At 41.4% G+C, this 288,358-nt stretch overlaps 7 protein-coding genes and 1 long non-coding RNA gene across 12 annotated transcripts; 4 read left to right on the top strand and 4 right to left on the bottom strand.

The window, feature by feature from the left end:
- Positions 1-78,302: 78,302 nt before the first annotated feature.
- LOC123955994 (putative methyltransferase-like protein 21E) lies at positions 78,303-92,904 on the bottom strand. The gene is made up of 4 exons (XM_046028209.1): positions 91,298-92,904; positions 82,781-82,941; positions 81,936-82,053; positions 78,303-79,053 (listed from the first exon to the last, which is right to left on the bottom strand). Exons 1-4 carry the CDS (start codon positions 91,392-91,394, stop codon positions 78,650-78,652), a joined length of 780 nt encoding a protein of 259 aa, XP_045884165.1. The 5' UTR covers positions 91,395-92,904; the 3' UTR covers positions 78,303-78,649.
- Positions 92,905-96,940: 4,036 nt separating this feature from the next.
- On the bottom strand, positions 96,941-128,139 carry ERCC5 (ERCC excision repair 5, endonuclease). Of its 2 annotated transcripts, none has more exons than XM_046028204.1 (15): positions 127,278-128,136; positions 124,019-124,194; positions 122,091-122,206; positions 121,301-121,387; positions 119,870-119,930; positions 117,384-117,527; positions 114,105-114,312; positions 112,576-113,667; positions 109,501-109,745; positions 106,614-106,733; positions 106,232-106,445; positions 105,334-105,478; positions 100,686-100,886; positions 99,480-99,564; positions 96,941-97,634 (listed from the first exon to the last, which is right to left on the bottom strand). In XM_046028204.1, the coding sequence occupies exons 1-15, from the start codon at positions 127,363-127,365 to the stop codon at positions 97,035-97,037; spliced, it is 3,582 nt and encodes a 1,193-aa protein (XP_045884160.1). In that variant the 5' UTR covers positions 127,366-128,136; the 3' UTR covers positions 96,941-97,034. The 2 variants fall into 2 exon arrangements, with proteins under 2 accessions (XP_045884160.1, XP_045884161.1); XM_046028205.1 differs by having other exon boundaries at positions 97,501-97,634; positions 99,480-99,554; positions 127,278-128,139.
- Positions 128,140-130,859: 2,720 nt separating this feature from the next.
- On the bottom strand, positions 130,860-173,985 carry BIVM (basic, immunoglobulin-like variable motif containing). 3 transcript variants are annotated; one of them, XM_046028206.1, is made up of 10 exons: positions 173,617-173,985; positions 167,483-168,082; positions 161,734-161,860; positions 153,921-154,016; positions 153,202-153,306; positions 152,885-152,979; positions 138,193-138,325; positions 136,426-136,512; positions 133,513-133,609; positions 130,860-132,526 (listed from the first exon to the last, which is right to left on the bottom strand). In XM_046028206.1, the coding sequence occupies exons 2-10, from the start codon at positions 167,958-167,960 to the stop codon at positions 132,233-132,235; spliced, it is 1,512 nt and encodes a 503-aa protein (XP_045884162.1). In that variant the 5' UTR covers positions 167,961-168,082; positions 173,617-173,985; the 3' UTR covers positions 130,860-132,232. The 3 variants fall into 3 exon arrangements, with proteins under 3 accessions (XP_045884162.1, XP_045884164.1, XP_045884163.1); XM_046028208.1 differs by having other exon boundaries at positions 136,426-136,509; XM_046028207.1 differs by lacking the exon at positions 173,617-173,985 and adding an exon at positions 172,291-172,418.
- A 133-nt stretch (positions 173,986-174,118) lies between these two features.
- POGLUT2 (protein O-glucosyltransferase 2) lies at positions 174,119-187,187 on the top strand. The gene is made up of 10 exons (XM_045978297.1): positions 174,119-174,648; positions 175,991-176,196; positions 176,319-176,524; positions 176,866-176,943; positions 179,906-180,078; positions 180,200-180,437; positions 181,956-182,165; positions 182,865-182,954; positions 184,369-184,473; positions 186,953-187,187. Exons 1-10 carry the CDS (start codon positions 174,467-174,469, stop codon positions 186,968-186,970), a joined length of 1,506 nt encoding a protein of 501 aa, XP_045834253.1. The 5' UTR covers positions 174,119-174,466; the 3' UTR covers positions 186,971-187,187.
- Positions 180,407-204,806, bottom strand: LOC123925135. The gene is made up of 5 exons (XR_006814919.1): positions 204,387-204,806; positions 189,910-191,402; positions 187,523-187,747; positions 182,259-182,434; positions 180,407-180,508 (listed from the first exon to the last, which is right to left on the bottom strand). It is a non-coding gene; the product is annotated as an uncharacterized LOC123925135 (long non-coding RNA).
- A 101-nt stretch (positions 204,807-204,907) lies between these two features.
- On the top strand, positions 204,908-211,465 carry TEX30 (testis expressed 30). Of its 2 annotated transcripts, XM_046028156.1 has the most exons (6): positions 204,908-205,031; positions 208,098-208,171; positions 208,658-208,888; positions 209,644-209,695; positions 210,194-210,399; positions 210,998-211,465. In XM_046028156.1, exons 2-6 carry the CDS (start codon positions 208,157-208,159, stop codon positions 211,169-211,171), a joined length of 678 nt encoding a protein of 225 aa, XP_045884112.1. In that variant the 5' UTR covers positions 204,908-205,031; positions 208,098-208,156; the 3' UTR covers positions 211,172-211,465. The 2 variants fall into 2 exon arrangements, with proteins under 2 accessions (XP_045884112.1, XP_045884113.1); XM_046028157.1 differs by lacking the exon at positions 208,098-208,171 and having other exon boundaries at positions 204,926-205,031.
- A 522-nt stretch (positions 211,466-211,987) lies between these two features.
- Positions 211,988-244,858, top strand: CCDC168 (coiled-coil domain containing 168). Its single transcript, XM_046028334.1, has 5 exons — positions 211,988-212,008; positions 216,514-216,547; positions 216,647-216,680; positions 222,476-235,665; positions 235,789-244,858. The coding sequence occupies exons 1-5, from the start codon at positions 211,988-211,990 to the stop codon at positions 244,125-244,127; spliced, it is 21,618 nt and encodes a 7,205-aa protein (XP_045884290.1). The 3' UTR covers positions 244,128-244,858.
- A 34,739-nt stretch (positions 244,859-279,597) lies between these two features.
- On the top strand, positions 279,598-288,118 carry METTL21C (methyltransferase 21C, AARS1 lysine). The gene is made up of 5 exons (XM_046028332.1): positions 279,598-279,706; positions 280,751-280,894; positions 283,774-283,925; positions 286,635-286,752; positions 287,724-288,118. Exons 1-5 carry the CDS (start codon positions 279,598-279,600, stop codon positions 288,116-288,118), a joined length of 918 nt encoding a protein of 305 aa, XP_045884288.1.
- The last annotated feature ends 240 nt before the right edge of the window (positions 288,119-288,358 follow it).

The raw sequence follows: 288,358 nt of genomic DNA, 5'->3' as shown, positions 1-288,358 counted from the left end.
CAGGTAGGAAAGAGAGTAGAAATAGCAGAAGTGGCCTGATGGAAGGACAGAAAATGATTACTAACAGAAGACAAAAAGAAGAGAGATGTAGAAGAAAAAAGATGATAGACGGATGGATGGATATAGAGACAGATTTATACAAATGTACACATAACTGGGATTGGATGGATGTATGGATGGACAGATGGACCATGAACAATCAGCATGAAAGAAGAAGACACCCTTGTTAGACTCCTATTTGCTTCTGGTCACTGAACACGGAGTTTCCCGTGCATCATCTCATATAAACCATCTGTGATGCCATAGCCATTTGGCCTATTTCACACATAAAGAAACTATCAACACAACTAATAACATTGTCAGGGTTAGAGTTAAAGTCTGTTTCTATGTAGTCACAAAACCTTTGGGTTTTGCACTATCCACATTGCTTCTTATTCAAGGTCATGCTGAAACTCAGAAGACACTATGTTAGAGAAAAGAATGCAAGCCCTATAGACTTGTTCTGTGACTGCATAATCATAAACTGAACTGTCAAATCGACACAATTATTGAACATGTGCATTTTACTGAATGTCAAGATAAAAAGGCAAAAGAACATAAGAGATTCCTTCCAAACCTCTCCCTACTTGATGGCAAGCAGGTGAGAAGCACATTTCTGTCCAGCATTGTCTTTCACCACCTCTATCCTCCACACCCTCACAGTGCCCACACCCCACCTCCCCCAGAAGTTTTCACATTTTGATGTATAGGCAAATTTCCCCGGGGTTTTGTTAAAATGCAGATTCTGGTTCAGAAGATTTGGAATCGGAGACTCGGCAGTGCTAACAAGTTCTTAGGTGATGTCAATGCTTCTTGTCTGAGAACCGCACTTGAGGTAATTAACCTACACTCTATACATCATTGTTAGAGAAAGGCAACAAGTTAACTATAAAAGGGTATTTAGCATCATTCTCTGGGCACTAACAATATTTAATACATGTAATAATAAGAAATGTGATGTGGACAGAGATTCGTGCTATCCATATATTGAAAGGTAGAGCATCTGTAAGTCATAGAATCCCTCCAACTATTCCCCCAAATTACTCAACTGCAGAGTTGGTTAGGAAAACCAAGAAATGCACAGCATTTCTTCTGGTTCCTAACCAGAGTTGGTTAGGAAAACCAAGAAATGCACAGCAAAGAAAAGACGCCATCTTGATGCTATTTAAATATATATTTACTTCTTATTCATGATCTTTCACCCATTTAATTTTCTCTGAGAGATTATTCAGGTCACTTTTTAAATGGGTTTCAATGTTTCCAGGGCTGCAACTCATTATAAAAATGTTCACAGTAGATAGAATCTTGCTTCAGCACAGCACTATTTTCAAGCTGGCAGACACAGAAATCGGTATGCAGATATTGTACCATAAACATTAATTTAGTATTATGTGGAAGGTTGATTGATTAATAAATACATAAGCCAGGAAGCCTAATTTAACTCTTAATTCACTCTTTTTTTTTTATTTCACAGAGAGGGAAAAATTAATCTAGAAGTGTTGATTGATTGAGAGTTTTAGTCTCGTCTAGACAGCAATGGAAAATGACTATGAACCTGGGACTTTGCAAACTGCATCATTTGCAAAATAAACCCAATCAACAAATTTCATCACACAGTGATTGATGGTCAGAAAGAAAAGGCTGTTGCGATCATGGAGGAAAAGAATATGTAATCATCCAAAGCAGCAGCTCACCATACAGAGTGAATAAAAGACAAAGAATTAGCAAATATTTTCAGCTTAGAGATGGACACAAATGAAAGAAAATACACTTGAAGTTTTTTTTTTTTAATTAATGAGCATTAGAGCACTCCATTAGGCTAGCAAATTAGAATTAGTACACTGCATTCTTAAGAATGTACAGAACGTAAATGTGTTTTAGCCATTGAGGTCCCACAGCAAAGACTGCATGATGTAAAGAACTGACTTACACTCTTGCTATGATCAAAAGGTCATGTTTAAAATCAAATGTTCTGTATTGAGATTTGAATAGCACTGAATTTTTTTCTAAAAACAAGGGAAGCATGTTCATTGTTCTCTTTTTGAAGAGTAGCAATTAAGCTGAGCAAGGCAATTGCTTATAAATTAGACCTGCATCTCCTTCCTGTGATTCTGGTTTTCCTTTCCAGCTCCTATTTACACAGTGACAATCAAGGTCAAGTTCCAAGCCCTAAGCCCCAGAAAGCTGACATCAGAATCATCAATACTGTGTGCATTTAGTGTGTCCATGGAAGGAAATGGGAGGAAGGAAAGAAGGTAACATTTGAGGGCCTACTATAATAAGAACTGTTAAATACTCTACCAGAAATTCTGAACAAAGCTCTCACATCAACATTTTGTTTTGTTAACCCCATTTTACAAATGAGGAAACAAGATCAGGGGTGTTAGGAAGATTGGCCAATGATGCAACCATTTAGGTTGGGTTCTCTACATGAGAGAGCATGTATCAGAATGACCTGCAGAGCTTGTTAAAACACATTGTTGGACCCTATGCTCAGAATTCCTGATTCAGTCAAGTATTTCTTTCCTATCGCTGCTGTAACAAATTACCACAAACCTAGTGACTTCAAAATACAAGTTTGTAAAAAAAAAAAAGAAGAAGAAGAAGAAAAAAAAAAGTTTGTTAGTCACAGATCTGTGAATCAGCACAGCTCAAGTGGGTCCCCTGTTTAGGGTCTCTGAGGGCTGAAATCAAGTGATGGCAGGACTGAATTCTTTCTTGGGGCCTCAGGAAAGAACCTGGGTCATAGGTCATTCAGGTTATAGGCTAAATTCAGTTCCTTGCAGTTGTAGGAATGAGGTCCACGTGGCCTTGCTGGAAGTCAATCAAGGGTCAAGCTTTACTTTAGAGGATGTCTGCATTTGCTCGCATGCTTTCCTCGCAGGCCACTCCAGCAAGGCCAGTCCCTCTCACACTCTGAACCTCTCTGACTGTCCCTTCTACTGAATCTCTCTAACTTCAGCCAGAGAAAGCTCTCTGCTTTTAAGGACTCATTGTGATTAGACTGGGTCCACTGGATAACCCAGAATAATCTTTCTATCTTAAAAGTTCATAAAACTCAATTGCACGTGCAAAGTTCCTCTTGTATGTGATACAGTCCCAGGATCCATGTATGAAAGGGTGGACAGCTTTGGTGGTCCATTCCATCTATTGCAGTCAGTCTGGGCTAGGGTCCTTGAATTTCCATTTCTAAATACATTGCTAGCTCATGCTGACGCTGCTGGTCTAAGACCATGCTTTGAGAACCCCTGCCCTAGCTTCTTCTACTTCAAGCATGGTCCATAACACCAGTATCATCTAGGAGCTTGCTAGAAATTCAGAATCCTGGGCCTCGTCCCAGACTTCATGGATAAGAAGTTACAGTTTAACAAGATCCCCAGGTAATTTGTGTGCACATGAAAGTTTGAGAAGCACTGTTGGAGGGCCACGAAAAACAGGGCAAAACATGGGAGTAAAGTGTATGTTTTACTTATTCCCAAAACATTTTGGAAAGATACAGCTCCGCCCCTTGGCCAGTTATTGCCCTTAATCTTTTCTGGGCAGGAATGGAGGGAGGTATCTTACCTATGAAGTTACACTTGTAACGAAATCCTCCACTTTCTCTCTGAGTGGCTTTAATTTGCCTGCCCCTACCCTCAATTTTAATTCAACAGAGGAAAAAATATCTGCCTGTGAACTGAACCCCAGAAATGTTTGGCTGCCTGGAAAAATTTCAAGTTGGATTCGATTCTTCCTTGGCCAGCCCTGACAGGGACATCCATCCTTTGTTCATATCCAGGGTTTGATGGGAATAGATTTCCAGTGGCAATCAGATGGGGTCCAAGAGGGAATATGGTACCGGCCATCATCCATGATCAGAGACAGGGTGAGCACCAAAAGTCTCAGCGTACTCTACTTTTACCATTAATAGGATTTCCATAGTCTTGGGAAAAGGTTCAGCAAAATCTCAGGGCCCCAGAGGAGAAGGAAATACCATTAACCCTTTTATTGAGGATGTTATTGGTTTTCTGTGAGTTACCATTAGAGGTAAGTGACTGCAGTTAGAATACATTGAAAAAGACAGGGAGTGATGCAGACAGCCTGGAAACAAACACTCAGCTAACTTCTATCTCTGGCTCAAAATGCCTGAATGTAATTACTGGAATCTAATCATGAGACAGCCAGAGAATAGTGGAATATGTTTCAAGATGTAGACATTAACTGAAAATTAATTATCTCAAACTCTCCTGCTTTTTCTTAATTTAAGGTAAGATAAAGAGAACAAAACAAAAATGGACAGATGTTTGGGAGTGAAAATAAGAATATATGAGTACGTGTAATGTTTATGTTAATATAGCTGTAAAACAGGTCCTTGGACTTCACTCTTCAGGATTTTCTTTGTTATTCTAGGTCCTTTATATTTCCATACGAATTATAAAATTACCAGTTGTTACCAAAAAAAAAAAAAAGAATATATGAATACGGTGAAGTGCTCTTAAGTTAACCCCATTAGTAAACCACAGACTGACAATCTCTCTCTCCTCCTCCTTCCTCCCCTCCCCGCATACACACACTATGCTGTTTCTTTTTTAGTGTGCCAAGCTCCAAGTAATAAAGACCCATATTGTCTGCTTAAAATGGCCCTTTATTCCAAAACGAGCATGAAGAATCATGTAAACCATCTCTCATTCCCAGCGCACTCTCTATCCTTGCACACACTCCTCTTTGATCAGATAAGGAGACTGTGGCAACATTTTCAACATTAAACCAATCCTCTAAAACATCACTAAATTCTCTGGGATACTCAATAATAAAAGTCATGTATTGACAAAGGATGTCAGCAGCCCAGAAATGCTTAATGAGATATCTGAAAATGTATGCAAATTATACCAGCAAAGAGTCGATAAGGCAACAGGCCATTCAGACAAGATATGGGACAAAAGCCAAAGAGATGATAGAAACCTTACAGGGGAAAACAGTTCCCACCTCCCTGATCAATGCCATTCCCCCACCTCCATTTCTGGAAACTATTTACCTCAAGCATTTACAGAAAAAAAAAAAATCAGTTTCCTGAAATCGAAAGAGTGTTTACCTTTGAAAACCACCTGGCAAAATAGCTTAGCTTTCAATCCTTCGATGATGTGCTAGTGTTCTTTTTGATCTGTGTTTAACAGGGGTAGGAGAAGAAGTAGGAAAGAGTCCAGATCAAAGGCGGGATCTCTCTGAGGTCACTGGGGGAACACCAGATGACCCTACACTGCATTTCCGACCCAACAGGCAGTCATCAGGGGTTGGAATATAGCCAAAGAACCTCTGATTTTTGTCCTGTATTTGAGTTTGGACAAACATTCTAATTCTGTTTGACAAATGGTTAGTCTAATGTATCTCTTATTTAAAGCCTAGGACATAATATTTGCATTTGTTTGGGATATTGCTATTCAAAATGCTGCTACTCTTAGCAAGTTCCTTCTGGATCTTCAGCTGTGAGCTTCATTGCAGTGGAGGTCAGCCCTGCACTCTTCTATATAGGCACCACCATGGGAAGGATTTTCCAATTCCTATCACGGCCATTCCTCCATTCCTTCCAGCTTTCCCTCAGCCGAATTGTTCTTTCTCTTCCCCCTTTGTTTCCCAAGCAGTTCATTCCTGAAGTTATTAGCTGGGGCAGAGCAAGGCGAGAAACTACAAAGATGGGGACGAGACAGGACTTCGGTGGCCTGAAGTGAACTGTCACAGCCTCAGCAGGTCAGGAGAGGAGAGTGCTTTCCCGGTGGGGGGGGAGGGGGGGTCAGCGCAGATGTGGGCGTGGGCCATGGGGAAGGAACCTGCAGGGGTGACGGAGATCATTCCGTGCTGAGGGGTCGATCCACACACTGATGTACTAAGAGTAAGGGGAGCCGGGTTTCTCACTGTTGGAGAAGGGGATTACAAACACACAAAGGGAGAAACTGAAATGAACACTAGTGTGGAACTGGAAGTGAAAATATTCACATTAACTTGTGTTTTCCATATATAAAGATGGATTTTACAATATAGATGAAAATGTATAGAGGTGTGTGTGCGTGCATGTGTGTATATGTGTGCATGTGTGTGTGTGTGTGTGTATACATTCCCTAGTTCTAACCACTGAGATAGCTCACAAGGAGTAAGAGTCCAGCGGCAATGAGCCCACTTGGCACCTAGATCCTGATTCCTAAATACCATTCTCCAGGGGCGCCTGGGTGGCTCAGTCAGTTAAGCTTCTGACTCTTGATTTCAGTTCAGGTCATGATCTCAGAGTCGTGAGATCAAGCCCTGCATTGGGCTCTGCACTCAGCAGGGAGTCTGCTTGAGATTCTCTCTCCCTGTCTTTCTGCCCCTCCCACAACTCATTTCCTCTCCCTTTCTCTTTTAAAATAAATAAACAAATCCTTAAATGAATAAATAAATAAAATATCATTCTCCACTAAAAAAGAAAAACAAAACCCAGGACTCCTTGAAGTAATGACTGATTCTAGGGCAGGGCCCAGGAAATTACAAGGTGAGCCTCTGCTATCTTATCAGACTAGTGAGCAATGGAGAACTCAAAGAATGCTGGGGCCAGATCAAAAGACCACAAGGATGCTTGCCTGAGCTACCACCAGCCAAATCAGAGACCATTTGAGCATCAAAATAAATAATGATAATACCAGATTATAATTCTCTCAATAAAAAAGGAAACCCATGAGTTCATATTGATATGAAGTTAAGACAATGAGAAAAAGTTTGGTAAGGAATGGGTTATTTCCATGATTTCAAAGTACCTGCCCAAAGTACTTATTCTTTACAAAAGGCAAAACAGTAACTTGACAGTGGGGAAGGTTGGCAGACACAACATTAATCAACTGATCACTGTGAATATTATCAGTAACAGAACATTACAAATCATTCACAGCCTTTGTAAGATGCAACGAGCAGACCCCCTCCACGATCCTCTTCCCTGCAGTGTGGAACCTGAATCTGAGGAGAAGCCTGGGACAAGCTCACACAGAGGAACATATTAAGAAATAGCTGCCTTGCAATCCTCAAAGAGCCAAGGTTATCAAAGCAAAAGAAAGGGTGAACACTGGCTCCAGAAGGAAGGAGAGAACAGAGCCAAGACAACCAGAGGCAACATGTGATTTTAAACTGGACAGCTTTTCTCTAACAGGCATTACGGGGAAAACTGGAAAACCTGAGTAGGGTCTAAAGATTTGATGTTTAAAAAAAAAAAGAGGAAAAGATTCTTTGTACCATCCTTGCAACTTTTCTGGGAGTTTGGGGTTCTTTTCAAGTAAACAAACAAACAAAAAAATCTATGAAAGAAACTTAATAAAATAAATCACTTGAATTGTAATAATTCTCTCCTTTGGTGATTGCGTTCACTCTGAAGTCTGCACAGTCTTCCTCTACCCCAATTACAAGATGACTTTCTGCATTAGTGACCTGTTGGTACATGAAAAATCACCCCAAAATATTGTTGCTCAAAACCACCATCTACTTAGGTCAGTATTCTGTGGTTCAGAAAGTTCAGATGGGGTCAGCTGGGATTCTTCAGGGAGATGGGGCTGGAACTACTCACACATTTGCAGTCAACTTCCAGTCCTCCAGGTAGGTGCTCCTGCGTTGTGAAGTTAGTGGGTATCAGCTGAGATGAAAAAGGTAAGCAGACACTTGTTGGTCAGGATCTAGCCAGCTGGGCTGGGCCTGTTTTCCATGGCTACTCTGGGCTCCAACAAGAACAAGACAGTAAGGATGATTTCCTCCTCTTGGCAATAAAAATAAGAATAAATGTTCCATAGGATTTTTATGGAGATTAAACAAGATAATGTACTGTTAACCCTTAACACACAGTAGGCATTCAGTAATTTTTTCATACTCTCTACCCCCTCCCTAAGCAAAACCTACTCCCCTCTAAGAATTTCTCTCTTGACATGTTCCCAATGGTTCTGGTTCTTGGAAACACTGTGAACATTTCAAATGTTCCTTTTGCTTTATTCATTTATATTCAGCCTGCCCACCTAAACCAAAGGGCTTATATCACAGTCCTCTATAACTATCTTAATTTTGAAAAGGCTTTTCATAATCAAATTCAGTTCATTCCATTTCTGCAATCTTATTCAGCATGCTATGGATGAACATCTCACCTTTCCAGCCTTTGGCCAGAGCTGCACTTCCTCCTCCAACCCCTGCACTGGGCTTGTCAGCACCCACCACCAGGTCAGCCAGACCACACACCTGAGCTCTCCTCCTCAGTGCACCCAGCCACTTCACTCCCATGATTCATCTCGAGTTTTTGGCTTGATGGAATAAGCAGGGCTCGAGCTTACTGGACTACATGGATTCAAGTGTAATCTCCAGCACTTCCTCACCATGTGGCCATACACGACCTCTGCAGTTTCTCTTAGTGTGTTCATCTGTAAAATGGGAATGATGACCACAGTGCTGCCTTATGAGGTGTTGGAGGATTAAATGAAAAAACCTACAAAAAGCACTTAGTCAATGCCTGGTACCTACCAAGGGCTTTAATAAGGGTTAGCCATTCCTACTGTCCCCTTGGCCCAGTCCTTTTCTCACCAACTGTGCTTGCCGCTCCCTTGGTCCAGATCTTTACCGTCCCCTGGAGCCCAAACGCCATCAGCACCTAACTGAAGCCCAGCCTCTAGCACGTCCTCCTCGAATCCATCCACCCCTACTCCCCGCCAGAGAAACCAGGGCAAGAGAAAAAGGTCCAGATAACTTCTCCCTACGAAAAGCCTCACCTATCCCTGTCTTCCCAAACTATTTGGGATTAAGAATCAGTGTGTTTCCTAGGGCGCCCAGGTGGCTCAGTGGGTTAAAGCCTCTGCCTTTGGCTCAGGTCATGATCCCGGGGGCTCTCTGCTTGGCGGGGAGCCTGCTTCCTCCTCTCTCTCTCTGCCTGCCTCTCTGCCTCCTTGTGATCTCTGTCAAATAAATAAATAAAATCTTGAAAGAAAAAAAAAAGAATCAGTGTATTTCCTAACCAAAGATCAATAATAGAACATATCTTTGTAAAACACAATAAAAACTAATTATTGGAAAACTTTCATATAAAAAACAAACACAAAGTACAAGCCCAAGATTTCTATTATTAGATCTACTTATTAGATTAAGAGGCATAAATGCTCCCTCAAATTGCTTTGACAGTTTCTAAACACTTATTCCCAATTTCATTCATCTCTCTTTGGGCTCATGACAAATAGTTGCTGAACTCAGATGATACTTTCTCTCTTCGGAAGTGCTGTCAGGTGACCTACACCTCTTAGGCTCTGGTTAGTCCCCTGTTGAATTACCCCCAACTCATATATATATATATATATATATATATAATTCCATGGGGTTTCCCCAACACACAACGTTTCTATCTCTACTCTTTCAAAACCACATGTGATTCTCTTTCCCATCTTTGTATCCAGAAAACTCCTAAACATCGTTTGAGATTCTATGCAGGTGTGACATGGCCTAAAGTCTTGTTTATCTGCTGCTGGTGCTGAGGCTCTGCCCCTGGTGCTGTGGCTGATTGACACCACTGTCCTGACCTGCTTCTTGTTTGACTGCCAGCACTCCAGACTGGGGTCCCATTCCGTCTTAATAGCCATTGATTGCTAAGTCCTACAACCTCTCCCCAAAGCTGCCACAGTACTAGTGTTATATATGAAAGGAAAACCTCCCCCTGAGTGACTAAAGCCATTTGAGACTTTTAGTGAATCCTGCTTACTCTGTTTATCTGTCCCTTCTCCTAGAGTAGCTGGGGCAATAAACATAAAGACCTACTCAGAAAATATTTCAAGGACACCAGCCTGTATATCAAAATCTTTGCCAAATGCCTGCTCTGTACCTGACACCCAGCTGGGTGTGGTAAACACAGAAGTAAAGACAAGGGCCCTGCAGAAAAGTAACACATAGAGCAGGTCAAGAAGCGCGATAATCACAAAACGTAGAAGTGGTCACAGTAATTCACAGGACAGCACATAAGTGGTGGTACAGATTTTAGTGCTGGGTCTGCAAGAGTCTCATTTGTGCACATCTTCTGCACAGAGGCACTGACAACCTTTCCTCTCTTTTCAAAGATGTTTGTACAGTGAACAACCTTGAAAGATAGAAATAATGTCTCCTTCTAGAGCAGAGGGAAATGTTTGTTGTGCAGTAGAACAAAAATAGTGTCTCCCTCCTGGGCAAAATTTGGGCAGGTTTTCTGGCATTCCATTTATTGAAAAGAGGCTTTCTAAGGTCAGGTGTCCTCCAGCTTGAAGCAAACCCAGTACATACGCAGCGTCTAGGACCATGTGTTGCCCCATGGTGACTGGGGGAAGGGGGGTAAAAGTAGCTGACATGAGCATGAAGTGCATGCTGCTTTCTCCGTGGGGAGTAATAAAATCCTGGGTCTCTTACCCAGGAGCATCACGCTTTCTATCAGATTCATGAAACCATGGTGGACTAACATGTTAGCTTGAAAGCAGGATAAAATCAAAGAGCCTTCAGAGTTCTTGACATTTAGATGGGGTCAGGGAATTATTTCAGGGTCCTAACACCCACTTGAGCTAAAGCATGTAGGTTTTGTGTAAGTTAACCTCCAGGGCATTCTAGAATACAAATTAAAGACCATATGGAAGGGCAAAAGGGTATATAACCAAGTAGTGCGTTTAGGAAAATTCAAAAAGAAAAGGTTGACCAGATCATGATCAAAGATTTTACACACAGTCATGAAACTAAATCAGCATGTTTAATTTAGCCTTAAGGTCCATTTTGAGAAAAAACTTTTAATAATATTAACCATAGTCTTTGAACTAGCTAATATAGTACTTCTCAACAAAACTGATGAAGAAAAACTATTCTGTATCATGTTAATTGCTATACCAATAAAAATAGTCTTTCCCTATACAGTTTAGGGAACTAACATTTCCCTAGATTCTGAACTGCAAGCAAACTTCGATAGGTTTTGGTGTTTTTGCTTTTGTTTTTGTTTTCACTGAAGCCCTTCTCAATACTTCAATATAGAAAAAAAATTCGAATCACCAAAGGGGAAAGTTAGCATACAGGGTAGGCCCTGCTAATCTGATCAGTTATCCTTTGCTTGAGGAACTCTGACTAACGTTTCCCATAATCATTATTCTGTTCCTCCTGATATGAGTAATGTTTGTATAACACATTGAAAAATCACTATGGCATTATAAGCAAACAAATGAAATGATAATTGAATAAAATTAATCTTTGGCTTGATTTGCTTTAAAATGTGTCTATGGGAATAGGATTCTGGGGTCCTAATCTTTCATAACCTAAAAAAAGGTAAAATTCCACAAAGGCTTAAGTGCATCTGTTCTCTGCTCCAATGGCCTACAAATTAATAAATCATGCTATTAATTACACAGGGATATTTAAGTATTTCGGTCATACATCCTCATCTCTAGTTGACTATTCCAAGATCAATTTACACCATATATATACGTCAATATACATATTTGAGACCTACCTTATATAATTCAAACATTATTTAGTTTGCCAAAAGAATGCACTTGAGGTTTTATTATGCTCCAGGTCACTGAAAATAGAGCATAACATACTTGCATTATTTCAGCATGGTCAGATACACAATATATATCATGCTATGTGTATTATATCATAAACATACATTTCAGAAATACCTATGCAAATTCTTTCAACCTAAAACTAAAGAGATTAGGAAACCAAGTAAAACAAAGTTGATAACCCTCTGATTATTGACCACTTTATAGCTGAAACAATGGTTTAACCATTGCTACGAGCACACACTACAATATAAATGTAAGTATCATTTCCTTAAAGTTGTAGGGAAAATTGCTATTTTTCACATTGAAAAGCTCTCTTAGCTAAATATATTTGGAAGGTTTTTCATCATCTATTGCATGGCAAAGATTCAATGTGTTGGCTCTCTGCTATCTACAAATTCATCCTTGAATCACCCCTAGTATGGAGCTATCATACAGAAGCGTCAATCAATATTTATTAAATAAGTAAATGAACTTTTCACCTTTTGGTTGATATAACTAATATTATACAATTTGATTACATTTGCTGATTTCTACAAAATTCTCTACCACCAATCCATTTTCTCCAAATGGATTAAAAAGTTAATTAGTAAAAGAGATACACAAAAGAAATGTTTAAGTGGTTTGTCAGACATAACAACTAAATTACTAAAATCCTGAGGATTACATGAAAAATTAAATAAAACAATATAGTGAACATAGATAATATTCTACTTATATAAGTTATATGTTTAAGTTGAAACATAAATGTTTGTCATTATAGTTTTTAGTGAAATCATTAATATTACAATGTAATTTTTTTCAATTTTTTGAGTTCTTATGGTAAGTAGCATTTATTTCATATAGTCCCCTGGATTTTATGAATTTTGAAGGGGGTTGTGGGCTCTTTAAGATTTGATTTATTTATTTTGAGAAAGAGAGAGTGAGCAAGCATGAGTGGGGAAGACACAGAGGGAGAAGGGCAAGCAGACTCCACACTGAACATGGAGCCTAACACAGGGTTCAGTCCCAAGGCCCTGCAGTCATGAACAGAGCCAAAATCAAGAGTCAAATGCTCAACCGAGTCACCCAGGTGCCCCTAATCCTCTGGATTTTAACAAAGTAGTATTTTGTTATTTAAAGGTCACGCCAAGAAGTTAGAAATTTATACTGAAATCAAGAAAAGACTTTAAACCACATAGGTGAATTTTCTGTCCCTATCTCCAAATGACTTCCAAATGACTTCATGTCTCTCTGGTTCATGGGCCTAGGTTCTTCATTTGTGTGAGTGTTCACTTTGGTGTAGCCAGGATAATCTTCAGTGGCAAAGCCCTCTGCACAGTGTGCATGTATGAGGACTCACTGCCACACATATCCCTAAATTATTGGTGCTTATTAGGCTCACATCTGCCCTCCAGAAAGATGAAAAGCAGCAATTCCCAACCTCAGTGAATATATGATCTATATGAAAAGACAGTCCTCTACAAAATTAACTGTTCTAGATTCTGGGGAAGATGGCAGAGTAGGAGCACCCTAAGCTCACCTTGTCCCACAGATACAAGGGGTTGAGACCCACATCAGTGTAAATAATCCAGAGAAAACCCAAGGACTGGCAGAACAAACTCTCCACAGCTAAATGTAGAGAACAGTTCACACTGATGTGGAACATTTTTTCATGTGTCTGTTGGCCCATTTGTATGTCTTCTTGGAAGAAATGTCTATTCAGGTCTTCTGCCCATTTCTTTTTTTTTTTTTTTTTAAGATTTTGTTTATTTATTTGACAGACAGAGAAGGCAGAGAGGCGGACAGAGAGAGAGGAGGAAGCAGGCTCCCCGCTGAGCAGAGAGCCCGATGTGGGGCTCGATCCAAGGACCCTGGGACCATGACCTGAACCGAAGGCAGAGGCTTTAAACCACTGAGCCACTCAAGCGCCCCTTCTGCCCATTTCTTGACTGAATGATTGATGAATACCTACCATTTACATCCATGGGAATGAACTGGAGGATATTATGCTAAGTGAAATAAGCCAGTCAGAGAAAGATAATTACCATATGGTTTCACTCATGTGAGGAACATAGGAAATAGCACAGAGAATCATAGGGGAAGGGAAGGAAAATGAATGGGAATAAATAAATAAAAGAGAGGTAGACAAACCATGAGAAACTCTTGTCTCTGAGAAACAAACTGAGGGTTGTGGAAGGGAAGGAGGGGGTGTGTAACTGGGTGACGGACGTAAAGGAGGGCACGTGTTGTGATGTGTGCTGGGTGTTATATGCAAATGATGAATCACTGAACACTACATCTGAAACTAATGATGTACTATATGTTGAATAATTAAATTTAAAAAAAATTTTTTAAAGGCAAAAAAGAATGGGCCACATTTCAAAGGGTAAGAAGGATAGAGGCACCATCAGCTAACGGGCTTCACGGGACTGTCTGCAGGGGGGAGAAGTGACAAGGTGGAGAGGGAAAGAAACAGACACCCACGTGCCCCAGGCACAGGGAAAACAAACCCCATAACATTTGGCTTTGAAAACCAGACGGGCTGGAATTTCAAGAGTTCTTACAATCAGCAGGTCTTAACACCTGGAACTTTAAAAATCAGCAGGCTCCTGGAAGATCCTGGAGGGAGAGAAGAACCTGAGTACCCACCCTTAAAGAGACAGTACAACAAAGAGCCCTACAGAGATACAGCAGAGAAGCAGCAGTTTAAAAAATGTAAGTATACAGAAAGGAGATTTGTTTACTAATATCAGAGCATGTCCTGGAGGGGCAGGGATCTTGGGAGACTTCTCCAGGCACAAAGGAGCTGATGAGAGCCATTTCCCTTCCCTATACCCCAGCACTGACGCACAGACACCAGCCAGAACTAGTCAGCCCTTATACTGGCAACCTAATTTGCTAATAGCCCAACCCATGCCCACATTCTCCTACAGACAATCCCCCTCCAGCCAGGCCTCTGCCCCAGGTCCCCTCCCACAGGGACCACACAAATTTTGTTAACACCATGTGTCCCATCCCCCACATAGCTTCTGTAGACCCAACCCCTCCAACCTGGCCCACCTCAGCCCCTAGCATTTTCCTTTCCACAATCCCACACCTTGCTGGCCCCACAGGTTCTAGCACCAGGGTTCTACTACAGACCTGCCACCTCCAATATGCACTTGGCCAAAACCTATTCAGAGCACAGTGCCACAAGCCTGGCAATGTGTAAGCAACCCCAACAGGGGCCAGCACCACTCCAAAGTGACTCTTGTTCCAGGAGAAGGGAAAGAAAACCCCACACAGAGGTCTGACTGAGGTCCCACCAGGGGCTATGAGACAGACATCTGGTCTAAATGTAGACTGGGGGGCGCCTGGGTGGCTCAGTGGGTTGAGCCTCTGCCTTTCGCTCAGGTCATGATCCCAGCGTCCTGAGATCGAGCCCCGCATCGGGCTCTCTGCTTGGCAGGGAGCCTGCTTCCTCCTCTCTCTCTCTCTCTATGCCTGCCTCTCTCCCTACTTGTGATCTCTATCTGTCAAATAAATAAATAAAATCTTTAAAAAAAAAATAAATGTAGACTGGGCCACCCAATGAAAGCTTTTCAGGGGAAAGCACAGGGAAAGCACCTTACAGTTCTGTGTTACTGTGTCTCTGGCAAACACCTGGCCTGACTCAACTCAAACCCAAAGTGGTCCCAGACTGGCCCACTAACAACAGAGGCAAAGAGAGCCATTGCAGAGGTCTGGGCTGAAGAGGAAAGCAGCTCATCCACAACAGCAGGGCACATGCAATACACTCAGGAGACAACCCTGAAGCACCAGATTCTGGGTAACAGAGGACATTCACTGCAAGGCATAAGAGAACCTCTTCTCTGTAAGGCCATCAAGAGTAAGAGGCATAGTTGATTTTCCTAACACAGAGAAACAGACAGAGAGACTTAGACAAAATGAGGAGACAGAAGAATATGTCCCAGATGAAAGAACAGAACAAAATCATAGCAACACAGAAATAAATAATATGCCTGATAGAGAATTTAAAGTAATGATCATAAAGATACTCACTAGACTTATGAAAAGAATGGAGGATCTCAGTAAGTCCCTTACCAAAGAGATAGATAACATAAGAACCAGTCAGGGATGAAGAATTCAATAAACAAAATTAAAAATACACTAGATGGGAGCGAGGAGTCAAGATGGCGGAGAAGTAGCAGGCTGACGACATCAGGTAGCAGGAGATCAGCTCGATAGCTTATCTAAACATTGCAAACACCTACAAATCCAACAGGAGATCAAAGAGAAGAAGAACAACATTTCTAGAAACAGAAAATCAACCACTTTCTGAAAGGTAGGACTGGCTGAGAAGTGAATCCAAAACAATGGGAAGATAGACCACGGGGGGAGGGTCCACTCCCGGCAAGCAGCGGAGCAACAGAGCACAAAATCAGGACTTTTAAAAGTCTGTTCCATGGAGGGACATTGCTCCAGAGGCTAAACTGGGGTGAAGCCCACGCAGGGTCAGCAGGGTCACAGAAGGATCGGGGTGTCGGAGTATCGCAGAGCTCGCAGGTGTTAGAACGGAGAAGCCGGCTACAGAGACAGAGCCGCGGACTGAACTCTCAGCTTGGGGTTACCTTGAACCAGTCGCAGGCTGGGTGAGCTCAGAGCACGGCTGGAGGCCGGGGATATGGGAGTGATTGTGCGCTGTTCTCTGGGGGTGCACTGAGGAGTGGGGCCCTGGGCTCTCGGCTTCTCTGGGCCACAGACTGGGAGGCCGCCATTTTCATTCCCGTCCTCCGGAACTCTACGGAAAGCGTTCAGGGAACAGAAGTTCCCAAAAGCGAACCCGAGCGGATTACTTAGTCTGGCCCTGGTAAGGGCGGTTCAATTCTGCCTCGGGCAAAGACACTTGAGAGTCACTACAACAGGCCCCTCCCCCAGAAGATCAACAAAATATCCAGCCAGGACAAAGTTCATCTATCAAGGAAAGCAGGTTCAATACCTAGGACAGCAGCGGAATTCCAGAGGAGGAGAAAGCAAAGCACGGAACTCATGGCTTTCTCCCCATGATTCTTTAGTCTTATGGTTAATTCAATTTTTTTTCAATTTTTTTTCTTTCTTTTTTCTTCTTCTGCTAAATTTTTTTAAACTTTTACCCTTTTCTTTTTTAACAATTTTGACTAGTTTACTAAAATATATTTTTTCTTTCTTTTTTATATTTTTTCTTTGTTTTATTTTTTTAATTCTTTTCTTTTTTTTTTTCCTGAACCTCTTTTTATCCCCTTTCTCCCCCCCCCCCCCCCCACAATTTGGAGTCTCTTCTGATTTGGATACAGTGCATTTTTCTGGGGTCTTTGCCACCCTTTTGGTATTTTATTTGATCCTTCATATCCTCTTATCTGGACAAAATGACAAGGGGGGAAAAATCACCACAAACAAAAGAACAAGAGGCAGTACCAAAGACTGGGGACCTAATCAACACAGACATTGGTAATATGTCAGATCTAGAGTTCAGAATGACTATTCTGAAGGTTCTAGCCGGGCTCAAAAAAGGCATGGAAGATATTAGAGAAACGCTTCCTGGAGATATAAAAGCCCTTTCTGGAGAAATTAAAGAACTAAAATCTAACCAAGTTGAAATCAAAAAAACTATTAATGAGGTGCAATTAAAAAATGGAGGCTCTCACTGCTAGGATAAATGAGGCAGAAGAAAGAATTAGTGATATAGCAGACCAAATTACAGAGAATAAAGAAGCTGAGCAAAAGAGGGACAAACACAGCTACTGGACCACGAGGGGAGAATTCGAGAGGTAAGTGACACCATAAGACGAAACAACACTAGAATAATTGGGATTCCAGAAGAAGAAGAAAGAGAGGGGGGAGCAGAAGGTATATTGGAGAGAATTATTGGAGAGAATTTCCCTAATATGGCAAAGGGAACAAGCATCAAAATCCAGGAGGTGCAGAGAACCCCCCTCAAAATCAACAAGAATAGGCCCACACCCCGTCACCTAATAGTAAAATTTACAAGTCTTAGTGACAAAGAGAAAATCCTGAAAGCAGCCCAGGAAAAGAAGTCTGTAATATACAATGGTAAAAATATTAGATTGGCAGCAGACTTATCCACAGAGACCTGGCAGGCCAGAAAGAGCTGGCATGATATATTCAGAGCACTAAATGAGAAAAACATGCAGCCAAGAATACTATATCCAGCTAGGCTATCATTGAAAATAGAAGGAGAGATAAAAAGCTTCCAGGACAAACAAAAACTGAAAGAATTTGCAAACACCAAACCAGGTCTACAGAAAATATTGACAGGGGTCCCTAAGTAAAGAGAGAGCCTAAAAGTAGTAGATCAGAAAGGTACAGAGATAATATACAGTAACAGTCACTTTACAGGCAATATAATGGCACTAAATTCATATCTCTCAATAGTTACCCTGAATGTTAATGGGCTAAATACCCCAATCAAAACACACAGGGTATCAGAATGGATAAAAAAAACAAAACCCATCTACATGTTGCCTACAAGAAACTCATATTAGATGCGAAGACACCTTCAGATTTAAAGTGAGGAGGTGGAGAACAATTTACCATACTAATGGGCATCAAAAGAAAACTGGGGTGGCAATCCTTATATCAGATCAATTAGATTTTATGCCAAAGACTATAATAAGAAATGAGGAAGGACACTATATCATACTCAAAGGGTCTGTCCAATAAGAAGATCTAACAATTTTAAAAATCTATGCCCCTAACATGGGAGCAGCCAACTATATACACCAATTAATAACAATATCAAAGAAACACATCCATAATAATACAATAATAGTAGGGGACTTTAACACCCCCCTCAATGAAATGGACAGATCATCCAAGCAAAAGATCAACAGGGAAATAAAGGCCTTAAATGACACACTGGACCAGATGGACATCACAGATATATTCAGAACATTTCATCCCAAAGCAACAGAATACACATTCTTCTCTAGTGCACATGGAACATTCTCCAGAATAGATCATATCCTGGGTCACAAATCAGGTCTCAACCAGAATCAAAAGATTAGGATCATTCCCTGCATATTTTCAGACCACAATGCTCTGAAACTAGAACTCAATCACAAGAGGCAAGCTGGAAAGAACCCAAATACATGGAGACTAAACAGCATCCTTCTAAAGAATGAATGGGTCAACCAGGAAATTAAAGAAGAATTGAAAAAATTCATGGAAACAAATGATAATGAAAACACAATGGTTCAAAATCTGTGGGACACAGCAAAGGCAGTCCTGAGAGGAAAATATATAGCAATACAAGCTTTTGTCAAGAAACAAGAAAGGTCTCAAGTACACAACCTAACTCTACACCTAAAGGAGCTGGAGAAAGAACAAGAACAAAAGCCTAAACCCAGCAGGAGAAGAGAAATCATAAAGATCAGAGCAGAAATCAATGAAATAGAAACCAAAAAAAAAAAAAACAATAGAACAAATCAATGAAACTAGGAGCTGGTTCTTTGAAAGAATCAATAAGATTGATAAACCCCTGGCCAGACTTATCAAAAAGAAAAGAGAAAGGACCCAAATAAATAAAATCATGAATGAAAGAGGAGGGATCACAACTAACACCACAGAAATACAGACAATTATAAGAACATACTATGAGCAACTCTACACCAACAAATTTGACAATCTGGAAGAAATGGATGCATTCCTAGAGACATATAAACTACCACAACTGAACCAGAAAGAAGTAGAAAACCTGAACAGACCCATAACCAGTAAGGAGATTGAAACAGTCATCAAAAATCTCCAAACAAACAAAAGCCCTGGGCCAGACGGCTTCCCAGGGGAATTCTACCAAACATTTAAAGAAGAACTCATTCCTATTCTCCTGAAACTGTTCCAAAAAATAGAAATGGAAGGAAAACTTCCAAACTCATTTTATGAGGCCAGCATCACCTTGATCCCAAAACCAGACAAAGATCCCACCAAAAAAGAGAACTACAGACCAATATCCTTGATGAACACATGTGCAAAAATTCTCACCAAAATACTAGCCAATAGAATTCAACAGTATATTAAAAGGATTATTCACCACGACCAAGTCGGATTTATTCCAGGGCTGCAAGATTGGTTCAACATCTGCAAATCAATCAATGTGATAGAACACATTAATAAAAGAAAGAACAAGAACCATACGATACTCTCAATAGATGCTGAAAAAGCATTTGACAAAGTACAGCATCCCTTTCTGATCAAAACTCTTCAAAGTGTAGGAATAGAGGGCACATACCTCAATATTATCAAAGCCATCTATGAAAAACCCACCACAAATATCATTCTCAATGGAGAAAAACTGAAAGCTTTTCCATTAAGGTCAGGAACATGGCAGGGATGTCCATCATCACCACTGCTATTCAACATAGTACTAGAAGTCCTAGCCTCAGCAATCAGAAAACAAAAAGAAATTAAAGGCATCCAAATCAGCAAAGAAGAAGTCAAACTATCACTCTTCGCAGATGATATGATACTATATGTGGAAAACCCAAAAGACTCCACTCCAAAACTGCTAGAACTTGTACAGGAATTCAGTAAAGTGTCAGGATATAAAATCAATGCACAGAAATCAGTTGCATTTCTGTACACCAACAACAAGACAGAAGAAAGAGAAATTAAGGAGTCAATCCCATTTACAGTTGCACACAAAACTATAATATACCTAGGAATAAACCTAACCAAAGAGGCTAAGAATCTATATGCAGAAAACTATAAAGTACCCATGAAAGAAATTGAGGAAGACACAAAGAAATGGAAAAATGTTCCATGCTCCTGGATTGGAAGAATAAATATTGTGAAAATGTCTATGCTACCTAAAGGAATCTACACATTTAATGCAATCCCTATCAAAATACCATCCATTTTTTTCAAAGAAATGGAACAAATAATCCTAAAATTTATATGGAACCAGAATAGACCTCGAATAGCCAAAGGAATATTGAAAAAGAAAACCATAGTTGGTGGCATCACAATTCGGACTTCAAGTTCTATTACAAAGCTGTCATCATCAAGACAGCATGGTACTGGCACAAAAACAGGCACATAGATCAATGGAACAGAATAGAGAGCCCAGAAATAGACCCTCAACTCTATGGTCAACTAATCTTCGACAAAGCAGAAAAAAATGTCCAATGGAAAAAAGACAGCCTCTTCAATAAATGGTTCTGGGGAAATTGGACAGCCACATGCAGAAAAATGAAACTGGACCACTTCCGTACACCACACACGAAAATAGACTCCAAATGGATGAAGGATCTCAATGTGAGAAAGGAATCCATCAAAATCCTTGAGGAGAATGCAGGCAGCAACCTCTTCGACCTCAGCCGCAGCAACATCTTCCTAGGAACATCGGCAAAGGCAAGGGAAGCAAGGGCAAAAATGAACTATTGGGATTTCATCAAGCTCAAAAGCTTTTGCACAGCAAAGGTAACAGTTAACAAAACCAAAAGACAACTGACAGAATGGGAGAAGATATTTGCAAACGACATAACAGATAAAGGGCTAGTATCCAAAATCTATAAAGAACTTAGCGAACTCAACACCCAAAGAACAAACAATCCAATCAAGAAATGGGCAGAGGACATGAACAGACATTTCTGCAAAGAAGACATCCAATGGCCAACAGACACATGAGAAAGTGCTCCACGTCACTCAACATCAGGGAAATACAAATCAAAACCACAATGAGATATCACCTCACACCAGTCAGAATGGCTAAAATTAACAAGTCAGGAAATGAGAGATGCTGGTGAGGATGCGGACAAAGGGGAACCCTCCTACACTGTTGGTGGGAATGCAAGCTGGTGCAACCACTCTGGAAAACAGCATGGAGGTTCCTCAAAATGTTGAAAACAGAACTACCCTATGACCCAGCAATTGCACTACTGGGTATTTACCCTAAAGATACAAACATAGTGATCCGAAGGGGCACGTGTACCCGAATGCTTATAGTAGCAATGTCTACAATAACCAAACTATGGAAAGAACCTAGATGTCCATCAACAGATGAATGGATAAAGAAGAGGTGGTATATATACACAATGGAATACTATGCAGCCATCAAAAGAAATGAAATCTTGCCATTTGCGACAACGTGGATGGAAGTAGAGGGTATCATGCTTAGTGAAATAAGTCAATTGGAGAAAGACAACTATCATATGATCTCCCTGATATGAGGATGTGGAGATGCAACATGGGGGTTTAGGGAGATAGGAGAAGAATAAATTAAACAAGATGGGATTGGGAGGGAGACAACCCATAAGTGACTCTTAATCTCACAAAACAAACTGGGGGTTGCTGGGAGGAGGTGGGGTTGAGAGAGAGGGAGGGGGGTTATGGACATTGGAGAGGGTATGTGCTATGGTGAGTGCTGTGAAGTGTGTAAACCTGGCGATTCACAGACCTGTACCCCTGGGGGTAAAAATACATTATATGTTTATAAAAAAATTAAGAAATAAAAAAATTTTTAATTAAAAAAATACACTAGATGGAATAAATAATAGACTAGAAGAGGCAGAAGAACAGAGCAGCGACCTGGAGAACAGAGTAATGGAAAATATAAGAAGAAAAAAATAAAAATACACTTAATGGAACTCAGTGACAACATCAAGCATAATAACATTCATGTTATAGTGATCCTAGAAGACGGGTGGAGGCCAAAAATTTATTTGAAGAAATAATAGCCGAAAACATCCTAAATCTGAAGAAAGAAATAGAAATCCAGATCCAGGAAGCACAGAAAGCCCTAACAAAATCAACTCAAGGAGGACCACATCAAGACATATATTAATTAAAATGCCAAAAATTAGTGATAAGGAGAGAATTTTAAAAGCAGCAAAACAAAAGAAAAGTTACATACATGGGAAACCCCAAAAGGCTATCAGCTGATTCTTCAGCAGAAACTTTGTAGGCCAGAAGGCATGATATATTCAAAGTGCTGGCTGGGTTGGGGGGAGATCCCCACAACCAAGAATACTCTATCCAATAAATCTATTATTGAAAATGGAAGGAGAGATAAAGAATTTCCCAGACAAACAAAATTAAAGGAATTCATGACCACTGAGCCAGTCTTATAAGAAATGCTTAAGGGGACTCTGATTGGAAAGGAGAGGCCATAATAAGAGTATGAAAAGTAGGAAGTACAAAAGCAGTAAAAATAAGCATATCTATAAAATTCAGTCAAGGGATTCACAAAAAAAAAATGTATATAAAGCATGACACCGCATACATATAATGTATGTTTTAGGAAGGGAGGAGTAAAGAATAGGTTCAAACTTAAGTGACCATCAACTTTATATAGATCCCGATATGCATAAAAGATGTTATATACAAAGATGATGGTAACTACAAATCAAAAGCCAGTAATAGATATGCAAACATTAGATATAAAGGTACAAAGTATATCACTGAAAAAGGCCAGCAAACCATGAGAGAAGACAGCAAGAGAAGAAAGGAACAGAAAAGCAAAAAAAAAAAAAAAAAAAGAAAAGAAAAGAAAGAACTGTCCCCCCCCCCAAAAAAAAAGCCAAAAAACAGAATGGCAATAAGTACATCCCTATCAATAATTACTTCCCCAAAAATTACTTTCAATGTAAATGAACTAAATGCTCCAATCAGAAGATCTAGGGTGATACAATGTTTAAAAAAGCAGGACCCATCTATATGCTCCTTACAAGGGACTCATTTCACACCTAAGGACACTGCAGATTGAAATTGAAGGGATAGAAGAGCATTTGTCATGCAAATGGAAGTAAAAAGAATGCCAGCATAGCAATACTTATATTGTACAAAATAAACCTTAAAACAAAGACTATAACATGAGACAAATAAGAACACAATATAATCAAAAAGGGAATAATCCAATAAGAAGATATAATAATTATAAATATGTATGTATCATCATGGGAGCACCCAAATACATAAAGCAGTTAATTACAAACATAAAGGCAGCAATTAATAGTAATATGATAATAGTAAGGGACTTCAATACCCCACTTACATCAATGGTCATCCAAATAGAAAATCAGCAAGGAAACTGTGGCTCTGAATGGCAAATTGGACCAGATAGATCTAACAGAAAATTCACAGCCTTCCATCCTGAAACAACAGAATACACGTTCTTTTCAACTGCACATGGAACATTCTCCAGAATAAATCACATATTAGACAACAAAACAAGTTTTTGAAAAATTCAAAAAGACTGACGTCAGAACCTACATTTTTTTCTGAACAAAACACTCTAAAACAAGAAATCAATCACAAGAAAAAAAAAGTCTAGAAAGAAAACAAATACATGAAGGTTAAATAACATGCTACTAAACAATGAATGGGTCAACCAAGAAATCAAACAGGAAATTTAAAAAAAATACATGGAGACAAATGAAAATGAAATCTTTGGATGCAGCAAGAGTTGTTTTAAGAGGAAGTTTATAGCAATACAGGCCTACTTCAAGAAGCAAGAAAAATCTCAAAGTAACAATATAACTCTATACCTAAAGGAGCTAGAAAAAGAAGGGGGAAAAAACCAAAACCAGTAGAAAGAAGGAAATTTTAAAAATTAAAGCAGAAATAAACAAAATAGAAACTAAGAAAATAATAGAATGAAACCAGGAGACGGTTCTTTCAAAAGATCAACAAAGCTGATAAACCTTTAGCTAGACTCATTTAAAAAAAGGAGAGAGAGATAAAATCAAAAACAAAGGAGGAGAAATAACAACCAATCCCACAGATATACAAAGGATTATAAGAGAATATTATGAAAAATTATACGCCAACAAATTTGACACCTAGAAGAAACAGATAAATTCCTAGAAATATATAACCTCCCAAAACTGAATCAGGAAGAAATAAAAAATTTGAACAGACCAGCAATGAAATTGAATCAGTAATCAAGAAACTTCCAAGAAAGAAAAGTCCAGGACCAGACAGCTTCAGGTTCATTTACTGGTGAATTCTACCAAACATTTAAAGAATAGTTAATACCTATTCTTCTAAAACTATTCCCAAAAATACAAGAGGAAGAAAAGTTTCCAAAGTCATTCTATGAGCTCAGCATTACCCTGACACTAAAGCCAGGTAAAAGGGCATCTGGATGGCTTAGTCAGTTAAGCATCTACCTTTGGTTCAGATCATGATCCCAGGGTCCTGGGATTGAGTCTTGCTCCATGTTCAGCAGAGAGCCTACATCTCCCACTCCTCCCCACTTGTGCTCTCTTGTGCTAACTCTGTTGCTATCTCTGTCACTATCTCTGTCTCTCTTTCACTCTCAAATAAAAAAAGAATCTTAAATAAATTAATAAATGAATAACAGATAAAGATACTACAAAAAGAGAGAATGAGAGAGAACTACAGGCCAATATGTCTGGTAAACATCAATGGAAAAATCCTCAACAAAATATTAGCAAATGAAATCCAACAGTTCACTGGCCAAAGAAATCTTGAAAAAGAACAAAAAAAGCAAAACCATCCCAGATTTCAAGATATACTACAAAGCTATAGTAATCAAAGCAGTGTAGCACTGTCACAAAAATAGGTACACAGATCAATGGAACAAAATAGAAAGCCCAGAAACAAACCCATGATTATATGGCCAATTTCAACAAAGGAGGAAAGAATATGCAATGGAAAAGACACAATCTCTACAACAAATAGTGTTGAGAAAACATGACAGAAATATGCAAGAAAATTAAACTGGACCACTTTCTCCCACCATATACAAGAATAACCTCAAAATAAATTAAGAACTTAAATGTGAGATCAGAAACCATAAAAATCTTAGAAGAGAGGACAGGCAGTAATTTCTCTGACATCAGCCATAGCAACATTTTTCTAGATATGTCTCCTGAGGCAAGGGAAACAAAAGCAAAAATAAACTATTGGGACTTTATCAAGATAAAGCTTCTGCACAGCAAAGGAAACATCAATAAAACTAAAAAATAACCTACTAAATGGGAGAAGATATTTGCAAAGATGTATCTGATGAAGGGTTAGTATCCAACATATATGAAGAATTTATACAACTCAACCCCAAAAAAATAAATTATCCAATTAAAGATTAGGCAGAGGACACAAAAAAACATTTCTCCCAAGTTGACATACCGATGACCAACAGACACATGAAAATATGCTCAACCTCACTAATCATCAGGGAAATACAAATCAAATCCACAATAAAAGATCACTCAGATGGTAGTCAGAATGGCTACCATCAAAAACAATAAACAACAGCTGTTGGCAAGGATGTGGGAAAAAAGGAAACTATGTGCACTGTTGGTAAGAATGCAAACTGGTATAGCCACTGTGGAAAACAGGGTGGAGATTTCTTTAAAACTTAAAAATAGAATTACCATATGATCCATTAATTCCACTAATGGGTATTTATTTACCCAAAGAAAATTTAAATATGAATTCAAAAAGATATATGTACCTCTATGTTTATTGCAACATTTTTTGCAATAACCAAGATTTGGAAGGAAGCCAAGTGTCTGTCAAATGGATGGATGGATAAAGAAGAAATGATGTGATATAAATAGGTAGATGGCAGATGATAGATAGACAAAATGGAATATTACTTAGTCATAAAAAAGAATGAAATCTTGCCATTTACAACAACATGTATGGATCTAGATGGTATAACGCTAGATGAAATAATTCATCTAGTCATCTAGTCAGAGATAGGAAAATACTATAAGATTCCACTTATATGTAAAATTTAGGAAACACATGAACAAGGAAAAAAGAGACAAACCAAAAAACAGACTTTAAACTCTGGAGAACAAACTGATGGTTACCAGAGGGAAGGTGGTTAGGGGGATGGGTGAAATAGGTGAAAGGGATTAAGGCTATGTTTGTCATGATGAGCACTGAGTAATGTATGGATTTGTTGAATGACTATATCGTACACCTGAAATTAATACATAACATTCTATGTTAACTATACTGGATTTTTAATTAACTGGACTACAGAATGGAATTCATTAACTCATCCATTCATCGAGTCATTATTCATTCATTCAGCAACATTTATTTACCACATATTATGGCCCAGGTCCTGCAGAAGATATCACAGATACAGAAACTAATAAAATACTGTAGTCCAGTGTAATGCTTCTTACTCCCCTTACATTACTTCTACCCCACCTTTTTCCAGGCCCTGTGGCTCCTCAACTACCAAAGAAGACTACTGTCTACAGTTTTCTTCAAAATCCCCAGCCAACAGACAGTTGTTCAATCCTCCTAATGCACAAATTAGTTTAAGTAACTTCCTTCTTCAAAAGTTTTTAGTTGCACCCCCTAACCTATGGAGTATAAATTCCTTAAATGACAATAATTTAAGGATCTCGCTATCCTGGGCCAAATATATCTTCCCAGTCCTAAAAAAACTAATATGCTGAGGAGTGATTTACATTACCCCAGCCTTTCCACAACTATTTCATATATATATTACCCTAGCCTTTTCACATATATTATCTTCATAATAACACATAATAATAACAGATTCACAGAGCACTGCTGTGTTCTCCCCTACAACATTTCCTTTTCCTTCTGGGCACACCACTGATTTGTAAGCCCCCAAGACCTAGGTGGAGCCACGTGATTGGTTCTGACCAATGGAATGAGAACAGATTTCTGACCTGGTTCTGACCAATGGAATGAGAACAGATTTCTGAGCCTGGTACTGGAAAGATCTCTCTTCCTCTCCCTTCCCTTCTGCAGTGAATGTGAGGACCAAATATTAAGGACAATGGCATCCCAAGATGGAATCCCTAACAATCACCCTACAGTAGAGCATCTACCCCCACCCTGACTCACTGCCACCCCCAAAATAAAATTGGACTAAATGTTAGGAAACATTCAGTTTTTATTGTTTTAAGTCACTGAGATTTCTGAGTTTACTTATTACACCATAAACTATTTTATTCTGACAATGCAGCCAGAAGTTAATTTTATATCCTTTTAGAAATGAGAAAACCAAGATTCCAAAAGGCAAGTGAATCCAAATTCATGTAGCTAATAAGTAGAACTATAAATTCAGGTCTCTACTTTCTGTAATGGTTTATTTTATATATCCATTTCACTGGGCTAAGGAATGCCCACATAGCTAGTAACACATTATTTCTGGGTTTTTCTGTGAGGGTGTTTCTGGAAGAGAATATCATTTGAATCAGTAGACTAAGTAAAGATTATCCTCACCAATGCAAGTGGGGACCAGCCAATTTTTCAAGAGTGTGAATAGAACAAAAAGGCAGAGGAAGAAGAACTTGCTCTCTGAGCTAAGTCATCTACCCCCTCCTGCCCTTGGGCTTCAGTGCTATACACAGGGTTGGGTTTACATTACCTTGCAAATAAGTCACCCAATAATCATGTTGGATGAATAAATGTGATGGTTTAACTGTTTAATCTATCTTCAGTACATACATAGACTTAACAGCAAATGTCAATGAAAGTCGCTTCTGATAATAACAAAGAAGGATAATTTATGCAAAGGATCTTCTGGATAAGATGTCCACTTTGATCTCCTTTTTAAATACAGGACATTAGTTCTGATTTATAAAGTGTACTTTGAAATCCTCTGATCTTCTCTAATGAGCCACTTAATTATATAAGGCTGTGCCTCATGTTTCAGAAATGAATCGGCACGGTGTTAGCCAGAGCTGGGCTTAGGAAATTTGAATAGTGGAGCAGACTATTAACAAGCAGTTATTCCTGTGTTACTTTTGTTGCCTCAAACCAATTTACTTCAGCAAATTTTACCTACTTAAAAAAAATCACAAATTAAAACATGTCTTTAAAAAAAAAACTGCTTCTAAATAAACCTTAGATGCAATTAGAATTATGATACTTATTATGAAGAGCTATGTCTCCTTCCATTTGGTGCTAGTGACAAAGGTTAAAAATACCCTCCTATAAAATACCACATAATTAAACAAAGCAATTTTGTAATTACCCACCACACAACTGGATAAATTCCAAGTTTCATAATTGTTTTAACCTATAGATGATCTATTTGTACAAAAAATAATAATAAAAAATACGTCCAAAGGATAGAAGAATAGAATTTCTTTTCAGGATTATTTATTTTGTTTCTATTTTCTCATTTGTTAAGCTTCTCTTTTTAAAAATTTTTTAAAAAATAACAAACAGTTTCTGCTCCTTGCATTACCCTCCACAAGTAACTGTGTATAGATAGGGGCATAGAATGTTGAGTTTTTGATCTTGATGAAGCCCCAAAAGTTCATTTTTGCTTTGTTTCCTTTGCCTTTGGAGACATATCCTGAAAGAAGTTGCTGTGGCCAATGTTGAAGAGGTTACTGCCTATGTTCTCCTCTACGATTTTGATAGATTCCTGCCTCATGTTGAGGTCTTTTATCCATTTCGAGTTTATCTTTGTGTATGGTGTAAGAGAATGGTCAAGTTTCATTCTTCTACACATAGCTGTCCAATTTTCCCAGCACTATTTACTGAAGAAACTGTCTTTTTTTGTACTGTATATTTTTTCCTGCTTTGTCGAAGGTTATCTGACCATAGAGTTGAGGGTCAAGAGCTTCCGCACAGCAAAGGAAACCATCAACAAAACAAAGAGGCAACCCACGGAATGGGAGAAGATATTCGCAAATGACAGTACAGACAAAAGGTTGATATCTAGGATCTATAAAGAACTCCTCAAACTCAACACACGCAAAACAGATAATCACATCAAAAAATGGGCAGAAGACACGAACAGACATTTCTCCAAAGAAGACATACAAATGGCTAACAGACACATGAAAAAATGTTCATCATCATTAGCCATTAGGGGGATTCAAATCAAAACCACATTGAGATACCACCTTACACCAGTTAGAATGGCCAAAATCAACAAGTGTTGGAGAGGATGTGGAGAAAGGGGAATGAACCCTCTTACACTGTTGGTAGGAATGCAAGTTGGTGCAGCCACTTTGGAAAAGAGTGTGGAGAGTCCTAAAGAAATTAAAAATGGAGCTACCCTGTGACCCTGCAATTGCACTACTGGGTATTTACCACAAAGATACAGATGTAGTGAAAAGAAGAGCCATAGGGTACCCCAATGTTCATAGCAGCAATGGCCACAGTCGCCAAACTGTGGAAAGAACCAAGATGCCCTTCAACAGATGAATGGATAAGGAAGATGTGGTCTAAATATACTATGGAGTATTATGCCTCCATCAGAAAGGATGAATACCCAACTTTTGTATCAACATGGATGGGACTGGAGGAGATTATGCTGAGTGAAGTAAGTCAAGCAGAGAGAGTCAAGTAACATATGGTTTTCACTTACTTGTGGAGCATAAGAAATAACACGGAGGACACTGGGAGATGGAGAGAAGTGAGTTGGGGAAAATCAGAGGGGGAGACAAACCATGGGAGACTGTGGACTCTGAGAAACAAACTGAGGGTTTGGAGGGGATGGGGGTGAATTTGGGTGAGACTGGTGGTGGGTATTATGGAGGGCACATATTGCATGGAGCACTGGGTGTGGTGCATAAACAATGAATTCTGGAACACTGAAAAAAAAATAAAATTAAATAAAATTTTTTAAAAAAGAATGTCAAGCTTTCTGCTTGAGAATTTTTTAAAACCTAGCACTGGAAATGAGACATATGGTGGAATGCGGCATATTGAAAACTCAAGCCCCACCATCAATAGGTGTAAGAATAATGCCTCAGGAGAAGTTGAGGGAACTCATTATAATAATCTGATAGAGACAAAACTCTGTAAAACACAAATCCCTGTTTCCCTAGGATCAAATTACACCATTATGTAGGCAAATTCCCACCATGCCAACTTTCTGTGTTGAGCTTCTAAAAGTTTGAATCTAAACTGCACACCATCTCCTCATCTTTCCAAAGTGCCAATGGGGCAGGCTGTTTCACCAGCTCCAAATAAATGTCCAGTTACCTCACGGTCCACCCCTACTTTCCTGTCACACTAAGATGAAGGACATCGTCTATGGGTAATTTTACAGAAGGTATCCATTCTGCACAATCCAACACACTCTGAGATGACAAAGGGGAAAAAACTCCTTTTTAAAACCATCCTTCAGAATTTCCAGGTCACTGGATGGATTTTTAAAATCACAGTGATGACCAACCACTTTCATCAAATATCCATGATACACCTTGGGCATTTTGCAAAGTACTAATCCTAATACTCTCACCAAATGTCACCATGGAGTACGTACCCTTGTTAATTATTTAGTCATTTTATTTTGAAAGTTGTATTATTGCTTTAGGCTCAGACCACTTCCCCACAGTACATTGAGCAAGTGTCCCTGGGGTTTAGGAGGCTGTGGGGAGTTTCTCTAAAAGAAAAGTCTAAAAACTGATGGTATCTGATGAAGTTGCATTCAGCTCTCACTATAAGGGCCTGATAATAACTTTTCTGGAAGACTACTTTTACCTTCTGGAAAAGTGCACAACAGTGGCACCTGGGTGGCTCAAAAGGCTGAGCATCAGACTCTTGGTTACAGCTCAAGCCATGATCTCAGGGTTCTGGAATCTAGCCCCACATCAGACTCTGCTCAGTGGGGAGTCTGCTTGATGATTCTCTCTCCCCTCTGATCCTCCCCCACTTGTTCTCTCTCTCTCTCTCAAATAAATAAATAAATCTTTAAAAAAAAAAGGGGGGGGGTACCACAGAACATGTTAACCAATGAGTCACAGGGTCCAAGTTCAATGTTCTTTGAAAACTCATCTCTTAGTTTCAGCATACAGACTGAGGAAGGACAAGGGTCATGAAATGACTACAGTGGTCCAGACAAAGTAGCCTGGATTTGTCCCCCAGCCTTCCTTTTTTTTTTGAGTTTTTGTATGAAAATAAATGTCTAAGTTATCTGATCTCCAGATATATTGGGCATTCAGTGTAAGTTTCAACTAGAAAACAACTTGAAGCAATACAAAGAGAGCATACATTTATTCATCGCCTATGCTAGACACATTGTTAGGTGTATTATAAAAATTATTTTAAGTCCCTATGACAAGATTTTTTTTTTGCATGAGAACTCTGAGGTTCTAAGATTTTAAGTGACCTTGTCAAGGTCACCTAATAAGGAAGTAATGTAACGGCATTTGTCTCCATAGCCTACTGTCTTTCTACTATAGCACATTACCTCCATCAATTTTAAGTTCAAAATGTTGGGTTTCTGTTTCTTAACCTCTAACCTTATTTTTTTTCTATGAAAAAATTGTAACATTCCCAAAATCACACAGCTGATAATTGATGATGATGGGATTCAAATGTTGGCTTTATGTTTCTTTCCAACATACTGCATTCAAAAGAAAATGAACATTTGGTCTTACTCTGTCAATTCTCTTCTTCCTCTGGTCTTCCTCTCCAAACCTGGAATCATCTTGAAAGCGTTTTTCCTCTCAATGACACACATCCTATACCTCAAATGGATCTGGTAATTTTACCTTCAAAATCCTACTCAAACCCATCACTTCTCTGTATGTCCATCTATACCTCCAGAACTAGTGTCCACCATCTCCAGCCAAGCATCTGTACTCTCCCCCATCTAGCCAATCATTCCAACAGAGCCAGAAACATAAAGGAGACCAATATATTATATTATATTCTCAGCACTTAAAACCCTTCAATGACCTCCTAAATTTCACTTAGGATTACCTCTGGTCATTTCTCCCCACATTCCTTACTCATTCTTTCTGTTCTTCACATATATCAAGCCATTTTCTTTTTCCCCTCCAATAAAATGTTTTATTTTATTAATTAAACATGATTTGAATATGACTGAACATGACATGGTCAGATATTATTCTGTATCCTATGAGCCAACCATATGATCTTGGTTGGTACAGATCCTCCTAGGAGGTCTTCTGTAAAGCATCTTTTTTCCTCTGGGATTTTTAAAGTATCATTGACATATAACATTCTGTCAATGTCAGGTGTATGAAATAATGATTCCATATTTGTATACACTGTGAAATTATTTTCACAATAATTTAGGGACATCTGTCACCAAAGTTATAATTTTTTTTCTCATGATGAGAACTTTTTAGATTTATTCTCTTGGCAACTTTCAAATATGCACTACAATTTTATTGACTTATAATCACTGTGCTGTACATTCCATCCCCATGACATTTATTTTATAACTGGAAGTTAATACCTCTTGACCTCCTTCACCCATCTCACCCACACCCCCACCCCAGCAACCACCATTCTGTTCTCTCCATCGATGAGTTTGGTTTTCAAATTTATCAAGTACTTATCCACTTCAGGGGCTTCATACATGCTGATCCTTCTACCTGGAGCACTCTTACTCTCCATCATTCTGCTTCATAGATACTCCTTCCCTGGAGATTTCCTTGCCCCTCCTCTCCCATTTCAACTGGGTTTCCCTCTGCTCTCCCCCTTCTTAGTTTCCTATAATAAGGCACTGGCTATGTTGCAATAAAAAAGGGAGTCCAAGAAACAATGGCTTAAATAAGATGGAAGTTCATTTTTTGTAATTATAATCCATGATCCCAAGGCTTTAAGGGAGATCCTGCCACCTTCAAACTACAGCTTCCATCTTGGGATTGAAGGCTTTCATTTCATTTCTCATCATTTCCAGCCAGCAGGAAGGAGGAAAGGGCCAGGGAATATACATGATTCCCTTTTAGGACGCACCCCAAAAGTGGCTAAAAAAAAATTCTTCCTGTTCCTATCCCACTGGCCAGAACTTTAGTCACGTGGACAAGCTATAAGAGATGGTCAGTGTTTGGTGGTGTTCCCAACCAAAACTCAAACACTCTGTTATCAAAGACAGGCAGAATGGACATTAGAGAAAAACAAGCAGCCTCTATACTTTCTCTTCACAGGACTTACTTCAGTTAATAATTACATATCTACTTAGTTCCTGATTTGGTCAATGTCTGTCTTCTCTTTTAACCATAAACTTGATGAGAGAGAAACATTTTACCTGTTTGGATCACCACAATGTTTATCATGCCTAATACAGTTCCTGGAGTATACTAGATGAATAATAAGTGTTTAGTGATTGATTGAGTAGACAAGAATTTTTTAAGAGTTGTGTAAATTAATATGCCTACCTTCCTCTGACTATACTTCTCAGAGGACAGAATATATACTCTGTTGTGTGAGTATGTGTATCTCCATCAACCCTCCCAACTCCTATGCTGCCTCTGCGCTTCAGAACCCATTTCTTCCTTGTACACCTTCTCTGGAGCTTATTAACACTCCACTGGAACTTTTTACCTGACCTAGTTTGCATTTGTCACTGCTGATCCACTCCCTATTTTTCTTATAATTCTTTCTGTCTTGGTTTCTCCTGGTAACCAATGTTACCTCTGACCTCCTACCCAGATCAGAAGGAAAGCTATCCTCTTTTAAGCCTCTACCACAATGAAGCTTTACTCATTGATACCACTTCCTTCTTTCATTCAACAACTATTTGAATCTCCGCTCTGCTTACTAAGCTAGTCACCAAGACCAACATATATAATATAACCTCATTTCCCCCAAAGAATCTGCAAGCCTGTTTCAGAGATAGACTAGAAAATAAACAATTCTAATTTAAAGCAACAAGTGCCATAAAAGGGACTTGCTTAAAAAGACAAAGAAACACGTTTATTGAGTACCTGCTGCTACCTCATTGCGTCTGGCATTATCATCATCAGATCATCCAAGCTTTAAAGATAAGGAAGCTCAGGCTCAGAGAGTTAAAATAGTTTGGTCAAAGTCAGACATCTCAGAGACATAGAGTAGAACTGCCAGTTCAAGGTGATCTGAGGAAGTCACCATCTCTTCCCCTGACAATTCTCCTCTATTGTGCTCGGCTCTATTCTAACCTACGCTTTTAACAGGGCTCTCAGATGTGCATCTTCTCCTTGTCCCCAAGCATGCAGAGCCAAACAGGCCCCCGTGCATTTGGGGTAATGGCCTCTCATGTTCTTTGCCTCAGTCCAGGATCTTGTCAGAACAGCAGGCACTACTAGATGCTAGGCAGTACAGAGAGAAAAGACCTTCATTTGTTGAGCGCCAATTACATCTTGCTGCAAATGACATTCAAACAACAATGTACTCTTATTTCTTGTGGTTCTGAGGGTTAACAGGGCTCAGGTGGGTGGTTCTTGCTCAGGAGCTCTCATGGAATTGCAGTGAGATGCTGGCTGGGGCTCGAATCATCAGACGAACTCCTCGCTCACATTTCAGGTTCCTGGGATAAGATTTCTGGGATAATGGGGAGTGGGCAGGCATCCCTATGGGTACCCTAGGTTACCTCACAGCATGGCAGTCTCAGAGCAGTTGGACTTCTCATGTGACATCAGGCTTCCCCAAAAGCATGCATTCCAAGAGGCCTGGGAGAAAGCTTTAGGCTTCTTTTGATCTAGCCTTATAACTTCCAGAATGTCCTTTCCGCTGAATTCAGGTAAGTGTAATTCAGTCAAAAACATCAGTCCAGATTCCAGGAGACTGGTTAGACTCTACTTCTCCATGAAGGAAGTAGCAAAAAACTGGTGACCTTCTTAATCAACTTCATGTGGAGTAACACAAATCTGAGTTTAAATCCCAGCTCTGCCACTTACTAGCTGTGTGGCCTTAAGCCAGTGACTGAATCTCTCTGAAACTCAGTGTTTTCACCCGTAAAACCTTGAAAACAATATTTATCTCACCAGGTTGTTGGGAGAACAAAGAGAAATTCAGTGTGTGAGATGCCCTATGCCAGGCAGGTGCTCAGTAGGTGTTGGTCTTCTTTCCCATGATGTTCCACCCTCACTCCCAAGCAGGTGGCAGAATAGGGTTTCCATAAACATTTCCTAAATGAATGAATGCATGAAACTAGCAATTCATGGAGCATCTGAAGTATCTTCCAATATGCTATTCCTCATGTCACTCTCACACTTAAGAATACAAAGGATCATTCAATCACTACAGAGTAACCCCAAGTTCCCTGCTGAGTGTCCAGAACCCTGGAATCTCCTAACCTCTGCTGCCCCATGACCAATCTCAGGGCTTGTCTGGGCAGCCTCCCAGATCTCCTGCTAGCACAGAGCTCAGCACCCACATATAATGTGTGCTTAAGAGTACCCCTTGCTGCAACAGAAGCCAAATGAAAGAGCTCCCAGTTGCCAAAGCTAAAGCCATCTAAACAGGAAAATGAGTAAAGTAGTATTGGATCATAACCCAAATTATAAAACAAATATTCTTGAGACCATACAGATATAAATAAATGATTAAATGATGGAATCAATTAATAAATGGGGAGAAGAGAAAAATATCCTGTGCAAAGAATTCCAAATAATTTAGGTAAATACTCCCATCTCAAGAAATGGAACATCACATCCACCCCAAAATGCCTCAACGGTGGACTGAGCATAGTGACTTCTTTCCAAAGACTGTAGTACAGAAAGGGAGAAACTTGACCAGCTCTACCTCAGCCAGGCGATCAAGGTCAGCATCAGTAGTAATCAGTCATGTTGATGGTGTGTGGTCTTGATATGATACGGTGAAAAGGACACTCCACCTCTGTGATCTTGTTCCAAACATCCATAACCCCAGTCCAACCATGAGGAAAACATCACACAAATCCTGAGATGAGTACTGGACCAGTACTTCTCAAAACTCTCAAGGTCCTCAAAAAATAAGGAAAACCTAAGAATCCGTCACAATCCCAAGAGGAGCCTGAGGAGAGATGACAACTAAATATGATGTGGCATCTTAGATGAGATCTTGGCACAGAAAAAGGATATTAGGTGAAAACTAAGGAAATCTGAATAAATTATGATATTTAGCAAATATAATGTATCATTGTTGATTCATTAATTGTAACACATGTATCATACAAACTTAAGAGGATAATAATTGGAGAAATTTTGTGGGGAGTATTGGAAAACCTCTACATTATCTTCCCAATTTTCTATAAATCTGAAATCATTCTAAACACTAAGTTCCTATTGGAGAAAAACATAGTCCCTTCTGAACACCGAAATGACTGATGCCTTTTGAGGTGCTATGATCTCAGTGCTCCTGCCAGGGGCGGGTCCAGTCCAGAAGTCGACATGTTTCTCTGTCTCGGTTAAGTTGGAATGCAGGCTCCGCGGTTCGAAATCTCATCTCATGCTAACTCAATGCACTTGCTCCCTCCCTTTGTTCATGGCACGGCCACCTCTCTGCTCCCTAAGTTCAAGACTTCAGAGTCAGTCTTTCATATTTTTTTGGTCCCACTTTCTAAGTTCAGTTGCTTCCAATCAACCCCCAGTTTGTTCTCTATAGTTAAGGGTCTCTCATGATTTGCCTCCCTTTTTTTCCCCTTCCCATTATGTTCATCTGTTTTGTTTCTTAAATTCACCCATATGAGTGAAATCGTATGGTATTTGTCTTTCTCTGACTTATTTTTCTTAACATAATACACTCTAGCTCCTTCCACATCATTGTAAATTGCAAGATTTTGTTCCTTTTGATAAGTAATATTCCTGTGTGCGTGTGTGTGTGTGTGTGTGTGTGTGTGTGTGTGTACCACATCTTTATCCATTCATCAGTCAATGGACATTTTGACTCATTCCATAATTTGGCTATTGTTGATAATGATGCTGTAAACATTGCCCCTTTGAATCATTATTTCTGTAACTTTTGGGTAAATACCTGGCAGTGCAATTGCTGGGTTACAGGGTGGTTCTGTTTTTAATTTTGGGGGGAAACTCCATACTCTTCTCCAGAGTGACTATAGTGTGTATTCCCACCAACAGTGCAAGAGGGTTCCCCAGTCTCTGTATCCTTATCAACATTTGTTGTTTCCTGTGTTGTTAATTTCTGGATGCTTGTTCTACAATTCACCCCAGCTGTTCTGGGCCACACTCCTTGGGGTCTCCTTGCTCCCATACTCCACCACCACCTCCCACCCCCATTAGAACTCTCTTTCCCAGATGATGATGTCCCTGTTCGCTCAGGTGAGGATCGGCCAGGACTCTGCAGCAAGAATCAGCAGAATGGGAAAAGAATTGGCACCTTGACCTTAGTCACAGGCAGAAAACCAAGAGGCGACCCAAATGGTGACAGCCTCTCTCCTCTCACATGAAATATATTTCCTTGTGTTGTTGTTATATCCTGCTGACTCAAGATGAAGCAGCTGCAGCCATCAAGGGGGCAAGGGAGACTGTTTGCTTTTCCTAAAAACTACAGCCTCCCATCACTTCCTCCCTTACTAATCAGAGTCACGGATTCCAACAGAGAGCATGAGAGTGCCTCCTGCCCAGTCCCAAGCCCATAGGCTGGTGTCCCACTAACCTGAATGACATGTTCAAATCTCAGCCTTCAGAATCTGAGAGACACTCTTCCTAAAGCTGAGACATCATAGGAACACAGGTGCAAAAAATGAACGCTGAATCGTTAGAAACCAAATTAATAAGATAGAGGAAATTATAAAAATAAATTTCCTTGGGGCACCTGGGTGGCTCAGTGGGTTAAGCATCTGCCTTCGGCTCAGGTCACGATCTCAGGGTCCTGGGATCGAGCCCCGCATCCGGCTCTCTGCTCAGTAGGGAGCCTACTTCCCCTTCTCTCTCTGCCTGCCTCTCTGCCTACTTGTGATCTTTGTCTGTCAAATAAATAAATAAAATCTTTAAAAATAAATAATAAATAAAAATAAATTTCCTTGCATAAAGCATACAGGAACACAAACACATTCACATAAATTAGTGTTCAAAAAGTAAGCTGAGGGTGCGGGGGTAGCTCATTCAGTTAAGCATCTGAGTCCTGATTTTGGTCCAAGTTGTGATCTCAGGGTTATGAGATCGGGCCCCATGTTGGGCTCCACACTGGGCGTGGAGCCTGCTTAAGATTTTCTCTCTCCCTCTCCATCTGCCCCTCCCCCACACCACATGCACACAAACATGTGTGTGCATGCTCTCTCTCTAAAATAAATAAATAAATCTTTTTTTTTAAAAGTAAGCTTAAGGGGCGCCTGGGTAGCTCAGTGGGTTAAATCCTCTGTCTTCGGCTCAGGTCATGATCCCAGGGTCCTGGAATCGAGTCCCTCATTGGGCTCTTGGCTCAGCAGGGAGCCTGCTTCCTCCTCTCTCTCTGCCTGCTTCTCTGCCTACTTGTGATCTCTCTGTCAAATAAATTTTTTAAATCTTTAAAATAAATAAATTAATTAATTAATTAAAAGTAAGCTTAAATGTGGACCTCTGGCTAATACCGAATGGATATCAAAGACTACATCTGAACGTTTTCTAAAGTTCCTTTCAAAGAATTCTATTCTATCACAAGGAAGCCATTTCTACATTTTGGTACAGTGTATCTAATGAGTTATAAATCACATGAGCTTTTTCTCTTATTTTTGTTTGTTTTTCATATATATTATCTCTTCATATATTCTTAGTCTTCAAAACACAAAAGGTCAATGATGAGGGATGGGTTTGGAGTCTGTCACAAAATTACTGGACACCAGTGCACCCATAGTAGGGGCCCAACTATGTTGCACATCAGTAAAATTCCTCTCTTGCTGAAAAGCATTAATTTTTCCCCACTGGAAACAGACCTGTTCTCTATGATCCTAACACCAAATGTGGCTCTAGGCCCAAAGCTGAAATTCAACAAATGTTAAAGGTTAGCATTGTTAAAGGCTACAATTTTCTTAACAAATCCTTACCAAATTTTATAAATAAGTGAAGAGTAACTAATATACTAATAAGAATCAAAATCACAAAGACCATAGTTTTTTACTTCAGTAGGTCTATGTTTGATCATTAGCTAGCTGTGATGTAAAAATGTTCCTTTTTTTTTTAAATTCTCCAAACTGATATTTGCATCAGAGTTAGCAGCTGATAACAGAGAGATTATGAAAATTCTGGCTAAAATTAAAATGCCAAAACTGGATCTTCTGGATAATGAGAAACTGATTGCCTCTATTACTGGAGAGGAAATGAAAACAGCAATAGAAAAATTTGCAAGTAGCAAGCCTCCTGTGGTGATGAGTACCAATTGGAATAGGATAAATCTTTTGAGGGAGAATCAAAAGATCTGTTATGCAGGATTTATGAGGACTGTCTACTTATGAGACCCATGAAAGCTCCAACGCAAGAGCCTTTGTTCTTATAAGCTGTCAAAAGCACCAACGTTGGTCCCGTTTGCTTAATTAATTGCACTGGAGAAGAAAAAAAAAAGCCTTCCAGGTAGGAACTGGATGAAATAATTCAAGTTGAGATCAGTGGTGGTTTCTTGCATGGTTGCTCTTATTACATGTGCAAAATTTCTAATTTACAAGTGCAAATAAATGGATTTAGACCTTTTTATTGCATGGAAAGTCTTTATCATGTAGAATAGGGATATTTACAAAGACTTTTAAATAAATTTCGCTTTCAAGACCTTTAGCAAATGACATAGAAGGCATGAACCCCTTTGTGAATACTGCATCTGTTACCAGTGAGAGCGCTTCTTTCTCCGAGGAAGAAACGTGGGGTATACAGGTGCCTTTTTGCTTCATTTCATCTGTTCACGAAAGTTGATACTCAGTTCAACAGGGGAATGATTCAAGGTAAAAGTTAAAAGTCAACCAGTAACAGAGGACTTGATTTTAAAGTAATGTGTTCACTCCACTTTTCAAATTACTTTACAAACCTCACCTCATCAAAACTTCCAGGATCTACAAGTAAGCACTTAACACAATGACCAAAAAAAGACAAAGAAACAAAGCAACTGTGTTCAACAGCACCTAGCAAGTGATAAAGAATAAAATCCAAATCTCTCCAGCTAAAGGTAGCTTTTTGACAGATGATATCCAAACATTCCTTGGAAAGTTTATAGTTGGTCCCTTGTTTATTCTCTCTGTTTTTTTCTCAAACTAGAGCCCCACACTGCGTGGAGGAGAAGAGAAACTTTCATGTTGTTTCAGTTATTTGGAAATCATCCAATGAGACTTGAAGGACCTGCTAATGGAGATAGCCAAGCTTCTCCCCCATTTCTCAGTCCTGTTCTTTCTGCTTGACCTGAAAAAATCTTTGATGCACACCAGCAGATTCCACCTAGGGCAAGATTTTCCAGACTGGTAGCTTATTTGACCCAAAATATTTTCTTTCCCTTCCTTTTCTTACAATTATTAAGTTTCTTATGACTTACTTCCTAATAAAGTAAAAGGTAACTACAACATAGTGAGGGGTCAGAAGCACCCCCATGTTTACTGGAGCCTAATTTACAATAGGTAAGACAAGGAGGCAATCCTAAAATTTCATCAGTGAATTAATGGATAAAGAAAATGTAGTAGAGATACACAACTAAAAAAGAATGAAAAAGAATGAAACCTTGCCAGTTGCAAGAACATGGATGGGCCAAGAGGGCTTTATGCTAAGTGAAATAAGATAGAGAAAGACAAATACCATATGATTTTACTTATCTGTGGAATATTAAAAAACAAACAATTAAAAGCAAACTCATAGATATAGAGAACAAGCTGGTGGTTGCCAGAGGTGGGAGGAAGGGATTGGGCAAAAAGTGAAGGGAATCCAAAGGTACAACCCTCCAATTATAAAATAAATCATTCTTGGGGATGTAACATGCAGCATGGTGACTATAGTCAATAGTACTGCGTTGCATATTTGAAAGTTGCTGAGAAGGGAAATATTAATAGTTCTCATAATAAGAAAAAAAATCATAACTGTGTGGTGATGGATGTTAACTAGACTCCTTGCGGTGATCATTTTGCAATATATACAAATATTGAATCATTACATGGCACACCTGAAACTAATATAATGTATGTCAATTATATCTCAATAAAAAAAAAGGAATTAGTAACGCTAAGTATACTTAAGGGTACTTACTGAAAGAATCCTTTAAAACATTAACAACCTTGTTATAACACATATTTGACTTATAAACTGTTTTTTTTGACATTTTCTTATCCTCTGTTTGCATGTGAAATTAATATCTCTACTTTTCAAATATCAAAACCAGGCTAACTAAAGAACCATTGTAGATTGTTATGATTATAGAAATACATTGTTATTTCGCTTTGCCAAAACTATTGCCGGTTCCTGGAGAAGTCATAACAAGAAACAAATTGCTGAGGAAGCTATTAACTATTTAGCATTTCCAGGCCATATGGAAATACTAATATTATGTGTCCATGAGGACATGAGAGGCATACTTAGTATAAAATTAATATTCTCTCCGTGGAATGTTTTGGGTCTTGTTTGTTTTTGCTTTTGTTTTCAGTATTTTGGTCAAATTCCCATAAATGCCAGTGCCTTTCAAAGTTAGCACAGTGAGGCCTTTCTCATGTATACATGTATATTTGGAAGACTGCGTTCCAGAAGAATTTATTACGGTTGTGAGAGCTGTTCCACCTAATCGGCCGACCCATCCAAGAAGGACTTTGCCAGGCACAGAATGGTAACAAGCCATTGTTAAGGGGTGGCCGGCTTTTTAGGGATTCTCTAGGGTTTCACTGGACCGCACACTTATGACCCAGAATTACTGGCCTCCAGCGCTTATTGCACCAGACCCCAAAACTAGACGTAATCTAACAGGACTGAAGCCAGGCTGAAGGCAGAACAAGAGGCCATCACCACATGGGAAGTGTTGGAGGGGCTGCAGGCATGTGTGTGTGTGTACACAGCACAGGTGTCTACGTCTTGTGAAAGGTGGGAAAGGCCAGAGGAGGTGGCAAGTGAGTAATAGCTTAAAAGATGCCTCGTAGGGCATCTTACGAATAAGGAGGGGAAAGACATGCTGTAGGAGGGAGGTAAGGAGAAGTATAGAGGCACAGAGGTCTGAGAAAGTCCACGGAGTTCAGGGACAGTGAGATGCTCACTGGGGCTGGATTATAAGGTGCAAAGTGGGGGAGATAGTGGTGTCACATGAATTTGTGGGTCTTCTCGTGAGAGAGCAGAATGAGTCTGAAGGAGCACCGTCCAGGACTGGAGCGGAGACACCAGCAACCATTTCGTTTTCGGACGGTGACTGCAGAGCTCAGAACGGTAGGATGTCAGCCAAGATGGTAGCTCAGATACTGGCGTGTTCCCATCCTGGCTTTGCCCCCTTCCAGCTTTGTGACCTCAGGCATGCTACTTACTCATCTGTAAAATGGGAATGGTCGCAATACCTTTGTGTCCTTGTGGGGACGAAATGAGTTAATTATGTGTGAGGCATTTTGCATGCGCCTGGCAAAGAGTAAGCACTACTCATGTGCTAGGTAAACAAAATAACGGCTGTAGCCATTAAAGAATCAGCTCTTGACCAAGAAAACCTGCTCTGGGCTCCAGGCTTAAGGCGAGTCATATTTATTTACAAAAAGATATTCAGAGGATCACGGAGGTCTCTGACTCTAGAATCTTGGCCCGATAAGTTGCTCTAAGGAAGAAGTCCAGTCCTTTCCCCGGGGTTAATTGAACGGAGTCTTACATAAGAAGTTACGAGGTTCAGCCTAAAGGGGGTAAGTACTGAACAGAAATCAAGTGTGAGTCTCTTGGTTTGCTTTAGCAGGCAGCGGAGAAGAAAGGCAGCAGATGGATGAGTCCCATGCAAAGCCAAGAGAAGAGATTTGTCCCCCTTATCCTTTGCCTCTCTGAAAAGCAATCATTCCTTTTTATAGGTTCTTCAGAAAGAAATACAAGGTTATTATGAACATTTTTTAATTCACATTGCCCAGATATTTTCGGGTAACTATGTCATAATTATTGAGTTATGTGTCCAGATTGTATATAAAATAAATTGCTGTATATATATGAGCAAATGAAAAATGAACTACAATATTTTTTATAATTGCAGCTACAATCACCTAAATGGATCATGAAAATTTTTACAGGAACATTCCGGGTAAACTGTCTTCAACTTAAGCCTGCATGGCATAAGGGTCATCAAACCTCATTCCTACAAATAGAAATACAATTTGCTTGCTAAATTCTTTTAGATTTGTATTGCAAACTACTGACCTCTATTCAAAATAATGAAAGAGAGAGTATGCAGTTTCATCAGAATAAAATAAATGCATATATACATGTATACAACACAAAAGGCTGACTTTTAAATTCAGTCGTACTAATTAATAATATGTCAGGACCAGAGTTTATGAAAAACTAATTATTGTAGTTAACAGTGTTAGAATAAAAATCTCTTTCAAATGGTAACGACTCAGCCACTGAACACTTCTTTAAAATGCAAATTAATTTGAATGCACTGCATCTGTCCCCCCCACCACACCATTACCCCTGCCTTATGTAACTTTATGCATAAAAATACGGGGTAAGAAAACCTGGATAAAATATAATTTGTACGTAACTTGGGCTGGATGAGAACCACGAGAGCCTCTTATAGCTTTCTATGGGATTTCTGGAAAAATAAATGCATCTGAAAATGTTTCATTTAATTAAATAATAAATTTTCTTTAAAAAAAAAGAAAATGAAGTCGAGGAAATAAAGCGCAGAATGCTTTCTAAAAGAGACTAACAACAGGCTTCTGAAGTCACAAATTATATTACCTTTCAATACAACTGTGCTCCCTAGTGGGCACTTCTAAAAGGTTTCGTTTAAATTTTTTAGAAGTTTGTTTCATGTCAGCATCACCGCATATGCCAAATGATCCATTAAGGATGCTCCATTGTAGCTTAAAGAGTTTTGAGTTAAATACACAGGGTATCGTGGCCTAAGATACTAAGAAAGTACGCAGCTCAGTTTCCATGTGATGTAACTCTGCAGGAAGATATTACCCACGGAACATTTGCTGCATTAAGGCAAGCATTTATACAATGCCTTCAGGACTATTTGGATGCTTCTGACCCCTCCAGACAAAGTCTATCTGTCTTAGGATTGCAGAAAGTTAATCGATTCCCATGATTCCTGTACGGGGTCTGCATTTACAAAGCGTGGATTGCAAACCTGCCTAGAGATCTAAATTTTATCTTTCTGTTCTCATGAGGACTTTATTCCACAGAGCTAACCCTCTTTCCTGGCCCACACCCCCAAGACCTTCTATCTGGGGTCTTTTTCAAGCTAGCAATTTCAGAGTTTAAAGAAGGGACTGTCCAAATTTTTCTCTAGTTATCCTGCTGTCAGGATAACTGACATCCCACCGATGGGTAAGTGTCCCGGGAACACCTTTGAGACCAGAATTTCGTAAGTTGTGCCTGCAAACTTAGAAAACTGATAGTCGCAAGTCACCGAGAATGTCCTGGACTCCAGACCAAGAACATGCCTTGAGAATGTTCTACCACATGAACCCTTGAAGTCTGTTCAGTCAATGGTGCAAAAATATCCCCAGTGGGTCTTGAACAAGTGCCATGTGGAGAGACAGAGCCATTTGATATTGAATAAGCCAAAGCAAAAGACGCACACTCAAAAGTCCTCGTTTCTTAGAGGAAGACTAGATCACTTACTTCAAGAAACTACATTCTTCCACACACACTATTTTGCTTTCTCTCTCCCCAGAAATCACTAAACCCAGTTAGATATCATGGAAAGAAATCCAAGAACGCCACTGGTCTGAGAGAGGTTGAAGAGTGGTCGGAGAAGACTGTATGGAACAGGCCGGGTTCCATAAAAGCGTTTCTTTTAGAACTTCGTGTAGGTGGAGGGAGTGAAGGAAGGCATTCTTAGTGGGAGATAGCAAAAGGAATAACTCATCAGGATAGGAATTGCTATGGAGTAGTCAAAGAACAGTGAGCACACTTGCTTCACTGGGTCCCAGATCTGTGTGGGGGATAATGAGGTCGGCTGGGCCCAGATAGTAAAGGTTCTTAAATATCAGCCTAAGTGGGTCGGAATCTATTGCACAGAAATGAGAAGTCATTAACGTCTCATCGAAATCATGAAGACTACATTTCAGGAAGCTTTATCTGATGACGATGTGCAGAAGAGACCTGAGGGTACAGGAGGAGTTATAGAAACTGGAAAATGGGGCGTATCAGGATGTCCTAGGCCAAATCTTCCCCTTTAGCTCCATATGGTGACTTGATCTCAGAAGGAGAACCCAACAGAGGAAAAATGAAAGAACAGCTTCCCTCATCCCCCTCACTGTCTCTCCAACTCCCAGAGCAAATCCAGAGACGTCTGCTAGAACACCATCCCTGGGAGAATCCAAGGCCAGCTTCGCACTCCTCCCCTCTTACTCACTTACTGAAGACACGGAACTAGATAAGGAGAAGCCTTTCCTTTTAAGGCAACTGGATTCTCCTCAGCAGATAAGGGAGCTTTAACATCAGTCAATCTCCACCTGGGACAGAGCCAACGGAATAGATCTGAGTTGCCCTGGATGAAAGACTTTAGTCTACGGAGGCTCCCTTTCAAAGCTACTACTCTTTCTGCATATTCTTCATGCTATTCCATTCCTGTTGGAGCTTTCTGCCACCTGCCTATCAAGTTTTAGGTCCACGATGCTGCCTAATGCCAGACCAGACCTGCCAGTCTGATTCCCAGCATGGCCTGTCCACCTTCTCTCCAGCAAAACCTGTGCTGACCTCAGCTTACTTGACATGAGACTGTCTCTCCAGCATGGCTAGTCTCTAGCTGCCACCAGGGCCCTCAGCCTCTCTCCCATAGGGATGTTCTCACCTCAGGAAGTCAGGGAGGAATTGCAGCCAGCCAGTCAAGAGGGGGTGAGGGTCTGAATCACACTGAGAGCAGTGGAAGGGAGCAGGAAGCCATGAGCCAAAGCACTCCTGATCTCTCCTGTCATACACAGTGAGAGGGCTATCGGCCAATTTGCTCCAGAAGACAGCACAACATACAGATCATTTCCAAGGCATCTTGAGATGGTAAAAAACACATCAATGAAATTCAATCTCAAAATGCCCTTATGGCGGTGATACTGAGTCCTGAGGCCCAGGCTCCCAGTAATTATCTACAAAGAGGCAGAATGAAAAAGAGACTTACTTCTTTCCTTCTCTTCTTTCGAAGTGATTTAAATCGGGTCACTGAAGAAAAACCCCGGATGCTGGCTCTCAGGCATTCTTTATGGCTGAACCCAGGTCAATTTCATTCCTCTCCTATAGTACAAACTTGAAATGTTTTTGTCACCATCTGTTTTGTAAAATATTTACATTCTAAATGAAGATGAGAGAAGGAAAAAAAAAAACAGAGAAATGGAATTGTTAACAGGATGCAATACAAGGTAACAGTTACTGAGAAACTCTGTTGTGGTCACAAAATAGTGCAACATATAAACAGTTTACTACACATAAGCCCGGCCCAAAGTCCTCAAAACACAGATGGGTCTGGCAGTGGTACCCGGGAATGTACAATGCAAGGCCTGAGTTTGTTCTTTCATCAAACAGGTATGAAGTATGTCCAATATACCAGGGACTTATTAAAGTTTAAGATTATCGAGGGAATTTCTTAAAACTATTTTTTTCAATAGTAACAAAACAATCTCTTGTGAGAAGTGCAATAAACACAAAATGCCATAGAAACACCCAGAAATGGCACTGAATTCAAAAGTAGAGTCAGGGCGGACTTCCTGGCAGCAGTGTCTCCCAGACTGCGATACTGAGGATGAGTGGGAACTGATGGGGCAAGTCCAAGGACCCTGCAAGGGAAAGCAGCTGCAGGTGTGAAGGCACAGTGCTGTGATCACGCTTGAGACCCATAGGGAACCGGAGATAGTCCTTCTGACAAGGGCCCAGTGGTCAAGGAAGGAAGTGGGAAGAGAAGGGCAGAAGACAAAGTAGACAAGGTCACCGCCTAAAGGATTTGAATTTTGTCAGGAAGGCATGGTTTTGTCATGAAAAACAATGAAGGGATTTTAGAGGGAACAGACATTATCAGATTTGCTCTGAGAATCCCTTCATGCAGGCTTCAGAACTGAGGGTAGAGTGGGGTAGGAGCCCTTACCATAAGCTTCTGGAAATTACTGAGAATCTTACTATTTTTATTTCTTAGTCGGAGGAGGGGCGGGATTCATTTCTTCTACTCTTCTTCTAATTTGTAAAAAATTTCCTGCCCAAGGTACATCTATTTTTAATAGCTTTTTGTACAAAACATTGTCCACAACTTTTTGAAAAGCCCAAATATTGTCTCCTAACATCTAAATTCCTTCAAAATCCTCTAATAAATTACTCAGATCGGATGCTTCTTGACCAAATCCAGGAAGGAGTCCTTCCACAGAGCCTATGGAAATGCAGCCAAAATGACTGAATTTCTAGTACGTCGGGGGACTCAGCAGTAGTTCTTTAATAGGAAGAAGGCTCCTGTAAAACAAAGCAAGATTTCAGTCTGAATGGAGCTTATGCATTGTCATTACCCAAAAAGCCTCCCAAATTATTCCCCATATTAAGGCTTTCATAGAAGCATTTCAGAACATTCCTGGGTCATATGTTTCAGGCCACATTTGACTAGGATTAGCAAAGCTCCATTCCCTGCACAGTTCTGATGCAAGCCTGGGGTAATGTCTATCGACCCACTTGTCACAGGGCCCATGCTCCCCCTCTGCCTCCCACGGCTCACTGCAGCATCTCTCCTCCGCCTCCGGTGCTCATTCATCCACTCTCAACACAGCAGCCAGGGAGCCTCGGAAACAACTGAGCCGAATTATATTCATCCTCTGCCCCCAAACCCTCCAATGGCTCCCTCTCTCATCCAGAGAAAAAGCTGAAGTTCTCAATGGCCTATGGTGCCCTACAGACCTCCTCCCTTCCTAACTCCTTCACCTTCATCCCCTATGACATACCCCCTTGCTCACTCCACTCCTACTGGCTGTTATACCTTCGAAACTCCTGCAATAATCCTTCCCTAGGACCTAGCCCTGGCTGTTCCCTCTGCCAGGAATGCAGGTACACATATGGCTTGTTCGCCCCACATTTTCCCACAATGGTCATCACCTCAGTGGGGTCTCTCCTGACCCCTCTATTTAAAACATGCATGTACCACTCTTAACCCCGAATTCCCAAAGCCCCTGATACTGCTCTGTTTTTACAACACTTATTTATTTATTTATTTATTTATGGTATTTACTGATTATAAGTTCATGGTAAGTGAATTCTCTATTACCAGCAAGAGTTTCCTGTGTTCAGGTCTTATCCAGAAAGAAAAATCTAAGGTCAGAGAAAGAATGGGTAGGTAGGCTCAGGGACTGTTTTCCAAAACCATGCACCAGAAGCACACATTGGGGTCCCCACCAGCAACCACACATCGGACCTCATGGAAAACCACCTTTCATTCTTCCTTTCAACCATTCACTCATTTCTCATGTGTGCATTTTCAGAAATCTTTGAGTGAAAAGACTTTAAAGTATCATGCACTTTGTTGTTGATATTTACTAAATACAATTTGAAAAAATAAAACACATTAACTTCTTTTGTGCTAGACATCATGCTAGGTGGTATAGAAAGTTTTTTGAAGATGGAAAGTCTGGTTTTGGTGCTCAGGGAAAACCAGCCTGGGTAGGAAGACCGGAAAGTGATTACATCTGACTAGGGGGTGAGCTAAGAGCCATCTTCACAGAGAAAGAACATTGCATCTCAGTCTTGACCATGAAAATGAGTTTGGCAAGTGGAATGTGAGAGGAGAACATCTCAGAGGAAAGAAGAAGCATTAAGGCCTGAGGCATAAAGAGGCAGGAGTCTCTGTCAAAGTTTTCTTAGCCAACTATCTGTGTTTGTTTCAGTGGGGGTAAATGACTTTTGAAAACTACAAAGAAATGAAGAAATGCTAGGAATATTACAGTTATTTTCATCCTTTGGAAGCTTGATTTGTACAATCTGTATTTCATAGCAGAGATATAAAAAGTTACATAGGCTATTAGGGGCATTTTCCCTTTGGTTGACCATTGAGAAACTTAGTATCATTTTTTCCTACTCTTTCCTTCTCTCTCTATAACAGTTCTCAATTTTGGTAGGTTCTGGACTCTTCTGAGAATCAACAAAAGTTGTAGACACTCTCGCCAGGATATTGCACATAGGTACCACTGGTCAGAGCTCCAGCCAAAGAACAGAATCCATTCAGGAATTACAGTTTTTTTCTCTGCCCCCAACACAATAGAAAAAGATGTGGTGGAAATAAGGAAGGAGGTAAAGAGGCAAACACACCTGTAAAACTATTCATGGGCTTCAGGCTCAAAACTTCCTAGAAAATAGAGCCCATAAAGCCCCAAGCCAGGCACGAGAGATAAGATGTGTAACACTCCACACTGACCCCCCAAGAAAAGAGAAGATGCCTCTTTTCTCACTCAGCCTTTCCAACTGGCAAGGCACCCTGCAAAGGCCAGATCACAAAACCAGCAGGAGACTTCAAAGTCAGAGGATACAGTTGTGTGACTTGATCTTCAATTTCCTCATCTGCAAAATGGGTATAAAAACAAAATCATATCCTATCCACATCCTAGCCTTGCTGTGCAAATCAAAATAGATAGTATATACGGAAACATTCACATGTTCTCAGTGCTTACAAATGATGGCTGTGATTATGATGTCTGATTCAACATGGAGATCGCCCTAAGGAGCAATCGTGAACCTCTCTGACTCACTTGAAAGGAAAGGCTCTTACCTACCGAAGGGCTTTAATCAGTTAATAACAAACTGTGCCTAATGAAATCAGCTGCTTCGATATGAGCCCCCTAAATACCATCTGACTGATCAAGTGACAGTTCCACCAACAAAGGTCTATCAAACCCAGGGGAGTCTGCAATGTTATTATCATATCCAACAGGTGTATAAGGAACGCCAGATGGGCCAGAATATGACTCGAAGAAAACAAGCATGGGTGCTGCTCACATTCAGCTTAGCATACTAGAAATAGAATTCTAGAATACTAGAAATGCACCATAAACGTGAGAGATCTCACCAGAACTCATGCCCACCCCTCTGCCCAAACATTCCCCTGGCTGCTTTCTGCCGTACCCATTTCTTGCCCTCCACATTCACCTCCACGTTCTCTCCTCTAGCGCTCATGCTCAGTAAGTCGCAAATCCTATTATCTGAACCCCGTTTCTGTCCTCTGAACCCAGTAATATTGCTTTTGTCTAGACCACGTTCATTTCCTGGAGAAATGATTACAGTCTTCCCTGATGTGAGTTATTTATACTGGGAGCAGGGACGTTAGATCAAGATTTTTAGCTTGCTGCTCAAATCCACTCTAACCTTACCTATTTTTATATTGTATGATCTAGCAATGACGGACAGGAGTGTGCTACAAATCCCCCACTACGATGCTGGATGTGTCAATTTTGCCGTGTAATGATGTCTGATTTTGCTGTTGAAATATAAGCAGCATTACTAGGTGACTTACAAGTTTAGAGTTGTTAAATTCTTGTGTTTTCCTCCTGAATTGTTCCCTTTTGTCAAAATGTAGTAATCCTCTTTAGCCCCAACAATGCTTTTTGCCTTAAGGCCCATGTTGATTGCTATTAATACAGTTAAACTGGCTTTCTTTCCGTTAGTATTTAGCTGGTACCCTTTAATTTCCAATTGTTGTGCCCTTATGTTTAGATATGTCCCTTATAAATTATACACAGCTGGCTTGGGGTTTTATTTTTGCCTTTTGACTGTAAAGAATTTTTTTAATATTTATTATTTGAGAGAGTGAACAAGAGCACCAGTGGGGGAGGAGGAGAGGGAGAGAGAGAGACTCTGCACGAAGCTCAGCCTGGTGTGGAGCTCGATCTCATGACCCTGAAATCATGACCTGAGCGGAAATCAAGAGTCAGATGCTCAACGGACCGAGTCACCCAGGTGCCCCACCTGTCAAGAATTTTTAATCCATTCCGATAATGTCTGGATAATAAGTGGTAGATGTGACGTGATTCTATTTACTTCTGCTATCTTACTGTCCGCTCTCTTTTCATCTTTTTTCTACATTGGACCTCCTTTCCTGCTTTTTATTGTTCTCATCAAGTTCTATTGATTCTTTTTCTCTCCTCTACTTGGAAGTTACAAGTTCAATTTCTATTCTTTTAGTGTTTAGTGTTTTAGTATTTTTGAAAAACTGTTCCCTCCTTCTGGGTACACAAAAGCAGGGCAGTTAACTGGGATAAACAGGAATGGTATCCAGACAACGTGTGAAGCAGATGTGAGGCGGTCTACTTCCAGGCCTGGCCACGCTCATCCCGCATGACACCCCAACTACTTTCCCTTTCCCACTGTGCAGAGAAGCCATGTGCTGAACGCAGGGCTGTCCCCAAGTCGAGGAAGGCAGGCGACTGAGTCATCACCTCACTGGAAATCACCTGGAAATTTCAGGGCTTATTTGTTACCTCAGCAGAGTCAAAAGCATATTTAAGGTCAAAAGATAATCAATATCTCCAACTTCAGACAACATTGGAATGATTTATGTCCAGACACTCCCTCCCCACCTTTAAGGTTATGACTGTGCAGTAATTTCAGTCCGTCCTGAATTCTCTACCCTTCAAATTCATTGCCGTGTTTGTTGCTTATACATATATGCTTTTTTTCTTTCTCTTTTTTCTGTAATGGTGAGGATGGGGGAGTAAGCACCTGAGCAAAGGTGGGGAAGGTGGGGAGGACAGAGAGACAATCGCAAGCAGACTCCCCATTGAGCTTGTAGCCTGAGGTGAGGCTCAATCTCAAACTTTGATCATGACCTGAGTGGAAACCAAGAAACTACTCAGTCTTTCCCTACCTCTAAATATCTTTATTTTGCCCCATCCCTTGAGATATAATTTAGTTGAGCACAGAGTTTTGCTAGCCATTATTTTCCCTCGGCACTTTAAAAATATCGTTCTGTTATTCAGCTCAGTACACATTGAATTTCTTAATCTGAAGATACATGTCTTTAGTTGATTCTCCCAAAGTTTCAGTCATCAAATCCTCAAATATCTCCTTCCACCTCATTTCTCTTCTTTCACTCTAGGAATTTTTACTAGAAATACTCTGGACCTTCCCATTCCATAGCCCACACCTCTGCACTCCCTCTTAGCATAACTTCACCTCTTACGCTCTGTGTGGCGTCCCTGATAACTTCCTCAGATCAAGCTTCTAGTTCATGAATCCTCTCTTCATCAGATGCCTACATTTCTTTAGCTCTACTGGACTTTATTTCTCTTACCTGCTGAGATTTTTAATTTGGTAAACTATGTTCTTTCATTTTAAGAAATTCTATTTAGTTCTTTGTCAAATATTTCTGGACCATTTTGAAAGCACTGTTCTCATTTTCATCACAAGTTTTAGGCCTTTAACTCTGGCATAGCTGCTGTTTGGTGCTTCTAGCGCCTTATGTGTGGAGTCGGAGCCCACTGCTTGTCTTCTATGTTCAGTCCTCAGGATTGAACTGTTTTCTAACAGGTTGGAGTCTTAGTTCCATAACTGAATAGGCATAAACCTTGAGTTTCATGAATTATTTAACTAAATTCAAATTCCTACTCGGTGAAATGGAATGAAGGGGTAAAGCACCTGTCCCACAGTAGAGTTGCAAGTAGCAAATGAAATAATATGTATAAAGCTCTACACTCCAAAAACATAACTATTTTTACTAGCACTCAGCTCTGGATTTTCCCTAGTACCTATCACAAGGTCTGCTCAGGAAATGTTTGATGGAATAAAACAAAATGTAGATGAAAAAAAAAGAACTTTAAAACATAAAAGCAAAATGTAGATGAAGAAAGCTGAAAGTTAAGTCAATTAAGGTAAATTTTACTCCAAATGCTAGTTTTCCTTGGCCTATAAATGGCTAACATAAATATCTCCAACATGCATCCATTCATTCCTTCTCTCTACAAGAACAGCCACTGTTCTAAAGATGAGATAAATGGCAAGGAATGATACAAAGTTCCTGCTCTTACAGAGTTTGCATTTCAGTGGGGAGGAACTGACGATATGTAGATCATCTGTCAGGTAAGGAAGGAAATAACAGAGGAGCGAGGCAGGGAGGAAGAGAAGAAATAAATTATGATTAAGACTTAGAGAATCAAACTAAACTGATGCATTTGGAAAGTCATTGGGTTAACACTTCGGACTGAATGGACTTACTCCACCGTGCCACTGAGCTGAGATTTCAAAGAGAAGAAGGAACCAGCTGCTCAAAGATATAAATAACAACATCTAGGCAAACAGGACAATGGATACAAAGGTTGTTAGGGAGCAAGTTCTCTTCTTCAAAAAGGGCAGAAGCTAGTCGGATTAGGGGACTGATAAGGCTGGGGCGGTATCTTGTAGCCCTTTGTAAACCAGGGTAAGGAGTCTGGGGTTTATCCCACCAGGGCTGGGAAGCCATTGGAGAGTTTTGAGCAAGAAAATGCCCTCATCTGAGTTGCACTTCTAAAAATCTCACACTGGCTGATCCACGTCTCAGGTGGAGAACTGTTTGAGGAGATGTTCAGCACATGCATACTTTCTGCCTGATCCCAACCTACCCTAAAACTGCTGTTGCTGCCACTGACCTGGCTAGCCTCACCGGGTTTACACGCAAAGCCCTGGTCTCATACCGCCATCTGGTGGCCATCCTAGGAACTGTCTGGGCCGTCACAGGGTCTAGCCTCTGAGGGTATACCCTGATCTCCCCAGAAAATCCCCCAGTCTTCTAACTTCTCAATCTCTAATCAAATTCTTTCCAGTCCCACTTTTAAAAGCATCTGTTATTCAATTTAGTTCTTTTTTGTTTTTTCAAATAAGAAGTCAATATGATCTCTTATTATTTTTCATTGTAAGTAAAACAAATTCTGAACTACATTAATAGATTAGGTTATAATCTTATCAGTGGAATTTATTACTAATTATAATACGTTTCATGGCAAATGTGAGTATCAAATTATCCTCACCTTACAAATCACTAACACTTCCAGAACATAACTATGGGATAAGTGTGATAATTTGTGATGGTACTTTACTCAAGAGATAGGGTAGTCAACCTCCTATATACATTTTTAGTTCAGAATTTGGTCCTAGATGTGTAATCACATAACATCTGGAACAGCTGGTATGAGCTCAAAGAAGTTCACCATTTTTTTTTTCTTTCTTTAAGAAAGTAGCAATTTGAAAGATGAGGCTTTGTTTCAAATGGGAAAGCTATTTATAACTGGCAGTTGGCAATTGTTGAAGCTTGCTCGGATATTTGTTTCATATATATATATATATATATATATATATATATATATGAAACAAACTGCCTTTTTCGGCAGTATAATGGTCAAATCTGAAATCTGAAAACTCTCAACTTTTTCTTGGCTAATACAAAGCAGCTCTTCTTATATTAATTTAAACATATGACATCAGGGCGACCAATCCCCTTTGAGAGGATTTTCCACTTGCAATAATGTGGCTAATTGCAATGATATAAGGAGACCGACTTCCCTACACTGATATTTTCTTATCCATCAAATTGAAGGATCTTAAAAGCAATGCTTACTCACTCAGCTTTATTCAGGAAACTTTGAGACATCATAGCAAGTCTGTTAAACATTTATTTCGCTGGGCATAAAGATTTCCTGCTGCTTTGCTAGCCAGAGTTGAGGCCCTGAATTTTTGCCCCAGACATAATTAGATTGACTCTTACTTTGGGGATACTTTTGGGTCCTTCTACATCAAAGTCAGATCTGTATAAGAAGTAGCAAAAATTCCTCTTTCTGGGAAAATTAATTAAAGTGTGATTTCAGTAGCTGTTAGTGTACTATAATGAGACAGGCCTCTTGAAAACCACTGTGCTCTTGGTAATGATCTCCTTTCCCCCAGCCCAGCCTTATTGCTAGATTATCCCAAAGTACCTCCTCTCATGGGCATACGCTATACGAAATGAGTTAGGGGTCTTAGCCCTCTTCTTAGCAGAGACTTGTCGCAGAATCTTTCACCACCATCGGCAGCAATTAGCACTAATTGGTACCCCAAGCAGCAGTCAGATGGAAAGGTCAGTGATGGAGTGAGCAGGCAGAACGAATTACCCTTTCGCCTCTGGAAGTGAACTTATTGGTTCTGTGCAGAGCTGCTCTCTTCCTGCTCCCTCTGCCAGCCGAGGAGGTGGATTAAGGAGGAATTTATTCTCTGAGGCTGTCAAACAAGACTATTGGGGGAGGTCAGTTCACTGCATGGCCAAAACAAAGCTGCTGAGTTATGACCACGGAACAGCCATAAATAGGGGTCCCCTCTCCACCCCATGCTACCTCACCCCTTCCTATCTCTCCGTCTTGCTTTCAGTTTCTTCCTGTGGTCTTATAAATCCAATCAAAGCAAGTGCTCTGTCAGCATTTTCCTCCCCCTTACCACTGAGCCCACACTGTTTATGCTCATTACTGGGTAGCCAGGTCACCCGGTGGCTGGGAAGAGATGTCATTTGTCTTAGCTTTGTTTTTCTATATATTCATCCTACCTGCTTCATGAGAGATGAGGGGGATGAGACAAAAGTAAGTAAAATACGGCCAGTGCGAATCTTTCTCTTTATAGAATAGTAATTCTATTAAGTGCCTTTGTGTGTGTCCTTTGACTCTCCTTGCCGTAGCTACTTTAAGTCAGTGGTTTGAGAAATCCTTGAGAGAATTGTCAGGGAACAATTAATAATCTTTTCCTCTGCTACGAGTAACCACCACATGACTTGGCATCACTTACAAGACAACAGAAGGCAAAGGAATGTTGGCACTCGGCCACCTTATAAAACTTGCTCCTCCCATTCACTTAACTCGGATGCCAGCACTATTCTGAAGGCTGAGCAGACAGGAATTTAGAAAAGGGAGTGAGCATTTGATCATCACAAGTAAACAGGAGTATCGGCATATAAGTCAATGCCCTTCTGTCTTCCTAAAAAGGAATCTGAAATTCAACAAAAATTATGCACTTCCCATTTTTGCATCACCTAGGAAATACTTCTCTAACTTTTTAAGCGTTCATTTGGAGAAAAGAACCAAGAAATGGTTGACCTAGAAATAATTCAACCCTGCAGAGATGCCTGAGTTTAGACGTGAGCCAAACCCAATAGGAACCTATCAGGATCATTTATAACTAGATCAGTACGTCAACCAGCCCAGTCCTCAACTCACTCAAGTGTTTGTTGGAATTGGAAGATTAGCCCAAAAATGAAACTGCCAGAAGAAGCTCGGAAGGAAACAAATTTGTTCCGCTTAGTCTTCTGTTCCCTTGCTAGAAACAATCCAAAATGAAGTTAATGAGGTACCTGGTCTGAACATCGTTCCATTCTCAAAGGCTGGCAAACCACCAGAACGTAGAAATGCTCGATACCGTTTGTGATATGACAGAATGGATACGTAACCGGACGGTCACTTACAAATCTAGTAAGGGAGTAAATTTTATGGCAACTCACTGACTTCATTCCATTCAGCCAAACTGATGCTCTTGGCCAAAGTCCAGAATTAAAGGGCCTGAAGCAAAATGAAAAGTGTGTGGCGCTAGCTGGAGAGGCGGCATGCTTTCGTGTATTCAATCAACAAACATGTATTAACACTGACGAGGTGGCAGACCCTGCGCTAGGCACTTGCGCACAGTGATGAAAAGCGTAGGCTCTGCCCCAGTTTCGCATTCAGTTCATTTGAGAGCGGAGAGACACCAACAAATAATGACAACGCAAGCGGCGGATCTATTCCCGGCTGCACCCGCAGACAGAGAGAAGCACCAGCTCTGGGGAGTTGAGGCAGGAGGGACATTTGAGCTGCGTTTCAGAGCGGGAGCAGGAAACCACGATGGGAAGGGGAACCGTGTTCTGGGTTGAGGGCAAGCAGAAGGGCAAGGAAAGGACTGTGAGAGATCGCAGTGACCCTGGGAAGAGCCAGCAGTTGGGTGTCAGGTCCATGAGGGGAAGGGAACAGGGTAGAGGAGAAAGGAGGCAGAAGAGGAGAAAGGAAAGGGAAAGGAACGTGGCGGAGACGAGAAGAGTGTGCATGGGAAAGTCTGACCGGGGCCGCGTGCTGCTTAGAAATGAGTCTGGACTAAAAGCAGCAGGTGCACAAAAGAGCCAGGTAGGGAAGGGACCTGATCAGATTGGATGAAGGACAATTCACCCAGTTTGATCAGTGTTCTTTTTGCTCCCCGTTCACTCCCTGCATGTCCTTCTGGATGTTCTGAATAAATACATGTTTGCAGAGGGATACTATAAGATTCTGGGATTTTTGTTGTTGTTCTGAATAAATACATGTTTGCAGAGGGATACTATAAGATTCTGGGATTTTTGTTGTTGTTGTTGTTGTTGTTTTTAAGATTTACTTACTTTAGACAGAATGTGTGTGTGTGCATGAGTAGGGGTGAGGGGCCGAAGGAGAGGGAGAGATAATCTCCAGCCAACTCCCCGCTGAGCGTGGGGCCTGACACAAGGCTCAATCTCATGACCCTGAAAGCATGCTTGAGCTGAAATCAAGAGTTGGGCGCTTAATTGACTGAGCCACCCAGATGCCCCTGTGAGATTCTGTTCTTTAAAAACAACACAGTTAAAAAAAAAAAAAAAAAAAAAAAAAAAAAAAAAAACAACACAGTTGAGGAAATCATTTGGAGTAGAAGAAGAAAAGTCGGGAGACTGCTGGCTATTTTAAGGGCAAAATTCTGGAGGTAAAATTGATACGCCTTGATGATTACATGCCCCACAAGAAAGAAGATGGACTAGAAGAGAATCCTGAGGTTTCTAGAGAGACAATGAAGTGGTTGAAGATATGCTTATCAGAAGACCAGAGCCTCTATTTTTAACTCCAAAAAAGAGGCACTTGGCCCTCAAAATAGTCTCGAAATTTCCATCACTATGTTGAAGGATTATATCTTTAAAGGCATGAGCAAATGGCATGTTTCCTATCAGAGCCAGAAAACAGCAAAAAATACTTTAACCCAGATGAGCCTCATAGAGATCAAGGGAAGTATTATCTTAAAATATTATATTTTAGGGAAGGTACAGTTTGTGCTTCAGGTGCCTATGGTTTATAAGAAAGCAAATGCAACATTTGAAATAAAATGCATTTCAGTGATAAAACCTAGCGTTCGTTCACTCCTAACCTCCTGATTTTAAATGCAGTCTCAAATTTATCTCATCTGAGAAGAGTACGCATTAGTTTTCCTATTAAAGTTGGAGCTCAGAAACCCGTGTCGCCACCCACGGTCCAGAAACAATGAACGAAGGATGGCGAGGTGAACCACACTCATGTGCTTATGAGACACACTACGGAGGGCCACGCTGAGCCCCTCCCTCAACCTTGCAGACTGCCTTTGCCTGCTCTGCCCCCTACCTTCAGGGATCCAAGCCTGTCCATTATTCATTTTCCCTTTGGCGCCCAGAGCACACACTTTCATAGACTTGGACAGATGGATGGACACAGCTATGCAAATAGTCTCCTCCCTGTTGCAAAATGTACCTGAAAATCACATTTTCCGAAGCTTCCCCTCAGGCATTTTAAATACTCAAAACCAGATAAATTTACCACTGACTCTGAAGTTAGCAAGTCCTTCACTATGCAGGAGCGCCACTCCATTCCAAAAGAAAAAGGTGGTTTTTTTTTTTTAAGATAGAAGCCACTTAAGCATGGTTTTGCACAATAAGTTATTTCATTTGGTTTTAAATCTTTATCAGAACTAGGTGGGAAAATTATTACTACTTCCTAGCTGGTTCCAGTGAAAGTTTTATATTCTGTTCCTACTCTTTCTTTTCTTCATAGTCCCAGGAAATTAAGGATAAAATGTCTGTTAACAAAGTTCACGTTACAAATGTACACACAGGGAAGTCAGAAAACATTTGAATAGGGTTCTGAAATTCATGTAATTCATCCATGCTGCTCTCATGCAAAATCATAGATCCTGTCCTCTTTTCTAAATATATAGTTTATTAAGGAATGCATATGTGGGGGTACATCCATCTTTGCAAAGAAAAATCTTCATTTTTACTTTTGTTGACTTAGATTTGTAATTCAAAGAAACTTACCTACCAAATTGTTTTACCTGTGCTCTCCGTGAAGAGCATAATTTTCCTGATTGTCTTGGTAACACCTATCAGGACAGTTGATCTAATCAACTATTCATAACCTACTCTGCCTCTGCAAAGCTATGTTCTTTTTTCCCTCCAATTTACTCTCTGAAACACACGGAAGATGATCTGAAGCATGGCTGAATTTTAATCCCATAAGAATGGTGCCCAGCATTTGTATTTCGCCTTTGTTTTCAAGAAGAGCTTTTCCGATGAACTCTCTTATGAGACTTTGAAGAAAACAGAAGCGAGAGGTACCACACTGAGCAGCCCACAGAGCCCTCTCTAACAGCGGACGGTGGACGCCGTCTTCTGACTCCGTGCTGCCTGGACAGGATTTGCTAGTGGCAAACAATTTCCTCTTCCTGAGCCCCGCATAAAACATTTTAAGGCTCTAACTCCTGAGACAACAGATTATCTGACTTCAAATCACAGCACCTGCTTGTATTGCTGCTAGTCTATTAAAATCCCAAATCAGCTTATTACTGTCTCTATGTATTTCTTCAGTGAATAGAAACAAGAATTCTTTTTTTTTTTAAAGATTTTTATTTATTTGACAGAGAGAGGCACAGAGAGAGAAGGAACATAAGCACAGGGAGCAAGCTCCCCGCTGAGCAGAGAGCCTGATGCAGGGCTCAATCCCAGGATCCTGGGATCATGACCTGAGCCGAAGGCAGATGCTTAACGACTGAGCCACCTAGGCACCCCCAGAAAGAAGAATTCTAACAGAACTGTCTTTTTAAGTCAATAGCAAAGCTGGAAACCATCAAAATGATAAGGCCCAAAAGCCTGGAAAATTCATTTTAAAAAGGAAAGGAAAATAAAAAATGGAGAGGTCATGTGACATAACAACAATCTCTCTCCTAATAAAAAAGAAAACACCATATGTGCAGACACTGACCAAGACAAAGGAGAAGACTTATGTCTATTAAAGATTTTTCACCCAAGTACCTCTTTTCATTTTATCCAGAAAATTAAGTAGATTCGAGGCATTGCACCTGTACGTGCCTATTTCCATGAGAGGCTTAAAATAGTTTAAAACAAGATGATGTGGTAAGATGATCTATCAAGAGAAATAATTTCTGTGGCATCTGGGTGGCTCAGTGGGTTAAAGCCTCTGCCTTAGGGTCGGGTCATGATCCCAGGGTCCTGGGATTGAGCCCCACATTGGGCTCTCTGTTCAGCAGGGAGCCTGCTTCCTCCTCTCTCTCTGCCTGCCTCTCTGCCTATTTGTGATCTCTGTTTGTCGAATAAATAAATAAAATCTTTAGAAAAAAAGACAAATAATTTCTTTAGAAGGAACTGTAGATAGAAAACAAAAGTTGATCTCGGAAGGAGCAAGATGGCGGAGGAGTCGGGGACTGAGATATCGTCAGGTCCCAGGAGTTCAGCGAGATAGTTTTCAAGCCATTCTGAACACCTACAAACTCAATGGGAGATAAAAGAAAAGAGCAGCACCCTAGGAACTGAAAAGCCACCACTTTCTGCAAGGTAGGGTGTGAGGGGAAGTGAATCAGAGGCTCCGTACGGGAAGATAGACCACGGGCAGAAGAGCCAGCACCTGGCAAGTGGTAGAGCAGCAGAGCACAAAATCAGAACTTTTAGAAGTCGACTTTACAGTGGGACATTGCTCCAGAGGCTAAGTGGGGGATGGAGCCCTCACAGGACAGTGTGGTCTCAGGACCTGCGGGGTCACAGAAAGAGTGGAGGTGTCTGAGTGTGGCAGAGCTCCCAGGTATCAGAGTGGGGAAGTCAACTACAGAGACAGAGCCGAGGAGTGGGCTCTCAGCTCAGGGTTACCTTAAACCATGATCCAAGGCACAGTGGGGCCACTGCTCTTTGAGCAGGAACCCCACAAGCAGCAGATCTGGGGAGACCCCCTCCTTCCTCTTCAGGAGGAGTGGCACAGGGACATGGCAGGAATCTGCTGGGTTTGGAGACTCCAAACGGGGCTGTGCACAAGAGATAGAAATGCTTGCTCACAGGCTGAATGAGCATGGAGCATGGCCAGAGACCAGGGAGACAAGAGGGAATGGCTGCTTTTCTCTGAGGGTTCACTGAAGAGTGAGGCTCCAAGCTCTCAGCTCCTACAGGGCTAGAGATTAGGAGGCCACCACTTTCATCCCCATCCTCCAGACCTCTACCTACAGAAAGCATTCAGGGAACAAAAGCTCCCAACTGAGCAGATTACTTAGCCTGGCCCTGGCAAAGGTGGTGCAATTCCATCTAGGGCAAAGACGTTTGAGAATCACTGCAATAGGCCCCTCCCCCCAGAAAATCAGCAAGAACATCCAGCCAAGACCAAGTTTACCAATCAACAAGAACTGTGGAACTCCAGACCTAGGGGAAAGTAACACATAGAATTCATGGCTTTTTCCCATGATCCTTTAGTCTTTCAAAGTTAAATTTTTTTAACTTTATTTTTTTCTTACTCTATTTTTTTCTTATTTTTTAAATTTTCCTCTTTCCTATTTTAATGTTTTTTAACTATTTTATCTTATCAATACCTTTTTTAAAATCTTTTTAAATTTTCATTGTTATAGTCATATTTTATCCCTTCATTGTATTTAACCTTATTTCTTGTATACATATAGGGTTTTTTTTTTCTTTAAAATTTGGGATACAACTTCTTCTAATAGATCAAAACATACCCGAAATCTTGTGCATAGCTTTGTTCTAGTCTCCAGCTTAATCACATTCTTTCCTTTTTTTTTCTTTTTCAACCAACTTCTTATCTTATCATTCCTTTTTTATAATCTTTTTAAATTTTCATCTTTATACTCTTTTAATTTTCATCTTTATGACTATAAAGATGAAATATGGTTATTTTTGTATATATGTAAGTTTTTCTTTCTTCAAAATTTTGGGAAGTAATTTCTTCTAACAGACCAAAATACACCCAAAATCAAGTATGTGGCTCTGTTCTATTCACCAGTCTAATCTAATATATATATGTGTGTGTGTGTGTGTGTGTGTGTGTACACACACACACACATATATATGTATGTTTTCCTGTTTTCCCCCCTTTCTTCTCCCCCTGGTTTCAGGTCTCTTCTAATTTGGTTAGTGCATATTTTTCTGGAGTTGTTGCTACCCTTTTAGTATTTTGTTCTCTCGTTCATCTATTCTTATCTGGATAAAATGACAAGGTGGAAAAACTCACCCAAAAAAATTAAATAAATAAATAAGAGAAAGAGAGAAAGAGGCAGTACTAATGGCTAGGGACCTAATCAATATGGACAGAATGACAATTATCAAGGTGCTAGCTGGGCTCAAAAAAAGCATGGAAGATATTAGAGAATCCTTTTCTGGAGAAATAAAATCCCTTTCTGGAGAAATAAAAGAACTAAATCTAATGAATGAAGAATGAAGAAGCTGACCAAAAGAGAGACAAACAACTACTGGACTATGAAGGGAGAATTCGAGAGATAAGTGATACCATAAGATGAAACAATATTACAATCATTGGGATCCCAGAAGAAGAAGAGAGAGAGAGGGACAGAAGGTATATTGAAGCAAATTATAGCAGAGAATTTCCTAATTTGGTGAAGGGAACAAGCATGAAAATCCAGGAGGCACAGAGAACCTCCCAATAAAAATAGGTCCATACCCCGTCATCTAATAGTAAAACTTACGACTCTCAGTGACAAAGAGAAAATCCTGAAAGCAGCATGGACAAGAGGTTTGTAACATACAACAGTAGAAATATTACACTGGCAGCAGACCTATCCACAGAGATGTGGCAGGCCAATAAGGACTGGCATAATATATCCAAAAAGGAACAGAGACAATATACAGTAACAGTCATCTTACAGACAATACAAAGGCACTAAATTCATATCTTTTAATAGTTGCCCTGAATGTAAATGGGCTAAATGCCCCAATCAAAAACACAGGGTACCAGAATAGATAAAAAAAAAAAAAAAACAGGACCCATCAATATGCTGTCTACAAGAAACTCATTTTGGACCCAAAGACACCTCCATATTTAAAGTGAGGGGGTAGAAAACAATTTACCATGCTAATGGACATCAAAAGAAAGCTGGAGTGGCAATCCTTACATCAGATAAATTAGATTTTAAGCCAAAGACTATAATTAGAGATGAGGAAGAACACTATATTGTACTTAAAGGGTATGTCCAACAAGAAGATCTAACAATTTTAAATATCTATACCACTAACATGGGAGAAGCCAATTATATAAACCAATTAATAACAAAATCAAAGAAACATATCAACAATAATACAGTAATTGTAGGGGACTTTAACACTCCCCACCCTGAAATAGATCATCTAAGCAAAAGATCAAAGGAAATAAAGGCCTTAAATGACACACTGGACCAGATGGACATCACAGATATATTTAGAACATTCCATCCCAAAACAAGAGAATACCATTCTTCTCTAGTGCACATGGAACATTCTCCAGAATAGATCACATCCTGGGTCACAAATCAGGTCTCAACTGGTACCAAAATATTGGGATCATTCCCTGCATATTTTCAGACCACAATGCTCTGAAGCTAGAACTCCATCACAAGAGGAAAGTTGGAAAGAATTTAAATACATGGAGGCTAAAGAGCATCCTACTAAAGAATGATTGGGTCAACCAGGAAATTAAAGAATTAAAGAACTCATAGAAACAAATAAAAATGAAAACACAACTGTTCAAAATCTGTGGGACATAGCAAAGGCAGTCTTGAGAAGAAAGTATAGAGCAATACAAGCCTTTCCCAAGAAACAAGAAAGGTCTCAACTATACAACCTAAACCCTACACCTAAAGGAGCTGGAGAAAGAACATCAAAGAAAGCCTAAACCCAGCAGGAGAAGAGAAAGAATAAAGATCGAGTAGAAATCAGTGAAATAGAAACCAAAAGAACAGTAGAACAAATCAATGAAACTAGGAGCTGGTTATTTGAGAGAATTAATAAGATTGATAATATCAACCCTTTGGCCAGACCTATCAAAAAGAAAAGAGAAAGGACCCAAATAAATAAAATAATGAATGAAAGAGGAGCGATCACAGCCAATGCCAAAGAAATACAAACAATTATAATAAGAACATATTATGAGCAACTATACACCAGAAAAATTGACAATCTGGAAGAAATGGATTCCTAGAGATATATAAACTACCACAACTGAACCAGGAAGAAATAGAAAACCTGAACAGACCCATAACCAGTAAGGAGATTGAATCAGTCATCAAAATCTCCCAACAAACAAGAGCCCAGGGCCAGACAGCTTCCCAGAGGAAATCTACGAAACATTAAAAGAAGAATTAATACCTATTCTCCTGAAACTACTCCTAAATATAGAAATGGAAGGAAAACTTCTAAACTCATTTTATGAGGCCAGCATTACCTTGATCCCCAAACCATACAAAAACCCCATGAAAAAGGAGAATTACAGACCAATATCCTTGATGAACACAGATGCAAAAATTCTCGCCAAGATACTAGCCAATAGGATCCAACAATACATTAAAAGGATTATTCAACACAACCAAGTGGGATTTATTCCAGGGCTGCAAGGTTGGTTCAACATCCACAAATCAATCAATGTGATACAATACATTAATAAAATAAAGAACAAGAACCATATGATATTCTCAGTAGATGCTGAAAAAGCATTTAACAAAGTACAGCATCCCTTCTGGATCAAAACTCTTCACAGTGTAGGTATAGAGGGTACATATCTCAATATCATCAAAGCCATCTATGAAAAACCCACAGCAAATATCATTCTCAATGGGGAAAAACTGAGAGCTTTTCCCCACCCATGGAAGGGATGTCCACTATCACCACTGCAATTCAACATAGTACTAGAAGTCCTAGCCTCAGCAATCAGACAACAAAAAGAAATAAAAAGTATCTGAATAGGCAGAGAAGAAGTCAAACTATCACTCTTTGCAGATGATATGATACTTCATGTGGAAAACCCAAAAGACTTCACTCCAAAACTTCTAGAACTCATGCAGGAATTCAGTAAAGTGTCAGGATATAAAATCAATGTACAGAAATCAGTTGCATTTCCATACACCAACAGCAAGACAAAAGAAAGGGTATCATGCTAAGCGAAATAAGTCAATCAGAGAAAGAAAATTATCATATAGTCTCTCTGACATGAGGAATTTGAGAGGCAGAGCCAGGGGTCGTGGGGGGTAGGGAGGGAAAAATGAAACAAGATGGGATCAGGAGGGAGACAAAACATAAGAGACTCTTTTTTTTTTTTTAAGATTTTATTTATTTATTTGACAGAGAGAGATCACAAGTAGACAGAGAGGCAGGCAGAGAGAGAGAGAGGGAAGCAGGCTCCCTGCTGAGCAGAGAGCCCGATGCGGGACTCGATCCCAGGACCCTGAGATCATGACCTGAGCCGAAAGCAGCGGCTTAACCCACTGAGCCACCCAGGTGCCCCACATAAGAGACTCTTAATCTCACTAAACAAACTGAGGGTTGCTGGGGGCTGGGGGTAGGGATAGCGTGGTGGACTGATGGACATTGGGAGGGTATGTGCTATGGTGAGTGCTATGAAATGTGTAAGCCTGATGATTTACAGACCTGTACCCCTGGGACAAATAATACATTATATGTTCATTTAAAAAAAGAAAGAAAGAAAGAAAAGTTTCTCCCCAAGGACATCATGGGGACCTAGGCTTTGCTGGGAAGCTACATTGTCAATAGAAATACAGCTACGAGAGGTATCTGCAACAACAGGACATGGATCACAGATCCCTGGGAACCCTGGCCTTACACCAATATTATGCTTCATGTCTGTTCCCTAGTAGGATATAAACAGACCTAGAAAATTCAGCTCAAATGAAAAGTTGACATGAATATGCCAACTCTAGTGGTCAGTATGCCTGTTTTTGGCTCTATGCTATTTTGAAATGATGAGTCTGTGTTGAATGTTAAGTAGGACTTTTTAAAAGGAAAGTTCCAAAGCAGGTTTATGACTGTGACTTGAGCTTCCTGAAGAAAACAAATCGTTTTAAGAAAATATTGAATGTGGCTTTCAAATTCCCTGAATATATCTACATAGATAGGAAAAATGCTTCATGTCAAGTATAAGGGTTCTATCTCTTCTTGACCCTTCAGTCGGGAGCCAAGTTCAGGGAGGTACTTGAAATTTCCCAGCTCCTGCAGGAAAATGACCACTCCCTCCCACCTATTACTCAACTCCTGCATGGGTTTGGGTAATGTCATCAGTTATTCAAAGGGAAACACTGGACCCTGATCTTGCAAAGCAAGTGATTCTTTGAGTGTATAGAGGGTAGGAATTTCCACAGGAAATCCCAGATATCATACTCTCTAGTGTAGACACAGGCATGAACACCAGTGCATTCCAGGACTGTTATTTCCTATAGACTGAAGTCAGATTCCTAGAAGCAAGAGTTCTTCATCCCTACCATTTCTGTGAATTTCAGCCACTGCCTATATGCCATTGGTAAAATATTAAATATGTCTGGAAAAAGTGCTCTCTGTCTTGGTCATGCTGTAGCTCTGCCTCAGGTTTGGGGGACTGGAGTATGCCCAAGGGATATACTTAAAATTCTCAAAGTAATGTCGAATGACAGATGATTGAAAAAGGACTAGAGGTGTTTAGCCTGAAAAAAAAAACAGACTGTCTAATATTCCTCTCATTACAACTGTGGAGAAAAGTTTTATTTTGTTTAGGAAAGGCTTACTTCTTTTGTTGGATATAAGAGGCAAGCAGATTTAAGCTCCATATAAGGAAGTACTTTCTTATAATTAGAATATACTGCCTTGTCAGAGATCAGGGTCCCCTTTCTGAAAAAAATTCCCTTCACCATCTTCTAGCAATACTTTAGAAGACTATTTTGCACTAAATAAGAGGTCATACTCCTAACCTCCAAGGTAGCTTGAAATTCCAAGTTTCTAATCGTTTATATACTTGGTTAGTTCATAATATACTTACAAAAAAGAATTTTTGCAGGAGAATTCTGAATCATTGCTGGAATCAATAGTTTCTTCTAAAGCAGTTCAATAAGCCAAAAACACTTGATTTGATGCCAGTAGGTATGATTCACATTACGTTACAGATGGGGTAGGAGATAAAACTGTGAAAGCACAGGCTTCAATATTTGACTTAAGTTCAAATCCCTACTCCACAATTCGAAGACTTTTGTGACCTGAGCAAGTCTCTTAAGCTCACTAAACTTTAATTTCCTCATCTGTAAAATAGGATCATACTATTTAGCTATAAGATTGTTGTAGGGATTAGGTGGGATAATGAATATAAAGAGCTTAGCAAAGTCCCTGGCCCAAGGAAACTCAATATAAGGCAGCTGTTATTATTAGACAGCTCATATGCCGCTCAATACCCCAGTGCCTGAGCACTGCACTGTTTGGAGAATTTTCACAACATCACAGCCCTCCACATACAGAAGAAGGTGGATGGAGGAGGGAGAGGACAAACACTTTTGGGTGCATCGCCCATGTATAAATAAATACACCTTAACATACGTCTCTTTTAACTTTTTATTTCGAGATAATTGTGGATTCACAGGAAGTTGTAAGAAATAATACAGAGACATCTCATGTGCTCTGTACAAATTACATGCCATTTTATGTAATGTTATTTTTTTACGAAGTTAGCCATTGTTCTCACGGGTTTTTTTCTCCATCCAACTTACTGACACAGAGCAAATAATAAATGTTGCTGAAAGCCCAGAGAACCTGGGAGAGCTTCCACCCTTGGGACCTAATGCAGTCACTTTTGATTTTTCCCCTTAGCTTGACACATCTCACTCCCTGTTCTACGTAACACCTGTCCACAGCTTTGTGAGAAGCAGAACCCCTGTTCTGGGAGACTGAACTTGGGATCTTAGAAAATGGTGGTGTTGCGGTTCATTGAGTAAGGATGTAGTTTTTGTTTAACATGGCAATATTCCAATTTCTATTGGTTAGATCAATTAATATTCCAGTGCTGAGGTGAGGTAGTATGTTTTCGTTCATGAAGAAACAATTAATTAATCTGTATTGACTGAGCTCCAGGGGAAATGTTCTTAGGATATGTCTTGGGTTGGTTTCAATACAGTTAGAGGCTTTCAGGTGGAAAATTCTCTATTTAGCAATTACATGCAATGAGAAAAGTTGAAATTGATAAGTGATTCAGTAACTCAAATCCATGAAGTAGTAAGAGCCAAAGAGAGATAATCTGGGCATGACAGTCAATACACTAAACCAAGAGATGCCCCCAAATGGCCAATCAACAGAATCTCATGGGAGGGTTTTTAAAAATACAGATTTCTACACCAAAATGCATCCACCCCAACCCCTGAAGGTTCTTACCCAGTGGGTTGAGGCAGGGCCAAGGAAACATTTCTGATTGACAACCAAGGTTGAGCACTACTGCTCTGAGCAGGCATATTTCAACATGACAAGCATGTGCTCATATTAGGAAAGAGAAAATACACTTCTTTCTACCCCCACTTCCAGAATGTTCTGATTGCTTTGATTTTTAAATTATTTTTTACAATGGTGATGATGAGGTTTTTCAAGTTATTTTATGGACATTATCTAGTTAGAGGTATTAGTATGCCAATTTCATGGAAGAATAAGACTCTAATTCATCACAAATTTGAAGAAAAAAAAATACTATACCCTACTACCAGAATAACTCACTTGTGGTTTAAAAAAAAAAAAATCTGATCAATGCCAACATCTACATTATCCAGAAGCTGGTAATGATAGATTTATGACCAAAGGGGTGCTTGGCCAGGTACACTTCTTTTTAAGATTTTATTTATTTATTTGAGATAGAGAGCAAGAGAGAAAACACCAGTAGGGGAAGACCCAGAAGGAAGAGGGAGAAGCAGACATCCCGCTCAACAGGGAGCCCAATGTGGAGCTCAATTCCAGGATCCCGGGATCATGACCTGAGCCAAAAGCAGACTTTAACTGACTGAACCACCCAGGCACCCCGGCGAGGTACACTCCTACAATGATGAGGTCCAGAACTCTTCTTGGCTGAGCTCTCCCCACCCCAACCTCCCCCTGACAAACTGCTTAGCACCACCACAGATCCCACCCCAAATGCTCTCACTATTTGTGTATACTGGAACCTTCCCTGTAAAGACAATATAAGGGTTGGGAGTCAAATCTCTAGTATGAGAGCATCAACACATTGTTTAATTAAAAGCCCATCTGAGTATGGAGCTATTACATGCAGTAGCAATAAAATTAAACATTGTCACTGTCTGTTTTTTAATAGCTTACAAGCATTTTATATTCAGAGTCCCCAAGCTAGAATTTCAAGAAATATCCCTTTAGTCTTTGACTGTGAAATAATCTGTGTCATTTTTCTCATGCCCTCTTTATTTCAGTCTATTTATAATTATGCTTAAAGTGTTCAACTCAAAATGGACATAAATGATGCATAAACATAAAAGAACATTAAGTACAAACAAAAAAGGTTAGTCTATAATTTGTAATGTTGAATAAATGTGTCCTCCCAACAACTTAGAAAGGAAGGAGCCTATAGGGATTTACCTAGGGGGTTCATGGAGGGCTTCATGGGGAGGAGGATTCATTCCAGGAAGAGGGTGCATTTTAAGATGTGAATCATCAGATACAGAAGACGAGTTGAATAGAGGATACACAGAACAACTGGATGGAGGTATCGCCCTCATATGTCAAAAGGCCCTAGACTCAGATGAAGAGCTCCAAATGTTGCAGTATAATGTATGACAACGGTGATTCTCAGAGTAGGGTCCCCAGACCAGGGGCATCAGCATCACCTCGGAAACTATTAGAAATGCAGGTTATGGGGGGGGAGGGTCACCTGGGAGGCTCAGTGGGTTAAATGTTCGACTCGTGATTTCAGCTCAGATTATGATCTCAGGCTCATGACATCAAGCCCTTCATTGGGCTCCACGTTCAATGGGGAGTCTGCTTGGGATGCTCTCCCTCTGCCCATGCCCTCCACTTCCTTCTCTCTCTCTCTCTAATAAATATTTTTAAAAAATAAAAAAAGAAATGTAAGTTATCCAGCCCCACTGCAAATCCACTGAATCAGAAGCTCAGAACCCAACTAGTTGTGTTTGATCAGCTCACCAGGTACTGCGGGTGCACGCAGGTTGGAGAACCAAAATGAAATCAAAATCTGGCAAGTCTGGCCAGATATTTCCTCTCCTCAGGCTGCAAGAACCGGAACCTGTCTTCCCAATGTGGCCCAGTCTCTTTCAGCTACCTCTCCCCATTCTCGTACTCTTCTCCTCTGCCCTCTCCTCCGCCCCCTCACACAAGTGCACACACACGCACACGCAGCCCGGTGAACACCTGTACGGCATTCGAAGACCTGGAAGCCAGCCCTTACTTTCCTTTCCTTGGAGAGTTTGTTTCCTAACTGTACACAGCACTGAGGCGAAGGGTGGAATTTAAACAATCCCTAATTAAGGAGGACGGCACCTCATATTTATCACATTATACTGTTGTGTATTTACCCCTTGCCGCTCTTAATGCATTTGCATATAATCTTTCATAATTCAATTCACTTGTTTAAATCATTTCTTTTATTTTCACTTCTTTATTTGGCAGGGAATGTTCGTTTTATAGAGTACTGAGGCCTCCCAGTGGCAATCTTGGGCAATTTCAGACTCGGCTTTTGTTCTGGAAGCTTTGGAGGAAGGGCTTCCGAATCCTTAACTTTTCAGCTACTTGTTAGAACAGGATGGAATCAAAGCCAACTTTTGATCTGTGGTAGGTTATATGGGCACCCGAGCTGAAATGTCCTCCGATGCTGGCCTCAATTCCTTGCATCGGTCAGACTCCTTGTCCAGCCACTTGCGTACTAGAGACGTCCGTCAGGCGTCAGTGCGTACTGGCCGGTGTGAACATCAACCCGGACTACATCCAGCAGAAAGACTACCAGAGACAAAAGTATCCTGTGATTCCTCTTCCTCAATAACTTGAGGTTTGCTCCCCAGAACTTCTGTTCCTACCATCCTGCCTTTGAAACTGACTGCCCAGGAAGCCCCCACCCACCAGAACGCTCAGATACATCATTTTCCCTCCTCTGGACCCTGGAATGTTCTGCGGCTGCCCTGGCTCACATCACTCGTCAGTAGCACTCAGCAAGGTCCTCGAGCTCACATGACTGCCTCTGGGAGCGTGCCCTTGCCTTTGACATCAGGGAAGCACACACTGAACCGCAACGGCTCACGTCCCAGCCCCTGTCCAGGCCTCCAGCCAGGGTGTGAGGCTTGGTCAGCAATCTCAGCCTCCCAGAAGTGAGGTGCCTGTCATCGGATGAACCTCGGGCTATTTCCACTGAGACAAGCACTTTGCCATGGAGATGCTGGTAAACTTCCAGTCTCCCTGTCAGAGTCCCTTTGCCCTCTCTTTGGCTTTAAAATGTTCCACTACCTGAGTCAAGCCTGGCCTCACCTTGAAAGATTGCTGAGAGGTGGTTTCTGGGAACTGGCGTGCTCGCATCACCCCAGGGCTTAGCTCTATGCTGATGCAGTGAGTGGCACCACCTAGTAACAGGCCTGTAAACAGCAGCATCACAGACAGACAGATCGGATGATGTTTTAAAGTTCAGCCCCACCCCCTGGGCCTCTCCTGCTGAAAAGTCACCCGAGGGCACCCTACACGTCCTTCCCTTCATTTGGCCTGTGCCATCTTGCAAGAAAAAAGAACACCTTTCGCTTCCTGCTCTAAGCTCCCTTTTATAAAAGAGGATCCCTTTTTTTAAGATTTTATTTATTTATTTGTCAGAGAGAGAGAGAGAGCACACAAGCAGGGGAGTGGCAGGCAGAGGGAGAAGCAGGCTCCCCACTGGGCAGGAAGCCTGATGTGGGATTCGATTCCAGGACTCTGGATCATGACCTGAGCCAAAGGCAGAAGCTTAACTGGCTGAGCCACCCAGGTGCCCAAGAGGGTCTTTTCTGACCCCCACACTACATATCTTTAATTAATGTAATATTTGATCAATATTCCTTGCAAAGAAGAAATTATTTGCTGGGTATATAAATACATTTATAAAATCAGACTCTTTTTGATATATTGGGAATGGGAGTTCATCTCGGTAGTGTTCCACTAAAACTAACTTGTGCTCAGGAGACAAATAAAGACAATATTCAGTAAATTGGATTGCTCTGAATTCGCTAGACTAAAATTAAAATTCAGGATTTTCTTGCAGGGCTGAGAGTGGAAAGGGGGCATGAAGCAGTACCCTGAAGAGAGCAGGAGCTTTGATGCCAGGGGACGGGATGCAGCTATAACCTCTGAGAAGATTCTCACCCCCACTGTGACTCGGTTTCTTCATATGCAAATTGGACGAATACGTCTAGGGTATTAAAGGTATCCAGTGAGAAGCCACATGTAAACTACCTAAAACACAGCCAGAAACATAAATGCAGTCATTTCGTCAAGGGGCAGGAGAGGCGGCGATTTTTCCAGCGAGTATTTCACTGTCTCTAAAGTTTCCCACATGATGTTCCTTCTACCCAGAATGTGTCCCCGCTTCCTTCTCTCCAACTCCTTTGTGCAGCTACGCAGTTGTCTTCTCCAGAAGCCCTGGCTGACTCCCTGGTTGTGGATTAGGTCCTCTCCTATCAGGGTGGTTCCTTTCCCCCACCACACGCTGATTTCTCCATCAGCCCATTCACACCTAACCGGAGGTCTCCCGGGAGGAATGGCCCATGACCCTCATTCACTGGTGTGTCTACAGCCCCTAACCCCTCCTTGGCAAATACCAAATTGATAAGTGAATGAATGACAGCCATCAGATGTCTTCCTAGAGAAGAATAAAATCCAACCACAGTAAAAGTAGTTGCATTAGCTATTTTGCCTTCTTCTCATTGCCTTTAACCCTCCTTGAATTCTTTCAAAAATAGAGAATCTCTTCCCAACCCACAGTAACAGTTTGTCCTCCCCACCCCAAGAATGTTGTATACTCTTATTATATGCATTTATTATAATAATTGCATAATAGGGGCACGTGGGTAGCTCAGTCGGTTATTATCTTTAAAAAATAATAATTGTATTATAAATAATTATAACCTGTGTATAATTAGTCCTCAATTCCTCTTTTTAATGCATGATTATGAAATGTGTTTATCATGTTTGACATCTAATTCTTAAATTGACTACCTATAAATCACAGAGATCCTAAGGAAGGAGGAAATCTTTGGTTAGAAAAGTGTTAATAATTTACTAGATGCAAAGTGTACTTTTACCTCTGAACACCAGGTGGGTAGAAAACATTACTCATGTTTTTTAATCTAAGAATTTCTTACATTTTTATGGCCTGTTCTTTGGGCTTATTTATGATGGTTTGTGACAAAGAGACAACATTTGCTATCATGATTTACATTCTTCCAACAAAGGAAACACAGAAAGAGATAAGAAACCCAAATTAAATCATGGCACTAGGTAAGAAAACCCAAATTAAATCATCGCACACACACACACATACACACACACACACACACACATAAATCCAGTGAAGCTAAGGGGCTACTCATAAATTAAAATTATGGACAATGAAAATATGAAAATTCTCAAATCCTAAACTACAAATCTAGCATTTACCACATAAATACGTTTCAGAAGCTTTGTGTCCTGTATTTGTGGCATTATGAAATAACATCTGATTATTAAAACATTTTTTAAGAGACTATTTTAATTTTATTTGGCTGTGCTTTTGTTTGGGACACCAAACAATATTTCTTGGTATGATAACGTGTTTGTGGTTAACAGCAGATATCCCGTATTCTTCTATTATTTTCCTATTAATGCCATTTATCACAAAACTGACCTGGACATCTGTTTTCGTTTTTAATGATGCTTTTGAATTTCTAGATGTTCAAGTACCAATTCTAAAACTTGATTGGATTTCAGGGCAAGACAACTGCCTTCAAATCAAGGAAACTAGGAGAACTGAGGAGAAACAATGTCCTGCCTCTCTGAGCTGTGCCAGTCAAAGCACTGTTCAAGACAGAGGCCAAAGGTTAGTTGGGTAGAAGAGACACACAGCAGGCTATGCCCAGCAATCTAAGCATTACACAGCTGTACATGAGCTAAGGACACACCAGTGTCCAGCCTGTGCCCTCTTCGTAAAGGAATTAATAGGAACTAACTAATACTAGCTAAGGTCACTAAGGACACAACTGCCCCATTAATATAGCCCCATAAGAATACAGGACACTGTCTTTGACCTTGTGTGAAACTTACATATGTGTAAATCTTTTCTTGTATGAAAGTCCTACCCAGTGGACATATTTCAGCTCCAAAGGATATTCAGAAATTATATATCTGCCCCCACAACAACAGCACTGTTTAAAACAAGTGGGAGATGGTCTCTGTCTCCAAAGACCAGGCATTTACAGAGAACACCATGCTCTTCAAAAAATAAAAGAAGATTCAAAAAAAAAAAGAAAAGAAAAGAACATTCTGTCATGTTTCCTCTCTTTTTTCTTCCACAACAGTGGATTTATACTATTGGCTCCAAATCTGTTAGGAAGTTACCCAATGTCACAATTCTTTATCCAAAAAAGAAACAGAATGTAAATATGGAATAAAAACTAATTTTTGAAAAATTCTGGTTGACAAAAATTGGCACAAGTGAAATAGGATATATTAGGAAATTCTAGGATAGAAGATCTTAGTACAGTATTGAGTTTCCTAGAGGTGACTGATACAGCCTGGGGCACAACTTTCATGGTTACATGTCTATAACATGGACACTTTAAAAGTATCACTAGCAAGTTGGTACGTCTACCGTGAAGCAAAAACTATTCTGTGATAACTTCTATTAAAACCTTGACAGGGCACCTGGGTGGCTCAGTCGGTTAAGTGACTGCCTTCGGCTCAGGTTGTGATCCCGTAGTCCCAGGATCGAGTCCCATATCGGGCTCCCAGCTCTGTGGGGAGTCTGCTTCTCCCTCTGACCTTCTCCCCTCTCATGTTCTCTGTCACTCTCTTTCTCTCTCAAATAAATAAATAAAATCTTTAAAAAACAAAAAACAAAAACCCTGACAATCAGTGTGCTCATTCTATTAGAAATCTGGGAAGTTACTACAAGAGTTGGACCAGGTTCTCAGTAGCATAGTTTAACTTGTCAAAAAAAGAACACACACATACACACACACACAGAGAAAAAAGTAGAGTAAAGGCAAATTTCACAGTAAATGCCCTTGCACTAAAGTTAACGCATCAACTAGCCATTAAAAAAAATAAAAAGCCTACTCAAATTACATCTTTTGAAATTAAATCATTATGAAATCGAATCGACAAATGCGGCGAACCAACAGCAAGAAGATAAAAGTAGAGGTGCACACAGTGTGGGGGTGGGTGTCAACATCTGCAAGAGAATGCTGTGAACAGAATAAAACAATGGCTGTGGAAACCCTTGTGTTTGACAGATTGACACCTAGAGAAAGAGGAACCATATGGCTGGTTTGGTTCTAACACAGTCTTTGGAAAGAAGGAGACTTTATCTGTTCTACCTAAAAATAACTTAGTAGTGATACTCAGACGTTTAGCAGAGGAGCCACCGTATTCACTCGTTACCCTTAAAACACCCCCAGAAACCCCCGAGTCAGCTGTAGGGAAATTTAGAACTCTACCGACCAGTTCAGAAACTGCTGTGGTAGTGAATTCAAATCTTTCAAAAGTCAACAGATCTTAACATAACCTGTGGGTGAGGGGCAGAACCTCAAAAAAAAGTCTCAAATACACACGTCCGATCTTAACGCTGGCCGGCCTGGGGGCTCCATCCTCGTCTTATTCTTGTTCCTCTTGCTGCCCGGATGAGCCTCACAAACCCTCTCTACACCGATGACTGTAACCTGACATCCAGTAGCTGCGATCACACACAGATTTGGAGTCAGGCTTGACTCCTCAATATGGCGGGAAGGTCTGTTGGGTCTGGCCTCCAAGCGTGCAGAAAGGACGACTTCTCACCACCTCTAGCGCCCATTCCCTGCTGCAGGCTCCTCCTCACCTACCTGGACAGCTGCCACGACCTCCTAACCGGTCCCTTTGGCCCTCTGTAAGTATTCGCAAAGCAGCAGCCGGAGCGGTCCTCACGCAGAGCGATACTGTTTCACTCGACTCCAAATCATCCGGTGATTCTCCCCTTCGCTGGAGAAAAAGCCGAAGTTCTTTCAATAGCCCAGGGGCAGTGGTGCACGCTGTGATGCTCTGCCCAGGTCCCCTTCAGAAAAACATAGGACCTGGCTACTGCAAGACGCCCTCCGCTGAAGAGTCACCTCACGCAAGGTCGCAGAGCCTTCCCGGGGCAGCCCATATCCAGGGATGGAGTGACACGGGTCATCAAGGCCAGAAGGCTTACCCCAACACAGGAGCACTCAGAAAGGCCACTCTCGGTTCAGGGCCCCTCGTGGTTGGATCTGCACTGCAGCTCGACCTCTGCCTCTGTCCCCCTCCTCCCCACAGGTCTCGATCCTTGAGGCGCTCCCTGATAAACGACCAGCAAACCAAACTCCACGTCTGAGTCTGCTTCTGGAGAAGCCAGATGGCAACGAAGATCGGACGTGACGTTGCCCCCTTTGAGACTAACCAGTGTCCCCTGCTCACCCCGCTCCAAGACACACTGGCCTTCGCTGTTTCTGCTAGACGACTGGCCTGCTCCTGGGGCACGGCTGCCCCTTGCGTGGAACACGCTTCCCGCTTCCCTAGATATACGCACCGCTTCTCCCCTCACCTCCTTCCTGCTCTGCTTACGTGTCACCTTCCAAACACGTCTGCCCTGACCACCCAGGTAAAGCCAGAAACAAGAGTAAAAACGTAAGGAAGGGCAATTCTCACTTCTCCTGATGGACTTGCTTTCCTTTCTGGGTATTGATCCCTTTTTGAAGAGACGACTCGCTCATTTACAAAAGAGCTTGAGAACTGCTGCTTTGAAGGCACAGAAGCAGCGCGGTGGTAAGGACGCATCTCCCAGGCTCAGACGAGCCCTGTGCGGCCACGGGCCTGGGCCAAGCCACCACCCCCTCCGCCCCAGCAGCGCTGGTCGTGAAGTAGGGGTAAGGATGTTCCCTCGACTTCTTAGAAAGGTTATAGGATCACATGCCTTCCTGTAGTAATGGGCTGTGAAAACCGGGAGAGAGCGCGTAAATGCAGGAGTCACTGGAACGCAGCCCTAGGGCCCGCACAGCCCAAAACCTGCTGGGCGGACCTCTGCATCCTCCTTACGCCCGGGTCCTGCACAGTCATTCTGTCAGTTGTGCGGGACCCCTGAGGACTTCCAGCAAAGCACGGGGCTGGGTTTAGGAGAATAAGCATGGCCCCAGGGCCCTGTGACAGCCTAAGGGTAGCCACCCACTGACGGAGCCTGAACCACTGGGACACAATCCTTGTTTTTCACCCTCCTTGCACTGACTTTAATGACTTCCATCTTTGTTCTAATCTCTAAGGTCCATGTGAAGAAAATCACACAGGATTTCAGATATCTCAGTCTATATATGTGCATCACAAAAGCTTTCAACTTTAAAACCAGTCCTATGTCTGGTTATTAGAGATTAGAGGCCTGAATCTTTTCATGTGTATTTTCAACCCAAAGTTTTTATATTTATCTCCGTTTCTGTTATACAACATAACTGTACTTGGCTTAAAAATAAAACAATAACTCCTCCAAACTCTCAACTGTGTTTACGTTTGCTTCCGTTCATTTTTCATTTACTAGAGTGAAATGTCCTTGCCCATAACCTCAAATCCACAAGCATGATTGATTTCAGAGGTTGCGCTCAAGGCCTGCCCCACCAAGCAGAGACAACAGACCACCTAAAAACGGCACTGATGAAAACCACAAAGTGTGATCTCACGTTTGCCGTCACATTTTGCATCTGCCTTTTCAGATTCACTTGCAGATGCCACTATAAGCTATTTCCTTATTCCTAAAGAGAGAACCAGAGAAGCTTATGTTTAAAACAATAAGAATGTTCATTTTAGACATATTAAAAATTATCCTATAGTTATACATTAAAAATAATAGTACCACTTATTAAAATGATAACAATAATAATAACTATATTATTATAGTTATATAGAAGGATATAGAAGGATAAGGAAAGCAGGCCTTGTCCTGATCAGTCACTACATGGTATGCGTGGGCCACTCTCCAGACCCAGGTGCTGTATCTGGGAAACTCTCTGTCTGGGGTGAGGCAAGTTTGGGGGTGGGAGGGGGTACTTGGGAAAGGCAGTGCTATGCCAGATCATCCAGGATCTTCTTTAAAGGAACGCTCTACTAGAAACCACCTTTGCTTTCGAAACCCTCCTTTAAGGGTATCACGCACTCCTCCGACTTTTCTTCATAGCTTTATACAAAGTAATATTCAGGCTAGGGAACCTGGAAATCTCCTCCAGGTCAAACAACTCCTTAAATCTATCCACAAATTTATTTTCTTTCTCCAGCCTGAACTTCATGACCCAGAGGATGATGGTAGATTCTTTGCACAGATGGTCAAAGGTAACAAGGAGTTCTTCCAGGAAAGGGTGAGCGTAGACAACGTCGGCGGCCAGGATATAGTCAAAATTGTTGGAAGACCTGGGGAAGTTCTCATCTAAAGCTACACCCCAGGAGAGTTCTTTAACCTGAGGCAAATGCTTACATTTCATTTTGGTGTTTCGGGAAATATTATATTGCAGGTTTTCAAGTAATTCAGGTAAATCTGTGGCAGTCACGTGTGCACCTATGAAACAAAGAACAGTAGGAAAAGGAACCCTTGAGGGATAAGGTAAAGCAATCAGGTTTCAAGCCAGCACGCGTTTGCAATTCTGCACAATGGCTAACCCCAAGGAAAGACTGGTCAGTACACGCAGGAGGGAAACTCCTTCCAAACAGATGCCAAGGCAGCTTTATGCCTCCCCTTACAAAAATTTTAGATTCCCATAGCACTTTTTAACTCCCTCGCATTTTTCTGTTCTCCTGGGTTTTTTGCTATTTATCTACTACCTACTAACAGAAAATATGCTAGAGAAAGAGAAAATTTGGGACCTTCAGTGGAACAATCAGAAGTCACTGTTGAAAGGTGTAACTGCTCTTCACTAAGAGAATTCTGAGCCCAAGTGAGTGTAGACCGCGCCGGGCATCCTGTTGTGGAGCGGGAGGTGCATGGCGTGGAAAGAGGCTTTTCAACAGAATCACATTGGACGTGTCACGACATCCACATTTATGTCCAAGTTTTCAGCCTGAGCCCCTTACAAGTATAAATATTCCCACCAAAAAAATGTTTAAAACCTAGCCACCACGTGAGCATAGTGTTCCTACAGCCAAAAAATACAGATGCAGGAAAGACTACTCGGGTGGAGAAGATATGAACCACCTCTGAATTAAAAGTGAATAGTAGAAGGAAGAAATTGGAAGAGGCAAAGTTGTAGAAATCAAGAATCAATAAAATTGGGCCCTTAAAATATGAGCTGTGGCAGAGCCTGAAAATACCGTGTAAATAAATCTAGGATTGGCCAATTCCATGTCATCAGGCAAGAATAGACTGGGGTAGGGGCAACTGGGTGGCTCAGTGGGTTAAGCCTCTGCCTTTGGCTCAGGTCATGATCTCAGGGTCCTGGGACTGAGACCTGCATTGGGCTCTCTGCTCAGCAGGGAGCCTGCTTCCCCATCTCTCTCTGCCTGCCTCTCTGCCTACTTGTGATCTCTCTCTCTCTCTGTGTCAAATAAACAAATAAATAAAAAAACCTTAAAAAAAAAAAAAAAAAAAAAACAACAACGAATAGACTGGGGTAAGGAACAGGAAAGCAGAACTGGGAGAATTCTAGTGCAGCCCAGACCAGTTAAGAACCCTTCGTTCCATTGTCGCGATGACAAGTTTCTCTGGTCGTTGTGGTTGTATTTTGTGGGAAATATTAAAGTGGGAGGGCAATATGCATATCACAGAAATACGCTGGCATATTCTAGTGTGGGTGGGTTTGTCATTTTCAATAAATCCTTTCAAAAGTCCCAAGACAAGGAAGATTCCTTCTGTGCACAGTGAATATAAATTATCTGACTATTAAGTTCTTTGTGTCTAGAAAGGTAAACGTCACGAGTCGTAGAACACTAACTAAACAGAGCCTCCATCTTTTATTATTTGTGTCAAGTTATAAAAGCAGCCTAAAAGGATCAATTCTTTTTCGTGAAACAATTGACTTCCCAAAGCACAAATGTGCTCCTGATCAGGAAGCCTCCAGGTATAAGTCCAATGGCACCACTGACCACCCATACTAAATGGAATGGTGACTTAGAAAGCAATATCAGGAAGGAGCAATTTAAAAAAAAAAAAAAATGGGGGGAGGACTTCAAGAGCCCCATATTTCCCGTGTTTGAAAGTTGTAAATTGCTAAATCTTCATTTCCTCTCAAGATTTTAGAGTGGCAGGTGTGCAATTCTAAAGACCAAGGGAATCAAGACACATTTGGGCGGTGCACCTCAGAGAAGGCAGCTAAATTAAGGCAATAAAACAGGTAACAACAACAGAGTGAGACCAAAGGGAAGCAGAAGCAGGCTCGGGCATGTGCGGAGACTGTCACACGTGTCATGAGAAAAGGAAGTGCTGGTGAGAAAAGAAGGGGGCCTCCAAAGTAGAATGGAGATGAACCGAGAAAAGAAATGCAAAGGGAGCCTGGGTGGCTCAGGTGATTAAGTGTCTGCCTTTTGCTCAGGTCATGATCCCAAGGTCTTGGGATCGAGCCCCGCATCAGGCTCCCCACTCAGCGGGGAGTCTGCTTCTCCCTCTCCCTCTGCCTCTGCCTCTGCTCCCCCTGCTTGTGCTGGCTCGCTCTCTCTCTCTTTCAAGTAAATTAGTAAAATCCTTTTAAAAAATAATATAAAATAAATTTTTAAAAAAGAAAGAAAAGAAGTGCAAGGGAAAATGCCTAGAAGCAGACACGATTGGTAATACTCCTCTCTTCTAATAGGTATTTTTCATGAAAGCATAGGACTTCAAAACCTACAAGGAATGGACAGCTACCCGGGAATGTTGAAATATGGTAAACGTCTCAATAAAGACCACCAGAGTCAGCAGCAGTAGATTCTGCCTGGGCCTTGTGTCCCACATGCCTCCTTCAGCAGCCTCCCAATTAGAATACACTTATGACTTGGTGCTCCATGAGCAGAATACGACTTCACAGAAAATTCTGAAACAAGCCAGTAAGGTGACTTTAAAACTGGTAGTGTCTCAGGGCATCTGGGTGGCTGAGTGGGTTAAGCTACTGCCTTTATCTCAGTCATGATCTCAGGGTCCTGGGAGAGAGATCCCTGGGAGATCCCAGGTCCCTAGGAGAGAGCCAAGGGGCTCTCTGCTCAGCGGGGAGCCTGCTTCCCCCTCTCTCTCTGCCTCCCTTTCTGCCTACTTGTGATCTCTTTCTCTCTTTCTCTCGCTCTCTCTCTCTCTCTGTGTCAAATAAATAATCTTAAATTTTAAAAAAACCAAAACTGGTAGTGTTTCCGATGAAGTCCATTCAAACAATTAAGGAGTTAAAAGTAGGCCTAGGTCAGAGTAAACTTGATAGTAAAAGCAGCTAATGACATCTGATCATTGAATTCTCTGACCCTGTTCAATCAAAAATACCTACTTACCAAGTAAACTTGCCACGATGGAGACTAGCCCTGTTCCAGCTCCGATTTCAATCACATTTTTGTCAACCATATTATAGTGCTTTGCATTTGTTTCCAGAAAATAGCATAGAACGAGGGCCTATGAAAGTTTTAAAAAAGAAAAGAGTAGTACTTTGCAAGTAATATCAGAAAGTAAAATTAAAGTCTATTAGATAAATCATATACCCTAATGCTATGACATGTGTACACTGTGAATATATGCGTGAATATGTACACACCACTACAGAAAATTACCAACAGAAGCACATCCTCCAACAGGTTTGACATTTAGACTAGACAAAGTCCTTGGGGATTGTGGGGAGATTAGAAAACAGAAACTATGGAACTCAGTTGCTTAAGTTTGATTATCTTTAAAGAAAGCAACTTCTAATAATAGTTATTTAAAAGAAGTGTGTGGGATTGGGGCAGACAGTGGAGGGAAGGGGGGTTCTGCACCCTTCATGGACAACTGGTAAAGGATTGGTGGCCTTGTAGAACATTCTGCATGTTGAGACTGATAGATTTCATTACGGTTTTTTAACTCAAATGGAACCAGTTGAATGGGAAATAAAAATGTTTGCTATTCTAAACTCCCATAGTCACAAAACACTGGAGGTTTAAACAGCAATCTCTATTAACCCTGCAATCAAAAATAAGATTAATCGGTGGAAGCATTTTCCCAATTTTGTGATTTACAAGTTTTAGCATTATTTGAGTTCACAAAATAGAACCATGGTACCTATTTCTTCCTTCTAAATGGTACACAACAAGGAACAAAACTGACTGGAAAACCATTGAAATATAGAAAATTTTGTGTGAAATTATACCGATGGCCAAACAACAGCACCGTAACAATCCATGGCTTCAGTAATCCGTATCTCATGGCCAACAAAACGAAATTCCTCCCAGGGGGTGGTTGTTATTAGGCTTGGAACAAAACATCTTGCCATGATCTCTGCAACCACCTTCTTGTCATCATCTCTCTTCGCTGAAAGGAAAAGAAAAGGTCAATGATTGTGGTTGTGTTGGTAAGAACCGGAAAAAAGAACCTGATGGAAATGTAGCATTTCTATTCATTCTAAGTTACTTATATTCGTTGACTTTAGGTGCAGCGTAAGAGTAAGGTAAACTATTTTAAAATAACTCGTACTATAAGCATCCATTTCTTCCAAGCTAAAACCCACAGCTTTCTGATTTTCACCAAAGTGATTTCCATTTATGCAAAGCCACTTGAAACAAATTATAACTCATATACCTTTTTAAAAAGCAACATATTTCAAGGGCTACCAATCTCTTCATCTAGAACAAGAGGAAGATTGATGATGGAACATAAGATCTTGACTGTTCACATTGACTACATACTGTAAGTCGCTATGTCAATAATGTATTGTAGCGAACCCTTTATGACCCGCCTTTACCCAGGCTAAATATATTTAATACCATCCAACATGATACCTTTGTATTATTTTATGTATTTATTTTGTGATGAGAGCAGTTAAGATTTATTCTCTTAGCAAATTCCAAGTATACATTATTATTAACTATAATCACCATGCTATGCATTGGATCTCCAGAACTTATTAATCTCAACGTAAATGAAGCCTCAAGAGACTTTCAAACTTTTCCACTGCATTGAGGTAAGAATAAGTAGAAGTGACAGTCTTAAGGCCTTAAGTCCTGAGAGATGTTATTTCCAACTCTGTCCTAGGAGCTCCAATAACATCATTCCCCAGGATTCAGGGAGCAGAATGGCTACATGGAGGTAGATCAAGTTTGACACTCAGAGGCCACAGTCCTAGGGGGGCACTTCCTGTCAACAAGAATTCCTGTCCTGGGTGTCTGGGTGGTTCAGTCGTTAAGCGTCTGCCTTCGGCTCAGGTCATGATCCCAGGGTCCTGAGATCGAGGCCCACATTGAGCTCCTTGCTCAGCAGGAAGCCTGCTTCTCCCTCTGCTTGTGTTCCCTCTCTCTCTGTGTCAACTAAATAAATAAATAATCTTTAAAAAAAAAAAAAAATTTCCTGTCCTAAATTCTGTGATCTTTCTGTAGCATCCTTCTAAGGATCCACACAGAACCAGGTACTCCTCGAAAAAACTCTAACTTGACTTCATGCCATAGGAAGGGGCCAGTGTACGCCCACTCCACCACCAGCACAAACACTGACTCTTGGCAGAGATACAGGAAAACAGAGATGAAAACCTGATCATCTTCAGCCAGAGTCACCTCCTCAAATCTCTTTCACTGTACTTCTGCAACTATGACATCCGTTCACATGCAAGAAGAGCTCGAAGAACCAAATAATATTGGTGACGCGTCTTACCGGACCATGAACTTTCGTTTCATTCTATTCACAGGCCTTGCTACGATGGGGTGGGGGAGGGGGGCAGCATTTGCTGTGTAAGTTCTTAAGGGAAAAGCAGGAAACAGTAATTGCTTCCTTGACCTTTCGCCGAATGTGCCCTCTTGGGCCTCCTTGCATACTCTTGGTAAGTGGAGCACTTTTTGACAAGCCACCCAAGGTATCAGGGATTAATAGATGTTAGAGTACACTAAATCCCAGGAGCATCTCCTAAAGTTCCAATTTTTGATATAAAAACTTTGCCAGGGAATATTTACGGCTACAGTCTGACGTCTCTGACTTTGCAGTTTCTTCTAAAGGTTAGTGGACCAGATTAGTGCTATGGTCCTAACAACCTGGGATCGAGCCCCGCATCGGGCTCTCTGCTCCGCGGGAAGCCTGCTTCCTCCTCTCTCTCTGCCTGCCTCTCTGCCTACTTGTGATCTCTCTCTCTCTGTCAAATAAATAAATAAAAATCTTAAAAAAAAAAAAAAAAAAAAAATGATTCCTGGGGTTTTTTTACTCTAAAGAAACAAAACCAGCCATATTTTTTTTAGGATGGCCACATCTTTACCTTTATAAGGAAGTAAGATTTAAAAACATATGTGTGAATATATTATTATAATAAAAAATTACTGATATTATCCTCCAAAAATACAGGATCTTCAAGGAGATTTAATGAAACAACAGTAGCCACTATTAACTGCAGATACACTTAAAAGAGCAAAACTCTATCCATCCACATGTGGTCATTCAAAATTAATTACACACCTAAGATGACTATGTATCGTATAGAAAATATGATCAGGTTGAATAAAATTTAATTGATAATGTTTCATATTAATATTTTCTTTTGCATTTAAATACCATGTAAACACTACAGGCATTCCTGAAGACGTCAGTCTGATAAAAAGATAGCATAATTATAACAGGAAACCAAAATGTGCCAAACTTGGCTGCTTAAAATAATTTGTCTAGATATAACATGTAGGGTTTTAAAAGCAAATACACATGTGCAGTTATTTCTATCTTAAAACTTTGCTGTTTTTCACCATTAACTTTGATTTAAAGATTTTGAGGTAACAGCTTTAACAGTAGTTAGTTATTTACATTGTTAGTTATTTAACAATTTTAACAGTAGTCATTTATTTATGTCAAAAGACGTGTTTAATATTAAGTTTTAGCAATATTCGACAAGGGCCTCTGAAGTGAATCTGTAAGAGTGCACCATAGGTCCTCACGTGAGCCTCATAATAAAAAGGAGAAATCTAGTCCCCAAATATTATTCAAAGAATATGTTTCTTAAAATACATGCTTAATTATTTAATGAATATGGGATTGAATCTTGAGAAGATTAATGAATGAGTAGATATTCTTTGACCTTTCATTAAGATTTGAAGAACAATTTCCTCCAAGCATTAATAGCATTATCATACAATGGAATTCTAATTTGCATTTCTGAAGAATATTTTTTCCACACACATATTCCGTCCTTGTTACCTAACACTTGGGCCCTGAGACAAGTAACTAAACCTGAGTAATTTCACACAAAACACTGAATCTCGACTTTCTTACATGAAAAGCAGAAAGCTGATATCTGTATCTTTAGATAAAAGCTATCTACTATAATCTTAGAGTATTATTTTATTAGTGAGTTTGATATTAAAACATAAATTTCAAAACAAACTGTAAATAAAACATAATCAAGACAATATTATAATTATGTTGCTGTTTTGGGCTCATCTTATTTTAATGTTCTTTGATACAAAAAAGATTTAACACCATTTTCCTGCTACTAATCTTTGCTGATAGTGAATAAAATCTACCAGGTGTTCTTGTTCTCCTGAGAATTAACAGTTTCAAGTATGAAGGGAAAATTAGCAGGATTCTGGTATGTTATGATGATGCTTTTCTTAGGATGAAAATCTAACAGTGAATTCACTTCGGAGGCTAGATTGCCACAAGCCTTCAAAAACAGAAGCACTCTCTAGATTCTTCGCTTTTATACTTTTAAGGTCAATAACAACAATAATAAATGAAAGGGTCAGATCACAGAAATACACTGGGAAAAAAATGTCTTTAATAGCTCTGACAGGTGAATTTAAGCTTCCATTCGAGGGCTGTCATGAAAACCTGTCAGCAAAATTTAAAGTAAAATCCCCTCTACTAATGAAAGAGACTTGTCATTCAACTGAATCTTCTATTCAAAGATGAATGTCATGTGCTTCTTAGAAATAGCTAGAGATTAAAAAAAAAAAAAAAGATGTTAAAGGTATTTTCTGATTAGTAAGTGGTCACAGGCTAACCTGAAAGATAGAATTCTGAATGCCTCAGCAATGTCAAGGCCTTGGGCCTGATGTTAAAACTAATTCCTGAAAAGAGTTCACAAATACTTTTTGTCTGGAGGTCTGCTTAGTTTCAAGAATATACAGAGACTGTCTCTTTGATCAAGTGGGTCAGAGGATGCTACATTTACAGAAGAAAGACAATTCGTCTTTTACTGGACTGCTCAGGATGCAAATGGGAAAGAAAAAAAAAATGAGTTGTACTCAAAGTCTGCTGCTGGGATTGTTGTGGGGACAGACACCTAAACAATTGTGGAAGAAGCATGATAAACATAATAAGAGAAGTATTTCTAAAGTGCTTCGGGAAGCACCACTGGTTGGTGAATCAGGAGAAGCATTCTGAAGGAGACATTTGAGCATGTGGAAGGAAGAGGAAGGTTGCCAGGCAGAAGAAGGGAGATGAACGGTCTGCCACCGTGGGGAGACGGGCCAGGGGAGTGGTCAAAAAGCCCACGGAGCACTGGGTGTGATGCCAAAACAATGAACACTGTTATGCTGTAAATAAACAAATTAAAAAAAAAAAAAAAAGCCCACGGAGCTGGTGTACAAGGTACCTGTTGGGGTGTTGTAGAAAATAAGCCTAAGGAAGCAGATTGGGATTGCATTTGTGGGAACAAACAGAGCAAATGTTGACCTTTGTTCTCCAAGGTGAGGAGTTTAGGAAGGAATTGACGTGAGCAAATTTGTCACTGAGGCACTCACCTCCGGTAGCAGCAGCTGAAGGCTACGTTAGAAGCTCTTGGAAGACTATTGCAATAGTCCAGGCAAAAGATGGCAGAGGTGAACTAAGGCAGCAGCACTGGGTTTAGAAGCCAAGCATGAATTTTTGAGCCTGTGAAGTAGCGGTAAGACCTCTTCTCCAGGGCAACCATTGACATGCAAACTTGACACTCAAATCTGTGTTCGGAAGACATTTAAGGCGGACTGACATATTTAAGAGTGAATTTATTCAATAGTGGAAAATGTATTAGTCTTTGTAGGTAGTTGTTCGGGTTACTTTTTAAACACATACCATGTGTTGATGAGTGAGTCTCACATTAGTAATTAGACTTCCTGGAGTCCTTCAACTATCACATTAAAACTATTGCCTCAGACTGTAGTTTGATATGTCCCTTCAATGGCAACAGAACTACTCAAATAAACTTTCTTCTTCATAACCCAACTCTGTAAAGATATATAAAGATGCTTGAGAAAGATTTTCATCTGATATCCCTAAATAATACGTATACTAGATTCTGAGAAAAGCCAATGGACTGGGAACCAGAAAGGTGAGATCATTATCAATGAACACATTGCAAGTCTAGCCAACAGGCCTCAGTTACAGCTAATTCATTTATTCACTCATTGTATTCATTATCTGGGCACTACGAATATAAAGATAGAGCAACATAGATAGATAGCAACGAGATAGACTCAAAAGTAGAACGAGAAAGCTCCACATCTTGGAGAGCTCAGGAAAGAATCACGTGAGCCCTGACGATGATGAGTCTGCAAGTCAAATGAGAGGACAGGACGTGCAGAGAACACAGCACGTGCAAAAGCCCATTGGCAACAAGACTCTTGACCAGTTTTCCAGTTTGGGAAACTCTGAGAACTAAAATGTAGGATAAGTGAGGGTTGTAGCATGAGATAAAATACTTATGTCATGCTAAGAAGTCTTGATTTGGTCCTGTTAGAGATGATGAGGCACAGAATAATTTTAGGCAGAAGGCGAATGTGACAGGATTTGAATTTCAGAAACGATCATGCAGCTGCAGAGGAAGACAAGAGAGGGTACAGAAAGGGTGCTGACCCAGAGCGGGGGCAGCCAGGTAGGTGGAAGGTACTTACAACAGTCACAAGAAGAGATAATGAAGATCTGAAGGAAGGCAATTGTTGCCGTCAGAGGGAAGGAGGGGTCAGGAAACACGAGTTGGTAAAAAACACGTAGGATGGAACGATGAATGGTGTGAGGAAGAGGGACTAGGATAATTCTAGATTTCTGGGCAGCCAGAGAAATGTAGTTGCGATAAACTGAGACAGAAAATATAGGTTGGGCAGGGGTGTAAATCTGCAAAGGGAAATTATTTTCTTAACGTGTGTTACTCTGTGGAATGACGCACTGGCCACAGACGTGTGCCGTTCAGATGAAGGGAGGGTACCACTGGGCGCACAGCGGCGCGACGTCTCCAGCTCTGTCCCTTTGGCTCCTCAGAGGCCATGCCTCCCCTGGGGCTGCACGCTAATGCCACTTCCCTCCCCATTTCACAGATGGCACGCAGCTAGCAGATGACTCGCTCCCTCTCCTCTCACGTGTCAGACCTGCACCGTGATCTGACGGCTCTCCCCGCCCATTTCTGTCCCTTCTTTCTTTATCGTCCACAAACATCCCCCCCCATAAATCTCCTGCACATTTAATCCCACTTGGACATCTGCTTCTAGAGGGCTCTGAACAGACGCAAGGTAGTAAGGAGGACATTAAGTAAGCAGGGGCAGATTTGGGAGTCATGCGCAGAAATCACTGAGCCCGGGGCTCGGAGGAACCTGCTCCAGGGCCCCAGACCGCGTGGAGCTGTTTTATAACACACTGCTCTGTGGGCTGACGGCTAGAGAGTAACTGTCACCAGGAGGCAGGCAACACAAGATACTCATAATAGTTAATGTAGATAAGGTTTTAGAAGCTTAGACTCTTTTTTTTTTAAATATTTTATTTATTTGACAGAGAGAAATCACAACTAGGCAGAGAGGCAGGCAGAGAGAGAGGAGGAAGCAGGCTCCCTGCGGAGCAGAGAGCCCAACGTGGGGCTCGATTCCAGGACCCTGAGATCATGACCTGAGCCGAAGGCAGAGGCTTTAACCCACTGAGCCACCCAGGCGCGCCGAAGCTTAGACTCTTAATGCAGCATCAGAAACTATACACAGAGGACTATTTGGTATGTACCATAGTCCTAACTTTAATCTGTGCGTAACTTAGTGATGTCCTATAACTCTTGGACCTTCAGGCCAAGGTGGAAATAGAAGAACTGGGCTATAGGTTTGTCCCATCTTTTTGAAGCACAACATACTAAGTATAAGAGTTAGGAGAGGTAAGGTCAATATCCTTCAGCACTGAAGAACTGAGTGTTCCTCTGGTTAGTGGAAGTCTTTCCAACAAAAAGCCATCTGATCCTGCCCCAACAGCACACACTTAATCTGCCTGTGAACATATTTTTAAAGCTTTAATTGGCGATCTAGATGATTATGGGGTGTGTTTTCTTGTGTTATAAAATATTTTAATACTAGTTCTGTTTCAACCGTACCTTGAACTTCTTCCATTTCCTTTGTAATTTGCCAAATTACTGTATGCACAGTTGAAATCAAGCATTGTTACTAATGATAATGATAATGGTGAAATTTTATTCATAAACTGTACAGAAACTGAATCTTCATCCAAAACATCTAAATGGCTGGATTCTCTAAGTGATTACGACTTTAAATGTTTAGGTTTGCAAAAATCACTACAGTAAAACCATTGTGTTGAAGACATGTAGGCTGCCGACACCGGGCATACTCCCAGCTCTCTTGGCCTAAAGATATGCTCACCTAGGTAGAGGCCACCTGGTATGCCTAAAGAAGGAAGGGGAAAAAAAAAAGCCAGAACTACATTTCTTAGAAAACAGCCATGTGTGGATAAAGGAGAGAGGAGAAGAAAGAAGCCAAGATCATTAAATCTGTACAACAAATGTTCTACAAAAACGTAGTACTAGCTCTTCAGGTCTACATCAACAGTGTGTGTCTGCAGTTTTTATCTCAAAACAATAGTTACATGATCCACGCAAAGTCACTCTTAATATCAAAAATGATGTAAAAATAGGAGGTCAGGGGGCGCCTGGGTGGCTCAGTGGATTAAGCCGCTGCCTTCGGCTCAGGTCATGATCTCAGGGTCCTGAGATCGAGCCCCGCGTCGGGCTCTCTGCTCTGCGGGGAGCCTGCTTCCTCCTCTCTCTCTGCCTGCCTCTCTGCCTACTTGTGATCTCTCTCTGTCAAATAAATAAAATAAAATCTTTAAAAAAAAAAAAATAGGAGGTCAGTTTCAAATAACTACAATTAGAGCAGAATTCAAACTTAAATTCTCCTTATACTGAAAGGTCAAGTCACATTATATATTGTCTCTATTAATACCTCAGAGTAAGCATAAACACAGACTAAAAACGTTTTTATAGTTTAAAAACATCTTAAATGCAGGCATTCATAAAAACTTGTAGCTTTACACAAAACTATTTTTATCTCCCTTCCTATCTAAAAAGATACACAAGATACTCAGAATAATTAAAGAAATTACATAGTTAAATAGAAATTAGTTAGTTAAATAGAAATTATAGTCATGTAGGTAGTGTATAGCACTTGGGGGGAAAAATCTAGTCTTTTTCATATTTAAAAAAAAACTCTACACACTTAGCAAGTTTATATATTTAATTTGTTGATCAAAATAATCTCGAACATACCATCAGCACCAAAGGAATAGCAGTAGACATTTCACATTATAGATATTTTCAGGTTAGCAAACACAAGCCAAGATACAATATGCAATTGATAAGTCCTAGCTCTGTTTAAGACATTAGGGAACACTGAGAAGGTAAGCACTTATATTCTATTAGTTGTCTGTCTTCTTAAATTATATAAAGAAACATAAAATAATTTACCTTTTTCAGCTCCTGGATCCATTAAGCAATGAACTAATAGATAGCTATATATTGATGTTTTCTTGATCATTTCTTGAGAACTAGGCAAATAATACATTAAGATATCAAATGGAAATAATTAATTCAAAAGTGTGTTAAGTGCTTTTACATTTACCTAATAAAGCCTAAGTAACATCAAACATAGCATAGAAAACTCTATCAAAATTTTGTATATTAATAAATCATGATTTAAGACAGACCCCCCCCCCAAACACACAAGCTATCCAATACAAATCAAAATTCAGACAAAGGCCTCAGAGTCAGAAGTTTTAAAAGCTGCTGGAAGAAGCAAAGACGTTACTTCACTCTAGACTACCTCAGCTATCACCAAGAAAGACATCTTTATAATGACTGGTCAGATAGCAATCTTCACATTTAAGAAGTGTTAAAACATTGGAAGAAAATGAATTTTGTTCAGTGTAGTGAAAAACCATAGGATTAATCTAAAATACATGCAAAGTTCACTTGTTTCTATCAGCCCATCATTAGTAAGTACCCAATGTCTAATAGCCCCACTACCAAATGGCCTTTTGAGGAGCCTTCCCTTTAAAGAACCCATACCATCTCGGCAAATCCATTTTTAAACTGAAGAAATTCAAGTATGTTGTGCCTCTCAAATAAAGCATATCATGCAAGTAAGTTTAAGTGAGCAGTTATTCCAACATTGGGAAAAAAACGATTTGATAATTTACAACTCAGTTTTGGTTCACATTATAAATAATCACAGTACTACCGTGAATTTATATAGCACTCCTTTCTTCCAAGGATCCCAGAACACTTTTCACAGCCACCACATTATTCTTTGCAGTATGTCTCAGTAAGTCAGAAGAGAAATCATTTCCCCCTGCAGCTTACGAGTGAGGAAAGAGTGAAGTTCAGTAACATCCGGTCCCTGAGGTCACTGGCTAAACAACAGCAAATGCAGTCACGCGCGTTTTGTTCCCAATTTAGCTACTCTTCCATTGGGGGGGAAAAAAAGAAAGAAAGGAAAAAAGGAAAAAAGAAGCAGTCTTCATTCCCCCTGTCTACCTTCAGGTCAACATTTTTTAAATGTTAAGTCCGGATATAACTAAATGGGTTAGTTGAGTTTCTAGAAGCTTAAAAAGTATCATTCACAACTTTTGTTTTGCTGGAGAGACCTCAGAGGGTGCTGGAAAGGTCACCCCCGAAGCATGCCTGCAGTTTACTACTGTACACGCTGGCAGCGGGTCCTCGCAGGAGGGATTAGGATCCTGACAGCTGCAGCTGCCCAGCCTCCGGGGGCACAGTGTGGAGCTGGAATGCCCGTAAACGAGGGGGCTGAAGGATGAGACCGTTCCATGCGAGTGTCTCCTGCATAGACCTAGAGCCAGCCAGTGAATACAAACCACTCCGACCAGCGAGTGAAGAAAATCTGACCCCTTTTTTAACTTCAGTGCCAAGAGTTATTTAGGACTCCACAGCGATGACGTCCAGTGAAATGGAGGCAGCGGACTTTTTATGTAACCTGTCTGAGTGTGAATATCATGTTCAAAATCAGGCAGCTGCACCAGAGAGTTAGAAGATGTGTGCAGTCGTGCTCTGGGCATGGCACCAAATTACAATGCCTTCCTACTAGCACTGGGCCGAGCGTGTCTGTTACCTGGACACTTGCATGTGTACACACAGGGCCGCATCTCAGAGCACGTGTAAATCTCCCTGGTCACTGAGAATGTCCTTAATAAGAAGTTATTATGGGTAACAAAATTGAGCAATATTGTAAAGTTAAATAAACGTAGAGGAGGATAGGTACAGCTCCTAAGAAATACTTTATACAAAGTTGACTTGAGGTCATGTTAACATATTGGATGGGACTAGCAGTCTGGGAGCCTGGTTTTAAATTTGCTTGTGATTTTAGGCATTTACTTAATGTGCCTCTTGGCTTCCTCATCTGGAAAACAGGGATATAAAAGGTACTCAATATATATTTGTGGGAGGAATATGGTAGGTAAGAAAAAAAAAAATCTGCAAACTGTAAAATCCTAAACAATGAAAACTATTATTCATAGGCAGTTAATTCTGGGCAGAGTATATTCTTTTTATTTTGGCTTTATCTATTTATTTACAAGAATAAAGAATCATTTGGTGAATAAAAATTACCTGTCTTTTTCAAGAAGTTATTTAAAAGATCATGAAACCTCAGTGCTAGATTTCTTTTTTTTTAATATTTTATTTATTTGATAGAGAGAGATATCACAAGTAGGCAGAGGCAGGCAGAGAGAGAGGGAAGAAGCAGGCTCCCTCCTGAGCAGAGAACCCAATGAGGGGCTCAATCCCAGGACCCTGAGATCATGACCTGAGCCGAAGGCAGAGGCTTTAACCCACTGAGCCACCCAGGCGCCCCTCAGTGCTAGATTTCTTAAGAGGCAGAATCCCCAAATCAATCACTTAAACTGACAAGACAATGATTATTTCAGTTACACTGAACTGTTTGAAAAGCACATAGAGACTTCTGTCTCCACCTGTGAGTAGCTTATAGCACACCTCTGCTTCTGAGAACTAGAGAAGCGTATTACACACACACACTAGAGGTCAGGAGAGAGCTGCTAAGGCAGCCAAGAATTCCATGTTTTTGCTGATTATTGATTTTAAAAAAGAAGCTGAGTGTTGCTGGGGGGTGAGGGGTATGGGGAGGGTGACTGGGTTATGGACATTGGGAAGGGTACGTGCTATGGTGAGTGCTGTGAAATGTGTACGCCTGATGAGTCACAGACCTGTACCCCCGGGGCAAATAACACATTATATGTTAATAAAAAAAATTTTTTTTTTTTAAAAGAGGCTGAGAAGCCAAAGGGAAGACAGCAAGGAAGGATGCCAGCAGAACTTCAGGTGATCGCACAGAACTGGGAAGACAAAGAATGGGGTTTGGAGCTGGCAAGGCTGCCAGGAATTGGGAGCCCAAGATCCCGGGAAGCACAGAGAAATAAACCCCACACTCAGCACCAACTCCTCACTCAAGACATTTACTCAATAAGATGTTAGGGCAAGAGGCTGATTTTCCAACAAAGAGTAGCTGAAAGCAGAGCAAAGCTCACAGTAAGAAACACCCCAGCTGTCAGTTGGTACCCCTGAAAAGCTACTTTATTTAGTAAGGGGGAGAAATGGGAACATGGAGTCTTACAAAGACTGCCAGCCAGCCTTGGATCCACTCGGTCCTGGTTACAGTCAGCTGATCTTCCCCTCTGCTGCCTGGCAGAGTACCTTCTGGAATCCTCTGCAGAGGAAGATCCAAAATAGCTACAATCTTTTATATACAATGTCCAGCATTCACTCCAAGTTTACGAACCACACAAACAAAATAGAAACAACCCCGCAGGTAACCCAGATTTAAACTGGAATTGTTAAACTGGAATTGTGATGAAGATACTGAAAGGGTAGGTGACAAGAATTACACCAAAGGACGCAAATCTATAAAAATTAGTCAAGAGAATAAAACTGAAAATACATGAAATACAGAACCCAACAGATGCATTTAACAGCAAAGGTAGAGAAAGCTGAAGAAAGATTAGTTAAGCTGAAAGATAATTTTATAGAAAGAGTGTATGATGGGCATCATCCTACATCGTACCCATGAGTATCCAACTCTCTGTGAATAGTGATCAATTTACTTTGCTGCTGATGGTTTTAAACAGGCAACCTATTTTATAGGTAAAATTGCATCTTGAATTACAGAAGATTTGAGGGGAAAAAAAAAGATTTGGGTTCAGGTCACACTTTCCTACTAGATGGGTGAATTTGGTTAAGTCAGTATCTCCAAGCTTGTTTCTTCAACGGTAAAAAAGGATACACCTTGGTCAGAGGGTTAAGAGAAAACAGGACAAATATCAAAGTGTTCTATAAATACTATATTTACGGCACAAGCTGTATATCCATTTTTCCTTTTCCTGGGTCCAGAGCCCAGGTTGAAATTACATTGCAGTGTATTCCTAGCATACTCTGAAGAATATGTTCGGTTCAGTCCAACAGGAGAAATGATTTTTCACAAAGGACATTCTGCTTGTCAGGGCTTTGGTTCTTTCCTCTTCCAGCAGGTTGAAATGCAGATACAGCAATGACCTAGACCATTCAAGCAAGACAGCAGCCTAGGAGATGGCTGAACTCGGGACCCTGAATGACCTCATGGTGGACAGCTGCCTAACCAGCTCAGATTGGCCAGCCTGTTGAGTAAGAGATAAATAACAGTCCAGCTTATGTAGACCGTTGTATATGAACATCTCTTTGCTACAAGCAGCTCAGCCTTTACCCAACTAGTGTAGTGCAAAACAAATGTAAACCGTCTATGAAAGGCAACAAAATTCAATCTCAACAAGAGTATTACTTACAAACATATATGCAGAAAACTCCCATTATAAGTAGCTTTGAAAAATGAGAATAAGATGAAAAAGTTATTGTCTCCCTACTCCATCCCCTCAAGAAAAGTGTTCTGCTTCAAATACCTCCAGAGAGAAGTAGCATTAAAAAAAGATCGGAGGTTATTTACATGGAAGTCATTGTCAACTCTAGGAGCAAACTGCTAGAGAAGACTGGTACAAACAGAGGAGATATTTCCAATTAGGAAAGAATAAATAAAAAAGCAAAGAAACGCAGCTATAGACCAAGTATCTGAGAAGTTGGGCTGAGAAGTAAATATAAATGAAAGCCTAAAAAAAGGCATCCAACAGTCAGTACAAGGTTGTTGAAAGATATCTGCGCTTAGTATTCATGGGGGGGAGGGGGGCGTACGGAAGATTTCAGTTATTTGGAGGTGGAGGGAAGAAAATTAGTAAAGATGGAAATACCAAAGATGTCAGAAAAGACACAGACTTGGGTAGACAGTCGCTCTGAAGGCCAAAGAACCCAAGCTCAAGGTAATTGGCAACGATCTCCTCACACTGTTCGTAACTGTAAGCAATCAAATTTTGGGAATTGCTGTTCTGAGAGTGGGAGCTGGAGGAAGAATAAACTAACCCAAGCTATGCCGCTCAGAACGAACGTCTCCGTTAACAATAACCAACCCTTGGAAGCCGCTCCTAACAGTGGCCCGCCAACACTGGTTCAACCACAGCCCTGAGTTCCCACAGCCATGGACACAGAAGTCAGCTCGTGACAACTAACGTATTTTAAAAGACAAACATTATGGGAGAGAGGTCCATATTTGGTTAATGCTCACAGGGGAAATCACGCACCCCATCTAGGTTTCCTAGTTATCTTGCTATAACCGCAGCAAACATACTCTTCAGAGTCAGTGAGCTTCCCTCCTGCTGTCCTTTTAAGTGGACCCTGAGGAAAAATGGGAAGCAGCAGGGGGCAGGACTCATGTAGGTGTGGGAAACAGCCACTCTTACGGAATAAGAAATTCGGATATACCCTTTTTCATCTGGGTCAGAAAGTCAGAGGGAATGCTGATTGACAGTGACTACTGATCAACAGAAATCTTTTTTCTTTTTGTTAATGCAGAGAGCATCAGACGTTGTACGATAATAGAAACACCAGCAAAGACTAAATACAAGGAAATAGTCAATGACACGTAAAACACTAGAGAAGTGTAACACGTGGGAAAATAAATGTCAAGTTTTGCATCCATAGTTTAAAAAAACACACAATACGAAAATCGGGGAAATGCTTTTAATTGTATTATTTCCTCATGACAAATTCATTACGAGATGTTAAGCTGCACCCGATGATGGAGAATACATGATTTTTAAATTAATTGGTTTTTTCCCTTTCTTCCTCTTGTACCTCTCCGCTTCCCCTTTCTCCTCCCAAACACAGATCTGGCGGTCACCAGCACTGGTGCGAATCTCCCACCGGCATCATCACTAGAGCTGCTGCTGCTGGCATCTTGGTCCCTGGCAGGAGCAGGGGTCGCTGTGCTCTGCAGACCCGGGCGGCTAGCGGGTACCTCTGGGGCCGCTCTCTCCTGTGGCATGTTCACTGAAGACACACATTCACAGTCCTCCCCTGAAGAGGTCCCAGATGATGGCGAGAGGCAGGCCCCCCCCAAAAATCTGCCACATTTACTCTCTTGCTTAGAATCTGAAAGCCTCTTTCTTTTCGGGCTTGATGACTCTTTCCATTTATTTGCTATGCTTCTCTTCTGGGTTTTTCCTTTTGCCTTATCGGGGAACTCAAAATCGTTCTCCATGGCAACAGACACTGCTTCTATTTCGCTGGCTGCTGCTTCTCTCTCTTTTCTCAGCATACATGTCACAGCTCTGTTAAGTCTCTGGCTCCTAATACCCTTAGCATCTTGTCTCTCCTGTTGAGCTAATCTAAAGAAAGAATCAATTCGGAGCTGCGTCTAAAAAAAAATGAAATGAAATAATAAAAAAAAAAAAGTCAGGCCAGTCGGTCAACTTTCTGAAGCAAATCAAAGAGCTCTCCACCTTGGTCACTAGCTTTGGATGACTCTTTCAGAGAATGTGCATTCCTCATCTCTCAAAAGCCAGATCTCTCCCCCAGGATTTACTGAGAATAAATTTTATTTTCTAGACCAGACTTGAAGCCCTCCGTCCACATCTCCAATAAGAACCCTCTTCCCAGGCACTCAGAGAGTCGGTCAGGTGTTTTTCAGTAGCCAAACATGCCATCTTGTTTTGGAGCAGCACAGTTTCATGGGGTCTGTTTCTAAATTCCACTCTTCCCTTCTCTTAAAAACATGGTCATCGTGTGGTACGTTGAGAAGGCAACCGCACTGCATACTGGGACATGGTCATGTCCTTTATTTAGCAAATCCACTTTTAGCAAGATGTTATTCAAATAATAGTTATATGTGAAGAAAGTTTTATGCCTAATGTTCATCCCAGCATTATGTATGAAAACCTGAAAATCAAGGGTCCACTTAAGTGAACTGAACCTGTAAGTGAAATCTCTTTGATGCAATGTAATCTGGTCATTTGAAATTATGAGAACCATGCAATATACAGAAAAAAGAGTCTTATGTTAATAAGTACGAGGGGGGAGTTAGATCAAATTGCATTGATGTATGATAACAAATATATGTGCAAAGGAGGGGGGAAATAAAAGAAAATAAAGCTAAATGTTAATATCTGTATCAGAAAAAGTAAATAATGGATCATTTTAATTCACTTTTTTCACTTCCTAATTTTGAGGAAATAAATTTATATTAACTTCTTTAATGTAAAGGAAGAAACATATTACAAAAAACTTATCTGAAATTAAGGAGTAATCAGTCACGAAGCCAATAAGCTTTCCTTGGCTATTGGCATACAATGGCTACATTATAGAAAGTCATCAAATAAGCAAAGGAGACTTTTTCAGAGAGGCCATCCACCTCAGTTTTATTTATGTTTTTTCTAAATTAACCAAACCTAATGACAATAGGTTTAAATATATGTACTTCATAGGATATGATCTGATTTCTACTAAGTGGTTTACCTGTACATATATTTTGGAGTTTGTTCCTGGGGTAGGAACATACTCGCAGATAAAGCAAGACACAATTACCTACACCCACCTCACAGGAAAGAGCCATACAAAGGCCTCATCTCTCCTCAAAAATCTCTCCTCAGGGCACCTGGGTGGCTCAGTGGGTTAAAGCCTTTGTCTTCAGCTCAGGTCAAGATCCCAGGGTCCTGGGATCGAGCCCTGCATCGGGCTCTCTGCCCGATGGGAAGCCTTCTTCCCTTCCTCTCTCTCTGCCTGCCTCTCTGCCTACTTGTGATCTCTGTCAAATAAATAAATAAAATCTTTTAAAAAAAACTCTCCTGCCAATGTGCCATAGTAATGATGATTCATTTATAGAATGAAGGCGCATTTGCACTTGAAGAGAATTTAATGATCAGGATTTGCTTTGGACTGGACACTTCCAAAAATAGCTCTGAAAAACTAAAATAGTCAACCATAAACATCTCAGTATGCAATCCATTATTAGCCTGTTTTTTTCAAAGTCAGAATAGACACTCACAGACCCTGAAGTCCAACCCTAAGAGTGAAATTGAGAAATGAAGACAAAGTGCCATTTCCCCTTCTTCTGTTTTCCTCTGTTCTCTTATCTAAAAGTGCAATAACTTTAAAATGTATGTTATATGCTCTAAAATAAAAGAGTAAAGGATCTTTAATAGCTGCCACTGGCAGTCTTTCTATTGTCACTCCTTACCCTGAACTTAGGAAAAGAGTTGATTACCTGCTGGGCATTCAGTTGCTTTAATACTGGAAACAGAGACTCATCTGTCTTCGTCCTGTTCCACCCAAAATAACGCTGACAAAATATGCAGGCAGTTAAGGCTTCTACATGTTTTTAAAGATATTTAAACAAGTGATAAATAAAAAGGTGCAAAAAACTCACCCATAATTCCATTCCCTGTATCTCTAAAGATTTTCATATTTATAAAGAATAAAGTGGTAAGAGAACAGAATGACAAAACAAATTACTGCAACATAATCCTGTGGCAGTGTTTCCTGTTCAATGTCCTCTAAGATAAGACATATCCAACTCTCATTTTAGGATATCAAAGACTCGTTACTCTGAGATAAGGTTAACTAGAATAAAAACAAGTTTCAGATATCGTACATACTTCGAGAGAAAAAAAACTGTAGTTAGACTAATACCATTGCAAACATTTAAGTATCTATCGAAATGATGATTTAAATGTGCATGCAGGAACATATAAATAATAATAAAGAATAAAACTAATCATCTCTTCTATCCTTTCAGAATGAGTAATAATTACGTGGTTGTATCTATGCATGCTTATCACTACCTATTTCAAATAAAGATCCTCTCCACTCTAAAGAGATTATTCATAATAGCGAAAACATGGAAGCAACCCAAGTATCTACCAACAGATGAATGGATAAGCAAAATGTGGCATATCCACACAATTGAATATTATTCAGCCTTAAAAAGGAAGGGCATTCTGACATGTGCAACAGCACGGATGAGCCTTGAGGACACTGTGCTCAGTGAAATAAGCCAGACACAAAAGGACCAATACCGAGCGAATGAGGTACTCAAGTCCTCAAAACCCTGGAGACAGAAAGTAGGGTTGTGGGCTGAGGGGAGGGGATGGGGAGTTGTTGTCAATGGATCTAGAGCTTCAGTTCTTTTCACATGAAAAGAATGTGGATGGATGTAGTGACTGGTGATTGTTGCCCAACAATACGAAAATATTTAATGCCACTGAAGGGTACACTTAAAATGTTAAAATGATAAATTTTGTTATGTGTATTTTACCACCAAAACAAAACAAAACAAAACCCTCAGGAGAGAGAAAAAGGAGCATCTTAAACAAAGTATTAAGAAAAAACCGATCCAAGTGTTCCCTATGATTCAAACAAAACCCATTATTTGGCTCAGTGCTCCTTTATGCTTTAAGGAGTAAAAGGATACTCTCTAATTTTGTCCAGATCCGGCTTCCCCCACAGAAATGCCCCCCTGGACTCATCCACCACAGGTTTGAGGTAAGCGTCTGCAACAGCTGGGTTGGGGAAGCCAGGTGTGAGCTGCAGCTTGCGCAATTTTTTTTTCACTTTGGTGTCATAGGGGTTAGGTCTTATCTTCTTATTTTTTTGAGCTTCATGCCACCACTCTCTACAAGGCAAAGGAGACGAGACTTCATGACATTATGGCAGACGTGCTGCAGATAAACTGAAGCCCCAGAACAAATCCCATGAGCCAGAGTAACCGCGGCAAACACTGACTGCGAGCTTCCTCTGCGCCTGGCTCGGTGTCAGCTGTCATACACGCCGGTCATTATCCGAGCGCAGTCCTACCACCGGCCTCGCCCCACGGAGAAAGAAACCCAGCCCAAGCAGAAGTCACCACCTGCTCGAGAGTTCGCAGCTGGCACTGGCGTGCTCAGAGCCTGAGAGTCACCCTCAGAGCCCCCAACTTCTCTGGGGCTCTTTCTCTCCAGGAGAATGACGTCAATATCTGTATCATTTCCCTCAAATCAACTACAATAACAGACCCAAGAATATTTAATAATATGTAAAAATACCAAGAACATCATGTTATGTCTTAAAAATGCAGAACATGATTCTACAGAAAGTGAAATCTCAATTTTGGAGAAGATGCATATATGGAAAGAAAGAAAAACAAACAAAGCAATTTAAAATAAAAGCAACGACAACTATTATTTTACTGTGTTAGGCAATGTTCTAAGCAAGGATACAACTGTTCATTTTCTTCTTTATATTTTATCACTTTTTCCGTTTGTGCATTGTGAGCAGAAATTACGGGGCAAATTAAAGATAGCCGCACATTCTGTGCCCCTCCTCCCACCCAGAAGTGGGGCCCGTGGCCCCTCCCTTGAGCCGGGTGGGCTCTGGGATGGAGGAAGGGAAGCTGTGCCAGGTCTTCAGAGCCTGCCGTTTCCACATCCAGAGCCTCAGAATATCTGCCTCGGAAGCAGCTGACATGCTGTGACGAAGCTCCAGCTGGTGAGGGGGTCCAGACGGAGGGGGTCCGAGGCCCCGCCCACAGTTCTGGCTGAGCTCCGGGCTGACGTCAGCACCCCTGGCCAGACACGTGGCCCCTCACCAGCGGATCCTCTAGCCCGGCTGAGCTGCCCCCAACAAACACGGAGCCTGGCGAGACGTGCCCACGCAGCGTCGCCAAAGTGCAGATTCACAGGCAAAACCAATGACTGCTGGAAGCCACTGAGGTTTAAAGTATCTTATAATGCGGCAAGAGATAACCAGAAAAATTAATACAATTAGGAAGAATGAACAGCATAAAGTTAAAAACAAAGAAAACCCTCAAAAATCAATACATTCATGAAACGTTAAAAAGAACGAAACTCTCTCTCTCTCCTCTCTTTCTCAGTCTCGTTGCTCTGCTTCACATACTTGGGGGTAAGGGACACAGACGCAGAAGTGCTCGGTCTCACCTCACCGATGCAGGAGCGCCACCTAGCACTATAAAAGACTAACTGCAGTCTTCTCTGCAGCATCAAAGGGCAGAGAGGAGCTAAGACCTTCCATCAGTTTTACAATACCGTCTCCGTCTCCAGGAGTGCACTAAGAGAACACCTATCATTCTCACCGACTCTCTTTTGAATTTCCATCTTCGCGGCAAGCAAGCAGGATTGTCAGCGAGGACCCAGCACAACATGCCGAGCACTCATCGCACTGAGAGACTCTCCCCCTCCACAAAGCGGGAGGGCCGGGCACTGCCAGAAAGATGAAAGATGGCATCTGCCGACCAGCTGAGCTGTGGGGGACACGACAGGGAGTGGGAGCGACTGTGCTAGGACTGAAGGATCTGTGCCCTGGCCAAGTCAGTGGGGTGACTGTGTTCTCTGTCCCAGTTCTTTCAGGGTTATCTGAGCATTTGGGCCCAGTGTTTTCAGATCGCATTTCCCCCAGGAGAACCCAAAATGTTCTATGAAATCTCCCCTAATTTAAGTGTCGGTCGTCAATTCACAATGAAGGCTCCACAGACGAGCACACTGCGCAGGCCTAACCAAACACAGCTGGGCTGCATTCAGCGGGCAGGGCCAGCGCAGCTCCACCTTAAAGGGGGGACGACTAGCCAGAGTCTAGCTAGGGGAAAGGGAAAGCAGAAAAGAAAGCAAGGAAACAGTCTCAATTTCCCTGCCCTTCCACCTCTCTTCCCGCTCTCTAACTGTGCATCTGTCTTCACGTTCCCGAGCCATGCACGGCTCCAGCGGCTCCTGTCTGCCAGCCACCACCAGCTGGACAGCCAGAGCAGAAACGGCTAAAATGTAAACCACTCAACTAATAATAAATGAGCAACAACTGTTGAGAGAAAAGAAATATGGCATGAAATAGGCATTCACTCTACCAGAAATGCAAATTTTCAACAAACAAGAAAATTTAGGATATCAAATTGAAAATCCAAATACCATTTATCCTAAAACAATAATCAGATAAGAACCCAAAGATATGTCTCTGAAGACACTCAAATCATGTTTGTTCAGACTTAAAAAACAGAAATAACGATAGGCATATGACTAATTAATCATGATACATCAAAAGACTACTGCGGAGTCATTCAAAACTGTTACTCATCTGGGGCGCCTGGGTGGCTCAGTGGGTTATGCCGCTGCCTTCGGCTCAGGTCATGATCTCGGGGTCCTGGGATCGGGTCCCGCATCGGGCTCTCTGCTCAGCAGGGAGCCTGCTTCCCTCTCTCTCTCTCTCTCTCTGCCTGCCTCTCTATCTACTTGTGATCTCTCTCTGTCAAATAAATAAAATAAAATCTTTAAAAAAAAAAAAACTGTTACTCATCTATACATTGTTGGTAGTATGCCTTGTTCTATCACCACATGAGTTATAGGTAACATAAAAAGTATATGGCATCATCCCATTCTTAAAAAAAGAAACAATACACACTTGCATGAGTAAAGATGTATACATATATATGTTTAATATAATGTAAGCGTATACTATGCATAGGAAAGTCTAAAATGATATAAACCAAAATGTTAACTGTAACCATCTTTTTAATTCATATTTCATAATTTTCTATTATTATTTATACAATAAAGTTATTTGTAGTTTTTCAAGTTATTTAAATACCATGACCTACGAGGTACCCAATAACTTACTGCCAGTGTATTATTTCCTCAATAATATGAAAATTATGAGGAGAGAGATAAAGAAAACATAAAATAAATACATTGGTATGTGTGCTACAGTTGGAGAAGAGCAAACATTAAGACCACTTCTGCATTTAAGTTTTAATTTTAGTAACTGATTCTTATACCAGAACATCTGAGAATTTTTCAGACACAGGAGATACAACTGGAAAGAACTTCAAAGAATCATTAAATCAACTCCTACCAATAGTATCTCATGACAAGCTGGTGGTTAGAAAGTGCCATCACAACCTTGTGAGTAGACTAAAAACTGCTGAACTGTGAAATTTATGGTAGGTGACTTACATTCCAATTTTTTAAAATTCCATGGAGGACCAACCTTAAGACAGAACTCCTTCCATAGACATCCTCATGAATACCACTGTCCCGGGGCGCCTGGGTGGCTCAGTGGATTAAGCCGCTGCCTTCGGCTCAGGTCATGATCTCAGGGTCCTGGGATCGAGCCCCGCATCGGGCTCTCTGCTCTGCAGGGAGACTGCTTCCTCCTCTCTCTCTGCCTGCCTCTCTGCCTACTTGTGATCTCTCTCTCTGTCAAATAAATAAATAAAATCTTTAAAAAAAAAAAAAAAAAAAAAAAAGAATACCACTGTCCCAGAACCTTCCTAACTGAAGTGCACCCCAAGGGCAGCAGAATGGTGGGTTGGGGTGGGATAAACCAGCACTAAACACATCAGAGTACATGCAGCAACAAAGGGACAGCAGGGCACAAGGTAAAGTTCTCAACATCTTATTTCCATGTCCCTTCTGGCCCCTCTTTCAGCCCCTCAACACATGGAAGTACAGGGATGTGTTTGCTTCTCTGGCTCCCCACGAGTGTGGAGCTCCTTGAGAATGCAGCCTATGGCTTAGTCAACTTTCCTACCCCAGCCTAGCAGGGCGTCTGACACATGGCAGTTACTCACTCAATCTCTGAATGAATGAAATGAGATTTCCACTTGCCTATGAAATCCCACAGACCAGTCTATGTACCCCTGAACCAGGATAAGCCTAGTGCCTCTAAAAAAAATTGTCTCAGATTTCACTGAAGTCTAGAAAAGGGAAAACAAATTTCGTAACCCTATCAATTCTGGTGATTTGTGACAGTTCATGATGCAAGGAATAGTTCTGTTTTAAACTGGGTATTTTTTTAAAGATTTATGTATTCACTAGAAAGAGAGAGAGAGCAATAGAGTGTGCCTGCCTGTTCCAGGGAGAGGAGCAGAGGGAGAAGAGAATTCCAAGCAGACTCCCATGCTGAGCACTAAGCATGAAGCCCAATGTGGACTTGATCCCACAACCCCAAGACCATGACCTGAGCCAAAACCAAAAGTAAGACACTTAACTGACTGCCTTCAGCTCAGGTCATGATCCCAGGCTCCGTAAATTGGGTATTTACATAAACACCTGCGTTAAAGAAATGAAGAAAGAACTTACGAGAATTTTAGCAGAGGTTCCAGGCCAGGTCCAGGGAATTCATTGAGAATTTCCATGGCTGTAACACAACCTACAGTTGGTATTCCTTCTGTATAATCACTTCCAAGCAAATAGGCCAAATTTATTAATTTGTTTCGGTCTAATCCTAGAAAAGTAAAAACATTTTATATTTTTTAAAATTTTTATTAGAACACACCAAGCAAAATTCTGCCTCTGGGCCTTTACACTCTCCAGGTCCTTTGTCTGACATGCTCATCCCTAGGGTCAACACTTATTACCTCTTCTCCTTAGGCCCTAGCCCAAAAATGACCTATTAGTAAAGACTTTCCTGACCACAGCTCCATATACAACAGCACACACACTTCCTGTGACTGCAGGTCACCCTCTCCTGTTTTCCAGCTTTTTTTCCTACATGGATAATGTTTATTATTTCCTTTTCCTACTAGACTTGTATTCTCCCATTTCCCCACTGCCAAGAACAAGAACTGGCATACAGGAATCACACAGTATGTGTTAGATGAATGGGAAAAAAAAGAATCACTGCCAGAAACACCACCACAGGGCCATGGAGCTCGTGACTCCAGCAGGACTGACTCTGCCTGCCTCCTCTCTCCACCACCTTTGGTTTACTCCAGAGATCTAGGATAACTGGTCAAAGTCTAAGCAGGTCAGGTAATTAAAACTATAGAAATCCCTACATATTTCTAGGGTTTTAATTTCTTAATTCTAATTTAAAAATCCTATTCCTCTCTAGAGACAAAAGATCACTTACATGAAAACGTGTAGAGACCTACCATTTCCCAATTAATACATCAAATGAGTTCCTTGGAAAGGAAAAAATTCATAATACAAATTCTAAAGGTAAATCTCATAAAGTAATCATACTCTTAAGTCTTACCAAGTTGGTTGTGAAAGTCCACATACTGGTAATACTCTACAAACTTGTTTTTATTAAAAAAGTTTTTATAGACATGCCGTGCTCCAAACAGCCAAATATCACTGTCATCAGTGATTGTTCCAGAAGTCTGATCGGTCAGATCCAGGATGGCGCACTGTGCCTCTGCTTCCATGGGAGCTTCGATGTAGGGAATGCCAAACAGGCGAAGAAGTTCCTGGAGAGTCAGAGACACGCTGTGACCCCCGTGAAATGCGGGAAATGGGCCTTGACCAGAAATGGGAGCAGTGTTGCACACATTTCACTGAAGACATCTCGTGGGGGAATCAGATTAAGTAAAACCAGCAGTGGGAATTGCAAAAGGAGGCCTGGCTGGTACACCTACCTGGCTTTCCAGGAACATCTGCCCCGTCACAGTAGCAGCAACCCGTTCTTGCTGCTGTTTTTGTGCTTCCAGCGAATTCTGCTGTGTTAACAGGCTGCTTTCCAGAGTTTCCAGCTCCTCCTGCAAAATAAATTTCATCTGTAGATCCTTATATTAATGATCCAGTTGAACTCACTTGTTACAAAAAGCCTGCATTTAGTCTGAATAAGCATTTCTCCTTATGAACTTTCCCACTTGGATTTCTGAGCAAGTCTGTAATATCTTCAGAGTTCCCTCGTGAAATCACCCATGTTTTAGTTTAAACAAATTGAATTTAAGAAAACACAGAGTGGGTGGCTCAGTGGGTTAAGCCGCTGCCTTCGGCTCAGGTCATGATCTCAGGGTCCTGGGATCGAGTCCCACGTCGGGCTCTCTGCTCAGCGGGGAGCCTGCTTCCCTTCCTCTCTCTCTGCCTGCCTCTCTATCTACTTGTGATCTCTGTCTGTCAAATAAATAAATAAAATCTTAAAAAAAAAAAAAAAAGGAAAACACAGAGTGAGGGGCATCTGAGTGGCTCAGTCCATTAAGCATCTGCCTTCAGCTCAGGTCATGATCCCAGAGTTCTGGGGGCTGGGCTCCCTGCTCAGCAGGGAGCCTGCTTCTCCCTCTGCCAGCTGCTCCCCCTACGTATGCTTTCTCTCACTCGCTCTCTCTCAAATAAATAAAATCTTAAAAAAACAAAAAAACAGAGTGAGATACCACTTCCCACCCACTAGATCGACTAGAATCAGGACAGATACAAATAAGTGTTGATGAGAATGTGAAAAATTGGAACCCTTATATACTGTTGGTGGAAATGGTTGCAGCCACTTTGGAAAACAGTCTGACGGGGACTCAAAAGGTTAAACACAGCTACCTGTGACCCAATAATTCTATTCCTAGGTATATACCAAAGAGAAATGAAGATATATGTCCATCCCACAAAACCTTGTACATAGATGTTAATAGCAATATTATTCATAATAGCCAGGAAGTATAAAAAACCCAAATGTCCATCAAATGGTGACTGAATCAAATACGGTACATATCCATACAATGGAATACTACTTGGCAATAAAAAGAAATAAAGGACTAACACATGCTACAACATGGATGGACTTAGAAAACATTCTGCTAAGTGAAAGGAGACAGAAACAAAAGGCCACAGGTTGTATCATCCCATTTATATGAAATGTCCAGAAAAGACAAATCCATAGAAACAAAAAGTAGATGAGTCGTCGAAGAGGTGGAGAAGAAGTACAGGGAGTGACTGCTAATGGGTACAGGGCTTCTTTTTCGGGTGATGGAAATGTTCTAAGATTGTGATAGTTGTATGACTCTCTGAATTACACTAAAAGCTATGAATTATAAAAAATAAAACATCAATTACTATAGTCTTGAAAATATGAAATACTTGGAGATAAATGTGACAAAGGATGTTAAGATTCGTACACTGGAAACTGCAAAACACTGAGAAAATTTTAGAAGATCTGAATAAATCAGGACATATCCTGTGTTCACGGATCAGAAGATTTAATTCTCCCCAAATCAATTTGTATATTCAATACAATCTCATCAAAACCTTAGGCATTTTTCATACAAATTGAGAAGTTAATTCTAAAATTCACATGGAAATGCAGCGGATTTATAAAAGTGAAACAACTTTGAGAAAAACAAAGAAGATTCACATTCGCATTGTCTTGTTTCAAGAGTTAGCGTAAAACTACAATATGCAATGTGTTTTGGGTTGATTTGGGTGTATCATACACAGCACCAGTTGCCTTTTTTCCTAGCACCGCTGCAAAGACTCTTCCTTCCTCCATCCAACTGCCTTTCTAGCATTGTTGAAAATTTGTTCTCTGTATATGCATGGATCTATTTCTGTACTTTCTATTATGCTCTATTGATCTATTTGTCTATCTTTATGCCAAGAGCAATCTGTCTTGATTACTGTTGTTTGCTTCTGTTGCAGGACTCTTATTTTGTTCTAGTGATCTATGGATCCATCCTTTAGCCAATATCATATTCTCCTAATTATTGTTATCTTTATAGTAAATCTCGATATCAGGTAGTATAAGTCCTCTAAATTTTTTCTCTGTTGAATTGTTTTGACTACTCTAGCTTCTTTGCTTTTCCATGTAAATTTTAGAATCAGCTTGTTAATATCTATCATTGGTTTTTTATTGGAATTCCATGAATCTATGGATCAGTGTGAGGAGAACTGACATCTTAATATTGTATCTTCCCACCCAAAACCACATCTATTTAGGTCCTCCCTGATTTCGAGCATCAGTGTCTTGTAGTTTTGAAATACAGATCTTTCACATATGTTGTAAGCGCTACATATAAGTATTTTATGCTTTTAGGTGGTATTGCTTTTAGGTGGTATTGCTTTTAGGTGGTTCTTTCTGTGGATTGAATTGAGTTCCCCCCAAATTTCTATGTTAAAGCCCTAACCCCAAATGTGATTGCATCTGGAGATGGTGTCTTTAGGAAGTAATTAAGGTTAAATGAGGTCATAAGGGTGGAGCCCTAATCTGACAGGACTGTAGCCTTATGAAAGAAAGGTATCTCCTTCCCTCCCATCCTACCCTTTCCCCTTCGCCCCCTCCCTCAGCCCCCTCTCCCCAGCACCTGAGGACATGGCAGGAAGCAGCTAGCCATCTGTAAGCCAGAGAGCTCTCACCAGGAACCAAATTAGCCTGCACCTTGATCTTAGATTTCCCAATCCCCATAATAATGAAAAAATAGTTAAAAAAAAAAGTGCAAAAAGCTAATAAATGTTCAACCAGTAACTCCTTAAAGCTCAAAAGCTATCTAACTTGGCTCTTTTTTAGCAGTAAGTTAAGACTTGATGTCATATTGTTACCAAATTAATATCTTGCCATTCATTGAGTGAACTGTCTGTATCTTTTTCAGCTTCTTCACGTGGTTCAGTGTCCAAAGCCTCTCTTCCAGAGTTGTGTCTTAGGAGGTCCTCAGAGTCACCAGTGGCTTCTTCCTTCTTAGTTCCTATCAGTTCTTCTTCATCTTGTCTGGAGGATTTAGAAGCTTCATGTAATTCAGCTTGAAGTTCATCATTACTAATTATACTCTGTACTTCGATGAAGCTTCCTGTACCAAAATAACAAGGTCACTTTGTTTATAAGTGAAACATTAAAATTATCCCAGAATCATTGACAGCATTCCAAAGTATCCTGAAAAGTGTTTTACCCTGAAAAGATCTGAATTTACTAGAAAACATGTAAGGGTAACACATTACTATTAAATAAATTTAATATAAATGCCTATAACTTCAAAATAAGACTTTTCCATTGGATAAGCTGGAACTACCTTTAAAATTAGGAACCAAGCTTTCAAAGATTTGCATATAAGCTTTATACAAATACAGTAAGTTAACTAATATTGTTTCAGAGTTCAAAAAGGAGAATTATCAGAGGATATAAACAGTCATGTAGGTTTGTATATATTCTCATGCTATTTCACTATGAACATAGCAAAGAATAAAGCAGTGAATTAGTGCAAAGAATCCAGATAAGTATGCAGGAGAAATAGCTCTTCTTTTCCACCTTCCTTCCCTCCTCTCCTGTGTCTTTTCTTTAAATAAAAAAAGGCAATCAAATTTTATATATATACATATATATATAAAATATATATCAAATATATATATAATCAAATATAAATATAAAATATATATCAAATATATATATATAATCACTATATATATATATATATATATATATATATATATATATATATAAAATTTTATTCCCTTCTTTTGCTTCAGGTGGAGGAGCATGAATTTCAGGATGCAATCAGGACAGAGTGGGCTCGGAGATCTCGGAGTGGGGACTGGGGCCAAGGAGACAGCCAGGGCCAAGGAAAACACCAATGGGACCAGGAGATGGTTACAAATTAAGAACGAATAACTAATAAGGCGATATATTAAAGACAATGGGAGTAAGGTTTCTCAGTGTTAGAAAGGAAAATTGTAACAAAAGTGGAGGCTAAAATGAAATCTGTGATGTTGGATTAGAATCAGCATCAGTACAAACTCATAGATTTTTATATATGAAACATTTATACATAAATACGTATTTGTAGAGAAGTAAATACAGGTGTGTGTGTGCACGTTTGTGAGTATATACATAAAAATACTTCCTGGCTCTGTCCCTGAGAGGGCCTGAAGCAATGACACCCCAGTACCTCGTGAGCACACTCAGGGTCCAGATCTTGGTTTCTAAACATCATATTCTATTACAAGGAACTAGAGCTGGATCCAGGGGCAGGGCAGGGCAGGACAAGAATAAGATAAATCTGGAACATCTTGACCAGAAAGTAAAGAAATCCTCAACATATAAGGGGGAATTGTCAAGTCCCAGAAGGCAGCCTGAAGAGGGGTCCCCACTGGCCAAAGCCACGGCAATTCCAACCATAAAGTACAAAAGCATCATAAATCACTTAATAAAGTACGAATTCTTGAATCCACATAAGAAAGTAGTAAATAAGGAAGAGGGGAAGAGCTTCCTTATAAAAGGATGAAAACTGAAAAGTATTTAAGGAACAATGGAACTAGAAAACTGCCATTTGGCAACCATCGTAGTGATCATTTATTAGGTAAAAATCATCAAGGAATGCTAAAATAAGTGGACAAAGGTTTGCTCAGGAACAACATATTTACACAGCCTTTCCATAAAATACTAATTACAAAGAGGAAATGGTAACTTTGGAATGGAGAAATTCAGCAGACATCAGGAAAAAAGTTAGCTTGTGTGTGTGTACAAGCAATTCTTGTTATTCACAGCAGTGTGTTCTATAGTCACTGTGAACACTGAATCCACAAATACGTCCTTGTTCATAGAATAAATATATTCATAATGTAAATCCTACAAACAATCCATCTTGGTAAATTCTAATTTCTTTATCTTACAAAAGAAAAAATGAGATTTAAGAGTGTTAAAGAGACTTGCCTGAGGCTGGCCCACCAACAGGTGACAGAATTGGGATTCAAACCCCACACAATTAACCCAAGCTAGAGTTTCTTGATCTATACCGCACTGCTCTCTCCCATATTCACCTTCTGGTCACCTCTGTGGGATAGCTAAAACACAAGGCAGAGGGACACCTTGCTCAACCTCAGCTGGGAGCAGTATTGGCAATTCAAACTTCTAGCCACTTTACTCAAGCCCATGAATGACCACAAAGATACTACTTCTAAGTATTGATTCTGGGGTTATAAATAAATTATAATAAGTAGGCAATTTCACAAATAAGAATAATCTGAATAATGAGAATCTGAATAATTCTCTGAATCGACTACACAGAAGTCTGTATAGTGGGGCACCTGGGTGGCTCAGTGGGTTAAAGCCTCTGCCTTCAGCTCAGGACATGATCCCAGGGTCCTGGGATCGAGTCCCACATCCGGCTCCCTGCTCTGCAGGGAGCCTGCTTCCTCCTCTCTGCTTGCCTCTCTGCCTACTTGTGATCTCTGTCTGTCAAATAAATAAATAAAATCTTTAAAAAAGAAAAAAAAAAGGTCTGTATTGATGTAAATATACAGTAAACATGTACATGTATATAAATATGGATAAAGAGCTATGATAAAAAAAACATGGTAAAATGCTAGCCATTGAGGTACCGGGTGAAGGAACTAGAATGTTCTGTAATATTCTTTCAACTTTATTAAATTTGTAATTATTTCAAAAGAAAAAGTTAAAAAAACTAGAAGACACACTTTTACCTTTCCAACTGATACTTCCCCCTCTTAAAAAAAACAACAACAAAGAACCAGCTGTGTGTCCTTGGGAGAGTCATTTCATCTTTCTGGGCTCCTAGTTCATCATCTGAACAAAGCGGGAACTAGACTACACTACAGGATCTCTGTGCCTGGAGATGTGAAACTCTACAGGAAGTTCTGTATCTCTGGAAGAGCACAAGCACCTACCATCAGATTCACTTTCTTCAGAGTCTATTTCCATTGGCTCCATGGACTTTGGAACTGAAATTAAGTCCTGGTCTACAGAGTCCATTGTCTCATGTTCTTGGATGGTTTTCAGGAAATTCTCATGCTCTTTAGAATTAAAGGATACTGCATTTTCCAAGTTACTTATTGCCTCTGAAGGGACACTTTGTGTATTACTTGTTTCTTGCAAACTGACAGTGTCAATGATTTCAGAAACGTGATTTTTTTCACCTTCTGTTTCATCATCAGTTGAAAGAACAGAGGAATCATATTTGCCGCCTGATGGACAAAGGTCTGGTTGTAGCTCAGGCTCTTTGGTGTATGTTTCATCCCTTGATACAGCACTTGAACTCATCGAAGGTACTGGTGTCAGTTCTCTCCCACTCTGGAGCCCAGGTGCATCGCTGTGCATCATCACTGTGCTTTCTGAAGGAATGGGGTCTTTTGTACCCTCAACCGCAGACTCACAGCTTTTCTGAAAGGCTTCACTCACCACGTGAATAAGTGACATTTCTTCTTTTGGAACACTGGATTCACTGCCCGGACAGAAGATGGAACAGGACAAATGAGCTGAGTCTGCTGGCCTCCTGCCGGTGTCAGGGCTGGTTTCGTGAGCAGAGTTCACATGGGTTAGATGGGGTCCTGCTGGCAACAGCATTCCTTCTCCGTCTCCCTCTTTAAGGCCTTCAACAGCTTCTTCATGGCATCTGTTCTCAAGCAGTGTTTTCACTGGTGACCCTCGTATCTGCACGTCATTTCCAGCGTGTGCTTCCATGTCTTCATCGTCGTCAAGAACCTTCTGAATAGCTAAGAGAGTAAGCGGGGACACAGGTGCAGTCTTCGCATCAGACTGCTGTTGATTCTCACTCTCCCGCTCCTCGTCTGAGCTGCTTCCCAGCATGGCAGCCTGCATAGCCAGGGAAGTTCTTGGAGAAGGAGGGGTAGCGGCAGGCTCCTTCTCTGGCTTCACTTTCTCACACGGAGATGACTTCATGTCAGACAACCAGCTGTGCATTTTGCTGGAAGAAGGAAGAGACTCTGAACCCACCTCTGCAACTTTCTTAGCTTGAATACCTTAAGAAAAATAAAACATTTCTCATTATGTCGTTTTACAGTGAGACAACATACTTCTAGTAAGATGAATAAAAGAACAATGGTTCTCATGCAAGAAGTTATAAATTTTCCTTTAAACGGCACTAAGAGTTAATTTGTTATTTAACTTTAAAGTGGGTTTGTAGATGAGCACTGAGTAATGTACAGAATTGTTGAATCATTATATTGTAAACTTGAAACTAATATATAACACTATATGTTAATTATACTGGGACTAAATAATTAAATAAACTTTAAATAAATAATAAAAACAAAGAGGGTTGGTACAACAGCAGGTAACCCATTAATAGCTATATATATAGCTTTACTATTACATAAGTAGGGTGGTAGCTCCTAGAATTCAGAGACACAACCTATTTTTGGTTTTTAACCATAAGGTAAGTGATGGTACTAAATACCTCTTATTAAGATGTAATGTGAAGTATCTTCAGAGACCACTCTCCTTGACTCTACCTCCTTCAAAAAGCCCCCTTCTTCTTCATATTGCCTTTGGATTTGTCCTGACTGTTGCTGATTCATTTCCTTTTCGACATTTTCTATGTGTTGGTTTAGGTAGTTTTTTTTAAGCAAGCCTTTGAGCTGATACTGTGAAAAGTCATTAGACTCCTAAAATAAAATAAATGAAATAATTTTTTTGTATTAAATACAGATAATATTCCCACATTTCCATCCTTTTTCCCAAAGGATGAAGGAACAAAGGGCAACTAATTTTTTTCCACTGGAGACATTTTCATATTATAACAGTAAAATCTGAAACTAGGGGCGCCTGGGTGGCCCAGTGGGTTAAGCCGCTGCCCTCGGCTCAGGTCATGATCTCAGGGTCCTGGGATCGGCCCCGCATTGGGCTTTCTGGTCAGCAGGGAGCCTAATTCCTCCTCTCTCTCTGCCTGCCTCTCTGCCTACTTGTGATCTCTCTCTGTCAAATAAATAAATAAAATCTTTAAAAAATAATAATAAAAAATAAAAATAAAATCTGAAACTAGGAAAAAACTGTAGCTGGTTATTAAAAAATAACCTTTAAAACAAAAAGACTTTGGCAAAAGAAAAGAAATCATGGATAATGTTTGTGACTTAATCACTTACTCAAAAAACATTTATTAGGCAGTAATGCATGTTGGCACTGTGACATTTTGATTATAGCTTAATAAACAGACAACCTTCTGGAATGCAAGTAAATATGCAAGTAAAGTGGGGCACCTGGTGGTCTAGCCGGTTCAGTGTCCAATTCTTGGTTTCAGCTCCGGTCATGATTTCATGGGTTGTGAAATCTAGACAGGCTCCACACTCGGGGCGGGTAGTCTGGAGGATTCTCTCCCTCTGCCCCTTCCCCTCGCTCATGCTCTCCCACACACACTCTCTAATAAATAAATAAATCTTAAGAAAAATATATCCAAATAACGTGCCTAGCACAGTCCCTGACCCATAAAGACACCTAATAATTCATAGCAATCACAATTATTAATGATAATCATTAACATTTATAAAGCATTTGCAATGAAGGTGTTCTTCTAGGAGCTTTTATGTGTATTATCCCATTTTATTTCAACAACCCCATGAGACATATGTCATTATTTCCAGTCTACAAATGAAGAAGCTGAGACAAACAGGTTAACTAACCTCCCTAGCGTTATAAGGCTAGTAAGTAGTAGATGTGGGATCAAAAACAGGTTGCCAATCCTACACTGCTTCTATTGCTATGAATTATTACTTACCATCATTATTATTCTCGATATTGATTTGCCCAGTGTACAGATGATACAAAGGTCCAACATGGATGACTCAGACCATCCCTTCCCTATCAGAATTATAGGTTCCATGGGCTGCTAAGCCATACTACCCTCCTCCTTACCATCTACCGATCCCAAGCTCCCTGGTGATGGGAAAAGAAAAGGGAGCAAATCATTAGGGACCATCTCCCTTCTTCCCATGCCTTCCCAATGTTGTTTACATAACCCAATTCTACTTCCCCAAAGGCTAGCCAGAGAGCCTTTCATACTCAAGAAATAAAGTGCCTGATATACATACTAAGCCTGGATTTTTTTCCCCTGAAATGAAAATGAATTTACTTCTGTCCTTCCTATATCACTTCTGTGCACCTTAGCATTTTCCTATATTCACATTGTTCGTGGAAAAACAAAGGATTGATAGGGAAAGAAATACTTTGGTATCAATTTAAGAAACTTTTTCATACCTTTTTCATACTTTTTCATACTTTGGTATCAATTTAAGAAACGTTCAAAAGTTTGTAGGAAAAAACACTACATCCATTCATTAGGAACAATGCTACTGCAAAACAGATTCCGTCCTACAGTGAATTAGAGAACGGCGTGAGAATAGGTGGTAGCAATAGGAGGAAAACAAAGCTCATTCACCTAGTAAAAGCAGTAGTAATCAATGGTGTAGCATGATCAGGAGACAAGGCCTGTCCCAACTCTGCAGAGTACCTGCTCTAAGTTTCTGTGGCTGTAGAGCCAAGAGCAGATGCTTCAAGTTGAAGAATTTACCACTGAATTCCCTATGGCCACTGTCTAGAAAGAGGAAAAGGGAAGGTGATGGTCCTTTCTAGGCCTGCACCCAAAGAAGAGACACCTGGAATTTCAAGTTAGATTAGACTCTATATTACTATTAGTATTCTACAGACAATGTATATTATGGGTTAAAAAAAACTTTCATGAACTAATCTAAGAATTGAACCCCTAAGCATACACTGAGCACTTACTATGTGAAAGATACTGGAGTGCCTGGGTCGCTCAGTGGGTTAAAGCCTCTGCCTTCGGCTCAGGTCATGATCCCAGGGTCCTGGATCAAGCCCCACATCGGGCTCTTTGCTCAGCAGGGAGCTTTCTCCCCCTCCTCTCTCTCTGCCTGCCTCTCTGTCTGCCAAATAAATAAATAAAATCTTTTTTAAAAAAGAAAGATACTGGGCGCCTGAGTGGCTCATGGGTTAAGCCGCTGCCTTCAGCTCAGGTCATGATCTCGGGGTCCTAGGATCGAGTCCCACATCGGGCTCTCTGCTCAGCAGAGAGCCTGCTTCCCTTCCTCTCTCTCTGCCTGCCTCTCTTGTGATTTCTCTCTGTCAAATAAATAAATCTAAAAAAAAAAAAAAAAAGAAAGATACTGAACTAGGTGCTGAAAATACAGAAGTGAGAAAAACAGGCACATTTGGATGCTAAGAACCATAAAGAGACATTACAGTTGTTATGAGAACACAGAGCAGGAGTTGTTTTTTTTTTTATATAGTGTCTTTTATATTTTTAAGACTTATTTATTTTGGAAAAAGAGAGAGAACACACATGCAAGGGAAGAGTGAGAGAGAGAGAAAGAATCTCAAGCAAACTCCACACTAAGCAGGGAGCCTGAAGCAAGGGCTCAATCCCACGACCCTGAGATCATGACCGGAGCTGAAATCAAGAGTCAGAACCTTAACTGAATGAACCACCCAGGCATCCCAAGACCTGGTCTCAAGTGAAAGTCAAAAGGCTTCTTTGAAGAAACGTGTAAGTTCAAACTTACAAATATATGATGCTTCACAGGATCTCTGAGACACAAATGACATTTACTCAAAACCGAGACCATGTAAGTAATACTTATCGATTTCCTTTTTTCTAATAAAAAATTTTGCTGAAGCTCTAAGCATGAGCGCATTCTAAGCATTAATGTGCTGTTGTACATTTCACCTCTGGCATTGCTTCAAATAAGGTTCGTCTTCGCTTGGTAAATTCTTTCATGTCAGTCAAGATTTCATGCTTTATTTCAAGAGGCAGGCTGCTGAAGTCTTCAGACTCAATATCTATGGCATGAGGATTATGAAAGAACTCTTCCTGTAAAGAGTAAAAACGTAACCATGAAATTTACATTGTGTACACTTATTCTATTTATCCTGATATTTACTGCTGATGTAAGTTTATTAACTTATGATAAATAGTTCTACAAAATCTACAACAGACTAAACTCAGTTGTACATAATCTGCAACAGGTACCAGTGAACAGGCAGATTAGGAAATATAGCCATTTATTCACTGACTCACTCAAAAGAAAAACACCTATCAGACACCCCTAATGTGCCAGGCACTGTTCTAGATGCTAGGGTATTGTGCCAGATCAGGTCCCTACTCTTAGGGGTGGAGTAAGACATAGAATAACCAAATAAATAAACAAATGAACAAGAAAATAAAGCAGGTTAATCTGATAAGAATAAAAAAAATGACGTGTGAGCAGAGACTTGAAAGACACCAGCAAGACTGATCAGGACATCCCAGGATGCAAGAACAGCAAGTACCAGAGCCCTAAGGCAAGGATGAGTCTTAGGAATTTGAACAATATCTGTAATTCTCATAATGAGTTTTGTTTTGCTCTTAACCCATAATGAAAAGTGAAGACAAGCGAGAAATTCACAGGCATGAAAAAGGATAAACCAGGGTGCCTGCGTGGCTCAGTGGGTTAAAGCCTCTGTCTTCCACTGAGGTCGTGACCCCGGGGTCCTGGGATTGAGCCCCGCACCGGGTTCTCTGCTCACCGGGGAGCCTGCTTCCCCCTCTCTCTCTGCCTGCCTCTCTGCCTACTTGTGCTCTCTGTCAAATAAATAAAATCTTAAAAAAAAAAAAAAAGAAAGAAAGAAAAAGGATAAACCTTTTCTAAATTTTAACTAATTACTGAAAGTACTTTAAAACTCTTAATTAGTAATACAATTTGCTTTCCTGTAGGTAGGTATGTTGTATGTATATGGGCAAACCAGCCAGCACTTAGGACAGGCCAGTCACGCTCAGAATACCCCACGCTTTCCCTATACAAAGGGAACACCTTAATGTTCCCATCAGCCCTCTGAGGAAGGCATCATTATGATTTTTGTTTCACAAAAGAAGGTGGGGGAGAGATGGGAAATAAAGCCTTGGAGAAGTTAATTTGTCTAAGATCACATGGCTAGGGCACAGGAGAGCCTGTACTTAAATGCAGAAGGTCTTTCTGACCAAAATGTTCAGTCTTTACCATGTTCACAGTCTTTACCATGATTGCTGTCATTTCCTGAATTTAATAATGCAGAACCTCTACAAGTTGAAGGATCTTGAGGTTGTAGCTCAAGTCTTTCTCCAGATGCACCAAATTAGGAACATAAAAAAACCAGTTAACTTGAGAATCAAAGGATATTATCCACTATTCAAAAAACTTGAAAAAAACTCTAAAACTTGTATATTACAGTACCACCTCAATTTATACAAATGTCATTCATTAAAATATGTGTGGTAGTTGTTTTAGGACCACAGGTTCTCTGACACCTCTTTCCATCTAATCCCCTCCCCTTAAATAAGGGCTAGCCTCACTGACCAGTTTCCCACAGACAGAACGCATAGGAAGGGGGGCTGTGCTCCATCCGAAGCTGGCTAGAAAAGACTACGGGGTCCCGCCAGGCACCTGCTCTCGGGATGCCTGTCCATGGAACACAATACCATGCCATGAGTGAGCCCAAGCCACACGGAGAAGCCACAGGCAGGTGTTCTGACAACCAGTGTCAACCACCAGACATGGGAGTAAGGAAGCCTTGGAGGGGACTCCAGCCCCAGCATAATCGGCCTGCATTTACAAGGGAGCCGTGCAGAGAGGACTGCCTCACTGAGCCCAACAGTCCCCAGAACAGTGAGAGGACGATAACAACCGTTTTCACGCCACTACGTGACACCGCAACGGAGCACTGGAACAGAAGCACAGACATACATTGACATATACATGCCTACATGTCCACCTGACATGCATGCATACGCATACCCAAATACACACATGGAGATTCAACCATGGGGGGGTGGGGAGAATGGCTAATACGTACCAAAATGTTACTTGAAATTATTTATGGGTGGGACGCTTTCTGTATTTTTATAGAAGTACATATTACTATTTATTCTTACTCATTGTTTGTTTAGTTGGTTGGTTGTAAAAGAAAGATGGCTTGTTGAGGATATCCAGACATGCATAAAGGCAAATGCCATACAAACGTGTATGGGTCCCTGCATATTTGTACATATATACACATGCACACACACATACACACAGCACAATAAAGAAGGTGTGTGTCTCTTTTTTACCAGGAACTTTGTACCACCTCATTTATTCATTTTCATGTTGTTCATTTCAAATAACAATACACTCTTAATTCCAAAAATTACGTAAGTACCTGTAATGCCTGTTTTTGACTCATTCTTTCTTGCCATACTCTTTCATCTTCTTCTTCTGAACTGAAAGTCAAGCATACATTTACAGTATCTGATTTAATGACAACTTATAAAAATATCTCTGGAGGCAAGGGGCCACTAGTTCTAGGGGCTACGATGGTGAATCAGATGTTACGAAACACACCGTCATTATTCCCACAGTTGGGAGGGGACGCGTGCCAGGGAGCGATTACAATATGATCTGATGACATCCATCACAAGGGAGGATCGGGGTGCTAAAAGTGCAGTAAGGGGAGTCACTCCTCTCTAATCGGAGTGCAGGGGGAGGTCCCTAAAGTTTCTTGGAATCTCTGGCAATTGCACTGCTTGGACTTAACTGCAAATAAGAGAGAGGTCTAGTTGTAGGGTCTGGGGAAAGTTCATGGAGACAAGTGTTCCAAGCAGAAACAGTGTGTTCTATAAACATCTGGAAACAAGGAAAGAAAGCCTGCCTGGAGATGACATAAAGAGGGCCTGATGATGATAAAAAGAGGGCCTGGTGAGGTTGGAGAAGCATGTGATTAAGGGGCTAAAGTTTTATCCTAAAGAAATAAGAAGCTGGGAAGTGTTTCAAGCTCTGAAATGACATTATCAGGTTTGGGTTTTAGCAGATTCTACACCACAAAGCAGAGACTGAACTTGGTGAGTATGGGTTCTAGCGAAAGGGGAAGACCAAAGACAAAGACAGGGGAAGAAGTGTGAAAGCCTTTATGGTACTTCAAGGTATCAATGAAAAGAAACAGAACTGGCCTAATTCAGAAGCCACTTGGTGTCTCAGGTGCCCCCTGGAAAGGAATGTGGGCAAGTGGGAGCAGAGACACACTGCCGGGCCCCCTGCCTGCATTGCAGCCACAGATGCAGCTGAGAGTGAACAGCGAACCAGAGAAGACTCCACAGAGGAGCCTGAGAAAGAGCAGCCAGAGAGGTTCCCAGACAGCCAGACAGCAGGATAACGCAGGTGCCAAGTCACGCGCAGCTAAAAAGTACAGTAAGCCGACACCTGCAAAGTGTCTCCTGGATTTAGCAAGGAGGAAGTTGTGTGTGGTCTCGCCATGTGCTGGTGAGAGACAGAAGACACAGGCTGAGAAACAGGCAGAGACAGCATGTGTAAGCAACGGGAAGGAACGTGAAAATCCATTAGCTTCAGGAAGCACACACGAATGGCGCTACCGCAGGGTCTGCAGAATGAAGAGACAAAGCAGCACAACAACCAAAACACAAGGACAAGTGAGTCACAAAACAATTTAGTCTTTGAAAAACACTCTAAAAGGTGTCGAGGATACATTTGCAGATGCATTGATTCCCACATGCCTTATCAGGTAGCTAAAAACACAAAGGTCTGAATCTGTCTGAAAACACAGACAATTACTATTTTTAAATAGTTAAACGTTTACCTGTTTTTTTCTTCCTTCGGTAAAGGTGGCAAAACATAGATGTCACCTTCTCTTTGAACTTGAGTAAGACTGGGGAGCGCTTCATCTCTGAAAAGCACACACAGAGGTAAGCAGAGGAGACGGGAAACAGGATGCTGAGTCGGGAAGACTCCCCCACTCATTACACAAGCCCTGCTGAGGGGGCGAGAAGGGGAAAACACGGGGCTGTAACAGGTTTCTCCCCGCTGCCCGGCTGCCCAGGCCGCTGCTGTGGGAAGCCAGTGAAGCCTCGAAAGAAATGGGAAGCTCGCTTCAGCTCCCCGCACCTCAGCCAGGGCCTCAACCGCAGGCACGGAGATCCGCCTTAGAAAAGTACACAGTGTGGGCAACGCAACACTAAGGCTTTTCTCTCCCTGTATCCAAGCGGACTCTCACCGAACAGGGAATCAGCACAACTTCCAAGAACTGGGTCAAATGGACAGCCCACTTACCCCTCCAATTTCACTGTGTTATTTGAAAGGGAACCATGGGAACCCAAGGCAAAAGTTAAAAACGTTTAATCTAGGGGCGCCTGGGTGGCTCAGTGGATTAAGCTGCTGCCTTCGGCTCAGGTCATGATCTCAGGGTCCTGGGATCGAGCCCCGCATCGGGCTCTCTGCTCAGCGGGGAGCCTGCTTCCTCCTCTCTCTCTGCCTGCCTCTCTGCCTACCTGTGATCTCTGTCAAATAAATAAATTAAAAAAAAATCTTTAAAAAAATAAAAAATAAAAAAAAAAGTTTAATCTTTAAAATTAATGGAATTTGCCTCTTGCCTTTTGCTTTTTAAGGCAGTTTTGATAGCCTGTCTCTTCAAAAATGTTTTCAAAAGCTTCTCTGTAGTTTTTCTGGAGTCAGTGGCTGCCAAATCCTTTCTGTGCCTTCTCTTAGCCTGTGAAAACAAAGGACACAGGATTCCGTTTCAGGGTATTAGTATATTAAAAACATTTCTGTGACTTTTTTCCATAGCATTTGGTTTGTCTGAGTCTTCAGGCTACGACTGCTTTAGTATTTCCTCCCAACTGTCATATCAGTGGGTATGTGCAGGTTTCTACTACGTAAAGAACATGGAGTCTCCATCTACCTACCACTAAATGGATGGGCTAGGACACAGTATTTGACAAACTATTAATTTACTTTCAGTTTCTTTTAAATAGACTTTCATGTCCCCAAGAAGCCTATAACTTAATACGTAATTAAGTAAATGTTTCTCAAAAGGGATTACTAATGTATTCTTTAAAATTGTTGCTATTGTGCCAAAACCAATTTCTGATATTGGTCTTTATAAAAGTACATTACTTGGGGCATCTGGGTGACTCAGTCAGTTAAGCATCCAATTCTTGACTTCAGCTCAGGTCATGATTTCATGGGTCATGGGATCAAGCCCTATGACAGGCTCCACGCTTAGCGGGGAGTCTGCTTGAGAATCTCTTTCCCTCTGCCTCTGCCCTTCCCCCTGCTCTTTCTCTAGCTCTCTCACTCCCACAAAACATAAAAATAAAAAAATACATTACTTACATGGCACTATGTCCCTCGACATTTAAGATTATATCATAAGAAATTCTTAAATGTATTAGAAGTGTCTTGTAAGAAATGTCCATGTAGGAAAAAATCAAACACTCTTCATGCTGATGGTGGAATATAAGGAAGAAATAACAAAACATTCTTTTCCTTTTTTTTAAATTAAGATATAACTGACCTATAACACTGTGTACAACATGCCAAGATGTACAACGTGTTGATTTAGTACATTTACATATCACAAAATGATTACTACAATCATGTTAGCTAACACCTTTTAGGTGGGGCTGGGGAAGTGGGGAGATGTTGTTTCCTTGTTGATAAATAAATTCTGGAGTTCTTTTTTCCTGTCTATTCCTTCCAAGGAGTACCTGATAGAATGTGCCTTCGATAATTTAAAACTGCAACAGGCAAGTCTAGACCTTTTCCTGAGGGAACAAATGTCCCCAAGCATTTACCAGACCTTACTTTTATTCTACATCCTCACTTAGTTAGACAATGTCTGTCTGTGCTATGAAGTGATGAGCTGGCGTTTTCAACACATAACAGTCCTACGACCAAATGGGTGCTGTCACTTGGAGGGGGTACACAATTACTCCAAAGTTCACAACTTTGTTCCAACACTGTTTTAACCTACTTTCAGAATAAAGAAACTCAATGTTATTCTTCTATATCCTGGCCAATTTCCTTCCTCAATAATCCACGTTAGTCATATCTAGCACCACATAAAATCCAATTACTCTTTAAACACTGAGGACCCACGACCTCAGATTCAAGGAGGCATGTTCCCCAACAGGCCATCATGCTCGGCAGCATGGCTGAAACATACATAGGACACCTAAGACGCTACTCTACAAGGAAAACTCCCATTTTAAGAATTTTAATAGGTTTTTTTTTTCTCTTTTTAAGATTTTATTTATTAGAAAGAGAGAGAAAATCTCAGTAGTTCTATTAAAAGCTGAATTGTATCATTGTACCCAGGACGCAGTCTCACAAATAATCCTTTTTTTAAAGGAAAAAGTGGGACTGTTCAAGATAAACTTAAAAAAAGTTGAAATTTTATTGGATATATGTCAAAATAAGTCTTGGCTTCCAAAATTCTAAAGAGAAAATTAAAATTCTACATGAACTTTTCTTTCCTTCTAATAATGCAGAAAGAAAAATAAACAAACATGATTCTTACCAAGGTTTGTTTCTTCAACAGTGGAGCATCCCCATCAAACACAAAAATAGGACGAATTCGAAAAAATAGGAGTTTGCAGAGCCGATGAAACAAAGTGAGAAGATGGGCGTTTTCTATTGAGTTTCCATGGCGATCCCGGACTCCTTTTAGTGCCTGGTTTAACCAAATGCTGATATCTGGTAGAATTGCTAAAGGAAACTATTTTGGAATTTCTTCCCTCATCACCATGATTTCAACTTCCCAATAACTGATATCATCTAAACATTAAAACTAAGTCCTCATCACAGTTCATGTGGAATTGGAAAAATGTTTAGCCCTGACAGAATCTGACTAAAATCCATTAACGTTATTTGAATCCCTGTAACTACTTCACAGACTACAGCATTACATCAACAGATGTGTCCTTTAAAAAATCTAATTGCAAACACTTGCTTCTTTAAAGAAACTAATACGCTCTGCAGAATTTCAGCAAATTATCACAACTCTTCGGAGACTAATTTGGCAATTCATAGGAAAAAAAAAATGTAAAAACCAGCATTCTATTTCACTACTTCTATCTCCAGACACTTATTATCAGAAAACCATCACCGATTTACAATAAAAGTTACTTCTAAGAATGTTTGCAGTGTTGAAAATATGAGAAACAATGTAAAAGTTTTCCAACAGGTCTTTACTTAGACTGTGATATACCAATTTGCTGGAATATCAAATAGAACTCAAAAAAGGAAGCTACAGAAGCATTTATAGTGATAAGAAAGACAGTCACAAAATATTAAAGGGACACAAAACAGGTTACAAAACTATGGAATGCATAATTACGTTTTATAACGTGATACGTTAAATACAAAAAACTAGAAGTTCAGATGCCAAAATATTAACAATAGTTAGCTCTTCTGTAATTATAAGTAATTAATGTTTCCTTGGAGCTTTCTTATATTTAACTTTTGTAAAAAGTGCTTCTTGCCAAATTATTTCGTATTTGTCCATAAGAGGAACGTGGCGACACTGGTTTTCCCGCTCTCAGTCTCTTCATTCCCTCCTCGAACTCACCACTCAAGCGCGACTTCAACAGAGTTCTGGAGGCCCCTCCCCTCCTCCTGCTGTACTGGCTCCCCAGGCTACCTCAGCACCCCACACCACACCTTCCCCATGTGTGCAGGCTGCCCCACGGCTCCATCCCGACTCCCAGACTAGATGGCCTAGATTGTATAAATAAACAAGGCACTCACCTATAGATGGGTTAAAAATATATATTTTAGGGATCCGAGAGTAAGTTATGAACCTAGTACGTAATGGATAATTTCTTAACAAATAAGGCAAAAAATGGGATATAGATCAGCTATTTGAATTCGAATTCCCATGAAAATGAAACAAAGCAAAACCAATTATAAAAAAGCAATCAAATATGTTTACATATATATTTATACAGATAAATATATATGAGACTGTAATTATCACTGGAAGTTCTTCGACATCCTCTCTAAATGATTTCTTCTTTCAGAAAAACTTCATAACCTCATGAAAATTACTTCATGTCCCAAAAGAGCTCCTGAGTCATCTAAAAATAGATAATCTAAATTTTAAATTAAATGCTTTAACTTCCTTCCTTTGGACAACTTCCTAAAAAATTAGAATGCTGAACTTCATGCATCATCTTAATGATTTTACAGATTACTAATTCTTTTTTTTTTTAAAGATTTTTTTTTATTTATTTATTTGACAGAGAGAGATCACAAGTAGGCAGAGAGGCAAGCAGAGAGAGTGAGAGGGAAGCAGGCTCCCTGCCGAGCAGAGAGCCCGATGCGGGACTCGATCCCAGGACCCTGAGATCATGACCTGAGCCGAAGGCAGTGGCCTAAACCACTGAGCCACCCAGGCGCCCCCAGATTACTAATTCTTCATCGGGTACAACATAAAATGCCTAAGTCTTTGCTGAGGTTTGAAGCGTTGCTGTTACTGAAAACTGTGCTTTCCTTCACATACCGGTTTATAAAGATCTTTAGAAGGCAGGGATTTGAAGAACCACTAGAGGGCAGCAATAGCACATGTGCCCCGCCCCCAACACACACACACACACACACACACACACACACACACACACACACACACACACACACACACCACAGCACATTGTGCCCCGCCCCCAACACACACACATACACACACTTCCTCTCCCTACACAAGGTATCGCTCACAAAAACTTTCAAGCAAGCTAAAACTCATTATAGATGTATTTCAACATTATTCACACCGAAGAAAATACCATCGCCATGTTAACTTTCTTTGGAAAATTACCAGTGTCCCATTATGTATAAGTTGTCTCCATACCAAATAATGGTTCCTCTCTCAGTGGCTCCCTCCGCAGAAATCCCACCTATTCTTAAACTGCATTTACCACCAACAGCAATTATTTGCATGACACTCTTCTCCGCCTCGCTTAGGAACTCCTAGGCTCACAGGTGCCCACGCAGGGAACTGGCCTAAGGTACCATCAGCTTCCAGAACAGAACAGCCACTCAAAAAAGGAGGAGTGGGAGGAGGGGGAGGAGAAGGTTTAATGAATAAAAAAGACCAAAATTTCAGAAACAGTATTCACATATTTTGATAAAGAAGAAAAACATTTAATTCCGAAAACACCAAACCAGCCATACATAACACACAAATGACAGTCCTTTAAAAGTCCATCCCAGAGGCTGGGAGGAAACAAAACGAAACACTGTGGACCTTTTGAAATCTTCCCGGTGTGGTACACCAATTTCCTATTCCAAAACTCACAATAAAAAAAATAATGTTGCTTTTAAAAAAGAAAAAAGGTCAAACACCTGCCCACGCTTTCCTCCTAACGAAACTGAGCGGAGCAGGACTCGGGGCAGCAGGCAAAACTGCCGGTGGGAAGTCCGCTTCACCTTCTCCGTGCTGATAATACTTTCAGGCTCTGCAGTGTCCACGAAGCTCCTTTATTCCTCAGACCAACCCTGTGCGTAGCTACGATTATCACCTCCACTTTGCAGACGAAGGAACCAAAGCACAGAGCGGCGTAAAACGCTGCCCCTAAGTGATAAAACCCGAGGACTCCAACCCAGCGCGGCGTGACTGCCAAGCGGGGCCGAGCAGACACTCAGAGAGAGACGACGTCGTGGAGGGGATGCTCTTACTACCCCGAGTGGGACTGTCATCGGACCAACACCCTTCTGGGGGAAGCCCCGAGGGAGCAAAAACCCGACGCGAATCCCCGCGCCCAGGAACACGTTAAGGATACCCACGGCGAGGATCTTCCCTTCCAGAGTCTCCGGGCTCACCTGCCGCCCCGAGCACTCCAGCAGCTTCCAGAGCCCGTGGACCCCCATGAGGTCCCCAGCGACGGTCGAGGGCGGGTCGCGGAAGGCCTTCTATTCCAATGCTACCGCAGCCTGCACCACCGCCGGGGCCCGGCAGAGCTCCCGCTGCTCCCACCCAGGGAAGACGGAGACTAATTCAGAACGCGCGGTTTTCCAGGGAACACCGGCACCGGCGAGAACGGTACTTCCCGGCGGCTGACACTGCCTCACGGAAGAAAGGCAGAACCAGACAATGGCCGGCGTCGGAAAGGAGCAAGTCCTCCTCAAGCCCAAGCTTTGGCCCAAAGGTAAACACTCTTAACAGAAGAGCAGGCGGAGAGGACAGCGCAGGCGAGATAAACGGCCAGAAGACGTTCCCCCCAGCACAGCCTGATTCTTGAGTTAGTGCGTTAACACACGCGAAATGGGCCTTCTCGGCTTCCGTCAAAGACGAGGCTTAAGACGGAAGTCCCGCCTCGCGGCGTGACGTATATTGGCTGCGCCTTTCCATTCCTGGGGCGAGGGCGCGGTTCGGTCCGTCCGTCTGTGTCCTGTTATTCCCGGGCTTTCTCCACGCTGGCATTCTGTCGCAGCCACACGCTAAAAGTATTCACAGAGAGCCTTCTTGCTGAGGTGACAGTTTTCTGCGTCTCTTCTGCGTTTCAGTCTCTCCCCACCAGCCGCCACTTCTGCACTCTCAATACCAAATGTTTTACGCGAGAGGCGGCAACAGAAAGGTGGATGCTTTGCTGGTGTCTTTAAGTAAATAAGTGTTTTGTCTGATAACTTGTAGGAGCTAGATAATAATAGGGCATTTTAAGTTAAGCAACTTTTAAAAGCCTTCACTCTTGAAATATAGTTTGGTTTTCTCTGGCGTCTAAATGTAGGATTCCACGGCCTGTAGGTCAGAAATGGCAAGAAACTCAATGATCGGAGTAGCTTTTGGAAAGGCGCCCTGGAACTCTCGGGCTCAGAGTCCGATCGGACCACACCACCACGTCTTAGTGATCAGTATTGTTCCAGTAACGTTCGTTCCGAACTGGTTTCTTCTTCTGCAAGCTGAGCACAAAACCGGTCTTGTAGACTTTTAGCTAGGATCGAAGGTGACCTATCTAGACTCTCACTACTATGCATTAAAGATAGCCTTATCATGCACACTGGTTCGAATTTGAAGTATTGAAACGAAATTCAAGCTCAGTGGAAAGGTTTGATTTAAATGAGGTGGTTTTGTTAAAGGAGCCCTTTATGACAGAATATCAAAAATTAATTTTTAGCAAAACCATTGCAGAGTGCTTTTTTGCATTTTCTCCATCTATGGAGTAATTCCCACAAATAGTTACTAGTTGTATTTTATAGAGTTTAATAACATTGCTTGTTTAGTTTTTGCCGCCCCCCTCCAACGCACACACACTCCAGACACTTAGCAGGTATTCCATAAATACTGCCTAAATGACCTCGTTTAGTCTCTAGTGTAAAGCTGTCCTCTGTATCTAGCACCCTCCTGAAAGAATTTCCTCCCAAGTCAGGCAGCCATTGGTCCAAACCCTGTCTGAGCCACATAATAACCCTGTTGTGGGCTCAATTGCATTCAGCTCCAAAACTGATAGGTTAAAGCCCTAACCCCCAGCACCTCAGAACGTGGTGATAGGAGATGGGCCTTTTAAAACTGATTAATTTAAAATGAGACTGTGAGGGGCACCTGGGTGGCTCAGTGGGTTAAAGCCTCTGCTCTCGGCTCAGGTCATGATCCCAGGGTCCTGGGATCGAGCCCCACATCTGGCTCTCTGCTCAGCGGGGAGCCTGCTTCCCTTCCTCTTTTTCTGGCTGTCTCTCTGCCTACCTGTGATCTCTCTCTGTCAAATAAATAAATAAAATCTTAAAAAAAAAAAATGAGGCTGTGAGGGTGAACCTAACCCAATCTATTGTCCTTATGAGAGAAAATTTGGGCGCACAGAGGGATGCGTGCACAGAGGAAAGACCCTGTGGAGACATAGCTAGGTGGCCATCTGCAAGCCAAGGAGAAAGGCTCAGGAACATTCTGATCTCAGACTTCCAGCCCCCAGAGCTGTGAGAAAATAAATTTGTTTTTTAAGCCCCCCAGTCTGTAGTATTTGTTATAATGGCAAGTGTCTTCTATGATCCTAAGCAAATTTCTTCACCAATGAGAGTCTGTAAAAAAATGGAGATGCCACCTTCCTCTTGGGGTTGTTCTGAGATCAGTGATTTAATATGAAACACCTAATGGGTAATGGTGTTCAAACTAGTTTGCTGAGTGAATGACTGGGGGAGAAAATGCTGTGGGTAAAACTGATACACAAACGATGGATCCTAGAGCAACTTGCCTGCGCCCCTTTAGTGTCTGGGAAGAAGCAAGTTTGGATGTGTTTTAGCTGCTGCACCAACCTGGCCTAATGATGGGTCAGCATAGTGGTGGGGAAAGGAATAGTTTCAGGATTTGATCCAAATGAACATTTTTTTTTTCTAATGCCGACGAGCTGGGTAAAAACAAATAGCCAATGTAGGCATTTGAGTATTATAAGTGCTTTTAAAACCAGAGCAACATGTCTTGAAAACAAAATACTCTTTTGAAGGAACAGTAACTAAGGGGTGTGTGGGTGTATGACTTACAGCATCTTAAATGATGCTGCTTAAAGAGCTCTCAAGATTCTGAGCAGAAATACACATCTTTTGGAGTAACAATAGCACTATGTGGAAGGCACCATTCTAAACACTGTACATACATTATTTTATTTATTCTTCAAAATAGTTTATAAAATATACGCTATTATCCCCACCTTACCAATGAGGAAATAAACACAAACATTAATCTTAACTTGCCCAAGGTGAAACAGCTAGCAAGTACAGAGCCAGTATTTGAACCTTCATTGTTTCTATGGAGACTCCTAAGAAGAGTTGACCCAAAAAATCAAATATGACAGGAACGTTACTAACCTTGAAAGAAAAGTGTGCAGTAACTTGCACATAGTTTTTGGAAAATTAGTCTCTATAAACTTCATTGTGCTCTTAATAACAGCTGAACTTATATATGAGGTTATTAAGTAATAATATATCAAAAACGTTTATATATATATATATATATATATATATATATATATATATCAAAACGTTTGTAAAAATTATTAATGGCCAATAGGCAATCTATATAAATTCATTCTCTTTCTTAGGTGTCACTGTATTCTTTATGTTGCATTTGTCTCCTTTCCTCTTGGTTCTTCCTATCTGCCTCTTCTCTGAAATGTTTCATTAAACTCTATGAAATTGCTGATATTCAACTATGTTTGACCTATAAAAATGACAACTTCGTTTGGTTCAAACTAATTAAATTTTCAATTTCAGAATCTAAAATTATAGTCATAATGTATATTGTTTCATTGATTATAAAAGTCTGATACACGATAGTTTCTTATAACACATTACTTATGGCGCTGTTTGTTGTCGCACACTTCACACAGATTTCCAAGGGTACTCCCTACCTAAAATAAAGGTTCAAAACATCCACATGATTAAAAGTAGAAAACAAAACTTTATTTGATGAAAACTTCTTAAAAGTTCCAGTGTGAAGTAACAAAATCAACAACCTACAAATCTCTTTCAGTCCTTTGCATTTCACGCAAAATATTCTCTTCAGAAAAATGACCATTTCGTAATATATATCCCTGTAGGCTAGGTATGTCTGAGTGGATAAATGGATATAAAATTCAAAAGAGAAGAAAATGAAAATATTTTAAAAATAAAAATCTGAACCCTCTTCTTGAGGTGTATTGCAATATGGTTACCAACATATTCAGCACCTTGTCATAATCAAGTTACTGATCTGAGTCATGGAACAGCCCCTGAAATGAAAGAACAAGTCATAGGTTGGCAGCAGAAGAAAAATTGACATCAACTAGAGAGGAGCTCAAATATATGAAATCCACTCTTTTGGAACTACTTAACACTCACTTCAAACAGCTAATTGTACCGATTTTAAAAAGAAGCAGCTCAGAGTTGGGAATATGGATATTTGCGCTCTGAGTGACATAATATTCCTAATGCATCTTTAATGCTGTTAACAACATAGGACTCCACGCTGAGGGACTAATCAAATATCACAAGATCTCATTTCACAGATTACCTTGGAAGGAGAAACTTGGGATCCCACTTGTTTTTTTAATTCTATCCCAAAACAAGGTTCATTGTAGAAAGAAAGCTCTCAAGTCCTGAAAATCTTGCCAATATTGTATACTAAGATACCAATTCAAAAAAGTCAAGAATATCCTGAATCAATGCACCAATAGAAAAGATGACTTTCTGGAGTCTTCTCTTTTGCCTCTTTATTGAGGATCCTGAGAAAATTAGTCAGGAAACAAACGAGGCAGGCAAGATACTGCGTACAAGTAAAAGAATTCTAGATTCACTAAATTTTAAATGAGCTTTAACCATGAGAGGAAACTAGAAATCAACAGCCCCAATTTTGTTTAAAAGGGCAGATGGTGCCCTATATCTTGAGTTTAGGAATAAAACTATCTGCAACAAGTGTCTGGTGATGAAGTCATAGGAAATAATTTCATGCTTAAGTATTGCAAATCATGATGCTATTAAGTAAATTTGTGTTTGATTTCTTTATATGCAATTTGTTGGATTTTGTAAAATTGTCCATAATGTTTTCATACTCTTAACTTTAAAAGGACAGTAATCTGTGCTTATCTGCTTATATATCTGAAATCTCCCATCATAGTCATATACAAGCTTATTTACTGGAGAACTACAAGGGTATGTTTTATACCACAAGATCTGTTCCTATTTAGTGTAGACTTAATAAAACTTCTACTGTCTTAATGCAGTCTTGTATAGACCAGTCATGTGTGTCACACAAAATGTTCAGTACCCAGCATGGTCAATCATTCCCATCATAATCACTGTAACCCTGATAGCCACTGTTCCTTCTCTCGTGGATACTGGACATCTTTTTCCATGCTGAGTCCTGATGGAAACTAGCACTGAAAGACCGTCCCAGACGCCCATGCTGCTTCTTGGAGATATTATCTTCACTCTCCGATTTGGCAATTCCCTGGGCATGTGTTGGAGGCTGTGATTCTTGTCTCACTGTTCCAAATGGAAAGTTCCAAAGGCCAAATCTTTGCCAATTAAGTCTCTGGAATGCTATGATGCAATGCAAATTTCCCCCAACCTGAGAAGAAAAAAAAGTTGTGTTAAGAAAATTAAAGGACTTATGCTTATAATGTGGGTTTCTATGAATTCCCTTATTTTTCCTCTTTCATCTGCCTCAAAACAGACATCACCAGATTGCCTTATCCTGCATCTTTCTTGACCAGCTGCCTTTACAAAAATGTAACAGTTCCCCCCATTTGCCTCTCCACCGCTCACACACACTGTTACCTCCCTCCTTGCCTAATCCAAACTCCAAAATTTGGGCCACCTAGGTGCCTCAATCAATCGAGCAGCCAACTCTTGATCTCTGCTCGGGTCATGATCTCAGGGTTGTGAGATCGAGCCTCACATCTGGCTCTGCACTCAATGTAGTTTACCTGGGATTCTCTCTCCCTGTCTCCCTCCTCCCCGACTCACTCTTGCACTAGGCTCACTCTCAAATAAATAAATAAATAAAAATCTTCAAACAACAAGCTCATTCCTCTTCCTGTCTCTTCTATGTTCTTGATGTTAGTAGTAGCCTATCAGTGGGATATCAGTCCGCAGAATCTACCTTTCCCTGAGAATTTCCCCCAGCTGCCTTGTGCACACATGGCTCTGCTTCCTGGCCACAGTTCACTGGGCTCAGGAGTGAACACCTGACCCAAACCAGGCCAGAGGCAGGTGGGTCTCAGTCTAGACTGCTCATCTGAAAGCGAGATACAAGTTGAAGTTCCTGAACTTTTGGAAGTAAATAATCATATAATAACAGCATACAACTCCCAAAAGAATGAGACAAATTAGCTCCTTGGCCTCTGATAACATTCTTTAAGCTGATACCAGTCTGTTATGAATCCAGGCTATAGTCTTTTTCATTCTAAAGATACTCCTGTGTCCTGAAAGTAATTCTCGCTTTTCTAAGATAATCTGAAGTAGATTTCCATTATTTACAACCTAAAGACTGCTGAATAGAATACTGCATATTGGCTGGCTGGGAAATATCTTCAAATACTATTGTGTTCTTACCTTTTTTGTTTTTCGATACTGCAGCCCCCTCTCCAAGTGTCGGATGTCTAGATATTCTGGATTTTGAGTGTTGAGATCAGTAACAATATCTGCCCACCTATAGTGAAAAAGGAAGGATAAAGCAAGTTTTAAGTACAAAATACCACTGTAATAGAATGTTTTTAGTTGTTATTTACTTATTTGAGAGAGAAAGAGACCACATGAGTGGGGCAGAGGGACAAGCAGACTCTGCACTGAGTGCAGAGCCCAATGCAGGACTTGATGTCATGACCCGGAGATCACAGCCTGAGCTGAAATCAAGAGTTGGATGCTTAACCCACTGAGCCACCCAGGTGCCCCTATAATGGAACTTTCCACATGAGCAATTTGCTACAATATTACCATGACAATAATTCTCTTATCAAGGTTGTTCCACCTACTAAGCTTTAATTCTTTTTTTTATGACATTTCTGTTTAACCAACTATTGCCAAGATTCTGGGTTTTTAAATGGCTACTTTCACAAAGAAATACATATGTATCAACCTGTTACATGACATCCTGCAGGCTAGAGTAGAAACAGTCCATATTTCCTTTTTAATTAAAGTGAAGTTTTCAAAAGATTTAAAAGTTACATGATGGTGCCTGGGTGGTTCCTTCAGTTGGGTGTTCCACTCTTGGTTTTGGCTCAGGTCAGGATCTCCTGGTTAGGTGTCGGCCGCACCTCCAGCTCCACACTCAGCTCAGTGGGGAGTCGGCTTCCCCCCTCCCTCTCCCTCCACCCCTCCCTCCCATCCCCTACATGCTCACACTTTTCCTCTCTCTCTCTCCCTCTCTGGAATAAATAAATCTTAAAAAAAAAAAGTTAATGTGCCTTTATTCACAGACAACATGACTGATTGTATAGAACATCTAAAACAATTACAAATCACTTTGGATTATAAAACTACTATTGAAATTAATGTGTTTGATAAAAATGCGGTTTTCAGGTCCTATGTATATAAACAAATTGTATTTTTGTACACTACCAGAAAATAATTAGGAACTGAAATTTTTGAAGGAAAGTGCCAAAAGGTACAAACTTCCAGTTATAAGATAAATAAGTACTAGGGATATAATGTACAACATAGTGACTGCAGCAAACACTGCTCTATGATATATAGAGAAGTTGTAAGAGAGCAGATCCCAAGAGTTCTCATCACAAGGAGGACTTCTTGGTAACTAAACCTATTGTGGCCATCATTTCACAATATATGTAAATCAAACCATCATGCTGGACACTGTTAGCTTATATAGTGGTATGTGCCAGTTATTTCTCAATAAAACTAGAAAATAGACACATTTTTTAAATAAAAATTTTTAAAAACCAGTTTACAATACCATTAAAACACTTAGGGATCTGTACAGCATCCCTAAGTACATACATAATACTGTACTGTATACTTGATTTGCTAAAAGAGTACATCTTAAGCGTTACCACCACATACATAGAAAAAAGTAAATATGTGAGCTGATGGATATGTTAATTAAGACTTAATTGTAATCGTTTCACAAAATATATGTCAAATCAGTACATTGGACACTTTAAATATACACAGTTGTATTTGTGTATTATACCTCAATAAAGCTGGGAAAATTAGAAAAAAGGTAAAAAAAGGAATAACAGTATCAAATATTGTTGAAGATATGAAGAACCACCAGACTGTCCATACAATGCTGGTGGGAGTGTAAAATGGTACAACCCCACAGGAGAACATTCTCCCAGTTTCTTAAATATGTATCCATCCTATAATTAGCAATTCCACTCCTAGGTATCTACCCAAGAGAAACAAAACATATAAACATGTCCTCAAAAAACGTGCACAAGAAAATGTGGCATATCCATACAGCAGAAAATTATTTGACCGTATAAAGGAATGTAGTTCTGGTCCATGCTACAACACAGATGAACGTTGAAAACAGTATTCTGAGTGAAAAAAAAACAAAAACACACAAAAGGCCACACGTTTTATTATTCCATTTATGGGGCACCTGGGTGGCTCAGTGGGTTAAGCCGCTGCCTTCGGCTCAGGTCATGATCTCAGGGTCCTGGGATCGAGTCCCGCATCGGACCCTCTGCTCAGCAGGGAGCCCGCTTCCTTCTCTCTCTCTCTGCCTGCCTCTCTGCCTACTTGTGATCTCTCTCTGTCAAATAAATAAATAAAATCTTAAAAAATTATTCCATTTATATGAAATGTCCATATTAGGCAAATGCACAGAGATAGAAAGTAGATCAGGGGCTGGGGGGAGGGGGCTGGGGAGTGACTGCTAATGGGTATGGGGTTTCTTGTGGGGGTTATGAAAACGTCCTGGAATTAGGTCATGGGGACTGATGCTCAACTCTAAATATGCTAAAATCCATTGAACATTTTTTTATATTTTTAAAGGGCACACTTTATGGTATGTGAATTTTATTTCAATGAAGCTGTTACTCAAAAATTTTTTAAAGACACATACATTAATGTTCCCAACAGCTTTACCCACAATAGACCACACTCAGAACAATCCAAAGGGTCATCAGCAGGGACACAGATAACAAACTATGGTATACTTACGGTACCTAATACCACTCGGCAATAAAAAAAGAAGCATGACATGCATGACAAAGTGGATAATCTCACAAGGCCAGATAAGAAAGAATATTGTACGACTCCATTGACGTGAATTTCAAGAACATGCAAAGCAATTCCACAGTGATAGAGGTTGTCTCTGGGGACTAACAGGAAAAGAGAATGAGGGTACTTTCAGTGCAATGAAAATCTTCCTTATCTTGACTGGGGTGGTGACAAACAAGTATATTCAGTTACCAAAATCCACCTAATGATACAATTAAGATCTGTGCATTTCACTGTATTAAATCTTACCTAAATTAAAGAGAAAATGGGAAATTAACGTACTTTTTACAGTGAATAGCAGGATGTTTTCTACTTGATTCTCCAATTAAGATCCAATATTCGACTTCTTGTGGTGAGAGAGGGCCCCTGCTAAATATAAAATTCATTCATAGTAAGCTTAATAAAGGCCATTAGCTCCTTTGAAAATATCGCTTCTACTATGTTAATAAAAGATATACTAACGTTTATTCAAATACGACATTCATTAATGCTAGAAAAGATGCTGGAGTTTAGGTTTGAACAAATTTCTTAAGGCCATTAAAGAGAAAGCATAAAAGAGAAAGAAAAACATTGTAGCAAGCTACCAGCATTCTCCAGCCATTCCTCTCCTTTCACTGTGCATTTAAAAAGTTTCAAAAGGCATTCTAGGGGCACCTGGGGGGTTCAGTGGGTTAAGCCGCTGCCTTCGAGTCAGGTCATGATCTCAGGGTCCTGGGGACTTTCTGCTCAGCAGGGAGCCTGCTTCCCCCTCTCTCTCTGCCTGCCTCTCTGCCTACTTGTGATCTCTATCAAATAAATAAATAAAATCTTAAAAAAAAAAAGGCATTCTAAAAATAAAACCCTAAAGTATACCAATGCCCTAATCCCACCTCTGGAAACTAATCCAAGTAAGTCTGGAGTCAAGCAAGGGGAGGGATTTGCCCAGCTGTAAAGGCATCCAGGCGATTGTGAGGTACAGACAGAGGTGTGCCTTAATGGGTACAAAGTAGAAGGACCTACTGTTGCACGTTTTATATTTGATAGATGTCAGGAGTAAGGTGAAGTTGTAGAATGAGACCATAGAAGAAACAACATACTTCACCTCCAGACAGATGAATAAAACATTTCCAAATTTGGAGAGATCAAGTAGTTTCCCCCTTGTTCCTCATTCACAAAAATACACTGTTCAGGGGCGCCTGGGTGACTCAGTGGGTTAAGCCTCTGCCTTCAGCTCAGGCCATGATCCCAGGGTCATGGGACCAAGCCCCGCATCGGGCTCTCTGCTCAGCGGGGAGCCTGCTTCCTCCTCTCTTTCTCTGCTTGCCTCTCTGCCTACTTGTGATCTCTCTCTCTCTCTGTCAAATAAATAAATAAAACCTTAAAAAAAATACACTGTTCAGCTTCCTGGTTCTCCCAGGTCTCAGGATCCTGTCCCTGGATCCTGCAACCCCACAGCGCCGTGAGAGGGGACTCATGCTGCATGGCGTCCAGCCTCAAAGAACCCATCCTACCCCCAGATGACCGTACCATACTCTCCCTGCCTGACCCTCAGGTCTCACTGAAGAAGCAGTGCTGCCCCTTCCTCCTCTGGAAGTACCAAGGTCACTCTCCCGGGACAAAGTGGGGAACACTGACAAATTCCACATTTTTTCAGAAAAAGAAGAGGCTGCTTAATGGACTCAGCAGGGACAATTTTTTTATACTAGACTCCATAATTCATTTTCCATGTGGCACAACGGATGAAAACACCATGCCATAATACGTGAAGTCCTACGCAACCATTTTACAATAAACGTAAGAGTGAGTTTTCAAAAGCCTTTCCCTTCATGAGTCTGTTAACAACAGTATCGAAGCGGATAATGTAAAAGCACAACTAACCAAATGCCATTCTGCAAAAGAATTAGATGAAACATAAATGAATAGTCTACCTTTAAAAAAAAGATGTCTAACTTGATCTAAAGAAACCAAATAACCAAATCTTCCAATTTCTGAGCAACTAAGTATTTCTTAAATGCTTTCTACCACATATTTTCTTGGGGAATTAGCCACGAAAGATAGGTAAATGCTTACCTGAATGCTTTATTAGCTTTCACAGGGGTTGCTTCAAAGCCAATTGGACAAAAATAATGATTTTGGCAATGATAGATATAAGCCAGCGATTCATCTTTCAATCCATGAGTTAACTTCGACAAGGCCCCTGAAGCTACACAAAACAAAAGCAAACAAACTGAAGAACCATAAAACACTGTCAATGCTTTACACAAACAACTAGTTAAGGACTGTAAGACATGACTCGGAACACACTGACATTGCTGAGGAAGAGTGAGAAACGATTGGCAGATACAAAAACTATTAATACATTTACTTTCAGTTTTACCCTTTTGACTGAAATTCAGATAAACTGAACAGCAAACTAAAGACCTGAACGAAGCCCTTATTTATCAAAACCTCCAATAGCGCATACCTGTCTACAGGATTTAATTACCACATAAAACCCAACGGCTAGTGTATACAACAATGGTCTCAACTTTTCGGGTTGTGCACACCTGTCACTGGAGATTTCTGAAGAAACATGCCCATGAGAAGCACTTTTGTTCACAGACTATATAGACCACGGTCTAATATGACTTCGTAAAAGATATACCAAAGGTAAGAATTTTTGAATTAAATTAAAATACTGGCATTCTAGCATGTTCTTCCCATTCCACAGTGGTCATCTCGCACAGCTCTGGTGGTCTGTACGCTGATGTGGATGGGTAAATGGAAACTCCAGATAAGACACAAACCCCCAAAATGCAACACACACTTTAGTCTTGCTACAGAAGCTACCCAGAGGGACAGCTTTCGAAGCCAAGTGATAAGAACATCTCCCAGACAGGCTGCTCATACCACAGAATCCTCTTATAACTGTTCCTCCTTTTAGACTTCCCACAGCTCTATTAGTTGTGAAGTCACTTCAAAAGTCGTACCATAAGCAATAAGTTTTTACCAGCACTCAATACTCAAACCCACTAGATGAGGTTTCATTAACTTGCATCTCCTGGAAGAAACTGAATTATTCACGAACAAATAGCCCGTTAAAACTGGAAATCCTAAAAATAGGCGAAGTCGATGAAAGGTGGCAATTTATGATTTCCCTGATTGACTTTCCAGCCACTGACACAGCTGAAGACCAATAAGAACAGCAGGTCAATGACTACAGCAAAGCTAAGGCAGCAGGACGCCACCCCACCCCTCACAGACACCATAATTTGTGAGCTGCGAGGGGATGATAACATTTCTAGCTTCAATTCCTTCTCCAAGGTTTCCTCGAGGTCTTCCCCATAGACCTTTACTTCATGGCCTACCAGCAGGACATACCTGCATGGCAAAGTGAACTTTTCCACTAAAATTGCTATTTCATAATGACAAGTGATAAATCTTTCTGATGCTTTTGGTTGACTTCCCTCGGCAATTTAAAAACGAACATCCAGGGCACCTGGGTGACTCAGTTGATGGGACGTCTGCCTTCTGCTTGGGTTGTGATCCTAGGGTCCTAGGATCGAGTACCGTACCCGGCTTCCTGCCCTGTGGGGAGCCTGCTTCTCTCTCTGCCTCTGGCTCTCTAGCTCTCATGAATAAATAAAGAAAATCTTAAAAAAAAAAAAAAGCAAAAAAAAAAAACTAACATCCAAGGGCAGCTCTAATGGATGAACTAAAATTCAGAAGAGGATCCTTATGTCATTACCATAGTTGAATGTCATTGTAGGTAGGCTCCAGGATCGTGAGCAAAAGTAAATGTAAGCATTTGGACTCCTAACGAATTCAATAATTACAAAAGATGGTTATACATATAACTGGTTTAGAAAAAACTCTTAAAATCCTTTTTAAAATTGTGAAAATGTCAAACACAAAGTTTTCCCAACTAACTAAAACTTTTACTAAATAACTAAAGCTTATAATAAAAGGGATTTTTAATTATAGCTTTTTAATGGATATCTTTAAGTATTTCACATTTTCCTTCTTTAAAGTCGAATGTAAAACAAAACACCTGACTTCATTAGTGTGACTGTGAAGAGTAATGACTCTAATGTCCTGGAATATATTCAAGATCTTAGGAGCAAATGAGGTAGGTAAGAAAATTTGTTCTCATTAACCTTCACATCTTTTTGTCTGCTGCACTCTTTTTTTTTTTTTTAAGAGTACATGTGCTACAAACGCTTTTGACCATATCCTCATTTTCCAGATTCTGATTGATTTAGATTAGGGATTACCAAACTTTTTTCTTAAAGGGCCAGAGAGTAAATATTTGAGGTTTGTGGGTCATGAGCATTCCCCACACTAGTCCCCTCTGCCATTGTAGAATGCAACCAACCACAGGCAATGTGTAAGCAAATGGTTACAGTTGTGTTCCAGCCAAACTTTGTTTACAAAAAGGACTGTAGTTCGATGACACCGAATTTAATAATCATTTTCAAACTTTTTTGGATATAGAACCTTTCTGCAAGGAAAGCTGATATGGCAGGCTAGTGCATTAAAAGGCAAAAAGCCATGGCCAAAAAGGCAGTAGGGAATCTGGATGCCCAGTCCTCTCTGCTCTTAGCACCAAGAGTGCCATGGAATTCCCATGGCCCTACTGAGTGCAATTTGAAAATCACTGAATTTCCTATCAATGGAAGATCCATCTCTTGATAGAAAGACTACAGCCTGATACACAGGGCATGTTAAACAACTGATAGCTGATACCCAGCTCCAGAGTGTCTGACCCAGTAGGTCTGGAGTGGGGACCAAGAATGTGCTAACAAGTCAGCAGGTGATGCTGATACTGGTCCAAGGATCCCATTTGAGACTTGGTCTAGAGTTAAAGGAAAATTCCATTTAACTCAATGCAGTAAGAAATCTGTGAGCACCTACTAACTATACCACAAACTGCAGGAAAACAGGAGGCAAGTAGTGCACAGTACCTTGACCGGCCCTCCTAGAAGATAAAACAAGTAACTTCACTACAGAGCGTAATAGGACAGTACCACAGAAAAGGGATATAACTCATAGGAGAAAGAGCACATCAGGTCTGAAGAATCCAGAAGGGTGGCATTCAAGACAGAAGTTAAGGAAGTGGTAGGATTTCAACAATCCAGACAGAGGAAAAGCCAGGAGGAGAAAACGAAATCATCGCAGGGAAGGGATGTAATCAGGGAACAGCAAGTGGGCTCGTTTAGAGCAGAGGGTATACGACAGCATAGCAAATCCTACCGTAGGGCACCCTCAGAATTTCAGGATAAGGTCAAAAAAGATCCCCCTCTGAAATAAAAGACAGTAAACACAGTATTTAATACATTAAGGTCATCATTCAAGGAAGTACTAGGCAGGAGAAGGCACAAAAATGTGTTACTGATAGAAACGAAATTCAGTACGATGCTTGGCCTACACCAGAGTATTTCTCAAAAATCCAAAACCTACAGGACAAAGCAACCTCTTCCAACTGCAGGCCGGGCCTGATCTGTATGGTGCACAAGGAGAAAAGAACTAGTAGAATCAGCTGGCCCGCTCTGCAGCAAGGAGGAGTACACTTCCTGGGCCGCCCACAAGAGAATTCTGGTCCCTTTGGTTATATATTCCTCACTCGAAGTTAATATACACACATTCTGGTATTCTTTGAGTCTGTTTAATGCAAGTTTGTTCTATAGAGCCTGATCATCTATAGGGAAACTATAGAGAACTCTGGAAGAATGTATCATAATGTATTTTACACCTTCAAAGACAAGAACCAGATTCTTTAATCCAGAAACATAACATTATCCTGCAAGGCTCGTCCTCCCTTGACATATTTTAAATACCACTGGTCCACGTAGGACAGCAGTGGAAGACCCATCTGCACTGGCTTTGAATGATGCTATGGATTTTATGCTTTCAGCAAGCATTGGAGAGCTCCGAGAGGAAGGGTCTATTATCACCGCACGGTGAGAAGTGCCAGGGTGTCTAAGAACTGGAGAAACCAGGGGATGAGGAAAACAGATTATTACTGCGAAGTCCACCTGAGACATGCTAAGGCACTGTGGTAAGCTCGTAACAGTGGCCACAGTGAGGTTATATACGTATTATATTGGGAAAGGGTGAAGGTAGCTATTCTTGGTTAAGCAAAACTAAGGAGTATAATACATACTAGAATAAAAATGAAATGCATGAACATTGGTATAATTGTTAGGCTACCTGATCAAAAAAATTAATCTAGGGGCACCTGGGTGACTCAGTCAGTTAAGCATCTGCCTTCAGCTCAGGTCATGATCCCAGGGTCCTGGGATTGAGCCCCATGTCCAGCTCCCAAGGGAATCTGCTTCTCTCTCTCTCTCTCTCTCTCTCTTTGCCCCTCTCCCTGCCCCCAATGGTGAACTCTCTCTCTCACTCAAATAAATAAATAATATCTTTCTAAAAAATTTTTTTAAAGATTTTATTTTATTTATTTGACAGAGAGAGAGAGATCACAAGTAGGCAGAGAGGCAGGCAGAGAGACAGGAGGAAGTAGGCTCCCCGCCGAGCAGAGAGCCCTATGCGGAGCTCAATCCCAGGACCCCGAGATCATGACCTGAGCCAAAGGCAGAGACTTAAACCACTGAGCCACCCAGGTGCCCCCATTCTAAAAATTTTTAAAAATTAATCTAGATTTCCCTGGCACAAATGTTGGTGGCTAAGTGAACCAACAGTTTTAAGTTACGTGAATAATAATAATAGTAATAAAATAATAATAAGTGAACCAATGTTCGAACTAGTTGTTGACCCACTTACCACACAAACTTTTATTATGAGTAATTAAAAAAAATGGGCACCTGGGTGGCTCAGTTAGTTAAGCAGCTAAACTTCAGCTTAGGTCATGATCCTGGAGTTCCAGGATCGAGTCCCACATCACACTCCTGGCTCAGTGGGGAATCTGCTTCTCCCTCTCACCCCCCCCATGCTCTCTCTCTCTCATTTTCTCTCTCAAATAAATAAATAAAATCTTTAAAAAAATACTTCTACTCATGTTAATAGTTAATCTGTTAATTTCAACAAAACCCCTGTATTTTTTTAATTTTTTAATTTTTTTATTAACATATAATGTATTATTAGCCCCAGGGGTACAGGTCTCTGAATCTCCAGGTTTACATACTTCACAGCACTCACCACAGCACATACCCTCCCCAATGTCCATCACCCAACCACCCTCTCCCTAACCTCCTCCCTCCAGCAACCCTCAGTTTGTTTTGTGAGATTAAGAGTCTCTTATGGATTGTCTCCCTCCCAATCCCATCTTGTTTCATTTATTCTTTTCCTACCCCCCAAACCTCCCATCTCCACTTCCTCATATCAGGGAGATCATATGATAGTTGTCTTTCTCCAATTGACTTATTTCGCTAAGCATAATACCCTCTAGTTCCATCCACGTCATCGCAAATGGCAAGATTTCACTTCTTTTGATGGCTGCATAGTATTCCGTTGTTTATATATACCACATCTTCTTTATCCATTCATCTGTTGATGGACATTTAGGTTCTTTCCATAAAAACTCCCGTATTTTGTTTTTATTCCATGAGTGAGCTTGGTTTCCATTTACTGAGGGAGCCCTGGAAATGAGCATGTCAGCAAGCACTGGGGCATTCCAAAGTCCAAGAAGCCTAGTAACCAGGAAAACAGGCCTAAAAATTCTTTAAAAATAACTGAAACAAAAAGAAGCAGCACCTGGGTGGCTCAGTGGGTTAAGCCTCCGCCTTCGGTTCAGGTCATGATCCCAGGGTCCTGGGATCAAGCCCCGTATCGGGCTCTCTGCTGGGCGGGGAGCCTGCTTCCCCCTCTCTCTCTCCCTGCCTCTCTGCCTACTTGTAATCTCTCTGTCAAATAAATAAATAAAAATCTTAAAAAAAAAAAAGAAAGAAAGAAAATATGCATCTCAAAGTGTTTTTTCAAGGGAACAGCAACAAGGGACAATGGTTTTCACTACTGAACATCCCAGAGACAAACGAGAAAAGCCAGTTTTTCAACTCTTTCTTCCACAAAGAGGGAGAACAGAAAGGTCTTTTGCTTGACACGTGTACTACCCTTCTTCTGAATATGGTCAGAAGTTGGAGGGCAGCCCCTGCGAGGTCATGGTCGCCATATATGAACTCAGGGCTACTGAAGGCTACAGTTAAAGAGCTAGACAGACACACTGAGAAGATGAAACATAAGGCTGCACAGGCCAAATGACAAATGACAGATGCAAATAATCCGCCTTGTAGGAATGAAGAGGGACTGGCACGTGAAGCAGCAGGGAGAGCTTCAGCGATAAAGCCGGCTTTGAGCAGAACAACTGATTATTGAGGAGGAAGACAAGAAAATGCCAAATCCTCCAGGAAATACACATAGAAAACGACAAAGTCAGAATTCAAGTATTGTAATAGGGAAAATGAAAACAAAGAAAACTGGGAAAATATATTATTAAAATTCATTTGAAGGAACAGCAGCAATGAAGCTCCCCCTGCCAAGGAAAGGGGATTGGGCAGGGGAATAAGGGAATGGGTAGTACATTCCACTCTCAGTGAAAAAGACCTGGCAGATATTGCAGAAAGTGTGAACATATGGGTAAAAAAAGTCTGTAGGGGCCAGGGCCACATAGCCCAGATTACTAGGGACACTGGTGAATCTACACATCAAATCATTAAGTTAAAAAAGTCATGAAGGACTACTAGGCTGTTAGAAAATAAAACAAAATACAAACACTGAAAATATCTGCAAATGAGGGAGTTTCTAATAAAAGTCAGGCAGGGGCGCCTGGGTGGCTCAGTGGGTTAAACCTCTGCCTTCGGCTCAGGTCATGATCCCAGGGTCCTGGGATCGAGCCCCACATTGGGCTATCTGCTCAGCGGGGAGCCTGCTTCCTCCTCTGCCTGCCTCTCTGCCTACTTGTGATCTCTGCCTGTCAAATAAATAAATAAAATCTTAAAAAAAAAAAAAAAGTAGGGCATAAAATCTTAAAGTTGAACAGGATATTTGAGCAAAACATGTTTAAAATTCTGGAACGGTGGTTCCTAAATCAACTGTCTCCACGGCCCTATTAGTATTTTCCCACATCCCATTAATAAGTAACTACATTTTCTTACTTTGGGAATTCACTTAAATTTATATAACTGATGCTTCTGCTATACTCAGATTTTCTTTGATACCATATTCTTTCTGATATCATATTTTCTTTCATATTGTACTTTCTGAGTCTTGGTGACTCCCCTGATTTCCTTGAATTTTACCGACCTTTCTCTGCATAGGTCCTGACCCTCTACCTGGGTGCTTCTGACAGTAATACAACAAAAATTCATGAACTCTCTTCATGAAGAGAGGAGTCATGAAATCCTCTTCTGATTGGTAGGCAATAAGACAAGCAAGTAAAGGACTCATGAGTCTTAGGCTGGTGTCTCCTGGCAGCTTCATACATGATGCAGTCTTGGGACAGCAGCCCAAGGAGTATATCACAGCACTTTTCCATTGTCTCATACACATCCATGTGATATCCTCCCATTAATTATTGCATTATTTATAGAAAAGTTCTGCCAATTGCTGCTCTGGGTTTATGATGCTCAGCATGGCCACACCCAAGTGGTTACACAAGACCCCTTGGGGCACAGAAACAAAATATTAGAACTTTTATTTTTCTTTATTGTCACACTAGAAAAAATTAAGTTTTACTAATATTTATTCTATGGATTGAGCATGCAAGTCATGAAGGCTCACAGGCCATACATGCTCAGTCACCAGAGAAGGGTGGGTGTCCCACAGGGGAGGTGCTGGCTCACATTACTACTTACCGTGCCATGACACCCTTGCTCCAGCAAAATCCCATCTTCAGTGTAAATTTTTTAAGAGCTTTAATGAATAGAATCATTATTTCACTTTGTAATAACTGGAGAATGTTCAAATCTTTGGGGCCAGGAAAACATTCTACTTACCCTATGAAAATAAATGCAGAAATCTTATAATAAAATCAAGGTCGGGGGCACCTGGGTGGCTCAGTCGGTTAAGCATCTGACCTCAGCTCTGGTCATGATCTCAGGGTCCTGGAATCAAGCCCCGCGTTGCGCTCCCCACTCAGTAGGGAGTCTGCTTGTCCCTCTCCCTCTGTCCCTCCCCCTGCTCATGCGGTCCCTCTGTCTCTCTCTAGCAAATAAATAAATATAATCTTTAAAAAATAAATAAAAATAAAATAAAATAAAGGTCTTCTAAAAAGTATCCATTTCCTTTCACAAAAATTGTCCCAAACCCACTGACTAGATGACAGTCCAGTAACGCTGATGCCGGTAATAGTCATCCTGGCAGATACTTTTTAAACAAGAAAAATATATGGGGCACCTGAGTGACTCAGTCAGTTGAGCATCGGCCTTCGGCTCAGGTCATGATCTCCGGGGTCCTGGGACTGAGCCCCATCACGCTCCCTGCTTAGCAGGGAGCCTGCTTCTCACTCTCTTTTGCTATCTCTGTTGCTATCTCTGTCTCTCTCTCTCTAATAAATCAATAAAATCTTTTTTAAAAATCTGAAAATCAAAATAAAACCTCTGTGCTAAGGAGAAATAGAGCATTTTGGGGAAAAAAATCTTTAGTAATGTTTCTATCAGCATATAATTTTATTGCTGAAAATGACATATGTTAATTATAAACAATGTCAACTATACAAGAGCTCTAAAATGCACTAGGTTCATTAAAAGAAGCCAACACGGGACCCACAGAACAACAAGTGGTTAGGTTTGAGATGTGAAATCAGGACGACCAGGTCTGACGCCTGATTGTACCACTCACTAGCTGCGCAACCCTGTTCAGCTCTTCGAACTTCCCATGTCTGCTTCCTCCTCGGGGAAGGAGGAAATGACCCATCTGTACAGGACTTCTACAGAATTAAAGCAAGTAAGTCGGCACGGCGCCTAGCACGCACTAAACTCCCACTAAAAGATGGTTTTATTACTATAAAATTAATTTTTAAAAAACTGAAAAGTAGGAATATAAAGCAAAATATATCAAAATGCTCTTACATTTAAGTGAAATTACCTGGGGCACCTGGGTGGCTCCGTCCGTTAAGCTCCGACTCTATTTCAGCTCAGGTCATGATCTCAGGGTTCTGAAATCAAGCCCAGTGGCTGTCTCCACAGTCAGCAAGGAGTCTGCTTGTCCCTCTTCCCCTGCTACTCCCCCATCTACCACTCACAAGGTCAAGCACTCTCTCTCTCTTTCTCTCTCAAATAAATAAAGTCTTTTAAAAAATTTAAAAATAAATGAAATTACCCTCAGAAGCTAAAACATGAGCAAGATGACAATGGTCAGTATGATCTATAAAACAATCATGATAACGATGAGCGTCTTGTTCTGCAGACTGATACTATAAGCTACCATCACACCTGGCAAGGAAAAAAATCTAGAACCAATGTAATTAATATTATTTTCTTTTAATTTGAAGAAATAAAGTATAAGATATCTCTTTCCTAGAACAAAACATATATACATTCTTAGCAAATGTGTCTGGGGCTAACAGGCAGAGATGATTAAATATTAGTAAAAAGTACATTAAGGAATCAGCAGGATTACCAAAGATGCTCCTTCCTTGTCCATGCTGATTTTTAAAAGACAAAAACAAACAAACAACAACAACAAAAACAGACCAAAGATCTTAAAACCCCTAAACTGTATAAAACATTCGGTATTAAAGCAGGAATAATTGATATATACCAAATGAAAGCCAAGCCACTAAAATGAATGATAGCTTATGAAAACTCTATATATATCCATAACTAGTACTGATATGAGAAACAAAGGCAAAAGAAATGTAGCTTAAAATAAAATCTCCTTAACAGTTTGCAGCCCACTGATAGACACCTGAAACATGCAGAGCGTGACCTTCTTCAAAGAACCCTGGGCTGCCTTAGTGCCTTCGTGGTTAAATGGAACTTTATTTATCTTGGCAACAACTGGCCACTCAAGGTCCGGAAAGCCTTGCTTCCAGATCTTGGAGACTTGTACTATCCCTAACCCCCACTAACTAAAAAGTATACCACTCCTCACAATCCCAGAATAGCTCTTTCTGCCCACAGGTCCCATCCCAAGGAGAGGGAAGGGGAAAGGTCTAGGCAGGAGAGACAGGAGGCCCCTGACTCCCCTAACTGGACTCCAGAACTATTCCAGGCAGGTGGAGATGCCAAGACAGAGAGGAACAAGAGATAAGGGAACAAACCAAGATCGCAGAAGAACATCAAGGCCACAAGCTTCCCAGTCAGTTCTCAAAAGCCCACGGTGACAACACATTCAGGACCCCTCTCACTCTAGAGAGTTGTTTTCATTCCTTTCTGCTCTCACCTTCACTTAATGAACTTTCACTTGATTTCACCCTTTTGTGCCTCAAAATTCATTCTTCAACTCCGTGAGACCAGAACCCCGAAATCCTGCAACAGTACCCCTGCTAATTAAACTGTGACTGGGTTAGTTCCTATATTTGTATCTGCAAATAAATATGGCTTAAAGAGATAGACATTGATCATAATACATAAGCTTATCACAGAAATATTCATAGTATTCATAGTATGTTGTTGTCTAAAAAATTCTGAGTTTAGGACTATTTCATACAATAGAACGTAAATGTGAAAATAAATACAATTACATAAAACATTAAGTTTTTAAATTGATCCATGGTTTAAATAGTTTTTCTTCCTTGGGATACAGAGACCCTAAAAAACCCTGCCAATGACATAACAAAATTACTAGATAAAATATTTAAAAGATATGTTAAAATATATAACTGAAGGATTTCCAGAGATTGAACAAGAAATAAAAGTGGAAGTCCTACAAAGACCTTTGTGCTGAGGGTTTCTGCTAAACCCCATAGAAGGTAAGCTTCTACTCTGATTTCTGCAGGAGGTCTGCAGGAAATAAGGCTAGGGGTACCCAGGACAGAGCAGGAAGGAAACCAAAATATGCCTGTCACCCAAAATATGCCTCTTAGACATAAAAATTATTTTGAGTGGAAGACAATTAAGAAGACACAAATGCAGGAAAAGCTTTCTCAACCCTCCCCTTCCCTACCTAAAGGCAGGATATAAATTCTCCTTTTACGGGAGACAGGACTCTTAGCCCAAATACAGCACCAGAGGAATCTGCAAACAACCTTCTTCCATTAGTTCCCGCCCTATGAGTAACCTTCCCGGGACGCCCTGGGCTCCCAAAATCGCCTCCCTTTATCCCCTCACTTCTCTACAAATGTATTGTTCTTTGTTGCAGATGTTAAGTAAGCTGTTCTAAGCCCAGGCTGAGTTACTTTTCACCGAGGTTTCTCCCACCTGAAGTGTGCTGTACAGGTTAATAAACTTGTTCATCTGTCTTTTAGTTACAGGTCTCAGCTGAAAACCCAAGACAGGTGGAGGTAAGGTTTGCCTTCCCTTGCAAGAGGACAAGAGGAGGGAGCCCATGCAAAGCTAGGGCAACACGACGCAGTTTAAAGGTGAACCAGAAATAAACTGACTACACGGAACAGAGATCGAAGAAATGTCTCTGTCCAAATTTTGGATTGATAGTGGAGGAAAGATTTCCCCTAAGAATTCAAAATCATAAGCCAGTTCAAAATGACGCCACCTGTCTCATCACAACAAAAATCCTCAATTAGAGAGTTTAAGTAAAAATTGTCCCAGGTCTCCAGGAAATGGGTAAAACCAAATACAAATCTCTCAAGATTCTTAAATTCAAACCAAGCCCCAAACACTGCCACAGAAGTAGATCCAACTAAACAGATTACAGTTTTAAAAAATTAAATACACAAGGAAACACGGCATGTCAAGTGAAATCCAAAAGAAACAAAAGAAAGTAGAATCAGACAAATTTTCAATATTAGATTAAATACAGGGGGAAAAATGTTTAATGTATTTGGAACAAAAAAATAAAGGGGGCTTGAAACTGTAAGAAAAAAGAGACCTTAAAAAATAAAATGGGGGGGGGGAACCTGGGTGGCTCAGTGGGTTAAAGCCTCTGCCTTCAGCTCAGGTCATGATCCCAGAATCCTGGGATCGAGCCCGGCATCGGACCCTCTGCTCAGCCAGGAGCCTGCTTCCTCCTCTCTCTCTGCCTGCCTCTCTGCCTACTTGTGATCTCTGTCTGTCAAATAAATAAATAAAATCTTTAAAAATAACAATAGTCAAATAAATAAATAAAATCTTTAAAAATAATAATAATAAAAAAATAAAATAAAATGGGGAAGATGAAATGTGTGAAGGTAGTTAAAGGTACAAACTTGTGGTTATAAAATCAGCCAGATATGGGGATGTAATGTACAGCAAGGAGACTCTGGTTACTGATGCTGTATTGTAGAGTTGAAAGCTGTAAAGGAAGTAAAGTTTGAAAGTCCTCATCACAAGAAATCTGTAACTATGTGTGGTGACAGATGTGAGCCACACCTATTGTGTTGGTCATTTTGCAATGCATACGATAGCAAATCATTATTATGTTATGGAGCCAGAACTAATATCATGTTATAGGCCAATTATACCTCAAGCTTAAAAAAATTTTTTTAAGCAGGTTTGAAAAAGAACTAGATATTCTGGAATGAAAAACATGACAATTCTTTTAAAAACTGAAATTCAATGGACAATTTCTTTAAAAAGCCAACTAGACAACATTGGAAGAGAAAATTAGCAAACTGGAAAGTATATCCTTTCATGGTTTTTAACTGTCTGACCAGTTCCTGAGGGGGGTGTGCTGATAGTCTCACTAGAAACAGGAAAAAAAAAAAAAAAAACCCACACACACGTACACACACACACACACACACACACACACAGAAACAGAAAAACACACCATTCATTTAAAAAGCTGCTTTTTCCACAAGGACAGGTTCTCTGTAAATGCACAGAATTCAGGGAGTAGGAATAAAAGCTAACATTTACTGAGTCCTGACTCTGTGTCAGACAAGGAGCTAGGTATATTACAAATATGTCTCTTTTTATCTTTGCAGTGACCCTATGGGATGTGTACAGATATGGAAAGACAAAGGTCTACACCGGGCTCAGTAGGCGGTCCTAAACGCCTTGTTCAAGGTCACAGAACCAGTGTGTGTAGAAACCGACACGTCAACTCCCAATATGCCTGACTCAGAACCAACTTGATACACCTGCTACAGGTCAACAGAATATATCCTACTCTCTCTTCAGTCCTCCGCTGTGATAAACCAAGTACCCTCTCACTTTGTCCAGACTGGTTAGGTTTCTTGGAGCCTTCTTCTCTATGAGGTCTCCACCTCAGCCTTCCGTGTCTATCCTTGGCTCATCCAGCTTCAACAAGAATCCCGCTAAGCCAGTTTAGAGAGACTCTCTCACCCACCATCCCTGACCAGTTTCCTCATGCCCCGCTGTTGGTGTCCAAGCCTGTAGCCTGCCCTTGCCCTGCCTACTATTAGAATCCTCTCAGACCAGTTAGCAAGAATCCTCCTAATCCCTCTTCATGTCCCCTTATAGTAACCTCCCATCTGCTGACCATCCCCTCATTTGCTAACTGACCATAAATTAGTCTTTGCTGTACTCAGGGTTGAATCCCATCTCCACCCCCATGATAATAATCCATTACGACAGTCTCGAAGGAAGACTTCCTTATCATTTTTTTTAAAGATTTTATTTATTTATTTGACAGATAGAGATCACAAGTAGGGAGAGAGGCAGGCAGAGAAAGAGAGAGAGAGAGAGAGAGAGAGAGAGAGAGGGAGAGAGGAGGAAGCAGGCTCCCTGCCCAGCAGAGAGCCCGATGCGGGACTCGATCCCAGGATCCTGGGATCATGACCTGAGCGAAAGGCAGAGGCTTTAACCCACTGAGCCACCCAGGTGCCCCGACTTCCTGATCATTTTAACAAGTGTCAGAATAATTTTTTCTTTAACTATAATTTTCTGGTTAGTAAAGTCAAACGTCTATGGTGAAATGTGAAAGATGGAAATTGTCAGTATAATTAGCATATAACTAAAACAATCCTGAAGATAAATTCCATTACCCTGTGTTATAGCCAAGACTATTCTGTAACAGAACTACGTCACTTTCAAAATCCACTGTCCTGGGGCATCTGGGTGGCTCAGTCAGTTAAGCGTCTGCCTTCTGCTCAGGTCGTGATCCCGGGGTCCTGGGATTGAGCCCTGCATCGGGCTCACTGCTCAGCTGGAAGCCTGCTTCTCCCTCTCCCACTCCCCCTGCTTATGTTCCCTCTCTTACTGTTTCTCCCTCTCTGTTAAGTAAATAAATAAAATCTTAAAAAAAAAAATCCAAAATGGAAAAAATAAAAAATCCATAGTCCTGTTGTTAGACATGTTGTCACTATGCAGGCCTAACATCAAATATTCTAAAATCCTGGCATTCCTTTTTAGGAAGAGGAGCTGCAATTTCCATGTTGCTTCCTGGAAGAATTTTATTGGCATGCACACACATGTGCACACACACACAGGCACGCACGTACACACACCATAGGTCCAAACAATTCAAGCAATGCACCAAAGTAGTGTTTAGGACATACTTTAAAATTCTAAAAGTTCTGCATGCAAAGATGAGAAGAGCTAAAAATATTTACCCATGTAAAGAGAAGTATCCTACAGATTTCTAGTATGAGTTCCCCCTTGGATAAAGACATATAAAAGTAACAGACTGTGTTTAAGGTTTGCATAATGCCCCATGAACCAAATCAACAAATCTTTGAGATGGATCCTAAAGCATGTATGTGCACATGGGTGTGTGTGTGTGTGTGTGTGTGTGTGTGTGTAAAAATCTTCTGCATATTACTTACCAGTTTCTCCAGCTGTCTTATTCTTCCCATGAGGCTTATATAGAACATACGAGCATCCTTTTACGTGGAAGTGGTCATTAATTTGCCTAAACCACCTAAAAATGACAAATATGAAAATTTGCTCGTATAACAGTTCCATAGCTCAGATGCCGCTATTCCAATTCCAGCAAAATTCAGGCAGCACCCAAATTTGGCATCTCTCCCAGAGGCTGGGGCCCAGCAGCTGGAACCACGGTTTTACTATCAACGCACATCTACAGCACTGTTATTCTGCAGAACTAGAAATAAGGTATTGTCTGGAAGCAAGGACGTCATACCTCATAAGTGTTGTATTTCCAGTGAAAGGGCCAAACCTAATATCTTCAAATGGGGGTTGAAAGCCCAAAATATGTAAAGCTTCTTCTTGGGTAATAGGTGGAAGACTGCAAGAGAAATACTGCCTTCATTTTACAGTTCCAGTCATATGCAAATATGACCTGTCTCCATGCTGATACGCTCATCCGATTTACAAACAATTTTAGGAATACAGTTGCCCCTTGAACAACATGGGTTTAAACTGCACGGATCCACTTATACACAGATTTTTTTTTAAATAAAATGTAGTATTTTAAATACATTTCTCTTCCTTATGATATTCTTAACAACATTTTTTCTCCAGCTTACTTTATTGTAAGAATACAGTATATAATACAAGCAACACACAAGCATGCGTTCATCTACTGTTTATGTTATTGGTAAGGGTTGTGGTCAACAGGAGGCCATGAGTCATTAGAATTCGGGGGAGTCAAAAGTTATATGTGGATTGTAGACTGCCCTGACCCCTGTGGTTTTCAAGGGTCAACTATATTCTTAATATTTATTTTGTCACAAATAATGCATGCTTCTTATTTTTAGGTAAAGGCTTGTAACAAAATGTAGCAATTTTTTTCTTGATGTATGAAAAACTTATTCTTAAAAATCTTTAATTACAGAAAAAGCAATACCAAATAACTTCTGAATTTGGAATTTAGGGATACCAATAAATTAACATACTTACTTTCCAGCTCCCATCGTGCTATATAAAAAATTCCAACACGAAATTAATGAGGAGATACCACAAGAAGTCTTGTACTGTGGGCGGCTTATGCAGTACCTGAGAGAACAAAAGACTGTTTTCTTCACTTGAATGAATACAAAATATGCATATAGAAATACAATACTCAGGGCAGTTAAAGGTATTAGCATGTTGAGAACTTTACTCACCTAATCCAATGTACAATCTTTACTCAGTTAATATATTTTCAAATTTATTAAATGTATCATCAATGCATAACAACAATAAACCATCCAGTTTAATAAAGTTAGCTAAGTTTAACTAACCACTAGTTAAAATAATGATATGTACATGTAGACAACAACTAGTAAAATTTCAGTGTAAGCTCCTAATTGAGCTACATACATGATTATTTGCAACTTCAAAAATACTGGGAAAACAAGGGATACTTGGGTGGCTTAGTTAGTTAAGCAGCTGCCTTCGGCTCAGGTCATGATCCCAGCATCCTGGGATTGAGCCCAGTGGCAAGCTCCCTGAGCAGTGGGGAGCCTGCCTCTCCCTCTCCCTCTGCCTGCTGCTCCCCCTGCTTGCGTTCTCACTCCCTGACAAATAAATAAAATTTTAAAGAAAAAAAAATACTGGGGAAACAAAACAAAGTACTGTCCCCACGTATCAATTTTTCAGATTCTTCAACTCAAACTAAAAAACATCCGTTTTTCACCCACTATGTCCAACAAAAACCCCTGGGTGAGAAGCAGTGGTTCCATCGTCAGGGAGAATTTTAAAGTGTAGCACAAAAGCCTTCCATGGCACAATTTTGTTGCACTGAGTAATCCAGACAATGCTCCAAATTGTCATGTGTCAAGAGAAGTGACTGCAGCTAATGTGAACAGAGGAGAAAAGAAACAGACCATACAATCAGAAAGAAAGAAATAGTATTGGCTTTCTTTTTTTTTTTTTTAAAGATTTTATTTATTTATTTGACAGAGAGAGATCACAAGTAGGCAGAGAGGCAGGCAGAGAGAGAGGAGGAAGCAGGCTCCCCACGGAGCAGAGAGCCTGATGCGGGGCTCGATCCCAGGACCCTGAGACCATGACCTGAGCCGAAGGCAGCGGCTTAATCCACTGAGCCACCCAGGCGCCCCTAGTATTGGCTTTCAAATTGCCTTTTCCCAACTGCTTTCTTCTTTTTTTAGATTTTTTTTTTAATTGTTACTTATTTGACAGAGAGCGAGAGCACAAGCATGAGCAGGGGGAGGGGCAAAGGGAGAGAGAGAGAGAAGCAGGCTCCCTGCTGAGCAAGGAGCCCAATATGGGACTTGATCCCAGGACCCTGGGATCATGACCTGAGCCGAAGGCAGATGTCCAACTGACTGAGTCACCCAGATGCCCCAGTTTGTTTGTTTGTTTGTTTTTTAAGGAATCTCTACACCCAATGTGGGGCTCAAACCCAAAACCCCGCAATGAAGAGTCACACGTTCTATGGACTGCGCCAGAAAGGTGCACCTCCCAACTGCCTTCTAATAAAGGTGCTAACAGTGGCCAAAACAAAAAGGAGAAATAAGACTTATCACTAAACACAGCTTTAGTCTGACCTTAAAATTAATTACAAAAATAAAAATTACAGATCTATGTATGTAGATTTGTATAGGTACATATAATATGCATAATGGCACATATACAAATCAACAATCCTTGTATCTATAGACTGAACCAGGACCTTTAAGACTAAGATACAAAAGATGTTCATGGTCACTCAACTATATGGTTTTCATGTAGCCACATAACACACTAATTGTTATGGATTGAACTTCACCTCCCTAAAAAGGTATGCTGAAGTCCTAACCACAGGTACCTATGAATACAACCTTATTTGGAAACAGGGTCTTTGCAGATGGAATCAAGTTAAGATAAGTCACACTGGAGTAGGGGTGGGCCCCTAATCCAAGATGACTGGTGTTCTTATAAAAAGAGGAGAAGGACACACAGAGACAAGAATGTCTGACGGACGAAGACCCAGACACACGGTGGGAGGAAACATAGACAGAGACGGAAGTGTCGCATCAGCAAGCCTAGGAATGCCAAGGGCTGCCATCAAAGCACTGGGAGGTAGGATGAAGCAGAAAATTCTACCCCACAGATTTCAGAGGGAATGTGGCTTGCCAACAGCTTGACTGCAGACTTTCAACCTCCAGAGCTATGAGAGTTTCTGCTGTTCTAAGCCACCAGTTTATGGCCCTTTGTTATGGTAGCCCTAGGAAAGTCACACACTAATCATCCTCCAGGGAAGACTGCAAACTGGTTTATATCCACAAAAGAAAAAACCAATGAACACTTTATGAACGATTCTGTTTTTATCTATTTGCACAGAAATGATCCTGGCTTGAGAAAGTGTTAGCATTCCAGAACTCTCATTCCAGAAACTCTCGTTTCGAACTCAGAAGCTAACTTCTGGAAGTGCTCCGGTATTCACAGCTCCCACCAACATTCTGTTCTGCAACTCAATTTCCTACAAATGGACTTAGCAGTCAACATGACTTTTTTCCTACTGCTTTCCATTCCTTTTCTTCCCCTCCAATACTTTGAGTGGTTTACATTCCTTGTTGAATGGCTACGTGTTCATGAGTATTGTAGTCGCTGAATTCTCACGTGATTGGGAGTCTGTTGCTTCCACACTTGAATGACAATGTGAATGTGACATTTGGTGACTTTTTCTCTCCCGAGAAACATGACTCCACAGTAGCCTGGTAGCCAGCGCTGCCATGGTGAAGACCGAGACCAAAGGGGTAATTTCCCTTCGTATAACTGGTTTTGCACCTGGAGCCCAGGATTCCTTATGCTTGACTTTCAGTAACTCGCCTAGAACATGCCTTGGTGCTCATCAATCGATGTTCCTTCCCTGGGATACAATTTACCCTTTCAATCTGCAGACTCTAGCCTTTCCTTATTTTGGGAACATTCCTTCCAGTTGTGTCTTCAAATGATTTTTTTTTTTCTATTTGTTCTGATCTCTTCCTCGAGAATACCAGTTAGTGCTATTTGGAACCTCTGTTAGCCATATTTATCTGCTCTGTCTTTTTCTTTTTAAGATTTTATTTTTAAGTCATCTCTACACCCAATGTGGTACTCAAAGTCACAACCCCAAGATCAAAAGTCACACGTTCCCCGACTGAGCCAGCCAGGAGCCCCAATACTTATCTGTTCTTTAAGCATTTTTATGTCTTTATTCTTTTCTATGTGAGTTTTGTGTGATTTCCTCATACTGGCTCACCATTGACTTGATTGTGTTTTTCACTGGGTTGGGTTTTTTTCTCTTGCTCCTAATGTGGTTTTCACATCTACAATGACTTTTTTTTTTTTTTTGTCCTCTACTTCTTTCCAAGGGCACGTCAATTACTTCCTTCTGTTGTCATACAATCTCTTCTTTGAATTCATTTCAAAAAGTGTGTAAGTTACTTTTTTGATATAAAGGAATTATTCTGAATTTTAACTTTACTTCCTAGACTAACGCTCCCAGCGATGTATATGCCTTCTGCAGTTGTCCCTGGTTATGCTTATTTGCAACTTTGATATACATATATCAAGTTGCTTCCTCTATGATTTTTACTCATCCTTGAATAGAGCTGATTATCACTGAAGAGTTGTCTCCTATCTTCGATTCCCATCGTCAAATCTGCCCCCCATTTTCGTTGATTTAAAATAATTTTGGTAGAAACACAACATAAAATTTACCATCTTAACCATTTTTAAGGGTACAGTTGAGTAAAGTTAGCTATATTCATATTGTTATGAAAGAGATCTCTAGAACTTTCTCACCTTGCAAGATTGAAACTCTACACCCACTGGACAACATACTTTTTCTCCTCCTGTCAGTCCTGACAACCACCATTCTTCTTTCCATCTTTATGAGTCTGACTACTGTACACTTCATATAAGTGAAATCTACAGTATTTATCTTTTTGTTACTGGCAACCACCATCCTACATGCTGTCTTTATGATTTTGATGACTCTTAAGTATCTCTTATAAGTGAATCACACATTACTGGTCTTTTTGTGTCCAGCTTATTTCATATAGCATAATGTCCTCAAAGTTCATCTATGTTGTAGCATGTGTCAGAATTCCTTCTATTTTAAGGCTGAATAATATTCCATTCTAGGGATATAGCACGTTTTCTTTACTCCTTCATCGATGAACACTTGGGCTGCTTCCCCCTCTCTGCTATTGTGAATAATGATGCAATGAACATAGTATGCAAATATGTCTTCAAGATCCTGCTTTCAATTCTTTTGGATATATACCCAGATTTGGGATTACTGGATCATATGGTGCCTTAGCTCAGGTTGCCATAATAAATTACAACAGACCTCGTAGCTTCAACAACATTTATTTCTCACGGTTCTGGAGGCTGAGACATCCAAGATTGAGATGCTAGCAAATCCAATGAAAAACTGCCTCCTGTTTAGCATATGACTATCCTCTCATTGTATCCTCCCATCATGAAGCATGATGTTCCCTCTTCCTGTCTTCTTACAAGGCACTAATCCCATTCACAGGGGCTGCACCCTCGTGACCTAACTACTTCCCAAAGGTCCCACCTCCTAATACCATCACTTTGGGGGTTAGGATTTCAGTGTATGAAATGGGGGGAGATACAAACATTCAGCCTATGACATTCATTCTATTTTAATTTTTTTGAGAAACTTCTATAATTTTCCATAAGGGTTGTACCATTTCATAATTTTATATTCCCACCAACAGCATACAAAAGTTCCAATTTTTCCATATCCTTGCCCATAATTACTATTTTCTGCATTTTTGATAGTGGCCATCCTAATGGGTGTGAGGTAATGTCAACTGCAATTCTGATTTGCATTTCTCTGATGATTAATGATGCTGAAGATCTTTTTGTATGCTTGTTGGCCATTTGCATATTCTTTGGAGAAATGTCAATTCAGGTCCTTTGCCCATTTTTTAATCAGGTTCTTTGGTATTTTTGCTGTTGCTGAACCGTAGGAATTTTTACATATTCTGGATATTAACCCCTTATCAGATATATGATCTGCAAATATTTCCTCCCATTCTGTAGGATGCTTTTTCATTGTATTGATTATTTCCTTTGATGCATAGAAGTTTTAAGGCTTAGCATAATTCCATTTGTCTATTTTTGCTTTTATTACCTGGGCTTTTGGTGTCTTATCTCAGATACCATTGTCAAATCCAACATCATGAAATTTCCCCCTATGTTTTCTTCTAGGAGTTTTAGATCTTTACATTTATGTCTTTAACCGATTTTGAATTTATTTTTGTGTATGGTGAAAAGTAAGGGTCAAGTTCATTCTTTTGCAGGAAGATAGCCTCTTTTCCCGACACCATTTGCTGAAAACACTGTCCTTCCTCTATTCCGTGGTCTTGGTACCCTCACTGAAAATTGTTTGCCTATTTACATGAGTGTTTATTTCTGGGCTTTCTATTCTGACCCATTTGTCTACATATCTGTCTTTATGCCAGGACCACACTGTTTTGATTATGCAACTCTGTAATGTTTTGAAACCAGGTAATGTGTGGCCTATGGTCCACTCTTGCCATCACTCCATTCCCAGCAGTTCGCTAGAGGCACTGTCCTTGGCTGGAAATGAGCGGGTAAGATAACTGAGTGGCAATCAGATCAGGAGAACGTCTCCTTCCGCAGCCCCTACCTGTATTTCTGTAGGTAGTGATGAGCACCCTTAAGATTCTCCCTGTTTCTTTATCAATCCAAACTTGTTTTACTGATCTTGCTCATGACTGGCCTACAGCTTTAACTGACTTTCTACTATTTCCTATGGGTGTTTCCACTTCAACCCTAATCTTGTAATATTCTCAGTGGGATATGAGCTTGTCATCCTGGCAATTTTTCCCCTCAAGTTATTTTTCCCATCTGTCCTCCTCATCCAAGCCTTTATGGCTTCACATGTTATACTATTAAAATACAATTATCCAATCTGTTCTTAAACATATCTTACATCTAAGGGATTAGAAGCAAAAATGGACAAAGAAACTAAAATTACTGTTTTTGATTATAGTGTCCTCCAACACACTCTATAGATTTATTACTACCAGTTTATTGTAAAATGCCCTTTTGTTAAGAAATCATCAATGGCTTCTCTCTACATCAGAAGAAAAAAAAAAAGCTAAATCCTTAGCCTGGTGTCCAAGACCTACATGACAGGTGTCACAAAGAAAGAACATGAACGTCGGAGTCTGGCTCTCTTCAGTTTCAATACAATATCTACTTATTCACCATGTTTCTTAGCTCTCTGAGCTTCATTCCAGACAAGCTTGTCTAATCTTCATTACAAAAAAGCAAGACACTTTCCTACCATCCATTCAAAGGCCTTTGGACCCTCCATCCCCTTGGATTTCCTCTCTGAAGACCTAGCTCCTCAGTGAGGCATTTCTTAAGATCGAGCTCCTCATTACCTCCTCACGCTGGTAGTGTATTCATACTCACCATCTGACAGATTGCCTGAGATATTTGATATTTTTATGCTTAGTTCCCATTTCTCACCTAGATTTTAAACCTTGAGAAAACAAGGGCCATGTTTGTGCCTCTCTGTATTCTCAACCTATAGTAAAGGGTCCAAAACTCATTAAATAAGTGATAAATTCTAATGTTTTTAAAATCTCATACAAATAATTTTTTAGACCTCAAATCATAGACTAGTAATATTTAAAAGCTATCATTAATTAAATATTTTTTTTCTTTAGAATAGGAACTATATTCTATATTCTAAGGTAACCAAAAAGCCCCAATTGGTGGGTGAAGGCTCTTCTTATTAGAAGAATATCAGCTAATAAAAGGAGAATAAAATAATGGAAATTTGAAATATCACCATTTTACAACAAGGATTCAGGGAATAATTGTCAACAGGTTTGGCTAAAGCCAAAAGGTGGGAAGTTAATGGGGACAGGACATCAGCCTGGGACCGCTGTCACTCCACTGATTACATGACGGTTGTAGAAGGGGAACAAAAAAACTCGGCAGTGTGGGCTAGGCTGTCACCACTGAAAACCAGTAATCACTCTTAGAATCGAATACTGGATGACCAGATACTATGTACCTCCTGATGCGATGCAATATGGAGCCACAGGATCCCACGTGGGCAGTATTCCTGCCTTGAATGTTCAACCAGAATCTAAACCAAGTCTTTATGTCTAGTTTCCAGCTTGCAGGAAATACTAAGGTTATAGAAATAATTTAGACAACTATCAAGGGAAAAAAATTAGACAAATCCAGAAGGTAGGACATTCTACAAGATATCTGGCCAAGTCTCTTTAAGAAGTCAATTTTCGGGGCACCTGGGTGCCTCAGCCAGTTAAGCGTCTGCCTTCGGCTCAGGTCAGGATCCCAGGGTCCTGGGATCGAGCCCCACATCAGGCTCCCTGCTCAGCAGGAAGCCTGCTTCTCCCTCTGCCACTCCCCCTGCTTGTGTTCCCTCTCACTGTCTTTCTCTGTGTCAAATAAATAAATAAAATCTTAAAAAAAAAAAAAAAAAGATGTCAATCTTCTAGACTTAAACAAACCAAAACTGGTAAGAGAAGTGAGGTAGAGACTATTCTAAATTAAGAGAGCCATATAGGCCACAACAAGCAAACACAAGGTGTGGCTCATGGTTGGGTCCCACTGTGAACAACCAAGTGTTAAGATACTTCAGAAAAATCCGGGAAATCTAAATTTAGCCTGGGAATCAGGTACTATGGAAATACTGTTAACTTTATTAAGTATGACAGTGGTATTGTGTGGTTAAGGAAAAAAGTCAGTTTTTAGAGATTACCATCTTCTGAGATCTAGTACTTTCCGCTGCTTAATATCTTCAAGAGGAGAATACTGAGGCCACTCCCTTTGATGTCTTCCTTTTTTATCTGAAGTTTTTTTCTTGGAAACTTGTTTCTTTACATTGCCTAGAATACAAGAATACAAAATAAGCAAAACGCTCAAGATGAAATAAACTACCATGGCAATGCAATTAATTATGTAACAAAACTAAAAAGCAATGCCACTAGTTCTCCAAAAACTTGCAAACATATTGAAGAAATACATGTATCTTCAAGAATATTCCTCTAGCTTAAAGAGAGAAAATAAAAACAAGTTTAAGGAACCACAAGTGTTAGTTCCTATCAGATTCTTATACTCCAATTCCTGGTCTAGTTGCTTCGCTAGTAAAAGACTCAATCACAAAACTTTGGTTTAGAAAATCAAATTACCAAGAGTAAAATATTTAACTATGCCACTTTCCAAAAATGAATCCTTTCTAAGCAACAATAAAAACACATTAATGTAACTCTGTTAAAAGATTAAAAGCACTAGATCCAATAATGCAATGATGTGATATTTAAAAATAACTCCAGGCCTTGTAGATACCACAAAATGAATTAAGGATGCTGCTTACATGTACATTATTAAAATGCAACTTTAGTACCAGGAACTAGAATGGAAAACAAAGTCCCCTTTCTGGGTGTGGGTGTGGGTGTGTGCGCACGCACCCGTGCTCAATAGTGAATGCACACACACATGCACACACACACACCAATCTCTCCAAAAGACACATAAGGCAAATAATAGTAGTTACCTAAGGGGGAGGGGAATTGGGAGCTAGATAAAAAGAAGACAAAAATGAAATTAGACTTTGCTCTGCTTAATGTTTACACTTTTTTTTAAAGATTTTATTTATTTATTTGACAGATAGAGATCACAAGTAGGCATTGAGAAAGGAAGGGAAGGAGGTTCCCTGCTGAGCAGAGAACCTGATGCGGGGCTTGATCCCAGGACCCTGGGATCATGACCTGAGCCGAAGGCAAAGGCTTTAACCCACTGAGCCACCCAGGTGCCCCAATGTTTATACTTTTATTTCTGAATAATGATAGTGGATTATTCAGGGAAAAATTATTTAATTAAAACCTTAACTATAAGAACAAACTGATAGTCACCAGAAGGGATGGGTGAGCTAGGTGATGGGAATTACAGAATGAGCTTGTGGTGAGCACCGGGTGACGTATGGAAGTGATTAATCACTATATTGCACACCCGAAACTCATGTAACACTGTATGTTAACTGATGAATCTAAATAAAAACTTTAAAATACATGTTAATAAATAAAATTCAAGTTTCGCATCACTAAAATACCATTAACATTTCAGACAGCTATGCTCAAATACTTACTACTTTTCACACATACTAGATTTTTAATGAAATAATCAAATCTGTTATAAAAATCAAATTTTATTATTTTATTTTTATGAGTCATGATAATTATAAAACATAGAGTATATAGATATATGCCTAGAAAACAGACACAGAAAGGGGCTTGTTTCATTCATTCAAATTGCTCTACAATAAAACCCAAACCAGCTGGAACTCAGAAACTCTTGTGACATAGGGGATTTCTCTGATTTTTATAAGATGTCATTATGACAAACACTATAATATCCAGAAACAAGCTTCTCCCCATTTCCTCTAGCTATTCTCTTTAAGTCTTCACAGAGAACACAAATTTTTACAGAGCTGAACAACCACTGGCAAACATGAGTTAAGTCTCATTCTGAAAAGTTTCTTTCACTAATAAAATACATCTTAGGGTGTAAGAAGATGGAAAATCTATTTCCCATGTCTTCACTGCCCAATAATCCCTTAATGCCCTACGTGGTTTTCCCACCCACTTAAAATCTTAGAGGTTAACGGAGCCTGGTGATCTGACTCCAGCAGCCCCCAGAGTGCCTGGACCCACATACTTTCCTCTAAAGCTTACCTGAGCCTACCCTCTGTCCCCTTCTACTCTACTCCTAGGAGGCCCCTGGGCTAAATAAGTGTGCATTCTATATGTGCACCCTTCATGAAATCCCCATGTTGCCACAAGGAGAGCTGGTCCTACAGGCAAATTTCCATGCGGTTTGAGAGAGGGATGCTCTGGCAAAGTCGAAGCTAAGCTTGAGAGGGGACATAACAGATTGACAGCCAAACTCTGTCTCCCCGTCTCATCAACTCCAGAAGCCTTTGCCCACCTTCCCTTGTCACTGTCATATTCCTTCTTCCAGTCCTCATCCTACCCCTAGCACACCCATCTAGCCCCAACACCAAAGAAACATCCATACATACACACCTACCTCTAGTCACCACATTGGCTTTTAGAGAAAGGCCTGAGGATAGCAAATATAAGTAGAGAATATCTGTCATCTTTTTGACTTGAGGAACCATGGGACAGAGTTTTGGGCAATCATTGTCACTGGAAAGTAAGGTGGGTGGGGGCCCCAGAAATAAAACAGCCAGAAAAGGAGAGACTCAAATTTTATGTATACATTTGGCCCAAATCTTAGGCTGATCCTGGAACCACGCATGCACAGAGAAGACCCCAAACAGCACAGCTAAGGCTTAAAAAATCGAACAGAGATTTGAAATGTCCTCCAGAGACCAAACTGGCAGTTTTAGTCAAACCAAATTCCATGTTGCTAAAATTAAAAACAAACAAATGAACAAACATAAAATAAAACACTCTTTGGAGGAATATACCAGATCAAAAATCACCACAACATTTCCAGTGCCTTGGATACAGTTCAAAATTATTAAACATGTAAGGAAACTGAAAAATGTGACACCTTCTCAAGAAAAAGAAAAAGAAAAAAAAAAAAAAAGATAAGACCAACTCTGAGATGACCCAGATCTTAAAACTGGCAGACAAGGATTTTAAAGTGGGTATGATAACTATGCTTTATGAGATAGACATCTTCCAGTAATAGACATTATGAGATAGATACAATCTTCCAGTAATGAATGAAAATGAAATGAATGAAAAGATGGCAAATCCAAGATAGGAAACAAAAACTACTTTAAAAAATGTAAATTCCAGAACTAAAAGAAACAATACCTGAAACAAGTAATTCATTGACTATATTTAAAAGCTATCTTTAAGAAAGGCACATGCATTTTTTTTTTCAGTTATAAAATTTTTATCAAGAGGAAGATGAATCATGTATTTTCTTTTCTGAATGGGGTTGACACACAACGGTACCTTAGTTTCAGGAGCACAACATAGTAAGTCAACGATTTTAGGTATTATGCTCATCTCAAAAGTAGCTACCATCTGTCGCTACACAAGCCTATTACAGAATCACTGGCTCTGTTCCCTGTGCTGTACCTTTTATTCCCATGAGGTGTTCATTCCATAACTAGAAGCCTGTATCTCTCACTCCCCTTTTGCCCATCCCCCACCCCCTCCCCTCTAGAAACCACCATTATGTTCTCTGTATTTACAGATCTGATTCTGCTTTTTGTTTGTTTGCTTATGCATTAGTTTCGGGTTTTAGATTCTATGTACAAGTGAAATCATATGATATTTGTCTTTCCCTGTCTGACTTACGCCCTCTAGGTCCAACCGTGATGTGCCAAATGCCAACATCTCATCCTTTTTTATGATTGAGTAGGAGAGATGGACTTTAAATATAAAAAAAATACAGTTGAAAGTAAATGACTAGAAAAGGATATACCATGCAAACACCAGTCAAAAGAAAGCTGGAGTAGTTAGATAATATCAAAGTCACTTTCAGAAAAACAATTATTACTAGGAATAATGAGGGACATTTCATAACAACAAAAGGTCGATGCAACAAGAGGAAATAAAAATCATAATTGTGTGTGCACTAATCGCAGAGTTTCAAATTGCATAGAAGCAAAAATCAACAGAAGTAAATGCAGAAAAGATGACAATTATAATTGATTTTTAACACTCCATTTTCAGCAATTGATAGAGCAAGACAAAAATTAACTGATGTGAAAACTTAGAAGATGTGAAAAACATTCTCAAACACTGATCCAGTAAATATTTACAGAATACTACACCCAGCAACTACAGAACAGGCACACAGTCTTTTCAGATGCACCTGGTACATTCACCAACGTGGACTGTATGCTGGGTCAAAAAACAAGTCTCAGCCCATTCTAAAAGACTGAGGTCTTATGTCCTCCGTCCACGATGGAATGGCATTTGCAATCAACATTAGCAAAAGCCCCCAAATATTTGGAAATTAAGCAGCACAGTTCTAAACAGCAATGCATGTATCAAAGAAGAAATCACAAGGAAAATTAGAAAATACTTTACATCAAGTGATAATAAAAATAAGGCAGGTCAGCATGTGTGAACGTGGCTGAAACAGTCCTCACAGAGCAGCTTAAAGCACTGAGTGCTCATAGGAGAAAAGTCTTGAATCCGAACGTTGTAGTAAACCCAAAGTAAGCAGAAGGAAGAAAATAGTAAGCAGAAATGAGTAGAATAGTGAGCAAACAACTGAGAAAATTAACGAAGCTAAAAACTGGTTATTTGAAAAGATGAACAAAACTGATAAAGCCCTAGCCAGAAAAAAAAGAGAGAACATACATGACCAGTATCAGGAATGAAAGAGGAGTTATTACGAAAGACCCTGTAGATATTAGAGGGATAAAGGGGACTATTAGAAATAACTTTATGCCAACAAAACCAACAACTTAGAAAAAATGGACAGATTAAAATTGGACAGAATTAATGGGAATCAAGACAAGTCCATAATCACCATTATTAGAGATTTTTAATACCCCTCTGAAAACAAGAGATATCACTTCTTGTCTCAGGAGACCTGCATAGCCCTAATGCTAACTCCTAAAAAAGATATTATGAAAAAATTATAGACCAATCACCCATAAAAAATAGACACAAAGTGAAACCCCCCCCCAACACACTGAGAATTACAAATTTACCTAATATTCTGTGAAACACACTGATCTGGCAAATGAACAAGAAGTATGGAGGTTTTAGCAAATGGTCAGAGACTCCTAGGAGTAAAATACAAACCCTAGTTCTGCCTCATACTAGCCATCAACTTTCCACAAGCAACTTATCATCCCCTCTGAGCCCCAATTTCTTTACCTTATATAAAATGATGATAAGAGTACCTACCACATAAAAATCCCGTATTACTGTAAGTTCAAAAGAAAGAAGTGAAAAGCAGTAGTTTCTGCCACAGGGCCACGACACTGCAAATGCTAAGGCTGTGTGTTGCACCCTAGGTGAATAGTCCTCTCTTAAATTGTGCAGTACACAACCTACTCAGCAGTACCTGGAGACCTTGTTGGGTGCTCAAAAAATTTTCACAAGAAAAAGCCACAATGTCATATGGTAGAAAAGAAAATGAAAGGTTTAGTTGGAAACGATGAGCTCATGTCTCTGGAAAAACCACAAAATAGTAGTATGTTATTTCAGCCACCTCATGAACCATTTATAAGCTACCACATACTTATCTGCAATAACTGTATTTTACAGGATTCTTAGATTTTTCAAAGCTCTCAAAATGCACAGGTTATGTGTGAAGTTTCCAGTGATAACCCATTAATGAACTAAATGTCCTCTGCCCAAAGCTATTTTTTAACTACAAAGACAGACAACAGACAGCAATGTTCCTTGTTCAGCATTATAAAAGGAAACTGTGTTGAATGTAAGCTTAAACAAGCTATGTTTTCTTCTGATTACTTTCATATGTGAAATTCAAGCCTCCTTCCTTACCTGATTTGTGTTTCAAATTTGTGGTCACCCCATCAAATTCAGATTTATCGATTTCCCATGCAAGAGGTAGCTTGCCCAGGCTACTGGATAAGTGTTCCAAGCTATTTTCTTCATTGTAGATGATTTCTGATGTACTCGTTGGGATGCCAATGTATCTTGATGGATTATTTTCAGCAGATAAAGAGGTACTATCAGGGAGACAAGAAGAGCGGGTTGAATTTGGGGTTTTATAGATTGAGGTTGCCTGGTTGAGAAAGGCATAGTCTGAACAGATGGCATAAATTTTCTCCCGAGTGTGGGTCACTGGACAGCTCCACGGGTAATGACCATCTCCTTTGTGATCCAAGGCTGCCCCCGAGGCACGAGTGCAGAAAGACTGAACAGCACCTTGTAGATCCTCTTCAGGAGACTTTCTCTCGGATTTGTGCTCACCATTTCCAGATTCATTTGCCCTTTCTGCTTCTGCAACGTTAGGCATTGAATGCAACCAGAAAAGTTCTGTTACAAAGGAGAAATTGCAACTCTTTCTATGACTTGAAAACCAATTGTGACAATTGTTTACAGCATTCTACAGAAACTTGAGAGCTGCAAGATGGGCTCCTAAGAAAAGAAGGAGAAAGAAACATCAACAATCCACTAGAGACTACAAAAGCACTAAAAAATGGATCAAGTGTTTCATGTGCCTTCATCCAATAAATATTTATTTTACAACATTATACACCTACAGCCACAATCGCTGGTCATTGTCTTATTAAAACATTATTTTACAATAATGCTTCACAGTAACAAAAAGAACTCAATGAAAAATGGGCAAAATATCTGAATAGTGACTTCTTCAAAGACAGTGTAGAAATGGCCAATAAACCTATGAAAAGATGCTCAGCATCACTAGACATCGAGGAAACGCCAATCAAAACCACAAGACATTATGTCATACCCAGCAGGATGGCTCTAATCAAAAAAGATAGATAATAAAAAGGATTGTTGAGGATGTGGAGAAACGGAACCCTCCTACCCTGTGGATGGAAATGCAAAACGGTTCAGTCACTTTGGAAAACAGTTCCTGGAACATTTACAGTTACCGTAGGAGCAAGCAATTTCACTCCTAAGTACACATCTAAGAGGAATGAAGACATACATCCACACAAATGTTCAAAGCAGCATTATGTATGATAGCCAAAAAGGAGAGACAATCCAAAGGCCTATCAATTGATGAATGGATAAAAAAAATAAATAAAATGTAGTATATCCAAGCAATGGGATATTTTTCAGGCAATAACAATAAAGGAAGCAGCCACCCACGCTACAACAAGGATAAGCCTTGAAAGCATGACACTCAATGAAGGAAGCCCATCCTGCCAGAGCCTAATTTTTAGGCTTGCCTAAAGTCTCTAGTGACCGAAATTAGATTCGTGGGTTGCCTAGGGCTGGGAGGGAGGCGGAGGTTGAGGATGATAACGGTTTCTTTTTAGAGTAATGAAAATATTCTGTAATTGATTGAGGTGATGTACATACAACTTTGTGAATATACTAAAAGCTACCAAATCGGACATTTTAAACAGGTGAATCATATAGTGTGTGAATTTCATCTCAATGAAGCTGTGCATTCATCACCACGATCAATTATACTTAATAGTCACTAACTTCTGATCAGTCTCAGGAAAAACTGATTTTCAAGTCTACACCAATTCCTTTAGGGAAGAAAACAGAGAACAGTTCAAAAAGCAACAAAGGGCATTTGAGGAAGCTGAAGATTTATACAAAAGCAAGACCTTGATAAGTCAGACCATTACAGGTGGTAGAGGGTATTCGATGCAGGCGCCCGGCGGAGTGGGGCCACTTTGCAGGACTCTAGAGATGTAGTTCCAGAGACACAACCCACCCCTGGGTGACCAGTTTGATGTTTACTACTTAATATCTCCACAGATTCACTTATTTAAAAAATTAGAGTAATTTTCATAAGTTACAGAAAAATCATTCTACATAACCCATCACACAAATACTGAACGACAAAAACCACTAAGGCAATCAGAAAAAACAGAAGAGGGGCGCCTGGGTGGCTCAGTGGGTTAAAGCCTCTGCCTTCGGCTCGGGTCATGATCTCAGGGTCCTGGGATCGAGCCCCGCGTCGGGCTCTCTGCTCCGCGGGGAGCCTGCTTCCTTCTCTCTCTCTGCCTGCCTCTCTGCCTGCTTGTGATTTCTGTCTGTCAAATCAATAAAATAAAAAAAAAAAAGAAAGAAAAAACAGAAGAATGATTGCCACAGGGTCATGATCACTCAAAGTCTGTGAGGAGAAACCAGTAGACGTAATGCCTATCCTTCGTGTAATTTAAAGCAACGGAGTTCGGTACAGGGGGAGTCCACATATCCTAGAAAAGATCCCATTATCTTTATTTTTAAGGAATTCTTTCCCTCTATTCAAACTTTCACGTAATGATTTTTTTAGTAATTGGTGCAGTTTATAGTTCTTTGCAGGAAGAATTGGCTGGAGCTTCACCATCAAAGATGGAAACCCCAACAGTATCATTTTGGAAACTTTTTTCAAGAAATCCTAGGAGTACTTATAGGGGATCTCTAGACAGGAAGCTTTTATGCCGTCTTCTTCCTAATCTCCTGGCGTCATGGTCATGTTGGAGGAAGATACAAAGAGAACGTCAGTGCCTGAGGTCACACAGACCAAACTGGGCTTTTCTGAGGAGTCAGTTTCTGATTCTTAGCAGATGACCTCACAGAGCATTTTCTACTGACCTGTTATCCTCATGCCTTTCTCTAAGAGCCAGTGTGGTAGGCATAGGTAGCTATTATCTGTGGTGTTGGGGGTGTATGGATGGGTTATGATAGGGTGAGGCATGACATAGGGTCCTGCTAAGTAACGGTTGGTGACCCAAGGGTGTTGGAGTCAGTCTGGGTCAGGTGGGGAGAGGAGGGAGATAGAAATGTTCCAGGCACTAATCTTATCTCTTCATCTCCAGCTTAGCTTTGACCTTGCCAGAGCGTCCATCCTCAGATTTAATGGAATTATGCCCATGGGCCCAGCTTCTGTGTGGCAGTGTAGGGATGAAGGATGCTTCATTTGGAACATATATTGAATATGCTTATCAAAAACACAGGCAAAAGAAATCAGTGCATTGGAACATAAAAGGTAGGACTGTGCTTTCTGCAAGCTAAAGAAAAGAAAGAATGTAGCACTAGATGAATAAAAAGTTTAACCGTCTGGCTTTGTTTGCTTTTGGACTTTGCTATTAAATAACGGTCACTAAACTAGAGTGATCTCTTTGGTTGTACTTCTACAAAAAAAAAAGTGCAGACCATCAATGTAGGGATATATTTTATACTGATTGTCAATAAAAGCCACCAGTGGTCTGAAAACTTTCTCACTTGAACCATTGTTTAAGGAAATTTCTCTTTGAAAAACTGTGTGATATATCTAGATTTTTATCATAGAGGTAAAACAAATGACAAAAAGATATTGCAAAGTACCAAGATATTACACAGAAAGTGAAAATTATTGGGGCGCCTGGGTGGCTCAGTGGGTTAAAGCCTCTGCCTTCTGCTTGGCTCATGATCCCAGGGTCCTGGGATAGAGCCCCACATTGGGCTCTCTGCTCAGCGGGGAGCCTGCTTCCCCTCCCTTCTCTCTGCCTGCCTGCCTATTTGTGATTTCTGTCTGTCAAATAAAAAAATAAAAAATAAAAATCTTTAAAAAATGAAAAGAAAGTGAAAATTATCCAAATCCCATGACCCAAGCACAGCTGCAGTTTATTTTCTTTCCTTATTCTCTGCCAGATCCATGTCTGTTCTCCTCGTGTCAACGACAGCTTGAGTCTAAGGGTGCTAGTTATCATGTCCCCAGGCTTTCCGACAAGTGAACTGAGCACAAGTTATTACTGATAACAGAATCATTAGAGACAGCAATTACTATATTACGTTATAATGATAGCTTCAGGAAACACTGAGCTCTAACACCATCAGGTTGTCCGTCCACTACATAGCCTGTAGCTCCCACCATTTTGTCCTATCTTGTAGTTCCTTTTGTTCCTAATTTTGTCAACCATTCCCAATTCCACCCCCACCCGAAAACCTTCTGCTCTTAGAAAAAAGCCAACTGCTTGTGTGGCCCGTGGTCCTTTCCTTTAGCTCCACCTCATTCTTCCTCTCCCTTGCTCTTCCCAACTTTCCATTCTCTGGACGTCTTCCACAAGGTTCGCCAGGGTTATCCTTAGGGATAGTCATTTATGAAAGTCTCATCAACAAATAATTACCTTTAAGCGCCCACATCATTCCGGGCATGATTTTAAGCTCTGGATTAGGAGTTTAGATTCCAGGATTTACTAGGAGAGGCGTTAGGAATCAGGAGCCGGACTATTAGCCAAGAGGCCTCTTTTTCTCCTCTGTGAGATTCGAGTTAACAGAGAGCCGATGCTCTATTAAAATACTACAAGTAATGATTGATTGCAGGACGTAAGGCTGAACTGAATGATGTATTCTTCCGATCACGGGGCAAGCAACTCGCAGTTTAACTGTGAGTGAACGAAATGTTATAAAATGCACCCCTAGAGTAACGATTTTTAGAAGTCCCTAGAAGGAATTGTTCTGTAAAATAAACGTTCCATTTTTAAGGTCGATATTCACCGCCTAGGCTACCTTCTTTTCGCTTTGTATTTTCAAGCCGTGTGCTTAAATATCAAGTTTGCTTAGGGAACGAAGACCTCAAGTGTCTCCAGCGAAGCCTCCCCCATAGGACAACTATTACGATCTCTATTCTGCACGGAAGGCCACCGAGACGCAGGAGCCTGAAAGTGACTTACTGGTGGTGAAATACGCGCGCCCCGAGGCCGGGCCAGATCCGCTAATCCCCAGCGGGTCAGGTCTGGGTGCTTCTCCCCGGTGTCAGCCCCACGCGCTCCGGGCCCCTCGCCGGGCCGGACCCGAGCCCCTCCCGCGGCTGAGGCCGCCGGCCTGCGAAGGATACCGGGTCCTCCCGCGCGCCGCCGCAGCTTCTAACCCAGGCTCCCGGCAGGCGAACGGAGCTCCCCGCCCCTACTCTGCGAAGCTCGCCGCGCCGCCGGGCTCAGAAGCCGCGGGGACCGAGGCGACAGTCTCGCGTGCTCGTCCCCGCCGCGCCCAGCCGATGTGTGCGGAGGCGGCGCCGGCCGACAGCAGCAGCGAGACCGCGCTCTCTTGCCTGCACGGCTCGCGCGGCCTCCCTGGCCCACGAGCGCTCCCCGGAGCCGGGCGTCCCCCTGTCCCCGTCCCCGCAGCGAGGCCTCCGGACCCCTCCGCTCACCTCCCTCGCCGGCCGGAAGCCAGAGTTGGCCGCTAGAGGGAGCGGGCGGAGGCGGGCGGAGTGACCGCCCCCAACCAGCCGGCCGGGGAGGAGGCTCCCGGCGCCCGAGGCTTCAGGGCGGGTGGGACGCGGGCAGTTACGGCCCCGAGCCAAGGGGGAGCAGCCGACTCGAGCTTTGAATGCACCAGTTGATATCAGTACTCAAGACAATTGCAAAACAAAACAAAACAAACAAAAAAAAACAGAAAACAGAAAAGCCCCGCCTGGGCCTCCACCAAGGGTGGCTTTGGCCGGCGGAGCCAATCGGCCCGATTGGGTTTTCGGAGCAGCTGGCAAGGGTCGCGAGAGGGAAGAGGGAGGGAGAGCTGGAGGCTCTGGGTCCGATTCCGGAGTTGACCGTGACCCCTCCTGGTGACCCCCTGGCCGCAGAGCGGGCATATGGGGAAGAAGGGACGGTCGCCGCACGTTACGGTCCAGGCCCTGCCTCGCGTGGCTTGGAGACCCGCGCCGGGCAGGATCCCTGTCTTGCATCTCCAAGACAGGCTTTGTTCCCTAGAACGCCCGACCCTCGTTTCCCTAACACTTTCCCCATTTTGCGGCCCAGCTCTTCAGCCGACTTTTTCCCGGGAGGAGGACGGGCACGGATGCAGCGGCCTCCACTCGGACAGCCCCGGGGCTCTCGAGAGGCCGCGGCCCCTGGCCATCAAGGCGGCCCAGGCGGCGTCCAGAGCGGGCGGGCGGGGCAGGCCCGGGCCGCGGCGCGCGGGCGCCAGGTGGAGGGCCCCGCGCGCTGGGCGCACAGCAGCGGGCCGCCACCTCCGCCCAGCCCACAGCCAGCCCCGGATACCTCTGGCCTGTGCGGCGGGGTCGAGTCGCTGCGGCCGCCTCAGAGCCGGCACCGGTCCCGGATCACAGCTTCCCGCGCGCGGCCCGCGACGCGCCTCTGGTTACCCTGGGGCTGGCGTCTCTTGTCCCATTGGAGCGCGCGGGGACAGCGCCCTGGACGGCGGTGCCCGGCGACCGGTTGTCAGATATCATTGACAACACCTTCCTTCCATCGTTTTATACCTGCCCTCTGCACGTGCGGAGGATATGGTGACAATTTTTTTAAAATCTTAGCTGTGTCCCCACACGCCACTCTGTTGGGCATCTAGTATATAACTGGTCCCAGAAAGCGGTGACCGCAAAGTAAATAAACGAGTGAGAGGTGGTGAAACCTGGCAGGATTTCCGCTGGTCCTGTCGCGAACTACACGTCCCAGGAAGCCTCTGAGCACCGGCGCCACGGAGCCAGCCACTTGGAGAAGGCCTTACTCAGCCCGGCCGACACGCGGGCCAATCCCCTCGCCCCGCACCTTGGGCTGGAACCTGAGACGGATTCGCCCCAATGATGCTCCAGTTGCAGGAGCAACAGAAGTTTATCTTTGTCCCGAGACGGAGGAGTAGCGTGGGTCCTGCTCGTCTGAGCAAAGCGACTGGCATCCATCAGCCGGACAAGCCCGCGCTGCGCCTGTGATTTTCCTAGGGAAAAGTGGAGACCCGCGCGCCTGCCCTGCACGGCAAGGGACATCTTTTGGAATCGTGCTTGCTGCCCTGATCAGCCAACGGGGCCCCCCTCCCCCGCCCAAGGCGCGGCTGGTTCCGACCCCTTCTTACACTTCATTTATCCGTGGATCATTTTGAGAGTCGGTCTTGTAAATGTTTAGCATTTTGCTGCTTTACTGCTTCTCTCTGGGGACAGTGCCAGCATTTGCCGAGACCGGCGGAGAGAGGCGACTCAGTCCGGAGAAGAGCGAAGTATGGGGACCCGGGCTAAAGGCTGCTGTCGTCCTTCCTGCACGCTATTTCTACATTCAGGCGGTGGATACAGCGGGAAATAAGTAAGTCGAGAAACAGCTCCCTAACTCTTCTGGAATGAAGTTAAAATGTACTGTTTCTCCTTTTAAGTTTTAGCCGCCCAAGAACTCTTTTTTTTCCACAGCAGTTTAAATTCCAGGATATTTGGATGCTATCCACATCTGGTTGTAACAGCCTTTCCCCGTCCTAATCAGTTTTTCTCTGTAGCTTTAGAAGTAATTCCAGATTGGCTCTTCTCCTGGCTGTTCTGATGGGAACTCACACAGAACTGGAGAGACAAAGCCCCTGCCCTTTGCGGGAAGTACTATTTCCACCTACTTTTGCATAAGCTGTTGTAAGGAATGTAAACCCAGCTGTTAAAAACTTAGTTGGTTCATCTTTCTCTGGGGCTACCCTCTGTTTTCAGGGAGACATCGCAGATAAGCATGATTTGAAACTCAGAAAGAAAAACGAAGCACTATTTGAAATTTTACAGTTGAGAGGGAATGTATCAAAGTGTGAATCTTCCTACCTGTTTGTAATGAACATTATTTCACTCCACTGCATTCCAGCAATTAAAATAACTGAAAGCTTAGTTTTAGAATTCGCATACTCCTGAAATGATTGTCTTTTTTTTATTGGTGGATGCTGACCATGTATATTTGGTAGGGGGGAAAAAATCTTGGGTATTTTAAGAAAAACTTCCAGGAAGTTTTCCAAAGCGGGGGGGGGGGGGGGGGGGGGGGTTATAAATTTTGTCACTTGGTTATAACAATTGGGGGCACTAAATACCATCTTCAGAATCTTGATAACAAAAGCACTCACTTAAAAAGAAAAACACCTTTTGTACAGTGTCACTTAAATGATACACAATCTACTGGCTTTTGCCTGTAGATTGTGTATCATTCTACACAATTGAGCATGTAGATTGATACACAATCATGCTCAATGATTGTGCTGAGCATGATTTGTAACACTGCTCTTTTTGAGAGAGATTTTTCAAAAAGTCATTATCTATAGAGGCAAATTTCCAGTTGCATGAAATAGATAGTAGATTGATAAGAATATTTGTATGTATAGAATGCATAAGTGGGTTCTAGGTTTATATAAATATGTAGTGTTTACATATTCCCTTGCAATTTTCTTTTTTTTTTTCCCCTTGCAATTTTCTATTGAAATGTTTATGTGTGGACATTTGTCATCCTCCTTTTTTTAAATCTCTGATCCATCGCATTCATTCTGGTACTATAAGCATAAGAGAGAAGCAGCAAGCATGTTAAGGGGAGAGTATAGAGGAAAACACTAAGGGTCACAGACTGGAGAGCACAATCTCTGTGCATTTGTGCCTTGAAATCCTCTCTGTATCTCGCCGTTCTTCCATGACAGGTTCCCATCTTCTCCGGGTGAAAAGGTGTTCCAGATTAAAATCTCGGCACCAGAAGAGCAGTTCACTAGAGTTGGAGTCCAGGTTTTAGACCGAAAGGATGGGTCCTTCATAGTAAGATACAGAATGTATGCAAGCTACAAAAATCTGAAGGTAGAAGTTAAGTTCCAAGGTCAACATGTTGCCAAATCTCCATATATTTTAAAAGGTAATTTGTAACATAATTTTAAAACAGCAGTATTTATGAAGCCACCCAATGGGTATTTCTTAGGTGTTCTGAGTGCTGAGTGAAATTGTTACTGTGATACTTTGTTACTTTTGTGTAATTAGGGCCAGTTTACCATGAAAACTGTGACTGCCCTTTGGAAGATAGCGCAACCTGGTTACAGGAGATGAACTGCCCAGAAACCATTACTCAGATTCAGAGAGATCTAGCATATTTCCCTGCTGTTGATCCAGAAAAGATTGCAGAAGAAATCCCAAAAAGATTTGGACAAAGACAAAGCTTATGTCATTATACCCTGAAGGATAACAAGGTATGATTTGTGATTAAGGTTTGCTTGTTTGTCTTATTGATTTGTTTGTTTGTTTGTTTGTTCTGACCATATAGCTCAAAGTAGCTACAGAGTTTTATTGAAAACCATTGTGTGGAATGCCTGGCTGGCTGAGTTGGTGGAGTGTGCAACTCTTGATCTCAGGGTTGTGGGTTCAAACATAAAAATAAAATCTTTAGAAAAAAATCATTCTGAGGAGCATTGTGATAAGCTTTCTCTCAATGAAACCTGCCAGTACTTTTAGATTAACATAATAAACAAAATGGAAATAAGGGTGATGGAAAATAAACCATTAACTTAATACAGGTTCAATTCTCTTTTAGGTTTATATCAAGACTCACGGTGAACATGTAGGTTTTCGAATTTTCATGGATGCCATACTACTTTCTTTGACTAGAAAAGTAAGTGTTTCTTTTCTCTTAGGTTTAATAGACAGTTTCAGCCCAGGTTTTTCCATATAATTAAAAAAAATAAATAATAGCATCAGTGGTGTTCTATTCTGGAACCTTATTATAATACTGTTCTGGAGCTTTATGTCACATAGGCTACCTGTATGAATTTTCTAGGGTTACTGTCACAGAGTTCTGCAAACAGCAGAAATGTTTGTTCTTTCATAGTTCTGGAGGCTACAAGTCTGAGAGCAAGATGTCAGCAGGACCACGTCCCCTGCCTCACCCCCCTGAGACCTGTAGGACCGGACCCTTCCTTCCTGTCCCTGCTTCTCACCACCTGTTGGCCACCCTTGGGGCTCCTTGACTTGCAGCCTCCTCGCTCCAACCTCTGCCCCTCATCACACGGCTTTCCCCGTATGTCTCTTTCTTCCCTTCTGGCAAGGACACTAGTCATATTGGATTGGGGCCCGCCCCCCTCCAGTATGACCTCAACTTCACTAATTATATCTGCAGCAACCCTAGTTCCAAATAAGGACATTCTGAGATACTGGGGTTTTGGACTTCAGCTTATCTTTTGGGGGGACAGGATTCAACCCACAGCAATACCTTATAAGGGAAAATGTCTTCAAATAAAATTGTTTCAGTACTAAACCCACTTTGAGCCCAGAGAAGGCTTACTGTATGCCAAATCCTATTCCTTGGTATAAAGTGATTTTCTCAGGGTTCTAGTGCATGATTTTGTAATCCCTCTACTGCTTTACTGATCACCTGTGCACACTTGAGGACGGCAGCCTAGGCCATATTAACCATCCCTTTTACACACTAGAGGGCTACACGCAAGTCCTGAGGAAAGCATGTTCCTGGGGTGAGAGCAACTATGAATAAAAATATTCACAGAGGGGTGCCTGGGTGGCTCAGTGGGTTAAAGCCTCTGCCTTTGGCTCAGGTCACGGTCCCGGGGTCCTGGGATTGAGCCCCGCGTGGGGCTCTCTGCTCTGCAGGGAGCCTGCTTCCTCCTCTCTCCCTCCCTGCCTGCCTCTCTGCCTACTTGTGATATCTCTCTCTGTCAAATAAATAAATAAAATGTTTAAAAGAAATATTCACAGAGCTGTTGGTAATCACTTAGTCTTTAGTTGTAGCAAATGCAACAGGCAGGAATGAAGCAAAGACATGACAGAACATTCCCTGAAGGGGGATGGCTGATGACAGCTCCCTCGGGTTTTATGGCCAGCTCTTTCAAAAGTCTTTGCGATATGCAGATGGAGAAAACACTGACAATTCAATTTACGGCATTGTGTAGGTCTACCTGCTGGTGCGTAACCCATAGTAGAAAACGTGGCTATCTACAGCACAGACAGAGCTTGCTCATCACTTGCCTTTCGACCTACAGAGGACAGATGACTACCTTTTGTCCACCGTTCATTCCATGACATGGGTCTTTAGAATACGCTTAGTGGTTTGGAGAAAAGGGCGGTGTCCCACTGCCTAGCAGACAGAGCTAGAAAAAGGATCCCTCCCCAGGAAACATGAGCAACTCGCATTTTAGATACAGAAAGCCCTCCCTAATCCCCAGAACTCTCAGTGATAGTAAACTGGCTGACTGGGAAAACTATACCCATATTGTTACTGGTTGCTTAATAACAATTTATTGGATAATCTGTGTCTATATCTTGACTGAATTACTCACGGAAAGTCAGTACCTTCTCAAGCTTGAGCGCACTCAGAGTGAGTTGATTTTGAAGATAGGCAGCTACTAAGCACCTGTATTCTGCCTCCTTCGGCGAAGACTTCAGGATGCTGGCAAGTTTTCCTTGCTTATCTGTGTCAATCCATGGAAAAATAAGACTATTCTTCAGGACTCCAGTTTCTCGAGATGCTTCTCAGACTGACCAAAGCCCCAAGCATTTACCTATGACTTGATTTAAAAAAAAAAAAAAAAAAAAGAACAGGTTCTTTGAACACACTTGTGCCACTTGTCAGTAGAGGTGGTCAAGCTTGGAAACCCCTAGAGCTGGCTTTGATGTTGGGCTTCCAGAGTTGAGATTCTGGTCCCTCCACTGTCGGGCCGGGGGGGGGGGGGGTATATATATATATAATTTAAATGGGCACATCTGGCTCATTAACCAAGAACTAGGGTTAGAGTCCCAGTGCTTTGAGCTGTTACTATTTTCCAATAATTCCCTTTCTGTCTCTGATCATCCTCGAGTCTCTTGGCAGCCTTAGAACTGAGATGAACTTTATCCTTTCATCTCTTTTGGAAGCCAGTCTATGGCCAATTTGCACGTCCACCCAAAGGATATCTAGTATGCTTATATATGTGAGAATATTCTGAACAATTACCCACTATTCAGATTGGGGTGATTATCGTCACCTGAGCTTGTAAAGTTGGTCTTTCATTTGTTACAAGTTCTCATTTTTCTTGTGTTTCACCACTCACTGGGTGGTCGGTGGTGCTTCAGGGGAGGGTATTACGTGAATCCGGCCAAAGTGAAAAGGTAGGTAAATGCAAACCGAGGAAGAAACCTGTGCGGGGTTTGAGGTTGCTGAGAACAGACAGCACACATACACGCCTCAAGGACTGTGGCATGCACTTCCAGCAGAGGACAGGGAACAGGATCCGGTCCCTTGCTGTGTGGCGGTCCCCCTGGGCCTGCAGATCAGCTCCCCAAGCCCTGTCCCGGGACCCTCCTGTGGGGTCTGAGATACAGCAGGCTGGGCAACTTGAGGGCCACAGACAGCTGCGCTTAAGCAGAACAAGAAGTACATTCGCTCACAAGGAGGTGAGCCCAGCCCAGACTGCGAGGCTCTATCTCTTGGCAAAGAAGTGTTCCAGACCTGAGACCCATTCTTACATGGCCAAGCAGGGGTGGAAAGACTGCATGCACGAGGCTGCCTTTCCCCACACATTGACCCACAGACGGGATTATCCACTACGGCTAATGTAGATAAGCTCCTCACTTTCTTTTTCCAGGTGAAGATGCCAGATGTGGAGTTTTTTGTGAATTTGGGAGACTGGCCTTTGGAAAAGAAGAAATCCGGCTCACACATTCATCCAATCTTTTCCTGGTGTGGCTCCACGGATTCCAAGGATATCGTGATGCCGACCTACGACTTGACAGACTCTGTTCTAGAAACCATGGGCCGGTGAGAGATGGGTCCAAGGTGACCCAGAGCCTTGCTTTTCTTTCCTTGCTGAGTTCTTTCTCAGCCACCTTTGCGCTGTGATGGTTTGGGAGCAAAATCTGTTGCACTTTCTGTCTTCCAGAGTAAGTCTGGACATGATGTCTGTGCAAGCTAACACGGGCCCTCCCTGGGAAAGCAAGAACTCCACCGCTGTGTGGAGAGGGCGCGACAGCCGCAAAGAGAGGCTCGAACTGGTTAAGCTCAGTAGGAAACACCCGGAACTCATAGACGCTGCCTTCACCAACTTCTTCTTCTTTAAACATGATGAAAGCCTGTACGGTCCTATTGTGAAACACATTTCATTTTTTGATTTCTTCAAGGTATGACATCAGCTGTGTCCAGTCCTTTTTGTTTTTCCAGATGTCCTCATTTGGGGGAGGAAAACTGAGGCCTATAAACAATAGGGGGGGAGAGACATGAGCACAAAATTTAGTGAACCTCAAAGCGGCTCCCAGGGACCGCTTTGGCAATGTGGGTTATACCGAGCACCCAGACTTGACCTTAAATATAAGCAGCAAGGGAGCGTGGGGCCTGGGTAGAGCTAGAATTTTTTTCCCCAACTGACCCTCAAGGTAAGCACATTTCAGCTCCAAATCCTTTATCATTAAATACATGTATGTGATTTTACAGATACTTCTCCCAGAACATCACAACAGTCTAAAGAAGATACAAGATGGGGAAATGTCTTGAAACCCACCCAAATGATAGCCTAGGAGTTCTGGGGATTAGGGAGGGCTTTCTGTATCTAAAATGCGAGTTGCTCATGTTTCCTGGGGAGGGATCCTTTTTCTAGCTCTGTCTGCTAGGCAGTGGGACACCGCCCTTTTCTCCAAACCACTAAGCGTATTCTAAAGACCCATGTCATGGAATGAACGGTGGACAAAAGGTAGTCATCTGTCCTCTGTAGGTCGAAAGGCAAGTGATGAGCAAGCTCTGTCTGTGCTGTAGATAGCCACGTTTTCTACTATGGGTTACGCACCAGCAGGTAGACCTACACAATGCCGTAAATTGAATTGTCAGTGTTTTCTCCATCTGCATATCGCAAAGACTTTTGAAAGAGCTGGCCATAAAACCCGAGGGAGCTGTCATCAGCCATCCCCCTTCAGGGAATGTTCTGTCATGTCTTTGCTTCATTCCTGCCTGTTGCATTTGCTACAACTAAAGACTAAGTGATTACCAACAGCTCTGTGAATATTTCTTTTAAACATTTTATTTATTTATTTGACAGAGAGAGATATCACAAGTAGGCAGAGAGGCAGGCAGGGAGGGAGAGAGGAGGAAGCAGGCTCCCTGCAGAGCAGAGAGCCCCACGCGGGGCTCAATCCCAGGACCCCGGGACCGTGACCTGAGCCAAAGGCAGAGGCTTTAACCCACTGAGCCACCCAGGCACCCCTCTGTGAATATTTTTATTCATAGTTGCTCTCACCCCAGGAACATGCTTTCCTCAGGACTTGCGTGTAGCCCTCTAGTGTGTAAAAGGGATGGTTAATATGGCCTAGGCTGCCGTCCTCAAGTGTGCACAGGTGATCAGTAAAGCAGTAGAGGGATTACAAAATCATGATAAATTTGTCTTTCCTAGGACAGCAGTCTTACGATTTTATTGTCTGCTTTAACGTTAGACTCGTGGCCCCTTTGGGAAATTTAGGAGAGCACTGCAATAAGCCTTTAGCTCTAGGTCAGGTGTTCTGTGCTAGCATTTACTCCATAGCAGGGAAGGAGGGCAAAATCTGGCCAGTTTGCACCTGAAGATGATGAGGCTTCAAGCTGGAGAGAGGAGGAGAATCATGAGTGGAGAAAGGCGATCTAATGACGGCTTTTATTTTACCGCTGTCCTGCAGCATAAGTATCAAATAAACGTCGATGGCACTGTCGCCGCCTATCGCCTGCCCTATCTCCTCGTTGGTGACAGTGTTGTGCTAAAGCAGGACTCCATCTACTATGAGCACTTCTACAACGAGCTGCAGCCCTGGAAACATTACATTCCCATCAAAAGCAACCTGAGTGATCTTCTAGAAAAGCTCCAGTGGGCCAAAGATCATGATGAAGAGGTAAGGTCAGTCTCTTCTACCCGCATAGCAGGGGTTCATTTTAAACGTCTTGTCCCTGAAAAGCATTCAGGATGCTCAGATATGGACCCTTACCTGTAAATGGGACGCCGCCTCCCCATGGCGCGCATCAGCCCCGTCGGGGTGAGCACAGACGTCTGGGCTTGGGTTCACTGTCCACTCTGCACTTGAAACGAAAAGCTGCAACGTTGGCCTCAAGGACACTCTCTCTTTTGGGCAGGTTGGTCGGAGCCCCAAGCACTGCCTCATCTCTGCTAGCAATATGAAAATTAAGAATGGCCAGTCCAGCAGGAAGAAAAACTAACGGCTGTAGATTAAAAGGCAGGATTGCATGAAGTACACTTCAAACGAATTGCTGAGAAGTGTTAAAGCAGTGTGTTAAACTTTTGCATTTACTTTACAAGATCATTGTGACTCCATTTAATGTATGCCCTCTCTGCCAGAGAGGCTTAATTCTAGAAGGTCCAGTATGATTCCTCACGCTTTCAAGTCTTAAAAAAAAAACCTCCTTTAATCTGAGCATACCCTCTTAAATGTTCCTTTACCACATAAGACTACCCTCAAAGATATTCCTCCTGCCTTTGTCCCTCTAAACATGGATTCTGAACATCAGTTTGCATATGTCTGCATGGGGAAAAAAATGTGTTTCATTAAAGGCTTTTGTTGTCATTGTTCCCATAGGCAAAGAAGATAGCAAAAGCAGGACAGGAGTTTGCAAGAAATAATCTCATGGGTGATGACATATTCTGTTATTATTTTAAACTTTTCCAGGTCAGTACTTTCTACGAGAATAGACATACAATTTGTAATTGGACATGTTAGCAGCAAATAATATTTCACTTAATAATTTCTTAAAGTATATTAGTATAAGGAGAGATATGTATATATACTTACGTGGGCAAAAACCAGGGATCAACATCAAATAATAATGAAAATACTACAGGGACACCTGGTGGCTCAGTTGGTTGAGAGTCTGCCTTTGGCTTGGGTCATGATCTCAGAATCCTGGGATCAAGTCCCGCACCGGGCTTCCTGCTCAGTGGGAAGCCTGCTTCTCCCTCTGTCTCTGCTCTCTCTCTGACAAATAAATAAATAAAATCTTTAAAAAAAAGAAAGAAAGAAAAAAAGAAAATACTACAAAACCACAGATTAGCTAGAGGAGAATGCTACAACATGTGGGAAAAGTATTTAATGTTCCCACTCTGGGCTGCGTGGTTAGGAAATTGGCCTCTGATCCTACAAAGCTACTGTTTGCAAATCTGTATCTTCTCTTTGTACTCTCTTGCTGCTGCCTTACCAGTTCCTTGTCTATACAGTGCCCAGTATCTTCAGACCTATAATGCTAACTCCCTATGAGCCATGGTGTCTTTTGGAAAGTGTTTTCTTGGACCTAAGCACTTAGGATAATCAGAGTATATCTGATCATTTAAAAGGCCATTTTTTAAAAACACAATAGTTAACAAGTAATTTGCTAATAACACTACTAGATCTAATTAAGATTTTTGTTTTAATCCCAGAATTGTCAGTATTGAGTGCCAAATCTTAGACTCTGCTACAGAACAAAGTTGGTCTGTTTCTGGTCTGCACTGGCCCCTTCCCCCTTTCTCACCTCCCCAGGGGACGGTGAAGGGATGGAAATGGTGATGGAGATGGTGAAATGTGTAAACTGAAGGATCAGGGGACTTACTGTCTGAATTCTTAAAGATGCACAGTGGGCTTGTGTTCGTTCACTCTTACTGGATTTACTAGGGCATCATCACCAGCCCAGAGCCTAAACAGGGCAAGTGCGTTATAAACGAAGGTAGAGGCTGTGCAGGCCATGGTGGGAATATGCTCTATCCTGAAGTTCCCAGTCTACGGGAGATCGTGTGCACAATTATTTTCACTTCAAGACAGACGGTGGTAAAACCCAAACCCTACCAGTCATAGAAATAAAGGATAGAATCAGAAGAGGTCCATTGGCAATAGGCAGCCAGGGTCCAAAGGACAGAAGCTCTGGTGTTGGGGCTTTTAAGGGGAATGTGAAGAATTTTGCTTATCGGAATTTGTCACATATGAGTTAAAAGGAGCATATTCTAGCAAATTCCAGTGCATCGAATTTGGTGAATGTACTTTAAGTTACAAGTAGGTAACTTGTAAAGGAAGAATGTACTTTAAGAACACTTTTGAATTGTTGCTTACACAGGAATATGCCAGTCTGCAAGTGAGGGAGCCCCAAATCCGAGAGGGCATGAAGAGGGTAGAACAGGCCGAGGAGGACCTCTTCCCTTGCACGTGCCATAGGAAAAAGGTAACCAGAACTGGCCAATGTCCGAGTAAGAACTGTCAAAGTAAGAGTAAGTCCTCATTCGTTCCTTTACATACTCAGTCAGACAACAAGTAATTGAGCTCCTCTGGGGGCCTCCACACAGTTCAGTCCACCGGGCAGATGCCATGGACGACCAGGCCGAAGAGAGGCCGCTGACATGCAGAGAAGAGAGAAGACACAGGAACCCCCACCGGCCCCTCCACCCCGGCAAAGTGGAGGAAACTTGACTTGACCACATGATCTGAGAATTCAGATCACGCAGCATTTGAATAGATGCTTACAGTTTGAAAAGTATTTTCACATGCATCACGTGGAATAGGTTTGGCAAAGTTCATTACCTCAGTTTAGAGATTAAAAAAATATATGATCATGATTATTCATGTTATCAGATTATTCATTTAAGAAGCAATCTCTGTTGATAGCAGCGCATACTGATTTCATTTATAAAAGACAGATTCACATAGACTTATAAGGCTAAAAAAGACTTTAAGGACCTTAGGGTTCACCCAGTAAATGCCTTCATATTATGGTTAAAAAAGTGAGCCTGAAGAAGAATTTGGCTCAGAATCCTCTAGCTGGATTATAGCAAAGTTAGGACCAAAAACCAGTCTCCATCGTCTGGTTGTGTGTAAAGACATGATATGGCATTATACTTGGTTTTTGTTTGAATGAACATATATTGTATGAAATTACAATATATATTACACACACATATCTATGTATTTTATATATATATATATATATATATATATATATATATATATATATATATATAAAACTAGATAGGCTTGACGTTATTCTAAGCAATATCCTCGTGCCTCTAAGTGGACAAACTCAGAACTTGGTATTGTGACTAAAGATGAGAAGGCAGATTTGACAGTTACTATGCCTGTCTCACAAGGAGGTTCAAAAAGAATAAAGTGACCACTGTTCCCAGTGGTGTGATGGAAGCAGTTGATACAAGCTCACTGACTGACATATTCAGGAACTTTACACACTAGTTAATTTCCAGTAGCTTGGAATCTGCCTGTTGGGAGAGTCACCATGAGAACAGCAGGTGCTACAAATCAGAGTTTTGGTTATTTTGTTTTTATTTTGTTTATTGGGAGTACCGACTTGCCACTAAGTAACTAGCCCTTAGAGAAGTGGTGCTTCACCAGTATTAACCCATCAGTGCTGGAAGTTCATAAAACGAATTAAAGCCATCAAGCAAACAAAAATTGCCAGAATCGGGGGCCCCTGACTGGCTGAGTCGGTAAAGCATGCAACTCTTTTTTTTTTTTTTTTAAAGATTTTATTTATTTATTTGACAGATAGAGATCACAAGTAGGGAGAGAGGCAGGCAGAGAGAGAGAAAGAGGAGGAAGCAGGCTCCCAGCCAAGCAGAGAGCCCGATGCGGGGCTCGATCCCAGGACCCTGGGATCATGACCTAAGCGAAAGGCAGAGGCTTTAACCCACTGAGACACCCAGGCACCTCAAGCATGCAACTCTTGATCTCGGGTCTTAAGTTAAGTACATTGGGTGTAGAGAGAACTTAAAAATCTTTTTTAAGGGGCGCCTAGGTGGCTCAGTGGATTAAGCCGCTGCCTTTGGCTCAGGTCATGATCTCAGGGTCCTGGGATCGAGCCCCACGTCGGGCTCTCTGCTCTGCAGGGAGCCTGCTTCCTCCTCTCTCTGCCTGCCTCTCTGCCTACTTGTGATCTCTCTCTCTGTCAAATAAATAAAATCTTTTAAAAAAAAAATCTTTTTTAAAAATCGCCAGAATTGGGGCGCCTGGGTGGCTCAGTGGGTTAAAGCCTCTGCCTTCGGCTCAGGTCATGATCCCAGGGTCCTGGGATCGAGCCCCGCATCGGGCTCTCTGCTCAGCAGGGAGCCTGCTTCCTCCTCTCTCTCTCTGCCTGCCTCTCCGCCTACTTGTAATTTGTCTTTCAAATAAATAAAATCTTTTAAAAAAAAATTGCCAGAATTAAAATGTACCTCCTCATGAGATTTGTGATTTGGTATCATAACACTTGTTGGCTCCACATGAAACTGGGCAGTTCCCTTCTCCAGTCCCCCCCCCCCCCCACTTTTTTTTTTTTCCTTCTGCTTTTCCTCTTTGTCTCAGTAATTTTGAGGAGTGCCGAATCCTATCTTCCCCTGACTGGTGCACTGAAGGGCTCTGTTAGCTTCCTCCTTGTCTGCTCTAGCCCTTCACTGACACAATTCACAGCACGGGCCCTTTACGGGAATGCCGACGCTTAGATATTCGTGTTGTCCATCCGTAGTCCCATAAACCACAGTGTGACTTTCCCCAGGGGTGAGTCCAAGCACGGTCCTAGGCACCACAAGCCTCTAGCACCAACTTGCCTTTTTTCCTCCTCCCATCTTTAGGGGAATATAATTAATAGACTAACGTAAGTTTTCTTAACTCATCTACGACTTCTTGATGGCACTAAGTATGCTGCTTCTTGATTGCAGACCAAAGATGAACTCTGATATGCAAAATACCTTCCCTTCACATAATGGTGCTCTGAAGACTCTTCTTCACTGAAAAGAAGAATGTTTTTTAAATATGAATTCCACGGACAGTATAAAATCCACTGTGTGATTGTCTGGATTATGAACATATGTTTCTTCTTATGATGCAGTATTCCCACGACGATCCTTTAAAGCACGGTTTTAAAATTTTGTAATAAAACCACTTTATTTTAAAGGCCTGTGTTGTGTTGATCATTGGTTGTGTTTGGACCATGGAGCGGGCACACGGGGGGCCTGGACCCTGGCCTCGGCGTGGAGCATCACAACAGCCACCACTTACCCCCACACATGGTCTATATGACACAGCAGTGAACTGCGGTCTTTTTGCCACTGTGATTTTGGATATTCAGCCTCATGGCCAAACATCACTCTGACTCCTAGACCTTACAAGACCTTTCATAACCGGCCTCTGCCTGCATCTCTAATCCAGTTTCTCACCACCTGCTAACATGTACCCTGAGGTCCAGCAACACCAGCCCCGCACCGTTCTGTTGGGGTCTTGCTTCTTACCTTACTTGGTTATGCTTCCTCTTGCTCTGGAATGCCAGGACTCTCTTCTGGCTTGAATACCCTCCACAGCACATCTCAGGAATCCCTCTTCCGTATCTCCCCGTCTGCACACTTGTATCGCTGCTGTTACCCCATGGTGTGGTAGTGATGTCGTCATCACCAGATTTGAAGCAACTTGACTACAGAGATCATGATCTCCCATGTAATCTACTAGGGTGCCTGCAACTAGAAATATCAAATGGGTGGATATTGAAAATCACTTTGAAATGCGATTAAGAGAATGAAAAAGGAGTTAGAAAACCTAAGACTGAAACCATAATATAATGACCTAGAGATTCCTTTACCCAATAGTTTCCCTTGCATCTATCTGCTGGTTAAATAATCTATTGCAAATTTTTTAAATTGTGGGATGTACCCTTACACAGAAGAATATAAAACATATCTGCATCTTGAAAATAATTAGAAAACACCCATGTAATTACTGACAGAGATTCTGCTTGACCAAGCTCCAGTCAAGCTCCTGAACCTTCAAGGGTCATCCGCACTTCCTTGTAAAATCTGGTTTGGACAAGCACTCTGCTAAGTCAGTTTAGAAAGAATCCCCATCCTCCATATCCCATCACTCTTGTTATCTAACTGGGTTCCTGGTCCTCCATCATCCCCAGTGACTGATCACACTGGTGTGTTCTCAGCAAGAACCTATTGGGTCAGATTTGGCAGAATCCCTCTATAACTCTGATGACTCCTTAGTAATTTTCTATCCAATGGCCTCCACCCTGCTCCTTGGCTATAAATTCCCATTTGCCCATGCTGTATTTGGAATTGAACTGGTTTTATTCTGAGATCTCTTTTCCCCCTATTGCAATAGTCCTGAGTCATATGTATGTATGTATGCATGCTTTTTTTTTTTTTTTTTTTTTTTTACTACTTTACTGTCTAGCTCTGATTTTGCTTTGATATTACCACTCGGGTTCAAAAATGGAATGCTGTTGGTTCCTTAGAAGTACCTCTGTCTCTCACCCTATTATCTCCTCACCTGCTCCCCTGTAACCACTACTGTGATGGTTGTGATCATCTTTTCTTTGCATTTATTTACAATTCTACCACCTACATACATTTCCCTAAGCGATGTAATTGAATCTTGTATATTTTTACATTGATGTAAGTGTGATCATACCGAACGTATTTTTGTTGTAACTTGCCTGTTGATGCATATAGTGGCAGTACACTCATTTACACATGTACATGATTTCACTGTGTAAATAGGATCGCTCTTTTATCCATTCTATTGTACAGGGACATTTGTGTGTTCCCATTTTTGGCAATTCCAGTGAAAGCTACCATGAGCATTCCTATTCATGTTTCCTGGTTCAATCTGCTTAGGAATAAAATTCTGGGTTATAGAGTATATACGTCTGCAATTTTACTTGATAATATCAAACAACTTTCCAACTTGATTGTCCCAATTTACATTCTCCAGCAGAGTTGGGGATCTTCAGTTGCTTTACTTCCTTGCCAACACTTGATATTATCAGATTTTTAAAATTTTTTGCTAATCTGGGATAAATGGTAACTCGTTATGTTCAAGTTTTCATGTCTCTAATTACTAATGAGGCAGACCATCTTTTCATATGATCGCAAACAATTTGTACTGAATTTCCTATACAATTTTTATTTGTTTACTTACTTATCTGAGTTCATTTTCCTACTAAGTCGTTGACTTCCTGGTAGATCCATTAGTAGCATATTTTAGAGCTAGTACTTTGCTGATTAAACCCACCCCGTGCCTCCTACTTTATGGCATGTCTTAGATTCTTACTGCAATGTCTTTTAATGTTCAAAAGATGTTGATTATTTTCTTTCATGATTCAGTTTTTATTGGTTGTTCTAAGGATCATTACAGACATTTCAATTTTTACACAATTCTTTTTTTTTTTAAGATTTTATTTATTCGTTGCGAGAGCGAGCACAAGCAGAGGGAGAGGCAGAGGGAGAGAGGGAAGCAGACTCCCCACCGAGGATCCCAGGATCTAGAGATCATGACCCGAGCCAAAGGCAGATGCTCAACCATCTAAGCTAACCAGGTGTCCCAGGCTGTACACAATTTTTAACGTATGTACCAAAAATCTAAAAAAAATCATGTAGTTGTGATTCTTTTCTAAAACTAACTCCAGTGACTTTCCAGCTTAAAGTTTGGAGGTGAATTTTCCTTAACAGTATATCAAGTACCAGTATCTTCAAATGTTGGTATGCTATTACACTGTTAGGTCCCATTAATTCACAGTTGAATGGCAAGTACACGTCATACTCAGATTTCAATCCTGCACAGCACATTAACAAAGTTACTATGAAAATGATGATCAAGACCAAGATGTTACAGAACTCACAAAATTCTGACAGGGAGAGCCAATATCCAGGAGTGGTTTTCTTTAGGAAACAATCCTACCAAAAACAACAGGGGAATAGGGTCATTTAAAATGTCCAAGACATATTAAATGCACGACTGACTGACAATTCCCATTTAATATGTTTTGTATTACATAAAAAACTACCCGTCTATGGAATGTTGAGCTGACACCCACGACAATCAAAGACTCCCACATTCACTATCCACACTATTTTCTGGTTGTAGCAAAAAATAGACAAGTAGCAAACAATTTCACCTCTTAAAAAAACAAACATTTATACTTTAAAAATGGGATGAGGTGGGATTCCTCCCTTCTTAAAATTGTTTCTAGAGCTACTAAAAAACTTGCATTTACAAAACAGTTGATAAAAATATTCCTCTGGATTGAACAAGAAGGGAGACAGGGACCACTGACAGGGTATGTGATGTCAGTCAGACTTGGCTTCTTTCTCTCCTTTTTTATCAGAGGCTGGACACTCCTCTTTTCAGTTTCAAAAGTTTCTGCAAGTTTTACTTCTTGTTTAGCCACCTCAACCTGGTTTCCCTTTGTTCTTTTCCCCTCGGTTTGCACTTTTTTGTTTGAAGATTTATACTTTCCTGCCTTTTTTTTTTTTTTTTTTTTTTTTTTTTTTGGCTTTGTTTTCACTTTTGCAGGAGCAGCTGGGCTAACAATCCTCCCCCCAGCCCTGGGCAGAGCTGACCTTCCTCTCCAGCATCCAGACGGCAGGGCCAGTGCACAGAGAGCCTTCTCAAAGCCTGCCTGCCCAGCTCCTGCCATGCCTTCTGCCCCAAAACATGATGATTTTAACATGAAGGCATGTATCAGTCTTTTCTTTTATGGCTAGTGCTTTTCGTAACTTGTTTAAGAAATCCTTCCTTACCCCCCAAGTCACTGAGTGGTTTCGTATGCTATCTTCTGTGTAAGGTTCCTAGGGCTGCCTTAGCAAATCATTACAAACCTGGTGACTTAAAACAGCAGAAATTTATTCTCTCAGAGCTCTGAAGGCCGGAAGTCTGAAATCAAGGGGTTGGCAGTGTTGGTTCCTTCCAGAAGCTTTCTCCCTTCATGGCTCTCTTCCGGCTTCTGGTGGCTTTTAGTAATTTTTGGTGCTTCTTGGCTTGTGGACACATCACTTCAATCTCTGCATAGGTCTTCAAAGTGACCTTCCCCTCTGTGTGTTTCTGTATCTTCTCCTTCTCTGTCTCTTATAAAGACACAAGTCATCAGACTTAGGGCCCACCCTAAAACCAGGATGACCTCATGTTGAAACCTTTAAGTATATGTGCAAAGACTTTATTTCTAGGTAAGTACCTTTCACAGGTAGGCATGTTAGGACTTGGACATATATTTTGCAGGCCAATATTTTACCCACTACATCTTCTAAAAACATTCCTTTTGTTTTTAGTGAGGATTCCCACCATCATGCACAACTGTTCAACATATTGTTAGAGGTCTGAGCTAGCACAGTGAATCTAGAGAAAAAAGCAGAAAGTAGGATTGAAAAAATTATAAATACAGCTGTCATTAAAAGCAGATAACCAGCTGTAGTATGCAGAAAAGCCATGTGAATCTACAGATAAATTGTTGGGATTAATAAAAGAATTCTGCATTTGCAAAATACAAAACCAACATATAAAGTTCAGTTGCATTTCAACATACTAGTTAATAACAGAAAATGAAATAAAAATGTTTAAGGGCGCCTGGGTGGCTCAGTGGGTTAAGCCGCTGCCTTCGGCTCAGGTCATGATCTTAGGGTCCTGGGATCGAGTCCTGCATCGGGCTCTCTGCTCAGTGGGGAGCCTGCTTCCTCCTCTCTCTCTCTCTCTCTCTCTGCCTGCCTCTCTGCTCACTTGTGATCGTTGTCTGTCAAATAAATAAATAAAATCTTTAAAAAAATATTACATGTTCATGGATTGGCAAAATCAATATAAAAGATGTTATTTCTCCCCCACATGGCATATAGAGTCAATGTAACCCCAACCAAGAAATGCCCTGACCCTTTTTATGTGGAACTCTGCAAACTTTTTCTTTAAAAATGTACAATCTTGTGATGCATAGGAAAAATTAAGCACTCTTTTTTAAAAAAAAAGGATTTTTAAAAACGATTTATTTACTTCACAGAGAGATAGAGAAAGTCAGAGAGCACAAGCAGAGGGAATGGCAGAGGGAGAGGAAGAAGGAGGCACCCCACTGAGCAGGGAACTCGATGTGGGGCTGGGTCCCAGACCCCTGGGATCATGACCTGAGCTGAAGACAGATGCCCAACCATCTGAGCCATTCAGGTGCCCCAAAATTAAACACTCTTGAGGAAGGATGAATTGTTAAGAACTTTCCCCACTATGCAGCTAGAGTTTTTATAATGCTATAGTATTTAAGACTATGTGATATCGATGCAGGGATACAAAATACAGAACAGGAACAGAATAGTGCTGCATAAACAGATGCAGACCCATGTGTACCTGGAAATTCCATCGACAGTCAAAACTGCAGGAGCTGGAGAGAGGTTGTACACTGCAGTACAAGGAACTGAGACACTTGGGTTTCACGATTCTGGTCCACATTCCAACGTGGGGAGGGTTCCCCACACTATCAAGCAAGTCTCAGACACCAGCTGGGTGTCCTACAATCCAACTCCATTCTGACACTGTCTGCCTAGAAATGGCATCAGGTTCCACAGGGTAAGAGCTCCATCCCACAAGACTGCCCTCCACGTTCCCCCGCAGTCTCATGTCCAGGTTGTTACCTGTGCTTCTGATCAATGAGCTATAAATCATAGATTACCATGACCCCTTCTTTGGTTTCAATTAATTTGCTACAATGGTTCACAGAAATCAGGAAACCAGTTCACTCTCTAGGTAACTGGTTTGTTACAGAAGATACCAAAGGAAATGAATCAACAGTCAGATAAAGACATACAGAAGCTGAGATCCCCCAACAAAGGAGCTTATGTTCTTGGGCCCAGCAGCACATGGTTCTGGCTCACCAGCCTGGAAACTCTCTGACCCCCATCCTTATGGGGTTTTGTGGAGGTTTTATTACAGAGACATGATTGATCAGATCATTGGCTAGTAGTGATTGACTCAATCTCAAACCGCTCTTCCCTCCAAGGGAGATTGGGGGTTGGATCTAAAAGTTCCAACCCACTAATCACCTGGTTAGTTCTCTTGGCAACCAGCCCCCATCCCTAGCTACTTTACAAAAGTCACCTCATTGCCGTTACAAAAGTCACATTGATCACTCTCTTAGAAAATTCCAAGGGTTTTAGGAGTGCCAGAAATGGGGATAAAGATCAAATACATATATTTCTTCTTTTAAATCACATATCACAGGTACCCATAAATGGAAGAAAAGCAATTCGATCCCTAGCACACACTACATCCAAAGATCAATTTCAGAAAGATTAGTGACAAAACATGAAACATAATATTTTTAATCAGCTAAGAGGCTGTCTACATTAAGCTAGGAGTATAAACTTCAGCAGCTGAATTGGCTAAAGAATTATTTCCTTCACTTTAAGAGTCTACTATGAGTCTGATAAATAAAGCCTTAGGAGTTTTTACCAAACACTCTAGACGTTTCCAGAACATGTGCTTCTCATGGCACGAGTCTTTTCTCCCCTCAGCCTGAGAAGTTTGTCATTTCAATCTATCACAATGATACTGGCCCTGATGGCCTGTGTGTGTTCCCTGGACCTCAAGTGACACAACAGCATCGCAGGAATTCCTCTTCTGAACACCGTGTCTCATTGTAAAAATAAGAGAAAAGTAGGTGCTGACAGGACGGCATTCATAATACATCTCTGCTTGTCTTATCAATCTTTGGTTTAAGCGTAAATGAGGAAAGCTGAGATTCCACTAAGGAATTCAGGGAGAGTGACTTTGATTGTTGAGTGTGGAATGTGTGACCTGTTGATGGATGGTAACCTTGGCAAGTCTCATGGGTCGTTACCCTTCAAAGTCTGGTTTCAAGAACCAGACTTAAGTCTGAACATTTGAGTTAGGGTATGAGAAATTGAATTGAAAGCCTCATATGCTCATATAAATGTATATAATTTTTTCCTCTCCAAAAGACATTTTCTGCAACCTTTTCACTTTCCTGCAATTTTTTTTCACTCAACAATACCTCAAGGATCATGGGAAGATATGCCTGCAGTTGTAATGCTCCTCATGGTGTGAGAAGAGAGAAGGAAGTCTGGCATGTGCCCAGATTTACCCTACCCATCAAGTGTTCCTAGTAAAATAGTCCTGCCATTGATATCACACACACAAAAAAAAACCCCACAAAAAACAAAGACCACCACCACCACCACCAATAACAACAACAAAAAACAAATAGAAAACCACAATACATCAAGGAGCTATTTCTTTTTTTTTCCCCCCTAAAGATTTTATTTATTTGACAGACAGAGATCATAAGTAGGCAGAGAGGCAGACAGAGAGAGAGGAGGAAGCAGACTCTCGATGAGTAGAGAGCCCGATGTGGGACTCAATCCCAGGACCCTGAGATCATGACCTGAGCCAAAAGCAGAGGCTTAACTCACTGAGCCACCAAGGCGCCCCAAGGAGCTATTTCTGAAAGAGGACTTTCCCTGCTGGCATTTGGAATGCAAACCTAATTAAGTTCTTCTTTCCAGTTTTCTCTTAACTTAGGGAAAAGACCCTGGGGGATAAGCATTCTCTGAAGGGAACCAAAACTATCCCTCAGGCAATAAGAACCTTCCTGAGCCAACAGGACGCCCTATGATTGACTCCTCCACCATGACCAACCTGACCCTCAATGCCCACCTGCCTGTACCCACTAACCTTTGCCCCACATTTTCCTTATATAAACCTGGAAGTATTTTTGGCACTTTGGAGATGGTCTTTGAGAGGCTCTGTCTTCTGGCTGTTGGGTTCACTGAAATAAATCTTCTTCTGTCCCCAACATTTGTCTCTCCACCTTTGGATTTTGTCAGTGGGAGCGGCTGAACCTGGTCTGTTTGGGATGCCGGGGGCCAGAGGCTCTTGCACCCCTCCCCCTCACCTACCTTTCCATAGTCTTACTTTTTTTTAAAAAGTAGATCTTGGAAGATATGGAGAGAGGATGCGGCTATAAAGAGTAGCGTGAGGAATACTTGTGGTGAGGGATCAGCCTGTATCTTGATCATAGTGCTGGTTAGTGGAATACAGCCTGTGATGAAACTACACAGAGCCACACACATGTGCACACACACACGCACAAATGAGTGACAGGAAAGAGGGCACTTGCCACCTGCACTGGGCTTGGGGTAGCTTTATTCATTCAAGAAATATTGATTGCCAGGCATGATCCTACACACAGGAGACTCAAGGTAAAATAACGACGACAAAAACACCCTGCCTTCGTGCAGTTTGCAGTTCAGTGAGGCGACAGACGCCTTCACAGTATATTAGGGGCAGGATAGAAGGATGGGAAGAGATAGAAGGACATTCACAATATATTTACAATATAATAGGGGACCAGGATAGAAGGATGGGATTAGGGAAGGCCACACTGAGAAAATGCCACGTAAGTGGAGACCCCAAGGAGACGCAGGGTTAGCCACTAGAGGAGGAAGAGCCAGGGCAAAATTCCTGCTCTGGGACCATGTCTGGTGGGTTCGGGTTTGAGGATTGTAAAGAGGCCTGGGTGCCCAGAGCTGAAGGAGCCAGGGAAGATGACCAGCAGGAAACAGAAAGGTAAGAGGTGACTGGATTGATCATATTGTTAAAAAGAACACCACAGGCCCCAAAAGGAGTCACTTATAGTAAGACCCCACATCAGGATACCAAGACTTATACTAACTTTTTTTATTTTTTAAGATTTTATTTATTTGACAGAGATCACAAGTAGGCAGAGAGAGAGAGAGGAAGCAGACTCCCCGCTGAGTAGAGAACCCGATGCGGGGCTCCATCCCAGGACCCTGAGATCATGACCTGAGCCAAAGGCAGAAGCTTTAACCCACTGAGTCACCCAGGCGCCCCAACTTAATACTAACTTAACTGCAGTTTCTATCCGCACTCCCACCGCCAATGTAACCTTTAACCAGTCAACACGGAATTTCCCGGTTAGCAGTACAGCAAGCACTAGGACATTTACGGATAGCCCCCTTCCGTTCCCCTTCGAGGAGGACCCTGCGCAAGATAATGCATTACTTGCTAATGATTTCCTTTCCCCCAACACCCCTCCCCCTGCCTTTAGAAAACCTTTCTTCTTCCACAGCTTGATGGAGCTCCCTTTTATTTGCTAGATGCTGCCCAATTCATGAATCATTCAGTAAAGCCAATTTGATCTTGTAGGGGTCAAGGGCAGGCTGCCTTAAAATGTGCCACTTTGGATATTGATTATTTTAAATAAAAGTTATTTATGTGACAGCCCATGCAAGGACACTCCGACCCTCTTTTGTCCCCCTGAAAGCACGAAATGAATCTGCCCTGCAAAAGGTACTCTCTCTGTACTAGTAGGTAAAGAGTTATCCTTATCACCAGAGATGGAGAATTTAGAGCTGAAAAAGCTGTATAAACAATTTTTGTTACTTTTTACTAATTTGCTTCCACAACCCAAATTCTGTTTAGAATTCCTTACAGATTGAAGCCCCCGGAGTTTTCTTTGTTCCGTCAACTCTTCACAGATTTATTGTCTCTGCCTAAAAAGTATAAAAAGTACCTGTTTCGGGGCGCCTGGGTGACTCAGTGGATTAAGCTGCTGCCTTGGGCTCAGGTCATGATCTCAGGGTCCTGGAATCGAGCCCCGCATCGGGCTCTCTGCTCGGCGGGGTGCCTGCTTCCTCCTCTCTCTCTGCCCGCCTCTCTGCCTACTTGTGATCTCTCTCTGTCAAATAAATAAATAAAATCTTTAAAAAAAAAATTACCTGTCTTGATCATTTCTTTAGATCTCAATTTCATAAGCGGGCCTCTGTGCACATGTAATAAAACTTTGCTGGTTTGTTTTTTTTTTTCTCCTGTTAATCTGTCTCATGTAAATGTAATTCTTAGTCTACCTGAAAGATAGAGAATGTTTTCTTCCTTTCAATCTGTTAAATTAGTCAGTTGAGTTTTTGTTGTTTGACAATTTAAGACCATGGAGCTAAGACGGCTGAGCAGTGGGAGGACCTCAGGCTTGCCTCTTCCCTGGAGCCCAGCTAGATGAATATGAAATCATTCGGAATACCCGAGAAATCGATCTGAGGACTGACAGGGCAAACTGCAAACTAGAGAGAGAGAAGAGGCCACATTATGGAAATGATGGAGGTTCAGAGCCATGATTTGGGGGAGAAACAGATCACAGGTGCTGCAGAGGGGAGGGAGCCCTGTCACGGAGAAAGGTGAGAGAGAGAGAGAACAGGGAACTGCATAAGGAAAACACTTCTCCAAAGCCACTGCCTGGGAAAATGAGAGGGATTGAGTTTTGTGAGTTTTTATAACCAGCAGAGCTCAAAAACTGGAGTTTTAGAGGTCTGTGGCATGGCTGGTCTGGAGCCCTGAGGGGGCTGCTGTGCTGCTGTGGAGAAGGAGGGCAGGTAGCCTGGGAGCAGACTGGAGCAATCTTAGGGTCCCCTGGGATGCACTGGGAGAGATGGGTTCCCCTCCTTGGAGTGCATTTGGAACAGGTGCCATTGCATCTCAGACAAAAGAGCTGGAAGGTGCCATTACCCACCCCCGCCCCTCAGCAAATGCACAGAGACACCTGCTGATAGCTGCTAACCCAGACACCGGCTCTTTCCTGCACTTTACTCCAGAATCCACATCCTTGTGCTTTGGTGCAACTGCCCTTCCGAGACAAACTGGTACTGGCCCAGTTGGAAGAACGGCCCCCCAGAGAGTCTGTGTGGATCTGCGCTGCACTGGTTCCTAAAGTCTGGAGTTGTAAAACTCAGCCAGCCTGCCAGGGATGGAAAACAGGTGCACTGCCCTGCCGGGCGGGCAGATGGCCTGGACACAGCCAGGGCGAAGGCAGGTTTTTGAGGAACACCTGGGTCACACGAAGGGGGATTGTTCACTCTTCTGGGAGGGCTTCTCGGACACTGGTAAGTACGAACTCCCCTCTCTGGGGACGAGGAAGAGGGCCGGTGCCATTTCTCTCCCCTGCCCCCAGCGTAAACTAACTTCAGAGAGCAGCATAGTGCCAACTCTGGCGGCCCAATCTGCTTACACAAGTCCCACCTGCCGCATTCTGCAGATGCTGCTTTTCTCAGGCAACTCTGCCTGAGAACTAGTGTAGCGGGCCCCTCTCCCAGAAAACCAGCACAACCCCCCCACCCCCCCGCCCCACCACCACCACCATGCACCGGGTCTACTGACCAGAGAGTTCTGCAAAGCTTCAGCTCCAGTAGAAATAGCATCAGGTCTCTTCCCACAAACAGACCAGGGCACACCTAGTTAAAACCTGTCACAGTCTGGCCAAGGTCCTAACACTCCCCACTGCAGGCAAGGACAGACTCTGCCAAAGACTGACCAGAGGCAAATAGCAGCCAAAACACAGCAGCAGCCTGCATACAGCACACCCCAGAGACACTTCCTAAAGCACCGGGCCCTGGAGAGTATACGACGTCTTCTTTATGAAGTCATTACTCTCAGTAGCAGGAAACGTAACAGGCTTTCCTAACACACAGAAGAAGACAGAGACCTAGACAAAAATGCCAAGATGGAGGAATTCATCCCAAAGGAAAGAAAAAGAAAAGGTTACAGGAAGGGATCCAATTGAAACAGATAAAAGCGATATGCCTGATCCAGAAGTTAAAGCAACGATCATAAGGATACTGTCTGTGCTTGAGAAAAACAGAGAAAATACTGGGAGTCCCTTAGTGCAGAGAAAAGGGCCTAAAAACTCATCACGCCAAAATGAAAACTGAAATAATCAAGATTTGAAAGCCACTGAATGTAATAACCACAAGGATGGAAGAAGTAGAGGAACGAATAAGTGATAGAGAAGATAGAATTCTGGGGCGCCTGGATGGCTCAGTCATTACACGTCTGCCTTCGACTCAGGTCATGATCCCGGGATCCTGGGATGGAGCCCCGCATCAGGCTCCCTGCTCAGCAGGAAGCCTGCTTTTCCGTCTCCCACTCCCCCTGTTTGTGTGCTCGCTCTGGCTGTATCTCTCTCTGTCAAATAAACAAATATATATTTTTAAAAAGAAGATAAAATTCTGGAAAATAATGAAGCCGAAAAGAAGAGGGAAAGAAAAATATTCTCAAGTGTAGACTTAGGGAACTCGGTGACTTCTTAAAGCATAGTGACATTTGTATCATAGAAGTCCCGGAAAAAGGGGCAGAAGGTTTACTTGAGGAAATTATAGCTGAAAACTATAAGGAAACAGACATCTAAATCCAGGAGGCACAGAGAACTCCCTTCAAAATCAACAAAAGCTGGCCCACACCAAGACATAGCACAGTCAAATTTACAAACCATAAAGAAAAACTCCTAAAAGAACCAAGACAAAAGAAGTCCCTAACTTACAAGGGAGGACAAATAAGGTTAGCAGCGGATCTTTCCACAGAAACTTGACAGGCAAGAAGCCAAAGGTATGATATATTCAACATGCTGAACAGGAAAAATATACAGCCAAGAATACTCTTGACTAGCAAGGTTAGCAATCAGAACAGAAGGAGAGAGAGAAAGTTTCCCAGACAAACAAAACTAAAGGAGTTCATGACCACTAAACCAGCCCTGCAAGAAATATTAAAGGAAAATATTGAGCGGGAAAGAAAGAACCAAAGTGACAAAGACTAGAAAGAAACAGAAAATCTCCAGAAACAATAAAACAATAAAATGGCACAAAATTCCTATCCATCCATAATGACCCTAAATGTAAATGAACTAAAATGCCCAATTAAAATTTTGACATAGGGCATCAGAATGGATTAAAAAAAGAAGACCCCATCTAAACACTGCCTACTAGAGACTCATTTTAGACCTAAAGGCGCCTGCAGATTGAAAGTGAGAGGACGGAGAACCATCTTTCATGCAAACGGATATCAAAAGAAATCTGGAGTAGCAATACTTTATACCAAACAAACTAGATTTTTATTTATTTTACTTTTTAAAAAAATTTATTTATTTATTTGACAGAGAGAGAGAGCAGAGGGGGAGGGAGAGGAAAGCAGAGGGAAAAGCAGGTTCCCTGCTGAGCAAGGACCTTGATGTAGGGTTCAATCCCAGGACCCCAGGATCATGACCTGAGCAGAAGGCAGATGCTTAACCAATTGAACCATGCAGGCGCCCCCAGACAAATTAGATTTTAAACCAAAAACTGTAATAAGAGATGAAGAAGAGTACTATTATTATAATAAAAGGGTCTATCCAACAAGAAGATCTAACAATTGTAAATATTTATGCCCCCAAGTTAGGAGCACCCAAATATATAAAACAATAATAAACATGAAGGAACTCATTGATTTAATATAATAGTAGGATACTTTAATACCCCACTTACATCAATGGATAGATCATCTAAGCAGAAAATCAACAAGGAAACAATGGCTCGGAATGACGCACTGGACCAGATGGACTTATCAGATAAATTCAGAACATTTCATCCTAAAGCAGCAGAATACACATTCTTTTCAAGTGTACATGGGATATTCTCTAGAACAGACTACGTTCTAGGTAACAAATCAGGCCTCAACAAGTACAAAAAGATTGAGATCATACCATGCGTAATTTCCGACTACAGTGCTATGAAACTTGAAGTCAACCACAAGAAAAAAAATTGGAAAGACCACAAATACACGGAGGTTAAAGAACATCCTAGTAAAGAATAAATGGATCAACCAGGAAGTTAAAGAAGAAATAAAAAAAAAAATACATGGATTAAAACGAAAATGAAAACACAGTGGTCCAAAACCTTTGGAATGTGGCAAAAGCAATAATAAGAGGGAATTATATAGCAAAACAGGTCTACCTCAAGAAGCATGAAAAATATCAAATATGCAACCTAACCTTACACCTAAAGGAGCTAGAAAAAGAACAATAAATAAAGCCTAAAGCCAGCAGAAGAAGGCAAATAATAAATATTAGAGCAGAAAGAAATGATATAGAAATAACAAACCCAGAACAGATGAAAATAACCAGAAGCTGGTTCTTTGAAAGAATTAATAAAACTAGCCAGCTTTATCAAAAAGGAAAGAGAAAGGACTAAAAGAATAAAATAATGAATGAAAAAGGAGAGATCCAACAACCAACACCACATAAAGACAAACAATTAAAAGAGAATACTATGAAAAATTATATGCCAACAAATTGGGCAATCTGGAAGAAATGGATAAATTCCTAGAAACATATAAACTACCAAAATTGAAACAGGAAGAAATAGAAAACTTGAACAGACTGATAACTGATAACCAGCAAAGTAATAGAATCAGTAATAAAAAAAATCACCCAAATAAAAATCCAGGGCAGATGGCTTCTCAGAGGAATTCTACCAAATATTTAAAGAAGAGTTAATGCCTCTTCTTCTCAAATTATTCCAAAAAATACAAGTGAAAGGAAAAATTCCAAACCCATTCTATGAGGCCAGCATCACCTTGATTCCAAAACCAGACAGACTCCACTAAAAAAAGAGAATTATAGGTCAATATCCCTGATGAACATGGATGCAAAAATTCTCAGCAAAATACTAGCAAATTGAATCTAATAGTACATTAAAAGAATTATTCACCACAGTCAAGTGAGACTTATTTCTGGGCTCCAAGGTGGCTCAATATTTGTAAATCTATCAACTTATATACCACATTAATAAAAGAAAGGATATGAACCATATGATCTCAATAGATGTAGAAAAAAAAAACATTTGGACAAAGTACAGATCCATTCTTGGCAAAAACCCTCAACAAAGTAGGGATAAAGGGGAACATAACTCAACATCATAAAGGTCATATATGAAAGACCCACAGCTAACATCATCCTAAATGGGGAAAAGCTGAGAACTTTTCCTCCAGAGTCAGGAACAAGACAGAGATGTCCATCTCACCACCGTTATTTAACACAGTACTAGAACTCAGCCTCAGCAGTCAGACAACAGAAAGAAATAAAAGGCATCTAAATCAACAAGGAAGAAGTAAATTGTCACTATTTGCAGATGACAGGATACGCTATGTGGATAACCTGAAAGGCTCCATCAAAAAAATTGCTAGAACCGATATACAAATTCAGTAAAGTTGCAGGATATAAAATCAACATACAAAAATCTGTTGCATTTCTACACACCAATAATGAAATGGCAGAAAGAGAAATCCAATCCCATTTATAACTGCACCAAAATGCATAAGATACCTAGGAATAAACCTAACCAAAGAGCTAAAAGATCTGTACTCTCAAAACTATAGAATGCTTATGAAAGAAATTAAAGTTGACATATAGAAAGGAAAAGACAGTCCATGCTCATGGATTAGAAGAACAAATATTATTAAAATGTCTATACTACTCAAAGCAATCTTCACATTTAATGTGATGCCTATCAAAACACCACCAGCATTTTTCACAGAAGTAGAATCCTAAAATTTTAATGGAACCACCGAAGACCCCAAATAGCCAAAGCAATCCTGAAAAAGAAAAGCAAAGCTGAGGTCATTGCAATCCCTGAACTTCTAGGCATATCACAAAGCTGTAGCGACCAAGACAGTATTGTACTGGCACAAAAACAGAAAGATAGATCAATGGAACAGGAACAGAAAACCCAGAAATGGACCCATAACTATATGGTCAACTAATCTTTGACAAAGCAAGAAAGAATATCCAAAGGAAAAAAGGACAGTCCCTTCAACAAATGGTGTTGGGGAAAGAAGACAGCAACATTCAGAAGGAAACTGGACCATTTTCTTACAAGACACACAAAAATAAATTCAAAATGGATGAACGACCTAAATGTGAGATGGAAACCATCGCAATTCTAGAGGAGAACACAGACAGCAACCTCTTTGACATCGGCTATAGCAGTTTCTTATTAGGTCTTTGGAAGCAAGGGAAACAAAAGGAAAAATGAACTACTGGGACTTCATCAAGATAACTCTTCTGCACAGTGAAGGAAACAATTAACAAAATTAAAAGGTAACCTTTAAGATGGGAGAAGATATTTGCAAATGACATATCTGATAAAGGGTTAATATCCAAAATCTATAAATAACTTAATAAAGTCAACACCCCCCAAAAACAAACAATACAGCCAAGAAATGGTTAGAGACAGGAATAGACATTTTTCCAAAGAAGGCATCCAGATGGCTAACAAACACATTAAAGAGATGCTCACCATCATCATTCATCAGGGAAATACAAAACTAAAGTGAGATTCACCTCATACCTGTCAGAATGGCTAAAATTAACAACTCAGGAAACAAGAGATGTTCCCTGGGAGGACGCAGGGAAAGGGGAACCTTCTTACAGTATTGGTGGGAATGAAGACTGGTGCAGCCAATGCCTGGAACTTCTTCAAAAAGTTCAAATAGCACTACCCTAATCCAGCAATTGCACTACTAGGTATTCACCCAAAGGATACAAAAATACTGATTCGAAGGGATACATGCACCCCAATGTTTATAGCAGCATTAGCAACAATAGCCAGATTATAGAAAGATCCTAAATGCCCATCAACTGATGAATGGATAAAGAAGATGTGGTGTATTGGGGCGCCTGGGTGGCTCAGTGGATTAAAGCCTCTGCCTTTGGCTCGGGTCATGATCCCAGAGTCCTGGGGTTGAGCCCTACAGAAGGAAGAAGCACGGAGCCTTCTTCTTCCTCTCTACCTACCTCTCTGCCTACTTGTGATCTCTGTCTTATAAATAAAAATCTATATAAATATAAATCTCTGTCTTATAAATAAAATCGTAAAAGAAAAGAAGATGTGGTGTATATATATAATGGACTATTCCTTAGCCATACAAAGGAATAAACTCTTATCAATTGCAGAGGCATGGATGGAGCTAGAGTGTATTACGCTAAGGGAAATAAGCCCGTCAGAGACATGAGTGAAATCATATGTGGAATTTAAGAAACAAAACAGACAAACGTAGGGACAGAAAAAAAGGGAGGCAAATAATAAAAACAAATAATAAAGCAGATCCTTAACTAGATTGCTGAGGATTGCTGCGGGGGAGGTGGGCGGTTCAATGAGTCCTGGGCATTCCGGACGGCACTTGAGATGATCACTGGTCTTTGTGCGCAAGTGTCGAATTACTTAATTCTACTCCTGAAACTAGTATTACTGGAATGTAAATAAAAACTTGAAACAAGGCGCCTGGGTGGCTCAGTGGTTTAAGCCTCTGCCTTCGGCTCAGGTCATGATCTCAGGGTCCTGGGATCTAAGCCCCACATCGGGCTCTCTGCTCAGCAGGGAGCCTGCTTCCCCCTCCCGCTCTCTCTCTGCCTACCTCTGTACCTACTTGTGAGCTCTCTCTGTCAAATAAATAAATAAAATATTTAAAAAAAAACTTGAAACAAAAACAAAAGAATAAACAGTATAAAACCTTGGTGGTCCTTGTAAGGGCGTTGGCTTTGGTTAGGAGAGGTGGGGAGCCTCGGGAAGGCTTCGACAGGAGGCGTTTACAGTTCAGCCAGGTCCAGCTGGTTGCTGTGCTGATCAAGTAGCCAACAGTGGAGGCAAAGGCGGGAACAAGAGAGCATTTGGAGACTTATTTCAACACTTCAGGCCCCGTTGAATGGGGGCTCTCCAACCAGTCTGGTAGAAGCAGGAGAGGCGGCTGGATGTTGTTATATTTGCAAGCAGTAGGATTGACAGAGTGTGAATAAAAGAATAATCCGAGATGACCTCACATTAATGGACCTGCGCAACTGCTGGAACGAAGCTTCTGGGATGGGGAAGGGTCCAGCTTGAGTGAGCCGGAGGTGGGGCAGCGAACGGAGTTGCCTCCGCTGCCACCCGGCTATTGGTGAGTACATTCCGCCCGGTTCCGGGAGGAAATAACAGGAAAACTCCTGCTCCCAGCGTGCCCCGCGCGCCGGCCCGCGCGCCGGGGGGCGGGGCCTGCGCGCGCGTGCGCCGAGGCGGAACGGGCTGGCGGGTGCGGCGAGGCGGCCCCTTCGAGCGCGGTAGTTTGTTCCGTGAGGAGAGTGAGGACGCTTAGGCGCCCTCGGCCACCTACCCTTCCCCGGTAAGTGCGGCGGCGGTGGTGGATGCCGCCGCTAGGTGGGGAACGGCATCCAGGGGAGGGTGCTGGCGCGCCTGGGGGCCCCATCTGACACATTTCGCGCTCGCGGCCGTCGCCCCTCGGGGGGGTGTTGGTCGCCTCCGTGAGGTGGCCGGTGTAAGCTCGGTGCCCGCGGGCCCGGCGGGGATTTCGCCCGCCTGGCGGATGGGGAAGCGGGAGTGAGGGGACGCGGCGGGCGGGGAGAGGCGAACTGCGGGGAGCCGTGAGGGGTCGCGCGGAGCCTTGGGGACGGCCACCCAGCCCCGCGCACGCGCGCCAGTTGAGCGAACGATGGGAGCCTCCGGTGCCTTCGAATCGCGAACTCTGGGGGACTCTGCTCCGAATTTCTGCCCTGCGACCGCTCGGTGTCTGTCGCCCGGCCGGATTCTCAGCCCCCGGAAGACTTGAACTCTTAACGCTTTTGTTTGCCCGCGACTTGCAGCGTGCGGCTGTGGGTCCGACCGGTGGTGCCCACGCCGGCTGCTGGTGGAAGTTACCGTGCTTGTGGCCTGTCGGTCCTGCAGCGTGAGCTGCGATCGCTCATTGCACGCTGGGCTCGAGGAGTCGTCGTGCGGGTCCCTCTTGGAGGCTCGCGATGCGGGGACACTGCCAAAGGAAGGGCACTCCCGCAGCTCCCGGTTTGCAGAGCCACACTCTGGGTCGAGACCGGGTTGCGGCGCGGTGAGGACCGGAACACGTGCCCCAGTTCATCGGGAAATCTGGGAGTAGAGTTTTTTCTGGAAACAACCCCCCACACACCCACACAAAACCACACGCACACCCTAGTTTCTGAGGAGTTAGTAGAGCGTTCTGGGCCAAGATAGTGGGTTGAATACGTGTATCTGCTATTACTCCCTCCGGAAATCTCACCAAACTTGCAGTGAAGAGGATTTTTAAGAGACGTGAATCCTGATGGTGGAGAGAACGGGAAAGGAAACAGCAGCAGTAAAATAGTGGGGTCTGGAAAGCAAATGTTCTGGCAAAACTAGCTTAATTCTAAACCTGCAGCAAGAAGTACTGTTGAACAAGTCTCTACACACCACACGGACACTGGCAGCACCGGTCACCTTGGGAACTGGCGATGAAGGAAACGGTGTTGGGGGTGGAGCCGGAGGGCTTGAGTGAAGCTAACGTAGGTGAAATCTGTTCCACAGGCATTTAGATATCTACATCTCTCCCCATTTCACATTTTTGGGTGACCGCCTTTCTCCCATCAGAAGGCAGGAGGCTCTTCTCTTGAGAACATAAAACAGGATCTTTGAACCAGGGGACCCCAGGCACACTTAATTATGGGACTACATTTATGAAAGCAGGGACACTGAAGGCGGAGGTACTTTATCCTCCTCCTCTCACTCAAATCTCAGAATTGTTGTAGCTAGACTAATTCCCCTCGTGTTCAAATAAGAATTTTTCTGCACACACTTACACATATATGGAAGGACGATAAGTTGGTCACAGTGGTTGCTTCTGGGAAAGGGAAAGAACTAGGCGTCTGGGGGAGAGGGATGTGAGGAGACTTACCCATTTACATTTTTGTTCTTTTAAAATTTTGTACCATATGCAAATATATTGCCTATTCAAAAATTAAATGTATTCCTTAAAAAATAGAATTTCAAATGAAAACATCATTTGATACAGCAGTTCCTCTCCCATGAATTTATTATATGGGTTTGTCTACACATGAGAAAATAATGTAAGTACATGCCATTCATTGCAAATTTTAGCAAAATATTGGAAATAATCTCAGTGTTCATTAATAGATAATGGCTGGTGAAATAACTTATGTAAGACCCTTCCTTGGAATATTTTGCAGCCAAACTACAATGAAAGAAACTCATTGTATAAAAAAAACGTAAGCACAAAATGTATTTTAAGTGGTAGGGGATTCAGAAAAGCATGAGTTTATTTTTAAAAAAGGAGGGGTATGTGTGTATATATGTGTAAAATATCTGGAAGTACATGTAAGAAGCAGGTAATACTGGCTGACTTTGGAGAAGGGATCTGGGTAATGAGTCAAAAATGTAGTGAGGGAGGCTTTTCACTGTATATTTTTGGCATCTTTGAACTTTGAACCCTCTTATTGTTACCCAGCGAATGAATAAATAAATGTTAACAGGTAAAAATAGATGAATAATGGAGATCTTGATGTTGGTAAGATTCTGAACAATAAAAGATTTCTCAAAACAGGAAGGAATGCTGCATAACAATCCCCAAATCTCAGTGGCTTACATATCATGCTCTTGGTTCTTCAGTGGCTTAGATCTTGGCTGGATTAGGCTGGACTCCAGACTTTAGATTTGGGTTCGTCTCTGCAGCATGCATCTTCGATCTGGGACCCAGGCTAAAAAAGCAAAAATACCTGCAACATGCTTTTCTGATGGCTGAGGGTGGGACTTCAAGGGAGGCTTCTTGAAATTTGCCGTGTTTTCTGCTCAGAAGTGACACATCGAAACTTCGACATATATTCCATTATTTAAAGCAATGTCACATAGTCAAGTCCCAAATCAATAGGGTAGAAATGTATGTACACTCTGTCTACTGGGAGGCTCTGCAAAGGCACCTAACAGAGAATGTGGATATATACTTCTGTTGTGGGGTGAGAGGAGTTGGAGAGATAATGTTGGAAAGATAATGATGAAAGAAATGGGTTAATAGACAGATACTGTGAAATTAAATTGAAGATAGTTGGTTGAGAATGAAGATGCTTAGGAAAAAAGATATGCATAATATATGACAAAATACAGCATTTTACTCCGATATGAATTTTCTTAAGGTTTCCACGTCAAGGTATCATATTGGCTTTTCTTATGTAACATCTGCCATCCCCACACCTGGCCCTGTAACCCAATTCTGAGTACCCGTGGTTTTAGGAAGCTTGAAAATTAATGAAATAATGCACCTGCAAGGCTCCAGTTCTTAGAGAAGTAGTTTTAAATGTGTTTATTTCAGCTACTGAATGTGTTCATTCATAGTTTTTATGTCATATCCATGTCTGCCAACCTACCTTTCACAACAGAATCTTCTTTTCAGGGAGATGTCCTTTGCTTCTCAGATGTAAGGCACTTTAAGTTTGTTATTCAACAGTGAAAATGAGTCATACAGAGGTAATACATATTTTCGTATGTTCTGCATCTTCAGGGTTCCTTTTTTTTTTTTTTTTTTTTTTTTAAGTCATGTGGCTCCAGAGTAGTTTTCTTATTTTCAGCTTGTGCAGTGAGAGACAGTATAGCATTAGTGGTTAAAAGGAAGGACTTTAGAGCAAACTGCCTAAGTTTGAATCCTAGCTAGTGGCTGTATAACTTTGGGCACCAAGTTACTTAACCTGCTGTGGCTGTTTTCTCATCTGTAAAAAGGAAGTGATGATAGTACTTCATAGAATTATTAGGAAGGTTAAATAAGTTAATACATATAAAGCACTTATAATAGTACCTGACACACAATAAATAAATACTTAAATACTAGCTATTGTTAATATTGCTTTTTATTTAGTGGCCATGTGAGTCATGGTTCTCACAGAACAAACATAGTTATTTAATTGTCTGAATAGGCAAGGAAGTAATTTTTGATCCCTTTATTCTCTTGAATTCCAGGTTAAATTAAAAATACCTTTTGGAAATAAATTACTAGATGCTGTTTGTTTGGTACCTAACAAGAGCTTAACATATGGAATAATTCTTACACATGGAGCGTCAGGAGATATGAACCTTCCTCATTTGATGTCACTGGCATCCCATCTTGCATCTCATGGTTTTTTTTGCCTGAGATTTACCTGTAAAGGCCTTAATATTGTACATAGAATTAAGGCATATAAATCAGTTTTGGTAAGAAAATTTCTTTATATTTACTTATAATAGAATTTTGTTTTAAAATTCTTACATTTAAGACAAATTCTATTAGCAGTCATATGATTTATTTAAAAAGCTTTTAATGAATATTCTTAGAAACTCAATAGTACATGACAGCTGTATAGTAGTCAGATTTTTCTTTCTGGCTCTCAGTTTCCATGGAGATGAGTGCTCCCATCATAAATGTTCTTTCATGGTACTACCAAGGAAACTATTTATGATGTAATTTTCTTAGTGGAGTTATTTAACGTCAGAATATAGTTCTGGATGATATTTGCCTACTGTAGTATGAATGTATAAATATAGCATTTTGAAGCTGTAAAATCCTTGGATAACACAAATTTGAAATTTTTAAAATCCAGATTATTTCAAACTGGCTAAGTTTCTCAGGGCTTAAAGTTAGATTTTAGTTCTATTCTGTATTAGTTGGAAGATTTTACTGGCTTTGTTTTTAATGTAATTCTTTAAAAATAGTTTAATACTTTTTTTAAGACAGGCAAAGTGATTTTTTTTTCTCATTTATTTGCCTGTATTTACCCAGCTATGATTTGATAGTGACAGCATGATCAGAAGAGCAAAGACCTGGTCACCTCTTTCAAGAAGAATCCCTTGAGATTTTATGGTTGTCTTTGCAAACAGTTTTATACATTTCACTAATGATAAATATATGTTGGTTTTTCCAGTGGAGTATTTCATAGGAGAACTGATAATTTTTTGGTTGGTTTTTCTAGAATTACCTAAAGACCTCAGGAGAATACAAATTGGCAGGTGTTTTCCTTGGTGGTAAGTTGCAATACTTGCTTTTAAATCTACTTATATTAATATAGGAACAGGTGATCGGTAATTAAAATTAATTGGTGATAGGAAGCTAATTTAAGGATTTTTTGTTTTGCTAATTCACTTTCTTTTATAACATCAAGGCACTTTATATATTTAAAGTAAATTTAAAGCTCATACATACATTTTGGAACCCAAAGATCATTCCTTTTATTTATATTCCTGAGTCACTGTCTCTCAAATGATTCGTTGGTCCTTACCTCAAGTATTCTTCAGAGAAAAAAAACCGCCCCCCCTTTTTTTGACTTGGATCAATTTTTAGCATTTCATGAAGTTATAGATGTCCATTATGGATATTACAGCTTGTTAATTGCCACCTTTTGGAGTTAAGTGATAGAGTTATGGTGGATGAACAGTAAATGAAATCTTATTTGCCATCTTAACACCACTTCTATATATGAATGTTTGTATTTCAAACTGAACTTAATTTTAATTGATTTTTAGGTCGTTCAATGGGCTCAAGAGCAGCTGCTTCTGTAATATGCCATATTGAGCCAGATGATGCTGATGATTTTGTTCGAGGTCTCATTTGTATTTCTTACCCACTGCACCATCCAAAGCAGCAACATAAACTTAGAGATGAAGATCTCTATCGTATAAAAGATCCTGTATTGTTTGTGTCAGGCTCAGCGGATGAAATGTGTGAAAAGGTGAATTATAACTTGATGTTTGCATAAATGAGAGATGAATGAAAGACAGTGTCTTGGAAACAAGATATTATCGGCAACCTTCAATCTCTTTAAAAGGTGCCGATTGGACTAATGCTAGTTTTGTGACTTAGTTACCTGTTACTTCGGAGAACTGAAAAATACAAGCATACTGACAGAATTCATCTCCCTGGAAAGAGTTGCTAAATGGATTGACTCTTTTTTGGGAATAAAAAGACTAATATCTGAATCTTGTGATTTGGGGATTTATACTAGGATGCTGTACATTTGGTTCAACATTTAAGCGGATTCTTCAGTTTGTTATAAAATTGACTCGAGACAGAGTAACTTAAACATGTTACTATAGATGGTCTAATGGAGGCTTGATCTGTTCTATGATATTGCTGTATTTGAGAGATGTGGACTGCCACTTCTGTGGACATTTCTTTGCATAGTCCATTGCCTTGAAAATTGTCTTTAGAGTAGATATTAGTGAATATTTAGTGAATGGATGCCAGTATAGGTGGTACAGGGAGAGAAAGGATCTTTATTAAACCCTGAAAGAGCATTAGTCTAGCATCCTCTTCTTTTTTTCCTTTAGAACTTGTTGGAGAAAGTGGCACAGAAAATGCAAGCTCCCAATAAAATCCACTGGATTGAGAAGGCAAATCATTCCATGGCAGTGAAAGGACGATCAACAAATGATGTTTTCAAAGAAATAAATACACAGATTTTGTTTTGGATCCAGGAAATCACTGAAATGGACAAGAGATAATTGTATCTAGCTACGAACTACATTATTTTTAATACAAATACAGTTCATTTGATAAAGAACAGCATACCTCTCAGCAATATGAGATATTTCAGATGAACTTAATGTTCTTTAATGTTTCTCCCATTTTTAAAACATATTTTAATTGTGAAATTAATGTCCTTTATAAAATGTTTTTTGAAGCACTGTTATAGTTGTGTAAAGATGATGTACAAATATTGAAGTGGTCTAAATATAATTTATTTTCATTAATATAGTTAAGTTTTGAAAAAAATTAAACATTTGAATTTTGTTACAATGGAACTTTTGTCTTATTTGCTATGCAACTGAGAAAGTACTCTAATTTTGCAGAGCAGTGTCTTTAAAAAAGGAAAACAACTGTTTATTATGGTAAATTTAGTTGTTTTATAGAATGTATGCATTCATTCACCTAATCTTTTAATCTCAAGGGATAGGAAGGAAGATACATTTTCAAATTTGGGGACTCTGAACATTGTTTTTGGAATGAAGTAACTTCATTCAAGAAATGTTTCTTGTAGGCCTGTTCCAGGCAAAGCCTGATTAGGTTTGTGAAGATAAGTAACTACTTAAGAGCTTAAATGTAATGGAGGAACTTGATATCTAGATCTCTCTCTCTGATTAAGGGGAGAATGAAATATGGCCTAAATAGTGGGATTAACATCTGTGCTGTATCTAGGTGGAGTTAGGGTACCTAATTTTGGCCTGGAAAGTTCAGTTAATACTTGGACTGGACTTTGGTGGTGTTGAGTTACGTATTAAAAACAGTGTCTGTATTTCCTACAAAGGACACAGAATGTGATGGCGCTGATACGTATGTTTGTAGGAAAGGGTAGTTTTCTATAGTAAGATAATAACTCCTTTTCCTGGCTTCTCTACTGCTCTATTATTAGGCCCTACAGAGAGCCTCAGGGGGGCCCAAGCCATGCAGATTTTTGAGGTCCCTCATTCTTCCTTCTCTGATAGAGTCAATGAATTTTAATTATTTGTTAATTTTTTCTAAGTAGTGCATAAAGAACAGAAGCCTAGATAACAATGTCTAAATTGTTTTATATTATAGAATGAAACTATGAAATCAAATTTTCTGTATCACTCAGTGTATAATAGTTACTTTTTAACTAAATTTCTCAAACGAGGCCTAACATTCTAAAAATAGTATATATCTAATCATTGATTAGCATTCAGAACTTTAAAACAGTACTGTTGTCAAAATATAAACACGTTAAAAACATCCAGAGCTGACAATGGTGTATAAACTAGTATAAATCAATTGGAAAATATTAATACTGTAAATCAGAAGTAAAACTAATGGGAAAGTGAAAAGGAAAACTTACTATAGAGCAGACCATAATACAGAAGTACAATGAAAAAATAGATTTAAAAGATTATTAACCAGGTTTTATAATTATTATAGTCCAGTTTGCAAATTAAAGTATAGGCATGATATAGATGACCAAAGATACTAAATCAAATATAGAGATAATGTAGAGGGTCATTTAAAGTTGATTATTTTCCCTGAGGGGCCTGTAGGAAACTTCCTGATTGATGATAGGGCTTGTCATTTGAGACCTGTGTACCTAGTCAGGGATGGGGAACATAGAACTCCTAGAGAGATATGAGTGAGCTGGGTAAGGCTGAAATAAACATTTGTGAAAAGGTCCCGGCTGCTTTTCACAGATTTGCCACATCTTGCAGGGAGAATGTGCAGCCCCTTCAAGATTGTGGTCAAAGAGCTGTCCTGGCACCTCTTCTGGTAGGCACCCCTGATTAATGGCACAACCATTACCTAGACCAATAGTTCTCAACCAGTGATTTTGCCCCCTGAGGGACATTTGAGAGTCTCTGGAAACTTGGTTGGCCCAATGGGGTGGCAGTGCTTCTAGCATCTGATAGGCGGAGGAAAGGGATGCTGCTAACAGTCTAATGCACAGGACCGCCAGACAGGAAGAAGTATCAGATCCAAGATGTCAGTAGTGTCCAGAACCTTGTCCTAGACAAACTTTACTTGTGGGGATACCTTAAAATCCTTTCTCCCTCACCATTCGCTTTTCTACCCCCTTCCAAAACCATTTGCTTCCTTTTAGCTGTCAACACTGGATTTTCAGTCTCAAAGTCTGATTTTATCCCCTCTTCTGTTTACACTGCAATCACTCTAATGTAGGCCTTTATCGATTCTCATCTGCATAATTACAGTAACCTAACTGATCTTCCTCTTTTGTGGTGGTCTTGCTTCAACAAACCAGTTGATACCCTCAATCAAAAGCTGTTGATGGATCTCCAAAAGTGGCGATTAAGGCCAAAGTCTTGAGTTCAAGGCTGTCCACAATAGGCACTATCAACTTTTTAGCACATTTCCCCATACTCTGAACGTGTACAGCACAGTGACTCCAGTTAACCTGGACTATCCAAGGTTTTGAAACTTTCCTGTTAGTCTTTTTTCACCAAATCTTCCTCATCCTTTAAGACCCTTAAATTCTTTTCCTCTTTACAGCTTTTTTTGAATTACCACAACCAAGTATCCCTTCTTGGAATACATATAGTATCTTCCTTTCTTTGTTGTTAATCACACTCTGCCTTCTTAGTACATTATTGCCATATTGGTGCCATATCACATGTTAAATACTCCACATCAGGGAATGGTTTTTACTGATCTTTGTATCCACAGAGCACTTTTTAATTAGTTGTGTTGAACTAAGGTATTCAGAGGGAGAATTTTTAACCATTATGAGCAATCCTTGCTTTTTTGTTGCTATTTTATACACATATTATTGGGACTTTTTCCCGATACATAAAAAAATGCCTAGTTCACAATGTCCAAATAGTGTAAAGAATGTAGCATTCGTAGATATAATTGGTTTTTAAAAACTAAACAATCTTTAGGCGTATTCTCTTACAGTGTATACATTATTGTTAGTGATAGGGTTTCTCTGGTGTTCATTATTTTATTTTTATTATTTATTTCTTAGATTTCATCCATTTATTTGTCAGAGAGAGAGAGAAATGGCAGGCACAAGAAGGGAGAGTAACAGGCAGAGGGAGAAGCACTCTCCTTGCTGAGCAAGGAACCTGATGCAGGACCCAATCGCAAGACCCCGGGATCATGATCCAAGCTGAAAGCAGACACTTAACTGACTGAGCCATTCAGGCATTCCTGTTTTATTTATTTTTTATTGTCTTCATAATTTTTAAGAATAAATGCAGCTTAGCACTTATTTTGCACAGCTTACTTGAGATTGACATGAGAAGAGGTTTCTGGGATAAAGAAGAGAGGTGTTTATGCTAAGAACTAGGTGATTGTACTTTTTAGTAGGCAAGTACATAGGTAACAAACATGACAAAGCCCTAAAGGAGGATATGCTTTTCTTCCCCATCAGCAGGAGTGGTACACAGAAGTTCCACTTCAGTTCTTACAGAGCTGGTCTGTGGTATACAAATCAGGAATTCAGTGCCATAAAGCTCTGAAAGTTGGAAGGAACTGTAAAGTATTAAAACATTGAATACAGTAGTTAACATTAAATGAATTAAAGAATGCCTGCTATCAGGCAAGAGAAATCGAGTATTTTGCCAGCTGCATTAAATTCTAGAGAAAAATCCAGCAGAATAAAATCACCCTGATTGTGTAGGTGGGTTGGGGGGTCAGAGAGAAGGGTGTACTTTATCCTTGAAAAATCCAGAGGAATTGCTGAAGTTTCTTTAAGAATTAAGGAGTGCCTGCCCTGCATTCTGGAGAGCTGTCCTTTACAAAGACAAACCCCAAGATCGTAGTTAAACCTAAGTAAAGACTGTTAATACCTGTAGGCTGTGGCCTGGTAGACTGGAAGACTATAAACCGATGCTTAGGCTGTGTCACTGAGCTCATTATTTCCAATAGTCCAGGAAGGTAAGAGCTCAATAAATCTTTCTTTCACTCAGTTATATATAATATGACAGAAGAGACCTGAAGAGTTAACTCTGTTGTAAAGAATATGCTTCTTTCCTCAACCCACCTGGAATGAGCGAAGACAAAGATAGAATTAATCTTCAGAGAGAAAGTACTCTAAATCCAAGGTAGCGTGAACATTTTTTTTTTTAATAGTCTAGACTGTCTTGTGTTTACTCCGTAAACTTTCACACCTACTCTCTAGACTTAGAGGGAAAGCGAGCAGTACTTACAGCTGACTGGGCTCCATGCTAATTCTGACATTAGGAATGTTCTTTGGAATCACCAGAGACAGGGCAAAAAGGGAATTCATCAGGAGACCATTCCAAAATCTAACCTTGGTTTTCAGCATAACAGCAGATTCTTAAGGAACATTGCTAACAGACCCCTCTAGCAAAAAGAATAAAATGAGACATTCTATTAAAAAAAAAATCAGGCAGGCCTATAAGAGAAAAACTGTCATGTGTCCTATGTCCTACCTAATAACAATGAGACATACCAAAAAATTATTTGGTATTTATCTAAAACTCAAACTGGGGCATTTAGTTTCATTTTTTATTTGGTTTTTACTAAACCTGGCAAAACTACATATTTCCCTTATCACAGGCATAAAATACAGTATTCCTGGTGGTTATGTCTAATTCAAAGTTGTTCTACATTTTTTGAATTCCAGGGTAGTAGTAATCCAACTGTGCTAAGGGATTGTTGATAGAATTATGTTTTCTTTTTGTGAAATTAATAAAGGATTTAAAATTTTTAAATGAAAAAAACTACTAAAGCACATACATGTCTCATCAATGAACTTCCATTATTGGTAAAGTAAGTTGACATGAGCTCAGTTGAATATCCACTATGACATATACCTCCCTTTACTTAGGCCCAGAGCAGGCCCTGCTGCACTTGACCAAGACACTGAGCAGCACCCAAAATTTTTTTCTGGCAGAGCATTGCATGTGGTTATGAAATGGGCATACTACCTTTTTGTGTTTTGGGGCATCTGAAATCATAAACTTCAGAATGAAACATCAGTCTATCTCATATATTACATTAAAATGGCAAAGCAATTTTATTTCTTTAAAAAAGCAGGGCAGAATAGACTGGAAGATAATACATTTTGGACATTGTGGGAACTTTTAGAGTCCTGGACTCAAAATGATTGGATAGCAATCTTCTTCATAATTTTCCTAGGGATTATTTTTGAGATCATACTCATAAAGATTTGTTCATCCTTTAATAAGAAGCCTGCACTTCCAGAAAAGGGTAGTTCAAGTGCCCAGAACGTAAGAACAAATGGTTGATTTCTTTCTTTGCTATTTTTCAAAATCATACATAAGAATAACTTACAAAATGTAGAACTCTGGTATTTGGATTACTCCTCAATATTTGTTATTAATCTCTCCTGAAATAGGAGGAAGACAGTTGCCTGAAAAGCACAAAATTTGGTATGTTATAAATTTCATACTTTAATATAAAACTTGTTCAACCTGAGCCTCTCCTATTGGTGCTCTGACCTTTTTTTTTTCATTCCCTCTTATCTCTAGATAACTGTCCAGCTCCTTCATCTTCTGAGGAAAGGTAAGTGATAGATTTTGAATTTAAATGAAACAGGTTGGTTTTGTGCTATGCAAAATTGCATTTACATCTGAATTACAGAAAAGTATTTTCCCATATGTATAGAGGACCGCAGGTACTCAACATCATAATTCAACTTAACATTGATTTTTATTTTTTCATTTTTTAAAAATTTAAATTCATTTAGCCAACATATAGTACATCGTTAGTTTCAGATGCAGAGTTCAGTTAATCATCCCTTGCATCTAACATTGATTTTCATGGCTGCTCTGTTCCAAGTTGTATTAATGGCTTTCATGTACTATTGAAATTATCCTTCTAGGTGGGTAGTATTATTACTGTTTTTACAAAGGAGGAAAGTCTAATGAGGTTTAGTAACTTGCTTCCCTATCCACCCTCTCTCTCCAGTACCTACTGAGAACCAAGTAAACCCTGAGCTAGGTACTGCAAGAGTGACATTCTGTTTATAGAGCCAGAATCCATCAGCATCCCGAAGATATACTAGTGCTAGGGATTAAATATGACATCACTACTCTTGTTGCATTAATATTTTAATTGCTTGTATCAAAATCTATTCAACAATCATTAAATATCTTCTCTACAATGGGCATTGTGTTCGGTACTGGGATACAAACAATAAGACAGTTTCTATTCTCTAGAAGCTTATATGCTTGTGGAGGAGATACACGCATAAAGGATGATTGCCTTGCAGTCTGGTAACACAGTGACAGAAGCATTAGGAAAACATTTAGGAGATAGCTAAGCCAGCATAGAGTGTTAGAGATGGCTTCATGAAGAAGCTTATGCTGAGGTGAATTTTAAAGGATGCATGAAAATTAGAAAAAGACAGCAGGGTGTTCTAGGACATGAGTAGAGGCAAGTAAATAAGAAACAGCAGGGTATGTGCAATAAATTATGACTACCATTAGGGAAGAGATAGGGCTCCTATGGTGGGCAGCATATTATAGTGAACAAACACAAATTTTAATTTAAAAAAGTCTAGGTTTATGTCATAGTTCTGCCTTTTAATGACATTATAGCCCTAGGCTTATGCTCACCGGCCTGAACTCCATTTCCTTACTTTCAAAATAGCAGTTAGAAGAATTATCTCTTAGAAAATCTTGAAGATTAGCTAAAATGATATGTGTAACAAAGCAAGAATACTTTACCCTGGCACCAGAATTATCTTTGAGGGCAGAACCATATTTGGGAGAGCATCTTAGATTATTTTGAAGTGATCCTGCTTGAATATTGATGGGAGCCCAGGCGTCATGCTGGTCAAAGTGGGTTGCATCAGACTGAGTGAGTTCTGTCTTGCTTATGAGGTGGGAGAGAAGAGGAAGGTGGAAGGATGGGCAGAGGGGAGGGAGGACCCCGGGAGAAGACCTGAGGCTTAGTACTGAAAGGATCAAGGACATCAAAGGACACGACCACCACTCACCACCATCTGATCAGGGAGAGTCTTGCTGGCCAGGTGTAGTCTCAGTGAGCAAAGCAAACTGCTCATGAGACATCGATCCACTTTTGGGGAATGGTTTGTTTCAGGGTTGACGTCAGCCTTAGAAGTGTGTTGGGAAAGCCTGCCACCATTATATGACTTTCAAAGCTTGGAGCTGTCATTGGTTGGTCTCAGAAGCGTGTTTCCTAAAGGGTGTTATCATTGATAAAAATGTTTAAAAATGGAATTGGTATTTATTTGTTACCATGACCTTAAGACTGTACTGACTGTATTCCATTGAGTGGTTTAACAGATTTACAGTTATTTCTGATGTGTCCTTGTTACCATGGCTGTAGAACTGTCAGTCTTTTACCAGAGTGCAGGGACTTCTTTTTAAATTTTCCAAGGCCACGGCACCAGGGTGGTTCGGTGGTTAAGTGTCTGCCCTTGGCTCAGGTCATGATCTTGGGGTCCTGGGAACAAGCCCCACATTGGGCTCCTCGCTCAGCAGGGAGTCTGCTTCTCCCTCTCCCTGTGCCTCTTCTCTTGCTTGTGCACATGCGCACACTGTGTCAAATAAATAAAATCTTTTAAAAAAATAAAAAATTTCCACAACCAGTTGAGGTTGCTGGGAGAGGCCAAAGGACATTGCAAAAATGGGGAGACACAACCAGTGTTAAAGTGGGTATTATTCGTATTGCTGTAACCAACTCCCCTCCATTTCTGCCTTCAGTCCTGAGCCACTTTTTTGGGTGTTTTGTGTATATGGATTTCCCCCGCCTTACTGAACTAAAAGATAAGGTTGGGTTGTATGTCTGGGTCAGCTTGTTGTGAATGAAGGTTAGTAATCAGAAACCTACAGTGAAGAGTGGTCACTCAACAAATATTTACCAAGGGCCTGCTGTGTGCCAGGCATTATTGTACGCCCTTGAGATATATTAGTGAATTAAAAAAAAAAAATGATTCCTGCCTTAAGGTTTAGTTGGAGGAAAGTCTGATAATAAAAAACAATAGGATAAATAAAGAAATAATATGACAGAACATGATAGGATTTATGGTAAAGCAAAAGGTAGAATAGGGTAAGAGGAATGAGGTGCCAGAAATAGGGGAGGAGAGGTATGTTGTAACATATATGATGGGGTTTGACTAAGGCCTTGAAGGGATATGGGAGTTAAGCAAACAGATAAGGTAGAAGAGGATTCCAGACAGTGCGACCAACTAAAGCAAAGACCCTAAGGGGGAGTGTACCTAATGTTTTAGAAACCATAAGAAGGCCTATGTGGCTGGTGCAGGGAGTGGGGGGTGACATATGGAGGATGGGGTCCGAGAAGTAATCGGTGACCAGATCATGGTTGGGTCTCTTAGGCCATGTTAAGGGCAACAGCTTTTACTCTGAGTAACAATGGAGAATCATCGTAGAGTTTTGCATAGGGAAGTGATTTTTTTAGTAATTAAAAATTTTTTTTATTAACATATAATGTATTATTAGTCCCAGGGGTACAGGTCTGTGAATCTCCAGGTTTACACACTTCACAGCACTCACCATAGCACATACCCTCCCCAGTGTCCATAAGCCAACCACCCTCTCCCTACCCGCCTCCCCCCAGCAACCCTCAACTTGTTTTGTGAGATTAAGAGTCTCTTTTGGTTTGTCTCCCTCCCGATCCCATCTTGTTTTATTTTTTCCTTCCCTACCCCCAAACCCCCCACATTGCCTCTCAGATTCCTCATATCAGGGAGATCATATGATAATTGTCTTTCTCTGACTGACCTATTTTGCTCACCGTAATACCCTCTAGTTCCATCCACATCATTGCAAATGGTAAGATTTCATTTCTTTTGAAGGCTGCATAGTATTCCATGGTAGATATAGACCACATCTTTTTTTTTTTAAAGATTTTATTTATGTATTTGACAGAGAGATCACAAGTAGGCAGAGAGGCAGGCAGAGAGAGAGGAGGAATCAGGCTCCCCACTGAGCAGAGAGCCCGATGTGGGGCTCAATCCCAGGACCCTGAGATCATGACCTGAGCCGAAGGCAGAGGCTTAACCCACTGAGCCACCCAGGCGCCCCTATACCACATCTTCTTTATCCATTCATCTGTTGATGGACATCTAGGTTCTGGGAAGTGATATTTTCAAAGGACTATTCTGCCTGCTGTGTTGAGAGTAGACTGTATTTGGTCAAGGGCCTACGCAGATGGCAGGCTATTCTGAGTAACCCAAAGTGAGAGATAAAGGTGAATGACACCAGCGTAGCAGCAGTGGAGGTGGTGAGACGTGGTTGGTTTCAGGACATACTTACAAAAGGAGAGCCGACAGGGTGGATCTGAGAGAGAAGAGGCAGGAGTCAGTCCTAGGAGTTTGGGCCTGAGAAGGTAGAAAGTGCAGCTGTTTTCAACCCTGATGAAGAAAACTGTGGGTGAGGCAGATTTTGATGGGGAGACCAGGAATATTGTTTCCTATTTGTTGAATTAGGGCTATTGATTTGATATCTAAAGAGGTAGTGAATAAGTGGTTTGGGAAAGATGTCGGGTAGAGGCACTAAGTTTGGGGGTTGTTGGCTTATGGACAATATTAAAAGCTGTACGAGAGGATGAGATTTCAAAGAGACTGTGAGAAGGGAAAAGGAACAAGGACTGAGCCCTGCGATACTCTATAAAGAGTTCAGAAAGAAGAGGAGGAGCCATCAAAGGAGACTGGGAAGAAGCTACCAGGGAGTGAGGAGGAAAACCAGGAGAATTATGATGGCCTGGAAGTCTGCCAGATGGAGAGTATGTGGAGCTCGTATACAAGATAGATATCAGACCCAAAGCCCTTATAAATAAAAAAGCAAAATCCTTAACAAGATACTAACACACCAATCCAGCAGCATATTAAAAGAATTATACACTATGATCCAGTGGGATTGTTCCTAGGAATGCACAGTTGGTTCAACATAAGAAAATTACCTAACATTGTTTTATTATGTTTAAAAACACAGTATTACATTGCTGAAATACCTGTCTTGCATTTCAGCTTTCCTCTTTTTCCTGAAATATGCAAAAATTAATCATTTTTATATATTATATTTTCACTATTCTACTTTTTAAAGTGAATAATCACATTCTTGTCCTGATGAAATTTTATCCTAATTATGTTTGGACTATAATTTATTGGGGTCACTTGATTCCCCAGAATGTTTGTATAACCTACCTTTATCAGTTTGGATATTTTAATTCTCAGGTGACAGAAAACCATGATTCAAACTGCCATACTAAGAGAATTTATGGTATCATATGATAGGAAATCCTGAGGTAGACTAGGCTGCAGAACTGGTTGATACAGTGGCTCAGCAACTTCATTAAGGTCCTTTCTCTCCTTTTGCCTTTCTCAGTTTTAGTTGAGGTGGGTAGAAAGGTGGCCCCTGCAATGTCCAGAGGAAGTAAGAAGTCATTTCTTTCTGTGTCTTTCTTAGGAATGGGGCAACCTTTCCCACAAGTCCTCAAAAATCATTGCCTTATGCTAGGACTAGTTCATGCCCACTCCTAAACTAGTTACTTGGAAATAAGATTACTGCTCAACTTAGCCTGATCATTTGATGTAGAATATGGTGGAGAGTCCACTTCCATGATCATTATTCCAATCCAAAGTTGGGCTGAGAAGCACTACCCTAAAATGTAGGCCTTTCTCTCGATTAGAAATAAACAGCTGTTAAAATAATCTGGATTTATTTAAAGAAAACATTTACTTATGGTACTGGACATTCTTCTGTTGTATCTAAATTTTCACAAGAATATTTTTATCCTAGTCAAACTTTCAGAGAGCAGAAACAAACTGATTTTCTTTATAAAATGATATGATGTTTTAAAAAAGATTTTACTTATTTATTTGAGAGTGAGCAAGTGCACAAGAGGGGGAGGGATAGAAGGAGAGGGAGAAGCAGACTCCCCACTGAGCAAGGAGCCCCATACAGGGCTTGATCCCAGGACCCAGAGATCATGACCTGAGTCAAAAGCAGCTGTTTAACGAACTGAGCCACCCAGGTGCCCCTGTAAAAGGATATAATCTTAACCCGCAACTTTGACTCACTGCTGTCAGAAGCAGACTTCGGATGGGTTTTTGAGATTAAAAAAAAAAAAAAAACCTCTCATTCTCTGAGAAATGAAAATAATTTACTTCATTTTGTCAGTGGGTTGATTTATGAATGAATGAAACTAGGTTATGAATTATTTTATAATGTGGATAATGGCTTTTCAATTTATCCTTCTCTTGAGCTATGTTTTCATATGCTATATTGGGTTTCCGTAAATCTAGAGAGTTCTTAAATGAAATATGTCCTAAGTGACAACTCATTTACATACTGTTTTCTTATATTCAGAGTTGGTGACTCTTCAGAAAGAACAATTACTTCATCACTTCCCTCTGAAGAAAATGAAGGTAACTTTGAAGATAGAGTTTCAACAGCAGATGAAGTAATATGGTCAAGTACCAGTGAAAATAAATATCAAGTAAGTCACTTTAGTGAAAGTCATATGATATCTTCAAATGGGACTAGTTCATCTTTGTCACTGTTTCATTCAGAAGTAAAGAAATTTTTTCCAAGCCATGGAGGGTATCCAGAAAATGAACATGAAACAATACAATTTTCATCCAAGAAATTATTTTCAATAATGAAAACCAACAAAAATAAAAATGTAATGTTTTCTCCTGACTTTAACTTTTCAAGAAGTTCTAGAATCACTGTAGAAAGTGAAGATCTCGATGTGGCACCATGCCCTTCTGCCCACTTATTTCTTTCTAGAGACCAAGTCAGACTTCTGGAAGAAAATGTGAGAAATCAAATTGCTTTAAAATCCAAAACTACATTAGAGAATAAAATTACTTATCTGTACTCAAGAATTCAAGAGTCCTTGATCCAGAATAACAGAATAACAGATCAATGTTCTGTTAGAATGGGTATTTCTGCCCAACCACAAGATTCTTTTTCAGGACAGAATCCTCCTCAGAATCAAGATTTTTATGAAACCAGGTTTACTAGTCAAGCCCAACAATTTGTTAACAACCAAGAATCAATTAATAGCCAGCCTGATATCATGGCCAGATACTTTGCATTACCTCAGGATTTGATAAGGAAGCCATTTTCCAGCAGTGTGCAAGACTCCTCTCAGACCCAAGATATGGACAGAAACCAACATTTGGTCGATGTCTCATATTCTGTTGAGACTCAAGAGTCAATCAAGGGCCTAGAGTCTGATAAACACTTCAGTGAGGCCCAGTATTCTGTTTGGCTTCAAGATTCAAACAAGATTAAATATTTAATTCAGGGGCAAAATGCTGTTTTTAAGAATGCCAGATTTCTAGTTTTAACTCTAAGTCCAGATTTACTTGCAGAAGGGGTGCTGCAAATGGAGAGTGTAAAGCCAGGGGGACAGAAACAAACTGCTTCATCAGAATTAAGTCAGTATTCTGTATATGGCTTAGGGCCTCTTTCACCTATCCTTAAAAGGCAGAAAAACAGGAGAAAAGCATTACACAGTAAAAGTAAACTTAGTCTCAAAGTTCCATCTCAAAAGTCCAAGAAAACACCAACTCCATGGGTATTTCAAATGACAGTATGTCACACTTCAAAACCTAGCAAGTTAGGATGCACGTATAATGCTAAGGAGAAAGAAATACATCAAAGGAAAGGTATATCAGATACAACTTTGCATCTTACTTATGTTTCCAAGCTTATTCCTCCCTATGTTAAGAAGTATTCCAGAAGAAAACTAGTGAAAGTTATGCCAGGTGTAACAGGATGTAGACATTCTCTGTCAGCAGATGCAGAGAATGTCGATTACCTGGGGTCTCTTGAGAAAAGAGGAACCTCGGGCAGTACTAAAAATATAAAGCAGCATGACGGAGAAAATAAAGGACAAAAAACCATTTTACCAAAAATCCCACGTCAGCTAGAACAGTCTTTTGTGGTCAATACTTTTCCACTAAAAACACCTTGTTCTTCCTTGATAGAAATGACCTGGAAGAACAAAGAGTCTCTTAGAGACCCAATTATACAAGCAAAGGAAATTGGTATTGCAGAGTTTCATGCCCCCAATAGTAAAAAAACATCTGATTTGCATATTCCAAAGCAGGAGGCCCCTTTAAAAGAAGCTTTATCAGAACCTTGGCAAAAATGTATCTCCTCTACGGAAGTGGAATCAAACAGAAGAATGAAAACACAGGAAGACCTAAAAAATACAGAGAATTCCCATCTTCCACTTTCAAGTGGAGAGAAGTTACCAACTAGTTCACCAGAAACAAAAAGGGACTTTCCACATGGAAACACACAAAAGCAAAAAGATTTTCTAGAAATTGTTCTGGAGACCTCAGAGGTTAATCTGCTTATTTCACTAGGAATCAAAGAGCATAAAACCAGTGAGCAATTAACAAGTGTAAAAACTCAAGAGAGTACAGAAGATGTAATTATGAAGGAAAAGCAACCACTACTAACCCTTCATGTTACAGAATGTGATAACCTGAGTGAAAGTGGGGGACTGGAACAGGACACTAGAGGCAACATAAAAAATATGCAAGGTAAAAGAATATTTGCTACATTTCACAATGCCACTAACACGATCATTTCTGAACCCCCTGATGTGGAAACGCATAGCAGATTAAAAGCCAAGAGAGATACATCAACAACAGGTGTTAGTCATTCAATGGCAAAGCCGAAGAGATTACCAGATGAAAAGAAAACATGGGATGCAAAATACATTGAGAAGAGATGTGTATCTAAAAAGCCACAAGAACATGGCAGAGAAGAACAACAAATTTGTCAAGAAGGATTTCCACAGCTGACACAAGATTTCAGCCTCAGCCTGCAACTAAAGCAGAAGCCTAAATATGTCAGATTTAAAATAAAACAGAGCAGTTCGGAAAGTAGAAAAACTCAAAATAAAGAGCAAGAGGTACAACCACAAACTCTTCCCACAGGAACAATGCTGGGGACTAGTCCACGCCCCACGACGGGTCCATTTCAAGTTGAGGTAAAGCAAAGCAGACACAGACCTACAGGTAGAGGAACTGCAGATGCAGAGAATCCTCTTCCAGGGCTGGAGAACTCTCGAGCTGGTGAGGTTTCAGTTGAAACAACAGAATGTGGTGTCCCATTTGGTGGAAGCCCCAGAAGGATAACAGAGGATCATATTACAGAAGAGAAGGCAGACCTCCAACAAGTTTTACCTGCAGCTGCTCTGCGTTCCTTCATTATCCATATGCTTCCTTTATCATATTTAAAAAGACAGCAAATCAGAAAAAAATTACCAGGTGCAAAACGGGTAGTCAGTCCCAAATCTATAATTACGAAAGTAGAGAAGCCAACAAATTTACTGATGCCGAGTATCAGTAGGCATGGTACTGCAAGTCGTTGGAAAAGACTGAGCGGCAGTTTTAAAACCTTAATTAAAGAGATGCTGCAAGATAAAATTGTGGCAGATGAGCTTGTGAATGTTACTTACCCTCACATGTCTGTTTTGCCTTGGATTAGAACACAAAGCAGTTTAAATGCAGAGAATCTCAGTCAGACCAAGCTAAAACAAGAGAAAGCAGAAGATGAAAGGATAGAAAAGTATTCAGATTCTATTATTAAAGGCAGTGACTCTGGCAACACACTAGAAGTTAAACTGCAAGACGAAGTGAGAGGAGACCAAGAAGCTCCACCAGAAGCAGTTCTTCATGACAGCTGGGGCCTCCGATCGGATGCTAATCCAGAGAAGGAATTCCAAACAGAGGAAGAAATACCGCCACCAGTTACATCCTTGGAAACCCTTATGGAGTCTGTTTACTCTCCCATAATAGATCTATTTCATGTTGAGAATATGAAGAAAAGCCTAACAACACAAGCCGACTTACAATGCACTGCAGATTCTGAGACGCCTCTCCCAACATCAGAGACACCTCTCCTAACATCAGAAAAATCACTGGCTGAAGACCCTTCAAACCAAACCAGAGAAAGTAAAGTTCTGGATTATGGAAGTGATACAAGGGAAATGGGTTACTTTTCTGCAGAAACAAATTCTGCAGAATCACCAAAAGATTTACCAACAACCTTTCCAGAGACTTTTAATTGCCATATGCCTGTTGCAACTCATTCCAAAATAAATAAAAACAAAGTAAGATTCTCATACACAGAAAGTTCGGTGAAGTCTAGACCTGCAGATACAAAGACCGTGAAGCCATCAATTTCACAAGTATTTAATAGCACAGATCAGAGAAGGACACTGGATTCCAAATATAAGGCAAAGCTAGAGAAGATCAACCAAGCTAATGGATTGGTATATGAGTTTATAAATACCCTTTACTCTCCCATGCAGAGCTTCTGGCCTGCTCAGTTAAAGCAAGGGGAATTAGAGGAAGTGAGACCACGGTATGTTGATTTCTTTGACAAGAGCTATGCATTCCGTAACCAAGAGGAAAAAGTGGAAGATGGAGAGGAAGTAGAGCCCAAAACTTTGCTAGAAGCAGCTTCACAGCATACCCAGTATCTTCGGCCCACTGCCTCTCAAGGGAAGGAGACCCGCCTCGATGAATCAGTGCTGGACTCTTTAACACGGGAGCTGCCTGTTAATGAGCGAGGTGCGCGGCACCAAGCATGGTTTGCACAAACGGCGCTGCATCCTGGTCCCCAGATGAGTCCTAGAGAAGCTGAGGAACTCAAGAAAATCAGCAAAACAGAAAATGATGTAACAGCCCCTATGAGTCCAAAGATTCCACCTTCCAAAGCAGAGAACCCATCATCTGATACACATTTGAACACCATGACAGAGGGTGGCTTACCATATGGTGGAAATCCTGAGAGGGTACTAGATTCTTATTTTGTGGAAAATAATTCAGAGTTACCAAAAGACTTGCAAGCGACATGCCTGACTTCTTTTGAGTCTGTTGAGCCCTTTGTTTCTAAACCTGAAAGAAAGAAAAACACATTAGAATTAGGGAGGAAGCATATAACAGCAAGTCACAGATACAGAACTATTAGCGGGAAAAAGCCATCAGTTTTACATATGCTTAAAGGCACACAGAGCAAGGGACTGCAGTGCAATTTTAAAACAAAGATGAAAAATCCACAACAAAATAAAAACAGGGTAGATGCATTTCTCAATGTCATTCAGTCCAACATGCCTATTTTGCCCAACACCAAAATGAGTAGCAGGTTGAATGTCGAGACAGATAGGCAGGGGATAGCAAGACTTGATTATATGCAGCCAATGCAAGACAAATTGCTAAATGGAAGAAAAGTGTGTTGCCCAGATTATATTGTGAGTACTTTAACTGACAGTGTGAGAGATGAGAAAGAGGAGGAAGGGAAACATGAAGCTTTACCAGGTCCAGAGAATAGCCGAGTCTTTATATTCAGTGCATCTCAGAAAAATCGTGACCTTGTCAAATCAGATGAGGAACTGAAACAACCGCAAAGTATAAATACTCAGGTACAACCACGAAAACATGGTTCACAAACTATTTTAGGTTCTGCTTCATGCCCCATATTGGATCAGTTTCAATTTGAAAAGCTGGAGAGTTATGCTAGGTTTTTACCTCCAAAGTCAGGGGGAGCAAAGATGGATGAAATCATTTTTTCTGCAAGAGAATACGGTGTCCCGTCTGAGGCAAATCATCAAAAGGAAGACGCTGGCGGTATTGAAAAGAAAGACATAGTGACTTTTGATTTCCGCATACCTGCTTTATCTACATTCAGAAGGAAGAAAAATTTAAAAAAATACTCAGGCACGAAAACTTTAGTGAATCTCAAATGTGGAATTTTAAAAGCAAAGAAACCATCAGTTTCATACATATTCAGTATGAAGGGGGGTGCCAGCCCAAACCATAGAAAAGAATTGGGGTATAACTCTACAGCCAAAATGGAAGAGATGGATCAAGGTAAAAAAGTGGCAGCTAAAATATGTTCTTTCATGGCTAGTACACCTGAGGTTAATATGTATAGCAAGACAGAAAGAGGAAAAGGTATGTTAGGAGAGAGAAGTCTCAGTTCTAAACAAGTAAAGCAAGTCATATCACCACAGGAAGAGGATATTACTTCAGATGACACTACAGAGAACAGTCTTCAAGATGCAGAAGAAGACAGTGAACAGGAGCCATTAGAAGTAATTCTACAGCACAGCCAACACTTCAAATTCTGTTCAGGCCACAGGGAAGAACTTGGTTTTCATCAATCAGAAAGCCAAGGAGGTGGGAAAATTCTGTTTGTTACTGAACAAGACATCTCACAACAAATGCGGCCTCCAGATTCAGTGCAGGGACCGAAGCCAAAGAAAAGCTACCAGACACACAGTGGTGCAACATATACAGTAAGTTCACAGCTTCCTCTTCTAAAGTCAAAGAAATCACTCTTTGATCAAGTTTTAATGGATCCTAAGTGTCCACTTAGGACAAGTGACCTAAGTGTTGGGAGCCATAAGGGGGCATTTTACAGTCATGATAAAGAAGAAAATGCAGAGTTTATAAAAGATCTACAAGCAAATGTCCTGGAGTCTTTGGTCGTCTCCACACCTGGTCTATCTGAATCTAAACTGCAGAGAAAGACTTTTACATGTAGAGCCTTAAAAAATAAAATTAGTCCCAGATGTGTAATTATGAAGGCAAAGAAGACACCAGTTTCAACAATATTTAATATCTCAGGGAATGGTTGTCTAAAAAACCTACGTCCAAAGACCCTAAAATCACAGATTATTGACTTGCTAATTCATATAAAATGCTCTGGGATCCTGGAAGATCTTATTGCAGAGAGAAAGAAAGGATTAGCACAAGAATTACCAGCAACAAGTCTGGAGTCTTGGGATTTATCCACACTTGCTTTACCTGCATTAAAAAGAAAGAGAAGCAATTTAAAGTATATAGACAAGAGAAATAAAATGAGACTTGAATGGGTAACTTCAAAGGCAAAGAAGGCAACGATTTCCCAGACACTCACTGTCACAAAACATGGCACACCCAGCCATAGAAGGCAATTCACATGCAACTTCAAAATCATGAGGAAACAAGGGAAACTCATGGCAGACATGACCCTAAATGCCACCTCCTCTCCTGTTCCTGTTTTACTTGACGTGAAAATGCATAATAGAATAACAGCAGAGTCTGATGTGTCCTGGAAAATGAGATTCAGTCACAAACTGCAACAGCAAGAGGACTCCCCAGATGGAGAGAAAGCCTGCTATGCTGACTCCAGTGATCGGAGGGGCCGCGCCTCCAGTGACACGATGGAGGTCAAAGACCCATGTGAAGAGGCAGCCCCGTGGAGTTCTGAACGCCCCAGCTTCATTGCTGGTAAAATGAAGGAGCCTTACGTTGTGAAGTCAGAACTAGAACTGAAGAACTCAGCAAAGATAAAAATCCCAGAACCACTTAACACAGCGCTGGAGCTGCAGCAACAAACATTTCTCACACAAAGTGTATTACAGTCTGTTTCTTGCTCTATTTTGAATTCACTTCCCTTTGAGAAGCAACCAAAAAGAACAAAAACACAAAAAGGCTTACGATATGTAAAGAGTCCAAAGATTTTATCTCCAGTGCTAGAGAAATCAATTCCCAAATCTCTAATTGTTACCACCCAGAGTGACATCCCAGCTGAAAGAGGCCCTGAAAAGGAACTTGCTAGATCTCCAGAGGAAAAGATAAGGTCGGGAAAGGATTTACAAGGGAGAACACTAAAGAGCTTTGATTTCTCCCTGCCAGTGCCATCCGAATTTGAAGGTGGGAGAAATGCAGCACAAATCCCCAGGTCTAGAAAAGGGAAGGCACAAATGGCCTCAATTTTAAAGACAATCAACATCGCTAGGTCTGGTGCTCTTAGTCATGGAAAGGAACAGGACGTCACCTTGGAAAACACGGCCAAAGAAACACCTCAGAGTATGTCAGATGTATGTTTGAATACCTTCCCTTCACCTACACCCATTTCACCTGCCATCAAAACACGTAAAAAAGTAAAAAAGAGAGACCTATTAAGAAATAAAAGCAATATCATACAGCCAGAACAACATGAAAGGGAAAGACTCTGTCCCTATTCTTCTAATAAATGGAGCAACTCAAGCAGCACATCAGAATCAAGATGGCAAAATAGAAAAGAAAGAGAGGGTGACAGAGGTTTATTTGAAGCAGGTCTGCAATTCCTGTATAATACAGGAAGGAGAAAAGATCAAAATATGCTTCTTATGGAGCAGAACGTGCAGCAACAAACACTGGTTTCAGAAAGTAAATTGGAAGCTACTTGTTCTCCTCCGATTCCATTTCAAACTGAGGAGCTGCGCAAGACTATCCCACCACGAGAAGACATACCAAATAGAACAGGGCAAAAGATTCCATTTCCAAAGTCAGGGAAAACAACGTTCGACTACTTCTCAGTTGATGAAACAGAGCGTAGTTCTGTGTCTGACGGGAGCCATGCAAGGAAGCTAGATGTTCACGTTACAGTTTCCCTACAACCTGAAGAAGAAGATGTCATAAAAACTCCAAAAGTAATGAAACACAGAGTTGATCAAAATATCTTACCTACCAAATCAGGAAACACAGTACTTGGAGATCCGGGTGAAAAAAGGTCTGGAAGTAAGAAAAGTGGTTCCATTGCCAAGAAACATAGAATGCTGCAAAGATATTTACCAACAACATCCACAGTATCTCTTTTATTTGACTCCAAAAGTCAGGAGAAGATATTAAAATTTCCAGGAAGGAAAAATCGTAGGGGTCCCAAATGTGTAACCATGAAGGCAAGGAAGCTTCTTTGTTCACAGATGCTTAATATCATTGAGCATGTTAATCTCTACTGTAGAAAGGAACAGGACCACAACTTAAAATCTATAATAAACGGCATGCAACAGAATAAAAGCACAGCAAATGCATTTTTGTCTCCCATGCCTGTTTCAACTGATAACAAAATAGATATTGAAATGGATATCACATCAACAGCAGCTGCGGGTCAACCAAGAGTAATGCCACACAGCTGCACTTCTGCAGAGCTAGGGAAATCAGCGTGTGGTGGGGAAGTGTGGCAGGCCAACTCAACTGATCCACAAAACAGATCAAGCAACACAATGAAAATGAACGTGCACCATGAAAAGGAAGAGGAAAATATCCAAAAAATGTTATCGGAATCAGTTCCACACTATAAGCAACACTTCAGTTTCAATGTCCATCATATGAAATATCCTGGTTCTTATCAATCAGAATCTGAACTGAATAATTTAGAAGTCAGAAGCACTTGGAATTTGTCTTGTGTAGCACAAAAAATGAGGTCAGAAGAACGCTTTAGAGGAACTAATTTGAAGCCCGTCTCTAGACATGTGATGAATTTTCAAGTTGAAAGAGTGAAAAAAAGTCTTCATACTCGAGAAGGAATTAAATGTATGGGAGGACTAAAGACTCCATTTCTGAAAGCAAGGAAATCGGAGACTGGTTCAATACAATCTGGTGGTCTCTGGGATGAAAATCCTAGGGGAAAATGGGATAGTTGTATTTTTGAGAAAAAGGAAAGGAATCAAAATGACTTAGTAAGAACAGTCTTAAAATATTCAGATTTTTCCAGCTTTGATTCATGTGAACCTAAAAGCCAGAGCTACACATTAGAGTTTCCAGGCAAGAAAAGTATAATAAATCCCAAGCATGTAACTTTGAAGGCAAAGAAACAACCAGTTTCACAGTTGCTTAATATCACAGGATGTATTATAGGAAACCATAGAAAGATAAAGGGGTGCAAATTTCAGTACAAGATGAAAGTGAGGCATTGGTTTGAAGGTGTGGGCGAGGCATCACTCCTTGCTGCTGTGGGAACTAAGATTCCACCACCCGAGTTAGTGACTGATAAACACTCCTTCGAAGCAACAGCAAGGGGCACTCTGTATAACAAAACACTTCACAGAAATCTGCATGATCATATTACAGAGGAAAAGGCAGAGTCACAGGAAAATTCAGCCACAACTTTCCTGGAGCCTGTAGATTTCTTTTCACCAATTTTATCTGACTCTGAAAGTCAGATAAACACAGTGCAATTATTAGAAGAGAAAATCACATTGAACCCCAGACGTTTAACTCTGAAGGAAAAGGAGCCAGCAATTTCACAATTACTTAAAATCAGAGGGCGGTTTACCACAAAACACAGGAAAAAACTTGGATCCAGTTTAAAAACCAAAATGCAACAGATACGTCAAGGTAAAAATGTGGCTGATACATTTCCAAATACCATGTACTTCACACCAGATACCTCTGACATTGAAAGACAAAGTAGATTCAAAATAGGGATGGACAGGGTATCAAGGTTTAGTCATGTACAACCAACACAAATGCAGTTGCCAGTTGAAGGGCTACTGATTTCACACCCACTTAATCCCACTGGTCATGCTGCTTTAAGCATTAATGAACAACAGGAAAAGAAGAGAGACAGAAAGAGAGAGAAGATTGCATTAAATGTGGACCTAAAATTTGTATATGAGCCTATGCCTATTTTATCACACATCACAATGGAGCAGTCACCTAGTACCTGGGGTACCTATGAAGACTCTTATGAAAAGAGACATGCCCTAAACAAAGCAGGTGCTAGTTCTGCTTATGCCTACACACCTATGTATCCTAAAATCGTAAAACATAAAGCTAAGGCAAAAACAGCAGATGTGAAAAACACTGTGCATACCAAACGGATGAGACTGAAGGCAAAGAAACCACCTGTCTCCCAGCTGTTTCATACTATAGTTTGTGGAACCAGAAGAAACAAAAAGGAACCGAGACATGACATGAAGAAACAGAAGGAGTTCCAGCAAGATAAAACCATAGCAGATTTATTTCTGAATACTGTTTGTGATTCTGGATCTCTTTCATCTCAAATTAAACAATTTACAGAAGGAGAAAGGGAGAAAGACAGGCCAAGAAAGCCAATTTACCTTCTTCCACAGATAGAGCTGGTGAAGTCACTAAACAAAAGAAAAATGTCATCTTCAGAGTCCACTAATATAAAGAGTACTATATCAAGAAATATCAAAACACTGAAACAGTGTATTAGAGAACAAAAAGAAAAGGGCCGAATTGTTTTACTGGACATTCTTCCACAATGTAGAGATCAGTTAGTGATTAGCCAAGAAGTGAAGAAGGAGCTTGACCACGTGGAAATAGGAATAGCTTTGAACAGAGAAGTCCACCCTGGTCTAGCTTCCCAGAAGAGGGAAATCAGTTACACTGGGTTAGACACCCCAAGAATCAGAACACATACAGAATATGAATTCCTTGTTGCACAAAGAGCAAAGCACAAAGATACAGATGTAGTCAAACATTCAGTTTCAATTCCAGGGGGGGAAAGAGTATCCAAGAAAACCAATGTTTCAGTAAATTCAAAAAGACAGAATATATTTCTTAAAGAGTTGGATGCTTCTCAACAGATGACTCACAAGGAGAAAGAATTCGGGAAACAAGGAAGTATTTCAATGACAATTTGGGGATCTTTTGCCTTCTCCATTATGGAACCTCCTCATTTGAAAAACACAGGAACGGTAGCTGAGGAAGATACGTCCACTAACAAAAGAACTATTTCACATCTATTGAGAAGAGAAGACATAAAAGAAACCGATACCTCACAAGGTTCAAAAGGACAGGAGTATCTTTGCACCAATCTGTGGGTCCGGCAAACTATGTCTGCAGTGCAAAAAGGAGACGTGAAACCAGATGGCATTCCTGAAAGTACTGTGGATGCTGTGTCTCACCCAAATAGAGAGCTTCTTCAGGTAACACAGGCAGTAAATACAAAGAAAGAAGACGTAAGCACTCCTATAAGTTTACATGTAAATCCGTGGAGAAAAGAGCAATCAAAGTTAATGGATAGTCCATTAAGATTAAATGGATGGAAAATGACTTTTTCTGAAAAACTGAGGGCGAAGCAATTCCATAGTTCTAACCAGAATAAAGAAAATATTCTGGAATCCGTTTCTTCTTGCATATTGGATCAACTCTGTAATGAAAAGCTAAAGAAAGAAGTCTCAGCAAAAGGAATGAGTTCAAAACTTTTGAGTTCAGTGGTAGACAAAGCATTGAATGAAGCAGATACTCCAGTAGATCAGCCTTATATTAACTTGCGTAACAGAAGAAGAAAGGAACATCAAAAAGAGAGTACATGCAAGGTTCTCCAAACATCAGTTTCTCATTCCTTGATGGATGTACTTCAGATTAAGTTGCCATGTGTAAAAAAAACATTGAAGGCTCCAACATACCACACTGCAAACACAGAAGGGATTGGCTTGCATGTGGAGGGAAACGAAGAGCATCCGGAATGTATACATCAGACTTCTCCAAAGTCTGCTTCTCACTCTTTGAGGGATGTATTTCAGAGTAAGACACCATCTGAAAAGAAGGCATCAGAAGAAGTAGTTAGCACTGTGGATTACATTCCAAGTACAGAAAAAATTAGCTCACTCTTTACAGGAAAAGAGACCAAGGTGCAGACAGATAAATGTAAATCAGCTCTAAAACTGTCAAGCTTGTGTACTTCCTTACCGTCTCTATCACATACTAATGTGGATTCAAGAATAAAAGTAGGGCAAGAGAAGTCAGGAATACCAAGGAGCTGCCTTTCACCACTAAAGCTCCAGGTATCACCAAATGTCAGGAAAACTTCATTTGCAGAGTCCATTAAGAGAGGTAGCTTAAGCAATGTAAGAGAATCAGAACATTTGCCACAGGGAAAAAAGGAAGATGGAAAAAATGTAGTATATGTGAAAGACATAATGGGCGTCAAATGTGTCGCTTTTAAAGGAAAGGAAACATCTTTTAAACACACACTGCATGGAAAAGAATCACAGTGGAACAACAAAGAACAAGAGGAAATGATGCAGAAAGATAAAAGTGATCTAGACATAGTTCAGAGCAAACGCCATGCTTCCATTCCGCCTTCACCTCGTGTGGAATGGGATCCTGAAATAAAACAGGTGCTCATGCGAGGAATCGCAAGATTTTGTCTTCCATCACTGACGCTCCAGAAATTATCAGATGCAATGGGAATATGTGAGGAACCAGCTGATGATATTTTAAGCAGTATAAGAAAGGCAAAATATGTGCCACAGAAAGATAGAGGGGAAATGGCCTTGGAAGCAATCAGGCATCCCAAAAGAACAGTTTTGAAGGCAAAACAGTGTTCAGTTACACAGGAATTACAGCTGGACAGCAAAGAAAAAGTGAAAGAGATGCAGAAAGATAAAGATAAACAAGTTGGGATTTGGAGTAAATCTTGTGTTTCCATCTCTATTCCTCCTGACTCAGAAGTGGACACAAAAATAGACGGAGAAGATGCCTTGCTAATAAAAGCAAGATCTTCTTTCCTACAAAGAGAACTCCAGGAGTCCTCAGATACAGGAAAAATAGCACACAAACAGGCTATTTATGGTGATACCTTGGACAGTGTAAAAGAAGCCAAGGAACATGATATAATGCAGGAAGAAGAGGAGGGAGTAAAAATGATTAAAGTCATACTTTGGAGGAAAAAGAAATCAATTTTACAGGAAATCCAGCTGGACATCAAAGAGCAAGAAGAGAAGATACAAAAAATCAAAGGTGAGCCAAATGTCCTTGTGACCAATACTAGCACTTGCATACCTGCTCCTTCTCATTTACAATTGGATACAAAAATTAAAAAAGCAGACTATGTAACTGAAGTAACAAGATCCTCTTTTCCAGCACCGTCACAGCAGAAATCATCAGATGCAGTGAAAAAAACTAATGAAAAGTCCACTGATGGTGATCTCACAAGTGATGTACCAGAAGCAAAAGAACATACACCACAGAAAGAAGAGACTAAGGCAGAGAAATCAGCCAGGAGAGACATGATGCACCCAAAAGGTGAAGATGTAGAAAGAAAGAAAGCACTAGTACAGGACATACCGCTGAATCTTAAAGAGCCCGTGAAAGAGGATCCAGAAAGCGAAGAGCAGGGGAAAGTGGATGCAGGAGGTAATTGTGAACAAGAAATAGTTCTGCCCACAAGCTGGGCTTCTGAATCTTCTCTAACTCACCATGAATTGAACACAGGAATAGAAGGAGAAGAAGACAGGCAAGGGATAACAAGATCTGCTGTTTCACAACTCCAGCTACAGAAGTCACCGGATGCAGGGAAAGGAGTGTATGCAGAGTCAGCTGGACATGATATTTCTAATGATGTCAGAGTAGAACAAGAGTATGAGCCACAGGAAGGAGAAGACAGAAGAAAAATAGTAAATATAAAATATATAAACCACAGCACAATTTCCAAGGCAAAGGTAATACCCCTTCCACATGTACTCGACACCTCTGGGGGTTGTGACCGCCAAATTACAGAAGTACAGACAAGCATGAAAGAAAAGTCAAGATACATACAAGAAAGTAGTGAGCTAGATAAGGTTCTGACAAGACCTTCTCCGCCTCACTTTAACTTAAACAAAGATATAGAAGGCAGGGAAGAGAAACGAGTAACAAGACCCTTTCTTCCACCCTCATGGCAAAGGGAATCATCAAATGCAGAGAAATTGAAATATACTGTACTACCTTTGAATAACGTTTCAAACGATTCGAAAAGAACAAAATACATGACACAGAGAGACGGGGTTGAGGAGACTACTTTTGAGAAAGACATAGTGCATTCCAAGTATATAGCTTTGAGGGCAAAGAAATCACCCCTTTCCCTTATACTCAAAACAAAGAAACTGCAAGTGAACATCAAAGAACAAGTGAAAGTGGGACAAGAAGATGACAAGGAAACCGTTGTGCTTCTGAGCAAAATTCATCCTTTTCTCATTTCCTCAACTCATCTTAAGTGGGACACAAAAGACGGGGAACATGAGCCAGACATAATAAGAAATGATGCGCCACATCTTGAGCTCCAAGAATCATCACCCCCAGGGCAAACAGCATCTACAGAGTCCCCTGATAGCCACGTGAAGAAGGGAGCACAATGCCCACAACTGGCAGAAAGGGACAGTGTACAAAGAGAAGCCATGAATGACTCCATGCAGCCTCAGGGCTCAGATATTAAGGCAGAGACATCACCACGTCCTCATGAATTCAGTGTCACTGAGCACAGTGCTTCGAACAAGAGAGAGGAGCCTCAGTGTATAAAGGGGAAAGTCGAAGAGGAGCAGCAAAGAATGGGAGATCCCGATGTGGCTCTGACAAAAACTCCTCCTTCCACACCTTCTCCATCTTACCACAGCTTGGACACAAGAACCGAAGTAGACCAAGACTTGCTTGCAACTACAGGATTCTCTCCTCCTCATCTGCTGTGCCCCAAGTCGTCATGTGCGGGAAAAACCAGATATGCAGATTCCAGTGAAGGCACTAGATCATGTAATATAGTAATAAAAGCGTATCAACATGTGCCAAAAACAGAGGTAAAGGACAGAGTAAAAATAAAAGGTGGGAAAGGTAGAAGATTCCCCCAAATAATTACCTTGATGGCAGAGATATCCCCATTTCCACATCTACCCAGTAGAAAGAGGCTACCTTTGAACATGAAAGAGCAAGGAAAAGAAGTGCCAGAAGACAAAAGTGAACCAGAAATGGTTCTGAAGGAAACCTATGCCTCCTTACCTTCTCCATCTTATCTGAAATGGGACACAAGGATGAATGAAAAGGAAGACACACTAAGAATAACACAATCCTATTTTCCACCACCAAAGATTCAAGATCCATTCAGTTCAGGCAAAAAGCCAAATACTAAGTCATTTGATGTTTGTGGGTTAAAAGAGAAGGACAGACTCAAAATAGATATTGAAAAGAAAATGGTCCCAACACCTATGGCTATGAAGGTAAAAGAATTACCACTTTCACCTGTACTTGATACCAAAAAATTGCAGTGGAAATTTAAAAAGCAAGAGAGAAAGGTGCAGAAAGATGAAAAGGACCTAGCTACACATCTGGAGAACATTTGTACTTCCTTACTTACTCTACCGTATCTTAAATTTGGTTCAAGAGAAGGAGAGGGGTACATGATAAGAATTACAAAACTGCCTCTCCCGCACCTACCATCCAGGGAATCACCAGATGCAGTGAAAACAGCAAATGCAGAGACAACTGATGGAGAACTTTCAAATGCTGTAAAAAAGTGGAAAGAATACGCATTACAGAAAGAAGTGAGGGATAGAGAGAAAAACACGGATATGAATAGTACAGTGGATTCCAATGATAGATATTTAAAAGCGAAGGAATCACCTAATTTACTTAGATACAGTCTAAGTGACCTTCGATGGAAAACCAAAAAGCAAGAGGGAATGGCTCAGGAAGGTCAGCGTGAGCCAGGTGCGGTGAAGCTGACTAAGACTTGTACTTGCAGGTCTTCTCTCCCTCACTTCAGCACGAATACCAGAGATGAGGAAAAGAGAATGCCAACATTCACGACATGCTCTTTCTCCTCAGGCAGCTCCCAGGAATCATCAGATTCTAAGGACATGGAACATACAGAGCCCATTACCAGTGCTATTTTGATCAGTCCACAAAAAGGAGAACATCATATTCCTCAGAAAAAGGAAAAGGATGGAGCAGATAGAGTAAAGCTCGTGTTTCCCAAACATCAAGAAAAGAAGATGCAAGAAAGCAAAGACGAACCAGGTGTGGTTGTGTCCGGCTCTTCTTCTTCATTATCATCTCTCCCTCACCTGCAGCTGGATAAGGAAATTCAGGTAGATGATGAACTGCTGGGACCTACAAGGTGTGTTGTGGAGAGAGATTCAAATACCAGGGAAGTAGTACATACAGAAGCAATCCATGGTGACGTCATTACAGACAGTCAAAACGAGAAACAACTTGTGCCTCGGGAAGAGCAGCAGGACAGAGAAAAAACAACAGATAGGAGAAATGGGACACATATCACAGATATAAGTTTGAAGTCCAGGAAATCACCTCCTTCACTTATGCTCCACAGAACAGAACTGCATCTGAACATTGGAGGGCAAGAACAAAAGAAACATGAATGTCCAGGTAAACCACCCTGTACAGTGTTAAGAAAAATTTGTGTTTCCAAACCTCCAGCTAAACTCACATTGGGTAAAGGTATACAAGTAGATGAAGGTAGGCTTAGAATTAGAAGACCCTCTCTAATTCCACAAATACTTTCAGCAGTTTCAGATACAAAGAAGAGAGCAGATACAGGGGCAGTTTGTGCTGTGAGTGAAAGAAAAAACAAACAAATGTCTCAGAAAGAAAATAAGCATGAAGTGAAAACAGTAGATATGAGGGTCAGGATGCATCACAAGGAGGCCAGGATCTCGTCAATTTCACATATCTTTAACACAAAGGAATTTGTGTTGAATATTAACGAGCTAAAGGAAAATGTGTACAAAGGTAAAGATGAGCTACCTGTGATTTTGACAAGGACCTTTTTTTCTGTTCCATCAGCACCTCCCCTTTCTCTAGACTCAGGGAGCAAAATAGACAAAGATGTGCCAGGATTTACAGGATCCTCTCCTGCACAGCAAAATCTCCAGGAATCCTCAGGTATCCGGAAAACAGGAATTACAGAGGTAGTTGCTGGTGATGGTGAAATTGTTAAAAAAGCAGAACACTCCATACCCCAGGAAGAGGCCGTGCAACAGTGGGCCTCAAACTTCCTGATCAGTGTCCGGCGAAGGGATGATCCTCCACAAGTCAAATCCGAAGGAGATTTGAATCAGTTAGTTTTAAATTCACAGCATGAGGATGTTTATTTAACAGGATTTGGTACCATAAGTGGGAAAAGGCTGGGGTATTTCTTTACAGGGCAAGAGGTTCATCCAGAAAAATACAAAACAGAAACTTTCACTACATTTCTTTCCTACCCCTCCAGGGAGCCCACTAAAATTGGAAATGTGAAGAAACAAACTGAAATAATGGATAACTTAAACCATAAAATGAGTTCGAAGGTTTTAGTTTCACCACCAAGGAAAATGTCCAAGGAAATATATATTACATTTGGTGCCCCTGTAAGTGCAAAAGGATTTTCTGTTTCAGAGCAAGTTGCCCACCAACAAAAAACTTTATCAAAAGCATCTCCAGGATCTACAGATTCATATAAATTGGATAAGCCAGAGAATGATGTACACAATAATGATAAAGGGAGGAAAATGCTCTCTCTCAGAGTCTCAGCCCCACAGACAAAGGGATCACTTGAGAAGATGAGAATCACAGAGTCAGACGCCTCCCCAGGTATAGAGGAACAAGAGATTTTTGTGAAAAAGCAAGTGGTGCTCCAGTCTGAGAGTGGACATAAGACCTGGCTGGACTCCAGCTTTTCTCTTAAGTTCCCACTTCAAAATGGAAGGCAGAAGACACCATTGGAAACAGATGTATGCAAGGAAACTATAGTGTACCCCAGAATACAAATAATACCAGGCATACACGTGGATATTACAGTGTTTGATACTGCAGGAGGGGAAAGAGAGCAGGGACTGCCAGTTCCAGAACAAGAGGAATGTATTCTAGAATCACTCCACGAGTCTCTTTCTTCCCACTGGACTTTTCCACTTCAATCTGGAGACCTGGAGGGAAAATATAAGACGGACACAAGCACTACTATAAATCTGGAGCAAAAAACATTAGAAGTGGAAGAAGGGGAATTAAAAATAGACACAAACATAGCTATCCGCCTGGCAGTGGACAAAACAGAAATGCATAAACACGCCATGGTCAAGCTGGAGGAGAACACGGAAAGGGACACAAGCAATACTGTAAACCTGAACATTCCATCTCTAAAGGCACAGAAATCTCAAATTAACACTCAGGTGATAACTCATATAACAATCAGCTGCCCAATCAAGCAAAAACATAAAAAGGAGCTAGAAGTCTCGGGTGCAAAACAAAATATTCAGCCACAGAAATTGTTTCAAAAACATGTTCTGGATTCATTTTATGCCTATATTCCTCTTTCTCTCCAATTTAAAGGCTGGAAAGGCAGATTGACAGTAGCAGATTTGAAAAGAGAATTGAGCCCCAAATATTTAACCCTGAAAATCCCAAATCATCCAATTTCACAGATTCTTAACAACACGGGACGTGGCACTCCAAGCAATAGAAAGAAATTAGAGTATGACTTAAAGAAACCAAAGAAAATAGTTTTGCAGAGTGAAGATGCCTCAGGAATATTTATCAGAAATCTTTCTATTTCTGCCATGAGTTCATCTCAGACCAGAGAAATAGTAGACTCTGAAACAAATCGAGGAAGAAAAAAGATACTCTCTCTCTCTGAATTCCAGCAGAAATCACCAAACACTCAGGGGAACAGCTCAAGCACCATGAAAGAAGGGGACCAGCAGTTTACAAACACAGCTCCACAGGATTCCCAGCCCTTTGTGGTGGAGGGGCAACGAAAGCAAAAACTCCCCAGTGTCAAAACAGAAGCAAATCTCCGCAGCAAAACAAAAAAAAAGATTTTCATTCCACAAACAAAAGAAGAAAGTGTTGTTCCAGGGCATGACAGTTCAAGGGTCATGAAAGAACCTGACTTACTTATGATGGAAGATGAAGAAAAGGCATCAAAACCCATTCTGACACCAACAGAGGGTCCACTCATGTGTGACCATCCAAAGGACAATGTGGATGCCCACATGGAGAGTACCCTAATTATGATTATTTCCCCTCCAGGACCGGAAGAACCACAACATGGGATTCAGCCATTCAAAACCATGGAGAGTGGCTCAGCCCCTCAACAGGGGAGTCAGAGCAAACCCATCCAGGACGCAACCACACAAAAGGTCCAGCAACAAAAAACTTTTCCAGGAATTGGGTCTATATCATCCCAAGTTAAAAGTAATAAAATAGAAGGAGGGGCAGATAGTATAAGTACAGAAAGTTTACTTCCTCTTTTTGAAGCAATTAAGAGTGTCTTTGAATCCCAGATAAAAAATATCCATGACAAAATTTGTGAAGATATACTGAAAAAGATAAAACCCGATGATTGGAAGTCACCGCCATGTGCAGGGAGCCCAGATACAACATCCACAATGATACCTCCCAAAGTGAAGCCAAAGCCCATTTTAGAACGTTTTACTCCCAAAGAAAACAATAAGCTCATTAATCATTTTGAGTCAAAATCATTTGAAATAAAACTGAATCTGATGCCAGAGATGGCAAAACAATCCTTCCAAAAGTTTAACTTTTATCTAAAACAGTCTGTTTCAGAAGATAACCATTGGAGGCTATATCCGAGACACAAAAAAATGTGCTTTGTGTCTCTAGAAGGGATTGATAGTACAGAACTTAACTTAAAACAGAAATACAGCAAGGATTCACTGCCTGTCAAGGGTATGAAGACACTGGCTGTCAGTGTTTCAAGGGACAGCAAAGAGATCATTACAAAGTTGAAGAGTATTAGTAAGCTAGAAAGTAGAGCATCTTCAGTGACTTCTGATAAGCAGATGGCATTGCCTCATGTTCTTCAGAACTACTCAGCAGAAGAAGACAAACTGCTCATACACTTTTCTGTGAAAACACTGGAGATTCAAATGAAAGCCTTTCCCAGAATTGTAAGAGAATCTTATGCCATGGCCAGGCCTCAGAATATAAGGAAACCTTTATCTAAATGTATTCATTCTGGTTTCAGAGTACCAAAACAAAAAAACAGAATTTTGTTACTTTTTGAGGAAAAGTCTCTTCATCAAATAGATCTTGACTTACAATACAAATACCTTCGTTTTCTCCTGGGGCTTCCGGTCAGACATATATCCCCTAAACCAACTGCACTTCCCAAACATACTCTTAAGTTAAACACAGTAGCAATATGTGAAAATATAGGTAACAGGGGAGAAAGTGATGGTGGTCTCTGCATTGATAAGGAATTGTTAGAACAGCACATCTCTTTCAAGAAGCAAAGTCCTCATGAAAACTCAAAATTGAGAACATTCCTGGAGCCACCCTTTGTGTGTGCCCCTGACCCCAATCAACAAGGCACAGTGCCGAAAGATACTACAGCTCTCTCAGAGTTAAAATCTCACATGACTCTGGAAAAAGATAAACAATGTCATGTACGGTTTCAAGAAACAGATACATCCAAATCTTTTGATCCGAAGACTCAGGAAAGCACTCCCAGTTTAGTTGATTCCTGTTCAACTCAGATTTCTGAAGATTTTACCCAGAGTCAGACAAATATCGAGAGTTCAGCCATCTTGGAGGAATGCTTAGCTCTTGAAGCACATGAGAGTAAAGAATGTATGTTTTTAGAAGCCAACCCTTATTTAAGTCAGGAATCACGAAACATTGTATTTGAATTACAGAAAGGCATTCCTTTGGAAAATCTGTACAAGATGAAAAAAAGGAAAACTAATTTGAAACCATTGTACAGGGAAGATTCGGGTTCCCAACGTGTAAGAGGCTGCAGAAAACATTCCTTAGTCATCATACCTTCCTATGAATCCCACAAAAGCAGGAAATATAGGTCGTCCTCTAAAATGCCATCTCCTGACTGGTTGTGCCACGGTGCATTAAATGCTGTAGAAGTTCCCTCTAGATCCTCTTCTGTTCCATTCAGTGAAGAGAAGTCTTCATGGACTGCAAGGTGCAAAACCAACCATTCTTTAACTCCCTTAACGGAATCAAATATCAAATTACATCTTGCAAAAGACCAAGGCAAACCTCACAGACATATGGAAAGCAAAGAAGGAAAGAAGGCCAAATTTGATTTATTTAGAAAGAACAACATTCATTGGGACTGTGATTACAGTTATACACAGACTAGAGAGAAACGCACAAGCAAGAACAAAGTCCGTAATTATGAGTCAGAAAGGCCAAATTACTGCCCAAGCAAACCTAAGTTACCATCAAAGCTTCCTCAAGAGGATATCAACTTTCATTTTGAAAGAAGACAAAACCAGCCATTTTTTTATGCCTGTATACCAGCAGACTCACTGGAGATTACGCCCCAAACCATTCGCTGGACTATTCCCCCAAGAACTTTAAGGAAAACAAACTTCAGAATTCCTCTGGTGGCAAACCTTTCAAGTTCTTTCAATATATGGACTTCACCCAAAAAGATTTTGGAGTCCCTCTTGGAGTCCTTCAGTCCAGTTCGTCCAAATTGATATTAGCACATCTAGATTCATCTGAAGTGGAAAACTGCTTGCTATTGTGTTATTCTGTGAAAAATAAAATCACATAAAGTCAAATGGTTTCCTCATGAACTGTTTTCTAAACTGATGTATTTGATTTCTGCAGTAAATCTGCACAATTTTTCTGGAGGACAGGATAGAAGAGCAGATGACTTTGGTTTAAGCTGCCTCCTCGTAATCTCACAGGAGAGGAGCAGAGACGGAGAAGCCCTCTTCCCATCCCACATGATGACTGAAAGGGACCCTATAAATGAGATTGGGAGAGAGTGACCAGAAAATTGGGAGGGCATAGGAACCAAAGGGAGAGAGTTTTAAACAGCAGTGAGGGTTCAGCAATGTCAAAGGTTACAAAATACAGGTGTAAGTATTGGTTTTGAGGGACCATATTCCTGTGATGATTTTGTCCTCCTCTTGGACCGGAGCGGCAGCTCATTGGCCTGCACCTGATCACCGTCTGCCATTGCTGGGTCACCTGGTCATTTCAGGACCTCAGTCTGGAGCACCCGCCACTGTGCAGGAACGTCCTCTGAGGGGCAGAAAGTCATCCTGCAGAACTACCAGGGAAAGGGAGACTGCCTCCCAGTGTACCTGCATGACCTGTCTGCCCATGGCCACCTGCCGGTGTACTTCCCTGCCCTGGGCTTCGGGGCCCCTGGCTCGGGGGCGCCACAGGCTCACCTCCGGGGGCAAGTGACTGATTTGTGTCAAAATGCTAATGGAGGGGCACCTGGGTGGCTCAGTGGGTTAAGCCTCTGCCTTTGGCTCGGGTCATGATCCCAGGGTCCTGGGATCGAGCCCCGCATCAGGCTCTCTGCTCAGCAAGGAGCCTGTTTCCCCCCTCTCTCTGCCTGCCTCTCTGCCTACTTGTGATCTCTGTCTGTCAAATAAATAAAGTTAAAAAAAATACTAATGGAGAAGTGGATGAGAAGTAGATAAGACAAGTTTGGCTATAGATTGAAGTTCGAGGGCTGCGTGAGGGGTACACAGAGGCCCATCCTACTATCCTGTCTTTTTGTATGTGTATGTTCAATATTTTTTATAATAAAGACTATTAACATATTCAATCTGATTGTCAAATCCCATGGACAGATCTCATATATAAGATGCCAGGACCATCATTCTGATGACAGAATCTATTAAATTGGTTGTAGTGCATGTCTTGGGAGGTGAAGTCTTTCTGTTGTTAAATATCAAAAACAAATAATTTCATTATTTCTATTGTTAACATAAAAGTTGTATGTAAATTGTATAAAATTATGTACTTTGCTTGGTTAAAAAAATGGAATATTTTGCAATTGTTTGTTTTATTAAGCATGCCCAAATATTCCAAGCATAGTAAATATGTGTTTTAATAAGATCAAGTAGCATTTATAATAAAAGAAGCAGTTATTCTATCATGAATATAATGGTGATATGAAAAACGATCATCTATCTTGTCATATTATCTACAAATATTTTCTGTATCCCCACAAGATAACTATTTTTAAAAAAATCATTTCACATCTTAAATAGTAACATTGATTTCTTAATATCAACTATTCAATCAGATGATTTCCAATTATTCCATAAAGTCACTTTCTAAGTTTGTTCGAATTGAGGTATAAAGAAAGTTACACTTTACACTTGGTCTTTTAAGTCTTTTTTAATTCATAGGCTTCTCATTCCATTGGGATTTTTTCCTTACAATTTTTCAAATTGAAGAAACCAGATTTTTTGTTCTGTAGAGTTTCCCATGATCTGTGTTTTGCTAGTAGCGTCCCCATTGGCAGATTGAAATGATTAACTATGGATCTCTGATTGGTCCTTTAAAAAGTCTTCAGAGAGGTTACACAATGTGCAGCGTTTGAAATAAAATGTGTTTGCTTTGGAAGATCAGCTGTCACTGTGGCAATGCAAATTAGAAGCTGTTAGAGCTATAGAGCTCTTAAATAGTTAAGTGTTATACAGTTGGAGGGCGCCTGGGTGGCTCCGGCATTGAGCATCTGCGTTTGGCTCCAGATCATGATCCCAGGGTCAGCTCAGTGGGAAACCTGCTTCTCCCTCTCCCGCTCCCCAGCTGTGTTCCCTCTCTAGCTGTGTCTGTCTCTGTCAAATAAATAAAATCTTTTTAAAAATGTTATATAGTTAGAGCTCTTATGGCTGAAACAGCAAAATTTCCTCCCATAAATGATAGGGGAGGGATTGAGTGATTAGTTCTTGCATTGTGACTAGTTTTTACATCATGAGACACCAAATGTCTATTTGTTAATAGAGAAATATTGTAAGATTCTGAATATAAAAGTAAATATGAAAGGGCATCTTCAGAGTAAGAAATCAATACAGAGTTCAAAATTTGTAAAGCTGATCAAACCCAAACCATCATAATCCAGAAAAATGATATTTTTGTCAACTGGTTAATGTACTTTTTTCCAACATTTTTTTTTTTTTTTGGCTGCACACTCTTTGATCACCTCTTGGAAAAATAATTGTATAGTTTTTCATACAGAGATCAAAGGTAAACCAATCTTCTAGTGGTTGATCAAAATTTATTTATTACTGACAATGTAGAAAATGCAGGCACTTTTGTTGACTCAGCGGCCATTATGCGCATCATTTCATCTGGAACCACCAGACTTCATTAGCACTGGATACATCGGATCAGGAAGCTGCAAGCTGACAGACTAAGATGTGTGGCGTGTTTCGTTACACACAGATGTCCTTGCTGTGTGTGGTACTGGTATTGGTTCGTACCACAGCAGCAAACGGTGGTAAACTCTGTGTCATGCAACCCTGTGAAGAAAGGAAGTATGCTAAATGTATCCTGTGTGCTCTGCTCTTTTGAGTGTATTCCTGTCAGACAAGAACATCCTTTTTGACTAGGCGTTGTGGAGAATGACTCGGCAGCTTATTTTTTACATATTTTTACATAACTGATGGAAGATTTTCTCTAGACCAGTTTCCTATTCCTTCTCTCCATGTCCCATTTTTCGTCTGTAACGGACATTCCTCCTGCAGCAGGCACTGTGGGAGGCTTTCACGAGACCATGCCCCTGACTTCATGTCCCAACCTGGGCTGTGTCCTTCACAGTGGGCAGGATTCCTGGCACCCATTTCTACACGGGGACGGCTAGCATAGCTATAGACAAGAGTGACTGCCAATCACAAACATTTAGCTCCTTGAACCCAAACTAAATGCACCCCAACTCCACTTCCCCTGAGATGGATCCCAAAAATGTTTACAGTCTCTCTGATCTCACCAAACATGAAATCAAATATGACAGAGGCCAAGGCAAAGTAGAAAGAGAAAATATTTTGAACTAATTACAATTAAAATACCTCAAATATTTATAAATCTTTGGGGGCCCTACAGCTTAAGCTTCTTCAGTTTTTTGGGTACATCTGCTTATGCAAATTAGATAACAGATATTTATTCATAGCCACTTTTTTTTAAAGGTTTTATTTATTTGTTTGACAGAGATCACAAGTAGGCAGAGAGGCAGGCAGAGAGAGAGAGAGGAGGAAGCAGGTTCCCTGCTGAGCAGAGAGCCCGATGTGGGGCTGGATCCCAGGACCCTGAGATCATGACCTGAGCTGAAGGCAGAGGCTTAACCCACTGAGCCACCCAGGCGCCCTAACAGCCACATTCTGACATCAGACATTATTCAGTGTCTGCCATGTGCCAGGCCTTGTCCTGGGCACTGAACTTATCAAAAATGAAGAAAGCCCCGTCTTGACTTGGGAAGCTCACAGTTACAGATCAAGAAGAGAAGATCTTTGCAGAGCCCTGTAACAGGCTCCCACACACACACACACATAAACAGCTTAGTGGCAGCTCATTTCCCCAACACACAGCCATTTGTTCCCGTATTTTTGCTGGAGAAAACAAAAGCAGTTTTGAGGCCACAGTTATGTGGCTTAAGCCATCTATCATGAGTTACCCATTTGCAGTGGATGTTGGCAAAACAATTAACATCCAAGCCAAGTCTTCTGGTGACCCACATGGCTCTGGGGGAGCCGAGAGTCCTCTTTTGGCTCTAAATACCCAAGTTATAACAGATGCTGATGGCGCAGCCCAGTGCCATTAAACCCGGGTAGAGAGATTTCCAGTCAAGTTTCACGGTAATGAGGGAGGGAGGATTTTTCTTAAGCTATCCCGTGCAAGATTTAGATGTAGGTGTGAGAATTTCCTAGTTCTACTGTGCACAACTACATCCCTCAAGGGCCTTGACCCATTGCTTGGAAGAAATACAGGAAGCAACAAGAATTCATCCTCAAATCAGAGGTTCCTGAACTTTCTCAGTGCCTTTGGTGTCTCTGATTATACCCCTAGACCAAAATAAAAAGCTAATAATTCTTCATATTAAGTAGCTTAGGTCTAAACAACCTCATTATTTTTCATATCTTAACAACATAGAAGTTGTTTAAAAAGACATAAATGTAAAATTTTAAAATTTTATTCTTAGATAACCACAATTGCTTGCTAGAGGGTTGTTTGTAGCTGTTGGGCACTGCACTTTTCAAACTTTGGAATCAGATCGGATACTCCAACTGATTTTTGTGCAGTGTTTTATCTCAGCAAAAGCTAGAAAACTCAGCTTCACAAATAAAGGAATGAACAGAAATACAGAACCATCAAGTAATGTAACTGAACTACGTTGAGCTAGTAGTTTGCACCATGTCCAACAGATGTCGCTGTGTTTGCCTCACAATTTAAAAATACTCCATGTGGCCACTTCCAACTGCCACCTTAAGTTTGTTGCAGTGCTCTATTTCTGTAGTTAGTTCAAGAGCAGGTCTTCAAGAATAAAGGACAATGAAGGTGGTGTGAATGGGGCAAAGGGACAGATTACTGAGCGACTAAAGCTGGATGGATTCATTTCTTCTCCAAGCAGATTACCCTACATACACATAGTCACTCTAATTTGTGTCCTCTTATTTTTGCAACAACAAAACTGGTGGGCCTTAGTACGTTTCCATAATCCATTCACTCCCAGCTCTCCTAGCTAACTATTTTACACCTTTACTTCTCTCCTCACACCTCTAATTCCTACCCTATCCTCACAAGCAAATGACCTTGCTTTGTACTTCATTGAGAAGTGAGGATACTTTTCACAGACTCTCTTCCCATTTGCACAGACCATGGATGGACGATCCCTGATGCTATCTGAAGCCAATGCCTCTGCCCCTTAAATCCCATTCCTTCCCATCTGTTCAAGGGGTCATTTTAACATTCTCCCTTCTCTGTACTATATCACTGTTTTTCCTTTTTCTACTGGATCATTCCCAACAGCATATATGCTATTATTTCTTCATCTAAAAACAAAACAACAACAACAATAAAATGGGTTACCCATGGGTTCAGTCGCTTGCACATCCAACTCTTGGTTTCAGCTCAGTTCATGATCTCTCAGTGGTGGGATCAAGCTCCATGTTGGGCTCTGCGCTCAGTGAAGTCTGCTTCAGATTCTTTTCCCCTCTCCCTCCTGCTCTCGCTCATTCTCAAGTAATCTTTTTTTTTTAATTTTTTTAATTAACATGTAATGTATTATTAGCCCCAGGGGTAGAGGTCTGTGAATCGCCAGGTTTACACTCCACAGCACTCACCATAGCACATACCCTCCCCAATGTCCGTAACCCAACCACCCTCTCCCTACCCCCCTACCCCCAGCAACCCTCAGTTTGTTTTGTGAGATTGAGTCTCTCATGGTTTGTCTCCTCCCGATCCCATCTTGTTTCATTTCAAATAATCTTAAAAAAAATAAATAAATAAAAACAAAAACTCAACAGATCAAAGCTCTGAAATCATCTTTTAACCTTTCTTCCACGCCAGCTACTTCCCCATTTAGTTTCTCCTCTTAGCAAAAAAAGTCCTCAAAAGAATTCTTCACTCACTATCCCATTCCTCTATTCCACTGTCTCATAAATCCATACCAACCATGTTTTCCCCCACCACTGCCCTTAAACTTTTCTTACGGAAGCCATGAGAAACCTCTGCACTGTGAAATTTAATGCTTTAAATCCAAATTATAAAACCTCTTCAACTCACAATATCTGACCCAGGTGAGCTCTCCCTTTTTTTTGAAACAGTTTTCTTCAATTGGTTTCCATGATACCACAGACTTCTGGTTTTCCTCCTGCCTCAAAATCTCCCTCTTCTCATTTGCATCTGCTCATTCATGCTCTTTTCCCTCATCCCTTAAGGTACTTGGTTTCCTTTCCACTCCCTTAGTGATCTCATTCAGTACCATGGTTTGAAAGATCTATATGTTTAATTACATCAAGTTTATATCACTGACTCAAACTCTCCCGTAAATTCTAGACTTAGTTATCTAATCGCCCTCCTCAATTTTTCCACTTGTTTGAGTAGTAGATGTTTCAAACTCAATATAACCAAAACTGAAGTCCTGATCTTCATGTACAAACTTGTTCTGTCCATAGCCTTTCTCATCTCAGCTGAGGTCAACTCTAATCTTCTGGTTGTTCAGGTCAAAAACCCTAGGATTTGTGTCTTCTGGTTCCAGATAAGGTGGAATAACACATGCCATCCTACTTCTTCCTTTAACTGTACCTAAAAACTCAGGATGAAATAGATAAAACAAATAGCAAAAGACTCCAAAAGGTGGGAAAAAAAAGACAAATTAACCAGGGACTTTAGGACTCAAAAAAGGGTATGGAGGTGAGTTCTCTGTCTTATTTTCCACCTACTTATCCTGCTCTGGGGACTAGAGAATGCCAGCACATAGAAACACAAGGAGCAGACAAAATAAAAACCCCCAAAAATGACTTCTCCCTGTAACCGAAGGACCAGGAAAGGAGAAGCTGAGTAAGGCAGAACCCTTTTGATTATACCTGTCCTACTCTACACAAGTACCACAAACTATACCCTTTCCTTTCTCCGCTAAATATTGTAGCCCCCCCACTGGCACGTGGGCTGAGCCTTAATTCCCTCCTTGTCCTCTAGTAATGAGGTAATGCATCTTCCTCTTCCTACCAGTGTGTGGGTAAGGTTTTCATGGAGACTGTAGGTGGCACCCAGACTTTCACTGCCACCTTGCAGTAATGAGGTGGTGCTTCAAGTGGGGAAAAGATTACTTAGAGAAAGATGCAAGGGAAAAGAATTCCTTACATACGCATATGAAGTACTGGGACACGCTCAAGCAACCTATGCATGAAATATGCCAGAATCAAACAGCAAAAGGTTTTAGAAGTGAATTCTACTGTGAAATGCCAACTGGGATTCAGACTGTCCTCTAAGTAGCACACAAATAAGCAGACTAAGACAACTGTGCAAAACCTTTGAAAACTAAATTCACATTTCAACATAAAAAGAAAAGTAAGAAACAAACAAACAAACTGAAAATGGACCAGGATGTATGTGCTAAAGGGTAGCTACCTGCCAAGTTAGAAGAGTTAGATAACTAGATTCTCAGGATACCTTAAAAAGTCCAGAACACAATCAAAATTAGTCGCCACACCAAGATTCAGGAGCACCTGACCTCAGTGAGAAAAGACAAGATCTGTCAAAGATTTTAAAACAATCATCACAGAAATGTTCCTATAAGCAAGTAGGAACAAATTTAAAAAATGAAGTCTCAGAAAAGAAATAGAAGATATAAAGAATCAACTGAAATTTTTTAACTGAAAAATAAAATTAGCAAGCTCATTGAATGGGCTCAAGAACAGAATGGAAATGACAAAGGAAACAGCATGTGAATTTGAAGGTAGATCAGGAATCTGAGGAATTCCTAAAGAAATTCTTGCCAAGATACATCATCATAAAATTTTTGAAGACAAAAGACAAAGACAAACACTGAAAGAATTCAGAGAAATGAAACATTTCCTATATAGGAAAAAATTTTAGAATAACAGTATATTTCTCATCAGAAACCAAGAATCCTGAAGAGAATGGCCACATTTCCTAAGTACTAAAAAAAAAAAAGAAAAAAAAAGGAGCTTTTAATAGAGAATTTTACATTTAACAACACTTTAGAAAGAAAAATATTTTATTTATTTATTTGAGAGAGGGAGGGGCAGAGGGAAAGGGAGAAGCAGATTCCCAGCTGAGCAGGGAGCCCGATGCAGGGCTTGATCCCAGAACCCTAGGATCATGACCTGAGCTGAAGGCAGACGCTTAACCGACTAAACCACCCAGACATCCCAACAATATCTTTTAGAAATGCAGGTGAAATACATTCTCAGATAAAGGAAAACCAAAATAATTTGTCACCAGTGAATCTTCCCTAAAATAATTTGCCAAAGGGCATCCTTCAAACAGAAAGGAAATGATAGCAGAAGGAACCTTGGAACATTAGGAATGAATAAAGAACAATGGAAGAGATGAATATATGAGAAATACAGCAGACTAGCCTTTGATGGTTGAAAGCAAGATGTGATTTTCAATGTAAGGAAAAGAAATATTTAAAAGAAGTATATTTTTAAAAGGGGATTTGCAAAAGGACCTAAATGGTAAGGTTTTTTCTTCTTTCTTTTTTTTTAAGATTTTATTTATTTACTTGACAGAGATCACAAGTAGGAAGAGAGACAGGCAGAGAAAGAGGGGGAAGCAGGCTCCCTTCTGAGTAGACAGCCCTATGTGGGGCTCAATCCCAGGACCCTGAGATTATGACCTGAGCCAAAGGCAGAGGCTTTAACCCACTGAGCCACCCAGGTACCCCAAGGTTTTTTTTTTTTTCTTCTTAAGACTGATTGATTGATCTGAGAGAGAACAAGTGAGGGGAGGGACAGAGGGATAGAATCTCCAGCAGACTCCCCACTGTGTGCAGAGCCTAAAATGGGACTTGATCTCATGACCAAAATCAAGAGACAGACAGTTAACGAAATGAGTCACCCAGGAGACCCCTAAATGGTAAGGTTTCTCTATTCTGCTATTAACTACTATTTAAATATGTTCGTGAAGTCCCAGGCAGACTTTCAAAAGACTAGTGCATGAAACCAACCAGAATCAACCCAAAAAAGTTTTAGAAGTGAACTACAAACACCCAGAATCAGATATTTATATTTTTAAATTATATATACCATAATGTATTTTAAGTTATATATATGTATACACACATATATGATATATTCAAAGTAACCTTTGGAGGAATCAAAAAATCAAAATTGATTACCAAATACCTTTCAAGTAATTCCCTAGAGGAATGCAGGAAAAGGGAAACATGAACAAAACCCAGAGGGAGCAAACATTTACAAAACACAATAAAATAGTAGACTTAAGTCCTAACATCTTATTAAGTCCATAAAAAAGAATGAAATCTTACTGTCTGCGACAACATGAATGCTTAGTGAACTAAGTCCGACAGAAAAGGATAAATACTATATAGTCTCAATTATATGTGGAATCTGAAAACAAACAAAAACCAAAAAAAAGGAGCTCACAGACACGGAGATCGTGTTGGTGGTTGTGTGGGGCGTGGGGTGGGGTGGGCAATAATGGGTGGAGGGGGGTCAAAAGAAATCCGACAGGAAGAGGAGGATGCCGGGAGATCAACTGTATTTCTTACAGCACCCAGTGACAGCTCTACGAACTGAACATTCCATTTCTTCTAAAATTCCCTACCACCAAAGCTATGTGCCTATACTTTTCCCAATTTCATTTTAAGATGCATACAAATTTCATATTTAAGTTGTTTGCTGGTTTTCTTAAAACACTGTCAAATACCTATTCCTAATCCCTTCTGCACGACATACAAACAATTCCATGGCTTTTCCAGCAACTCAGATATGCTCCCTAAATATCCAGAAAAGCAGATTACCCGCTCTCAGCCAACTCATGAGTAGATTTAGAACATACATATCATCATAGGATTACCAGGATTATTACAAAATAAGCCATATCACCTCTCCTCGCTGATAAAAATAGACTGGAACTCTGGAAAGGAAAGCTTGCCCTTCTTCCAAGAATCTCAGCTGGTTGTGAGCTCCCGCGTGCTACCTTTACCAGACCTCAGCATTACTCTGTGCTCATTCTAAGTTAACGTGTCATCAGTTCTTTAAAACTCAGCGGTGGCTGGCATATCATTTTGCCAAGGGAATAAGTAATTTGCAGCATACATTCTGAAGACTAAGTAATACCATCCTGATGTACAAAGCGAAGCCAGGGGACCACCCGCCACACCACGAGTGGCCATCTCATTAGGGAAGTTCTGGCCCCACACGTGAGCCACGGAGAGCTCATCAGCCGGCACATATGAAGCACAAGGCATGCCAGATACACGTTATAGCATTTACCCTTCACACGAACCTGCATTACTACCCTTTCCATTTTACAGATGTGGAAACTGAGGCTCAAAATTTCAATAACTTGCCTAAAGCCACTGGCTAAGGGACAGCATTAGAGTTGTACACACAGTCTAATTTCAAAGCCTAATTAAAGAAAAATACAATTTACATTACCTTGAAAGATGAGATTTCAAAGGTGGCTCCCTCAGGTTGGTTCACCTCTGGTTAGAAGAGTTTGGGGAGCTCCGGTCTCCTCTCTGTCACTCCCTGAACCGGCCCTCCGACCTCCGACCTCCACACTCTCGTTTTTCCAAAGCTGCTGCTCCTCCAGGGCCAGCTGAAGTTAATGGGCACGTAGACACGGAGCTGACAGCCGGGAGCCGTGGGCTCGGCCCCGTTCTGCTACGATCTGCTGAACCTCCGTGGCCTCTCTTCTATTTGGGATCTCTCCTATCTATATCTAAGAGCCTAAAAAAAAAGATACTTGACTTTTTAGTTAGCTTTATCTCAGCTGTCTCCTTTCAGCCTAACCAACCATGATTTGCAGTGAGTTCTCACGAAGCTTTTCCTGACAGGTGACACCAGCCCAACTGATTTCTTTCTTCTCTGAATCAATCACAGCTCATCATCTGCCATGTAGAATGCTGCCCTGACATGATTCCTGCCCCAGGACCCGGGAAGAATACAAAAAAGACCCACGTACCATTGTCTAATGGCACATATTGTCTAAATAGGTAAAGGATATAAATCAAACTAACAAGCTGTTATAAAAAAAAAAAAGTGTTATATCCTTCGGCTGTGACAAATAAATCATCATACCCTAGAAGCCCAGGCTCAAATTCGGGACTCTCAGACTTCTTGGAGATGTGCTCTGGAAAGTGACAGTGCAGAGGAAGGGACTCTTGGAGCAGGATGCTGCCCACAGTCCAGCCCTTCCTTCCCGACCTGGCCCCATGCCCACAAGGAAGGGGAACATCATGCTTACGGGTGTGGACACACTAGCATACACAGCCAAGCTTCATCACACACACGAACACACACACACACACACACACACACACGGAAGTCGCTCGCCCACCCCTGGGTTCTTCCTTGTGCATTCATTCCCAGACTTGAGAAGAAGCACGTCCGGATCCTAGGAGTCCACTCAGGTCTGGCCGGACACGTGCAGCACAGTCCAGAGGAAAGTGGGTTGTCATGACCCTTTCTCCCCACCTCCCATCCCACACCCTGGATACTCCTTGCCTGAAAGGTGGGCTCTGCATGGAAGAGAGTCAGGTGCTCTAAGACCTGGGTGCAGAGCACGGTACCCTCTTGTGGGCATCTCCAGGTGGTACTTTGTGACATTCTTTTCACTCCTTCTGTTATCTCTCCTATTTCTTCTTGTCGGATAACTTCTTCAGAGAGTTTTGCTTCCTGTGGGTCGCAGAATTTTCCTATCATTTCAGTAAGATAATTGGATATTTTACTCTCAGCCTATTGACAGGGTTTTCTTTGCTTGAGGCCTTTTCTAATACAAGATTCCTTATTTAGCATTTATACAGAATTCTAGAAACCTAAACAATCTGTCATCAACCATTTATGGTTAACCATACATCCCTAGAGTCATAGTTCAAAAGTATTCTCCACTTCATGTCTTTCCATCTTGAAGTCGACTTTCTTTTTTTTTTTTAATATTTTATTTATGTATTTGACAGAGATCCCCAGGAGGCAGAGAGGCAGGCAGGGCGAGAGGGGGAAGCAGGCTCCCAGCTGAGCAGAGAGCCCGGTGTGGGGCTCGATCCCAGGACCCTGAGATCATGACCTGAGCCGAAGGCAGAGGCTTTAACCCACTGAGCCACCCAGGCGCCCCGAAGTCGATTTTCTAATTATCATTTATTGTAGCTAGCTTTCTGCAGTCTATTCGCCACATGGAGTATGAGTGTCACAGTGTGGAAACCGCGTGTGTCCCATCTGTGTGTCTGTTGCCACCTGGCTAAGTGTTACTTTGGCTGGATATGGATTCTTGAGCTGAAACCTTTTTTTTAGCTGCAGTTCATAAATACTATTGGTTTCCTAGCCTCAAGTGATGACAGAGGAGATATTCAATCGTATTCTCAACCTTTTCCTTCTGTAAGTTTATTTTTTAGTGGAAGTTTAGTGGAAGTTCTTCAAGTTTCCTTTATCCTTGGAGTTCAGGGCTTTTCCAGGACCTGCCTGCGTCTAGGTCTGCAGGCTTCCCTGGAGTAGGACAGTCCTTTCAGTTCACAACTGGGGTCGTTGTCTTGATTAAGGGTCTCGGTGTATTATTGTTATTGCCCCTTTCTTTGCTCTTTGTCTCCTCCGGAAAACCCAGTATTTTAGATGTGTCTTCCATGGTTCTCATCCTTCCCTTCATGTCTCAGACCTGTTTTTGAGACTATCTTCCACTTGATCTCTTGGGCTACAAATGTGTGTCTTAGCGATGAATAATCTCCCCTTTAATGCATTCCCTGTTGTTTTTTTTTTTTTTTAAAGAATGGGGCTATTTTTATTGACGGATTTTACAGCATTTTAATTGAAGGATAACACACAGACAGGCACAGATCCTAAGTGTCCAACTCAGACATTTTTGAGAATATACTCATCTAACCATCACCCAAATTGAGACACAGAAAGTTGCCAGCTTCTCATGTACCTCCTTCATGACCCCTTCCGGAAATCACCACTCCCACTTGAGTCACTGTTCGAACTTCCATCACTATAGATTTGTTTTGACTTATTTTGAACTTTATACAAATGGAGTCCTAGAATATGCACTTTTTAAAAAAGTTATCTTTATACCCAGCATGGGGCTTGACCTTACAACCCCAAGATAAAAATATGGCATGTTCTACTGACTGAGCCAACCAGGTGCCCCATAGACTATATACTTTCTGTGGGTGGCTTCGCCTGTTCAACATTTTATTACTCCATTCATCCATTTAGAACTAGGTCATTTATTCACGTTGTATAATTTTCTGTTGCACGAATTTATTTATCCATTCTAATACTGATAGGCAAACATGTTGTTTGCACCACTTGGCTCTTTCACTCATGGGAAACACGCTCTTACAAGCATGTGGATAGGGGTACATGCATTTGTGCACGTCTGTAGTGTACACTCTTAGGAGAGGAGCTCTGGTGCAAAGGGCACACATATGCTCAGCTTCATTAGATGTTGCTAAGCAATTGTTCAAAGTTCTTGTACCAGTTCAGGCTTCCACAGCAGCTTGTGAGAATCCCTGTTTCTTCACATCATTGGTAGTACTTGCATATAATAATTTTTGTCCCATTATACCCATTCTGTTGGTTACTAGCAATATGTTATTGAGACTTTAATTTGCCCAACTGTTTCTCATTTAATAAACTGCTATCCACTGAACTTACAAAATTCATTATTAATTCTAGTACTCTGCCTGTAAATCCTTTTGTTTTTTTGCCCACATACACCATCCTATCTGAAAATAATGGTAGTTTTATTTCTTCCTTTCACTACTACATGCTTTTAAAATTTTTTCTTGCTAGAACTCCCTGTTCAGTAATGGGAGAAGTGGTGACAGCTGGTCCACGGTCTCATTCGCAGTCGTAGAAAGAAAGCCTTCAGTACTTCAGCGGGAAGTATGATGGATGCTGGGAGATTTTTGTAGACGTTTTCTTTGAGATGAAGAAGTTTTCATTCTATTCCTAGTTTCCAACAGCTTGTTTAATCATGAATAGTGTTACTCGTTATCAAATGTGCTTTTCTAGATCCATGAGATGATCATACAACTCTTCTCCTCCCCACCCCCTCCCTAGTAATGTAATTTTGAGCATCAAACCACCCTGACATTCCTGGAATAAAACCCATTTAGACATAACATCTGCCCTTGTCGTGCATAACTTGATATGCTGTTATTTTGTCTCCTTCAATTCCCTACTGAATGTTTAAGAGTGAATTCGTAGGTTATGTTCAAGTCTCTTCGAATGTTCTTTTTTACGCACCTGCGCTGGAGTTACCATGTGGCCCGTCTAGAAATAGCTCTCCGGCACGAGGCCCTGCAAGCTGGTGCACTCTGCTGCAGCCATAGTGTCCTCTTTTGCTCCTTTGTGGCTCTCGCCATCCCAAGGGGCTCACACCTAGCCCCCAAAGGGCCATAAGCAACAGCTCTGTGCAGGAGCTGGAGTAACTTCTTCCCTGGCGGCAAGTTGGCCGTTCCCTGTGCACATGGAGATGTCTCCTTTCTCCTAGTCTCCTCAGCTGCAAGGTCAATGCTTTCCCAGCTTTGGAATTTGGGAGGGTTCAGCCCAACTCTGCTCTTTCTCTGGAGGTTCTTAGCCGCAGAATCATGAGCAGGTGATCCTAAGAAAAGCCACGTGTCTTCCCCTCACGGGTCTGTGGATCTGCACAAGCCATACTCTTTCCATGAGCCCGTTTTTTCCAGACCATCTCACACTCTCCCCTGTGGGCCCTCAGACTGTCTTGCAGACCAGTGGGGGGGGGGGAAATCTGGCACAGTCCCCAGCCCTGTGCTGCCTGGCAGATGCCAGCGCCCTTTCAGCATATCAAGGCAAACCATGGAAGTCTGAACAACCAGCGGCTATTTTGCTCGAAAGAAGTCTTAGGAGAGGAGGTGTCAGGGCTGCATTTAGGTCACCATCTTCCCAGAATGCATCCTGCCAGCATGTTTTTAATGCAACTGCTGAATTTTTTATTTTAAAAAAGATTTTATTTATTTACTTGAAAGAAGAGAAAGAGCATGAGCAGAGGGAGAGCGAGAAGCAGACTCCCTGTGCAGCATTGAGCCTGACATGGGGCTCGACCCCAAGACCCTGAGCTCTTGACCTGAGCCGAAGGCAGAAGCTTAACCTACTGAACCACCCAGGCACCCTGGACCTATTGAGCCTTGAAGGATTCAGACGAATCACCGTCCCAAATGACTTTTCCTATTCATATCCCATAAATAATACACAGTAGTGTTTTCTTCCAGATCACATCACAACATTTCTTCGCCATGATCACGTACCATCAAATCTCTTAAATTTTTTCCATCTAATGAATGTTAAATGGTATCTCATTGTATCCCTCTTTAAATAGCTGTATTGAAGTACAGTTGAATAAACCACATAACCTTAAAGGGTATAGTTTTCTAAGTTTGACTTATTTATGCACAAACACGATAATGAACATATGCGCATCACTTCCAAAGTTCCCTTCTGCTGCTCTCTGACCCCCGCCATGCCCTCCTCAGCCACCTGGCCCCCATTCTGCAGAGAACTGCTGATCTTCTCTCTGATACTATAGACTGGTCTGGTTTTTGTAAGAGTTTTATATAAATAAATGGCACAATTATTTTGAGAATCATTCATGATGTAACATGTATCAGTCACTCACTCCTTATTGCTAAGCCATACTCTGTTGTATAGATATACCGTCATTTGTTTATCCATCTGCCTATTTCTAGATCCATGTTATGTTCAGTTTTTGGCAATATGAACAAAATTGCTATGAGCATTCATGTACAAATCTTTGTATGGACATATTCTTTCATTCCACTTACACAAATACCTAAGTGAATGGCTGGATCTTACGATAGGCCTATGTTAAACATTTTAAGAAATTACGAAATTATTTTCTAAAGTAATTGTATATTTTACATTCCCATCAGCAATGTATGAGAATTCCAGCTCCCCCAAGTACTCAACAACAATTGGTACCGTCAGTCTTAAATTTTAGCCGTTATAATAAGTGCTTAGTGGTATTTCTTGGTTTGAGTTTCTGCTTAATCAGTGACGAATGATTTTGAGCAAAACTCATGTGCTTATTTGCTATCCATATATCTTCTTTGGTAAAATGTGTTCAAGTCTTTTGTGCATTTTTTACTTCATTGTTTTCCTATTACTGAGTTTTGAGAGTTGCATTTTATAGAACATTTTACAGAACTGGATATAAGTCTTTCATCACATACTTGCTTTGCTAATATGTTTTCATTCCAGGCTTATATTTAATTATTCTAGTGTCTTACAAAGAACAGAACACTGATAGTTGCATCTCTTAAGACTTTAACTTTCCTTTTTATCGTACTTGCTCCCAGGTTTTGGTCCAGATAGAGATATGTGTACAGATCTCTTTGGACAGATGTAATGTGCCAGTCTTGGACTTTCTGCCTCTTAGTTCCAAATTCAGCCTTTCTTGACTGCTGTGACAATGTACGTGAGTCCTCCATAAAATTTTCCTTTGTCCGCTGGGCTAGTACTGAGCTTTGTCAGTAGAGAGTGCAGGAGGAAAGGGTTTTGCCCCCTCGTTCAGTGTAGCCTGGCAGTCCAGCGGACTTCCCCGGGGCCCAGCTCCCATACAACCTGCAGCTTCTCCTGTGCTCTGCAGGCAGTGCATGTACTGGGAGGTCTGGCACCAGCGGCACCCAACAGAAGCTCCCCCTAGAACACTTGGGCAGTTTTGTGGCTCGGTCCTTCCCTCCAAACAGCTTTCTGCAGCACCCTCGAGGGCAGATTTCCAACGAATACGACCAGTAGGACAACATTAGGACAATCTTCCGCTGTCCAGTAAACCACAGTCAGCTGTGTCTTCTCATAAAAATCTGGACCTCAGCCCTGTGGGTGTGTGGGTGAGGAGCATGGGAGGGAGTCTTATCCCAGTCTCAGTGTTGGGGCTGCTCCTTATGTTTGCTATTTCTATATTCTTCAGAGTTCTTTTCTTGGTAGCCAGTGCCGTATTATTCCAGTCCCCTGTGATAGTTATTAATTCCTTACATTTAACTTTCCTTGTTAAATTACTATATGGTTTCTCTTTTTTTATTGGACCCAAATGGAAATAGGTACCAGCAAATGTCCCTTTCAAAAAGTATCTTAAATTTATATTTTTCTAATAATGTATAATTAATGTTGCTGGTATGGCTGCTTTTTCATCGGGATGTCTGGTAGGGATTTCTGTGTTCTATGCTTGTATTTCCCATCCCATAAGAGCCAAAGGGGATGGTTCTGGTCAGGAAGAGCTGATATAGAGAAGTGACGGTGCTCTTGGGGACTCACACACCCAACTCCTATGAACTGTATGTCACTGTGACCAATGGTTATGTCCAATGGGCAAAGGGACACAGCCTCCACTTCAATGCACAACCTAAGGTGTGGGACTTGTGACTTCCCTGATGTGACCACCAAGCACACCCCTTTTGAAAACTGCTATTAATTACTCTTGGGCTCTGAGTGAATGCATACCTGACTCATGGAGGCTATGTGACCTGATATCCCCATCACGGGGTGGGTAAACTCAGACTCAGTGACTAACGCAGTGGGAAGGACCCAACAAATCTCACTTGAAAAATGGCATCTGGCCAGCCTGACCCCAGTAGCAACTTGGCTTTATAGGAAAAGGTGGCTTCTAGTCCCCTGAGTAAAATGCTATTGCCTGCTTCACCACCGAAGCAAGCCTTCTGGTTCTGTAGGGCCCTCAACTCACAAAGGGGCACAATTAGGGGGATAAGAAGCATATAATCATTTAATTCACTCAATGAGTTGAATATACGAGAGAGCCAGAGAGAGAGACTTAGGTCATTGGACATCACCAGAGCCCCAATTTCTTCATCTGAAAATTGGCAATTAAAAGGAAAGAATTAAGCACTCACCTTGCCTTTCAGGATAATCACATAGCCCTAGTCGAAGAGAGAAAGTTCTTGCTTACAGAAATTCCAGCTAATAATTGTAAGAAATGATAAAATCAGAAAATCATCATCACTTTGTCACCCTTAATGAAATAACTGAGTCATGCAACAATCATCAAAGGATATTATCACGTGATCAATGATTGGTGGAAAGCTATAATGGAGAGATCAGGCTGTTACCACCCGAACCCTCCGATCAATCTTAACATCACTAAAAATAGAAACCAGGTGCCTCCTGAGTAATTCAATATGAAAAACACAACACCAACTGTCATATATTCTTGCCAAAAAAAAAAAAAAAAAAAGTTAAACCTGATCTAGTCAATTCTCCTCGGTGAGCAGGAGGAAACACAGGGGATGGAGAAGAAAGTCAAGTAAAATCACAAGGCAGCAAAGAAACAAATCAGAATGTGGGACCTTCCATGGGACAACTGATCTAACTTACTGAATAAGCTGTGGCAGGAGAAAGGGCAAAGAGGGGGAACTCCATTTGATTAAAAGAGACTAAGAAAGCACAACAACCAAGTAAAATGAGTGGACCTTTATTCCGTCCTCATTTGAATAAACAATCTGTACAAATATTTTTGACACAATTGGAAGAATCTGATCGTGGTCTTATTATAAAATGATTCTGAAGAATTATTGCTAATTTTATTAAGTGTGATAATACCATTGGGGTTAAGGAAGATAAAGTTCTTATATGTTAGAGACTGAAATATGTGGGAGGGAAAGGACATGTTGCCTAGGACTTTCTTGAAAATAACAAAGAAAAAGAAAAATGGAAATAACATAAGACGAAAGTGGGAAAACTCAGTGGCTGCTGAACCTGGGTGAATGCTACATAGGGATTCATTATACTATTCTCCATAATTTTGTGCATATTTTATGACAAAATGATTTGGAGCCTTTTAGACACTAGATTAAAAAACATTACAAAATAGAAATTAGAAACCATGAAAATGAACAACAAGGGAACCAAATGTCAAAATTTGGGGGGATGTGGAAAAATATTCACAGGAAACCTTGTGGCCTTAAATGTTGCAGTTATGAAAAAAAAAGCAAAGAGTGAGAAAAATAAATAGGCACTTAAATGAAAAACTTAGGAAAAGGCATTGTTCTGCAGCTGGCCAAGACGGAGCAACAAGGAGCTGGATTTGCCCTTCTGCCCGAAACAATGAGTGGCTGTCAAAATATTGAGCATCAGGACATAAAAAAAAGTAATTCCAGAGAGACAGCAACCAAAGACATGAGCGCTATGATTAACCCAGCTCACTTCCTGCATCAGACTTCTAGGCTGTAGGGAAGGGACAGGGACCTGGGAGGAACAGCACTCCTCCCCCACCACACCCCATCAGCCAGTCTCCATGAGTTGAAGAGACAGGTGTCATTGTTGCAGACAAGACAGCCAAAGTTCAAAGAACAGAGAGCCAAGAGAGAAGAGAGTGCTGCTTGGAGCTGGCAGGGGACAAATAAAATAAAGCACCCACATCCGTTCTCACAGAGCAGGCAAAAGTGGGTGAATTTGAAGCCAAGAGGCAGAAAGTCCATGATCCACACAACGTATCTGCTGAGGGATCTTTTCTTGTATGTCTATCTTCGAAAAGTACGCAGGAACAAATATGATAAAAGGTTAAGTTACCATTCTAAGTGGTGGGACTTTTGGTGTTTGTGATATCAGCCCTGTAACTTTCCATATATTTCAAGTTAAGCAAAGGAGTCTCGGTGAAAAAAAGGGATTGATATATTATTTAAGCTTGAGAAAAGCTGAGCTACCTCTAAAGAAAGTGATCTACCTCGACTGTTTACACTTGTGTGATCTGAAATGTGTTGAAGAAATAAGAAAGTTCTTCCCAGCGTTCACTCATACATTCATTTACTCATCAAACAAGTAATGAGTATCTTCTCAATGCCAATGATCAGACCAAGTACAGACTCTCTACCCTTAAATTCCTCACAGTCCAGTGGGCAAGACACAAATCTCAGACAGTTGAACTGGACCATAACCAAAGAGAATGTACGTGAGATATTTACCAGGAAGGGGTTCTGGAAGACTTCCTGGTTCAGGGATTTCTGAGCTGTGCTGAAGTAGAGAGGTAAATAGAGGCAGGAATGATTTTTCAGAGACAAAAACTATTTGAAAAAATAAAAAGTCCAGTTCAATTTTCACCTATCAAATAATTAAACCAAGAGAATGGAAAAAATGAGACCCTACGTAAGAAATGTCCGTAAGAAAAAGCTATCTTCTAAATAAAATAAGAATTTTGATGGAGCTTAGGCATTTATAAATGACCTGTAATCCTATGCTTCTCCCTGTGCCCACAGAGTTTTTAAAAAGCCTGTATTGAGGGGTACCTGGTGGCTCAGTGGGTTAAAGCCTCTGTCTTCGGCTCAGGTCATGATCCCAGGATCCTGGGATGGAGGCCCGCATCGGGCTCTCTGCTTAGCAGGGAGCCTGCTTCCCCCCTCTCTCTCTGCCTGCCTACTTGTGATCTCTGTCAAATAAATAAATAAATAAAAATTTAAAATAAAAAGAAAGAAAATTATTTTTAAAAAATCCTGTATTGGGGGCATAGTTAATTTTCTGGCTATCTGTGATGCTGAAGATTTTAAGCCGTTGGGATAACTCAGCATACATTTCAGACTGGAACCAACGTATTCTGGGACAGGTGACACAGATGTTGTTCATGAAATGTACATTTCATCACCTTCGTCTTTTCTTAAGTACAAGTGGTCCAATCCTTGCATGTTCTCTCCTGTTTATCCTGGGATTTTCGAAGAGATACTGCTACGTAAGATTGCTGTTTTCCACGTATGTGCAACTGAGTATTTCTGATCTCATTGTCTATGTGTTAAGGCATGCTGCAATCCGCTCCTTTGGGAGAAGTCGCTGTGTTGTTCCAATACCTGAAGTGATTCACATGTCTGGAATGACAAGATGATCCTGTATTGGTGCCACCGATAATGCCATCGTGATTGCTGTGCTGGGCAGACAACCAAGCTGGTAACTAAATCAGCTAATCTTTGACACATGTGTAAAGCACTTAAGCTACCCTGCAATTCAGGGTTTCAACTTGCACTGACCTGACGACTGAATTCTGATTTCCACTCAGGGTTTTCTATTAACGTTGTGAGAAGCGATTGTAAAAGACTGACTCGTTAAATGTTTTCTCACGAAACTAACATGGAACCCACCCTAGTGATCATCATTAAAGTCTCTTAACTCGTGTTATATCTGGAGGATTTCTGCTGCCATTTACTTTTATTAATTTGTAATTTGGGGGGTACTTTTAGGTTCACGGCAAAATTGAGTGGCAAGTACATGGAGTTCCGATATACTCCTGTCCCCACAGGTGCATTGAGTCCCCTACTGTCACACAGAGGGTTATGTCTGCTACGATGGATGAGTCCACATCCACCCATCACTACCGCCCAAAGCCCACAGTTTACATGCTTGGTGTTGCACATCCTATGAGTTCTAACAAATATATCGTGGCATGTACCCACTGTTGTAGCATCACACAGAATAGTCCCATTGTCCTAAAAATCCTCTTCCCTCAGCCTTGTCCTCCAATCCCTAGCAACCAGTGTTTTTTTGTTTTTTTTTTTTTAACTGTCTCTATAGTTTTGCCTTTTCTAGAATTCATGTAGTGGGAATCATATGATAAGTAGCCTTTCAGACTGGCTTCCTTTACTTAGTAATAAACATTTAATGTTCCTCCATGGCTTTATGGCTTTGTTGACAGTTCATTTCTCTTTACTGCTGAATAGTATACCATTGTCTGGATATTTGTCCATTCATCTATGGAAAGACATCTAGGTTGCTTCCAGGTTTAGGCAATAATGAGTTTATGAGTAAAATTTCTATGTATCTGCAGGTTTTGTGTGGACACGTGTTCAACACCTTTGCGTAAATACAAAGGAGAACTAACAGATGGATAGCATGGTAAAAATATGCTTTGTAAGAAACACCACACTGTCTTCCAAAGTGGCTGGACCATTTTGCATTTCCAGGGTTCCTTTTGTTCCACATTCTAATCAGCATGTGGATTTTGGCCGTTCTCATTGATGTGTGGTGATATCTCATGTATAGTGGTTCTAGTGATCATTTCCCTGATGACATCAGGTGTGGAGCATCTTGTTGTATGTTTATTTGCCATCTATATATCTTCTTTGGTGAGGTGACTGTTTAAGCTCTTTGGCTCATTTTTAATCAAGTTGGGTTTTTTGTTGTTTTGAGTGTTAAGAGTTTTTTGAATATTTTGGATAACAGTCCCTTATCAGATATGTCTCTTCCAAATATTTACTTCAGTCTATCATCTGTCATATTTCTTGACATATATTTGTCTTTTGCAGGATAGAATTTTTAATTTTAGTGAACTCCAGCTTATTAGTTATTTCCTTCATGTTTGGAATTTGTTTTTATTTGACTAGTTATTTTCCTTTTTACTCTAACAACGATTACTGTCCTGTAAGCATCCTGCTGCCCTCACAGAGATGACTAACTGAAAATTTCCTCCTCTTATTTCCCCTAGTATCAATGCTGATGCCTTTTCTGTAGATCCCACAAAATTGTTCTTAGCATTAACTGAGATGTTTATGAATAGATTTTGAAAAATGACAGCAGCTGTACACATCAAGCGGCACGAGCAGTCTCTTGAAATGCACACACACTGACACGCAGGTACATACAAGCACACGCACATTTTTTCCTTTCATGGCACCAGTTAAAAAGAGACTGGCTTCTGGGGGAAGGTGGTTCCAAGATGGCAGAGGAGTAGAAGACCTAAATTTCATCTGGTCCCAGGAATTCAGCTAGATTGTTATCAAACCATTCTGAATACCTACAAACTCAACAGGAGATAGAAGCAAAGAATAGTAACAATTCTATGAATAGAAAAGCAACCACTTTCTGGAAGGTAGACATGCACAAAAGTGAATAGGAGGCAATATATGGGAAGATAGACCACCGGGGGAGGGAGCCTTGGTCTGCTGGCTCCCAGCAAGCAGAAGAGCAGCGGAGCACAAAAACAGAACTTTTAGAAGTTGGCTCCATGGAGGGACATCGCTCCAGAGGCTAAGCAGAGGGTGGAATCCCTGGCAGGACAGTGTGTTCTCAGGACCCTCAGGGGTTGCAGAAAGGCTAGGGGTGCCACAGTGTGGCAGAGTTCCCAGATATTGGAGCGGGGAAGCAGGCTGCAGACACAGAGCTGAGGAGTGGGCTCTCAGCTTGGGTTTGCCATAAATCATGAACTGAGGCACAGTTGGGCCACTGCTCATTGAGCAGGGACCCCTCAAGCAGCAGATCTGGGAAGACCCTCCCCCCCCCCATTCCTCCACCAGGAAGAGCAGCATGGGAGCACACCACAGGAATCTGCTGGTTTTGGAGACTCCAAATGGGGCCAGACGCCAGAGACAGAGACAATCGGTCACAGGCCAGGAGAGCACAGAGTGCGGCTGGAGACCAGGGAGACAGGAGTGATTGTCTGCTTTTCTCTGAGGGCTTAAAGAGGAGGGGAGTCCCCGAGCTCTCAGCTCCTCTGGGGCCAGAAATTGGGAAACCACCATTTTCATTCCCATCCTCTAAAGCTGTTCAGAAAGTGTTCAGGGAACAAAAGCTACCAAGAGCAAACCCTAGCAGATTACTTAGTCTAGCCCCTGGCAAGGGTGGTACAATTCCACCTCGAGCAAAGACAATTAAGAATCACTGCAACAGACCCCTCCTCCCAAAGATCAGCAAGAACATCCAGTCCAGGCCAAGTTTACTGATTAATGAAAACTGCAAAACTCCTGCACTAGGAGAATACAGCACATGGAATTCATGGCTTTTCCCCTATGATTGTTTAGTCTTTCAAAGTTAATTTTTTAAATTTTATTTTTTCTTTGAATTTTTCTTCTTTTCTATTTTAACCAACATCTTATCTTATCAATTCCTTTTTTAAAACCTTTTAAAATTTTCATTTTTAAGTTATATTCCATCTCTTCATTGTATTTAACCTTATTTTTGTATATATGTTTTTCTTTCTTCAAAATTTTGGGAGGCAGCTCCTTCTAACAGGCCAAAATATACCCAAGGTCTAGTGTATCTGTTTTATTTACCAGCCTGATCATATTCTTTTTTTTTTTCTTTTTCTTTCCCCCTGGTTTCAGCTCTCTTCTGATCTGTTTAATGTATATTTCTCAGGGGTCATTATTACTTTTTCAGCATTTTGTTCTCTCATTCATCTATTCCTCCCTGGACAAAATGACAAAACAGAAAAATTCACCTGAAAAAAAAAAAAAAAAAGAACAAGAGGCAGTACTGACTGCCAGGGACCTAATCAATATGGACATTAATAGGATGTCAAAACTAGAGTTCAGGGGCGCCTGGGTGGCTCAGTGGGTTAAATCCTCTGCCTTCGGCTTGGGTCATGATCCCAGGGTCCTGGGATCAAGCCCCGCATTGGGCTCTCTGCTCAGCAGGGAGCCTGCTTCCTCCTCTCTCTCTGCCTGCCTCTCTGCCTACTTGAGATCTGTGTCTGTCCAATAAATAAATAAAATCTTAAAAAAAAAACAAAACCCTAGAGTTCAGAATAAGATTGTAAAGACAATAGCTGGGCTTAAAAAAAAAGCATAGAAGGCACTAGAGAATACTTTTCTGGAGAAGTAAAATCTAACCAAGTTGAAATTAAAAGGTTATTAATGAGGTATAATAAAAAATGGAGGCTCTAACTGCAAGATAAATGAGACAGAAGAAAGAATTAGTGATATAGAAGACCAAATGATGGAGAATAGGCAAGTTGACAAAAAGAGAGATAAACAACTACTGGATCATGAGGGGGAGAATTTGAGAGATTAATTATACCATAAAGTGAAACAATATTAGAATAATTGGGATCCCAGAAAAAGAAAAAAGAGAGATAGGGGCAGAACGTATATTGGAGCAAATTATAGCAGAGAACTTCCCTTATTTGGGGAAGGAAACAGGCATCAAAATCCAGGAGGTACAGAGAACCCTCCTCAAAATCAATAAAAATAGGTCAACACCCTGTCATTTAATAGTAAAACATACAAATCTCAGAGACAAAGAGAAAATCCTGAAAGCAGCTCAGGACAAGAGGTATGTAACCTACAATGGTAGAAACAGATTGGGAGCAGGCCTATCCACAGAGACCTGGCAGGCCAGAAAGGACTGAAATGATATATTCAAGGTACTAAATGAGAAAAATATGCAGCCAAGAATACTTTATCCAGCTAGGCTGTCATTGAAAACAGAAGGAGAAATAAAAGGCTTCCAGGACAAACAGAAACTAAAATAACTTGCAATCACCAAACCAGCCCTACAAGAAATATGGAAAGGGGTCCTTTAAGTAAAGATAGAGTCTAAAAATAACACAGACCAGAAAGGAACAGAGACAATATACAGTAACAGTCACCTTACAGGCAATATAATAGCACTGAATTCATATCTTTCAATAGTTACCCTGAATGTAAATGGGCTAAATGTAAAAGGGCTAAATGCCCCAATCAAAAGACACAGGGTATAAGATTGGATAAAAAAAAAAGCAAGACCCATTGATACACTGTCTGCAAGAGACTCATTTTAGACCCAAAGACGCCTCCAGATTTAAAGTTAGGGTGTGGAAAACCATTCATCATGCTAATGGCCATCAAAAGAAAGCTGGGTGGCAATCCTTATATCAGACAAATTAGATTCTAAACCAAGGACTGCAATAAGAGATGAGGAAGGACACTATATCATACTTAAAGGGTCTAATCAACAAGATCTAATGATAGTAAACATCTATGCCCCTAACAAGGGACCAGCCAATTATATAAGCCAATTAATAACAAAATCAAAGAAACACATCGATAATAATATAATAATAGTAGGGGACTTTAACATCTCCTTCACTGAAATGGACAGATCATCTAAGCAAAAGATCAACAAGGAAATAAAGGCTTTAAATGCCACACTTGGACCAGATGGACTTCACAGATATTTTCCGAACATTCCATCCCAAAGCAAAAAATACTCATTCTTCTGTAATGCACATAGAACATTCTCCAGAATAGATCACATCCTAGGTCACAAATCATGTCTCTACTGGTACCAAAGGCCCCAAGAGGAAAGTTGAAAAAAACTCAAATACATGGAGGCTAAAGAACATCCTACTAAAGAATGAATGGGTCAACCAGGAAATTGAAGAATTTATATAATTCATGGAAACATATGAAAATGAAACACAACTGTTCAAAATCTTTGGGATGCAGCAAACGCAGTCCTAAGAGGGAAGTATACAGCAATACAAAACTTTCTCAAGAAACAAGAAAGTTCTCAAATACACAACCTAACCCTACACCTAAAGGCGTTGGAGAAAGAACAACAAATAAAGCCTAAACCCAGTAGGGTTTAGGGAAGAGAAGGGAAATAATAAAGATTAGAGCAGAAATCAATAAAATAGAAACCAAAAGAACAGTAGATCAATGAAACTAGGAGTTGGTTCTTTGAAAGAACTAGCAAGATTGATAAACCCTTGGCCAGACTTACCAAAAAGAAAAGAGAAAGGACCCAAATAAATAAAATCATGAACGAAAGAGGAGAGATCACAACCAACACCAAAGAAATACAAACGATTATAAGAACATATTATAAGCAACTAAATGCCAACAAATTAGACAATCTGGAAGAAATGGATGCATTCCTAAAGACGACAGCCTACCAAAACTGAACCAGGAAGAAACAGAAAACCTGAACAGACACATAACCAGCAAGGAAATTTAAACAGTAATCAAAAATCTCCCAACAAACAAGAACCAAGGGCCAGATGACCTCCCAGCAGAATTCTACCAAACATTTGAAGAATTAATACCTATTCTTCTGAAACTGTTCCAAAAATAAAAATGGAAGGAAAACTTCCAAACTCATTTTATGAGCCCAGCATTATCTTGATTCCAAAACCAGACAAAGACCCCATCAAAAGGTGAATTATATGCCAATATCCCTGATGAACATGAATGCAAGAGTTCTCTCCAACATACTAGCCAATAGGATCCAACCATACAATAATTAAAAGGATTATTCATCATGACCAAGTGGGATTTATTCCTGGGCTGCAAGGTTAGTTCAATGTCCACAAATCAATCAATGTGACACACTGCATTAATAAAAGAAAGGACAAGAACCATATGGTACTCTCATAGTTGCAGAAAAAGCATTTTACAAAGTATAGCATCCTTTCTTGATTAAAACGCTTCACAGTGTAAGGAATAGAGGGTACATACCTCAAAATCATAAAAGCCACCTATGAAAAACCCACAGTGAATATCCTTCTCAATGTGAAAAACTGAGAGCTTTTCCCCCTAAGGTCAAGAACACTGTAGGGATGTCCATTATCACCACTCCTGTTCAACATAGTACGAGAAGTCCTAGCCTCAGCCATCAAACAACAAAATAAATAAAAGTCATCCGAATTGGCAAAGAAGAAGTCAAAGTCTCACTCTTCACATATGATCTGATACTTTATGTGGACAACCCAAAAGACTCCACCCCCAAACTGCTAGAACTCATAAAGGAATTCAGTAAAGTGGCAGGATATAAAATCAATGCACAGAAATCAGTTGCATTTCTATACATATTACAAATTATGGGTTGTAAAGATAAAGACACTTTATCAAAGTATCACTAGTTATAATAAATTTAAATTAACTGTGACAATAGAAAAAAACTTCATTTATGGTTTATCTTTCCTACAGAAATAGGATAATATGTTGTTTTCATATAAAGTAATCAAAAAGTAGGGGGCCAGTATTTTAGGAAATAATATTTTTAAAGCATTTCAGAAAGTTAATTGATATAACATTTAAAATACTATTATATAATAATTGTTATAATAATCATGTGATACAGCTATAATAATTATTTGATAATATGTTATCAACATTATTTTTAAAATATAATTCTGTATCTTTCAAAATTTTATTTTTGATTATTTCTCATCTTAAATAAATATGACTTTTGTATCCAATTCTGCACTTATATATTTTTTTCTTTAAAGAGGATACTCCCTGCAGGTTTATATAAATTTCAGACTTCCCAAACCTGAATTTACTTTGGCCCAGATCTCATGTCCTGTCAACCCAAGGACATATCTTTTGTCCCCCAAGTACACCAAAATCCCAAAGACTTTGGATTCCAGAGCCCCAACCCAAATCTAATACACTCCAGGCTCGTGGTGACATGAACTCATTCACTCACTAATGTGGCTCTAATTCTCTCTTCTTTTATGGTAGCTAGGGCCTTTCCTCCTTTCAAGGCTGGACAAGCATTTTTTTAATGTCAATTTCTTTTTTAAATTTCGTTTTTAATATAAACTCAATTAACATATAATGTATTACTAGTTTCAGAGGTAGAGGTCAGTGATTCATCAGTCTTATATAATATCCAGTGCTCATTACGTCACATACCCTCCTTAATGTCCATCACCCCACCCTTCTTATCCTATTCCCCCACCTCCCTCCTCCAGCAACCCTCAGTTTATTTCCTGTGCTTTAGAGTCTCCTATGGTTTGTCTCCCTCTATGATTTTGTCTTGTTTTATTTTTTCCTCTTTTCCCCTATGACCCTCTGTTTTGTTTCTTAAATTCCAGATATGAGTGAGATTATATAATAATTGTCTCTCTGATTGACTTATTTCGCTTAGCCTTATACCCTCTAGTTCCATCCTTTTCGTTGCAAATGGCAAGAGTTCATTTCTTTTATGGCTGAGTCATATTCCATTGTGCACACATACCACATCTTCTTTATCCATTCGCTGTCAATGGACATCTAGGACATCTTTCCATAGTTTGGCTATTGTAGACATTACTGCTAAAAACACTGGGGTGCAGGCACCCCCTTTGGATCACTACATTTGTATCTTTGGGGTAAATACCCAGTAGTACAATTGCTGGGTCATAGTGTAGCTCTATTTTCAACTTTTTGAAGAATCTCCATACCGTCTTCCAGAGTGGCTGCACCAGCTGGCATTCCCACTCTCAGTTTAAGAGGTTCCCCTTTTCTCTACACTCTCGCCAACCTCTCTCCATTCCTGACTTGTTAATTTTAGCCATTCTGACTGGTGTGAGGTGGTATCTTGTTGTGGTTTTGATTTGTATTTTCCTGACCCCGAGTGATGTGGAGCACTTTTTCATGTGTCTGTTGGCCATCTGGATGTCTTCTTTACAGAAATGTCTGTCCATGTTTTCTGTTCATTTCTTGATTGGATTGTTTCTTCCTTGGGTGTTGAGCTGGGTAAGTTCTTTATAGATTTTGGATACTAGCCCTTTATCTGATAAGACATTTGCAAGTATCCTGTGCTGCACATGCATTTTTAAAGCATATTTGAAAACACTTTACCCAGTACTTTATGTGTTCAGAGTGGGAAGGAACATCTGTATCAGCTTTGTCAGCAAACATGGATGGAGTGAACTTTTATTTTCTTCTGTAACTTTATGGATGCACACATATCCTAGGGTCCAAATTCCTCTCAAATGAACTAATGATAACATCGACACAGTCCCTATAATGTCCAAAAGCATTTCATGTGCTCTGCCTCACGTGACCCTTAAGAGAACCTGGGGCACGGTAGAGGTGTTCTCACCCCACAACAGACCAAGGCAACAGAGCCTGGAGATGTGGCTTCCCTGTGATCCCTCAACTGGAGCCCAGGAGGGCGATTTTCCCATGGAGCTGCCCTGCCCTCTCTGCTGTTTTCCACCCGGACTGAGACTGAGATACTTCCGCATGTTTCCCCCCATCCAAGACACCACAGCTGCAGATGAAAACACGCATTTCTCAGATGAGCCCGCTCTGGAATGGGGGGAAAGAATGAAAGGAATTCCTCCTTTGTGCCGCATCCCAGAATAGGGCCACCAGGTAAACATTCTTTCCTAATAGAAATCTGTTGGGGAAACATTATTACCTTCCTGAATGCCAGTCAACTGCTGTTGCTAAAATCGGAGCATGATTCGTTACCACTAAGTCCCTCTAAAAAGTGCCATTTCCAAGCAGCTGATGGCCATGTGGAAGGGACAGCTGGCGTTGCAGGCGCCGGCCTTTGGGGGAGGGCAGCTGTCAGGCTCCTCTCCGTCATGGTCATTGGTGCCTGGTGGGCCTGACTGCAATCCTGGAACCGAGGGACTGCTTCTCTCCCTCATTCTCCAAGTTCAGTCACTGTGAGACAGGTTTTCTATACAGATAGATTCATTCAGTTGCCTAAGCCGTTATTTATTAAATTTTAAATAAAGAGGAATGTTATTTGCCAACTAACCCCAAATTCCTAGACGTCCCAGTGTCAGAATCCGTTATCTAAGCCCGTTTCCCAAGTGTGACATTCCTCCCTGTAGTTAATATCACAGGCTTATTACTCAGCTCCAAGGCGTTCTTGGCCGCGTTGACGACATGACCCCTGGCCATTACCATCGGTGACTTACACATGGCTGCAGGGAAAGATGCTTCTAAAATAACAAGAAGTTTTCTTTGAGGGTGAAATCCGTTTTGAGAACTGTCTTGGGAAAAAATTAAAAATAGCAACAAACCACTAAGTTCACCTGCTCTCCAAAATGCAGGTAAGGCCCTGAAGGCTGTTCCCAGGCATCATCAGGGCTGCTCTATAAGGCAGATGATTTATGGACCTCTGCGTCTTTCCATGTGGCTGGTGTGGGGAGCAGCCCTGTGCTATTTTTAAGATGAAATGACTACAACTGCACTTGTTCTTTCCAAAGGGGTTGGATTCTTTCACTCGTGTTCTCCTCCCTCCCTGGTAACATTTATCATTATGTAGAAGGCATTTAAAGGGAAAAGGAAGGAAATTCCTCTATGTCCACAAGGCTGGAAAAACTTAAGTGGTGCTTGAATGGTTTCTGAACACCGACTCTAACATTTCTGATGGTGGTCTTTCTTTAGCATGAGGGGAAGCCATCGTGTTCACAGCCCAGCCACACCCCGACAAGAAGAGTTGCATTCTACCCCACCATGTGGGCAGGCTGTCCGTGTGCGTGCGCCTGCGCTGCTGGGGGCTCGAAGTCCTTCCATCCCCCCTGGCAGCCTAGTGGACACTCTCCCCTGGCATCTCAGGGGTGGCCCCCGCTGTCTAACGAATGAGGGGTGTTGAAGCAGCCCAAAATCATTCGACAGAGAGGATTATGAACTCGGAGCCGCTGTGTTAGCAGAAAGTTGAGGGACCATAAATTAAGGAATTAGGTTTCACTCTGATCAAACACAGTGGAAATCCCACGCATCCCTGAGTGTTGGTTACCAAGGTGTTTAGAAAGCATCCAGTTCTGCAGTGAATCCCCAGCCGTCTGGAAGGGAGTCCTCACACAGTCTCCCCTGTAAGTAAGTACGGTGGACACATTTTCTATGCGCCTGACCAGCAATCTTTCCTTTGTAGAATTTTGGTGACGGTCATGTGAAAAGCAGGGAGCCTCCCCTTCCCAGTCCGGGGGAGCCGCAGTGCACAGTGAGCAGTGATGAATTGGGTTCTTGTCTGCGGTCATCTGGGAGCACATGCCCACCGAGGGAGAGGCGTGAACCTCATCTGGTGCTTCTGAGTTCGAGAGCCGTAGCTCCATTCCCTCCAGAGGCGAGAGCCAGTAAGACTTAGGCCACCCTCCATCCTCGAGAAGATGGCGTCCATTTTGAAATTGTGTTGATGGAAATAAGAATGTACACATGGGGCGGCCAGGATGGGGAAGAAAGCCATCCAGTACGCTTGCTTGTTGTGGGGTCGGCACTCCTCCTTCAGTTCCCAACCCTACTCCTCATGATTCGGTGGGATATTTCTCACATGCTCCAGCCCTACCTAGAGGGCGAGCTCATGATCAAGTTAGACCACTCAGAACTTTCTCCCCAGGATCTTGAAGCTGTTGGGCATCACTCACCTCTCTCGGACGCATCTCCATCCTCCAGCTGCTGGTTTCTGCCTCCGTGCTGTGGTGCTGAAATCCTCTGGAAGCCCTTTGAACCTGGAACGGGATAATTCTGAGCTGTGTATTTTGCCTCATCTCCCAGTCTTGCCCTACGGGTGCAAGTTGTCTTGTCCCGGCAGCAGCTGGCTGGGCAGAACACCCCTTGTTGGCTGCCCACTTTCCCTGGATGATGATTCTTCTCCTCCCCCTCGCTGCATCCCCCAAATCCTTTCTCAAATCCTTGTCTCTGGATCTGCTCTCAGGAAGAACCCGATGGAGCCAGAGGGTGTCATGTTGGCTCTATCTATAGGACAGTCTGGAAACACTAATGCACCGCATTTTATAGGTGAGGACACTGAGGTCAAGGAGGCAGTGATCACCCAGCTCATAGATGGTGTGTGTAGGATGGAAATTAGAATTGACCCTGTGGCCCCTGGCTGGCTCAGGCGGTAGAGCACGTGAGTCTTGATCTCAAGGTCATGAGTTTGAGCCCCACATTGTGGGTAGAGTTTACTTACCAAAAAAAAAGTGTCCTGAGAATTCACCCTGCAACTCCTATTCTGCAGAAGACAAGGGTTTCTCAGGCTCAGCCTGGGTGACATTTTGAGCAGGATTGCTCTGTGCTGTGAAGGGTTGTCTTGTGTAACGCAGAGTGTTTGGTAGCCCTCCCCCCAACCCCTACCCCGGCCTCTATGCACAATAACAATTTCTCTCTGCCCTCGCTATGACGAGCAACAAGATCTCCAAACTGCCAAGGTCCCTGGGAGGAGGGATGGATTCCTCCATGGTGAGGACCACTGGCTGAGTTAGGTTCAGTTGGAAAAATGCTGTGAGAGATCAGAGGTCTATACCCTTGAAGAAAGGCAGACAGACCGCCCCTGGCCTGTTTATTGACCCTGTATAAACCTTTGGTCCAATCTGGTGTCTTCTAACTCCAGGTCTGGCCCATTTTCCGTTAAGCTGGCTCCCTGAGATCAATTGTTCCATTGTTTTGCTTGTTAAAAAGTTCTTTCCTGTTGAGACCAAATGTCCTTCCCAGGCACTTACTTCATCCATGTGTCCTCCAGAGCCATGCCTGAAGCCTAATCCCTCGTCAGGGGCTGACATTTCAACTATGTGAGAGTCGGTCATGTGTCCCCGGCCCTATAGATTGGCACAAGCTGTGTGCCAGGCGCTGAAAACACACGGGACACGACTGTTGGACTTGGAGCTCAAACCTCTAGGCTCTCTCCCAACTTTTGACCCAGAATTTCCAGAAGTCCGGAGTCTATGTGTTCTAAAGCTTCCAGGTAATTCTGACGTAGCCAGTATTTAGGGACACATTCATGTACATTGCAATCAGTTTTTAGAAGTTATTTATACGATTGTAATGATGGCCACCTTTTTGCTACTTCTTATATCTAGGGGTGCTTACATAGCGGTGCTGACCCCTGGTGGAAACCAGTTACCCAAGTGACACATCAGAGGGCTGGAGCACTTGGGGAGGACGACGGCATCCTTAAGACAGATTTGAGCAAGGCTCCGGTCACCTCCCCTCATTTAGGGAGAGCAAACCTAATGAACATGGGATCACAGCGCATTCAGATAAGATCCTAACTTAAAAGAAAGGCACATAAAGAAAAAGAAATGACAGCAGCAAAGAGAGTACCAAGGTGGAGTAAAAACATAAAAATAGGCTCTGGTATCCACGCAAGCTCAGTCACTATTCGCTCAGTCCCCCACAAACACGAGTGATTGTTAAATTCCCATCGGCTAAGGTTTTCATTAACATGCCCTATATTCTATTTTGAGGGTCCCCAGGCTTCCCAAATGAGCACACGATTGTCCTCCTTTGTAAACTACCCTTTTCCTCAATGAAAGAAATTGCAATGGCTTCCTTTTTTCCTGGAAGAGTTTTCGGGTTTCTTTCTTTTTTTTTTTTTTTAAGATTTTATTTATTTGACAGATAGAGATCACAAGTAGGGAGAGGCAGGCATAGAGAGAGAGAGAGGAGGAAGCAGGCTCCCTGCCAAGCAGAGAGCCCGATGAGGGGCTCGATCCCAGGACCCTGGGATCATGACCTGAGCGAAAGGCAGAGGCTTAACCCACTGAGCCACCCAGGGCGCCCCATCGGGTTTCTTATTCATTGTTGCGCCAGCTAAATACTCCTCATGCAGGCTGAAGCCTTTACCTCACATGCCTTCTAGTTAGGTGTTCTCCGTCTTATCTGGTAGAGTCCTGTGTTCTCCTGGCTGCTCGGGGCAGGGTCCAGGACCGTCCACGGCAGGCGCCACTCCTCCCTTTGGCCACAGCAGTCTGGCTGCTGAGTACCGAGGATGTCCGCGCGTCTGTACGAAACCCCAACCAGCCCCACCCCAACTTCTTTTTAAAGTGAAATGTGTCTACATTTTAAACTCCATCACGGCAACTGGACACCGTAGAGGAGAGCCTCTGTTCTGCTGGAGGCATTTTCTGGATCTTTTGAGGATGATTCCATTCCACATTGCAAGGATTGCGTGAGTATGTAGGAAAGAGAGAGAGAGAACACTGAGACACGAGAGAGGGAGAGAGAACGGATAGCAAAGTAACGTGCCTGAGTCCTGGTGGTCATGCTACCCTAAATAACTTGGGCTTGCACTGGCTGGCTTTTGTTCATAAAATGTTAATCCTTTCAGGTGTGGATCTATATAAAACATTGGGGATTTAAGCGTGCACAGAAATCTCACCCGCTCCTCTGCTACGTAAGGTAGTGTGTAAACTAACAGTTTGGAAGGATTTTGAGGGGACTAACCTTTGAAAAACTTCCTGAAGCTTTATCAAATACTAACACGTGCCATATGGTCCATGCTACATCAGACTAAGGGCACCCGGCAGAGGGCACTGTCACTGTTTTCTTTGCCTTCCAAGGCCCACGTGTCAGGGGAAAAGTTACCTTCTCACATCAACTATGATGATGGGGGAGGGAGTCGTTTGCTTTCATAAGGAAAAGCGTACCTGGTATTGGAAAATAATCCTCCTTCGCTTGTAGGCAAAATGAGGAAGTGTCTGATGTAATGCCCAGAGTCCTCTGGTGCGGGAGGCTTGTGGCTTGCATGACTGCCCTCCTGGCTTCGGACAGAACGGTCACTGCTGTACATGAGATGCTTTGCATGGCTTACCTCCCCTCGCTCCCGCAACCGCTGCAGGAGGTAGGTATCCCCACCATCTACCTCCTCCACGGGGAACACACGTGGCCGAGCTAAGATTCAGAGGCAGGGTCCTCCCCACAGCGTGGAGGCTTCCTTCCTGAAGTCGCTGTTTACTCATCAACAACCAGGCTGCCATCTTTCAGGGGACAGTTAACTTCCTGCAGTTGGGGGATGCTCGAAAGGAATGAATGGGTAAGTGTCTGCCAGAGAGAGAACTTCTGCACAAAGCATAGACCCGCGAGGCACTCTGGCTGGTTTGGTGAGTTGGAGAAGGGGGGCGAGGATTTGATCATTCAATTCTAGAGCCGATGAAAAGGTTAAATTGTGTTCACAGCAATCTCAGTTGTTTGCAGTCCTGTTGAGAATTAACGTGGGGGACACGCGACCTGTCCAGGTGTGCAGTGGAGTGACATTTGCTCCAGGGGCTGTGACTTCTTGCGTTTTGTCTGTTCACTCACTGGAGTAAGCTAGTGCCCGAATGGCTTTTGGTCAGCTGGGCAGTGATGGAACGGCCAGCGTGTCCGGTTGCTCTCCCCACTTGGCTGGAGAGATGGGATGGGGCAACTCTGGGGTGTGGAGACAGGATGGTAAACACAGGGATGGAAAATCATTCACATTTTGTAAACAAACAAACAAACTAGGAAACATCACTGCGATGGCTAAGAATTTTGAGTCAATTCAGAGGAAAGTAGGCAAGGGAATCCACGGCTGCCCAAGCCCACCCAAGGTGCACCTGCCGGCCAGGTAAGAATGTAGGTTCTGCAGCTGGACCTCCTGGGTTTGGCTCCGCCACGGTCTCGGGCTGCTTTTCGAGTTCTCTGTGCCTGGGTTGCTCGCATCTGAGAAAAGGCATAATAATAGGCTCTATTTCATAGGGACGATTGCTGGGACTAGATGAATTGATACACTTAATGGCAGCAGAACGGGGTCTGGTAACAGTACCCGCCCTGTGGTGATGTCATGTGTTAACTATTTTGGTACTGACCAGTGATACCCACAGTCAGGTCTCCTTTTCTAAATCAGGTGGTTTTCCTCACTTTCACTCTCCTGTTTTCCACGGTGGCCCTGGGAAGTGGAGAGATACTATCTTATCCCTCTTTGCTGATGAGGAAATCGTGCACGGGATTAAGTGAGTTGCCAAGTGCCCCAGTGGGGAGCCAGGTCAGGCTCCTGGCTCAGCCCCCAGCACTTTCTATGATCTTGCAATAAAGCCTCAGATGAGAAGGGAGCAGCCCTGTGTTTGGTCCAAATCCTGCCTTCTCATCCACGAGATTGTTAATCCCTCCACACCGAAGGTAGGATGTGTTCCTGGATCAGAGTCTCTTCAATTCATTTCCAGACGCTATTAGACATTTTAGATCCCAGCCACGTCGTGCCTGTCCTCTGGCAATGCTTGCTCTGTTTTTGCATTTCTTGATGCCCAGAACAGGTGCGATGTTGTTTAATGGCCCCTCTCCTTTGCTCTGCAAAACTAGGATGGCAGCTCCTTGAGTAGCTGCTTTGCTAACCGGGGGGAAAACTAAGCTGAAAAGCAGGGGTTCTTTTCGGCTCAGCAGATGCTAAGGCGATAAGCTGCACCTTTTAGAGCCTCCGGGAGGCTCAGCCAGCCTGTCCGGTTCTCTGCTCTCCAGCGGCTGCGGTTATGGACGTGTGTCTGCACTCCGAGCAGCAGCAGCCCAGGCACCTGCAGGAAGCACCATGCACCCCAGATGGGGGCTTAGAGCCGGCGGCAGAGGGGGCTCTCCAGGAGGATGGCACCGGCAGACGCCCAGGAGGTAACCTCCGTCCTCACCATGACACCTTGTCACTTGCTTTCCTGGCCGTGGCATTTATCAGTTAACTTCAGTGACAAGATTTCCCATCTTCTTTTAATTCTAGATTGTTCCTATTAGTGGAGCTTAGTAGAAAAGTGCCTTTAGGCAGGCGTGAGCAGAGCATTAAATGTAATCCCTATTTTTTTTCATTATTTGCTTATCTAAATTTGTCTTGTCCTGTGTATAAATCTCAAATGGTTATATTTTTGTCACAAGAACTTTTAAAAAGAAACAAAATCTTGATTCATGTCGTTTTGCACCGACATGTTTTCCTGGCAGCTAGCTGTGTCGTATGTAGGTTGCATTTCTGGACAGGGGCGCGGTAGTAATAAATAATAAACCTAACAAATAATGTCAGAAAAGCCAATGTATGGCATTTCAAACATTTATCATCATTTAACACGGTAAAATTGTATTCCAGCTCACTAAGACAGGATGCTATCTATTTTTACTAAACTAGTTTACCTAAAAGGCAATTCTATCTCTAAAATCTGATCTCTCTAAAACTCTCAGACTAACATCGATAAATGAAAACATTGTGTGCAAAAAGCATAAATTTCTTTATCTTGATCAAACATAGAAGGGTCTTATGGGAGGATATTTATGTGCCCACGTTTCTTTATAATGTGGGTTGGGAAAATAGATCAGCTCCTTTGCCTGTAAAATGATGAGCCACTCCAGATCAGCCCATTGACTTTTTCTACCATCCTGAGAGAAAAATAGGTCCCCGGCTGGTGAGCCATGGAAGGGAAGAAGGACCCGACGGAGCCACGGTGGGGGAGGGAAGTCTGGAGGGGCTGGCACGGGTCCCGGCTGGTCTGGCTGCTGCAGGTCACCTACCCCAGTGATGAAACCTCAGAGGAAAAGGGAGCAGCCCTGTCCCAATTCCTTGCCCCGACCAGCCTGCACCAGCCCCTGAATTTCAGGGACTTTTTTTTGAGGGTCGTTGTTAAACACGGCCATTATTGAAATGTAAGTTATGAAAACTTACCACTCACTAGATGATATAAAAGGCAAAGGTATATTTAAAATTCCAAGGCGATGAATACTCACAACTCGTCATGACTTACTTTAGTACGTTCTGAGGTTGTCTTTTTTTTTTTTTTTTTAAAGATTTTATTTATTCACTTGACAGACAGAGATCACAAGCAGGCAGAGAGGCAGGCAGAGAGAGAGGAGGAAACAGGCTCCCCGCAGAGCAGAGAGCCCGATGCGGGGCTCGATCCCAGGACCCTGGGATCATGACCTGAGCCGAAGGCAGAGGCCTTAACCCACTGAGCCACCCAGGCACCCCTCTGAGGTTGTCTTTATGGGTGCGCATGCTCTTCTGCTTCCTGGCGCCTGCTGCCCTGCCCAGTGGAGGGGGGCAGGGAAGCACCTGTCATGGTGGGCAGCTCACCTTTTAGGTTGGGGCCCAGAATTCTCCCCGGCGGGTAGATCTCACACTACCTTACACCGGTGGGGGGGTGGGGCAGGCGGCAGCTTCCCCTGGAGAGCTGCGGACATCCGTCATGCTCCCTGACAACCCTGTCACTATGCTCAAAGACCGTTTCTCAATTTGCTGCGCAAGGACACTTTTTGGGTAAAATACAACAAAAATTCACTTCTAGAAAAACCCAGTGAAAATGCATGCGAAGACAAAACACAAGCCCCGTGTTTCGGTAACTGGACAGGTCGGGTTGCTGGAACCATTTCTAGGAGTGGACTCCGGATGTCTGCTCTTCTGGGACCCCGTGCGGGTGTGCAGACCGGCAGCACAGGATGGCTCTCGCGCCGGTGCTCATCAGCTCATCAGCCACCCCCGGAATCGCCTGCCCCCGATTAGGCTTCTGCAAACACCCTCCACCCCGACCCCGGATTTGTGCCCTGGCCCACCTCCTTCTATAACGCCTTGAGGGGACATTTCTGATTAGAGCAGCTCCAAGGTGAACCGACACTCCTTGGGACTGTGTCCCGAAGCCCGCCCTCCACCTGAGGCTAAAGAGGTCCCCGGGGGGCTCAGGGAGCAACGGCAGGTTTCCTGCCGGTTTCCCTCCAGCCCCTCCCTGTCCATTCCTTCCCACCGCACGACCCCCCGCTTCCCTTCTGCCCACGGCCCTGGCCCTGGCGTTGTGCCTGCGTGCCCGCCCCGGACATTTTCACGCGCGGCTCCTCTTATCCCCAAAGACTCAGCCAAACCAGCACAGTCTGCGCTTCCGTGATGCCAGCCCCCATCAGGTGCTCTTTCCCACCCATTTTATGTGCTGTTTGAGAGCCGCTCATGAGGTTAAAGGGTATTTAAAGCAATTGTAACCCAATAGGCCGGGCTCATCTGACCGCCTCCCCCAGGACCGCAGAGCTGGCTCATCTTTGGGTGACCTGCGCCTTTTGAGGAGCGGTTGTAGGAAGGGTTTAAGGAACACACTCCAGCCAACATGTGGGAATGTTACTTCACTTCAAGACCTAAAAATAGTCAGGTCTGTGTTTGCCCAGGGCCTCTGCCAGACGGCTCCTTCTTGCCCTGCTTCTGGCAAGCTGGTTTTCTCCGCCGGCCAGACAGAGGCCTGGGGATGGAGCCGCACCTCTCTGGCCTCTGCCCCGCAGCCCATCGGACCCAGAACATCCCCTCGTGTCTCACCAGCTCGAGGAAACATCACACCTGAACTTCGTGTCCCTGTCGCCCCGTGTCACTCCGTTTTGTGCTAGTTTGCAGCCACGGTCATTGCTGGCGTCACCCCGTCTCTGTGGGAAAACGACCCGGTCCCTCCCCATCTTACCAGTTGTGTCCCGTGTGTGCTTGATCTGGATCAAGATCAGCAAATCACGGAACCTGTTTTACTTTCTCCCTGCCCCCCCGCCAGATTCTAACGAGATAGAACCATCTCTTCGTAGCCTCCAGAAGTTTGTTCCCACCGATTACGCCAGCTACACGCAGGAGCACTACCTGTTTGCAGGCACGGAGATCGTCATCCAAGAATCCATAGAGAGCTACGGAGCCGTGGTGTGGCCAGGGGTGAGACAGCCATTACCTTTCGGATGTCGGGGCTCCTGGGGCGACAGTTCCATAAGGGGGGGTGCTGCCATGGACAGGCTGCCGAGTGCTCTCACTTTGGGCTTCTGCAGGGGAGGGTAACTTGTTGGCCTGGGGGTTGGGGGTTCACTTGGTTTCGCAAAACCCCGGCATCTCTCCCAGAAGCCATCATCCCCTCTGGGCCATGTTTCCTGAAACATTATTTTTTTTACATGAAGATCAGCTTGACTATATCAGGAAGATGAAAAATTCATATGAATTTTGAGAAAAAAACCAATCAGAGCCATGTGCTGGCGTCCCTTCCCCACTGGGGGTGTTCCCGGGGAAGCAGGTAGGAAGTCGTCTCCCTCTCCTCCCTGCAGCAGCCCCGCGAGGCGGGGGGGGGGGGGGGGGGGGGGCATGGAAATGGGGAGAGGGTCTGTATCGGGAGGCAATCTGCTAGTTTCGGCTGCTCGCTTCGCCTCCCTGACCTTTGTTTCCCTACGGGGACGGTGGGCGGTGTGAGCACTCCCGAAACGCTGCGCGTCACGCCCACCACCCGGGACTGCGAACACAGGCTGCACCTGCCAGCGGGGAGGCAGGGCTCGGAAAAGTTGACTCGCTTGCGAGAGCTGTGCCACCGGCTTTGCGACAGTGGCTCTCCGATGCCAGCTCGGTTGTTCTTTGAGAAGCTTCGGATCCCAGCTGCTCTCTCGCTGGGGGGGATGGCCTGGGGTTGGGGTTCAAATACAGACGGGGGACTCGGAGGTGCTGCCACTCCTGGGGGGCAGACGTGCCGTGGAGCGCGGGGGGGCGGGTGGCCTGGGTGCCAGTGGCAGGTGATGGGGGACAAGGACGGTGGAAGAGGGGGAGGGGCAGACAAAGGGCTCCAGCTCCTAGAGCCGCGGTCCACCCCGCCTGGCATCTCCCCCTTTGCCCGTAAGTATGATTTCCTTCGCGGGGAAATCCTCTGGCGCAGTGACGAGTCTGAAAACCACCAAACTGCTCCCAGCTTCCTGTTGTAATATATTTGGGGAATCCACGAGCACAGCAGGGTGCCAGGTCAGGAACGGAAGAATATTTGTCCACGGGACGGTTTTATTCTCGCTGAGGCCTCTATCTTTCATGCACCAACCCCTGGCCTCTCCGGGCACCTCAGTGTCCCGACAGCTGCGAAGGAAGAGTTTACACGAAGTGGGAAGACGCCCTTCCTCGTGGGACTCCGAGGGCAGCTGTCCGAGGAGATCAGTCTCCCGCGTCCACGCCCGGGGCCGGGGAGGTGGGGTGTTCGCAGGGCCCTGGTTCCTGAGAAAAGCTTTGTCTGCAGGCCGCTCACCAGGCCCGCACTGACTTGGAAAACCCCTCAAAGCGCGTCTTCTTGGTGGCTCTAGGTGACACTCTTCCTCATACGGAAACCCCTGTCATCACAGATCACTATCCTTTCTCTTCCTCCAGAAGCTCCTTTCCCAGCGCCCGAGCTCTTGGCAATGAGCTGTGCGTGGCTGTTTCGCCCCGCGTCCCCCCATTCCCACCCCCCAGGTGCAGCTCCTCATCCTCCAGCACCCAGGACAGCCCTCGCCGCCCTGCCTCCTTGACGCCCCTCACCTGTCTGAGCATCGGCCCTTCCCCAGCCCGGCCTCAGCCCCTGGAGCGGAGACGCGGCTGCACGGTCTCTGGGCCTGTGGACACTTCGCTGCGAGCGCACGGGGACGAGAGGCAGCACCTGGCGGCTGGGGCTCCTGCGGCCCCAGCCCCCCCCCAAAACGTGGCGTCCCCACAAGTCCAGAGCAGCCACGAGAAGAGAGGCCGGAGTGCACACAGACCAGAGTCCGGTTGGCTTCGTCCTCTCAGGGTTCAGGTCTTCCCGCCGAACCGACCTGGATCGCTCACCCGCAGCGCCGCTGAGACCCACCGGCACGACCGTGCGCGCCCCACGAGTCAGCGCAAACCCACAGCCACCGTCTCTCCGGAGAAAGGTCGGGAGAAGGCGGAGGCGGAAGAGAATGAAGCAGAAGGAAAGGAACGTCTGCGCTTCTGTCTACGAAGTTATCTTAACTCGTGCACAGCCTTTTCAGCATCTCCTTGCTGCTCCGCGAAATGGGGTCCACGACCGGCAGGTCGGCCACCGCCTGGGGGGCTGTAGACCTTCTGGAACCCTCTCCCCCGCTGCGCCCCACTGCCCCAAAGTGTGCGCACCCCTAGCAGCCCTGTGTTGATAGGCCGTATGGATCGATAACCGCCTAAAGGAATAAACTTCCCAGTTGTCCAGGGTAGCAGACAAAATTTGAACCCACATGGACTTCGAGGAAGGAGTCGGGAGGGAAGTGGTGAAGATGTACAGCTGTGTTCTGGAAGCAGGTGGCAGCCGGTGAGACCAAACCAGAGCAAGAGGCTGCTGTTCTCAGGCCTCCTTCCTGGACTGGGAAGAGCCGAGGGCACCTTCCTCTTCCTGGACCTCGACCCAGGGTCTTCCGCAAGAGGCGAGGTAGCGAGTCTGTGTCTCCAGTTCCTCTGCGGCGGATCATGCCTGTCCTATGCCAGAGGTCCGAACAGGGCACTGAGGGCATAACTTCTCACGAGCCCCTCAATAAACTGCAACTATTATTAACATCTCTTGTAGTATTTCACTGGGGGTAGGGAAGCAGGGCTCGGGTCGCCACTGTTTTCCAGTGTTCCGATGCTCAGGTGACAACTGCAAGTATTTGGTTTCAGGCTACGGCTTTGTGCCGGTATTTGGAGGAACACGCAGAGGAACTGAATCTCCAAGATGCGAAGATTCTTGAGATTGGTGCTGGACCAGGCCTCGTCTCCACCGTGGCCAGTATTTTAGGTTTGTCTCTTTACTCCTGACTTCGTTTCAGACCACGCTGGCTTTGACAGCTTTCTGTCTGGCCTGCTGCGACTCGGGTGCCTGGCCATGATTTCAGTCATGGAATTGCCCCAAGTGCCATGAGCTAGGACTTAGTTCTGTTAGCCCACAAGTAAGATAATCACCCGTGAGAGAGCGCTAGGAGACCCGCCTGGCCCAGCAGCGACCGAGGAAGCTGACGTTCTGGAGCCGTGACTCTCCTGTTGTAAACAGCTACGTGATGCTGTCTCCTGGGGTTCGTTGCGTGTAGTGTAACTAACACTTGGAAGAACAATAAGTGAGTTAATCTGAGGTAAAGACAGATTTATACACCAAATGCAGGTTGTGAGCGAGAGGTGGGTACAGATGAGGCCCACTTGTGTCTATGCCATCACGGAGCTCCTCGCGCAGCCGGTCTAGAAACGGGCTGGTCGGCTTTGTGAACTCCTGTCACTAGCTTTAAAATGCCTAACACTGAACACATTTAGGTTGGAGACAGGCAGTCCTACAAAACAGATCAAGTCTTCAGAGAAAGAGAGTTTTAGAAGGAAAAACATGAATTATTAAGCAGCTAATTATCCTGAAATCTCCTAACATCACTCAACTGTTTCTTTGAAAATGATAACATAATTCGATTTCAGTGGTTCTCAACCAAAAGTGATTTTTCCCCAAAAAGGACATTTGGCCACATCTAGAGACATCTGTGACTGCCACGAGCTGGGGGTGGAGTCAGTGGGGAGAGCCTTGGGACACTGTCCAACACCGGACAGCGCACAGGGCAGAGCTCCCATGGGAAATTATGGAGCAGGATTGGGTCAAGGATACCCAGCCCACATGTCGGTTCGGACAAAGCTGAGAAGCCCAGTTCCATTTCTTGTGACTCCCTGAGCATCTGTGTCCACTATGCTGCCTGCGCATTTCCAGGTAATAAATACAATTTTTCTATCTCTTAGGAGCTCAAGTCACAGCAACGGATCTGCCTGATGTCCTAGGAAACCTGCAATACAATCTTCTGAAGAACACGCTGAAGCGTGCAGCGCACCTGCCGGAAGTGAGAGAGCTGGTCTGGGGAGAGAGCCTGGAGCAGCACTTCCCCAGGTCCACGTTTTATTACGACTTTGTTCTGGCCTCGGACGTGGTCTACCACCACTACTTCCTGGACAAGCTGCTCGCCACCATGGCGTACCTTTGCCAGCCAGGGACAGTATTGCTTTGGGCAAACAAATTCAGGTTCAGCACCGATTACGAATTCCTAGATAAATTCAAGCAAGTTTTTGACACAACACTCTTGGCTGAATTTCCAGAGTCATCCGTCAAAATTTTCAAAGGAATACTAAAATGGGATTAAATTAAACAGAGTGCCTTTCAAAACATCAGTGTGTCTTTTGAGCAGTGTTAGAAATCACACTGTTTACAAAGGACTTTTTGAGATGGGGAAGGTAGTGCGTAATATCGACGTGGGTGCCAAGAACAAACATAATTTCGTATTACGGCAGCTTTCTAAAATAACCTGCTTTGGATGATCTGGTTAATCTAAACATCTGTGAAGAGTAATATGAAGACTTAAAAGTAGCTGTGTAGGCTTCCA

Source organism: Meles meles, chromosome 14 (assembly GCF_922984935.1).
Source record: "Meles meles chromosome 14, mMelMel3.1 paternal haplotype, whole genome shotgun sequence".
In the NCBI taxonomy this organism is placed as follows: domain Eukaryota; kingdom Metazoa; phylum Chordata; class Mammalia; order Carnivora; family Mustelidae; genus Meles; species Meles meles.
This window is presented reverse-complemented; position numbering and strand designations above follow the sequence as displayed.

What these genes read in the sequence shown, in the direction of transcription:
- TEX30 (XM_046028156.1), top strand. An exon ending in AGGCATATAAATCAGTTTTG is followed by an intron (nt 208,889 to 209,643) that starts GTAAGAAAATTT and finishes TGGTTTTTCTAG; the next exon opens with AATTACCTAAAGACCTCAGG. An exon ending in CGGATGAAATGTGTGAAAAG is followed by an intron (nt 210,400 to 210,997) that starts GTGAATTATAAC and finishes TTTTTCCTTTAG; the next exon opens with AACTTGTTGGAGAAAGTGGC.
- CCDC168 (XM_046028334.1), top strand. Translation starts at nt 211,988, where the DNA reads ATGGCGCTGATACGTATGTTT. An exon ending in CCTTCATCTTCTGAGGAAAG is followed by an intron (nt 216,681 to 222,475) that starts GTAAGTGATAGA and finishes TCTTATATTCAG; the next exon opens with AGTTGGTGACTCTTCAGAAA. An exon ending in GAAGATACAAAAAATCAAAG is followed by an intron (nt 235,666 to 235,788) that starts GTGAGCCAAATG and finishes CCTCTTTTCCAG; the next exon opens with CACCGTCACAGCAGAAATCA.
- POGLUT2 (XM_045978297.1), top strand. Translation starts at nt 174,467, where the DNA reads ATGTTTAGCATTTTGCTGCTTTACTGCTTCTCTCTGGGGACAGTGCCA. An exon ending in TACTTTCTTTGACTAGAAAA is followed by an intron (nt 176,944 to 179,905) that starts GTAAGTGTTTCT and finishes TTCTTTTTCCAG; the next exon opens with GTGAAGATGCCAGATGTGGA. An exon ending in CCAAAGATCATGATGAAGAG is followed by an intron (nt 182,166 to 182,864) that starts GTAAGGTCAGTC and finishes TTGTTCCCATAG; the next exon opens with GCAAAGAAGATAGCAAAAGC.
- BIVM (XM_046028206.1), bottom strand. Translation starts at nt 167,960, where the DNA reads ATGCCTAACGTTGCAGAAGCAGAAAGGGCAAATGAATCTGGAAATGGT. An exon ending in GTACTAGATCTCAGAAGATG is followed by an intron (nt 154,017 to 161,733) that starts GTAATCTCTAAA and finishes TTGTTCTCTCAG; the next exon opens with GTACTGCATAAGCCGCCCAC. An exon ending in AGCACGATGGGAGCTGGAAA is followed by an intron (nt 153,307 to 153,920) that starts GTAAGTATGTTA and finishes TTTCTCTTGCAG; the next exon opens with TCTTCCACCTATTACCCAAG.
- ERCC5 (XM_046028204.1), bottom strand. Translation starts at nt 127,365, where the DNA reads ATGGGGGTCCACGGGCTCTGGAAGCTGCTGGAGTGCTCGGGGCGGCAG. An exon ending in GGACTTTCACAACCAACTTG is followed by an intron (nt 105,479 to 106,231) that starts GTAAGACTTAAG and finishes TTACTTTTCTAG; the next exon opens with GATTAGACCGAAACAAATTA. An exon ending in GATCTGGACAAAATTAGAGA is followed by an intron (nt 99,565 to 100,685) that starts GTATCCTTTTAC and finishes AACTGCCTGCAT; the next exon opens with ATTTTGTCAGCGTTATTTTG.
- LOC123955994 (XM_046028209.1), bottom strand. Translation starts at nt 91,394, where the DNA reads ATGTATTATTTGCCTAGTTCTCAAGAAATGATCAAGAAAACATCAATA. An exon ending in GGATCCAGGAGCTGAAAAAG is followed by an intron (nt 82,942 to 91,297) that starts GTAAATTATTTT and finishes TTTTCCTTTCAG; the next exon opens with CGAAGAGAGATGATGACAAG. An exon ending in GTGCTGTTGTTTGGCCATCG is followed by an intron (nt 82,054 to 82,780) that starts GTATAATTTCAC and finishes AAACTTTCATAG; the next exon opens with GCCCTCGTTCTATGCTATTT.
- METTL21C (XM_046028332.1), top strand. Translation starts at nt 279,598, where the DNA reads ATGGCTTTTGGTCAGCTGGGCAGTGATGGAACGGCCAGCGTGTCCGGT. An exon ending in TGGGGTGTGGAGACAGGATG is followed by an intron (nt 279,707 to 280,750) that starts GTAAACACAGGG and finishes TCTGCTCTCCAG; the next exon opens with CGGCTGCGGTTATGGACGTG. An exon ending in CACCGTGGCCAGTATTTTAG is followed by an intron (nt 286,753 to 287,723) that starts GTTTGTCTCTTT and finishes TCTATCTCTTAG; the next exon opens with GAGCTCAAGTCACAGCAACG.